This window comes from Silene latifolia, chromosome 1, assembly GCF_048544455.1.
Source record: "Silene latifolia isolate original U9 population chromosome 1, ASM4854445v1, whole genome shotgun sequence".
Lineage (NCBI taxonomy): Eukaryota > Viridiplantae > Streptophyta > Magnoliopsida > Caryophyllales > Caryophyllaceae > Silene > Silene latifolia.
Window position 1 is genome coordinate 6834675 of NC_133526.1, and position 288358 is coordinate 7123032.

At 36.4% G+C, this 288358-nt stretch overlaps 26 protein-coding genes, 1 long non-coding RNA gene, 2 other non-coding genes and 1 pseudogene across 41 annotated transcripts; 18 read left to right on the forward strand and 12 right to left on the reverse strand.

Moving 5' to 3' along the window:
• Positions 1 to 38016: 38016 nt before the first annotated feature.
• LOC141595491 (acetyl-coenzyme A carboxylase carboxyl transferase subunit alpha, chloroplastic) lies at positions 38017 to 45290 on the reverse strand. The gene is made up of 10 exons (XM_074415462.1): positions 44760 to 45290; positions 43002 to 43076; positions 41629 to 41736; positions 41361 to 41521; positions 40791 to 40905; positions 40497 to 40651; positions 40233 to 40284; positions 40084 to 40152; positions 39514 to 39591; positions 38017 to 39425 (listed from the first exon to the last, which is right to left on the reverse strand). The coding sequence occupies exons 1-10, from the start codon at positions 45096 to 45098 to the stop codon at positions 38298 to 38300; spliced, it is 2280 nt and encodes a 759-aa protein (XP_074271563.1). The 5' UTR covers positions 45099 to 45290; the 3' UTR covers positions 38017 to 38297.
• Positions 45291 to 49494: 4204 nt separating this feature from the next.
• Positions 49495 to 53868, forward strand: LOC141595499 (ataxin-3 homolog). Its single transcript, XM_074415468.1, has 2 exons — positions 49495 to 50002; positions 53009 to 53868. The coding sequence occupies exons 1-2, from the start codon at positions 49763 to 49765 to the stop codon at positions 53579 to 53581; spliced, it is 813 nt and encodes a 270-aa protein (XP_074271569.1). The 5' UTR covers positions 49495 to 49762; the 3' UTR covers positions 53582 to 53868.
• Positions 53869 to 54311: 443 nt separating this feature from the next.
• On the forward strand, positions 54312 to 58186 carry LOC141595470 (reticulon-like protein B12). 3 transcript variants are annotated; one of them, XM_074415439.1, is made up of 4 exons: positions 54312 to 54713; positions 55697 to 55877; positions 57035 to 57246; positions 57875 to 58186. In XM_074415439.1, exons 1-4 carry the CDS (start codon positions 54647 to 54649, stop codon positions 58033 to 58035), a joined length of 621 nt encoding a protein of 206 aa, XP_074271540.1. In that variant the 5' UTR covers positions 54312 to 54646; the 3' UTR covers positions 58036 to 58186. The 3 variants fall into 3 exon arrangements, with proteins under 3 accessions (XP_074271540.1, XP_074271549.1, XP_074271546.1); XM_074415448.1 differs by having other exon boundaries at positions 54333 to 54718; XM_074415445.1 differs by lacking the exon at positions 54312 to 54713 and adding an exon at positions 55319 to 55394.
• A 533-nt stretch (positions 58187 to 58719) lies between these two features.
• LOC141595462 (mitochondrial uncoupling protein 1) lies at positions 58720 to 64797 on the reverse strand. The gene is made up of 9 exons (XM_074415432.1): positions 64460 to 64797; positions 63186 to 63401; positions 63007 to 63085; positions 62768 to 62901; positions 62581 to 62679; positions 62390 to 62494; positions 60447 to 60521; positions 60146 to 60232; positions 58720 to 59049 (listed from the first exon to the last, which is right to left on the reverse strand). Exons 1-9 carry the CDS (start codon positions 64538 to 64540, stop codon positions 59014 to 59016), a joined length of 912 nt encoding a protein of 303 aa, XP_074271533.1. The 5' UTR covers positions 64541 to 64797; the 3' UTR covers positions 58720 to 59013.
• An 18761-nt stretch (positions 64798 to 83558) lies between these two features.
• LOC141595505 (uncharacterized) lies at positions 83559 to 89737 on the forward strand. The gene is made up of 7 exons (XM_074415472.1): positions 83559 to 83831; positions 84310 to 84507; positions 86069 to 86150; positions 87498 to 87829; positions 87931 to 88072; positions 88388 to 88513; positions 89160 to 89737. The coding sequence occupies exons 1-7, from the start codon at positions 83789 to 83791 to the stop codon at positions 89542 to 89544; spliced, it is 1308 nt and encodes a 435-aa protein (XP_074271573.1). The 5' UTR covers positions 83559 to 83788; the 3' UTR covers positions 89545 to 89737.
• Positions 89738 to 89843: 106 nt separating this feature from the next.
• Positions 89844 to 91020, reverse strand: LOC141595510 (protein MIZU-KUSSEI 1-like). Its single transcript, XM_074415478.1, has one exon. It carries the CDS (start codon positions 90923 to 90925, stop codon positions 90170 to 90172), a length of 756 nt encoding a protein of 251 aa, XP_074271579.1. The 5' UTR covers positions 90926 to 91020; the 3' UTR covers positions 89844 to 90169.
• Positions 91021 to 94807: 3787 nt separating this feature from the next.
• Positions 94808 to 101525, forward strand: LOC141595518 (O-fucosyltransferase 28-like). The gene is made up of 8 exons (XM_074415484.1): positions 94808 to 95815; positions 98525 to 98597; positions 98768 to 98838; positions 98944 to 99032; positions 99146 to 99278; positions 99534 to 99763; positions 99920 to 100396; positions 100899 to 101525. The coding sequence occupies exons 1-8, from the start codon at positions 95192 to 95194 to the stop codon at positions 101155 to 101157; spliced, it is 1956 nt and encodes a 651-aa protein (XP_074271585.1). The 5' UTR covers positions 94808 to 95191; the 3' UTR covers positions 101158 to 101525.
• Positions 101526 to 102252: 727 nt separating this feature from the next.
• On the reverse strand, positions 102253 to 103288 carry LOC141595485 (heme-binding-like protein At3g10130, chloroplastic). Its single transcript, XM_074415455.1, has one exon. It carries the CDS (start codon positions 103105 to 103107, stop codon positions 102496 to 102498), a length of 612 nt encoding a protein of 203 aa, XP_074271556.1. The 5' UTR covers positions 103108 to 103288; the 3' UTR covers positions 102253 to 102495.
• An 8260-nt stretch (positions 103289 to 111548) lies between these two features.
• LOC141647834 (uncharacterized) lies at positions 111549 to 112652 on the forward strand. Its single transcript, XM_074456215.1, has 2 exons — positions 111549 to 111942; positions 112030 to 112652. The coding sequence occupies exons 1-2, from the start codon at positions 111595 to 111597 to the stop codon at positions 112486 to 112488; spliced, it is 807 nt and encodes a 268-aa protein (XP_074312316.1). The 5' UTR covers positions 111549 to 111594; the 3' UTR covers positions 112489 to 112652.
• A 2355-nt stretch (positions 112653 to 115007) lies between these two features.
• Positions 115008 to 115100, forward strand: LOC141622737 (small nucleolar RNA snoR27). The gene has a single exon (XR_012533080.1). It is a non-coding gene; the product is annotated as a small nucleolar RNA snoR27 (small nucleolar RNA).
• Positions 115101 to 115191: 91 nt separating this feature from the next.
• Positions 115192 to 115285, forward strand: LOC141622729 (small nucleolar RNA snoR26). Its single transcript, XR_012533078.1, has one exon. It is a non-coding gene; the product is annotated as a small nucleolar RNA snoR26 (small nucleolar RNA).
• A 13527-nt stretch (positions 115286 to 128812) lies between these two features.
• LOC141595524 (uncharacterized) lies at positions 128813 to 130374 on the forward strand. Its single transcript, XM_074415490.1, has 3 exons — positions 128813 to 128982; positions 129486 to 129812; positions 130054 to 130374. Exons 1-3 carry the CDS (start codon positions 128916 to 128918, stop codon positions 130218 to 130220), a joined length of 561 nt encoding a protein of 186 aa, XP_074271591.1. The 5' UTR covers positions 128813 to 128915; the 3' UTR covers positions 130221 to 130374.
• A 669-nt stretch (positions 130375 to 131043) lies between these two features.
• LOC141595527 (putative auxin efflux carrier component 1c) lies at positions 131044 to 138932 on the reverse strand. The gene is made up of 6 exons (XM_074415493.1): positions 137327 to 138932; positions 136443 to 136710; positions 134772 to 134857; positions 132121 to 132278; positions 131441 to 131517; positions 131044 to 131340 (listed from the first exon to the last, which is right to left on the reverse strand). The coding sequence occupies exons 1-6, from the start codon at positions 138549 to 138551 to the stop codon at positions 131274 to 131276; spliced, it is 1881 nt and encodes a 626-aa protein (XP_074271594.1). The 5' UTR covers positions 138552 to 138932; the 3' UTR covers positions 131044 to 131273.
• Positions 138933 to 154158: 15226 nt separating this feature from the next.
• On the forward strand, positions 154159 to 166633 carry LOC141595533 (translocon at the outer membrane of chloroplasts 64). Of its 2 annotated transcripts, none has more exons than XM_074415499.1 (13): positions 154159 to 154535; positions 156995 to 157147; positions 157862 to 157986; positions 159132 to 159257; positions 160280 to 160462; positions 161448 to 161583; positions 162405 to 162561; positions 163113 to 163247; positions 163372 to 163572; positions 164135 to 164262; positions 164852 to 164903; positions 165755 to 165824; positions 166114 to 166633. In XM_074415499.1, exons 1-13 carry the CDS (start codon positions 154333 to 154335, stop codon positions 166194 to 166196), a joined length of 1752 nt encoding a protein of 583 aa, XP_074271600.1. In that variant the 5' UTR covers positions 154159 to 154332; the 3' UTR covers positions 166197 to 166633. The 2 variants fall into 2 exon arrangements, with proteins under 2 accessions (XP_074271600.1, XP_074271604.1); XM_074415503.1 differs by having other exon boundaries at positions 154198 to 154535; positions 163489 to 163572.
• Positions 166634 to 171079: 4446 nt separating this feature from the next.
• On the forward strand, positions 171080 to 175177 carry LOC141595548 (translocon at the outer membrane of chloroplasts 64-like). 2 transcript variants are annotated; one of them, XM_074415514.1, is made up of 7 exons: positions 171080 to 171265; positions 171610 to 171682; positions 172026 to 172109; positions 172672 to 172799; positions 173390 to 173441; positions 174294 to 174363; positions 174653 to 175177. In XM_074415514.1, the coding sequence occupies exons 2-7, from the start codon at positions 171614 to 171616 to the stop codon at positions 174733 to 174735; spliced, it is 486 nt and encodes a 161-aa protein (XP_074271615.1). In that variant the 5' UTR covers positions 171080 to 171265; positions 171610 to 171613; the 3' UTR covers positions 174736 to 175177. The 2 variants fall into 2 exon arrangements, with proteins under 2 accessions (XP_074271615.1, XP_074271620.1); XM_074415519.1 differs by having other exon boundaries at positions 171129 to 171265; positions 172032 to 172109.
• A 2081-nt stretch (positions 175178 to 177258) lies between these two features.
• LOC141595542 (translocon at the outer membrane of chloroplasts 64-like) lies at positions 177259 to 181387 on the forward strand. Of its 2 annotated transcripts, none has more exons than XM_074415509.1 (7): positions 177259 to 177499; positions 177825 to 177897; positions 178241 to 178324; positions 178895 to 179022; positions 179615 to 179666; positions 180519 to 180588; positions 180878 to 181387. In XM_074415509.1, exons 2-7 carry the CDS (start codon positions 177829 to 177831, stop codon positions 180958 to 180960), a joined length of 486 nt encoding a protein of 161 aa, XP_074271610.1. In that variant the 5' UTR covers positions 177259 to 177499; positions 177825 to 177828; the 3' UTR covers positions 180961 to 181387. The 2 variants fall into 2 exon arrangements, with proteins under 2 accessions (XP_074271610.1, XP_074271611.1); XM_074415510.1 differs by having other exon boundaries at positions 177299 to 177499; positions 178247 to 178324.
• A 1461-nt stretch (positions 181388 to 182848) lies between these two features.
• LOC141595556 (putative GPI-anchored protein At4g28100) lies at positions 182849 to 186031 on the forward strand. The gene is made up of 2 exons (XM_074415525.1): positions 182849 to 183695; positions 185307 to 186031. Exons 1-2 carry the CDS (start codon positions 182997 to 182999, stop codon positions 185640 to 185642), a joined length of 1035 nt encoding a protein of 344 aa, XP_074271626.1. The 5' UTR covers positions 182849 to 182996; the 3' UTR covers positions 185643 to 186031.
• A 2805-nt stretch (positions 186032 to 188836) lies between these two features.
• On the forward strand, positions 188837 to 190926 carry LOC141595560 (uncharacterized). The gene is made up of 2 exons (XM_074415527.1): positions 188837 to 189332; positions 190116 to 190926. The coding sequence occupies exons 1-2, from the start codon at positions 189171 to 189173 to the stop codon at positions 190638 to 190640; spliced, it is 687 nt and encodes a 228-aa protein (XP_074271628.1). The 5' UTR covers positions 188837 to 189170; the 3' UTR covers positions 190641 to 190926.
• A 3723-nt stretch (positions 190927 to 194649) lies between these two features.
• Positions 194650 to 195243, forward strand: LOC141595573 (uncharacterized). The gene has a single exon (XM_074415541.1). It carries the CDS (start codon positions 194677 to 194679, stop codon positions 195199 to 195201), a length of 525 nt encoding a protein of 174 aa, XP_074271642.1. The 5' UTR covers positions 194650 to 194676; the 3' UTR covers positions 195202 to 195243.
• A 40-nt stretch (positions 195244 to 195283) lies between these two features.
• LOC141595565 (protein DETOXIFICATION 16-like) lies at positions 195284 to 205107 on the reverse strand. Its single transcript, XM_074415536.1, has 8 exons — positions 204545 to 205107; positions 197335 to 197879; positions 197112 to 197198; positions 196527 to 196583; positions 196205 to 196443; positions 196016 to 196134; positions 195840 to 195926; positions 195284 to 195739 (listed from the first exon to the last, which is right to left on the reverse strand). The coding sequence occupies exons 1-8, from the start codon at positions 204809 to 204811 to the stop codon at positions 195680 to 195682; spliced, it is 1461 nt and encodes a 486-aa protein (XP_074271637.1). The 5' UTR covers positions 204812 to 205107; the 3' UTR covers positions 195284 to 195679.
• Positions 205108 to 205160: 53 nt separating this feature from the next.
• On the reverse strand, positions 205161 to 206055 carry LOC141631700 (uncharacterized). Its single transcript, XM_074444351.1, has 2 exons — positions 206039 to 206055; positions 205161 to 205968 (listed from the first exon to the last, which is right to left on the reverse strand). The coding sequence occupies exons 1-2, from the start codon at positions 206053 to 206055 to the stop codon at positions 205161 to 205163; spliced, it is 825 nt and encodes a 274-aa protein (XP_074300452.1).
• A 10361-nt stretch (positions 206056 to 216416) lies between these two features.
• LOC141595579 (uncharacterized) lies at positions 216417 to 225692 on the forward strand. 6 transcript variants are annotated; one of them, XR_012522278.1, is made up of 5 exons: positions 216417 to 216845; positions 219870 to 220771; positions 222039 to 222219; positions 224243 to 224778; positions 225167 to 225692. XR_012522278.1 is itself a non-coding variant. In XM_074415547.1 (3 exons), exons 1-3 carry the CDS (start codon positions 223310 to 223312, stop codon positions 225252 to 225254), a joined length of 801 nt encoding a protein of 266 aa, XP_074271648.1. In that variant the 5' UTR covers positions 223070 to 223309; the 3' UTR covers positions 225255 to 225692. The 6 variants fall into 6 exon arrangements, 1 of the variants encoding a protein (XP_074271648.1); XR_012522280.1 differs by having other exon boundaries at positions 222126 to 222219; XR_012522279.1 differs by having other exon boundaries at positions 219870 to 220742.
• Positions 225693 to 228652: 2960 nt separating this feature from the next.
• LOC141595588 (uncharacterized) lies at positions 228653 to 232368 on the forward strand. Its single transcript, XM_074415556.1, has 3 exons — positions 228653 to 229431; positions 229944 to 230392; positions 231481 to 232368. Exons 1-3 carry the CDS (start codon positions 228739 to 228741, stop codon positions 232247 to 232249), a joined length of 1911 nt encoding a protein of 636 aa, XP_074271657.1. The 5' UTR covers positions 228653 to 228738; the 3' UTR covers positions 232250 to 232368.
• An 8034-nt stretch (positions 232369 to 240402) lies between these two features.
• Positions 240403 to 241082, forward strand: LOC141595600 (non-specific lipid-transfer protein 2). Its single transcript, XM_074415565.1, has one exon. It carries the CDS (start codon positions 240487 to 240489, stop codon positions 240772 to 240774), a length of 288 nt encoding a protein of 95 aa, XP_074271666.1. The 5' UTR covers positions 240403 to 240486; the 3' UTR covers positions 240775 to 241082.
• Positions 241083 to 241221: 139 nt separating this feature from the next.
• LOC141595595 (kinesin-like protein NACK1) lies at positions 241222 to 247349 on the reverse strand. Its single transcript, XM_074415563.1, has 15 exons — positions 247175 to 247349; positions 245837 to 246138; positions 245594 to 245683; positions 245399 to 245499; positions 245139 to 245255; positions 244951 to 245032; positions 244789 to 244856; positions 244642 to 244701; positions 244397 to 244521; positions 244043 to 244244; positions 243850 to 243957; positions 243638 to 243724; positions 242596 to 243543; positions 242182 to 242504; positions 241222 to 241682 (listed from the first exon to the last, which is right to left on the reverse strand). The coding sequence occupies exons 2-15, from the start codon at positions 246105 to 246107 to the stop codon at positions 241355 to 241357; spliced, it is 2910 nt and encodes a 969-aa protein (XP_074271664.1). The 5' UTR covers positions 246108 to 246138; positions 247175 to 247349; the 3' UTR covers positions 241222 to 241354.
• A 3664-nt stretch (positions 247350 to 251013) lies between these two features.
• On the reverse strand, positions 251014 to 256830 carry LOC141595603 (uncharacterized). The gene is made up of 6 exons (XM_074415569.1): positions 256158 to 256830; positions 255594 to 255808; positions 252729 to 253005; positions 252549 to 252634; positions 252380 to 252471; positions 251014 to 251700 (listed from the first exon to the last, which is right to left on the reverse strand). The coding sequence occupies exons 1-6, from the start codon at positions 256446 to 256448 to the stop codon at positions 251453 to 251455; spliced, it is 1209 nt and encodes a 402-aa protein (XP_074271670.1). The 5' UTR covers positions 256449 to 256830; the 3' UTR covers positions 251014 to 251452.
• A 3238-nt stretch (positions 256831 to 260068) lies between these two features.
• On the reverse strand, positions 260069 to 265700 carry LOC141595610 (syntaxin-61). 2 transcript variants are annotated; one of them, XM_074415581.1, is made up of 7 exons: positions 265443 to 265700; positions 264290 to 264403; positions 263458 to 263575; positions 262309 to 262487; positions 260900 to 260990; positions 260437 to 260502; positions 260069 to 260343 (listed from the first exon to the last, which is right to left on the reverse strand). In XM_074415581.1, the coding sequence occupies exons 2-7, from the start codon at positions 264355 to 264357 to the stop codon at positions 260233 to 260235; spliced, it is 633 nt and encodes a 210-aa protein (XP_074271682.1). In that variant the 5' UTR covers positions 264358 to 264403; positions 265443 to 265700; the 3' UTR covers positions 260069 to 260232. The 2 variants fall into 2 exon arrangements, with proteins under 2 accessions (XP_074271682.1, XP_074271676.1); XM_074415575.1 differs by having other exon boundaries at positions 263458 to 263571; positions 265443 to 265655.
• A 2754-nt stretch (positions 265701 to 268454) lies between these two features.
• On the forward strand, positions 268455 to 272338 carry LOC141595626 (uncharacterized). Of its 2 annotated transcripts, none has more exons than XR_012522284.1 (5): positions 268455 to 269208; positions 269650 to 270356; positions 270581 to 270658; positions 271373 to 271815; positions 271938 to 272338. It is a non-coding gene; the product is annotated as an uncharacterized LOC141595626 (long non-coding RNA). The 2 variants fall into 2 exon arrangements; XR_012522285.1 differs by lacking the exon at positions 271938 to 272338 and having other exon boundaries at positions 269650 to 269785; positions 270299 to 270356; positions 271373 to 271791.
• Positions 272339 to 272766: 428 nt separating this feature from the next.
• Positions 272767 to 275207, reverse strand: LOC141631815 (LEAF RUST 10 DISEASE-RESISTANCE LOCUS RECEPTOR-LIKE PROTEIN KINASE-like 1.4). The gene is made up of 4 exons (XM_074444454.1): positions 275096 to 275207; positions 273776 to 273846; positions 273548 to 273638; positions 272767 to 273446 (listed from the first exon to the last, which is right to left on the reverse strand). Exons 1-4 carry the CDS (start codon positions 275205 to 275207, stop codon positions 272767 to 272769), a joined length of 954 nt encoding a protein of 317 aa, XP_074300555.1.
• Positions 275208 to 282253: 7046 nt separating this feature from the next.
• Positions 282254 to 287237, reverse strand: LOC141595619 (syntaxin-61-like; annotated as a pseudogene).
• Between the last annotated feature and the right edge of the window lie 1121 nt (positions 287238 to 288358).

Sequence of the window (288358 nt, forward strand, 5' to 3'; positions counted from 1 at the left end):
CTTGAGCTTATAATGATGGATGATCCTCCTAAGACTCCAAGTTTAGAAGCCACTCCAATAAATTGCACCCAAGATTAATCCCAAAATTCCTACTAATATTAACTAGATATGTAGTAGAAATATTACCTTAATAATACTAATATTCTTATATTACTACTTCTAGTAATAGATTTGGTATATTAGTATTTGTTGAGAGTTTGAATGAATTTTTGCATGTGAGGAATTTTAGAGAGAAACAACTTAAACTAGCAAAACAAGCAAGTGAAAAATAAGCAACCAAAAATGCCCATTCTTGGTGCAAAAAACCGGTGGCCTTTTTAAGCTACAAGGGAATCTTTTTCCCTTTGTTTTATTCACTTTGTTTTTGCTTTTGGTAGATTGTAGGATTTAGGTGTAAGATGTAGTATGCAATGCTAGTATGTAGTGTCTCTTTCACACATTAACTAACAACAACATAAGACAAAAGAGCATCTTTGCTCATCTCATATTTGGCCGAAATATTGGTCTTTTATGGACCACTTTTGCCTTTTGTCATTTGTCCCACAAATGCTTATAAGTCTTATGTTTAACAATCTTACATATTTAATTATTAATGTAATCATTTAACACTTAAATATTACAATTAATAATATAATATACACTCCACTTTTTGAGTAGTATACTACCATTATATCAACATATAATGGGTCCCTTTATTACTAGTTAGTTAGAATTACAACTTCTTGTAACTTTAATTAACTAATTACCTCTACCTCAAAACTTATATTAATACCTCAACTAATTTAGTAATATAACACTTAATTACCAAATTTAATCTTTATTTAATCACATTAAAATAAGACGCAAAATTGTACTCCCATAATTAAGGAATTAATTAATTCGTATCACATACAATTAATTAAATATCTATTTGGGCCTCATCCTATAGGTGTGACCTAAAGGGATCAACTGACCACCACCGTCGCACGACAGTAATGTCAAACTCTAGTTAGCCAATCATTACCGATTAATGACGGTCGATCATTTGTATAAAGAATCATCCCTCACGTATTCTTAATTTGAGATTTAATTATGATATTAAATCATGTGATCGCACTATTGTTGAGGACACATTTCCCAACAATCTCCCACTTGTCCTCGACAAGTGTGCGTCACCAATTCTCTTGTCCTATTACAATCTCCCACTCAATGCAAGGTGTCTTGCAGGTCGTACTTACATTTGATCATATCTTGAGTGGTTTTCTCGATCTGGAGATTAACTGTCTGACCGGAGTTATCTATCATAGATACCTTCCGAGCGTGGCCACGCATTTCCAGTTAACTACTCCTCGAGTGGCCTTGAGATTTCAAACAACCCTGACAAGGGGTGGACAATTCCTATCGCCCTATTCCCTTCGTTCAGCCACAGTCCATCATAACCCAAAATATACCCTGTTTGACCTCGTTTAAGAAATCGTAGAGTATAAATCAAAGCTAATCAGAAGTGGTGCCAACTTGGGCGAATAGTCTCTAGTCAAAAGAATTGACTCATAATAATACTATAGTAGCTCTTGCCACGACCAGGCTTTATGAATTACCAGAACTCTATAAGCGGTCACGCTTTGCCCAAGACAGTTGTCCCATACATTCTGTCTATGTGATCGACTAGTCATCCCATATGACTCTATGGCACTTGAACTTGCCATCAATCGCATCACACTCTAGTCACTTCGAGACGTCACCTCATATAAATAACTAGGGGCTAATACCATGTCAATCCAGTTCACTTTAATGGGGTTCAATTTGTCTCTACAACCCATTCGGATACGACAAGGTACCGGGTGAGTTTAATTAAAAACTCAAACGATAAATGTGATTATCACATATGAATAGTCAATATACTATTACTACTTCATATTCTATAATCTCTAGTGTTATAAAAACACTAGTTAAAATGCAATACAAGCTTGGCAAGTGGATATACCCGATATCCATATATTCCAATTTAATTAATTGCTATTTCCTTCCATTCAATGTCATCTCTTAATGACATGAATTTCTCCAAGTATATGTCTAGACTTCATACTAGACTTGGGCTTTTTAACTTGAAAGACGCTCCCACTGTTATCGCATAACTTGTGATAAAGTCACTTGTAGAGGGATTCACCCTTAATCCCTTCGATGACTATTTTATCACAATTTACTTAGATTCCTTTTGTAGAATTTGCAATGCGCAAAACTAAAACACATTTCTTAGTTTCTTACTCCTTTGTCAATAACATTTGCTTAGGATTTCATCAAATCCCTTTTAAGCTTGGAAACTAAAGTTGGTGCAACCCTTCAACACTTTAACTTAGTTTATGATCCAAACATGTGTACAAGTCATCAATTGTACTTTAAGGCTTTCACAAGCCCATCATATGAATTAACTTATTATTGACTTATCATGCACCTAGCATATGGTACATCACAGCACGTGCGTTTGTTGGCATAAATAATCGTTCTAATGGCGGAAACATTAGCAATCGATTTCATGTAATCAACAACTTAATGGGTTCAGTGAACGACTATGATTCCATCATAGTAATTCCACTTTCATCATCATGAATAAGCCATTCAACTTTGTTGATGTTAAACAGATACGAAAGAACTTATCTTCATAAGACTCTTAACTCTATGCCAATTTTCTCTCACATAGATTCAAAATGTAGAATACTTTGCATCCCTTTCCATGTCTCCCAATTACTCTTACCAGAAGAGATCATTGGTATATTATTCTCAATAAGTAATATGTTATCAACATATATGACATGGAGAAACAATTCTAGCTCCCACTTAACTTCATGTAGATCATGATTCTTCAATCATGTGAATGAAATAATTCACTATAATCATATGAACGAAAAGTATAATCCTTTAATGCTTGCTTAAGATCATTCTAATGATCATTGAAGAAAGCTACGCATAATATGTTAGGATTCTTAGATCTTCATCTAAGGTTTTGTGTTTTAAAACACTTCCTTCTCTAAATTCCCATTTTAGAAAAGCGAAATTTTATTTGCCATTCTTCATTTAATGAAATGTGGCAATCCCTAACACAATTTATCTTGATCAACATCTTTATGTAAATCTTATGCATTTGTGTACTCTAAAGCTCTATTTCCCTTTAAAGAGACCCTCACTTTAAAGTAAATCTACTCATGAGCAACAATTTTCGGATTGTAATGCTTCGGCTCAAATGTAACATGGTCATGTTCGGCTCAAATGTAACATGGTCATAATACTATCACTTTCACAAAGTAATATTTTTAAACAATAAGACATGTGCGATAGACTCCCACTGAACTATGCTCTCATTCTATCTTCATAGATAATAGTTCAATACCAACTCCCACTCTATAATTCAATTACTTTCACAAAGTAACATTTCAACTATAAGAGATGTTTGTGACGTATAATTCAATTACTTTCACAAAGTAACATTTCAACTATAAGAGATGTTTGTGACGATTCAATCTACTCCCACTCTATTTCTCAGAAATACACCTAATTTCTCGAGAGATAGCTTTGTGAGGCACAAACATATATATATATTTAACGGAGTATTGGGATTTATCCAAGATAATGTATTAGCCTTCAAAAGGCCATCCCAAACATGGTAGTTTGATTCATGTAATATGGTTTAATAGACTCTCTATTTTAGGTATCTCACGGTTGACCATCCAATTAGAATAATATGTCCATTTGGTATCGTGAATTCCCTACTTGATGAATTCAAAAACTCATTTCAACTTTAGAATTGATCTTATGTAAATAAATTGTTACCTTAAGTAACAAAGACATAAGGAGAATCAGATTCATAGCTTATGGACATATAATGATCCCATCATCATAATCGTCTACTTGATCAATTTGAGTTGTTTATCTAATGTTTCTCTACGCAAGTAATTAATGATGATGATGATTTTAGAACAAACAACATAATAAAACAAGTGATTTGGGTTGAAAACCAAATCACCAATATCCAAAATACAACCCGTGTTTAAAGGATACAAACACCATGCAAACAACTTTTATGACTACCAAGACCAAGATATATCTAATAATCGGATTAATTAATTGTATGCGATACAGATTTTTAATTAATATATCTAATAATCGGTTATTGTTTGTATCTATACCGGAATTAATTGGAAATGGATAGTGGTATAGATAATTAAACAAATAATTAACAAATAATTAACAAGTGGTATAGATACAAACATCATATTTAATTAATTGTATACGATACAGATTAATTAATTCCTTAATCATGGGAGTGCAAATTTTGCGTCTTATTTTAATGTGATTAAATAAGATTAAATTTAGTTATTAAGTGTTAATTTACTAAATTAGTTGAGGTATTAATATAAGTTTTGAGGTAGAGGTAATTAGTTATTTAAAGTTACAAGAAGTTGTAATTTTAACTAACTAGCAATTATGGGACCCATTATATGTTGATATAATGGTAGTATACTACTCAAAAAGTGGAGTGTATATTATATTATTAATTGTAATATTTAAGTGTTAAATGATTACATTAATAATTAAATATGTAAGATTGTTAAACATAAGTCTTATAAGCATTTGTGGGACAAATAACAAAAGGCAAAAATGGTCCATAAAAGGACCAATATTTCGGCCACTATAAGATGAGCAAAGATGCTCTTTTGTCTTATGTTGATGTTGTTTATTATGTGATTATGACATATCACACTAGGCTTTACATACTACATCTTACAAGCCTACATCCTACACTCTACCTATAACTAAACAATAGACTAAAAACAAAAGCACAAGATTCCCTACATGGGAAGAGGGCCACCGGTTTTGGCCTTAATAAGAGAGCATTTTTGCTCATTTTTCTTGTTGGTGCTTGTGTTGTTTTTCTCTCTAAGTTTTCCTCACATGCAATTGTACAAAACTCTCTATAAATACTAATACACTCATCATATATTACTAGAGGTAGTAATGCAAGAATATTAGTATTATTAAGGTATTATTTCTACTACATATCTAGTTAATATTAGTAGAGATTTTTGGGATTCATCTTGGGTGCAATTTATTGGAGTGGCTTCTATACTTGGAGTCTTAGGAGGATCATCCATCATTATAAGCTCAAGAACAAGTGAAGGAAAGTGACCTTACTTGTGCCCATATATTTCGAACCATATAACAATGTAAGGAACGTTGTTTTTCTTATAAATCTTTCATTTTGTTAGGCATGCACTAGATCTAAAGAACATATAATTAACAAGTTAATTAGTTCACTATTAGAAGAGTCACACCTAAAGGATGATGCCCTTATCTATAAAGTTAATTAATTGTATGTTGCTACAAGTTGATTAATTCCTTAAATATGAACAATTTATATTTATGAGAGGAAATATGTATCTTATTATAATGTGATTAAATAAGATCATATTTAGTGGATTAATATGTTAATTCACTAAATTATGTTGAGGTTTTATAAAGTTTCGAGGTAGAGGTAATTAGTTATTTACATTTACAAGAGGTTGTGAATTTAACTAACTAGCTATTATGGGACCCATTATATGTTGATATAATGATAAAATATTACTCAATAAGTTGAGTGAATATATGTTTATTAATTTGTGTCATAATTGTTGTATGATCAAATTAATATTTAATTATGTGAGATAATTAAACATAAGACTTATAAGCATTTGTGGGACAAATATTATAAGACAAATATGGACCATATTAAGAGCAAAAGGGCCGCACCATCAAGTGGGTAAGAGGAGCCTTTTGTTCTTTTATAATTCACTCCAACATGTGCATTGGGTAGTGAGTTTTTGAGAAGAGAAATTTGCTCTTTTGATGAGCATAGGGGAAGTAAGTTTTGAGAACATAAAAATGCTCTTATTAAGGCCTAGGGGCCGGCTCACTCACAAGAGTGAAGAGCTTTTGTTCTCTTTTCAACCTCTCTCACATTCTCCAAAAATACAACATGCAAAACCTCACACATGTTCATAGTTTTCTCTCTATCAAAATATGAGTTTTGATTCAATTTGTTCATAAAGATTACTAATATTATTAGTGTAATATATGAGTATTAGTAATCAATATTAAGGTAAACTACTAAACAAATATCTAGCACATATTATTTAGTAGAGATAAGGGATAATCTTGGGTGCAATCGAGAGGAGTGACTTCTATACTTGAGGTCTTTGGAGGATCGTCCTAATACTCATCATAGCTCAAGAACAAGTGAAGGTAGGAGACCTTACTTGTGCCCACTAAACCGAAATTTTCAATGTAAGGGACATTGTTTTCTTATAAATCATTCATTTTGTTATGCATGCACTAGATCTAAAGAACAAATAATTAACAAGTTAATTAGTTCACTATTAGAGGAGTCTAATAACTTGTTAGGTTCATATACCTATTACTAGACTCCTCTAATAGTGAACTAATTAACTTATTAATTATTTGTTCTTGAGATCTAGTGCATGCATAACAAAATGAAAGATTTATAAGAAAAACAATGTTCCTTACATTGTTAGTTGGTTCGAAAATTTGGGCACAAGTAAGGTCACCTTCCTTCACTTGTTCTTGAGCTTATAATGATGGATGATCCTCCTAAGACTCCAAGTTTAGAAGCCACTCCTCTTGATTGCACCCAAGATTATCCCTTATCCCCACTAAATAATATTTGCTAGATATTTGTTTAGTAGTTTACCTTAAAATTGATTACTAATACTCATATATTACACTAATAATATTAGTAATCTTTATGAACAAGATTGAATCAAAAACTAATGTTTTGATGAAGAGGAATATGAACATGTGAGAAGTTTGCATGTTGCATATTTTGAGAGTATGAGAGAAGGAAAAATTGAGAACAACAAAAGCTATTCACACTCTCATGTGAACCGGCCCTTTGCTCTTAAAAGAGCAAATTTTGTCTTCTCAAAAAACCTTTTGCAATAATCTATAATGTTTAGGTAGTAGTGTTTATGTATAAAGCATTGTCATAAGTTGTTGGAGTATCTTTCCAACAACAAAATGACAAAACCCATATGCTCATCCATCTCTCATTTGGACGGTATACATTTACTTATATGGGTCCATTTTTGTCTTATAATATTTGTACCACAAATGCTTATAAGTCTTTATGTTTAATTATCTCACATAATTAAATATTAATTTGATCATACAACAATTATGACACAAATTAATAAACATATATTCACTCAACTTATTGAGTAATATTTTATCATTATATCAACATATAATGGGTCCCATAATTACTAGTTGGTTAAAATTACAACTTCTTGTAACTTTAAATAACTAATTACCTCTACCTCAAAACTTATATTAATACCTCAACATAATTTAGTGAATTAACATATTAATCCACTAAATGTGATCTTATTTAATCACATTAACATAAGATACATATTTCCTCTTATTAAAAATAAATTGTTCATTTTTAAGGAATTAATCAACTTGTATCAACATACAATTAATTAACTTTATAGATAAGGGCATTATCCTTTAGGTGTGACCTTAAGGGATCAACTGACCACCACCGTCCCACGACAGTAACGTCAAACTCTAGCAAGCCAATCGTTACCGATTAATGACGGTCAGTCGACTGTATAAAGAATCATCCCTCACGTATTCTTAATTTGAGATTTAATTATGATATTTAAATCATGTGATCGCACTATTGTTGAGGACACATTTCCCAACAATCTCCCACTTGTCCTCGACAAGTGTGCGTCACCAATTCTCTTGTCCTATTACAATCTCCCACTCAATGTAAGGTGTCTTGCAGGTCGTATTTACATTTGATCATATCTTGAGTGGTTTTCTCGATCCGGAGATTAACGTCTGACCGAATTATCTATCATAGATGCTTTCCGAGCGTGGCCACGCATTTTCAGTTAACTACTCCTCGAGTGGCCTTGAGATTTCAAACAACCCTGACAAGGGGTGGACAATTCCTATCGCCCTATTCCCTTCGTTCAGCCACAGTCCATCATAACCCAAAATATACCCAGTTTGACCTCGTTTAAGAAATCGTAGAGTATAAATCAAAGCTAATCAGAACTTGTGCCAACTTGGGCGAATAGTCTCTAGTCAAAAGAATTGACTCATAAGAATACTATAGTAGCTCTTGCCACGACCAGGCTTTATGAATTACTAGAACTCTATAAGCGGTCATCGCCCGACGATTGTCCCATACAGTCTGCCTATGTGATCGACTAGTCATCCCATATGACTCTATGGCACTTGAACTTGCCATCAATCGCATCACACTCTAGTCACTTCGAGACGTCACCTCATATAAGTAACTAGGGGCGAATACCATGTCAATCCAGTTCACTTTAATGGGGTTCAATTTGTCTCTACAACCCATTCGGATACGACAAGTTACCGGGTGAGTTTAATTAAAAACTCAAACGATAAATGTGATTATCACATATGAATAGTCAATACACTATTACTACTTCATATTCTATAATCTCTAGTGTTATAATAACACTAGTTAAAATGCAATACAAGCTTGGCAAGTGGATATACCCGATATCCATATATTCCAACTTAATTAATTGCTATTTCCTTCCATTCAATGTCAAACTCTTAATGACATGAATTTCTCCAAGTATATGTCTAGACTTCATACTAGACTTCGGCTCTTTAACTTGAAAGACGCTCCCACTGTTATCGCATAACTTGTGATAAAGTCACTTGTAGAGGGATTCACCCTTAATCCCTACGTTGACTATTTTATCACAACTTGGATTCCCTTTGTAGATTTTTGCAATGCGCAAAACTAAAACACCTTTCTTAGTTTCTTACTCCTTTGTCAACAATTCATCCTAGGATTTCAACAAATCCCTTTTGGTTTGGAAACTAAAGTTTGTGCAACCCTTCAACACCTTAACTTAGTTTATCATCCAAACATGTGTACAAGTCATCAATTGTACTTTAAGGCTTTCACAAGCCCATCTTATGAATTAACTTATTATTGATTTATCATGCACCTAGCATATGGTACATCACAGCAGGTGCGTCTGTTGGCATAAATAATCGTTCTAATGGCGGAAACATTAGCAATCGATTTCATGTAATCAACAACTTAATGGGTTCAGTGAACGACTATGATTCCATCATAGTAATTCCACTTTCATCATCATGAATAAGCCATTCAACTTTGTTGTTGTACAACAGATGTGAAATATCTTATCCTCATAAGACTCTCAACTCTATGCCAATATTCTCTCACATAGATTCAAAATCTAGAATACTTTGCATCCCTTTCCATGTCTCCCAATTACTCTTACCAGAAGAGATCATTGGTATATTATTCTCAATAAGTAATATGTTATCAACATATATGACATGGAGAAACAATTCTAGCTCCCACTTAACTTCATGTAGATCATGATTCTTCAATCATGTGAATGAAACAATTCACTATAATCACATGAACGAAAAGTATAATCCTTTAATGCTTGCTTAAGATCATTCTAATGATCATTGAAGAAAGCTACGCATAATGTGTTAGGATTCTTAGATCTTCATCTAAGGTTTTGTGTTTTTAAATACTTCCTTCTCTAAATTCCCATTTTAGAAAAGCGAAATTTTATTTGCCATTCTTCATTTAATGAAATGTGGCAATCCCTAACACAATTTATCTTGATCAACATCTTTATGTAAATCTTATGCATTTATGTACTCTAAAGCTCTATTTCCCTTTAAAGAGACCCTCACTTTAAAGTAAATCTACTCATGAGCAACAATTTTCGGATTGTAATGCTTCGGCTCGTATGTAACAAGGTCATGATACTATCACTTTCACAAAGTAATATTTTTGAACAATAAGACATGTGCGATAAACTCCCACTGAACTATGCTCTCATACTATCTTCATAGATAATAGTTCAATACCAACTCCCACTCTATAATTCAATTACTTTCACAAAGTAACATTTCAACTATAAGAGATGTTTGTGACGATTCAATCTACTCCCACTCTATCTCTCAGAAATATATCAATATTCATGAGAGATAGCTTTGTGAGTCACAAACATATATATTTAACGGAGTATTAGGAGTTTATCTAGACTATGTATTAGCTTTCAATGGGCCATCCTAACATGGCAGCTAGATAATATACGAGTCTTATCCATGTCATCTGTTTAATAGACTCTCTATTCTATGTATCTCATGGTTGACCATCCAATTAGAATTACTTGTCCGTTTTGGATTGCAAATTCCCAAAATTGAGTTCATCAACTCAAACCGACTCATATTAGTTTGATCTTATGGGTAGTGACGCTAGGTCATAATCCATCTTTAATAAATCAAATTTATTACTTAGATCTTTGCCACTACGATTGGGTCGTAATGCTTAGAACTTTATTCAATTGGTTCTCTACGTCATTTTAGAAATTTCTCAAATCTCTCAAATGCTTCACCTTTTATTTGATCAAGTAAATATACCCTTATCTACTTGAATCATTGGTAAAAGTGACGAAGTAGTCATAAATTCCCCTTGCGGTGATGCTCATTAGAACACATACATCGGCATGTATTAGTCTCAAAAATCACTTGCTTGTGTCCCTTTACCACTAAAGGAAGTACAAATTATATTGCAAAGGAGACAAGATTCGCATATTCCATATGATTGAAAATCAAATGGTTCAATAATTCTAGTCGACACTAGCGTTTAATGCGTTTCTCATTTATGTAACCTAATTTGAAAAATCAAATGTACAAATCATTTGGATAACTTGTTATGAGTCCTTATGGTGCGTATTATGTAGATATCTTTACATGAGTTGGAACTGTCTAAAACTTGTGTTTTATAAAGATAAGTGACATGGCTCACATCCATGTCTATTTCAATAAAATACAACAATTGTCTTTGATGACAAAATATAGATCCTTTCATGTCTCACATAGAAATGGAAATAATGTTTTAGACTAAATGGATACATAATAACAATTATGTAAATTATAACTCAAAGCTATTAGCAAAAACAAGTACATAAATTTCTCTTGAAATGGCGGCTACCCGAGCTCCATTTTCTTGTCGGAGATTCATATTACTCTTGTTTAGCTTTTCCACATTTCCAAGTCCCACTTGGAGTAACAAGCCCAACTTTGATATCTTCCAAATACTTGGGGCAATTTCGCTTCCAATGGCCCATGACATTACAATAATGGCATTCCTCATAGGATTTGGCACCCTTCTTGGTCTTGGTCTTGGTAGTCCCACTATCCATTTCCAATTTATAATCAGGTTTGGGTTTCTATACATGTGAACCAATTAATCAATTAATTAATTATTTGTATCTATACCGGAATTAATTATTCAATTGGTTCACATGAGAGTGTAATTTTTAATTAATATATCTAATAATCGGATTAATTAATTCCTTAATATATCTCTGATACCACTTGTGAGGTACATATACCTATTATTAGACTCCTCTAATAGTGAACTAAATAACTTGTTAATTATTTGTTCTTTAGATCTAGTGCATGCATAACAAAATGAAAGATTTATGAGAAAAACAATGTTCCTTACATTGTTAGTTGGTTCGAAAATTTGGGCACAAGTAAGGTCACCTTCCTTCACTTGTTCTTGAGCTTATAATGATGGATGGACCAATATTTCGGCCAAAATGAGATGAGCAAAGATGCTCTTTTGTCTTATGTAGATGTTGGTTATTGTGTGAAAGAGACATTGCATACTAGCCTTTACATACTACATCTTACACCTAGGCTTCCTACACCCTACCTACACTAAACAAAGAGTAAAAAACAAAAGCACAAGATTCCCTACAAATGCATAAGGCCACCGGTTTTGGCCTTAAGAGAGAGGGCATTATTTTTGCTCATTTTTCTAGTATGTGTGCTTGTGTGTTTTTCTCTCTATTTTTCCTCATAAGCTATTGCAATAAACTCTCTTCTATACTAATACTCTCCAATCTATTACTAGAGGTAGTAATGCAAGAATATTAGTATTATTAAGGTAATATTTCTACTAAATATCTAGTTAATATTAGTAGAGATTTTTGGGATTAATCTTGGGTGCAATTTATTGGAGTGGCTTCTATACTTGGAGTCTTAGGAGGATCATCCATCATTATAAGCTCAAGAACAAGTGAAGGAAGGTGACCTTACTTGTGCCCAAATTTTCGAACCAACCAACAATGTAAGGAACATTGTTTTTCTTATAAATCTTTCATTTTGTTATGCATGCACTAGATCTAAAGAACAAATAATTAACAAGTTAATTAGTTCACTATTAGAGGAGTCTAATAATAGGTATATATGAACCTAACAAGTGGTATCAGAGCATAAGGATGTTGCATGCATAATCGGTTATTGTTTTTCCGAGTTAAAAGGTTAACATATAAAACTAAAAATTTGTGATTTATAAATATAAGCCACGAAATCACCATGCATGTTATATATTCTGGTCCTAAAATGTTTTTAGGTCATTTTTATGATTCATGGAAATTTATTGCTCATTTTAAGGATTTTTGGTCATTTTATTACATTTTTATGACTAAAATGGGAATTAAAATGCTAAAAATAGTTAAATTTCGTTTCTGACCTTGAAAAATTTATATGACCTCACATGCATATTTTACAAGTTGTGTGTAAAAGGACGAGTTAATTTGATTAATTTTGCATGATTTATGATTTTTATGAGATAAAAATGGATTAAAAGAGGTAAAATGGTTAAAATTAGTAAAATTTCGAATTAAGCCATGCTCTTTTAATATGATGTCACATGCAAGATTTACAGAGAGTATGTAAATTTATAGATTTAAATATCTTATTTAGCATGATTTATGGATTTTTGAGTAAAAATGGCATAAATAGTGACTATTTTAGCAAAAATTAGCTAAAACATATTGCATGGCTTGAGAAAATTATTTTAAGTTGCATTAATATCCCAATAATCATATCTAAAGTTTTAAAAATTATTGGAGTAATTTTCGGATACTTTATGCATTTTATGAGATAAAACCGATAAAATGCAACTATATTTTCTCAAAATTAATTCGAAAATTTTAACCATGATTTTTGACATTATGAGTGTCATGGATTTATTCCAGAATGTTCAAAAATTTAAAATTCAAATTTTGAAACTTTTATGATTTAATTTGGATTTATTTCATATAAATAATGATTTTAAGGTAAAAAATGAGCATAAAATTAAATCAAGTTGAATTATTGTCAAAAATTTAGTGATGACTGATTTTTGAGTCCTAAAATGTGTTAGGATAATTAACTTGAGCTTAGATGTGATTTAAGTGTTAATTAGTGATTTTAAAAGGTTATTATCACGCATTTCCATGAAACCGGGTTATATGTACGACGTAAGTTAAATAGGGCGATTTGGCACATCATTTGGCATGATAGATACATATTATAATGCTGCATATTTCAATTGTTGAATGTCTTTTATTTATATAATTTTGAATTATGTAATTTTATCTTAGTATGGCCTTAGTTTTTATCAATATTACCCGTAATGAAAGGGAATATTGATTCGGTTGTAATTTAATGTGATCTCGTATCACTTTTATTTTTATTTTTATTTCATTAGTTTTTCCATTTTACAAATGTATAATAGGAATAGCTTTGTATTTTTATTATTATTTGTAATTATGGAGCATCTTCAAAGACGGTGCCATTCGGAAGGGTGATCCGACAAAGACGGTGTCTTGGGAGGCGTGCCATTTGAAGAATCAAGGGACCAAAGGAGTTGGTTTCCGAATATGTAATAGATTATTTGATTTTCTATTTTTAGGAAGGCCATACTAGGAATTTTATTTATTGCTTTGCATTTCTTTTAATATGTTACATGCATTGCCAAATCGCCATAACAACACATGCATTTCATATCGAGTCATCGACCGTGTCAATTATAATTATCGTAGTTCACCGCTTTAGTTCACTTAAAACGTGATAGATAATAAATTGACAAGACCTCTCACATATTAAAAATTGAGAAAAAGCCTTACCAAATAGTAGAAACCCATGAAGTACCAATTTCACAAGGGAGTTAATCCGGCTTCACCGTAATACAAACCTTGTTACGTTGGCGAAGTGGGGTAGTAAAAAGTTATTACATCGAAATTTGGATTGAGCTCAACGGAAGTATTGTTGACCGTAGTCGCATGTGTTCCGGGCTTAAGATGAGAATTAGAGTAATTTTTATCGACCGAGAGTTCTAAAAGTAGAATCGATTAAAAGTTTAATCTACCGAGTTATATTAATAAGGGATGAATCGGCTCACCGTGCCCGAGTTGATATGAATTTGGATCTCGGAATCATTTATGTAGTTGGGTGGAGGTCACTATATAAATGCAATGCTTGTAGTTAAATTTACGAGTATTATTAAAACGATAGATGATAATTAATTCCTTCATTTTCCTTCATTTCCTATTTTGTAGTCAAATTTGTTTTATCAATTGCAATGACAACTCCAATATCATCTAATAATCATACACCGATCACCATTAATTCTTGGCTCCAATCATTCTATGAAAAATGCTTCTCGTATATCAACGACCCGATTAGAGTACTACGCTTTAGCATTGGTGAAGATGGGAATCTTTGTCTTTTTACTACTTCTACACCTCATACTCATGCCTACCTCTCAGGTAAGAGGTTCATATGAGGGGAATCTCATAGATTCCAAGATATCCTTGTTTGATGAAACAAGAAGTAATATCAAATTAAGTGGGAGTTCTAGCAAGAGTGTCCTTGCAAATGAAAGTAGTATTGGTGTTAGTAAAGGAAGAGCAAAGATATGTGAGAAACCCAAATCCGATTGTGAATTGGAAGTTGATAGTGAGACTACCACAAAACCAAGATGGGTATCCAATCCTACCATGAATATCATTATTTTAATGTCATGGGCCATTGGAGGCGAAATTGCCCCAAGTATTTGGAAGATATCAAGTTGGACTTATTACTCCAAGTGGGACTTGGAAATGAGGAAAAGCTAAACAAGAGTGATATGAATCTCCGACAATGAAATGGAGCTCGGGTAGCCGCCACTTCAAGAGAAATTTATATACTTGTTTTTGCTAATAGCTTTGAGTTATGATTTACATAATTGTTATTATGTTCCCACTTAGTCTAAAACATTATTTCCATGTGAGACATGAAATGATCTATATTTTGTCCTCAAAGACAATTATTGTATTTTATTGAAAATAGACGTGGATGTGAGCCATGTCACTTATCTTTATGATACACAAGTTTTAGACAGTTCCAACTCATGTAAAGATATCTACATAATGCGCACCAAAAGACTCATAACAAATAATCCAAATGATTTGTACATTTGATTTTTCAATTAGGTTACGTAAATGAGAAACGCATTAAAATGCTAGTGTCGACTAGAATTATTAGACCATTTGATTTTCAATCATATGGAATATGCGAATCTTGTCTCCTTTGCAATATAATTTGTACTTCCTTTAGTGGTAAAGGGACACAAGCAAGTGATTTGTTGAGACTAATACATGCCGATGTATGTGTTCAAATGAGCATCACCGCAAGGGGAATTTATGACTACTTCGTCACTTTTACCAATGATTCAAGTAGATAAGGGTATATTTACTTAATCTAATTAAAAGTGAAGCATTTGAGAGATTTGAGAAATTTCTAAAATGACGTAGAGAACCAATTGAATAAAGTTCTAAGCATTACGACCCAATCGTAGTGGCAAAGATCTAAGTAATAAATTTGATTTATTAAAGATGGATTATGACCTAGCGTCACTACCCATAAGATCAAACTAATATGAGTCGGTTTGAGTTGATGAACTCAATTTTGGGAATTTGCAATCCAAAATGGACAAGTAATTCTAATTGGATGGTCAACCATGAGATACCTAGAATAGAGAGTCTATCAAACAGATGACATGGATAAGACTCGTATATTATCAAGCTGCCATGTTAGGATGGCCTTTTGAAAGCTAATACATAGTCTAGGTAAACTCCCTATACTCCGTTAAATATATATGTTTGTGACTCACAAAGCTATCTCTCATGAATATTGATATATTTCTGAGAGATAGAGTGGGAGTAGATTGAATCGTCACAAACATCTCTTATAGTTGAAATGTTACTTTGTGAAAGTAATTGAATTATAGAGTGGGAGTTGGTATTGAACTATTATCTATGAAGATAGTATGAGAGCATAGTTCAGTGGGAGTTTATCGCACATGTCTTATTGTTCAAAAATATTACTTTGTGAAAGTGATAGTATCATGACCTTGTTACATACGAGCCGAAGCATTACAATCCGAAAATTGTTGCTCATGAGTAGATTTACTTTAAAGTGAGGGTCTCTTTAAAGGGAAATAGAGCTTTAGAGTACACAAATGCATAAGATTTACATAAAGATGTTGATCAAGACAAATTGTGTTAGGAATTGCCGCATTTCATTTTAATGAAGAATGGCAAATAAAAATTCGCTTTTCTAAAAAGGGAATTTAGAGAAGGAAGTGTTTCAAACACAAAACCTTAGATTAAGATCTAAGAATCCTAACATATTATGCGTAGCTATCTTAAGTGATCACAAGTTGGTTTTAAGCTAGCATTAAAGGATTATACTTTTCATTCATGTGATTATAGTGAATTATTTCATTCACATGATTGAAGAATCATGATATACATGAAGTTAAGTGGGAGCTAGAATTGTTTTTCCATGTCTTATATGTTGATGACATATTAATTATTGAGAATAATGTACCAATGTTCTCTTCTGGCAAGAGTGATTGGGAGACTAGGAAAGGGTGCAATATACGTTAGATTACCGAATCTATGTGAGAGTATATTGGCATAGAGTTGAGAGTCTTATGAGGATAAGATCTTTCGTATCTGTTGTAACATCAACAAGGTTGAATGGCTTATTCATGATGATGAAAGTGGAATTACTATGATGGAATCATAGTCGTTCACCGAACCCATTAAGTTGTTGATTACATGAAATCGATTGCTAATGTTTCCGCCATTAGAACGATTATGTATGCCAACAGACGCATGTCTTTGTGATGAAAAATATGCCTAGGGCATAATAAGTCAATAACAAGATAATTCCCATGATATGGTTTGTGAGAGCCTTATAGAACATCCTTGAGATTCTTGAGAAGAATTAGGGAAGGAGTCGTTCACATGTTTGGATGATAAACTAAGTTAGGTGTTGATGGGATACACAAACTTTAGTTTCCAAACCAAAACGGATTTGTTGAAATCCTAGGATGTCTTATTGACAAAGGAGAAAGAAACTAAGAAAGGTGTTTTAAATTTCGCGCATTGCAAATACTACAAAAGGAATCTAAGTAGATTGTGATAAAATGGTCAACATAGGGATTAAGGGTGAATCCCTCAACAAATGACTTTATCACAAGTTATGCGATAACAGTGGGAGCTTCTTTCAAGTTAAAGAGCTCAGGTCTAGTATGAAGTCTAGACATATACTTAGAGAAATTCATGTCATAAGAGATGACATTGAATGAAAGGAAATAGCAATTAATAAAGTTGGAATATATGGATATCGGGTATATCCACTTGCCAAGCTTGTATTGCATTTTAATTAGTGTTAATAATGCACTAAAGATTATAGAATATGAAGTAGTAATAGTGTATTGACTATTCATATGTGATAATCACATTTATCGTTTGAGTTTTATTAAAACTCACCTGCTACTTTGTCGTATCCGAATGGGTTGTAGAGACAAATTGAACCCCATTAAAGTGAACTGGATTGACATGGTATTCGCCCCTAGTTATTTATATGAGGTGACGTCTCGAAGTGACTAGAGTGTGATGCGATTGATGGCAAGTTCAAGTGCCATAGAGTCATATGGGATGACTAGCGATCACATAGACGAATGTATGGGACAATCGCCGGCGACCGCTTATAGAGTTCCGTAATTCATAAAGCCCGGTCGTGGCAAGAGCTACTATAGTATTCTTATGAGTCAATTCTTTTGACTAGAGACCTATTCGCCCAAGTTGGCACAATTTCTGATTGGCTTTGATTTATACTCTACGATTTCTTAAACGAAGTCAAACCGGTATATTTTGGGTTATGATGGAGTGTGGTGAACGAAGGGAATAGGGCGATAGGAATTGTCCACCCCTTGTCTGGGTTGTTTGAAATCTCAAGGCCACTCGAGGAGTAGTTAACTTGAAATGCGTGGCCACGCTCGGAAGGTATCTATGATAGATAATTCCCGGTCGACGCTTAATCTCCGGATCGAGAAAACCACTCAAGATATGATCAAATGTAAGTACGACCTGCAAAACACCTTGCATTGAGTGGGAGATTGTAATAGGACAAGAGAATTGGTGACACACACTTGTCGAGGACAAGTGGGAGATTGTTGGGAAATGTGTCCTCAACAATAGTGCGATCACATGATTTAATATCATAATTAAATCTCATACTAAGAATACGTGAGGGATGATTCTTTATATAGTCGACTGACCGTCATTAATCGGTAATGATTGGCTGACTACAGTTTGACATTACTGTCGTGTGACGGTGGTGGTCAGTTGATCCCTTTAGGTCACACCTATAGGATGAAGCCCAAATAGATATTAATTAATTGTATGCGATACAGATTAATTAATTCCTTAATTATGGGAGTGCAAATTTTGCGTCTTATTTTAATGTGATTAAATAAGATTAAATTTAGTTATTAAGTGTTAATTTACTAAATTAGTTGAGGTATTAATATAAGTTTTGAGATAGAGGTAATTAGTTATTTAAAGTTACAAGAAGTTGTAATTTTAACTAACTAGCAATTATGGGACTCATTATATGTTGATATAATGGTAGTATACTACTCAAAAAGTGGAGTATATATTATATTATTAATTGTAATATTTAAGTGTTAAATGATTACATTAATATTTAAATATGTAAGATTGTTAAACATAAGACTTATAAGCATTTGTGGGACAAATGACAAAAGGCAAAAATGGTCCATAAAAGGACCAATATTTCGGCCACTATAAGATGAGCAAAGATGCTCTTTTGTCTTATGTTGATGTTGTTTATTATGTGATTATGACATATCACACTAGGCTTTACATACTACATCTTACAAGCCTACATCCTACACTCTACCTATAACTAAACAATAGACTAAAAACAAAAGCACAAGATTCCCTACATGGGAAGAGGGCCACCGGTTTTGGCCTTAATAAGAGAGCATTTTTGCTCATTTTTCTTGTTGGTGCTTGTGTTGTTTTTCTCTCTAAGTTTTCCTCACATGCAATTGTACAAAACTCTCTATAAATACTAATACACTCATCATATATTACTAGAGGTAGTAATGCAAGAATATTAGTATTATTAAGGTATTATTTCTACTACATATCTAGTTAATATTAGTAGAGATTTTTGGGATTCATCTTGGGTGCAATTTATTGGAGTGGCTTCTATACTTGGAGTCTTAGGAGGATCATCCATCATTATAAGCTCAAGAACAAGTGAAGGAAGGTGACCTTACTTGTGCCCATATATTTCGAACCATATAACAATGTAAGGAACGTTGTTTTTCTTATAAATCTTTCATTTTGTTATGCATGCACTAGATCTAAAGAACATATAATTAACAAGTTAATTAGTTCACTATTAGAAGAGTCTAATAATAGGTATATGAACCTAACAAGAGACAAAGCAAATTAAAAAGCCAAGCTTCTATTGATCCATCACCATGGTCGGCTACTCTAGCTTCCCTCGTGATCCTCTAGACTTGCTTCTCCTTGCCTTTGTCCTTGCTAGGAGGGGGCCCTATTTACAATAAAAAGGGTAATCATCACAACTTGTATCACATACTAATTGAGATTGAAACATAAAAGATAGGGATAGTCATATATACCTACTGGAGTAACCTTTCCAGCTTTGATGTCGCCAAGATATTTGGAACAGTTTCTCTTCCAATGTCCAACTCCACAACAATAGTGGCACTTGTCCCCAGAGGGGGCACTGTACTTGGGCTTGGAGGTGCTTGCTTCATAAGTCTTAGCTGAGTTCCTGTTGGGAGATCGCTTCTTTCCCTTTTTCCCACTTTTCTTGAAGGTTCTTTTGCTCTTTTGATTAACATGGAGCACATCTTTGGTGGTGCTAACACTTAGCCCTATGTCCCTTTCGGCTTGCACAAGCATTTTGTGCAACTCATCAAGGGAAACCTTCTTATCTTGCATATTAAAATTCACCCGGAATTGAACATATGCTTTGATTTTGCTTAGGGAATGAAGAATTCGATCAATCACGAGTTCATCGGGAATTTTCACCTTATGCGCTTTCAAGGTCTCAACATGCTCCATCAACTTGAGCACATGTGGGCTCACCTTTTGGCCCTCTTTGATGTTAAGATCAAAGAATGCGGAAGCCGCCTCATATTGAATGACCCTAGGAGCTCGTGAAAACATGTTCACAAGCTTCATGTAGATCTCATGAGCGGTGCTAATCTTTATAGCACTTCGTTGGAGTTCGGCCTCCATAGCAAAGATCAATACATTTTTCATTGCGGCCGACTCCTTTTGGTAATCCTCATAGGATTGCCTAGCGGCGGACCTAGTATTAGGTGGTTCGGTGGGAGATGCCTCGGTAAGGTAACGAAGCTTGTCGTCACCTTGCGCGGCCAATTGAAGTTGTGCATCCCAATCGGCGAAATTGGACCCATTCTTTTCTAACTTACATCGATCCATGAAGGATCGGAGCCATGACACATTGGAAAGCGGGGTGGAACTAGTGGAAGCGGACGCGTTTGGAGTTGCCATTGCAGTCGATTAAAACAAATTTTGACTACAAAATAGGAAATGAAGGAATTTAATAATCATCTATCGTTTTAATAATACTCGTTAATTTAACTACAAGTATTGCATTTATATAGTGACCTCCACCCAACTACATAAATGATTCCGAGATCCAAATTCATATTAACTTGGGCACGGTGAGCCGATTCATCCCTCATTAATATAACTCGGTAGATTAACCTTTTAATCGATTCTACTTTTAGAACTCTCGGTCGATAAAAATTACTCTAATTCTCATCTTTAGCCCGGAACACATGCGACTACGGTCAACAATACTTCCGTTGAGCTCAATCCAAATTTCGATGTAATAACATTTTACTACCCCACTTCGCCAACGTAACAAGCTTTGTATTACGGTGAAGCCGGATTAACTCCCTTGCGAAATTGGTACTTCATGAGTTTCTACTATTTGGTAAGGTTTTATCTCAATTTTTGATATGTGAGAGGTCTTGTCAATTTATTATCTATCACGTTTTAAGTGAACTAAAGCGGTGAACTACGATAATTATAATTGACACGGTCGATAACTCGATATGATATGCATGTGTTGTTATGGCGATTTGGCTATGCATGCAACATATTAAAAGAAATGCAAAGCAATAAATAAAATTCCTAGTATGGCCTTCCTAAAAACAGAAAATCAAATAATCTATTACATATTCGAAAACCAACTCCTTTGGTCCCTTGATTCTTCAAATGGCACGCCTCCCAAGACACCGTCTTTGTCGGATCACCTTTCCGAATGGCACCGTCTTTGAAGATGCTCCATAATTACAAATAATAATAAAAATACAAAGCTATTCCTATTATACATTTGTAAAATGAAAAACTAATGAAAAAAAAAAAAAAGTGATACGAGATCACATTAAATTACAACCGAATCAATATACCCTTTCATTACGGGTAATATTAATTAAAACTAAGGCCATACTAAGATAAAATTACATAATTCAAAATTATATAAGTAAAAGACATTCAACAATTGAAATATGCAGCATTATAATATGTACCTATCATGCAAAATCATGTGCCAAATCGCCCTATTTAACTTATGTCGTACATTTAACCCGGTTTCATGGAAATGCGTGATAATAACCTTTTAAAATCACTAATTAACACTTAAATCACATCTAAGCTCAAGTTAATTATCCTAACACATTTTAGGACTCAAAAATCAGTCAACACTAAATTTTTGACAATAATTCAACTTGATTTAATTTTATGCTCATTTTTGACCTTAAAATCATAATTTATATGAAATAAATCCAAATTAAATCATAAAAGTTTCAAAATTTGAATTTTAAATTTTTGAACATTCTGGAAAAATTCCATGACCCTCATAATGTCAAAAAACATGGTTAAAATTTTCGAATTAATTTTGAGAAAATATAGTTGCATTTTTATCGTTTTTATCTCATAAAATGCATAAAGCATACGAAAATTAAACCAATAATTTTTACAACTTTAGATATGATTAGTGGGATATTAATGCAACTTAAAATAATTTTCTCAAGCCATGCAATACGTTTTAGCTAATTTTTGCTAAAATAGTCACTATTTATGCCATTTTTACTCAAAAATTCATAAATCATGCTAAAGAAGATATTTAAATCTAGAAATTTACATACTCTCTGTAAATCTTGCATGTAACATCATATTAAAAGATCATGGCTTAATTCGAAATTTTACTATTTTTAACCATTTTACCTCTTTTAATCCATTTTTATCTCATAAAAATCATAAATCATGCAAAATTAATCAAATTAACTCGTCCTTTTACACACAACTTGTAAAATATGCATGTGAGGTCATATAAATTTTTCAAGGTCAGAAACGAAATTTAACTATTTTTAGCATTTTAATTCCCATTTTAGTCATAAAAATGTAATAAAATGACCAAAAATCCTTAAAATGAGCAATAAATTTCCATGAATCATAAAAATGACCTAAAAACATTTTAGGACCAGAATATATAACATGCATGGTGATTTCGTGGCTTATACTAATAAATCACAAATTTTTAAGTTTTATATGTTAACCTTTTAACTCGGAAAAACAATAACCGATTATGCATGCAACATCCTTATGCTCTGATACCACTTGTTAGGTTCATATACCTATTATTAGACTCCTCTAATAGTGAACTAATTAACTTGTTAATTATTTGTTCTTTAGATCTAGTGCATGCATAACAAAATGAAAGATTTATAAGAAAAACAATGTTCCTTACATTGTTGTATGGTTCAAATTATGGGCACAAGTAAGGTCACCTTCCTTCACTTGTTCTTGAGCTTATAATGATGGATGATCCTCCTAAGACTCCAAGTTTAGAAGCCACTCCAATAAATTGCACCCAAGATTAATCCCAAAATTCCTACTAATATTAACTAGATATGTAGTAGAAATATTACCTTAATAATACTAATATTCTTATATTACTACTTCTAGTAATAGATTTGGTATATTAGTATTTGTTGAGAGTTTGAATGAATTTTTGCATGTGAGGAATTTTAGAGAGAAACAACTTAAACTAGCAAAACAAGCAAGTGAAAAATAAGCAACCAAAAATGCCCATTCTTGGTGCAAAAAACCGGTGGCCTTTTTAAGCTACAAGGGAATCTTTTTCCCTTTGTTTTATTCACTTTGTTTTTGCTTTTGGTAGATTGTAGGATTTAGGTGTAAGATGTAGTATGCAATGCTAGTATGTAGTGTCTCTTTCACACATTAACTAACAACAACATAAGACAAAAGAGCATCTTTGCTCATCTCATATTTGGCCGAAATATTGGTCTTTTATGGACCACTTTTGCCTTTTGTCATTTGTCCCACAAATGCTTATAAGTCTTATGTTTAACAATCTTACATATTTAATTATTAATGTAATCATTTAACACTTAAATATTACAATTAATAATATAATATACACTCCACTTTTTGAGTAGTATACTACCATTATATCAACATATAATGGGTCCCTTTATTACTAGTTAGTTAGAATTACAACTTCTTGTAACTTTAATTAACTAATTACCTCTACCTCAAAACTTATATTAATACCTCAACTAATTTAGTAATATAACACTTAATTACCAAATTTAATCTTTATTTAATCACATTAAAATAAGACGCAAAATTGTACTCCCATAATTAAGGAATTAATTAATTCGTATCACATACAATTAATTAAATATCTATTTGGGCCTCATCCTATAGGTGTGACCTAAAGGGATCAATCGACCACCACCGTCGCACGACAAAGAATGTCAAACTCTAGTTAGCCAATCATTACCGATTAATGACGGTCGATCATTGATCGTATAAAGAATCATCCCTCACGTATTCTTAATTTGAGATTTAATTATGATATTAAATCATGTGATCGCACTATTGTTGAGGACACATTTCTCAACACTACGGACCACCGAGAAAGAAGCAACGGGGTACACTCCCTTCCACTTAGTCTACGGATCCGAAGCAGTCCTACCAATTGAAGCGACGGTGCCAACATTCAGAACGGCTACCTTTAACCCTATTCGAAAATGAGGAAGGCCTTAAAACCTCCCGGATCTAGTCGAAGAAAGCCGAGATACAAAGACGCCTCAACTTGGCAAAGATACCAAAACCGGATGAGAAGAGCCTACAAATCAAGAGTCCACAAGAGGGACTTAAAAGTAGGAGATCTAGTCCTAAGAAAGTCGGCCGCCACCAACAAAGGAAATATTCATGGTAAACTAACGGCCAACTGGGAGGGTCCCTACAAGGTGGTTGAAGAAATGAGGCCGGGTACATACCGGCTGACAGACATGGAGGGTGTGCCTTTGATGAGCCATTGGAACACCGACAACTTAAGAAAATACTTTGTATAGCGGCGGAAGTGTCCAAACCCAATGTGGACACCCCAACGCGTGATCTTAAATGAAGAAACAACCAAGTTTTTCATCCAAGTGCTTGTCCCCTCCATAATTGCCACCCAAAGAGAAGAATTGCTATCGAGCCATAACCCCAGTTACCTCGGCAATTGGCCGAGAGCGACGGGGACACAATGACCGATACGCTAGAAGAATTGCTATCGAGCCATAACCCCGATTACCTCGGCAATTGGCCGAGAGCGACGGGGACACAATGACCGGGACGCTAGAAGAATTGCTATCGAGCCATAACCCCGATTACCTCGGCAATTGGCCGAGAGCGACGGGGACACAATGACCGTACGCTAGAAGAATTGCTATCGAGCCATAACCCCGCTACTACCTCGGCAATTGGCCGAGAGCGACGGGGACACAATGACCGGTACGCTAGAAGAATTGCTATCGAGCCATAACCCCAGTTACCTCGGCAATTGGCCGAGAGCGACGGGGACACAATGACCGGTACGCTAGAAGAATTGCTATCGAGCCATAACCCCAGTTACCTCGGCAATTGGCCGAGAGCGACGGGGACACAATGACCGGTACGCTAGAAGAATTGCTATCGAGCCATAACCCCAGTTACCTCGGCAATTGGCCGAGAGCGACGGGGACACAATGACCGGTACGCTAGAAGAATTGCTATCGAGCCATAACCCCGATTACCTCGGCAATTGGCCGAGAGCGACGGGGACACAATGACCGGTACGCTAGAAGAATTGCTATCGAGCCATAACCCCAGTTACCTCGGCGATTGGCCGAGAGCGACGGGGACACAATGACCGGTACGCTAGAAGAATCGCTGTCGAGCCATAACCCCAGTCACCTCGGCAATTGGCCAAGGGCGACGGGGACACAATGACCGGTACGCTAGAAGAATCGATGTCGAGTCATAACCCCAGTCACCTCGGCAATTGGCCAAGGGCGACGGGGACGCATCGGTCGACACGTCAAAGACGTTACAGTTAAAGACATGCATTCAAACTGCCTCGGCCATACCAAAGGTAAAAACGAAGGCACTCAATTAATAAAAAGACAAGACAAAGAATTGTGATCAAAACCTCGGCCAGGCCAAAGGCCAATAGGACAAACTTTGTTAAAAATGATCGAAAGAAGAATACAAACGACGGCCGTCCCCATAGGGGTAAGCCTAAACACAACCTACCAAGAGAGTTTTTACAGAAAGAAAAGAAAAGCAAAAGGTTACGAGCATATCAGTTGAAGCGCCAAAAGATGGCAGGGAGGAAAGGCTCAATAGTTGGCCCCCGAACAGCTAAAGCTATCCGAGATGCCGGGTGAGTCTGGTGACGACCGCCCGTCTCCCTATGCCTGTTGCTGCCCTCCATCGGAAGCAGCAGCATCATCTTTGGTGGCCGGCTTTGGAGAAGGCTCGTCATTCCCGGCCGCCTTTAGCCTCTCAGTCTCCTTTCCGGCCTCCTCTGCATCATAGGCCGCCTTGGCCAACGCTATCTGAGCCGCCTTCGCCGCCTCCGCCTTCTCAGCAGCCGCTGCTTCCGCAGCTTCAGCCATCTCATCCAGGAGCTGGTCATATTTATCCCACGGGAAAGTGCCGTCGGGGACGAGCTTTCTGATTGCCTCCTTGGCCGCCTCCTCGGCCTGGTCCCGGAATTGAACGCACATTTTAGGGAGGAGATCATCTTGAAGCATGTCAATATCCTTCTCCTTTTGAGCAAGGATAGCCTGTGCGTCCCTGAGCGCCTCCGCCTGCTTCTGGAACAGATCCTTCCACTCGTCCCTCTTGGCAACCACGGCGTCGTAGGCACCCTTATACCTCTCCAGCTCATCCATCATCTTGGCCGTGGCGCCATCAGCCTCCTCAACTTTGGCCCTCTCGGCCCCCAGCAGCTTCTCCGCTTCCTCCACACGCTTCTCGGCAGCAAGGAGATCCCGCTTAGCCTTCTCGGCTTCCCCCCTCGCAGCAGAGAGATCAAGTTTAAGTTTTGCGATCAATGGCCCAGATTGGGCCATGGTCCTTTCCTGCTCCGTGACGTGGGAGCCGGCTAGACGGATCCACTTCCCCAACTTCTTATATATTCTCTCACCCTCCGCCACGAGCTCGGTGGGAGAAATTTTTTGAGCTGAGGAGTCAACGGTGATATTCCTATCACCCGCCTTCTCAATAGCCCCCTCAGGCTGCTTCCCTGATTGCCGTTCAGTCAGAACGCCGGCTGCCGATGGTGGATCTACAAAAAATTTACACAGAGCGTCCATGTCACCATGCATTGACACATCAGAAAGTCTGTCATCAGGAATGCCCAACGAGCCGGCTAAATCCGAACCACAAGTTAGATCCGTACCAGTTTGGGCCCTCTTGGTTGGAGGGCTGGTGGAGGCAGGCTTCTCCCCGGCAACGGTGGAAGCAGACGGTGGGTCTTTCCTCTTCTTCGGAGAAGGGACCTTAGCAACGGTCACCTCCTCCTCAGTAATGTTGATCACCTCCACATGATCCTTTTGGGCCACCCGGGTCGAAGAGGGAGTTGGCATTGATACCGCCGCCGACTTGGACGCTACCTTCTTTGATCTCTTCGGCACGCCTCCGAGAACCCGTGCATGGGCCGTCTCCTGATCCAACCCCCTCGTCTGCTTTTCCATGATTTCGTTGGGGGCTAGCCTGCGATCACGCAACTCAGCCGTAGGACGCCGCTGGACAACCTTCCCGTCCTTATCAAGCCCTAGCCTCTTCAAGTCCTTCTCAGACAGATCCCGCCCAAACCGATCTGCAAGAAATCAAACAAGAGTTACATAAAGGAAGTAAAACAAGGCTCTGAAAAAGGAACCTAACAAGCAAAGGTGGGCCTCACACCGACCCCACTCACCCCAGTTGAGGGCCGGTATGAGGCCGACGCGGCATAGCAGCTCATCCTGGAGAATAATCTGAGTTGGGGGCAGCCATCCCTCCTCAGCATCAAACAGCCGCATTGCCCGCTTCTCATCCACAGTAAAGGGGACAAACGAAGCGTCCATCTTAACCTTGCTACCCCGGGAGATGTGTTTCTCATACTCTTCCCGGGTCTCACACCGTAAGTAAACGGGGCTCTGGAAAGACCGAGGCAATGGGTAGTCCTCCGGCACTTGGACGTACACCCATCGCCCTTGCCAGTCTTTGCAAGAAGTAAGTTTGTTCACGGAGACATAGCCTGGCTCCGTCTGTACGCTATACCACCCCACTTTGCCGGATTTTGACGGCCGAAGACTATGTAGGCGGCGGAATAAGTTAACCGTTGGGATCTCCCCCCTAAAGAGACAGATCCACACAAAGCTGACTATCGTCCTCAGGGCCAACGGATGCAGTTGGGCCACGGCAACGTTCATAGCTTTGACGATAGCCATGACGTGTTCATTCAAAGGAAACCGGAGCCCATACTCCAGGTGCCTGATATGCACGCCGATATGACCCGGAGGAGGGAAGCATACCGCCTGACCCTCCCCGGGGATAACAATTTTATACCCCTCACCGAGGGAGAAGTGGTCTCCGAAAAGAGTCTCTCCGGAGCTGCTTGCGAATTTATTTGTCCAGACACGGTCGAGGCCAGTCGTGCAGGCCTCACCATGATCCGGAATTATCATCCTCCCACCATCAACGGGAGCCCCCTCATCATCATCATCATCATCATCATCATCATCAACATCATCAGCATCATCCTCATCCTCCAACTCCTCCAGGAGGGGCAGAACAACTACGGGAGAAGGAGACCTAGGGCCCCCAAGCCTTAGCGGGATGGCTTCCAGTATCCCCTCCTCGTCAAGACGCGACGGGGAACCCCCCGGCGCAGAAGTACTAGTCCCGGCATCAACAGAAGACATGTTCACAACAAATTACTAGCAAGATAAAAAGAATTTATTTGTTTACCTCGAAGAAAAACGCTCGCCGGATCAAAAACTCTGAAGATTGGAAGAAAAGGAAGCCCTTGAAAGTTTAGAAAGATGAAGATTTTGAAGAAAATTTGAGAAAATAAATTTGGTGGCCAAAATCACGGAAGAACTGCCCTATTTATAGAGAAAAGCCCATGAAGAAGGACCAATCAGGGCACAGCCCATGAAGCGTCAACCAATCAACGAACAGACACGTGTCAGACATGCAACCACGGAATGTCAATCGTTGCAACAGTTGAATGTCAATCAATGCAATAGTGACCAAGCGTCTTCAACACGCCCATTCACATCTCTTCGCCTATTCACCTTCCTCTACAAATTCCTAGGTATCTGCTCTCCGCCGGCCACCTGATCAACCAAGCTAGGAAGCACCGGCCGGGGGCAATCAAAAACAACCGGCACTCTCAGCCCTGGTCTCGGCCAGCGTCACATTCTTTTCCACATCGGATGCCCTTTACGCATCCATGTGGAGGGGGGACATGGCACGGCCTAAAAAGAACCACGCCGATGCATCAGAAGGAGCCGATGCAGAAAAATTTTGCAAAAATACTTACGCAGAATATACGCTCAACATACATCGGAGCCCATACCACGGCATAGACTACGCAGGGGGCAAATTGATGGGGCATATTCTGCACCGCTGACCTAGTCAACATATTGAGCAAGGTCAAAGATATCCACAGCAAAGTCAACAACTTAGACAGTCTAGCCGATGCAATCCATCGGCCGGTCACCTGGGTCTCGGCCAGACAACTAGCCAGGACACGATTCGCGTACTCATATCCAAGACCCCTCGCCACCGCCATAGGTCCATCGGCCGAGGGTAGAACGGTCTTTCCACCTGCTAGCCACTTGGCCACTTGGCCACTACGTGACAAAAGGTAAAAGCCTATAAATACTCCTCAACCTTCATTGAGGAAAGGATCCACAAATTGACCTAATAACCACTATTCATCTGGTAATATCTTCCTTATCTCTCTACAATATACTCTTGGCCAAGTTACAACAACTTCTCTCTAAGTTTACTGACTTGAGCGTCGGAGTGAGTACGCTCGGCCAAAGCCGAGCCCTCAGTTTGTTCATCGTTTCAGGAGACCGCAAGGAGGATTCAAGCAAGGACATCATTCTGCGAGCCACGAGTGGTAACAAATATCTGCTCTGGAATTACACCCGGAACAGATTCTATAGGTATATCTTGAACTATAAATGGATATAATCTTTTAATTGGATATATTCATAAAATTGAAATCCTTAGAATCTGCACAAATTTGATATGCAAAAGATTTTCCTCCACAATTTTTATGATAAAAAATTCATTGATTTTTTATGAAATAAGGAATTGTGGATCAAAATCTCCTATATACTAAAAAATTAATAGATCTCGAAATCCTCATATTTAAATTTCCCGCCTACGTAATATCTTATCTTCATTAATACTAAAACATTTAAAGCCTCCTCCTTAACCCACGTCATCATTATTCATTAGCATAATTTCATTTTTTTGGCAAGTAGTGGTAGGGACCACTTGAAGAAAACAAATTAATTTTGTATGCATTACTTTGAACGCTTTGCATTGTTAGCTTTTATATACACTATATCAACAATATCCATTAAAAATATTTTGTTAAAATTCAGCAAATTTTTTGTCAACAACATCGAAGAAACTAAAAAAAAATGTTGATCATAAAAATGCTACTCCTTATTAAGTACGGACATTTTATTAACAATAAATAAATTTTGTACTTAACACTAAGCAAATACGGAGTAATATACTATTGATTATTATAGACAATTTGATTTATCGAAGATCAATTACCTAAAAAAGTTGTAGATTACTAATATCTGGTATAAAACTTATATACCAATAGCATAAATTAGTAGACTATACAACAAGTTGTATACATCTGGTTGTATAGATTTGGAGCTTTATAATAAAGAATTTGAGCTTCTATGTATATTTTACGAGCTTTATTGGAAATAATCTGAGCGCATTTATAAAAAATTTAAACTCAATATATTATAATGAAACTCAAAAATAATACATATAAGTTCAATTAGATTTTAATTTTGACCCCTAAAAAATTAAAATGTAACTCAAAAATTTTAAACAGCTCGAAAAGATTGCATATAAGCTCAATTAGATTTATATTGGATGTACCATGGTCATATACATGTGGATGTATATTCTTATTTGTGCAAAAATATTTGTACTAAAAAATATTTGTGAAATGAAATCAAAAATTATTATTATTGAACAAAAATTAACTTTTAACTCTTTGAGACATACCTACATAGTTACATAGATCTCTTTTTCTATATTAGATTGCTCAATTTCACCAACTAAAATAAAAATCATAATGGGGAAGATGGTTATGAATTTGAGTTTTGGTAAATCGGATTAGAAGGCGAGGTGAGTTGAGTTGGTTGATAAGCCTTAGGATTTTAGATTATGAATTTGTAGCTTTATGGAGATGAGCGAGGGAAAAAATGGATATGAAGAGGCGAGATAAAGGTGTGAGACTGTCAGAGGGATAGAAAATGAATGGGTTAAAGATGTAGTCATGCAGGCGAGAGAGATATAGGTTGAGTTGAGTGCAACAATAGTTGATTTATGATTCTCTATTTGTTTAATTATTGGGGGGGGGGGGGGGTGGGTGTTAATTTGAGTTAATTATAGTAGAATAGATTTCGTTATCTATAAAGAAATTATCTTTTATTCATTACTCCGTAGTAGTTTGTCATTTATACTAGAGTAGATTTGTTATAATTGTTATTACAAATAATTTGTCTATTATAAAAAATAAGTTAACGGTGACTCGGTGAGAAAATAGAACGTAAAGAATTGTTAAGCATATTTTCCAACCCGATTTGCTGAATGTATGCATGTAATAAGTCAACAAACTAACAAAATATTAAGTACAACAAGTTAATATATTAGCGTTATGGACATTTTTTTCCCATTTCTTCAACTTTATCCATGCCTTAAAAAGCCTCGCTTTGTCTCACATTTTTCTCTCTTTAAATAAAAGTACAATAAATTTAACAACTCAGTTCAACTCATTACAAAATCTATACAAATTTTAGCAACGGGTTCGGATTAGATTTTCGAGTTAGAGTTCCAATACGTAAACTTTTCACACCAAACAAAATCAACTAAACTTACCTCACAAGTTTTTTAGACAAAAGAAAAAGACATGGAAAAATCCAATTGATACAAATCAATGTAAAAATCTGAAAGAAGGAGTTATGTAGATGATCAAATTATCCTTTAAAAATCTTTCCGATATAAAAAGGTAAACAATTGGATGAGGCCCTATAAATAGAATAGGTAAACAAAGGATCGGGATGAAGAAGTAATAAATAAATATTTTGATGATAATAAATTGAAAAGGCAAACCCGTGCAAATTGCACGGGTTTAAACCTAGTTCTATTGATTTCCTAATTAATTATTGTTCACTATCAATATTTACTAAACAATATTTATCTCTTAATTTATTTTCATAACATTAATCATTTTTATCTTTTACATAAATAAGGCTAATAAAATATCGTCTTGGAATTACATATGCAAATTTTCTACCCTTTTCAAAATGGAGGTAAACTAAATTAGTTTAATTAATTGTCAAATTCTGTAATATCTGTATCTAAAATGTCGTGCATTTGCACGGGAGCTACACTAATTACCAACTCATCCGATGACTTATCGGTTCTAAATATCTTATTGGGTATCTTCGGTTTAATATGGACCGAAAATTTATTAGTAGCCAAAAATGCAAATATTAATCTATTCGGACCGCATCAATAGCTAAAAATGCCCGATTAATATTTGCATTAATATAATCTAATGAGTCTATTTTCGTCCTACACGCAGAATACTTTAATGGGCCGCGGCCCATAACTACTTTCTATAAATATACACACATTATTACCCTGTTTACACACTTCCTTCTCTTCTTCTTTCTTTTTTTTATCTCACTTCCTCTTCTTAACCATGACCCCTCCAAAAAAAATGAAATTAAACGTTCAAGATGTAAGATGTTGGTTATTGGGGCGGCGGCGGTGGTGGTCGAGGTAGAGGTAGACGTGACGCTCTTAGTGCTCCTGGGCGTGGTGGGGGTGGTAGTCTTGTTGGTCGGGGCGGGCGTGGTGGTCCCGGCGGACGTGGCGGTCAGGGCGGACGTGGCGGTCGTCATAGCGGCGTGGACGGCGAGGACGGCGAGGATGGCGTGCCCGACGTCCCCGGCGTGCCCGGTCAGGCCGGTGATTCCGGTGATTGCGGTGAGGCCGGTGGGGCTGCCGGTGCTGCCGGTGTGGCCGGTGCTGACGGTGCTGACGGTGTGGTCGACAGGCAGTACTAGGAGTGCTGACGGTAACTATTGTGATGTTGGCGGCAGAACATAACTATCTTAGGTTTTATTGTTCGTGTAGTAGAGTAATTGTTGGGATTCTGAAGTAATTGTTAATGTTGAGACGGAAATATTAAATAATTTGTTGCTATTTTAAGATCCATTTCAAATATTGAATACTCTAATTTGTTGCTAATTCTCTGCTTTGTCTTTCAGTTTAATTAAACTGAAAGACTATGTGATTATTTAAAGTAAAACTATATAGTATAATTAATTTGTATAAATTTCTTTAATTACATTGAAGTCCCTTGGTTTCTGGAATTAATATATAGTATTGATTGATTGATTGATTGATTTGCCATGGATTATTAATATTTTGCCGCGAATATTGTTACGTTTATTAATATTTTGTCACGATTATTGTTATTATTATTATTGTCTTCATTTTCTTATAGAAATTTTTATATTTTTATTTGTGAACAATAATTCAAAGTAGTCAACGATTAGCATTATTTTGAAAAATTATGGCGGAGATTATAATTTGTGTTTAATATTAGATATATTGACGTTAATTTAAAGTTTAATTTTTTGTTTAATTTTCTTAACAAATAAAAGACAAATATTAATATTTATTGTGTTTTAATTATTGTTTAATGTTACGGAAAATTCACGTGAAGCATTAACAAGGGCTAGGATGGTTTGGGTAAAATTGAAAGTTTTTTCCCTTTTTTTTTTCTCATGTAGCTCAGTGTCTGTGACTTAAATTCGATCTCAACTTCTTTAGAGACAATTTTTATTTTATGCAGGTTCCACATGTGTGCAAATTAATTGTTGGACCGCATTTATCTAGCGACAAAAGTAGAAAAGGTCAGCTTAGTCGTACTTCTCGTGGCATTTAATCGGACATTTGCTATTAGTGCCGCCTTCAGCATTTTTGGTCAATTCCGCGCACAATTCCTTTGGCGCTCATTTTTTATCATTTATTTTCATTTCAAATAACATTCACACTTTATGTTTAGGCCCTCCTAAAAAAAACCTAAAAACTACTTCATTTCCCCTTTTAAGCTTCAAAATCTAAAAATTACTTCATTTCCCCTTTTAAGCTTAAAAACCTAAAACCTAAAATAATGGTGTCAGCTAAGCCTAACTTCTTAACTATAGGTATGAATCTTGATCTTTAAGCCTACATTATCAATCATATCATTTAATAAATGTTCTAATATTTGTTTTTTGTGAGATTTAGGGATGTGTTTATGGCTGGCTGTGTACTATCACATTTGGATTTAACACGAGTTGAGGGCAGTATTCTCAGACCCCAAGCTGCTGTCAAATATTACAGTAGGGAGGTCAAAATGAGGATTTTCTCATGCTTGGACACTGATGTATCCAGGTGAGTGGATGTGTGGATTAAAGCTTTGAGATGTATGTAATATCTTTGTATCTCAATTTTTCTTTGTTGCTGAAATCTCGCCAATTTGGGGATAGCACTTTACTTTCTTCTCTAAATCCATTCACTATTTTGATTAACTTTGCTTTGAATTAAGAACTTTGCTTTGAATTTAGGAATTGTTGGGTGACCTAAAATGTGTAGATTGTATCCAGGTGTGAGGATGATTATTTTATTTTACACTATTTTGACTAACTTTGCTTTGAATTTAAGAATTGGGTCTGCGGGTATACCACGTCATTATACACCCTGTCCAATAAGAGTTTTAAAATTATCCACACTCTAAATAATAAAGCAAAATATAAGTGAAATATGAAAAAAGGTTTATCATTGGTTAGGGTTTACGATAATTTTGTACACCCGTTGTACCTTAGAATTTTTCGTTTGGCGGATCAGCAGCTAATTGGTGAATTTTTTCTTTTTTTTTAATCTAAAGGGATTATTATAATTTCGGTCAACTTTTTTAATTGCTAGTTTTACTTGAGAAAATTATGAAATGATATACTCCCTCCAAGTTTTTTTTATCTTCCCCTTTCTCTAAAATATGTGATGAGTATTTTATTGAAAGGGGGAAGATAAAAAAAAAAACTTGGATGGAGTATAAGTTTTGCTATGCTATCAGAATGAGTGGGATTTCCAATTTTTTGTCTTTCGCATTTAACAAAGATAAAGACGTCAAGGTCCCTTGTCCATGTACCAAATATTTGAATCGCTTTAACAAAAATAACAGAAGGAAGAGGGAAGAGTGGGCACGTAGAGTAGTAGAAGCAAACAAGTATATCAAACAATTGAGATCACTTTTCTTTTTTAGTCTTGAACTAGTTTTGGAGCCCGTGCAAATTACGGGATCGTTAATAATTGATTGTGTTTAAGTGTTTAATTTGTGAATAACTTATACGGAGTAGTCCCTCTCTCTAAATCATTTGTTTAATCTATAAAATATAATTAAAAGACTACCCTAAAATGACAAATAAACGCCACATAGACAAAGTCACGTAGGATCCAAAAAACCACCTAGATTAAAATTTAATGTGACGTGGCATATTTAAATTTGATGTTGCATATTTTTAATATGACATGCGAATTCATGTGACATGAATTATAATCAAAACAATACTATTATACTTCATACGAAATATTAGCCTTTCCTAATTCATGAGAAAATAAAATATAAACAAATCATTCAAAAAAAATTATTTATCCAGAAAATATCGCGAGTTAGAGAATAGTATATTTGATGGAAAACAAAAGAAATGATTTACAGGCCTGAAAGCATTGGAATTGGAACAATGAATTGGAGATTAAGAATCGGTTTCTAACTAATTACTAATTATGCATAACATTTATTATGCATATTATAACACTATGATAAGATCAAATTGACATATGTGCATCGTACTTTAACAGTTTGGCTAGCAGTTTGATTTGTAACCTGTTTGACAAAATAAAAATAGAACATAAGTGTTACAAAGGAGACTAAAGTGTAGGAAAGAGTGAAGAACAATAATATAACAACATGTCAACAACTTATTAAAGATTTTTGCTACCATTCGATATTTCAAATACACCATTATAGAAAAAAAGAAAAACCGACAAAAGTGAAAGTCATTGAAACAAAGTAAAAATCTATAAAGAAGATCCATAGCCATTATTTCCAATCTCGTGGATTGTTATTGATACGTGAGTATATCATCCTCCTATAATATTAATACAAACACACACAAAAAAAACTAACAAAATTCTAATTAATTCAAAATATAACAAAAATATAAAGTGAAAAAAAAATTTAGTTCTCTATGTATACTTTGCCTACCATACCAATTTTTTGAATAAAGTTGAAAATTCATTCTCCTGCAATATTAATATAAACACAAAAAATAACTAATAATATTCTTATTAATTTAAAATATAATTAAAACAAAAAGCGAAATAATTAATTTAGTTCTTTAGTTATACCTTATCTACCAATTTTTTGAATAAAGCCGGAAATTCATTCTCCTGCAATATTAATACAAACACCAAAAATAATAACAAATTAATACAATACATAAAAATAATAAAAACGAAACAATTAATTTACTTTTTTATGTATACTTTAGGTGCTATTTTTTTGAATAAAATTGAAAATAAAGGTGAATATAATAGTTATATATATGGAAAATTCTATTATTAATTCTCTCAAATTTTATGAATGAAAGGAAAATAAAAAATATGGTACATAACTACTGAGTATATATAGTAATGATGAAAGGAAAGTTAAAAGGTCATTTTATTAAATAAAGGAAATAATGGTTAAATAAATAAGGTAATAAATAACAAAATTTATGAGAGGAGATCAATAGTTTACAATATTTTTTTCTTTCTTTTTTGTGTTTAATTTATACCTTAATTTTGAATAAAGTTGGAAATTCATTCCCATGCAATATTAATACAAACACACAAAATAATAACAAATTAATACAAAACATAAGAACAATAAAAAACGAAACAATTAATTTACTTTTCTATGTTTACTTTAGGTGCTATTTTTTGATTTAAATTGAAAATTAGGATAAATATAATAGTTATATTTATATATGAAAAATTCTATTACTAATTCTCTCAAATTTTATGAATGAAAATAAAATAAAAAAATGGTAACTATTGAGTATATATAGTAATGATGAAAGGAAAGTTAAAAGGTCATTTCATTAAATAAAGGAAATAATGGTTAAATAAATAAAGTAAATAAATAACAAAAATTATGAGAGGAGATCAATAGTTTACCATATTTTTTTCTTTCTTTTTTGTGTTTATACCTTAATTTTTTTAACTTACATTTTTTAATTTTCTTAAATTGGTAATTGATGTCACTTTTTTTTGTCATGTCACATTAAAAGTTGCCAAATTACAATTAAACTTGCCATGTCACATTTTTCACAAATAACATTATACCTCAAGTGGTATAATAGCATCATACAACCAAGTTATATCTTATCGAGCTTATGTGTAATTTTTTTGAGCTTTCTTAAAGTTATTTTTTTTTTTATGTTTAAGTGAGTAGCTCAGAAATTTTAGGGTATAGCTCGAATTCTTTAAAACAAAACTCGAAAACTTTATTATATAGCTCGGGTTCTAGATCATACAACCGGGTACAACTGGTTGTAGGATCTATTAACTGCACATTTTTTAGATTAGTCTTTTAATAAGATTTTATAGATGACTAACGACATAGTGATACGTACATTACCATGACGCTTATTCTTAGAGGAAAACATAATTAGAAAGTACAATCACAAGTTATTACGCTGTTGACAATCAACTCCGTATAATCTACTCTTTGAACCGTCTTTCAACATACACGAGTACACGACTATAATCGAGCAATTACTGGACAAACCATACACTGCTTCTCAACCTGGTTTAATTGTTGATCACTTCTATATTACTAACAAGAATTACTCGTTGAAATGATATTACACTAAATTCTTGATGCAGTTACTTAAAATTATAATAACTCGTCTGTATAACTGTAGCCTGTAGGTGTTCCCCGAAACAAGGCACATATTGTATCTTTTAACACATACAAAACAATGCAATCTCTTATTTTCAGATACAAGGTGTAGCGTTCCCGATTGTGTCTCTATCGCATCCAAAAAAAAAAAAAAAAATTATACCTCTTTAACATATACCACAAGCTAAAGGCCCTAGACTCAAATAAAAGGCGTAACATTCTTGAATAGATCTTACAGTACAGTACAAAATAAATCTAAAACACAGGGATGAGGAGTGGCAGAGGGTGCAGAGCGATGAATAAAAAGAACAAATGGACAAGACGGAGAACAAAGGATCGAACTACACAGCTCCAACATTGATCTCTACTCTTGAATCATTTATATGAGGTCTATTGCCATTGGCTTCGATTACCTTTTCAATTTCGGCTTTCAGTTTCTCATGCTCCTCCACCAACTCAGACTTACTAAGAGACTCTGCAAGGCTCCCCTTTATTTCCTGTACCAATGCTTGGATTTTGTTTCGCAGTTCAACGTCAGTAGCATCAATCCCAGCCTTTTCTGCCTCTAACTTTAGCAAATTAATTTTATTCTTTAGATCTGTTGAGTTAACAACATCTTGAATTTTTTCCTGCAATTTTTCGTCGAATTCCCCTACTATCTCTTTCAAATTTGAGGGTAAACTCTCCCCACCATCAAGAGCTTTTGATTTTACGATTTTCAAGTCCAAATCCATGGACTTTACAACAGCTTCAAATTCTGATTGTACCTCTTTCTTTACCTCCGCAATCCTTGTTTTCAATTCCTTGTCCAAGTCATCTAGATTTGTGACTCCAGAATTCTTAATTTCAGACTTAATAATGTCAAGCTTCTCCTTCAAATCAGAGCGTTGATCAATCGCCTCTTTGAATTTCTTGTTTACCTCTTGCTTCAATAAGGTTGACTTGCTTTTCGTTTCTGCCATTTTCTTGGCTTTTGATAATTCTTTTAGCATATCAAGCTTGTTACTGAGGCTTGCATGATTAGGGGCGGATGTCAACTGTTGAGTGAACTCGTTCCTAAACCTCTCAACCTTATCCTGAAGTACAGGATGAAGGAGTTCATCTTGGGAATTCGTTGCTTTTGCAAGTTCTTCTCTCAGAAGGAGAAGCCTGTCCTTCAATCCTAAGGCTTCAGCAGCTATAGAGTACTCATGGTCAACTTCAGCCTTCAGCTTCGCTATCATCTCATTAAGACCCAAACGTGGAGTTTCTGCTGACAGATCCTTGGACTTGAGGATTTCCTCTTTCAGCTTTTCGACCTCAGTCGCCAGTTCCTGGGCTGATGTTGTCCCAACAAGGAGATCGTCTTTTAACTTCATCCTCCTTTTTCGACTCGGATCAATTGGAATTCCTTCTTGAAACCCACCAAGCTTACGGAATTTCTGGGTGCGATGATGTAGTAGTGTTTGGGTGTCCATTTTCACAAGCTCCTGCAAACAATAGATAGAAGCTTCTCAGCTCCTTGAGGAATAAAAAGGATTTGTGCCAACTACGGTTTGGTATCTGTCTAGAACTTACATCCATGTTCTCAATGATAGCCTTTCTGAGTTGCTGTGATGTCCATGATGGATCGGCATGTGCACCACCAAGTGGCTCCTGTAAAGAAGTGAATTTTATAGGAATAAAAAAAATGCCGGATATCTAATGAATTATTAAAGGGTGACAAGTCGTTCAGGCAGCGAATCAAGCATAGTAAACTGATATCATAGAAATAAGAAGTTAGGATACGAGAGCAATTCTTGACAGTTCATATTTCAGGGAAAAGAAGTTTTAAGTTGATGTGGTTTACTTTTGATGTATGCAATCACTTGCCTACTAATGATCTTTCTCTTTCCCCCTGCATTTCCCTGTTATGTCTATTGAAGAGACTTACTATCTTCTGTTGACCTAATATCTAAACAATGAGGAGCCTGTGGATGCGATAGAGAGGAGGATCCTGAAATCTCGTGTTGTTCTAGTTCTAGAAATGCTGATGAATGGCTAGCATAGAATCAAATTTTTCCATACAGCATTTGTATGACAAGGTTACTGCAATCATCAAACAAAAAGAAACATAAGGAGAAAGGGAGAAGTTGCGGGGGAAATTACAGGAATGATGCCATCTGCAATCTGCAGCTTGCACAATTCAGGTGCAGTTATCCTTAACTTCTCTGCTGCCTGCATGTACAACAGCAGAAGTCGTAAGTAATCAAGCAACTCCTATTCCATTCAAATGAACAAGAAGAAAATTTTCGGACCTTGGGAGCAGCTTTAGCAGTCTTCCATAAGATAGCTGCACAGGCCTCTGGGCTGAATTAGATTTAGAAAATACTTTAGTATACAGTTCAACACATAAGATGAGAAAATACAGCCAAACAACAAAGGCAAATAGCAAGTCTTGTGCAAGGACATATGACCCATTGCTAACGCACACGCCACATGCATATAAAAGTAAGATGAATGGTGGCGAGTGACGACTGAAGCATTAGTATAGTACCATGAACATAGCCCGTGAAACTAACCTGGCTACATAGAAGACAGCATTTTCAAGCATAAGCAACTTATTAGCACATCCAATGGCTAGAGCCCCACCAGAGCCACCTTCACCAATGACAATGGAGACAACTGGTACCTTCAACCCAAACATGGTTCTTAAATTGAAAGCAATGGCTTCTCCCTGAATTCAGTTACAGCAGACAAACAAGTCAAATAACAACAATGTCTTTTTTTAGATGCCAAAAAAAAAAAAAAAAAAAAAAAACAATGTCATCACAAAGGAAAGGGGTGAGGAATCTGCGGATAAATGTAATACATACTTGGCCTAGCTCCTCTGATTTCAAATCTGCATATGCACCTGGAGTATCAATAAAGGTCACAATGGGAAATCCATGATGATCTGCATAATACATCATGCGTAGCGCCTTCCGATATCTGTGACAACAAAAAAAGTGCTCATATTTGAACTTGACAATTTCTTGATGTTCAAGTTTAGGCCTTGTTCTCTTGGACATATCAGTTCAGCTCAGGTCCTCTTTGTTCCTGATTGTTCTTCAGTACAATTCAATTCAGTTTAGTCCATTTCAGTTCAGAAAATTTCAGTCCAAAAGAGCAAGGCCTTAGACAGGATAGTTGATCCTTTTGTCCAGTTATACAGTCCACTTCAATCAATGGAGACTCTGGCCCAGATTCAAAAGGTTGATTGACCATGTGATATTCATAGTTGTCAATTTTATTTTGGCCAAAACAATCATAATATCACGTTAATTCATTGATGTGGCTAAATGTCTATTAAATTAAGCAAGTCACAAGCTAAATATTGCTAGGCATCTTTCCCAGTCAGGTAATATTGATAACTCATTTGAATTTCAGCGTAGCAAAGTACGCACCCGTGAGGAGTAGGCATCCCAAAATTGCGTTCGATATTCTCCTTTGTGTTTCTTCCCTTTTGATGACCAATAAACATGTAGCTCCTACCTTCTATGGTCCCAAGGCCAGCAACTATAGCAGGATCGTCATAACCAGCTCGATCTCCATGCAATTCCACAAACTGAGATAGATGCAACATTGGATTCTCAGTATATCATCTACGTAACTCAAGTAGCTATACTATTATTGGAGATTAGCCAAACTAAATAGAAAAATTTATAGTCAAACCTTTTCAGTCATATTGAAGACATGGTCAAGAAAAGTCGGCCGATTGGGATGTCTTGCAATATTCACACGTTGTATAGGAGTTAGATGTAGGTACAGCTCCTTCAAAGCCTATACAAAAAAATATTATGCAATTAGTATGGAAACAATATAAAAGATTCTTCAAAGAACTCTAAACTGGACAAAAGATCAATCTATTACTCTATGTACCCAACTCAGTTATGTCCGGTTTAACAAATTCTATTAAGCTTCAAAGTCAACTTGTTAAGTACAGGAGCTAACAGGTTTTACATCAAACGCGCAGCAAAAGAAAAACGGGGATACGGAGGTATTTATAACACAAGTGAAAGGTTACAAGTAAAATGCTTCTTTACACGGTAGGTATTTCTGCTTTGTTCTACTCGCCATGGCTTTACCTTCTCCAGAAATGAAGTGTCAGGAGCAAGCTAACACCCATTTTGTTAGAACGATGATTGTTCATACAATATAGGCTATATTCCACCATTTAAGTTAAACACTGCAAATATTGGAAAAAATTTAAAAAGAGCGGGAGAGGAGGGAAAAAAGAAGGATGTAATTTCCCTTTGTTTAGATAGTAGGGATAGTAGGTTCCGTTAGAGGAAAAATGAAGGGATCCATTTTTCTTCCTATAAGCCGAGTTAAAAATCTTAAAATCATTCCGACATAGGAAAGATTTTTGAGAGACGATATTCCTCGCTTCTCCCTAGCTTAACCCTCCGTCCTCCTCAAATTGTACCCAAACAAAAGGTAGGTGGTTGTTCTTAGATAGCTTATAGCATTTCACATAGTTAGAACTAAACTGTTACGATTTGTAACTTTTTACAGGCTAAGATCAGCCTCAAGGAGAAAATTTGAGGATGACTAACATAGTCAATAATATACTCTAGGTCCTTTTCCCCCACTCTGGATCTTTATGAAAGATGAAGCTGGAAAGCAGCTAAGCCGAATTTCTACATTTCAGGAATAGAAGGAACGAGTACGATCTCTGCCACGTGCGAGCCCCTTCCCCCAAGAGGGCAGTAACCGACTGACCTCGAGTGTTTGAAACTCCCAAATAAATTTCTGACATTATTATATTCCCTTCTCCTGGATATCCAAATGTAAGACTTCTGTTTCTATTTGACAATGGCAGCATGATTAAGTTTCAGCAGGGCAGTATGATGTACTTACACTACGACTCTTACAACCGATACTACTACTGTTACTCCATTTCGGTTGGCATCAAAGCAAATATCGCAGGACCTTACCAAAGCTACTAATCCTTATTCACAGATCACACAAACTAACACATAAACTGAATTGCAATCAAATAAAAAGGGAAACGCCACAAAAAAAATCGCAAGAGACTAATTCACCTGGTGGTATTTACTCTCCAATGACCTAATTTGTTCGGTGAAGTCCAAACCGGTTTCGTTTGCCATTTTTCTTACCTACAAACAAAATAATTAATTACATCAACAATTAAACAAAAAAAATTACACATTAGCAAGTAATTTTCAAACACTACCAAATGTCCACCTTAACCGTGCAAAAGCAATGTTGGAATCAGAAATTGTAGTTAGGGAGCAAGAATTTTCAGAGTAGCAAATTATCAACTAAAATTCTAATTTTTGCATTGCTGTTGGGGCAATTGTCCCTTCTAACCCCTTGTTCTGCAACTGATGGAGCAAGGGGACTATCAGGGAAAGTCATCCCCTACACAATGAAAATCACAAACACCTAACTCAAAATTTTCAATATTTTTTCTCAGTCAAAAATATTACATTAAATCATCAAAATCCACTAAGGGTCCGTTTGGATTGAAGGAATTGGAGAGAAGGGGAGGGGAGGGAAAGGGAGGGATTTAATTTACTTTGTTTGGATAAAAAATATGGGAGAAAGGAAATGAAGGGGGAGAGAAATGAGAGGACTTATTTTCTCTCCTATAGAACAAACTATAATCTTTCCAATGGTGGCAAGATTTGGAAAGAAAACATTATTTGAACTCTAATTATATCACTAGCATCCTTCAATCCTCCATCCATTCTTCATCTCCCTCCTTCCTCCCCTTCCATTTCCCTTCATAATTTTTGTTATCCAAACATCCACATCCCATTTGCCCTCCCCTTCTCTCCCCTCCCTTCACCTCCCCTCACTCCCCCTCCCCTTCCCTTCCCTCCTAAAATTGTATCCAAACGGACCCTAAATGTCCACCTTAACCCTGCAAAAACAATGGTGGAACTACTTTTTATTTGGTGAGGGGACAAGAATTTTCAAGGGGGCAAACTGTCAATTTATTAAGTTAAACTTGAAGAGAAAAAACGGAAACTTTAACTAAAACTCTAATCTTTAAATTGCTCGAGAGGCACAACACTAGCCCCTAGTTCCGCCACTGATGGAACAAGGGGACTATCAGGGACCGTCACCCCTAAACAATGAAAATCACAAACATCTAATTCAACATTATCAATCTTTTTAGCTAGGAGGCAAGAATTTTTAATTTAAAAAACAAACGGAAATTTAACTAAAACTTAAATCTTTACATAGCTCAAGAGTCAACCGTCCCTACTCGGCTACTCGCCCCTAGTTCCGCCACTGATGAAGCAAGGGGACTATCATGACCCTGTCACCCTCTAATTTAAAATTGTCACTCTTTTTTCAATGTCACACTATCGCATTACTTTTACGTCCCCTTAAAATATTCAATCTACAATTGAAACCCTCTTAACATCAATAAGCAAATGTCTAATGCTAAAGACCTTCTATTTTCGATCTTCTGTTCAACCGTCTCCTCAAACACATACAAATAAAAACACCTTATATTTTACTTTAACAACAAATGCAAGTGCCTTGAATATACTCCCTCCGTCCCAATCATTTATTTACCTTCAATTAAAATACTCCTTCGAACCCCCAACTTCATGATTGGGGTAACAGAGCTCTTACCACTTGAGCTAACTCTTGTTCTCACCAATTTAAATAATGTTAAGAAGGAAAGGGGGTGTTGAGAAGTAACAAGCTTGTGACCGTCACAGGCAAGATTTGCTGATATATAAAAGGTAAACAAATGATTGAGACGGAAATAATATTAATTAATCAGTTTGTGAAAGGAGAAGATCGGTGAATAAACTCACATCAACAATCTTCATCTGAAGATCCATAAGAGGCTTCTCAAAGTCCAAAGTAACCGGTTTCGGCTTCTCCTTAAGCGGTTTAAAATGCGATAAATGCGACAAAATTCCTCCTTTGACATTCAAGTCTGGTTCCTCCGGCCATGGATACTCATGTTTCTTCACCTTCCTAAGTTTCGCCGTCACCACAGCATTTCCCCCCATACGACGTCGTACTGGGCGGAGTAATCGACGCCTTCCTAGCTCGATCAAGGGCATTCCTGTCATTTCACTCCTCCCCAGCTGATCTGATGCTAACGATTTCGGTTGCGATAACGCTAGCGATAGCGATATCGATGCCATTGTTGGTGAAATCTAATGTTTTTAGCAGTTTGAGGGTGGATTTGTAAGAAGAAAATGATTAATTGGTGGGATTTGTGAATTGTGAATTGTGAACTGTGGATTTGTGATTAATTGAGGGTGTTGATTTGGGGGGCGATAGTTCTTATGCGAGAGAAAGGGGTGAGGGAGTTATTTGGGCGTTAGAGTCGATGCGTTAATTGTAGAGCTGATCAAGTGCGGGCCGACCCGTTTGGCCCAGCCCGTTCGGCCCGCTAAAATAATGCGAGAACGAGAAAAAAATAAAAAATTAAACGAGACGACAAAAAAAAAATAGGCCCGCTAAAATAAATGACGAGGCTTGACTAAACAAAATTGTGCCGTGCGCCACAGCCTGCCCGCTTATTATTAGTGAATCTCATAAAAGTCCTTAAACCTCAATTCTCGACGTTCTCTCATTTCATTTCATTTGCAATTTTTACACTCTAAATCAATTAGGTAAATGCGCAAATGAATACTTCGCTTACGTATAAGTGGAAGATTGTCGGTATTTACACTTGTCATAAAAATTCTCCGAGATTGTACATGCTAACAGGTTGTCGTATAAAGATAGTACCTTTCAAGTACTTACACAGGAGTGTATGTAACCGCTAACGGTGCCGCGCAAATACCGAGGCAAAAATGAACTTTTGATGTTTGTAGTAGAACATTGTCAAACTTGTATTTTTTCCAAAATCTAGTAAACTTATCTTTTGAAAATGAGTATCCTTTTTTAAGAGTAAGCTTTTAAAGATAATTGTTAAGATTTAGGGGGATCTAGCAATAACAAACTCGTGTTTTAATAAAAACACTAATTTTTGTATTTTATTTTAGTCAGGCCCATGGGCCGGCCCGCTCTCTTGAAGTGGGCGGGTACGGACAGTGGAAAATGGCCCGCTTAGCGGGCTCGGGCTATAAAATACGGCCCGCCGGACACTTTTTTAGCAGCTAGGCTCGGCCCATGTCCGGCCCAAGCCCGCTTTTGATCAGCTCTAGTTAATTGTTACTCTATGCCGGTCATTTATTGTCCTATTTTACTTTTTGGCCTCGAGTTCATTGTTGTTCTTTCTATTTTAATAATCACAAATTCTTATTATAGACGGACACTATCCGTCTATAGCTATAGACGGATAGTGTCCCTCTCACAAATTAAAGTGGGTAGTGCAAGTGGGTGGAAAATGGATACCCCCACTTGCACTACCCACTTTAATTTGTGAGAGGGACACTATCCGTCTATAGCTATAGACGGATAATGTCCGTCTATAATAAGACGGACTGTTTAATAATGAACTTGATGAGTAATTTGATCATTTACACTCAATTTTCTTCATTTAATATTTAGTAATTAACCTCCTCTTTTCTTGGTATTTGTGCAAAAACCAAAGGATAATAACTGACTGGGACGGATGGAGTATAAAAATAAAGAGTAAATTATCAATAACTCCCCTTTTAAAATACACTTTTTAAAATTTACTTCCTTTTTTTAAAAAAAATTTAAAAATTACACCCAAAATCATGCAAAAATTTAAAAATTACAACCAAAACCCTATTTTTACATTTTTATGACAAAAATGCCCCTAAGTTTCTATTCTCATATAACAAATATGGTGGTGGTTTACCGTGGAGTCCTTGGGTGGTAAAAAGGTGGGTAGAGTTGTAATGGAGGTCGATAAACATATGAGAAATAAAAAAAATGAGGGGCATTTTTGTCATAAAAATGCAAAAATATAGGTTATGGAGCAACTTTTAAATTTTTGCAATATTTTGGGTGTAATTTTTAAACTTTTTTTTAAAATGGAGTAAATTTTAAAAAGTGTATTTTAAAAGGGAGTTTTTGATAATTTACTCAAAAATAAATGATGGTTTTATGATAAGTTGACGTGATCTACTATTTTTTAAAATCATACTCAATCCTATTCAGCCTATAATCCCCCTTTCTCTAATATATGTGAGGAGTATTATAATGAAAGGGGAAGTATAGGCCGAATAGGAGGGAGTACTAAATAACTTTATATGACAAAAAAAAAACATTATTTGTACATTGGGAAATATTGGTATTCCATCGGTATTTAATAATGTGACTGTTTCCTGCTAATTCGTTAACTTTGTCCGTTTAATTGTTGATGTGTGATGACGTGACATTGACATGTCTATGGCTTGGTTGTATCATGGGGTTTTTAAGGGAGGGGAGAGGTTTGGGGGTGGAGGAAGTTGTTAGGGTAGGAGTGGCAGTTTTGGTAGTTGTGACGGTTATTTTGAAAAAGGGGAGGGTTTGTTTGTCGAAGGTACAAGGTGGATTGGAGGGGGTCATCGGTATAAGGGTAGGATAATTAGGTGTTAGGCAGTTAGCTAGTGGTTGTGGACTCGTGGGAGGGGTTGGCAATGATTGTCTAATGGGTGGTGGCTGGTGAGCGATCGAAAGAGGCATGTCATTAACAATCAGCTTATTGGCAAATATGGATTTAAAGTAAATGTCACATAAGTATTTAGTTTAAAGGCTATCACATTTACCCGAGATTTATTGCGCACCAAAAATAACGAATGCAGCCTGCAGGTCATCTTATTTTTAAAAAATAGAAATATATTACTCCATATTTAAATAATACGGCAGAGGCGGAATTAGCCACTTTCTACTAGGGCTATAGCCCTAGATGAAATGATAAATAAAATTCAGTGCTCTTAAAATGCATAACTAAAACTGTAGTAGAGTTGGTCTTATTCCTAACTATCAAGCAAAGAGATCGGGGTTTGGCTTCCTCCTGATGCAAGTTTTGTTCCTTTTTTTAAACCTTCCCTAATTTTTAAAATTCATTGTCACAATAATACCAGCATTTAATCCTAGTTTTTAGAATTATTATTTGTCATATAGTACAAAATTTCAATTTTATGGAATAATTTCTTATGAATTAAATGTAACATATATTTAAATCTCGAGTGTGTTATATTGTTATCATTATAAAGTATTTGATTGATAAAAAAATTGTCTATAAATATAGCCCTAGATAGATTTCAATCCTGGTTCCGCCCCTGTAGTACGATTATTATTATTATTATTATTATTATTATTATTTTATAAAAACTGCAAACTTTTATTAATAATCAATCAAAAGTTTACAAGAAATTAGTGGGCAACCGAGATAGCCCCACTCCCTTAGTGTCACGGTCCGCTACTTTTGCCGGACCGTGGCGCGCACCTTTGCCCGTCTCAAGGCAAGATGCAAGCGACAAGGGTCTTCGTACTAGTGAGGGATCGCCCACTAGCACGGTACTCGGGTCTCGGGGTGTGAGTCGGGATCCTAGTGTCGATCCCACAAACACGACTTGTTAGTAAAGTGAAGGCTAAGAGTCGTTCACAACAAAGCAACAACAAGCAATACGAAGGCACAAGGTAGGAAGTAGATTTTCATTCACTAGTACTCCCTAAAGAGGGAAATTTGATATTTACATCCCTGGTAGCGAGAAACATTGATTTTACAAGTTTAGTTCAGAATAGCGATATACCTATTTATGGAAACCTATTCTAAAACTACTAAGAAAATACTTACTACAAATGTACAAGGGAAATGAAATTACATAAGCATAAAATAAATCTAAGGGTTCAAGTGTGCAGATCGTCACACTTAGCGATAACAAAGTTAAATCTAGTAAAAATGTAAGCGGCCACGCGAGCCCCTTTCCCTAGACTCGAGAAACAGAGAATTTCTGGATCCACTTAAATTAAATGAACTCTACTGAATTCCAACCCGACCACCTTTCCCTAAACCTACCTGTTACGTATTAAACACTAGGGGTGAGCAAAAATATACGATACGGTTTTATAATACGGATACGATACGGTATACGGTTTGAGTTATACGGAAATCCGTATATACGATACGGAAATCCGTATATACGATACGGTTTTATAAAAACCGTACCGTATCCGGGTCGGGCAAAAACGAAACCGTATATACGGTTTCTGACACGGTTTGAAGTTTTTGTATAAAAAAAGTTAAAAAAATGCAAAGTTCCTCTTTCAACTCCACTCTTTTAATGTTTTTTACGACTTTTTTTTACTAACTTATCTCAATAAACAAAAATCAGCCCTTTATAAAAGGTGGTCATGTTAGAGGTAATTATTAACTCTTGAATAATTACAATGTTTAATTGGGCATTTGTCACCAAACCGTATCCGTATATACGGATTCCGTATACACGGTTTTTCCGGGTACCCGAAAACCGTATATACGGTTAAACCGTATCGGATCCGTATAGTGATTTTTACGATTTTTAAAACCGTATACCCGATACGGTTTTCAAAACCGTATCGGGTACACGGTTTTGCTCACCCCTATTAAACACACAAGCGATCTTGACCTTTATTAAAGTTTCCTCTTTTTTTTTTTTTTTTTTTTTTCTTAATTATTATCTACGCCACTCTGTAAAACAAACATAGGAGTAACAGATTATTGAACAATCCCAATTCCCAATAAAACATACGTGGAGTATAAATAACCTCCTTCCCCAAATTACCAGAAAATCTAGGGTTTCATCCAATTCTTCTCAATCTCCGACAAAATCAATCGAACAAATCCCCAAATTCCACTTCAATTAACCTAGCTAATAATTCAATTCCCCCTTCTCACACTTCAATTTCGATCAATCAAACAATGGAGGGATCCAGCAATGGAGGAATGTTATACCACGAAGTACAAGAAGCAAAACTTTGCGCAGTACATTGTGTGAATACAGTATTACAAGGTCCTTTTTTCAGCGAATTTGATTTGGCCGCTCTCGCCGCTGATCTTGATCGCAAAGAAAGACAGATGATGACTCAAGGTACTACTGTTGGTGATTTTAATGCTGAGGTTTCTCATAATGTTTCGCTTGGCGGCGATTTTAGTATTCAGGTAGTTATACTCCCTCCGTCTCAACTGATTCTTTACGTTTTTTTGTTATTCATTTGTGACGGATATTTTGATCAAACGTATTTATTTGTTGTGTGAATTGTTGGCTTAGGATTGTTTGATTAGAATTGATTGATTATAATGCGAAAAGGTGATAACTTTGAAGCGTAGGCAATGTGAACTGATTACTGTGATTCTTTTTGTGAGACGTATTTTAATCAATACGTAAAGAATCAGTTGAGACGGAGGGAGTAGTGTGCATGAATTTGCGATTGATGGAATTTTTTGATACTCCCTCCGTCCCGGTCATTTGTTGTCCTTTGGTTTTGGCACAAAGACCAAGGAAAGAGATGGCCAATAGCTAAATGACAAGTGGAACAAATTGAGTGTGAATGATCAAATTACTCATCAAGTTCATTCTTAAAATAGAAAAGACAACAATTCATTGAGACACCCCAAAATGGAAAAGGACAACAAATGACCGGGACAGGGAGTATTTCATAGTTGTGTGCGAAGTGTTGATTTAGGATTAGGGAAGAATAATGGAAAAAGGTGATTACTTGAAGGGTAGGCACTGTCAACTGATAATTGTGCTTGTTTTTTTAGTTGATTTCGAGTGGGACTAGTTTTGATTCGTGTTACTTGATTTGTTACGTCATATTTGGTAATGTTTCGGGTGCAATTAAGGATTTCTTATGTGGAGCTTGTTGGATGTTAAATATTTTATGATATCTCGTGCTAGAGCCTAGATTTTCTGGGAGCTTTGTTAAGGTGGCAATAGAGCCTTGAGATCTTACGAACTATATCCAATAATTTTCATTAGCTATGGTGCATGCTTAGGATTAGCCAATTTGGTAAGTACTCGTATATATAATGCAAAAAGGCGAGAACTTTGAAGGGCAGGCAATGTGAATTGTGAACTAATAATTCTGCTTTTTTTTGGTAGTTTATTCCAGGTTGGATTAGTTTTGATTCTTGTTACTTGATTTGTTTATGTTAATGTTGTTGGAAGTTAATGAATTGAGGTGGCAATCGAGCCTTAAATCTTTCGTACTATATCTGATAAATAAACTTTCTAAGCTTTGATGTATGCTTAAGTGGCCATTCTTAGCTGAACTCTAAATTTCTACCTCGGGGTAATAGGTAGTTAGTACTTTTCACCATTACTAGCTTAGATGCAATAACATCATTACCACATTGCCTCAAAGGCTTGCTTATTGCAAGAATGACATATGTGTGCAACTTTATACTTGTGCTAGAAGATGGAGGCCGTTTGCAGATGTTCCATGATGAAACTGCATTCCGAAATATGGTTGTGACTCTTCTGACTCGTGAGACCTTCTAATTTAAGAAGCGCTGTATTTAGTGATCTTTAGAGCTTATACTAATCCGGTGGGAATTTTTATGAACTGCCCTAGCCTCTCAATATGTAGTTTACGATGTGGTGTATCTACTTGGCTGAAAATGTAGAGAAGTTGGGTTATGAATGAGTTAACGCTTTGCGGTAGATTGCGACTTAAGGAGTGATAATATTACTGGCGGTTTCGAGGGATAGATTCCTATGACTCTGTTTTCTCCTTTAGTGTAATGGTGAATTAAGTAGATATATCAGAGCCTTATAATTTGTATGGCTTATCAGAAAATGGGCATTACTCACTAGTGATACACCATTGACTGCACATGAAGACTTCATATTCCATTATTCCCACCATTATCATGTTCAGTTTAGTAAATTTATTAGCTTTTTTTATTTCTTTTACTTTTTTGGTGCTTTCCATACGAGGTTAGTAATAGGCATCAACTTTAAAGGTATTGTGGTAACGCTATTAATGGCAGTGTATTATAGTATTGTTTTTTACTTTTTCTACACTTTGCATTACGAAGTTGATTGTTAGATAACATTTAGGTGAATGATGTGTAAATGGAAGATTACAGAATGTTCGCTTATATTAACCTTGAAGAACATCAAATGATTTAATCTTAATACTTTGAAGGCAAGCAAAACTTAGCTTTATGACAATTGGAGTTTAGGCGTATTTGTCCTCTTCAATTGAATTTAAAAGGTCTAGGTTATTTTCTTTTTGTTCGTCTGTTTGATTGCCCTTTATCTACCCACCCCATCAAGCTGGGTAGATATGGTGCATCCTCTTTTCTTTTCTTTTTTGAGATACAAAATATCATCCTTGAGCTGGAGGCTGGAGCTGGCAATTGAAATAAGTTAGTGTTTCTGAAGTTGTATTAGAAGAAGTCGTGAACCCTTTATTCGGATACCAAAAGAGGAGGGAAGGGGAGGTGGATGGGGATAGAGTAAAGTGAAATTGAAGGGGAGCGGAGGGAGGAATGGAACAATGCCATGTTCCTCCTAAATATTTCTTATGTTTAATGGTTTATTTTTGAGTTGGCTGGTAGGACCTAGGAGCTCCTCAATTTCCCTCGAACTCTCAACTTTGCTAACCAAATAAATCAAATTGTTCCCTCCTTCTCCTTTTCATTTCCCTCCAAATCTCTTCCTCCAAACAAAGGGTAAAAATCAGATGTGATTGCATTCATGATTCATCTTTATTTTCTTTCTCTCTTATAGTTCCTTTTTGTGAATAGCACAACTATACAAATCTTTGGACTCCAGAATTAAAAGTCAAATGTTTCAACTTGTTGCTTTTGTGTTGCTCTTCTGACTTATCTCCATAGTTTCAGGGCATTCATTTCAAGGGCATTGCACTGTTAACCATGGTACAGACTTACAGTACTGCTTTTTTCTGTTCGACGTGATAACAATAATGATATGGTTTACTAAATACTAGTTGCTACCATATATATAGGCGCTATTATATACCCATTCCGGATAAACTTTTGCTGAGGAGGACTTATTAGCTATCTAGTTTTAAATGCGTACCCAATTGACGAGAAGTTATCTGTGCTCATGGTGCAGCCTCTGTATCGTAAGTAATTGGAGCAATTTTGAACTTCTCTTCCTTGATATTTGACGTACTTTTATATAAAACGATGCAGGTCCTCCAGAAGGCTTTGGAGGTTTGGGATCTTCAGGTGATCCCCTTGGACTCGCCAGTGGCTGAGCCAGCCCAAATCGATCCGGAGCTAGAAAATGGCTTTATTTGCCATCTACAGGATCACTGGTTTTGTATTAGAAAGGTAAATGGGGAATGGTATAATTTTGACAGTTTATATGCAGCTCCCGAGCATCTTTCCAAGTTCTACCTTTCCGCTTATCTGGACTCTCTAAAAGGCGCTGGCTGGAGTATCTTCCTTGTGAGAGGAAACTTTCCAAAGGAGTGTCCACTCTCTTCTTCAGAAGCTTCTAACGGATTTGGTCAATGGTTGACTCCTGAAGATTGTGTTAAAATTTTGAAAGCCTGCAATACGAAAGGTCAGTCATCACGTACCAATGATCGCCCTGCACGTCAGCCATCAGGTCAATTTAATTCACTTTCTGAGGCCGAGCTTCTTGCCATGGAGGATGAAGATTTAGAAGCCGCCATTGCTGCAAGCTTGATGGACTCAACTCCTCCCGTGATTGATTCCACTCCCAGCGAGCCTTCAGCAAAGAAGTCAGAGACCGACTGAGACGTAAGAGTTGCCAAATTTAAAAAGTTCTTTCCATTGGCCCTGGCCCTAGACGTTAAAGATTTCATGCGCTGCACATTTTCTTATAATGCGATATGATTGAGTTTTTCACCCCGTGTTTGCGCAATGTATCCATAATTGCGTTTTTTTTTTCCTTCTCAAATTTTGCATTGTACATTTGCTTTAGAATGATATTGTACCACTATCGAATAATGTCTAAACGTTCCAATATTTTCTTACGAGGAAGGAAAAAATTTCCTTGACCCTCCGTTTGCTTCTACCAGAAATGAGCGTTGTTCATGCCTTGTTCGTATTCATATACATATACGGAGTATATATAATATTACAGTTGACTGTTACATTGCGCTGCAGCATGGAACTTGACTGTTTTGGTATCCTCTGGTATCGGTATTGCATACTAGCATGCTTTGGTGTCTACAGATTGGGTTCGAGTTCATAGAATGCCAAGTTACGCTACGACAAAATTTCGTTGTTTGTCAAATTAAAAAATAAACACATTGTGGTGATAACACTTATTTTTGTATTAATTTAAAAGTGGAGTAATTGTTATTTAGTGACAAAATCAAAATTACGTATATGATACCATACAACGATCTTACACAAAACTGACGATAATAGCTCATGTTGAGCTTCAAAGTAAACATGTGGGGACAGTAAAGGCGCGGCATAGGACGATAATGCAAATACAGCTAATCCGTCAATAAAGTCCAACTTTGCCAATCAAAAGTGCCCCATTTGCTGAGGGCTACCAAACTATTCTTTCTCCCTCTTTTTCTTCCTAATTTTAATGATACCACATCAACTAAAACACTCCAAATCTGCCTATTTTTCACTAATTATAGATTAAGACGCAGTCTTACACCGTGAGACGGTCCATTTCAAACACCAGTAAAAACATTTCATTGATCAGTATTGCATACGTTTTTTTTTTCATGCAAAAACATAATTTTTTAACAACTTGAGGCCATCAAAACAACTACTTTGGAATTTGGATCAATACATAAACATTTTTTTTATATTTAATTGATTTTTGGTGTCATTAAAATGGGTTCATCAGATCGGTTGTTTAACAGGAAGAAAACTGTACATCAGATTCTTGGCGGTGGCTTTGGTATGGTAACCTCATTTTCATTGTCCTATAATTGTTTTTTCTTTCCTTGTTAGAAATAAATACAACAATTTTCATTTTGGGTCATTTGAAAACATTCTGTTTTATATATTCGAAATGTAAAATACTCATCATATGAGACGCTCTTATGATAAGATTATAACGAGACTAACTCATATTAGTGGCAATAGCGGAACCAAGATTTGACGTTAGATGGGTGGATATTTTGAGTGGGGGCGAAATACTAATGTAATAAAGTTAAGTAGAAAAAAGAGTGTAAATTTCAACAAAAAAAATCCAATAATTTCATTGTTCAGGGTGGCAGTGGCGGATTTAGGGGGGCTAGTAGGGGCGCTTGGCCCGCTTGCCAAGCTGGAAAATGAAAATCTCGCAAGTTTTAGTTAAAATTTTCGATTTTTTTCCCGAGTTTTTCTTATAATATTCTCGCAAGTTTTAGTTAAAATTTTCAATTTTTTCCTGAGTTTTTCTTATAGTATTACTTGTTCGCCCTCGCTGGAATTTTTCGTCCCCGCTAACCTCAAATCCTGGCTCCGCCACTGCAGGGTGGCGACCGACTTGAAGCCCTACCTGGCTCCGCCACTGATTCACAGATTATTGGTTTTATTCAGTGGCGGAACCAGGATTCCTGTTAGGGAGGCAAAAAATCCCAGCAGGGGCGAATTGGTAATGTCATAAACTAAACCTCAGAAAATATCAAAAAATTTAACTAAGAAATTCAAAATTTTCAATGTTTAGCAGGGGCGAGCACCTATGCTAGCCCTCCCTAAATCCACCACTGGTTTTATTTAGACGCGGATTTTAGTTTGAGTTGAGTTTTGTTATATATGTGGGGTAGAATTACATACATTACCCCTTTAACTTGTCATTGACAAGAGCCTTTTAAGGGACGGGCTATGTCATGGTGTTGTTATAGTTACATTGTTACGATTTTAATACTGGAATTGAATTGATGTGTGATGATGCAGTGGCTGATGTGGCGCTTTGGAGGCAAAGAAATATAAGCACAGGGATAATGATAATGGGAGTATCAGTATGGTTAGTGTTTGAGAGATCTGGATATACAATACTGTCATTGAGTTCTAGTGTTTTGCTACTCTTGATCACCATTCTTTTTGTCTGGTCCAAAGCCGCTTCCCTTCTTAACAGGTACTTCATTTTCGATTCACTCTTTTTTTCCCTACAATTCTTATTTAATACATTGTAAGCGTGAAGCAGATTTGAAACAACTCATATACTTGCCCTATTCTTTTCGGCTGAAACGAATTGAATTGAATTGAATGGAGATGAGTTGAATTGAACTAAACTGAATGGAGCTAGGTTAAGAGTTAATTTTGTAAAGAAATGAGCTGAAACTGAACCGAACTGAACTAAATAGTGCAGAGCTAAACTGAAATGACAGGCCAGTAGTGAGATTTAGTTAACCTAAAGATATGTTTTTGGATCTGTTTCACGCTTAAAATGGTCTTTAAGGGTGCTATGGAATATTTTTTTTCAAGTGTAGAAATAGTGTAACGCTATGTTGTTCCGTAATTTTTGAAATTCAAAGTTCGTTAAATTTAATTTCCGGCCTCACTGGCCAAAAGTTAGTCCTGCTGCACATGTTAAATGGCAAAGCGCCTTGCTTGTGACGGATAATCCGTCACAAGCTAAAGACGGATAGTGCCTCTCTCACAATAAGGCAAGTGGGAGGGCAAGTGAGGGAAAATGGAACACCCCATGGATAGTGCCACTAGCATATTGTGAGAGGGGCACTATCCGTCTTCAGCTTGTGACGAATAGTGCCCGTCTTTAATGAGAATTTGTGGTTAAATTGATGTGGACCCAAATTTTGCAAGTTTTGCAAGCTATAAGTTGTCATGTCCCAATTCAAGTAATCTCAAAAACGAGTTAACTTGCTGGTGAATGGCGCAACTGCAACAGAATTATCAGGGTAGAAAATAGATATAGGATGGCTATTGTAAGCGAAAAAAAAGAACAAAAGCAAATAGACTTGACTGCATTCAGGGAATCACGGCAAATGTAAGCAGTAAGCTGCCTATAGCAAAATTTATGTTAGCCGATCCCAAATCATTTTAGGATCAAGGATCTGTTTTTATTCTTACGAGGCTACACTTAGCAAAATGTTAAATCAAAAACTAGAGCACTTGAAATCCGAGTAAAGGCAAGTACATTGCCGTTCACATGATAACTGATGATCATAACATCTGCTTTTAGCCTTTTACATGTTATGGTGTTATGGTAAAAGTTAAAAGCGACTTGGAAATCAACAATGCTAATTGTATGTTTTAGTTAACATTCAACAGACCTGCACCACCTTTACCAGATTTATATCTGACAGAAGAAATGGTAGCTGAAGCCGGAGAGTTTGCTCGTACACAGCTTAACTCTCTAGTCTCAACCTGTCGAAATGTTGCTCTTGGAAAAGATTCAAGGCTATTTGTCAGAGTTGTTGCCTGCCTCTTACTCATTTTCGCAGTTGGAAGCTTGACTGATTTTGTCTCCCTATGCTATATTTGTAAGATTCCTGTTCAACATTTCATTTTTAGTTCGAGCTCTCTATCGGGTTGGTCGTCTGGACCGTCTGGACCGTCTGGTCAAGTTGGTTAATCAGTTTAGGTCATTGTGTGATCTGGTCAACTGTTTTGCTGGGTTGAGTCGTTTTAGGTTGAGGACATAAACTTGTTGGTTTATTTTTGGTGATTTTGTTAGCTCATTTCATATTTGGTTCCGCTGTCATTAGGTTGAATTAGCTTGAGTCGATCCCATTCAGGTCATTATTAAGTTAGATCATAGTCAGATACTCGGAGCATCAATTGAGCCAGGTCACCTCACCTTAAGTCGGAACTTATAGTATTAGGTTTCTCCATTTTCTTGTCAATGTCATGGATTTCAATTTGTTCGAATGTACTCCCTCCGTCCCGGTCAATTGTTGTCCTTTCGTTTTGGCACAATGACCAAGGAAATAGGAAAATGCCAATAACTAAATGACAAGTGGAACAAATTGAATGAGAATGATCAAATTACTCATTAAGTTCATTCCTAAAATAGAAAGGACAACAAATGACTGAGACACCCCAATATAGAAAAGGACAACAAATGACCGGGACAGAGGGAGTATCTAACAAGTTCATTTAAACGTGCAGGCCTGGTTCTACTACTCACAATTCCAGTACTCTATGAGAAGTATGAAGATCAGATCGATAAGAAAGCGATTTTTGTATACAGGACAGTGCAACAGATGTGCCTCAAAATAGAGGAATATATATCCATGTTGAGAAAGTTGGATCTTGAAAAGATACAATAAATGTATGCAACTTTTTGTGTTCTTGATTTTTTGTGTTCATGTGCTTTTATTCTCTATTCCTATATATTTGTATATAACATTTCTCCACTTTTTTTTTCCATTTTCTCATTGACTCTGTTTTTTGCAATTTTAATCCTCTCCATTTCTTTCTAATCGTTGCAAAACAATCAATGATATGAATCCTCTTCATTTCTTTCTAACCGTTACAAAGCAATCAATGATATGAGATGGAAATGAAATACGAATAGCGTGTTTTTTTTTTTTTTTTTTTTTTGACAATTGAATAGTGTGTTAAAAGGTATCTAATAGCGAAAACAGACCTTTTCATTTTTTTTTTAGGAAATGAAGAGGATGCGGACACAATCAGTTAGTTAAATACTTCAATCTGCCCCTTTCCTCAACGGGTTTACTCCGTGAAAACACCCGATCCCATTCCAACCTCGGTATTTCTGTGGAGCTGTGCACCTTCATTTCTTTGTTTCACAGGGGAATGGAGAATCAGTTAAACAGGGGAATGGAGAATTTCATAGTACATCTCTTGGCTTACTATCGACAAGTCACTATCGATAGTCATGTCAATTTCAAACTACGATATGTTAGACGTCATGCAACCCCATGAGATGCTACGATTTGTTCGTTTACTGCAAATTTTAACAAGGTGCTAATGCCACAGCACAATCAATAGGGATGGAAGATTCGAAAATGTAATTCAGCGTAAGTGCATAACTAAATATCTTTATCTTAACCACTTGGCTAAGATTTCATCGGATGTTTGTATTATTTTGTTGTTTTCGTCAATGAATTCACAATCATTGAATTCGATTTACTCGTTTGTAAGCGGATCAAAATACAATTTATCAATTTCAATGGTTGCAGAGTTTTCTTGGGTTTACTTTCACCTTCCACGGTACGACACTTGGATAAAAATTCAACTACTCATCAGTCATCATCATCCGAGTCTTCCTCCAAATCTTTGACTTAAGGTGACTCGATACTTTTCACGAACTTCTTTGCCTGTCAAAGGTAAAACAACATGGTATAATGAAATATATGCAAAAAAAATACAAGCCACACATGTCCCGAATCATTTTCTTTCACACATGTGCACAGACAAGCCCCAACCTCCTCCCCACCTCATATAACATGCCGGAACCATCTATCGAGACAAACAAAAGAGATAAAGTCTCCAGAACCTGTTTCTATTTCTTCAACAACACAAAACTTTCCCAATTGATAGTCACACGTAAATTTGAGAAGCAAAGAAACACCACTTCGTCTATAGATGATCATAGGTAATAAGGCTAATAGCCCACATGAGTACATGACATATGCAAAGACATTACGCTAGTCGTTAGCTACAAGTGTGTAACACGACACGGTGTGGAGTGTAGGGGTGTTCATTGGTCCGGGACCGGACCGGACCGGACCAAACTCTCTAGACCGAAGACCAAATAAGGGCTAAGAGGTGGACCAAGGACCGGACCATATTAATATTGGTCCGGTCCAGTCTGGACCATAAAAATGCTTGGACCGGACCGGACCGGACCAAATATTATTGTCATTGACATGTTTTAGCATATAAAACTAGAACTCGACAAGTTCGTAACGATCAAAACAAACAACATTATTTTATTATTAGATTTAACTACATAATTACACATCTTATAATACGTGTAAACAAAGTAAAATATAAAATCAATAATATTACAATTTAAACATTTCTTTTCTTACATAACTTCGGTCCACGGTCCGGTCCGTGGTCTATTCGGTTTGGTCCATGACCGGACCGAAGACCAAAGTAGAGTAAATAGGTGGACCGTGGACCGGACCAAACAAAATTCGGTCCGGTCTGGTCCGGACCAAATGGTCCGGTTCAGTCTGGTCTTTGGTCCGGACCACTGAGTGAACAACCCTAGTGGAGTGTCAGACAGCTATTTGGTGAAGTTTCATGTTTTCTTTGCTAAAATTAGGTGTTGGAAGTGTCGTGATGTGACCGACACGAGACAAACTGTCAGGGTGAAGAGTCGAAGTTAACATACTGGATTACTTACTAAAGCAAGTAGTACTAACGTCAAGAGAGAGGATGGAGGGAGGCTACTTAGGTTCATACCTGTTCTAAGGTTAAGAACATTATGACATTCCATGAGCCCAAGCGTCCAAAATTTGGAATGAAGCCCTTGTAAAATGCAAGAGGACCCTGCAAGAGATATAAAAAAATAACAATATATTACAATCACACAATGAAGGTAACCAAAAGTTGTCCACCATCTCCTTGGATTGGATGTAGCTGTTAGTAAGCAGGGTAACATCAATGTTAACCCTCTCATTACCAACTTTAAAGTCTAATACGATTTCCATTTCATTTAAATGGAAACAGTGGGGATTTGGTGACTGAGAGAGCGTAATCATACATCATTCTTCAAGGTCTTGACAAAACAATCTATTGTACTTGTGTATGTAGGATCTCCCATCATTCTGGATTTGACCTGCAATAACAATACCACATACGCATTAGGATCCAAAAGGCAGCAGCCAGCAACAGCATCCAAAACACTGACAAGAGAATGCAGTTTTCCATTTCTTCCATTGGATATTCCCAATTTTAAAAGGATGATGAGGATTAAATTGGTGTATAAACCAAGGAACACAAGAAATTGCATGAACCTCTGAAACGACCATTGTTATGGTTTTCAAAAGAAAAAAGACTAGTATAAGTTCATGTTCACGTCTAAATGATGCAATTATATCAGATGGAATGACAATCATACATTAAAAGTAAGAATATATTCTAAAAATAATTCAAGTGTTCAACTAACAGTTAGAGTCATTGATATAAGTATGGTCGAACTGAGAGGAAAGAAACAGAAACGCGGAAATAAATCATACAAGAGAGAACAGAAGAGCAATGGCTGGACAGAAGAGGATGGAAAATGAGGAGAGCTATAGATGCACGAATAAAAAAATTTCTGACTTTTTGACCAGAAAATACAGAATTTCTTTAACTCTCATATTCATTTTCTTTACCTAACTGATACTAGCTGTCCCTACTAAAAGATATAGCAAATTTCTGACTTTTTGACCAGAAAATACAGAATTTCTTTTAGGAAAGAACCAGGAGATGAGAAAGAAGAGGCAAATACATATAAAATATACTCCGTAGGTCTTAAAGATGTTTCTGAATTTTCAGCTCACTATTCAATAATCTCAACAAGTCCATATTTGTAAATGTTCCTCATTTAATTACTTTTAACCATCCCATCCTCACTGTTCAAAATTTCTCTTTGTCAGGGTTAATCCATTGTTAAGGCTAAGAACTCATTGCAGTCGGCGACGTATTTCACCCTTTAGCTCCCTCATACAGTCATACATGCAAGACTTCTGCTAGGAGTTAAGGTGACGGTGACACTTGACAATATTATGAGTTCCTTAATAAAACAATCATTCACAGTGCTGGCAATGCATCTATTTGCTTAGCAAAGACTTTCAACACACGATAAACCCAGCAGTTAGGCATGGATCGCTCTCAATATCCCCATTGACATAATATATTTCTCAATAAATGACCTCTTGAGTTAGATCTGTCCTTGGCCCATGAGATTGTTCTTTCCTCTCAATACCTTCTAAATGCATCAAATAAGAGTGGAATATGCCTCCCATCCCAAACCCCATAATGGCGGAGATTTAGTTTCTACAAAATACATCTAACCTTATTCCTTTAGTTTCTAATAAACGCATCAAATACATCTAAACTCCATTAACGGTGGAGATTTAGTTTCTAAATGCATCAAATACATCAAACTTTCTTATTCATGCCAAGCATTAGTATAATAACCAGTTTCTAGGCATGTATATAAACTTAGGAAATCCTTCCCTCACAGTCACACCAGATCAGTTAAATAAATGTACCAGGTCTGACGCAAAACTTAAATGTAAGCAGTTTCAATTTCCAAACTAATAGCCACAGACATTGTTAAAAGTAGAACACTCCTAAATCAGGGAACGACATTTATTTTTTAATAAGCTAACAACTAATACCAAGATAAATCATCAATGGCAAACAGCTAGTCATTAAACATGATAAATAAATACTCCCTCCGTCACGGTCAATTGTTGACCTTTGGTTTTGGCACAAAGACCAAGGAAAGAGGAAGGGACCTATTACTAAATGACAAGTGGAACAAATTGAGCATGAATGATCAAATTGCTCATCAAGTTTATTCTTAAAATAGAAATGACAACAATTGGCGGAGACACCCTAATATGGAAAAGGACAACAAATGACCGCGGGACGGAGGGAGTAAATAACTCTAAATAAATAAACCGAAGTCCTTGAAAGTTGTGATGGAATACTTACCACATCAATTGGCGAGCCAATGCAAACAGCAACAAATCCTGCTCCAAGACCCGAAAGCAGATGGGTGAGAACATTATCTGTGAATCCCGGTATCTTCAGAATTGTCTGCAGCAGAACAAAAGCATGAGATATTGAATGTGCTACTAATGAGGAAAATGAAAAATGATGGCTAATTGATAGTTATTTTTCACCTCCTTCACTTGATCGTAACTAGCCAGTTCAGCTGCATTTATAATAGCATTCCGTGCAACATTAGGTCCTAGACCAGTCCATAGAGCAGCAAGTCCTTCCTGAAAGTGCACAATGTTAGACACCTGCATAAACTATGACAATTGGACATTTGGAGATCGGGGTTTCATGCTCCAAAGACCGGGTCACCTGCTTGTAAATTGTGGTATATGCATTTAACGCTCCAGTATAACGTCTTGGCACACCAGGAGCCAACTTTCCCTCAGATTGAAGACGGACTTTCACAAGATCCGTAGGATTAGCAATCGCGATTCCGACAGCACCTAAGAAAAAAAAATGAACATATTAGCCAGCTATTTATCTGAAAAATACATATTATGGAGAATGATCTGTATGAGGCTATCATTCATAGTAGTTTAGTAGTTCACCAGTTGTAAGTCCAGCAAGTATCTTTTTGGTCAAAGGAACCTCGCCAACATGGTCTTTGCCCACATATAATGTCTTAACCTGTGTCAATGACATGATTACGTGAGTAATTCACTTTTTTACATAATACTCACAGTATACCTTATCTAGATCAACATGAAAAACGGAACTGGAAACTCACAGGGTCATACAATCCGATCCTCAGACCACCATACAAACATTGTCGATGCAAACCCGGCACGATTCCTTTCCAGAGAGATGCCAGCCCTTCTTCCCTGGCAATGGTGCCAACTGTACCTAACATGCCCCTATATTTCGGTAAAGCAGCCGCATCTCCAACAGATTTTTTCTGAAGCTGAAGCCTAACTTTCGCAGTGTCCAAAGGGATGGTGCACACCTGTATATAATCACCATAAGGTTAAACCCCAATCGAGAGCAACCCCAACATAATTATAATACTCCCTCGGACAGTTGGACTCTTTACTGTATTAACGTGTACTTATAATTATGAGGTCATTTAATCCATTACTGCAGCCCACCCTAAAACAACCAGAAATGAGTAAACGACAACAGAAATGTTAATGCCTTCCACTCTCCTTAAGTTCCTCAAACGTCAATACATCATTACTAACTACTCTTACATGGCACTTGCCATTTCAACAAACTCAGATGAGTCAATGTTAGGTAGTGTTTCATTATTGGAGTAAGGTCGTGTGGTCAACAACCAAATGTTTCACAAACACTCTCTTTCAAGCGAAAGCAAACAACAAGCTCCTTTATATCCCAAACTACTACAAACCCCGAAAGCAATTATGCCGATAATTGAGTTGGGAAAGTCAATCTCCCTAAAAGTGCATGCAAATTACGGCAGCAGCACACAAACTCGATTAAATTACTACTTCCACAAAACAATTTCGACAAATTATGACTAGTAGTGAAATCATAGGGTTCTACATTTTGTACCTTTTGCCCTAAACTCAAAAAATTGCATAAAGATGCAAATCAAACCAATTAAGTCATTTAGATCGATCAATCACTTCAAAATCAAATGAACCGCATCAAATTCCACCAATTCTCAACGCAATTAACATTCAAACATCTCAATTCAAATCAAACCAATTAAGTAATTTAGTTCGATCAATCACACATTAAACCTAAAATCTTAAGAAACACTTCAAATTCCACCAATACTCGGCGCAATTTTCACCACAAAACACCTCAATTCCAATCTCAATCACCGGATCACAAAAAGACAACGACAAAAAACAACAAACGGACAACAGAAAACGACGAAGCGAAAAGTAGAAAACGATATACTCCTTAAGTCACTCTCAATCGACAAATTCTTTATGTTTTTATTCTTTTCGAGGAATATTTTAATCAAACGTAAAGAATCTACTGAACGAGACGGAATTTCGAAAAAGGAATCGAATAGGAAACGAATATAAACCAAACCTCGGCGAAGCAAGCAGCAAAAGCGCTACTAGCCAAAATTCCGGGGAAGGAGATGTTAGAATCAGTTGCCGGCGGCGACATGGCGGCGGATACGGCGGATACGGCGGAGATCAGCGACGGATACGGCGGCGGTAGCGGTGGAGAGAGGGAAGAGAGAGAAAGCGAGGGTTTGGAAAATGGAGTGAAGTGGTGAAGGTATATGTAGTTGGGAGGAGGAGGTTGTTATAAGACGCCATTTTGCTGTACATGGAAAAAATGGGGAGAGACGTTCCGGGATTCGTGCAACACTGGATGTCCAGCTCACACCTTATGCGGCTCCTCGTCATCGTCTTTACCCCCTTTCGAAACAAATTTCGTTAAATATCGCTCGAGTTTTACTAATATCGAAAGTAATTAGTAATTACTTTTTTGTATTTTTTTCGGTTTTCTCATTTATATTTTATGTCAAAAATAATAATATTATCCCGAATTTTATTAATATTGTTTGAACTAATTATTTTTATTTTTATTGCTAAAATCCCTCTAATTATAGGATATAAACTTGTATTTATCGAAAATAATTTAGTAGGACTATTGTTTATGGTGGTCTTGAATTATCTTTTACTCCATATAATAATAATAATAATAATATATTGTCAAAAAAATTATTTTACTATCTTCTTTATTTCTGTTTTATTTTGTGAGTCAAAATTAGCAAAATTTAACCATATTTAAGATGAGGAAAAAATTGTTATTACATTATCCTTCAAATCCAAATACTTTGATCCCATCTTTTATGTGACAACAAATCTTTCATGTTAAACAAAAGTTTAATGCAATGTGAGAAAGGGATGTATAAATAAATAAACATACATGCATTTCAAAATCAATTAAATAATTACTACTCAAAAAATACTAAATAAATTAAACTATGCCATATCTCTAAATAAGATAATATGTACTTAAATAAATTATTTGATTTGATGGCGAAAGAAGACCAAACTTGATAATTTAAGCTAATATAATAGGTTTGTGTACTTAGAGGTATAGATTGATTGGAATAAAAAACTCCGTATAGGGTGACAAAGGCAAAATGTATAAGAAATAACAAACTCTAATTCTATCTACTTATATGAGATAATATTTGACCCGTTTTGTGCTCAAAAAGGAAAAAAAAAAGATTTAAGATATTTGTTGTATTCCCTAAACAGTAAAGATGGAGGTGTACACAATACAGGGTTGTTATGGCTGCTCCTCCATGACCGTATTATGTCTAATGCTAATCGAGCTCGGCGTGGTTTGACAGAGGATCCGTGTTGTGGCTTTTGCGGTGATTTAGAGGAAACTTCTTTACACCTTTTACGAGATTGCAGCGAGGCTCGTAAGGTATGGAGTTTATTTTCCGTTCCGAAATCACGACGTTTTTTTTTAGGGCTTCTCTGTGCGTGAGTGGGTTATTTACAATTTATCATGTGGTAAAACGGCTGAATTTGAATCGTGGCCTTCAATGTTTGCTGTGATTGTTTGGTGGATATGGAAATGGCGGAATTATCGGGTCTTTGGACGGTCTGATGAAATTGCTCAAAACATGTTTTCCTTTTTGATGCAAAGAGTATGGGAAATTTTTAATGCCAGGGAGAGTTTAGTTGCAGGGAAGGGGGGATGTTATGCGAAAGAAAGAGGTCTTCGTGAAATGGGTAGCTCCGCCGTCTAACTGATTGGCCCTTAATATTGATGGTGCCTCGAAAGGCAATCCGGGTCCGTCGGGAGCGGGGGGTATTATTCGAGATTCGGCGGGTAATATAGTAGAAGCTTTTGCGGAATGTTTAGGTGAAGCAACAGTTACGCGGGCAGGACTAATGGCTTTGAGACGAGGGCTTTTAATTGCAATGGAACGTAAAATCCCACATCTCCTCATTCAAACGGACTCAACAACTATCATGTCATTTTTGGAGTCCGAATTATCGGTACCGGTAGCCCATTCTCATATGACAAATATCTGTAAGTCGTTCATTATGGATTCATCTTGGCATGCCGAGATTTTCCATATTAATCGAGAGGCCAATGCTTGCGCGGATTGGTTAGCTAATGAAGGAGTGAAGCAAAGTCAGCAGCTGGTCCGCTATGACCTTTCTAATTTGCCGAGCCAACCGTAAAATTGATGCAAAGAAGATGTGGGAGGTGTTGTGTGGCCTCGCCTAGTCCCGTCTCATTTAGTTTAGTAGTTAGCTTTTGTTGTTTTTCTTTTCTTGCTGTTTAGTTTTTTCTTTTTGTTGGGCTGTTTTACCCGCTTCGTTTCACCAAAAAAAAAAAATACAGGGTTGTTGCGTTGACACGCTCCAGCATTACTCATGATTTATTTTGGCACGACAGAATTGACGCGACTCAGCATGTATGACACGTTATGGGTTACTTACCGTGCCAGGGCCAATGTTTCAACAAATAGTTCGTGCCTAGGCCCAGCTCGTCACGACCCACATGAGCCCCCACACAAGCCTAATGGACATGTAAAAAAGATATCAGTGTTTGCTTGGCGGGCTAGCACACCCTCGAGGGCTCGACCCACTAAACGTCGTGTGGTCGTGCCTTTCATTTTCTATATCTCCATACAGCTGCTCTCCGCTACAAACATCATGACATGTTGGGCTGACACGCCAAGTGGCCCAAGCACATCACGACATGGCCCAACGTCTCAATACTACGTTTTAGATTTCAACAACACAACACACGACATTCAATTAAACGCGCCTCTAGGTACTATTTACTTATTTAGAGGTTGTGACAAGAGGAACCGGCACGAGATACGACCCACTCCCAATCCTGGTAAAGAAGAACCAAACTTTGATAGTTTCTCCCTCTGTCCCGGTCAATTGTTGTCCTTTGGTTTTGGCACAAAGACTAAGGAAAGAGGAGGAAGCCAATTATTAGATGACAAGTTAATCAAATTAAGAGTGAATGATGAAATCGCTCATCAATGCATTCCTAAAATAGAAAGGACAATAATTAATTGAGATACCAAAAAATGAAAGCGAAACTCCAACCTTTCCCGCCTATAACATATTTCCTAAAATAATGTTTGGTATTTTTAGCATATACTATAGGTATGGACATTGATCCATCGACGACAATTATAAGTTCAGTGAGAATTTTTTCTCAATATACTTACATCATAGCCAATTATTTTTCTCTCTTAATTTTCAATAGTGTGAAAATTATCCTTTTACTGATGACATTGATCCATAGACGACAATTAATTTCAAATAAGCGCCAAAACGTTAAATAATTTGGCAAAAAAATCATGTATAATGTCTTGACCAAATTTGTCGAGTTGAGTCTAATTCATTAGACATCACTCTCATTTTTACGGATATCACTGATGAGGAATCTATAAAATACTATTAAAAGGCGTCCTAAAAAATGCCAACTAGACAAAGCCACATAGATATTCACATTGCCACCTTGGTTAAAATTGACACACGCCTACCCAACCATTCTCCGCGCAGACATTTATACTATATAGTTAAAATGCTACTTATACCATTTAATTTTATTCGACATGTCATTTTTAGATTAATTAATTTGATTAATGACAATTGACAACATAACATTAACTTATAAAATTAACATTTTAATTGAATGTTTTGTAATAAAACATGTTAATGAATTGATTAAAGTTTTTCATATGCTTTTTTTTAATTTATTTTCATATGTTGGAATATTGGTTGAAAATGTTGTAATTTTTTTTTTTTGGTAAAAAGTTAAACTTAACTTTCCTGAAATTATACCACTAAAAATTTACACCTACATCTATTTATTTAAGATCATTACACAAACTCTTTTAATTAAAACTAAAATAATTGTGAAGTTTAATAATATTCTTAAAAGTAAAGGTATGACATTTTATTTCAATCACTATTTAAGATCAATAATAATAATAGTAATTTTCATTAACATTTTTTCCTATTTGTTTTACCTCTTGAGCTTCTCACTAAAGAATTATCTTATTTAATAATACTCATAACTCAAAAATAAATGAAAAGGCAAATTAAAAGTTGGGAATCAATGTAATACTCCGTATTTATATGTCTTGGGGTACTCTATCGAGTAGCCCTTACTCTGTCGAGTAAGGGCAAGTTGCGAAATAAAATAGTTTCTGACCTGTTGGGTACTCGATCGAGTAGCTGGGGTACTCGATCGAGTAAGGGGGTACTCGATCGAGTAGCCTTGGGTACTCGATCGAGTGTCCGGTTTACGGGGTGTTTTTCGCGGGTTTTGTTAATTATGCGATTAAGGTATTTAAACATAATCGTCATTGTTTTAAAACACTTTTACCAAAACCTAAAACCTGTTTAAGAGAGAAAGCGATCGATCATCTTCCTAATCGCATCCTTAACAATTCCCGGAGTTCAGACGGTCGGTTCTTGCTGTTTTTCGTGTCGTTGGATTCCTTGCGTCGAGGGTAAGCTTTTAACATAGTTTTTATATTGTTTTGTTAAGTTTGGTGAAACCCTAATTTAGGAATTGGGGGTTTTGGTGTGTAGTTTGTGATGTGTAGTCTTTATGTGCTGTATGATAGGAGGAGAATTCGTAGAGGAGCCGTTTTTGATACAAAAATGTAGATACCGTCTGCGTGTTGTGCTTTCCGGTAGGATTTCCTACTCGATTAGTCCCATAATGAGATATTGGTGATGTCTGTAGTTAGTTGTTTGATATGATGATTGTGATTGTGATTGTGATTGTGATTGTGATTGTGATTGTGATTGTGATTGGTTTCTTTGGCTCTCGAGATGCGTTCTCGGAAAGTGGGGTCACTTGCGGGAGTGATCTCACGCCCTAGTTTCGCCCTTCGTGGAACCCGCCACGAAAGGGGATGTGCACATTAATGGGACGGGGTTATCGCTCGTATGATGAGCGGGGCTTAGGTGGGAACGGCTGCGGTCCCCCATCGGCGGGTGGTCCAGTGGACGATCGATGATTGAGACGGTTGGTTGGCTGTGTGTGTGTGTGTGTGTGTGTGTGTGACAGTTCAGCTGTCTGTTTATCTTATTATTGTTATCTGTATTGATTGTGTGATTAGTACTGACCCCGTTTAAATGTTTTAAAAACTGTGGTGATCCATTCGGGGGTGGTGAGCAGTTGCTTGGCAGGTATATCTTGGATACGCGTGGGATCTAGCTGGGGATGGAGTCATCACATATCAGAGTCTTTAGTCTTCCGCTGTGTTTATTGGAATAGTTTCTTTTAGTTGGTTTATAGTTTGAGAACAATTGTATTTTGCTTACAGTTGGTTTTGGTATGTAATCACTTAAACTTATTTAATAAAGTATGTTTCTTCATTGTCTTATGATTATCATGCCTCGGGTAACCGAGATGGTGGCATCCTTATACCTGGGTGGTCCTGGTAAGGCACTTGGAGTATGGGGGTGTTACAAATGGTATCAGAGCGACGATCCTGAAACCTGTAACCAATGAATCCAATGAATATAGGGAGTCAATTAAAATGAATCTGGGGTAAAGGTTGTAGGAGCTAATGCAAAGACTTGGGAGACGTCCTAAAGTCGCGAACTCGCCCTACAATTTTGAACCGGTCACCATGGGATATGAGTCGGGATCGCTATGTGTTTATCTTGTGAATTGTGTACCAATATGGTGATGTGTGGCATGAATAAGGGTGATTTTGTATGCTGTTGGTTGAAAGCATGTTAGATGATACTTGGTTTACCATGTTGATTGGAATAGTTGGAAAAGTATGTGAGAATGACGAATGATGTGGTGGAAAAAGGAAATGGTTTATATGTGATGAATAATGATGTGCACGATGAATGATTTATTGTGTACATACTAGTAACTTGTGGTTAGAGGATGTGACATGATTTTTTTTTGTTTTCATAATCCCGTTTGCGTAAAGTTAGATAATAAGTTCATATAATTGTCTACTGTGGTATCGTATGCACTTATAGATGAAGAATGTGGATGAAATAGATGAACTGATTGGAAAAGATGGGGTGTCAATTGCATGAGAATATGAATTTTATGATTTTGAATATGTTTAGGTGACGAAGTGGGTTTGTAATATTGTTGCATTAGTAACATGGAAATAGGATTTGTAAGGTATGAGTATGTTCTGTGTTACAAAAAGTTATAAAATTAAAACATGTGGGTAATATGTGATTGGCAAGTTATATAAATTATGTGCATGATGAATGTTGTTGTTTGGCTTTTGAAAATAGTAACATATGATTATGAATACTGGTTTTATGAGTTTAGACTGGTTTTGTTTGCTTGGTTGTTGTTTAAGCTGTTTGGAAGTAAAAATCAAATAGTTATGTCGTCTGATTACCGCAAAGTTGTCTTTAAACTGTTATAACTTGAGATGCATAAATGATTTTGATGTGATTCCAATTGGAGGTGATAGCTTGTCCTTTTACGATTCTAACGATAGGTCACACGCCCAAAACGACCAAGAAATGAGTGAGTTATGACTGTTTTACGAAAACTGGACAGTGCTGAGAATTGGGGTACTCGATCGAGTATCCTTGGTACTCGATCGAGTAAGGGGGCACTCGATCGAGTACGTTGGTTACTCGATCGAGTAGCCCTGGTGATTTGTTTTACGTGCTTCTGATACTTACTCGATCGAGTGGCCTGTACTCGATCTAGTAACCCTTATTTTGGGTCATATGCTTATCTTTTGACTTCGTTGCATATTATGTTTAATTCAAAGGCGTTATTTTGCTTCTTTATGCATTGTTTTACATGTATGTTGGTCTTGACGCGTAAGTTACCCAATTTTGTGGTGTAAAGAGTGGCACCTATGATGAGTATGAGTTCGGTGGGGAGGACATGATTTATATGTGTTGGGATTGGTAAGACTTAATTGAGGCATAGAGCATGTTGTGTGAGACGGGATGAGTGACATGATTTTATGTTGAGTAATGAAAAGGTAAGTGAATGTGGGCAAGGCATGATGTAAGTTTAAGGAACGTGAGAATGAAAAGATTGAAAGAAAGGATGTGGATAGTAGCAACCTGAGATGTATAATAAATTATGGAGGGAGATGGCTAGAAATAGTGTTGAGTAAGAACATATGTAATGAAAGGTCGTTTGGAAATAGTGGTATATAGCGAACTTAATGGGACATGTCGCGACGTGGATTTGCGATAGTGACTAGTTTGGAAATTTGTGTTATCGAGAGACGAAACTACTGTGTGATTTCCTTGGGTAATTAACGGTATTAAATGAATTCTGATTTCTAGAGATGCAAAAAGGGAGATGCAATTGTTTGAACATTAAACGTTGATTCTATGGATAGATTAGTGGCAAGTGTGAGTGATAACATAATAAGAGAAGATCCATGGTAAGAAAGAGTGAGATGATGTCGGTAGAAAATAATGGAATTTGAGTTTTGGAACAACGAAGGGGTAACTGGATTTCTAAAGAGTTAGCTAGAAGGAATAAGGAGTTGAACTATTAATTGGTATTATTGAGTGTAAAGAGAAAAGAAGGATAAAAGTAAGCTGAGGAAAATGTTCACCGGAGTTATGTGATATAAAGGTAAGGAATCATCGAAATGTGTGATAGTATCACGAGGATGTTAGCTGAAGATTATATAGGAGTTTCAGGACAACATGATTGATAATGAGTTTCGAGGAATTAAGGGAGTAAGAAGTTGGTGGAGTATTAGCACGATACGAGATATTTGGTGGAGAGTTGAATGACAATACAAGTAAGATAGTATTGGGAATAATGTTGAGGTAATTTTGTGGATGGGTTTGAGGTTCGTTATTTGGAATGTTAACCAAAAAAAAAAAAAAAAAAAAAAAAAAAAAAGGAGAAAAACCGTGTTATTTTGATATGAGTGTAAGAGGTTTGATATACGAGCAGTGGTGGTATTGTGGTGTTGTCACTAGTGGTTAAGGGTGATGGTATATTACAAAGGTAGCAATTCTAAAGAGGTTGATTTGGTAGGGACCTGATTGTTGTGTATGATTGTGAGAAGGTATAAGAAGTGGTTAGATGAGGCGGATGCTAATAGTTGAATAGTAAAGGTATGATTATATTTGGCAGGAAGTGATGGTTGTGCGAATGGGGGAATATGTTATGAGGGGCATATGAGTTAAACTCGGGCGACAGGTAACCTTTATCGAGTGGTAACTTACGTGGTCAGGATTGACTAGTTGGTTGTGATTACGGGTCTATGATATGTGTAAATGTTTGTGTGAGGTTCTGACCTCATAAGAAGTGGTATGGTGTGATAATTATAAAGTTGTTTTATGAATGTTCTGTAATATATATGTTGGACACGGTAATTTAATTGAATGATATCCAAAAAGGTAATAATTTGATTAATTTGACATAGCTAGTTATAATTTTATGTGTATTAATAACACATGTGTATTCCGTGAAATGGTAGAGATGATGTTCATGAGATGCTTATCTCTTTATCCAAATAATATGTTGCGTGGTGATTTAATAAAGTGGATTTGAGTAAGTTTTTCTTGTCTGAGAAGTTATGCTCAGTCAGTGTTTATGGGAATCGTATGCAGTTGTGATGTCTATCGGTGTGGTTGTGGTGCCTCGGGTGGTGATCCGGGCACGGTACATAGTGTTGTGATGCGGGTATTTTCGCACTACGGTGTGGCTGTTGGTGGCGGTGTTGTGATGCCGTCACCGGTTGTGGTGGAGTAGGCGGGATGATTATGATACGAGTTTTCGAAAGTGCATACCAGTTATACATAGATTGTTGTTTTGTTTGCTGTTGTTCTTTGTGAGTTTTGGTTGAACATGTAGACAGTTGTCTTGCTTATTGATGTTTTCTTTACCAAGTTAAGTTAAGAATGAGGTAGAGTATGATATGAAATATAGTTGAATATGTTTTCGTTGTTGTCATGGTATAGTGATGTTCTATTGATGGGACACGGTTGTGAGAGGTTGTTACAGTAATTTTGATCTTGTTCTAGATAAGGCTTTAGTAGACATGGTAATGGAAAATGATTCGTGGAACATGTGTTGTAATGATCTGAAAGCGGCGGGTAGTTCATAATCTTTTGTTGGGACAGTGAGTGTAGGGTGTTGGGGGAATTAGTGTCATATTAAGTTATGTATGAGTTTTGCGGTAATGAAGGAAAGAACTTGAGGATCTGGAATGAGTGCACGTAACAAGTGTGGATCGTGAGTTATGCTTTTGATGATGGGAGTTTCATATAGTTTATATAGAGCGGTATGTCATGTTGCGGTAATGTGGAAAAGTTGAAGTTTTGGGTTAAGATAAAGATTTTGAGGTATAGGTTAGGTGGTGTGACGAGTGAATTGAAGTATGGGAATTGTTTAAGTAAGAGAGCCTTGGATACATGCATGGCGAGTGTTTAGAGTATAGGTGGTTATCTATGACATGTGATGATGATGAGAATAATGAGAAGATATAACTAAGGATATAGTATTAGTAGGTTACGAGGACGTAACATTTATCTTAAGAGGAGTAGGATGCGATAAAAGATATTTTGATGGCTGTTCATATGGTAGTATATTTGGAAGTAGAGTGTTGGTGTAGCATAAGATATGGATTTGTATATGTTGTGGTTGATAGTGTTAAAAGGTCACGGACGTGCTTGTAGTAGTTTGATGTTAGGAATGCGAGAATACTTCGATAGTGTTGACAGTTGGATGATGAGATTATGAGTGTGAGTAAACTTCGAGGACGAAGTTCCTTTTTAGGGTGGTAGAATGTAACATTCCGTTTGATGTCTATGAGTGTCTTGATATGGGATTTGGTAGTGGATGATCTATTACGGAGCTAGCAGCGTTAGAGGATGGTAGTTGGTAGTATATGGAGTTAGTGTTGAGAGAGATATAATGGAGTTGATACGATATCGTGAGCCATGTTGTGGAGGTAGGAATAGTTAGTGGAGTTGGTGTTAGGGGTCCATGGTCGGTTGGAGTTTTGTTTTGAGTTCTCAGTTACGTTGTTGTGTCTTGATCGAGTTAGCATGTTTGTTTTTATGTATGGGTTGAACTTCGGGGACGAAGTTCCTTTTTAGGAGGGAAGACTGTAATACTCCGTATTTATATGTCTTGGGGTACTCTATCGAGTAGCCCTTACTCTGTCGAGTAAGGGCAAGTTGCGAAATAAAATAGTTTCGACTGTTGGGTACTCGATCGAGTAGTCGGGGTACTCGATCGAGTAAGGGGTACTCGATCGAGTAGCCTTGGGTACTCGATCGAGTGTCCCATTCTACGGGGTGTTTTTCGCGGGTTTTGTTAATTATGCGATTAAGGTATTTAAACATAATCGTCATTGTTTTAAAACACTTTTACCAAAACCTAAAACCTGTTTAAGAGAGAAAGCGATCAACTCATCATCTTCCTAATCGCATCCTTAACAATTCCCCGAGTTCGACGGTCGGTTCTTGCTGTTTTTCGTGTCGTTGGATTCCTTGCGTCGAGGGTAAGCTTTTAACATAGTTTTTATATTGTTTTGTTAAGTTTGGTGAAACCCTAATTTAGGAATTGGGGGTTTTGGTGTGTAGTTTGTGATGTGTAGTCTTTATGTGCTGTATGATAGGAGGAGAATTCGTAGAGGAGCCGTTTTGATACAAACGTAGATACCGTCTGCGTGTTGTGCTTTCCAGGGATTTCCTACTCAGTATTAGTCCCATAATGAGATATTGGTGATGTGCTGTAGTTAGTTGTTTGATATGATGATTGTGATTGTGATTGTGATTGTGATTGTGATTGTGATTGTGATTGTGATTGTGATTGGTTTCTTTGGCTCTCGAGATGCGTTCTCGGCTGAGTGGGGTCACTTGCGGGAGTGATCTCACGCCCTAGTTTCGCCCTTCGTGGAACCCGCCACGAAAGGGGATGTGCACATTAATGGACCGGGTTATCGCTCGTATGATGAGCGGGGCTTAGGTGGGAACGGCAGGCTGCGGTCCCCCATCGGGCGGTGGTCGGTCCAAAGGGACGATCATGATTGAGACGGTTGGTTGGCGTGTGTGTGTGTGTGTGTGTGTGTGTGTGATGTATTCACCGTGTCTGTTTATCTTATTATTGTTATCTCAGTATTGATTGTGTGATTAGTATTGACCCCGTTTAAATGTTTTAAAAACTGTGGTGATCCATTCGGGGTGGTGAGCGATTGCTTGGCGGTATATCTTGGATACGCGTGGGATCTAGTCAGGGATGGAGTCATCACATATCAGAGTCTTTAGTCTTCCGCTGTGTTTATTGGAATAGTTTCTTTTAGTTGGTTTATAGTTTGAGAACAATTGTATTTTGCTTACAGTTGGTTTTGGTATGTAATCACTTAAACTTATTTAATAAAGTATGTTTCTTCATTGTCTTATGATTATCATGCCTCGGGTAACCGAGATGGTGACATCCTTATACCTGGGTGGTCCTGGTAAGGCACTTGGAGTATGGGGGTGTTACAATCAATAGTTTATAATGGCTATTAAACCTACAATAGTTTTCATTCACTAATCCTCCATTTTATAACTATTGCTCATGAACTTCCAAATTACAAACTATATTTTATGGTTGAATTAAAAAATTCCAAAAAAAAAAAATATGTAACTTACCAAAGTTCACATCAAAATTTCTTAATTTACAATTAAAATTCCCATTTTACAATAAAAAGAAATGTTAGTGAATTAATTTAACATTTTTCATAGTAATATATAGCTCATAAAAGTTATACATTTATTTATTTATTTAAAATTACACAAACTTGAAAAGAAAAACAAATGAGCAGCTTAATAATATTCTTAAACGTAAAATTATGGCATTTTATATTCAACCATTATTTAAGTTCAACTCACGATAATTTTCACATAAGTCCAATGATTTTCTTAAAGACATCGTCGAATTTTCACACAAGTCATTTCTAATTTTCCTACCCTAGCCTAACCGTTACTCCATTTAACTCTCGTACTAATTTTGCAATAATTCATACCACCATCAAGTTTATATAAAGCAACCCATTATATACAACCCATTGAATGTTTTTGTATTTTCCCTAATTAATATTTATGTCATTTAAAGTTTGTGAACACTAATTTAGTGTACATTATTTAACTTCCAAATTAGCATTATTTAGCTTCTCCTATTTAAGAACGTCTCATTTATTTTCCTCCAAACCAATCATTTGTGGGTGGTAAAAATTTGCAGTATTTTCTTTAACTTGAATTTGGAATGACGAAATATTAATTTGTGTATTATTTTTAGTTGTACTTTTGTTTCGTAAGCGATACGAAAGGAAGACCTTGTGGTGAAATCGTATAGTTAGCGACTAACTCTTGATGGCATGCATACTGCACAGGTAACTTTACTTTTTATACAATTAACAATTTCAATATTTCAATTTGGTTTAAAAGTTTTCTAATTCGTACATAATCAAATACTAAATATTATGAATCTTTATTATGTGAATATCAAGCCATTACAAAAGTAATAAAAAATAATTTACGTAATTTTCCAAAAAATTAAACTAGTATATACTAAAAAAGGCATGACAAAACATCACAATCCCTTTGACAGAATTTTTGCAAAACACATCGTTATGCATTTATTTTATTTTATTTTAGCAAAAAACGAAAAATTGTTGTAAGAGTTTGTAGGATTAAACACATTCATTAAAATTGGCTTTTCATTTCAAAGTAAATTAAGCAATCGTTAAACATCAAAATAAATACTAAATAAATTTTGAAATTTTATTGTTAGAATAAATTTTACGGATAAAATAATCTTTATTCTTTCAACGTTTATAATCCGCACCATATTCTTTCAATACAATGTTGACCAATTAATCTACCTTGAATTAATACTCCCTCCTATTCACTATTTCCACATTGTTTTTTGAGTAGTTTTTAAGAGAATTGAGATTTGTGGTGGAAAATGGAGAAAATGGAAAGTAAGAGAGAAAATGTGAGGTCATAAGTTCTAAGCATCACAAATTATAGACTAATAAAGAAAATAGAATATCTTAGTAAATTGGTCGTTGTAGAAAATGTGGAAGATATTAGAGAATAAGAGGGAGTAGTTCGCAAATAAAAATATAAAAATTTCTATTTTGAAAAATTATTTTTGGTTGAATTAATTACGTAGCTCAACTGTTTTTAATGAAAGAACAATAAAATAAAACAAATGATTGGTATTGAGGGAGTTTAATAAAAAAAAAACTTCAAAAAAAAAATCAAAGACAACAACAACAATAATAACAATAATCGTGGCAAAACACTAATAAACTAGCAATATTAGTGGCATTATACAAATATACGTATTGATTAATAGAATTTTTTTCTTACAAGGCCTTTTTATCCTCAGTATTCGGTGCGATCACAAACATGGGCTTACATAACACATTAACAATCTAACGTCCCAACATAACTAGACCCGTGAATTTCACGGGTAATAAAACTATTTGCTAATTTAAAAACGATCATTTGTCATTTCAAACACATTTTTTTTTTAATTACAACTAAAATGACCACCTTAAAATTTCGACGTCCATAAGGCCTATAAACTACAAGTGCAATTCCTCAAACAAAATTTAAACATTTACCTACACTATAATACTAATCACTAGTCACTTGATTTTTCATTTTATGTTTGCAAATTCTTGTTTTAGATAGTCACTTTCTTAAGATGGCCATATGTGAATATTCTATGGTTAAATATAACTACAATGGTACAATCGGTGTTAGTGTGTTACAGCTTATACTAACTTGTTTCTCAATAGTGGTCATATTTAGCTGTAAAATAATTACAAAATCACGTCTTATTATTTCAGACTAAAACGGACCGTCTAAAGAGAGACCGACTGTTTTATATTTAAAGCAAGTGAAGATTTTTTGTCCCCTTTTTTTAATCTCTTTTAGCATTCAAGCCGGTAGGGACGCGCAAAACACACGCCATTATTTACTTGGGATCCGCAACAATTAGACTAGCAGTGAAAAGCAATAGTTACATGTATGCTAAAAATAAAGATGGGGATGAAGGTGGTTAAAGTCAAGGCATGGATGCAATTAACAAAACAATAAGGTCAAATTTGAGAAGTGGCGCATGGGTAGCTCAATAGACAACTAGAAATAAACGTGCGGCTTCTATTTCAACAACTCGTACTAAGGGTAAGATTATTGGCAGTCTTGAGACAAGATTTAAGTAAGTCTTGAAATAAGACCCACTCAAGAGTACCAATAATCCACCCTAATTTTTACCCAACTTAAGACTTGTGGTGAGTCTTGACCCAGCCAAATTGGAAAATAAAGTGGAAGGTTCTTGCCGGATTGGTAAAAAACTTTCACATTCGCAAAATTGGTAAAAAAAAGTGACATTTGCTACCAAATTGGTAAAAAAAAAGTTGGGACTTGTACCAAATTGGTAAAAAAATCCTTATGCGCCATATATGAATAAAAAGTTCGAGTAATCAACGTTCGGGCCTAAAATGAAAAAAAATATACAACTCTAATTTCTTAGAAGAAGTGATACCGTCTAAATTACCGAATTAACTAAAAATCAAGATTATGAAATATTCTCCCCCATCTCGCTCTTTTGTTTACCTTTTTTAATTCTTTGTAAGAGACATTTTAAACGAAGTTAAACAAAATCATTGTGACATAGCCACAAAGGAAGTAATATAAAATTTTTGCAAATAAAAATGCACAAAAAGTATACGCGACTCGTTTCCTAACCCCAACCCACGTATACCAATTAGAGGTGAGCTTAACAAAATCGAGTCGATAGTGTAATCTAAAACCGTATCAAAACCTTGTTTGAAAGCAGAAAAAATTAATTTTCTCTAAATCGGTTACTCAATTTATTATCTTTTTTTTAACAAAAAAAAAAAAAAAAACTTGTATCTAGTTCAAGAAAAAATTAAGGGGGTGTTTGGTTGGCTCTCTTGGAATGGATTTCAATGTTTGGTTGGAGTCTTTTGGAATGGAGTTAGATACCAATGGATTCTAACTCCATTTCATTCCCCTAGAATCTCATACCCAACTTCCACCCTTGGTATCAAACTCCATTCCACCCTTTTACAATTTTAAGATGAACCAAACAAGTTTATGAGGGAATGAATTTAGAACCCCATATACCATTATGGATTCATATTCTTATCCATTTCATTCCATGCTATTGAACCAAACGCCCCCTAAAAGTGTAACAAAATCGAGACGATAGGATGTCAAGTACGACATTAACTCGACTCAAATTAGTTCGTATTAAACCCGAAGAGAAAAACTCAAATAAATTAAAACCGTATTTTTATATTTACGTCTAAACATTGAGTACCATCACTTTTTTTACCCATTTGTCGCATAAGGTTTTTTTACCAATTTGGTAGCAAGTGTCAACTTTTTACCAATTTGGCGAATGTGAAAGTTTTTTACCAATCCGGCAAGAACCCTTCACTTTATTTACCAATTTGGCTATTTGGTAGGAAATTAACAATGAGTGAATCTCATGTGTCATTTTTTTTTGTGAAAAAAAAGGAGTAAAGTGGAAAAATAGAGTCTGAAATGAGTGTGACGGATAATGTATAAAGTCTGAGGTGAGTCTGATGTGGGTCTGAACAATAAAAAAATAGTAAAAGTTAGTGGAAAGCTGATGTGGCAGAGTCTTAAGACTTGATAGAGTCTTACTGATAATTTCACCATAAGGCTCTGTTTGATATAACTTTCACATTCGCCTAATTGGTAGCATTTGAGATTTCAGGTACCTGATCTTACTTTAAATTCTATTTTTACCCCTTTAATCTATTGTATTAAATAATTATCATATCCTTTTACGTCATTTTATCAAAATAAGCTGCCTTTTCTGTAATACTCCGTATTTTAGTGGGAGTACTCGGTCGAGTACTTGGTTGGTACTCGGCCGAGTGCACTTGACCGAGTAAACCGGTTCAGCGAGTTAGACGATTTAATTTATGTTTTGGCCAAGGTTTTTTTTATAACAGTTGAGTCATTTCTAATTTCATTTTAACATTTATAAAACAATTTTTAAACCTAGAAAGAGGGAGAGGAAGAAGAATTGTCGAGCCTTTCATTTGATTGAAGATTTCTCACCGATTTCAACCTAATTCGATTTCCCTGTTTGTAAGTCGATTTCATTCCATTGTTTATACTGTTTTAAAGTCTTTATCTTCGAAAAGTTTGAAAAGAGAGTCCTATTTATTTGATGTCTAGTTTATGCATATCAAATATCGTAGTCAAATTCTTTATGGTTTGTCATAGGTGATTTATTTATGAACATGTCGCTGAAAAGTCCGCGAATCTGATTTGGTTGTGGAAAATGATTTGAAACCCTAATTTATATGTCAACTCAGTTATGGGGCTTTTTCTTACATCATCTTTGTAGAGTCTAGATGACAATAGAATTTGGAATTACTGAAACATAATGTTTTAAACTCGTTTTATGAATCAATACTTTTTATGCGACGGTTTATGTCAGTTTTTGGAAAAAAGTCTGAAAACCCTTGATAAGTTTGGAATTTGAGAAAAATACGTTAGATATAATTTAGGGGGTGTTTGGTTGGACATATTGGAATGGAATGGAATGGATTTGATCCATTCCATTGTTTGGTTGGGGTGATTTGGAATGGAGTTAGATACCCAATGGATTCTAACTCCATCCCAACCCCTTGGAATCCCATACCCACCCTCCTCCCTTGGATTCAAACTCCATTCCCTTCTTCTATAATTTATGATGAACCAAACAAGATTAGACAAGTATGGATTTAGAACTCCATACCACCATACTATCAAACTCCATTCCATTCCATTCCGACTTATTGAACCAAACGACCCCTTATAGCTAAGACTCACGGGGTTCCAATTCAATTGGCCTTGCATCAATTCTATTTTTCTGGAATTAGTTATGCATTTTATACCGAGTTTGTCATGTGCTGGAAAATCAGGAAAAGTCGTGTTTATTCTTTAAGTTGATATTCCTATTAAGTTATGATGAGTCTAGGTTATGTGCATGATTAATTGATTGAGTAGGTGGTAATTATACATAATTATGTTATGTAGCTGATGGATATGTGAAGGATCATAATTGATTGCTTGTGTGTGCTTGGATTGCGAAAATGTAGGGTTTCTCCTACTCAGTACTGTTAATTGATTGAGATTGCATATGTTTTATAATTGTTGTTATCTGCTGATCATCGGAGGTTGGGTGTTGTGGTGATGGTATTGGTGTGGTTGTGCTGTGACGGTTGTGGTGTTGTGACAATTGTGATGCTGTGTGTATGATTGTGGTGGAGTCACTTGCGGGAGTGACTTCACACCCTAGTTCGCACTCCGTGGAACCCGTCACGGGAGGGGATGTGCACATTAAGGGACATGGATTGTTAGTCGCTCGTTAATGAGCCGGACTAGGTGGGGATGGGTTGCGGTCACCCACTGACGGCGAGAATTACCTGTTGCGATGGGTAATCTGGCAGGGCTACACACTTCGGTGTGTAGTCGGTTACTGTGTGAGATCGGGAGACCGGGGATGGAGGATGATCAACTGGTTGTATTGTTTGTTGTCTTATATTGATTGAACGGTACTGACCCCGTTGTTGTTGTTTTGTAAAACCTGCGGTGATCCATTCGGGGATGGTGAGCAGATTATGACAGGTAATGGAGATGTGTAGCTTTGGGACAATCATGGGGAGTCATCACTTCGAGTCTAGCTTCCGCTGTTACGAGTTTAGCTGTCTTTGATTTCAGTTGTATTGTGTTTCTTACACTTTTATTTTGAGTTGGGCTGAGATTATGTAATCGTTAAACTCTTCATACTTTAATAAAGTTGTTTGGATTGTTGCTTTTGATATACTAACCTCGGGCAACCGAGATGGTAACAACCTCTTATGTTAGGGTAGTCCTTGGTAAGGTACCTTGGTATGAGGGGGTGTTACATTTTCAATTAGTTTGCCAAACATAATTTTATATAATCGGTTACTTTATCAGATTCTTATTTTCAGTTACCTTATCAGCTACCTTTTCAGGTATCTTTTAAGATTTCAGCTAGTTTTACCTAACAAAGCATAAGAGTGTGCATTATAGCGGGCCAATTCGGCCCAGCCCGGTCATCACCTTAGGCCGAGCTAGTGTTCACATTTCACAGGCCTAGTCCAACAAAAAAAAAAAATACTCCAAGGGGGCCTAGTCCGGCCTGTTGTTAAGTGGGTTGGGCTCGGGGTTGACGAAACTGACCCAGCACTGGCCCGATCCAGCCTGGTCTCCCACTCATGTCGTGCCTCGACTGCTGACCCTCAGCCCTGCGTGCCTCCTGGCCGGTCCAGCGCACACCCCTAACTTGTACTACATGGTTTTAGTAGAAAGAAAAATTACTTAATTTAACTTATGTTATTGTCATTGGAGACATTTCAATTTACTTATTACTCTGCGAAAAGGTTTAATTTCACGATTAATTAAAATAAGGGGGATAATTTACCACTTTCGCGCTTTACTTTGTAATAGAGTGTGGATGAGCTCATCCTGTTTGAAAATTTGAAATTAGTTTCATGAAGGCTCGGACCACCCTCCGCCTATGTTCGAATTGATGGCTTAACCAAATGAATTGATTCCAAGTACTGGTTTGCCATTGTCTATAGTTATTATTATAATAAAATATAATGAGAGTTTATTTATAAGAATATATTCATCGAAAAGATAATAATTTAATAAAAAAAATTTATTTATTACCTTATTTAGTTAAATGCTTTTTGGAGGAAAAATTAAGAGAATTTTATTCTCTTAGGGCTTGCTTGGATTGAGGGTAATAGGAGGGGAATAAATAAGGGAGTAATATGTGAGGTGTATTTCCCATGTTTGGTATGTAGGTAATTATTCACCTCCTGGAATTATTACCCTTGTGAAGGGGTAATACATTACCCACCCTCCCCCCGGGTAATGATTAAGGGAGTAAAAGATCTACTTAGTAATCATTACTCTTATGCCAAACATATCATCAAGGAACTCATTACCCAACTAATTAATTTCTCCAGTAATGATCGCCCAATAAAACTTACCCCTTTAATAATTCCATGGATTTTAGGCAAGTCCTTAGTAGTAGGGAAATTTTTATTTCTCTAATCATATTAAATTGGGGAGAAATATACCCTTGATGTGTCATCTTCGATACGACCAACAAAGAGCGAGTTTCCACGAATTTGCCGTGTCTACCATAACTCCTGTCTTCCTTCGCTCTTATCACACCTTAATTCCTTGACGTAGCACTCCCATTTGGTGTTTTTCCTTACCTCCTAAGAAAAATTTCGCATAAAATCAAGGTTTCTCACCTACATATATACACTCCCACTTTCTCCAATTTCCCTCAAATCCATTTCCCAATTTTACCCAATTAATGGAGCATCATAACGAAACCATAGATCAACCTCTCCTTACAGGTTACTCCCCTTTTTTTTTTTTGTACGAGTATATATTTCATGATTTCTTAGGAATTATTTATAATTGTTATGATTATTTTCATTGGGTCGTAGACGGGTTTTGATCATCTGTCCCATTTTATGTCCGACACTCTATCTTATAACATGCCATCCACTTAGTAACGGGTTTTGTCCCATTTTTGTGTTCCATCTTGTTTCCCATTTTCCGAAGGAAGAGTAACAAGTCACAATTTTTATTTAAAATGGTTTTCACAACCGATTAAAATAGAGGTGGAAATGAAAAGAGGTTGTGTGAGACTGTCATAAGCATGACCAGCTTGTAAGTAATATGACTTGCTAAAGTTGCGCTTCTCTTTATTGTGAAGTAGTAGTCATACACTGCAATTCTGTGTGCAATTTGCAGAATTGCGGGTTTTGAGTAATAGGGTAATGATGTTGGTATTGTTGTTGGTTTAATTGGGGTGATTGTGTTTTTTAGAGAAGGATAGTGGAAGATGGAGCTCATATGAACAATTGGGTAGGACTAATTCAGTAATCCCAGCTACATCAGTACCTGGGGTTGATCTTAGTGTGGATGAAATTCGATCAGCCGCGTCTTATTCATCAGAGAATCCTTACCCACCTTCTCTTCATGCCCCTTTAATCTCTTCTCCTGAGCCTGATAATTATTCTGCTGGTATGTTCATGTCATTAACAACCCTGCATTTTGATTTACTTATTCTTTCTTTATTGCTTATGTGTATTGTACTACGGAATACTAGTTTAGAATCCTAGATTCGGGAAATTCTCTAGTTGACAACCTGATGGAATAAAACAAAATGACGGAAAGTAACTGCTCTTTTTTTCCCTTTTGTATTATTATGAAGTACTCCTAATACACACTGGGTGCAATCTTGAATGAAAATTTTATCATGGGTTATTTGGAAATAGTCTCCTAGCTTTGATTACCACTGGGGTAAGGGTGTGTACATCCGACCCCTTATACTCCTATTTGCAGAGGGCCTTGAGACATTAGATTCATGTTGTTGTAAGCCAAAGGGAAATATAATGTATTCGGTATGCTAAGCAACAGAAGAAATTTGAAGTTTTAAGTGACATATAAATATGAAATGGTGATAAAAAAAGTTAGTACCACCAAGTGATGCTATCTTACTTTTCTTACTGTTATTCGAGAAATCAATTTGAGATGTCAAGGATATTCAATGTGAATCGTGGTGATTTTCCTTAGAAAGATGTATGACTAGAACTTGTTTTCAGTAATCTGTTTTTGGTCAATTTTATGTTCAACTATCAAATTGTCTTAATGTTTTCGACTTTAGATGTAATGGAAATCTAATGTTGTGGATCAATTGTTTTTCTTGCCTTTAACTATACGCATGTTGTGTACTTTGCTAGTCGTTTGTCTATGCAAAATCAAAATAGCCTTTAACCCTAAGCATGTTGTGTACATTTGACTCACAATGTCAGTGTTAATAGGAATTTAGGTCTCCTTTGAAAAGAGGTATCTGGAGGGAAAGGTAGGAATATTATGACTGAATTGTTCATCCTCTTACCTTTTCCGATGGAGCCACTAGTTCACATACGCTCTTTTTCTGACGGAGCTTTTAACTTCATATCAAACTATTAACATTTTGCTTATAGTATCACAAATTTACATGTATTCATGGTAAAAAAGAAAAATGTCTCAGTTCATGAAGGCACTTGTCTTACCAGTTCCTATAGACATACTTGACTATCTAGAAATAACTTCGTGGGTCTTCTCTTGCATATGGAGGTTCTCTCGGGCAATTTACATGGCAACACGAGGGATATTTTAAGTGACTGGAAATTTCTCTTCAGTAATTCAGTTTTAGTCTTGGTTGTGCTTGTTCCTTCTCTTTGTTCCTTAACTTGATGATTGAAGAATGCTTTGAATGTTCTTGTTCACCTGTCCACTGTCGTGAGGCTTCATTTGTCTCGTACTTGACTTTGTAACTTGTGTGAAACCTATATTGCTCGAAAAGGTTATGTACAAGTCCAGCTTCTCCCAGCTAAAAGCTGTGGAATTACGTGCATGGGTTCAACTGTTTAGGTCTTACGACTTACTCTCTTCCAATTCTTCGAAAAGGCATTTATTTAATACATCTCTTTGTTCACGGGGTTCTTATATTTGGCATAATTTTTTGGGAGATGAGAGAAACTCCAATTGGATATCCAACGTCCTTGTCTTTAATTTTGATGAATGTAACAACTTCCAGGACAAGCGATTGTGTATCAGGGTGGATATGGTGCATATGGTGCAGGTGCAGATTTTGGTAGAGATCCGCATGGCTTCCAAAGGTATGTTTACAATTGGAGTGAAATGCTATATTTAGTTCTCAATGCCAATGTCTACAACTTGCGTCATTTATCTTCATCGTGCCTAATACGGAGTATTTCTTTTTTCTTTATGCCTTCCATTTGATTTTATTAGTTCAATTCTTGTGCTCTTCTTTTTGTTTTAACCAGTGACTCGTAAGAAATTTAATTATAACATATTCCATCGATTGCACTAAGTTATTTTGAAATTTGAACCCGGTCCCCCTTCATGTCATCTATGGCATAGACTTATGAGAGATGGAAGCCTGGCAACTCATTTTCTATACATGCCCCATCTATTTGCACATAATGTCTTTGGAGTACTCTAACTTAATAGAGATACAAGATCTGCAAGGAGGCGCTCTATGTAGTATTAGCCAGAGTGGGTAGAGAACTAAGAAGGCCTAGGCAGAAACAGTGGCGGACCCAGAAGTTTAAGGGTGGGAGTGCACAATTGAAAGAAAAAAAAATCGAACGATATTGCAAAATAATTAGAGATAAAATTTCATCATCGTCATTACATAATCAAATTTCACAACACAAAATCATAAATAGACGACAATAATCAAAACAAAAAGCAAAAAATAAAATGTCATAGAAAATTTTATCTAAGAGAACTGAAAATTAACATCTAAATCACAAAATTGGTGAAGGAGGAGTTTCAATACTACGGTTTTTTTTAGAAAAATATTAAGGTTTTAAGATTTGAACAACTTGCACAAAATGCAGTACAAGTCAAAGAGCCAAAAATAAAATAAAAGAGCGCTTCAGGGGGATCCAACCTGTGTGCTCTTCCTTAGAATTGGACGCTTTATCCACTAAGCCACTACTTGACTATTGTCTATGTTTACACGGAAAGCGTATACATTCGTGTTTTACGTTTCAGTTTAAAAAAAAAAATTCCGCCAACCAAGGGTGCGCACGGGGGTGCTGTGCGCACCCCTGAGTCCGCCACTAGGCAGAAAGCAGCCTTGTTGTATATTGGTGTCTTTGGCTAGGAAGGAATTCCTATATCAGTATATCTTTTACGGAACATCTTGTCTCTTGAATATCTTAAAGGTTGAGTAACGTACCTGTCTCACACCTCTATTTGTGCTAAGCATGCTTGGGGTTGTAAGGGACAAGTGGAATCCTATTACGATCCTTGCAGTTTTACTGCATTTCCGGGGTAATTTGTAATATCGTCTTGAACAGATTTATCCTTTCTTATCTTTTTTGATAATGTAGATGTATCTCTGTTTTAAAAAGAAAGGTGCATAAACATCTGGTAGCAGGTCCAGTCAAGGTCTTTTTATAGCCATAGATTCCTGATTTGAGTTTCCCACTCAGGCAAGCATTAGACGAAGCTGAGATAAGAGAGTTGCTCATTGACCATGTTGGTCATCACTGTTGCTGGGGAAGTCGTCCTGCTCGTACATGGAAGATACAGATGGTGGAGGATTGCAATGTTTATGTCGGGACGTTGGATACATTTATGGAGGAACGAGAAATCATTAGAGAAAAAGTGTCATATAATGGTGAAAAAATAGATGGCAAAGACGCTGGACTCGAACTTGGGGTCTGGGAATTGGATCTGAGGGCCCAGTTCCCTGTTTTATTCATACCTGAAAAGGAAACAAGAATGAAAGTTCCGCATTCTGAAGCCACTGAAAAATGCACAGGTATGTTATCTGTTGTGGTCTTAAGGGATGGCAATTTTTTTTTTAATAAATTTTGAACAGCAATGGGATTTTGTTTCACTCCAGCTTATGTGAATTCATAGGTTGTGAGGGTCGAGGAGATACAGTCTGTCCTACATGCAATGCAGATCAAGAACCTGGATTTTACAAAGAAAACCAGATGACTCCATGTCCATCCTGTTATGGAAGGGGTTTATGTGCACATAGGGATGGGTCTGACACGATGTAAGATTTTAAATTTTGCCTTCTATGATAACTATCCTCATTTTGTTTGGTTGGTTCCGTATTTGACTATTTTGATATTCATCTTCAACCAATTAGCTTTTTCCCATAATCCCATTTACCACTTTGCTAAGACATTATAGTCTTAACTTAATCTAACCTTTTTAATAAGTATGAAAGTCTAATAGAACTGTCATTTAAAGTACGAAGTAATTAAGATATTTTTGATTCTGCAATGATTTTTAGTTCTTAGAGGCTCCACACAGCTTGTTTGTAAATGTGCATCAGGCGTTATTTACTTTGGTTTCACTTATACAGTTGCGTGAAATGCAATGGAAAGGGAAAAATTCCATGTGCTACTTGCGGCTCCCGTGGATTGATAAAATGCAAGATATGTGAAGGGAGTGGCTTTCTTCTTGCTCGAAGTGTTGCTGTCATCAAATGGTGAGTATGGTGCTTACTATTTAGTTCCGTTACTGAGCAGTATGTTGTTACTTCTCTGAATGTTTGCGTGACCTGTTTGATAAGTTATTACATCATTATCTGCTTGGTGGTGCCCTCAAACTTTATCTGGCGCAATCCCGGCTCCGGAGTTGATCCATGCTGCCATTAGCCGAGAATTAGCTCTCATCCTAATATCCTATGGCTAGGGATCCAATTTTGAGAAAAAAATAGTCTTTAGCGCGTAGGGTATATTGTCAAACGGGAACCTGAGACGTATTGCTCAGAGAATGGTCTCGTTTGGATACAGTGACTGAAAGTCTCTGGAATTATTTGACTTTAATGCTTCCGAAATTTGTTCCACCAACTCTAAACTTAGTCAGATTAGTTAAATACTAAATGAATCAGCCTTCCACGAGACACCTATGAGGAAGTGATTGTAATACTCGCAGTTTTATTCCCTGGGATTTGAGCTGAATGCTGATAATGCTGAGAACTGTGTATTATAATGAATGAAAACATCTCCGCGTATTATAATGCTGAGAACTGTGTGGCACAAGGGGCAATCTCTTTTAAACTGTCTAGAAGGCTAATTTTTCATCACTTTTCATTCAACCATTACAAATATCTAAGAAAACTTTGCTTCCAGGAAAACGCTGTCAACACGGAAAGTAAGCGCGAGGAAAGGAGCAGCCTCAGTTCCGGATGACGTGTTCCATAGAGCTCAAGGAGTGCAATTGTGCAATGTACAGGCTTATCAGTGTACACCAGCCTTTTTTGCAGATTCCTATTTCTTGAACAAATTTTCTTCAGAAGTTATTGCAGATAGAGCTCCTGTTCCTCCGACTGCCAGGGTCATATGTGAACGCCATACTATCTCCGTTGTTCCAGTGACACGCATCACCATGGCTCGTGGTACTCAGGCTTTCACTTTCTATATTATCGGTTTCAGTCGAGAAGTATATTTGAAAGACAACTATCCTGGTCGGTTTTGCTGGGGAATTTGCCCTTGCTTCGAGTGGCTCAAACCATAGTTTCTTATGTTCGGCTAAAACCATATATTTCGGTATTCTTGGGTGTGGATTAATTTATATAGTCTACTGTCTGTAATAACATCATGCTATTTTACTGAACACTAGTATATTCCTATAGATTTTTTTGTAAATTTTTTTTTTTTTTTTTGGAGTTTTTTTTGTAAATTTTAAATAAACTGATGAAGGCATTTTGTATATCATCATCCAAAACGGCAAAACCATATACATCATCTCTCAGTGCCTCGCCCTCAAGCCATCCGAAAATTGCACAGCATTCAGGATTTCAGGAGCCGGATGAGTGAGTCGGATCTACAGAGTCGTATCCCTATATTTTTGACATCGAAAAAATAATCATACTAACATAATGTACAAAATTCTACCTATTTACATACACACATTACATTTTGATACAACTATGACTCCACCCATCCAACATTTTGCTCAATACAATTCTTGTTTCAGACGGTTGTAAGCATGAAACGGATTTAAATTCTTATTTCAGACGGCTGTAAGCGTAAAACGGATTTAAAGAAACCTATACAGGCTATACCCGGTTAGTAATGAACATTAATTACTACTGTAAGAGATATATGTTTGGATCCGTTTCATACCTAAGACGGTTTTCTCAAAGCCTCACAAAGAATATACTCAATTCAGGGCCATCAACATTAGCATTAGCATCAGGACTTAACATATACAATGTTTCAGAATCCTTAGATCCCACAACATGTTCAAAATGAGCTCTTATATAAGCAAGTTCACCATCACATCCTTCAATTTCCGATTTTCCGGGTAAAACTCCGGCACCCATAGAAACCGCCTTAAGAAGCTCCATAACATTCAAATCATCATCCATGGCTTCCCTTTTAACACCATAACCCATCTTCTTTCCATTACAATACATCGTCCAAATCGGTTCGTCTAAAAGCCGTATTTTATGAACTTTTTCTACATTTTTTTCGCATTCTAAGGCTATTCTTACCATACCTAAACTCATTTCCTTCTGCAACACGTTAGTCTGCATGGCAAGTTCAATAACTAACGTAGGAAGACATTTAGGGTTTTCTTGCATGGCGAGACTAACACGTCCTTTTCGATACCCGAATAACGTGCATGTTATCTTGCTCCCTACACGTCCTCCTTGAGCTATCTCAGGAAACTTGCATGAAGGAGAAATAATAGGAAATGATCGGAATATCGACCGTAAAACACGTAATGGTCTAGAACGGTAGTGGTGGTGTTTTTTCTTTTGTGAGGGTTGGATTAAGGAAACGTGAGGCTTAATTGTTGATTGTACCACATCGGACGTTTCGTCGTCCGATGTGGGTGTTGATGTATTTGTAATGGTGGTGTCTGTGTCTTGTTGTTGTTGTTCTCCCATTGACGGGTTTTTTTTATTATTAATGAACAACCAACAATGGGAGATTGTTGGTGAAAGGGGAAGGGGTAAAAAAAAAAAGTTACTGAAAAATGACAATAATCGATGGGGTGAAAAAAGAGGGGTGAAAATGAAGTTGGTATAATTGTGGTTTAACTTTTTTTACGGAGATCATTAACCCTTGATGTCAAGTAAATACACAGGGTTGTTTGGTTGCCATAAGGGAAGATAATTCACATCAACTTTAATATCATATGAAATAAAAATTCATGTGTATTGGGTAAAAGGTGTTTGGTTGGCATATGGACATTAAATTCATGTGGACTCCCTCCGTAATGGAGGAACTTAAATTCCATAGGAAGTCTCACTTTCATGATTTTGGCAACGAAACAAGTGCTAATATTGCAATTCATGGGATTTTGAAAATCCCATGAATTTAAAAGGATAACCAAACAACCCTGAGAAAGGTTATTTTTCATTTATTTTGATTGGGAATCAGGAATTCAACGTATCTAGGGTCAAATTGCTTATAAATGTACGATAATATTCGTGTAAATTACTTAACCTTGTATTAGCAGAGCTACAAATGAAATTTGAGGTAGCAAATTTTCTTCTTGTAGTTTAACATCTTTGTTAAGAGCTTATTTTCGAAAAAGTTTGGATCACAAAAAACGATCACAATAAGTCGATAATTATAGCTAATATTTTTGGGAAAGATATGAAGTTTTTTTTGGTGACCTCCATAACTTGTGTAATTGTGAAATTAACTGCCACATCTTTCAATTGGAGTAATTTGGCCCCGTAAGTTTCACATAAGGTGCAATCAAACCCAATATAAAATCTCACCAAAATATCATAATATACCAACACGTATATTATGATACTTTATGTGTAATTTTTTTTGAAATGTTGAAAAATAGAAAATTTTAAATATGTTTTTACCCTTTAATTATATTTTTTTATATGTTTTGTTATGAAAATCTTTTATTTCGACTTCTGATTTAAACACAACTACCTAACAAAGTATTTTTGTAATTGAATTTTTTTTACAAAAAATTGAAAAACCTGTACTTATATAAAAATAATAAATTATTCGACTTTTCGTAAAATATTTTTAATTTTATTTTATCTTATTTATGCAAAAAAAAATTGATTAATTTTGTAAAACTTTTATTTCATATTTTCATAAAAACATAACCATTTTTAGTTTTGTGATATGATAAATTGAAATTCTCGTGAGATTTTGATAAAGGGTTTAATTTCACTTATTAGGTAAGTTATGAGGCCTAAACACTCCAATTGAAAGTTGTGGGGGTTAATTTCACAATTGTACAAGGTTATGGGGGTAATAACCACTTTTCTGGGGGGGAAAAGAATAGAAAATTGGACCTCATATGTTAGGGTGCAAACCCATGTCCCACATCAATAGAATAAAGATGCAAGTGTCTACAAAATAAAATAGTACGAGGCCTTTTGGGAAGGAACTCAAGAGTAAATCCGTGAGGGTTTGGCCCAAAGCGGACAATATCGTACTATTATGGACATTGGACACCGGTGCAGCAAAGGCCCAACACGAGGTATTCACGCTTCCGCACAACAAGTGGTATCAGAGCCCAAGGTTCTACTTGGGCTAGACACAAAGATTCATCAGGCCAAGACTTTTGTTGCCTCCACTAAGCCTCAACCCACCTCGTCGGATTGCTGACGATCTTCTCTTGGACGGCCTGCCGTCTCAATGCCGTGAGACCAACTTCCGCACAACATCATAGAGTCATAGATGCATATCCTTGGCAATTGGGCTTAAGCCCACATAAACGTGGGCTGGATTTGCCTCTGATTTTGATCAGTGTGGCCAATTGGCCATGGTGTACGTGTATCGGTGTATACTAGTTGCATAAAGGGATCGAAAAAATGTTAAATTTGATTATTTTTTTCCGGTATGAAGAGCTGCAACTTGCAAGGATAATTTTAATGTCAACGAATTTGTATTTAAGATAAAAATTTCATGAATTATAAGATAACAAGTCCCGATCCCCGTCTTTTACTAATGTTATTGGGAGACCATTATGTTGATAGTGATTTAAAGTAACTCTATAATTTCATACTTATACCGTAATTAAAGTATCCATTTAATCTTTAACTCTAATTCATACCGGTTTACGGTAAATTATATCTGTTCCCCGAATATATAGTTTATATAATGTAGATTTTCCTCAAAGAGATATCATAGATGCTCTCACCTTCAATTCTGAGAAAAAAAAGTTTATGCATCTAATGTATTACATCAAACCCTTTTGGTAATCGAGCTTATAAGTATTTTTTCTGAGTTTTTATATTTTAATTTTTTGATGTCAAAACTTAAAACTAACTTAATTTATATGTATAGATTGAGCAATATTATATATTTTTTTAATTTAAGGTTTAAGCGAACGAGCTCAAAAAGTTATAGGCCCTGTTTGGTAAACAACGGATTAATATTAGCAGAAGCAGATTTAGAAAGCAGATTTAACTAGCATAATGATTTAGCAGATTTGACTAGCAGATTTATTTAGCAGAATTGTTTTAGAGGTGTTTGGTAATTGACAGTTTTAGATTAGCAGATTGTTTAGATTCTTTGTAAAATGACAAATAAGGATATGAATAAATTATTTATTAAATATATAAAAGGAAAGGTAATATTTTTTAAGGGGGTAAATATGACAATATTTTTTCATTCCAATCCGCTAACCTAATATGCTTTAGTAGGAGCAAAGATATTGCAAAATAAAGATATCGACCCCAATATGCTATTTCAATATGCCATTAACCAAACGCTCTAAATAGCATATTCGTAAGTCAAACATGCTAAACCTCTCCAATATGCTGAAATTTGGCCAATATGCCATTTACCAAACAGAGCCATAGTAAAACTTATAATCTTTAAAAAAAAACTCGAAAACTTTATATTCCCTCCAATTTCCTATTATCATCCCTATTTCCTTTTTCACACTAGTTTGATTATCTTTACCCTTTCCTTTTTTTGGTAAGTTTAATTCATTCTTTATTATTATTAAAAATCAACAACTTCCATTACCTTATTCATTATTCATTTTTTATTACTTTTTCTTTCCTATAAACTTTACAACTTATATTATTATATTAATTCTTTACATTTTTTCTTCCCCTTTCTTATTTTCGGTGCCCAAAAGAAAGGGGAAGATGATAGGAACTTGGAGGGAGTATTAAAATTCAGAAATTACACAACCAATTGTACACTTGTATTATATCAAAAATAGGATTATACATCCAGTTGTACCATAAGCATTGTAAAACCAATGAATAAGAATCCGAGCTTATATGTATTCTTTCTGAGCTAATTCAAAGTTCATGTTTTTAATGTATAAATGAATGAACTTAATACTTTCTAATAAAGCTCATATTCTTTATCATAAAGCTCGAGTATTTTATCACAAAGCTCAGATTTTATAACGTACAACATATACAACTAGTTGTATAGCCTATAAATTGGTATTATATTTGATGTATAACAGAAATTCGTAAGAGAGATGGTCTCTACATTTGATGTATAACACAAATTCCGAAGAGAGATGGTCACTTATTAATGTTAGTGATGAAAGACCTCTTTCATAAAAGATAATTATTATTTTATTCAATTTTTATCTTTTTTTTTAGTTTTTAATTTATTTATTAATTGTCTCTCATTAATATAGTGAGAGACGGTATCTCAAGAATATATAATCAACTACAATTTTGGTTGTATACCATAGTTCATGCCGACTTGTTGGAGGAAAAAGACCTTTTAACAAGTCAATTATTTTCCCAAAGTCAAATCCACAAGTTTAGCAAATTAAGCCACAAACACATAAACAACACAACATAATCATCATTATTCATTAATCAAATTCCCCACCTCTTTCCCTTCTTTCCCCTCCAGTTCTCCTTAACATCAAAAAAAAAAAAAAAAAAAAAAAAAAAAAAAAAAAAAATCATTAAGGAGAACAAAACACAAAAAAGGTAATTATTAATTAATAACAAAATACAATTAAAACACATTCCTATTTATCCCACAATTCTGCTTCTTTTCTATCTTTTCTTCATCCTAATCAAAGAAATATAATTACATCCTATTCCTATTATAATTCCTATATATCCCAACATAATATAAACTTGATTACCAACACAACCTTGTTTTTACAAATTTTTACGTGTATACGATAATTCTGCATCCTAAAACCAATTGGTGATTAGCATTCAGTGCACCCTGTATTGATGACAGGTGGTGGTGGTGGTAGCGGTGGAAGTCCCGGGTTATCAACCACCGCAAGGCGGCGAATTGGGGATGTTATATTAGATACTAATTGTGACATGTTGGATTTAAACGGTGAGGATGATCAGGTCATCGCTGCAGCATTCTGCAGCGATGGCCAAATTCAAAACAACAAACACAAACTACAAGGAATGTTAAAACAAGTACGACGTAGGATATTGTGTTTACCAGAGACATGGGTGTCTTATTTTGGTGTTGTAGTTTTACGTACGGCCGAGATTTTTCAACGGTTGCGATTGGGAAAAAATACGGGCCGTCGGATATTGACTTTATTTTTATTTTTTATAATTATGGCGGTTTTTGTTAAGGTGTCCTTGTTGGGTACTCATTTGATTGATATGCACCATAGGACACAAGAAAGTGTTAATGTCGTTAAAGTCGATAGTAATGTCGATGGAGACGGAAATAATAATGGTGGCGGCGGTGGTGGTGGCGGAGGCGATAATGGTGGGTTGATATTGCACGTAGGGGGTACGAATTTTGTTGAGAATGTTGTTTCTGAGTCTAGTGAAGATAAACGTGAGAATGTTGTTGGCACCAAGCACCTCCTTGACGATAAATTAATGGTACGTACTTTTTTGTTAAATTCTATTTATTTCTCGTCTATAATAAGTGGGTAGCATTATAATTCTGATTAAAATTATGACTTTTTTGGTTAAAGGTTCATAATGCTTCATGTTTTCATGAATTTATAATCCAAATAATTGAATGTTTCAAGTCGTTTGAGGATTTTTTTTCGGTTAGATAAGTATCGAGGAACTTTTCACGTAAAAAACAAAGTACGAACCGTAAAAACACAATAACAAAGTGCAAGTGGTTAGTTGGTCGAAAAATAAAGTTATAATATCGGAATGGCGTGTATATGTAAGGATTTTTTCGATGACTTATCTATTAAATCTTACTCCGTACTACGAGTATTTTTTTTTCAATTAACCCAACCGGGTACAAAAGTGCATGTTAAAATAATTTAATATTTAACCGCGTCATTTATGATCAAAGGTAATTTATGTGTCAAGGTTCGTTTTCTAAATTTTGATGATATAAATTAATCAATTATTTAAAATAGAACAAACGAAGAATAATTTTAATGATTGGCCATATAATTTCCGTCCAATAATATACCGATGGCGCGATAATTGGAGCGAGTATTAATAATTTGTTTGTGTGATTATTGTTTCAAGTACTGTATGAAATTAGTGACAAGTTGGACTATTTTTTTTTTTTTAAAACATACGTATGCAATTATGCATATAAGTTGAGAAGTTGTGGATATCCACGATGTATTTTAACTTAGAAGATTTAGTCATGGGACAATTAGGGGTTGAAATCGCGTTTTCAGCATCTTAATACGCTTATGCATTGACTGACTAGAGGATTAATTTAGTGAAATTGATACTTTACCGAACGCTTGTGTTACTATTGAGTAAAAAATGTTGGGATTAGTCAACTTTAGTATTAATCAAGACTTAATTCATCTTGACCTCGTGTAGCAAGTTATGATGACTTATGAGTTATGAATATGTGTGTTAGACTGTTAGTGTCATCTTGACCTCACTCGACTCGATATTAACCTATCACAACATTGATAATTAAAATTGGTATACGAATCTTTAAATACCCGTGTACAGTTGTACCTAAGCTGATATAGTAAAGATATAAAATAGTTTGGAGAATGTCGGAATGACAATAGTATGATCTAATATCACCGGTTTCCAGTGATACATGTGTTGGAGTATAAATCCACTTGTGAGTCCCATATCGGTGAAAAAGAGAAAGATTGTCTATCTTATAAGGCCTAGGGGTGTTTCTCCCATTGCCAATTGGTTTTGGGAGATAAGAGCATTCTTGGGCTTGTGAGTTAGACTTCTCTCCTCCACCGCGGGTAAGGTCAGACCCATCTCGTGTTTAACAACATGCGTCATTATACACGAAACTTTTTATTCTTCAATTCCTCAATTGGAGAAATTGCTTATATGGATGAAACTTGTTTTCTATTTTAAGAATTGTTTTTATATAAAGAATCTCCTTATATTGTTAATCAATAGCATAGATAAGGAGTTTATTATGGGTGTAACTTTTTATTTTTGCATCACTACTACTCCGTTTGACAGTATTTTGCCTATGTATAACCTATTAAGGTCTATATGTCGCAAATCCCAACCATATAGGAGTATAGGAGTATCGATTTCCAATAAGACTTATTAGGTTAACCCCGAGGGCGCACTATGTGTCTATGCCCAAGTACAACCCTTTCAGCTCAGATGAATTCTATTTTTAGTTAAAATTTTCATTTTTTTTTAGATTTTTTAATTATAGTACATAACTAATATGTTCTCCTACCAAAATTTTCAATCATATATTCAAGTCTTCCTAGTATTAAATTCATATTATTTGGAGGACATTCTTTCGTCTTTTTCCACCTTATTTCGCTTCATGACACGGTGTTAAGACATTAAGCAATAATAAGTGATTGGTTGCACGTTGCTATAAGTTTGAATGAAACATGTTAGACTTATAATTGATTTTGGATTCTTTGTACAACATTTATTGAAATACAAGGCAAAGAAAATGAACGTCACCGACTACATAATACACCTACAACGACATAACGTTACTTATTTTTGTACTTGTAATTGTTGATTATTTCTTAATTTAGAAAATAAATTAAAATGTATTGTTGACTCATTCTATTCTCCATTATTTTTGTCTTTTTTTCTAAAGATATGACTTTGTGAGCATAAAAGATAATAAGTATACCTGGCAAACGGGTTAATTATGTCGGGTTCAAATTGGATCGGTTTGGGACGGGTAAATTCAGATTCTAGTCATTTTCGGATGTGTTATTATCAAGTTATAGTGGGATGATGAATCGTGTGAAACAATAAATATTCGGGTCGGGTGATAAATGGTCGGGTCAATTTGGGTTATCGATCATTCTCAGTTTCTTAGTTCTGGTGTCGGATCAAATATAGGTCGAGCTATTCTTGTCAAGTCAGTTTTGCCAGGCCTGATGATAAAGACATGTAGGTGTGTGGATATCTCCAAAGTTCGATAGTGAGGTTTTCATATTTACCTCTTTGTCAAATCTAATTAAAACCGTGGAAATATGATTACTTGTGAATTTTGTAATAAAGAGCATGTTTTGAACAAAGCAATAATTTGAACTACAAAATTTATTTTTTTCCATTGTTCATAGAGATAATCTGTCATTACTAGCCCCTTCGTTTCACCACTGATTAAACTAATAATCTTGGTTTTTTTTAATGTTTGTGCAGAATCCAGAAATTTGGAAGAAACCAAATAGTGAAAACTTGTACAAATGTATCTCCAAAAGCAATTATCCGGACCGTAAGTGTTCTTTCAATTGACACCAAAACCAATAAACTCGTTATTTTACAGTTGAATTATAGAATAAGATCGTCTTAAGTAGGCATAGTATATAACGGTCTTACACATTACACAATAATTTCTGTTATTCATAACAAACTCTTTATCCCTTTAATTTGTACTAATTGCAGGTAGAGTAAGAGGGAGAAATGGTTACTTACAGGTCCATGCTAATGGTGGCTTGAATCAGATGCGTACAGGCGTAAGAAAAACATTAATCTTTATCCCATTTCAACCCAAAATCGAAAAAAAAAAACACCCCTAGCCCTGAATTTAACTAATTAACTCGAATAATTTGTAATTTCAGATATGTGACATGGTCGCGATAGCTCATATTATGAATGCAACCTTGGTTCTTCCTTCGTTGGATCATGAGTCGTTTTGGACTGACCGCAGGTAAGACATCGCTTGTTACACTCACGAGTACTGATGTTATTTTTATAGACTTCATATATCGCTATAAAATGGCAATATCCGTCTTAACATGTTAGCAATTTTGGTTTTTGCAGCGACTTCAAAGACATTTTTGATTGGAAACATTTCATTGACACATTGAAATATGATGTTGAGATAGTTGATTCCTTACCTCCTGAATATAAACGTGTGAAGCGAGACAAACTCGCTCCCATCTCCTGGTCACCGGTAATGTATACATTTGAATCAACTACCATACTGCAATCTTACTATCTTAGTACAGATGTATCTAAAAAAACAGGTCGTCTAGACGGGTCAAGTAATATCAAGTGGGTAGCTAAGACAAAAGCAGAATGCCTAGGGAATACCATTCTGCTTTTGTCTTATCCACCCACTTGGGTATTACTTGACCCGTCTTCAGCTTGTGACGGATATGCCCGTCTTCAATGAGAATTTGTGCTAAAATTAAACTCGACTTGGCAGGCATCGTACTACAGAAAGTTGATTACAAGATTAAGGCGCGTAAAAGTGATGTACTTCACTCACTCTGACTCTCGTCTTGCCAACAATGGCCTTGATATCAAACTACAAAAAATCCGTTGTCTTGCTAATTACGAGGCTCTCCGATACACTCCTGAGATTGAACGATTGGGTGCCACATTAGTCGATAGGCTAAAGGGTTACGCTGACCACTATATTGCCTTACATTTGAGGTAAAGTTCATTTACAGTCAGTAGTTTGCATTTGCTTAATTTCCCTGCATAAAATAAAGCAAACGTAAACTATTTACTGGATAGAGAGGGTATCTCGGATTTCTCATCTTATTTTGATAACTTTACATTGATCGATTATTACCTTGTGCGTTACAGATACGAGAAGGATATGTTGGCATTCACAGGCTGCAACCACAACTTGACGAAGGACGAGGCCGTTGAACTTCAAACAATGAGATATAACACACAACACTGGAAAGAAAAAGAGATCGATAGTAAAGAGCGAAGATTACAAGGCGGATGTCCTATGACTCCTAGGGAAGCGGCTTTGTTTCTTAAAGCCATGGACTACCCTTCCTCGACAACAATTTATATTGTCGCGGGAGAGAGCTATGGTAAAAACAGCATGGATGCCTTCCTTTCCGAGTACCCCAATGTTTATACTCACTCAACATTGGCTACTGATGAAGAGTTGGAGCCCTTTAAGAATTACTCCAACCGGCTTGCTGCATTGGATTATATCGTTGCTCTTCAAAGCGATGTTTTTGTTTACACTTATGATGGGAATATGGCTAAGGCCGTGCAGGGTCATCGACGTTTTGAGGGGTTTAGGAAGACTATCAACCCTGATAGGTTCGTTCTTCCTTCTTTCTCGTTTGAAATGACTTTTTTTTTTTTTTTTTTTTACAAGCAAGGGAAATGACTTCCTTTCAAACCTTATTGGATCCGCCTAGTCAGAACTATGACGAGTGTCATTACACCAGAGATCATAAGGAGAATCCGGCGAGCCCAAACCTCGGGAATACGCGACAGCACGGAAAGCCGGCACCCCGTTTAACAGATCCAAAGGGCCACCGTGCAATACCTCAGTGCTCCCGTCAAGGGCGTCGAACCCGGGACCTCAAGGATGAGGTGTTAGTACCTTACGGTACCCCCGGGACACCACTAGACCCAAGCCACTTCGGTATTGCCCGAGTACTTCTAATTTGCAGGCAAAATGAGACCACTAGACCCAAGCCACCCGGGACCTCAAGGATGACTTTTTATATATACCACCTGTCTGAAATGAGAATTTGCCCGAGTACTTCTAATTCACATGAACGCGATGCTAATTTGGTTCCTTGCGTAATTGCAGGCAAAATTTTGTTAGGCTTGTTGATGAGCTAGATGAAGGGATGATATCTTGGGAAGATTTCTCAACTGAAGTTAAAACTTTGCACACAAATCGTCTTGGAGCACCGTATGAAAGAGAACCAGGAGAGTCACCTAGAGTCGAGGAACATTTCTATGCAAACCCCTATCCTGACTGCGTCTGTCGTAAGCCTAACAACCAAGAGTTGGGACAAGAAATTGAGCAACAATCGGGTACCCAAGACTTAAGGCGATCCGGTTAAATGTTCATTTAAGAGGACAACTTTTGATTCTAAGGTGAAGTACCTGAGCGAGGGAGGCTAGTAAGGGTCGTGTGTGTAGTAAAGGCTTATCGGTCAAGTCTTGAGGCGGTCCGGTTAAGTGTCCATTTGAGGACACAACTTTTGGATTCTGAGGAGACTGAAAGAGTTGTTGTATAGGTTTTTACATACTCCATACTTGACTTGTGTTTAAGTTTTGTAACATATGATGGATTTAGGAAATTCAAGAGTAGAGTTGTTGTCATTAGTCAGTTTTGTTTGATACGGAGTACAATACAACCAACAAATACATATAAAATGTTCAGGATTTGATTGCCTCCATCAATTAATCGAAAGTTGTTCCCTTCAAAGAAGATTGATCTTTATTTATTGGAAAATGAAAGGGCGCCACCGGGTGACACCCAATTTGGGCGCCACCCTCTCACATGGGATGAGTGCGGGGCCCTTCAATAAAGAATGCTTGTGAGAGGGTGGCACCCAATTTGGGCGTCACCCGGTGGCGCCCTATCACTATCCTTATTTATTTTGGTACTCCCTTTGTTTTTTTTTTCGGTGTAAAGAAAGTCACAAGGGCGTTTTTAATGTTAAAGTCATTAGTACCATTTGTCATGACTTTAGCCACTAAGCTAGTTGACATCTGCTTTGTACTCTCGTTTTTAATATCTCAATTCCGTATGCATTCTTTCATATTTTATTTAGTTAAGCGCAATTTGACGCAAATAGTTCAAGTGAATGAAGCTAATTGAATAAAACGTCTATTTAACTGGCTTATCGTATCCGTCATATGATTAAATATGTTCCGCACTTTTGGTACGCACTGAATAAACCCTCGGGTGTACGTGATAGCCTGCAAACCATGTATACCAAGTCACCCAAGAGTGACAGACTCAAAATCTCTAGATTGCTCTTGGGTATGCTTGAAATGAGCTACCTTGAATTCAATTGTGATTATTATTAGCTCAGATTCCATGACCTAAGTTGAATTCAATTTAACCACTCATAACTTAGTATGTTTTTTTTTTGTGGAACTGGAGGTTGACGAGATTCGAACTCAGGTCATGTGTACGATCCACATGATTGTACCGGCTAAACTAGTTAATATTTTGGAACTAAGTTTGTAGGTAGAAATGAGAAAACAAGAGCTCCTTTATACAACATTGAACCCTTGAAGGCATAGAACTATATATACATTAACATCAATACAAATATAATCAATCACAAACACATTATTCTTACTTTACAAAACACGCGACACCAATACCAATACAAATAACAAAACGTAAACAAATAACCGAGACAGAAAGAGTAAAAAACTGGAAGTCATTCAAGAGGAATCATAACTTCATTAGTCTTAAACATAGGCAAAGTCCAAGGAGGATTAAACCTAGCCAACAAAAACTCACCAACAATCTTAAACCCATCATTCTCCAACACATTCTTAAGTTTCTCAACTTTCTCCTTAACAACACCATCACTCGCATTCCCACTAAACTTAACCACACCATACTTCATCTCCCCTTCTTCCTTAATCACCACCCTCTCATCCACCGGCTTCGGCGCCTCGTCCACACTCTTATATTTCGACGGCAATATAAACTGCATCGTCACCATCTCACCCTCTCCTTTAGTTACAACTGGGGCCGTCATTGCGATTGACTCAGAAGATGGGGTTTGGGTTTGGGTTTGTGTTATGACAGGGGCTGTCATTGCGATAGATTCCACTTTAGTGTTCTGAGGTTTACCGAATACACCAATGTATTGGGCTAAGATGAGGAATCCCCCGTCTTTGTCGTTTTTTTTCATTTCAGACGGGTGGTATTTTATTTCCGCGACTACTGAGGGCGGAAATTTGCGGATTTCGTAGTCGGGTGTTGATTTAAGGATTTCGTATTTTGGGGTTTCGACTGTGATTTTACCGAATACCATGCCCATTTTGTATGTGATTTGGGTTAGTTTGTGTGATTATTAAATTATATTTTGTAGGAGTGATTATGATTGAATTTATAAGGGAATTGGGAGTGTGTATTGCTTGGGAGAGGGGTAGGACGTTTGAATAGAAGACTAAAATGGTGTCTATATTCGTGGCTAGTAATTGGGTTGGATTCGTGGAGTTTGTTACTCCACGACTGTCTTTCTCTTTGACAACTTTCCTCCGAATGAAACAAGAAAATGGTTTCCAAAGGATTCGCTAGGAGTCTTGGAGAAAAAGGTAATGGTAGACTGGCTAACCATATGGGCCGGATCGGTCTATCTGGGCCAACAAGTGTTAGGCTCAAGCTTCAATGGTCCACCCAACCCGTAATCGACTAGCCTCGACTTTGTAGCTCTCTAGGCCGGTTTAGTGCCCTAGAAGCCTAGCTCGGTAATTAATTTGAGGCTAGCCGGTTACGGGTCAGGTTAGGACAAAGCTTGAGTCAGCCTAGTCTGTCCTTTGTAGCTTAACTCCTAAACGAAGAGGCTCAGCCGCTCAGGACTCGGCCAAAGAAGCCTAGCTCGGTAATTAATTTCTCCGTTACTCATAAGCAACTAAATGAATTCGTTTCCAAAATGGGCGATTTTCACTAATTATTTAACGAAATGGGTCGAGTGTCAAATTAATTATCGAAAATGTGTCCACGTAGGCTTGGTATTGACGAAGCTGAGGTGAGAGGTCAAGTCACCAGGGCGGTTGGCGACTTTGGTCGAAGGCATATTTGCGGATCCCCTCCCCTTCCCACAATATGATTCATCCCCCAAAAAAAAAAAAAAAAAAAAAAAAAAAAATCGCCTAACCCTAAGATTATAAACCCGATTTTTCCTCTAAAAACTACCCTAAATCTTTCAATTGAAACTATTAATTGTCAATTTATTAGTCTCTAAGCAATATCAAACAATCATTTGGATATTTCTTGGCCAATTTCAATACATATTGAAGGTATTAGCTATTACTTACTTTTTTAAATTAGCAATTGATTTGAGTAGCTAGTTAGTTTAGTTTATGATTATTACTCCATCTATTTGATAGTCTAGTTGAATTTAGGTGGTTGTTAGTGTTTTAGACTAATTTGTTTTGGTCATAATTATGGAGAGAAGTCATTTTCCCTTGTTGTGTTCTTGGAATGGTGAAGTAGTTGAAGGAGATGGGTGTGTAAGCTATGTTGGTGGGAATGAGTCTTTTTTTTTTTGTTAGTAGCAACATGAGCTACAATGATCTTGTTAAGAAGGTATACACAACTATTGGTGTTAATAGTAGTAAGTGTCAATTAGTGTTGAAGATGAAGTTTGCTAGTCTTGGATGTTTTAAGGTTGTTAGTCTTAATAATGATCGTTCTTTACAAACGATGTGGGCTAGTATACGTCATTCAAAGGCGGGTTCTATGGATATTTATGTTGAGTTAATACCATTTCAACAACCTCAAGTGAGTAATGTAAGTGTCGTACCAAATGTGTCATTTACTAGGATGTTAAACATAATGTTGGATAATGATGATTGTATGTGTCATTGTTGAGAAATAATATCGGAGTAGAGGTAGGTGACGGTAATATTGAAGGGGATGAAGTTGAGGTTGATCTTGATTTAGATTAGAGAATGCTAGTGATGCCGATGATGATGAGGACGATATTGATCTTGTGTCTCCGAGTGCCCAAAATCCGGGATTCACTAGTATTCCTAAATTTGATGCATTACATGGGAATAATTGGGTTAATTGGAAAAAGGTTGTCATCTATGATGGTGGGGGAAAGTTTTGTGTTGGTCAAACTTTTCCTAATATGAGATCTCTGACTAATGTAATTACGGAGTATAATTTGAGAGTAAATCAAAGTTTTAAAATTCATGAGTCAAAACCTCACATGGTGACATATAAATGTGGGAGAAAACCTATAGCATGTAAGTGGACCTTAAGAACCAACCAAAAAAGTGGGGGTTTCCGAAACATTTACTATTGTGAGATACAATGGTAGTCATGAGACATCATGTTTGGGAGACACCATGCCTATAGACCACCGAAATTTGCGAAGAACTTTCATTAGTAGTGTCATTAGAAATATTGTGGAGGCAGATTGAGGGTTGTCGGTAAATGTTATAAATGAAGTAATAATTGATAAATTTATCTACACGATCACTTATATGAAAGCATGGAAAGCTAAACAAAAAGCTCTTGCCGACATATTTGGTGATTGAGAGTTATCATACCAGTTGCTTCACCGATACTTTGAAGCTTTTAAAGAAGCTAATCCCGGTACTGTGGTTCAATTTGTAATCCAACAGATGATCCAAACGTTGTAATATTTAGTCGGGTATTTTGGGCTTTTGGAGCATCAATCAAGTATAAGGATCAGAGGATTGGCTTTGCCATATATAGTGATATATTTGATAAATTGACGGAGACACAATTCACTTGGCAACCTTACACACAAGATATCCTTTAACATCTTCGCGATATTTGCCATGAGGACGGGATTGAGTGGATTGTTGTAGCCCCTTTAATATGCTTTGAGATTATCGAGATGCATCTTCATAATAGGTGTGTTAGGCAATTTGGATGACATCAAACAATACCGCCTAATTGTGACACTTGTCGCTTACTTCATAAAACGGATAAACAGGAAAAGATAAGAGATTTTGCTTCCAAGTTTAGAAATTATGTGGAAGAGTGGAATAATAAGAAGGAAAATATGTTGGAAAGGGGAATTCCATATGGTGGTTTTATGTCACATCATGATCCATACATGGTATAGTATCGAGAGCATACTCGTCGGATTGTTAGTTATCACAATCGGATCTTATCCGACAAATACCACCATGAGCATCATTACAATCCTAGTGCATCAGACTTGGATACTCTTGTAAGCATTGTCCTTTTTTTATTCTTAACTAGTTTTATTACCCGTAAAATTCACGGGGCTATCTATGTTGTCACGGTGGTGGTGTTATACAAGACCGGATTTGCGATTACACTGGGACCTACGGACAAAAGGACTCGTAAGAAAAAAAATTATTAACCAATACGTATATTGTCATAGTATATCATCAAAATATATTTATTGTTATGCATATGGCACAAAATACTAAACTTTTGCCACAGTTTATTATTATTTTGTCACGAATATTGCTACGTTTGTTAGTGTTTTGCAGCGATGATTGTTATTATTATTTTCCTTTTTTTTCCTTGTTTTATTATTATGCTCCCTCTGTCTTGGTCACTTTTCTACCTTTTATTGTTATTTCATTAAAAACAATCGATCTATGTAATTAATTCAACCTAAAAAAATTCGAAATAGAAATTTCTATATTTTTGTTTGCGAACTATAATTCAAGTTAGATTGAATGGTTAACATTATTTAGAAAAAAATATCGTAAGAACTATAAACGTTGGAAAAATAAATGATTATTTTGTTCGTAAAATATATTATAACAAAAAAATCTCATAATTTAATTAGTATTCGTTTTGATGTTTAATGAATGTTAAATTTACTTTTAGAATGAAAAGTCGAATTTTGATGATTTTGTTTAATGCTACAAAATAGTTTAATATCCCGTGAAAATCACAAGAACCCTCTAACTCTTCACTAATAAATGTTTACTCACATAACTTTTTTTTCTATTTGTTTTTGTAATAAATTGAAATTCACATCGTTCTTTTTTTTTTTTTTTTGTTATTTTAACATGTTACTATATTATTCTGATTCTCATTTTAGTTTGTTGGCAAATAATATCATTTTTGCTCGACGTCAAAACGACATTTTTGTTAGTCTAACATTATTAAAATGATGATATTAATTATAAAAATAATAAGTTGTATTAACCATATATATATATATATATACTTGTATTTCTTTGTAGTTTGGAAATAATAGTGATATTCAAGACTTAAATTTTTTTTTCTCATTTTCTCTTAACTGTTGTAACGTTTAATCAAATGAAAACAAATTAAATTGTGTGGGTATATAATAGATAAAACAATAATCATTCTCACATTAGATATTGAAAGTTAAAAGATATGATGATCATTAGTAGATAGAGTGAAATGAAAATATAGATTTACCCTTTTAATTAACTTCACTAGTTTTTTTTTCCCGTGAAAATTACGGATGTGTTTGAGGTAAATTGTGTAAGCTAATACTTAGATTAAAATTATTTAATATGGTGAAAGATGTTGGCACATTACTTAACTGTAAAATTGGTGTATTTATAAAGTATAATAATCCATGTATATTGGTGAGAATCATCAAATATCTTCAATATATTATTTCAAATGAGCTACGTTGTTGTACATATATATTCCCTCCATCTCAGTCAATTGTTTATATTTGTTTTATATTTCCCCTCACAAAATAAAAAATTATTATACAAATTTAATATTGATGTATAAAGGTATCTTGGTGAGAATCATCAAATATCTTCAATTGTTTATAGGATTAATTAATAGGAATAATCCATACTATACGTGCCCTTCTTATATTACTCCATACTATGAATTAACTCTCTTTAATCCCGACTATTCTATATTCTTCCCGCATTGCACCTAATTGACCGGCTACCTCAAGAACCGGTAACCCATGTGTTAAATGAATTGAGTTGTCTTTTCTTCTACATCTACACACACCCCTTTGCTCCTTATACCCCTTTTCCTTCTTCACCAATAATTTTCGCCATTTTCTTCTTCTTTTTCCCCTCATAAATTGATTTGTCCATTTCTTTCTTACCCTAAACATTCAATATATATTCATCCATTAGCATCAAAATTCAATCCTCATCATAAACATTCAATTTTTATTCTTCCATTAGCACCAAAATTCAATTTTGTACAATTATTAGCATCAAAATTAATGAACGGTATAAGCTAATATCGAGATCGAGTTTCGGGTTCGGAAGAGAAGATGAAGACGTCAGAGATATTGAATGGTTAAGAGTTGTATATTATTCTACTACCAAATCCTTAAATTTATACAAGCTATTGCCTAATCTAATGCTAAGTAAATATGGACAATTTTACACAATCAAGGAATTGCTAAAGATACAATACATGGACATAAACTTCTTGTTGTTAGAATATTATGTCCAATGGCTAAGTGCAACAACTAGTTTATTTGCTTTGAAGATTGTCTGACAAAAATTCGATTTTGTTGGTTCTCTTGTCTTTACTGTGTAATCTGATTTTGAAATCAAAATAGTTGATGATTATAATATAATCTTTGCTGTGTAATGTGTTTTTGTGGATTTTTATTAATTGTGGGTATTTGATTTGCCGTTTCGATGACGGCATTTGGGTATTTGCATCCATGGAATCGACTTCGTCTTCTGAGATAAACCAGTTGGGGTAGAACTGGTAATGAGATGAAGATGATTATGTGGAAGAAAAAAATAATTAAGAAGGGGAAGAACCAGTAATGGAGAAAGAACAAGGAACAGGAAGAAAAAGAAGAAAGAAGATTGTTACAAAGAAGAGTGACTCTTTAAATTAAATATAAAAAAAACATTACCGACACTGTCAGGTAAAAAATTAGACAAGTGCAATCAGGGAAGGATGTTAGATAGTTAGGATTAAAGTGGGTTAATGAATAGTTTGGATTAATATAAGAATAACACCTATAGTACGGATTATTCTCATTAATTAATCCTTGTTTATATTTGCTTTATAGTTTATACGTTGTTGTACATATATTTTCCCTCACAAATATTGATGTATAAAGGTAAATTGCACTATTTAATTATACATTATGAATTATGATACAAATTTAATTGTGTCAATTGTAAAATCAAAAACTCTATACCTCTTTTTTATCATTGTCGGTTAGTAGTGAGATGTAGGGATATTGACATTTGGCAAATTATTGTTTGGCTAAAAATGGGTGGCGGGGTTGGTGGTAGAGATGTGAGGAGATGATAGTGTTACGTTGTTATTCTTTTTATTTTTTTGTACGTTATTTGTTTTTTCTTTAATTTTTTTAAATTTTACATTGTTTTCCTATTTTTGTTTTTATAGGTCACATGATGTGTTTGATCTTTTATTTTCTTTGCTTATTATTTTTTCTTCTTGCGCTATAATGCATTTTTTTGGTTTGATATTTGTTTCAGTTATTTTTCTCTCTTCACTTTTATTTGTTTTTATCTTATTTCAACAATAAACGTGGAACAATAAAATTTAGTATGTATTTTTATTTTTGATTATTTTTTAATTTATTTTAAAATTAAATAGGCTAAAGCTTAATGTTTATTATTTGCATTTAATGTTCACAAATTCAACTTTGTTTTCTTTTTTCTTTTCAAAATAAGCAATGATGATATGGCGAGTCCGTTTTTGAAATAATGCTCAAAAATAAAAAAATTGTCGTTTTGGGTCGGTTTTGAAAACATTTATCGAAATGGTGTCCACGTAGGCTCGGTTTTGACGAGCTCAGATGAGAGGCTTAAACACGCCATACGTATTGGCGTGTTTACTTGAATGAACACGCCATTACATATGGCGTGTTTAGGCGATCAAAATTCCAACCCAAAGTCGATGAGTGAACAACATAAGCAAGGAAACACGCCATACATAATGGCGTGTCTTAAGACAAAACACGCCATTACGTATGGCGGGTTTCAGCACTTTATTTTCTAGCCCAAGTCCGGTGGTCGGGTTTTGGAAAGAAAGAGAACCCGCCATTACGTATGGCGTGTCTTCTCAAAGAAACCCGCCAATACGTATGGCGTGTTTAAAGAGAATCTTTTTTTTTTTTAACAACTTTGTTTTTCCCGTCACTTTCTACCACAAAACACATACCATTCACCATCTCCGCTACTCAAACTCCCCAAACGCGATACAAAAAACCTCACTCCCCTTCTTATTTCTTCACCTCACACTCATCTCCTCGGCGAATCTCCGGCGTATCTCCCGACATTATATTGGGTTTTTGCTATTCAAATTATACATTCTACTTAATTAGCAAGGTAATTTAATTCTTTTAACTTATTTAATTTCATCTTTTGAATGTAGATTTTGCTTATTTTGTCTTCATTGTTAGTAATTATGTTGTTTTGTACCTATATCTACAACTTATATGTGTTAATTTAAGGTAGTTTAAAAAAAGCCCCAAAATTTCGAAACCCTAATTAAATTAGGTAGGATGAACGATTTCTGATTTTTAATTGTTGTTTAGGTATGTATTTTAGGAAAATTATGTTATTGGTAGTTGATTTATACTAAATTTGTTCAAATTTTTTTTATAGAATGGAAATTTGTGATTTTCCTCTTATTTGTTATTGGGATGGAGAAGTGTTGGAGCAAAATGGATGTGTAACCTATAGAGGAGGGAATCAATGTTTTATTCTAGCTAGTACAAAGATGACATATCTTGAATTAGTTGAAGAGATTTATAAGGGAATCGGTGTTCAAAGTTTGGGTACTCAATTGAAGGTAATGATGAAATTTCCGAGTGCTTAGGGTGTTTCAAAATTGTTCCTCTTAATAATGAGGGAGCCTTTAAAGCGTTATGGGCAAGTATTCGTCATTCACATGCTCCTTCAATGGACATATTTGTAGAAGTTTCTACTAGTCAAATTGTCATTCCTACACCAAGTATTAGGCTAGATGATGTTGCTCAATTTGTTTCACTTGAAACTAATTACGTAAATGAAGGGGAATTTTATGGTAACTTACAAGGTGATGAGATTGATGAGGAATTGGCAATACTTGATGAGAATTTGTTGGCAAATGAAGAAGATGGTGATGATGATCTTGTCTTTGCTAGTGCTCCCATCGTTGAGTTTAATAAGATTGATCAATTAGATGAGGATGAATTGAATAGCTGGAAAACTTGGGAAAATATGGTAAGATATGAACATGGGAAAGAGTTTGCGGTTGGACAAGTGTTCCCAAACAAAGCTTCACTTAGCGATGAGGTGACATCATATTGTGTTAAAGCAAATCAATTTTTCAAAGTTGTCGAATCAAAGCCTAATACTATTACCTTCAAATGTGGCCGGATTCCTACACCATGTAATTGGCGGTTAAGGGCTACACAAAAAGACTTTCATTCTGAAGTTTTTACCATTGTGACATACAAAGGTCCTCATGATGAGTCTTGTGTTTGTGACATGGTACCTCAAGACCACATGAATTTGAAACGAGCATTCATAAGTCATGAGATTCGTAACCTTGTTGAGGGAGATTGGGGATATAAAGTAAACTCTGTTGTTACTTATATTTTAGATAAGTATGATTACACAATTTCATACACCAAAGCTTGGAATGCAAAACAAAGAGCAATTGAGGAAATATTTGGAGATTGGGATAAATCATATGAGTTGCTACCTCGTTTCATGCAAGGCTTAAAAGAATCTAATCCTGGCACTATTGTTCAATTTTATACAACACCAACAACTAACCCAAATGTGCCCCCGTTTTGTCTTTTTTGCCCCCGTTTTGTTATGATGACTCCGACGATTGGACAGTGATGGCCCCTATGATTTGTTTCGACATTGTTGAGTGGCATTTTCCAAATAGGGTAGCTCGTCAATTTGGGTGGAAACAAATTATCCCGTTAAACTCTGATACCGAACCAAAATTGCACAAAGTAGACAAAAGGGGTGCCTCTTCACGGAATTGGATTGAAAAACATCAACCCTACATAGCAAATTGGGTTAGGAGGGGTGATTTTCGGTTTCGTGGTGAAGAGGATGATATTGAAATGAACTACTTCGACCCCTACATGGTTTGGTACCGGGATCGCACTATTGTTCGCTTGAACCCTTTTCCCCCACAAGCTACTTATCAAGCACCCTTTGGAGCCACAGAATATCTTGTAAGTACACTTTAATATACTTGTCTTAAAATTCTTAACCAATATATCATAAAATGTGATTAGCTTATACTACTTATTTTGTTTTAGGCGCAAGGTTTCGTCAATGTCCATAATACATGTGATACGGAGCTTCGACAAATGCCTCTTGAGGTGCCTCCACATTTCCGGACAATGGTTTCACACCTACGGGACTACTCCTCTCAATCGCTTGAACATGTAGGCTATTCCCATCTCCTTCAACCAACCGTAGAACCAAGGCAAGAAAGTTCACCAATGGTTCAAGAGTCCCTACACTCAATGAATGTGGATGACGATACACCATTGGTTCAATACACAAGGAGGGGTAGACGCTCTAAGTCATCCATGCCGGCTAGACACTCTATGTCTTCCATGCCTTCCATGTCTTCAATGCCGGCCATGTCTTCAATGCCTTCCATGTCTTCAATGTCACCCGTCAATGAAGAAGCCGTCAATGAAGAAGGTACCCCGGCGCCTAAGAAAGGGTTTTGGAATCGGCTTCGAGGAAAAAGCAAGAAGAAGACTTGAGGACTTGATGTAATAGTTAGAAGATTAATGGTTTGTTTGACATTTTAGATGGTTAATTTCTTTGACATTTTAGTTGTAAAACTTAGATTTTAATCCCCTTGTGCGAAACATATGTGTTGTGTAAACTCGGTTTTTATTTATAATAGGCAATGGTTTGTGTTGTCCTTTGCATTCTTGAGCATTGTTGAGCATTGTTGAGTTTGGTTTTCTGTTTTGGCAAAGGAAAGATACGGAACGAAGGGAATTTGTGCGAATGAAAAAAAAAAATACAATCACTAAACACGCCATAGCGTATGGCGTGTTTCAAGAGGAAGACACGCCATTACGTATGGCGTGTTTAGTTTTTGGCAATTTGATCGATCACTTGGAAAGGGGTTGGAAAATTGGGCTCATAAAAACACGCCATATGTAATGGCGTGTTTACCTCTCAAGACACGCCATACGTAATGGCGTGTTACGTGTCTTTCCTTATGTTGCTACCGACTTTGGGTTAGAATTGATCGCCTAAACACGCCATTACGTATGGCGTGTTCATTCAAGTAAACACGCCAATACGTATGGCGTGTTTAAGCCTCATCTGAGCTCGTCAAAAACGAGCCTACGTGGACACCATTTCGATAATTGTTTTCAAAACCGACCCAAAACGACAATTCTTTTATTTTTGAGCATTATTTCAAAAACGGACTCTGATATGGCTTGATAAATTGTTCTTAAATAGTTGAATGGTGAAATGTAATGTTTTTGATTGTTTTTTTATTATATGTATAGATAGATTTTTATTATGTTTCTATTTCATTTTCATTCAATAATACATACCACTTATTTTCTCAATAGGCGGGTGGTCATTCTTACATCTACCATAAAGTGAACGAGTACATGACAACTATGCCACCTACAATAGATCCTAACTATATAAATTTGCTATATGAGATGCAAAATAACTCCCTTACTTGTTTGGAAAGTGCTAGCTATGGACATCTCTATGAACCACCAAACATTCCTCACCCAAGTCCAACCCATGCTAACACACAAGTGGAACGCTTCACTCAACTCACACCCGTACAAGAAGTGGAAGATAAGGTCGAATCATCGTCTTAACCAAGGAGATCAAAGAGAAGCCATCAAATTAGAAGAAAGTAGTGTAGTATTATGTTACTAGTCAAGTCAAATAATATGATAAATTGTATGATGTTTAAGCTACTTTGGTTTGTATGATATTTTAAGCTATTTTGGTTTATGTAAAATGTTTCATATATTTGGGTTATGTAATATATAAGCTACTTTGGTTTTCAACGTCTCGTTTGGATCGGATTTGAGCATTGTTGTTGTACATGATGATGGTTTTTCATGGCAAATAGAAAGATGCAAGAAGGATATGGAAAACAATTTCGGGTAAAATGAATTTATGTTGTTTCTGAAGGTTACAAATAAGGCAGTCGCCAAGGGAGACCAAAACGCCAGGTCGGCTGCCCCTCCCCCCCGGGCGATTTGTTTCTGAGAGACATTCAAAATTTTGTCAAAAAAAGGCTCAAACACTAGACTTTTCTAGTCGCCATGGTGCTTGGTGAGGTCGCTAGCCGAGATGGTGATTTATCCATGAATGATATTAACAACAAAATCCAGGTTTGGTTACACTTTGGGCATGGTCGCTGACCGAGATGACGACTTTTATACAAACCTAACTTCGGGTATGACGTGGACCCATTTTGGGTAATTAATTTCAAACTCGACCAATCTAGTTAAATAATTAGTGAAAATCGCCTATTTTGGCAAAAGATTCCAACGAAATAGTGAAATAAGGAAGGCATTTCATATACGAGAAAAGTACTCGTAATTACAATTATACTTGAATAAAAGGTAATAAAAATATATTTGAAACTGACTCGAATTCAAAATGACCTAGTTCCACCCGATCCAACTCGAATGCTTGCAAAAGTGATTAAGCAGAACTCGCACTTACCCGAGCTATACTAGACTTGACATTGTAATCAATTTACACAATTAACATAAACTTATCTTTGACTCACATAGTCAAACTTACAATTTATAAGTCATAAGTGTCATAACCAAAAAAATAACACTTTAGAATCAACTTTATCAGGTCTAAGCTCACTCTTTTTTAACTAATTTTACCATGATGCTCTATGCCTCTATTTAACAATACAATTCTTATATAAAACCGCTTTTAAAGCTTGTTCCGGTGTTCCGGGTTATTGGGCCTTACTCTAAAACAAGAGCAAAAACATGGACCAAAAGAAAGTTCAGATCGGGATATAAACCGACATACACCAATCAACCCTAATTAAGCCCAACTTCTTCGCCATTATATAAACAGATGAAATAACCCAGCTCTTCAAATCAGCCGAAGTTCTTCAATCATCTTCATCTCAATCTCAAAAAATAGAGTTTCCGTTTTCCCCATTCTTCTAATTTCTCAAATCTTTTTTCATCCTCTTTTAATTTTATCAAAACATAATTTAGTCTTGTAATTTTTTTTAATAAATCTTATTTGTTAGGTGTTTGGATAAATGATGTAATATAAACTGCGTTATCTTTCTGAATTTACCTCTTCAGAGGATTCGAAGAAAACTTACATTACGCTGATATCCATTTTTTAATTTTCCGTGTTCCGATTCATTTGGTTCTTTACGTTTTTATTCTTTTATGCGGATTATATTAGTAAAATCTGAATTGTTAGAAAAAAGGGAATCAATGATGAATATCACCAAATTGTTATCCTTGCACTTCGACTTTTGAATGAAGATAACTATGGGGAATTTATATTTCTGAGATTCTTTAAAACAGATGCGTGTATTTGTTTATTCTTTCATTTTAAAGTTTTATTTGTTAATTATTTTGGTTTTTTAAGGGTTAATGTCTTTGGGTCGATGATGTTCTAGTACTGAAAATCCAGAATGCTTTAATGTCGATAACATTATATTCGCTGAGACCCTTTTTTTTTATCGTTTTAATCTTCGCTTGTTAAAATACTGGATCGCAGATATAGCTCGGAGATGATCATCAATTAACAAGTAGTTGTATCTTCGGATAATTAACGTGGTATTCTTGAAGTTGGCCACTTTGGATAATATACCCAAATTTTTTATCCGAGAAACTTTTAACGCTTCTTTATTAACTCAGAAAGTGGAGCTTTTTTTAAAAACTCGATTGTCTTTCTGATTACTACGATTTGATAAAAAATTTGACGAATTTGGGACTCCTGGCTAGGAATCCAAATTCGATAATATTTTTTTTCAAATTGTCTTTCTCAGAAAGAATGATTTGGAAAAAAAAAATCAGTCACTTTTGGAACTCGTAAATACGAGTTATGACCTATTTAAAGTTTTCGGATCAAAAATTTGGTTATTTTGTGCAAATTGGGAAACCTTTACCATAGTGAATTATCTGTTGTATTGGATCTTTTAACGCTTTCTATACTCGTTAACAATCAAACGCTTTGATATCTTTTCCGTGACAATCTTTTAGTTTCCAAACATTTTTGAAAGATCTATTACGGAATAAATCAATTGATTATTAGGCTTTTTTTCACCCCAATTACTAATCGTAACCATAATTATAGGAATACAACAATGTAACACTAACTATGGTAAATAGTTACTCCCATTAAAAATTTTCACTCGAGAACACCGAATTATAAGACACATCTCATATAAAACGTTAAGAAAATTTCATTATACAACTCAAAATGAATCTATAGTACCCTTCAATACCGGAGACATCAACCACTCGACCGACCCACCAACCATCATTTACTGTTTGTGAATGACGGTTGGTGGGTCGGTCGAGTGGTTGATGCCTCCGGTATTTAAGGGTATTATGAGATTCATTTTGAGTTGTTTAATGTAGTTTTATTCAACGTTTTATATGAGATGCGTCCTCATCTTGTTTGAGAGGATAATAAGTGGGTCGATGTTCTCGAGTGAACTTTTTAATGGGTGTAACTGTTTCCCATAGTTATAGGTGTTACATTGTTGTATTCCTATAATTATGGCCTCATCTTGTTTGAGAGGATAATAAGTGGGTCGATGTTCTCGAGTGAACTTTTTAATGGGTGTAACTGTTTCCCATAGTTATAGGTGTTACATTGTTGTATTCCTATAATTATGGTTTTATTGTTTAGAATTGTGTTTGTTTATATGGAGACAAATTAATAAAGTGAAACATAGGGGAATTCGTTAGTTGCATTGTACGGGTAGTTCATCTTCTGCTATATATATATATAAAATTCGCCAAGAATAGTATATATTCCGAATAAGAACGAAAATTAAGGAATATAGTTAAAATAATAAAAATTATTGTATAGGGGTAAGAATATATGAGTTAAATAATGAAAAGTATTGAATATAAAGGGTTATGGGTGGTTGGGGTGGTAAATAAATAAAAGAGCTAAGGGTAGGAAAGTAAAAAACCATGTCCAAATATGGCAAATGGGACAGTTATTTGAATAGACGGAAATGATAAATGAGACAGTTATTTAGAATAGGGGGGAGTATAATTTCCCGAGAAATATGACCATTTTGTATTATAAACTATTTTGTTAATGATTGAAGGTTGTTTTTTGGGTAACGTCTTACCGTCAGAAATAGTCACGCTTGCTTATTTATTTGGTCGCCTTTCTGTTAAATGATTGTCTTTCTATTGCAGTTATGTTTTGTTTGGTCTTTGGTGTTTTGGTTTTCTTTTACTCAACGGTCATTTTGACACAATTAAATTTAATTTATAATTGTTGTTCCTCAATAAATTATACTTCTTATATTTATTCAGCCCAAATTCTTGTTTGTGACGGCACATATCCGTCACTCTTGAGTAGGGATGGCAATGGGTGGGATATGGATGGGGTGGAGCCATATCCATACCCATATCCATTTAATTTATGGTCATCCATATCCCACCCTCATCCATTTAATATTTTTTCATCCATCCATATCCATATCCACCGGGTGAAGCGGGTAGAGCGGGTACCCGTTGGATATTTTCACAGCTTATAAAATTTAAAGATAATATATCGTAAAAAAATTGTGGCGATAAAATTAAAAGGCATACATAAATCAAGTAACAATATGTCTTAGCAAATAGCAACCCAGTATATATCCAACAACAAAGTATCTTTGCAAAGCAAGTGACCATACAAATACGCCACGCTAACTACAAAGAAACCACCAACGCATTATATTATTGATTAAACTAACAAAAGTAAGTTACTTTAATTATTGAAAATAACAATATCCACATAAACACAAGTTTTACTTTTCCTAAATAACAGTATGATATTAAAATTAAGTAAAATTTCTGATAAAAAAAAATATACTTTTGAAGGGAAATTATTAATGACCTAAATAATTATTAACTTAATAAAAAATTAATTATAAATATTAATTTCGGATATCCACAAGGTGATTAAGCGGGTGAGAGATGATAATCCATATCCCACCCTAAATTCACCCATATCCATATCCTACCCTAAATTCGAAAAAAATTCGTCATCCATATCCCACCCATTTAATTTCGGGTGGATGGATATCCACAGGGTAAGGGTGGGACTGCCATCCCTACTCTTGAGTGACGGATACCATTTTACCTCACAAAGTACCCACTTTTTCTCTCTCTGCAACACTATTTATGTGGTCTCCTTTCTCCACTAACCCATTTTCTTACCATTTTAACTCACAAAATATCCGCCACAAATGGTAACCCGTCACAAGGGAGACCAATTGTTTATTCAGTTTAGATGTCTATATTTGCAGCCTAACTGAGATAGACTAAATTAAACACAGGAAGGCAGAGTACTAACCCGCGTAAAACTCGGTAGACGATTCCGCTTGAATTGTCCGATTAACAATGACGTAGTAGATATAATAGAGATGTAAAAATGGGGAATAATGGTGCAATTAATTGGCATAGTATGATGGTGAATAATGGGGGTTTTTGGTTTCGGACGGAGGTATACGAATAGAGTGAAGATGAAGGGTTTTTTTTTGCTATTACTTTAATTGACATAGTATGATGGTGAATAATGGGGCAATTAATCAATTTGAGTTATTACGGTTTGGAAAAGAGGTATGCAAAGATGAAGATAAAGGGCCGCACTTTTTTTAATTTTTTCTTTTTTTATTGCATAGGAAAGGTTGTGTATGCGTAGGATGATAGGGCATGTGGCTTTTATAAACTAGGTGACTTTTTGAATCCTACGAAGTTTGTCTAGGTGATATTTATTAGTCATTTTAGGGTAATCTTTTAATTATATTTTATAGATAGATTCTACGACAAAAACCATGCCAAACCCATTTAGTAGAGATATAGTTCAATGAGCTAGTAATTTGAACAAAACACCCATTTTCATAAATTATCGTATTTGTTAAATCCCACACCAAGTTTTGCTAAATCCCGCATAATTTACCGCACAAATTAAAAAAAAATCGCTCCCTTCTCTCTCCCAAAACCTAACCAATTAGACAATTATGGATCTTAATTTGGACAAATCACAAATAATTTGACTGTTTTATCAACAATTCTATTAACCACATTGTTTAATCGGTTGAATTGGCTAGTTTTTTCTTAAAAGATGGAATTTTACAATTAGGATTTGGATTTTGGGTTGTTGAACGAGTGGTTGCGATGTGTGAATACAAGTTTGGCTGTTGTAGGTGGTGGTCGGCGCTAAGGGGGGATTGGGATGCCGTGAGGGGCGGGGGAGGGTGGTAGTGGTGGGGCGGCTGGTGGACAGTAGGTCTAAGTTGGAACTAGATATAAAAATGTGTTGAATTAAGTAAAATTGTTACGGGATTTAGCATATTCCATCGTATTTGCTAAATCCCGCACGTAGTTTTGCTATATCCCTAAACTATAACATCACTATAAAGTGAGATTTGTGTTCACAAATACTTGCAATTTATGTCAAATTTATTGAATCTAAAAAATAATAAAAAAAAATTATCGTTTTGAATCGGATTTTAAACCTACTTGTTAAATTGGTGTCCACGTAGGACCAGAAAATTCTAAACATGGACGCGATTGAGATAATAAATCATACTCCCTCCAATCCGCTATTTTCTTTCCTCTGTGATGTGGGCACAAGAATTAAGGGTAGAGTATTATATTGATTTTAGGGAATCAATATATATAACTAAAGGAGACTTTTTTTCCTAATTATACTATTAACATTAGAATTAGGATATAATTAATTATTTACAATTTTTCTATTATAATTAGGAATATAATTTTCCTATTAGAAATGAGAATTAATTAATTATTTTACCATTTTCCTATTAGAAATAGGAAATAAATTAAAAAATTATTAAGGCTTTTTTTTCCTAATTATGCTATTAGAATTAGGAGATAATAATTATTTAAAATTTTTCTATTATAATTAGGAATATGATTTTCCTATTAGAAATGAGAATTAATTAATTATTTTACAATTTTGTTATTAGAAACAGAAAATAAATTAATTATCTATAATTTATTAATATTAAAAAATTATTCATTAGTATTTGTTCACTTTTTATTAAATTAGAAGGAAAAAAAACCTTTGATATATTTATAATATCCATTTTTATAACAACTTCCGATTAAAAAAAAAATGTGGTATTATGAGGCTAAAAGACCCTAGACCGAACTGGGTTGTGACAAATGTGCATACATAATACGTACTGCATGAAATTTACTCATGTAAAGAGTAAAATGAACGATGAAATATGCCCCTACGTCTTTTGTTATTGCTAATGTCATATTTAATTATACATAATACGAAGTTTATTTTTCAAATGTCATATGTATTTCTCCTACTAATTTTAAAGTTATTTCCCTCACAATACATTTCAACTTCTATTGATAATTTATTATTATATTATTTAAATTCATTTGTCATCATTATATAAAAGTATATTAATCAAAATGTAAATAAGATATTCACAAATTATTGATAAGTACAAAGTTTGATATCTATTTTTCAAGGAGTGTTAAACGATAAAGAAAGTTGCTGCTAATTTGCGAATCAAAATATCATATTATGACAAATGAGTAAATGTTTTGAAAAACTTTATTGTGTGATTGTTTCACAATTTAAAGTAAAAATGGTACTACGAGTAATAAAATAGATTTGAATGAGGCTTGAAGGTAAATTAGATTCACTTATTATAGAAATATGTATAAGATTAAGATTCAATTCAAGCAACGATCAACATTAAAAAAACGTCATGAAAAACACATAAAAGGGTAAGAGTAGCATTTCCCTAACATAGTGAAGACCGTCTCTCTCAAACTTTTCTTCTGACAACTTTACATGCATAAAAAACGGTATTATTCAATTATATGGAGCAAACTAATTATTGTTGATCCTATATATTTTTTTTGGTGTAAATTGAGCACATCATCATTATAATTTAGGGAGAGATACGAATTGGGGAAGGGTGAGACATATTCGTCATGCATAATACGATCCTTTAACCACCTTTAGGCAAAAATATAAAAATAAATAAAAAAATTTAAACCTAAAAGGGGGTCACGTACTTGTCAACTCTTCTATAGTTCTCTACCGCATTAATATTCTCATGAAGTTTATGACATTTATTTTATATTAATAAAAAAAATGATTATACTGATTCGTACAATTTGTGATTTATAACTTTTAGCTAACTTAATTAAACTTGCTTAAATTTATACTCCCTACCAGTCACTATAATGTTCCCTCTTTCCCAAAACGGATTATTCAAGTAATGTTCCCCTTTCTATTTTTAGAAATTTTTACTCTTATTTTATTCATTCCTCTCTCCTATCACCAAACCCCACACAACTCTTTTACTCATATTTTATTACTTTCCTTTATGTTTTGGCCCCACAATTCTTTATTTAACTACTAATAATTCATCCCTCTCTCCTATCACCAACCCCACACAACTCTTTTACTCCTATTTTAATACTTTTCCTTAAGTATCGTGCCATTATCAAAGGGGAACATTATAACGACTGGGAGGGAGTATATTTTAAGTGAAGAATATTAATTATAAATATGATAAAGATAAAGTTTGATCTTTAATTTTCTCAGAGATAAAAAAAACTCAATTTTTATTTTCTTATAATATGCTAATTAAAGGTTATAATGTAAAACAGGAAATTACACCACAATCCTATTTCAATATGTCGATGATCAACACTCAAAATAGCACATTTGTTATTTAAATAGTGTAAAAACTCTCAAAATGCTAAAAAAATGTTCAATCTGTCGTTATCAAACAAAACCTAAGTTTCTGCATTTTTTTTTGTGATGTTACGGGATGTAAAAATGATGAAGTTTAGAAAGTAGCGGTTAGTTTTCTGTTAGTTAGATGAACTTTTCAATAGAGAGATGAAAGTTTTGCATTTTAAACCGTTTTATGTGTGAACCGAAGGGATTAAGTAGTGGGCTAAAGGTTGTTTTGAGTGGGAATGCGGTTGATTGCGATGAGTTGGTTGACTAATGTTTTTCCTTACTAGATCTAGAAAGGAGATAATAATTATGAGATAATAAAATTTGAAGAAAAAAGGACAATAAAAATGAGATGGAGGTAATAAGATTTATTTATGCAAAATGAAATAAATAGAAAAGTTCGTGTATATATATAATATTCAAACTTATTCAGTTTACAAACATAGTACCCAAACACTTTGTTTGAGTATCTGGAATGGAGGTAGGGGAGGAGACGAGAAAAAGACTAGGAAGGGAATGGCCGGGGGAGAGATAAGAGGGAAGATTACTTCTTAAACTTTTATTTGTTGAAGGAGAAATAAATTGTCTTCGATAAGGGAGACGAGGATCCATATCATCTGGAGTAAAGATTAGTGTTTCATGGAGGTGAATGTGATTTATGACTTCTTAGATGTAAAACGTGGAAGAAAGGTAGTGATAGTGGTAGTGGATTGAAGGTTGTTTCAAGTAGTAAGAACTAATCACAGTGGCTGATGTTTTATTTTGCGGGTAAATTAGTGGGGTGGAGGGAGGGTGCATTTGTGCAGGGTGATGAGTTTAACGAGGATAGCGATAATAAATAAGGTTATTTATCAGCAAAATATCGCTTGCACTAACATATAGGTAACATGAATAATAACAAGAAACCTCAAAAGATCATATTATAAACTTAATCTTGACCCCATCAATCCAAATTAAAGTAAAATCTTAATTCTAACAACAATGTCGAGAGCAAGGGTTAATTTCCATTGACTTGTGGATTTTTCTAGAAGTAGGGGTTTACTTTTTCACTTGGTTGGATTAATTTGAGAGAAGTTTCGAAGACAAGGATCGATCTTTCAAGGGATGAGATTGTTTTAGATCATGTCTGAATAGGGAAGAAAAATAAGGGTCTGCGTGAAGGATTTTGTTTCAAATGAGAAGATGGGGGCCAAGACTATTGTTATAGGGGTGGTCATAAGCAGCCTCAGCCATGTAGTATTGCGTTGGAATTTGGTTCACATTCAAAGGTACGTCTATAGTTTGACCGGGCGATATAACATTTAACTACCTGTAAATATTTTTACGTAACTACCATTTGACCCAACAATGATTAAATTATGGTTGTTATTCTAAAGAAGGAGATTTGTTGCATCATTGAGTTGATTATGCAAAGTAGATATTATTGTTTTCCTTGACCAATTGAAAAACAAAATTAATGAACAAAATCTAAAAACTCTCAGTCCCAAGTATCATATATATAAACTTCATATTGGTTTTATTTTCCTAAAAAAACAACATTGTCGAGAGCAAGGGTTAGTTCTCATTGGATGATGATTTTTTCTAGAAGTAGGGGTTCGGTTTTTCACTTTGTTGGATAAATTTGAGAAAAGTTTCGGAGATAAGGATCCATCTTTCAAGAGATGAGAGTGCTTTAGATCATGTTTGTGAATAGGGAAGAAAAATAGGGGTCTGCGTGAAAGATTTTATTTCAAATGAGAAGATGGGGGCCAAGACTATTGCATTGGGGGGGGGGGGGGGGGGGGTTTCATAAGCAGTCCTAGCCATGTAGTATTGCGTCGGAATTTGGTTCATATTCAAACGTACTTCTATTGTTTGTTTTTACATAATTACAATTTATTCCGACAATGATTAAATTATGGTTGTTAATCGAAAGAAGGAGATTTGTTTCATCATTGAGTTGATTATGCAGAGTAGATATTATTGTTTTTCTTGTCCAATTGAAAAACAAACAGGTATTAATGAACAAATTCTAAAAACTATCAGTCCAAGTATCATATATATAATCTTCATATTGGTTCTATTTTCCTAAAAAAAGTATTTTATTAATCAAACACTCTTTTATTCTTATGTCAATATTATGTTAACAGGAATTATTTGTTGGTTATGCGGCATACATAAAATCTTAGATATGAATGATGTACTATATGTCTATATTCTATTTTATTGTGAAATTTATCACACATTATTTTAATAACCGTGCAATGCACGGGCAAGAAAACTAGTAGGGAAGAATACCGGGAATTGAATGGAGTAATATTTACCTTGTAATCACAATGAATGCATTTGTAGTTCTCAAATGAGACTCCTTAATCAAAAGAATCTCTCACAGAATCATCATAATGCACTCAATCTCATACACAAATTTCATGTAATCTTTCCAATTATGATGAACATCTTGGCGAATTAATAACCCAATTAGTAAAGAATATTTACCGTGTGATCACAATAAATAAAAATAAAAGTTAAATAAATAACCGAGAGGGACGTAGTATATAAGCTCTTGTATATCATTGTTCATAATCAATATAAACAAAACATTTGTTTAGACTCTTAGCACACGTACGAGTATTTAATCGTTGGTCCGATCTAAAATCCCAATTTCCGCTTGCAATTCCTGAGCTCAAGTAAAATTTTCCGCCTCTCTGATGTCACTAATTCAGTTACAATATGTTTATTCTTTAGTTTAGAATTGATCTCGACTTAGTTCACGTTAGTTGTTTTGTTATCGTAAATTCCATAGTTAAACGTTGTTTCTGGTGCAGTGACAAAACTGACAATACTAGTATACATCCGGGCACACCAGACCGATGATGGAAAGATGGTGACTACAATTCAGGGCTTGAAAAATGAGAGAGACAAAAAAATTATTGACGATCTCAACAAACAATTCAGCTGTACTGTAGTTCAAGATCCAAAACTCGGTCAGGTTCTCCAGCTGAACGGTGATCAGCGCAAGAATGTTGCTGCCTTCCTGGTTGAGGCAAATATCATCTCTGATACTATTTTATTTTCTCAATCCTTTAATTATGTACGATTATCCTGCCCCTAAGGGTGGAGTCTAGAGGCAGCAAATAATGACACGACACGAAAACACGACACGAACCCGACACGAAGTTAATGGGTTTGGGTTAAGCCTTAATGACCCATTTATGTAAGTGGGTCGACACGAACACGACACGAGATTTAATTGGGTCGGGTTTGGGTTGAGCTCTCTAAACACGAACGCGACACAAATGACTTATTTACTAAATTAATCCTAATTTTTCTTGATTTTCCATTGCATAAATATACTTACACTTTTCAAATATAGACAAAACACAAAAACACGACACGAACCCGACACGAAATTAACGGGTTAGCGTTGAGGCTTGATGACCCATTTATGTAAGTGGGTTGACACGAACACGACACAAAATTTAATTGGGTCGGGTTTGGGTTGAAGGGTTCGTGACCCGTTTACATGTGACACGAACACGAACTCGACACGACCCGATCTATTTGCCAGGTCTAGTGGAGTCTAGTGGTTAAAACTTGGGTGAAATTTTCAGGCCCAGGTTCAAGCCTCCCCACCGATACACACTACAGGAAACTGGTCTTATACCGAATGGTAAAAGTAGAGCTGGCAAGTCTGACCCGATTAATTTGATTACCCGACAAACCGAATGATAAAAGTAGAGCTGGCAAGTTTGACCCGACCCGATGCTGACCCGATTAATTTGATGAGCCGTCAATTATTAAGATTAATTTTGATCAAAATGAAAGTGATTTCGTGTTTAGATTGATATGTTTGACATAGTAATGAACTAATTAAACCAAATAGTAGGTTAAAAACTAAATTTAATGGTAAAAAGTTGTAGTAATGCGATTAAGTTACCGGACCAATAATGACCCGACCCAATACATCATTTGACCCCCGAAATGACCCAATCTGATAACGACCCGACCCGACCCGAAAGGCTATACTGACCCGATATAACCCGAACCCAACATGACCCGACCCGATCCAAACCCAACCCGACTGACCCGATTGTCACCTCTAGATAAAAGTGGCCTCTAGAGTCTAGACTGTAACATATAAAATTGGCCGGTCAATGACATTACCGACTGATTTTTAAAACTTTCCAACTAAAGGAAACCAGGGGTAATAATCGTCGGTAAAATAAGTTACCGACCGGTTGTATTGGTCGATAAATTACCGACCGATGCCCACGGTCGGTAACATGTAATATCGGTTGGTACGCAAAAATGATGACTTGTTAACCTGTGGTCGTGGTCGATCTGTATTTTCACAGACCGATTTAAGTTGCAGTCTATATTTATATCGGTCAGTATTAAACCTGTTTTAGGTGATATGGCTGATTGGAATAAAGACCTACGACATGGAAATATCCGAACTAATATGTTAATTGCGCACCCAAAATAATCCGAACCATACGTCCATACCCGAACCCTGCGTAGTGACCTGTTAGTCACGTCGCTAAATGAACGATACGAGTTGAAAATACAAATTAATCTAATTTGGGCTGTTTGGCTGGCTCCATAAACAGGTTGGCATCTTGGCCAAGACGCCCATCAAGATTACCGGTTCGAGTAGCCAGTCGAAGCTTTGGTTCTTTGAGTGCATGTTTCGGTGTGGACCGCCCCGCTAATAGCCTACTTGTTGGTGTCTTAGATTATTGGAGTATGTACTAGCTAGTATTCATGCAAATTTTAATTACCATTTAGCATAATATGTAGACATTAGTAAATGATTTTACCTAGTGGTAAAGGTTGTATATATATATTTCTATGCATGAAGTCTTGGGTTCGATTTTCAAAAAATCAAACCTAATACGCTTAACCATATACTGTAAGTACCGTCATTGAATATGATTAAATATTATTTCAACAAAATTTGTCTTTTTCTTTCTCCGGCCTCCATGTCTTTTCGATTGGAAAACATTATGATGGGGCATATTCTGCACCGCTGACCAAGTCAACACACTGAGCAAGGTCAAAGATATCCACAGCAAGTCAACGACTTAGATAGCCTAGCCGATGCATCCCATCGGCCGCCACTGGTCTCGGCGTGACAACCCGCCAAATGGGACACACATCCGCGTACTCATATCCAAGACCCCTCGGCGGCGAGTCAACATTGTCCGCCGGCCTGCCATAGGTCCCTCGGCCGAGGGGTAGATCAGTCTTTCCACCTGCTAGCCACTTGGCCACTACGTGACAAAAGGTGAAAGTCTATAAATACTCCTCAACCTTCATTGAGGAAAGGATCTCACAATTATAACATAAATACACTATTCATCCTCCAGAATATCTCCTTATCTCTCTACAATACGCATCTAGCCAAGTAACACGCCTTAATCCTTTAAGTTTATCGACTTGAGCGTCGGAGTGAGTACGCTTGGCACACACGCCCAAGCCCTCGCCTGTTCATTGTTGCAGGAGAGGCCGGGTGGGACGATAGGAGCAAGAAGGATTCAGCTCAAGACATTATTCTACAAGCCACGGGTGGTAACTAATCACTGCTCTGGAATTACACCCGGAACACATTATTTACCGTAAATGACATTGTCTTATGAGGATCGTGAACAATGGTGGAGGGATCGGGGATAGTAGGGGATTAGGGGCACTCGCCGCCGCTGACATTTGAAAATTTCTAAATTTTTAGTTATAATTTTGTTTTGAATTATTTTCGAGGTTTACATATACATAATACAATTACTCTTTTATCCACGCTGACTTCAAATCCGGACTCCACCGTTGATCATATGATGATTGCACATTCGACGAAATGACCATGTATGAAAGTGAAGGGGTCTTAAACGTTAAGTAAGCAGTCCATGCATGGTAATATACTATATTACCAACTATACCTTTCAAGTTGCCAAATGTCATATAAGTACGACATACTTAACATCAATGGACTCCGTCAAAACGGTTAGAAGGAGTAGAAGAAGGTTCTTTAACATTGTGGACTTGTAAGCTTAACGTAGACTTAGGTAACACGTTTAATTGTCAAGTTCTGTACGCTTAATACAAACTTCATATTCACTTAATATCTTCGTGTTTGAACGTGTACGTTTAACTCGTTTTTACTTCTCTAGTTGTTATAACAGAAGCGATAAAGATAAACAAAAACAATAAAGAAAGCAATACTTAGATATACACAATTAATAGATCATACAACCAGTTGTATACTCTAGAACCCGAGCTATATAATAAAGCAGATTAATATTAGAGCAGATTATAAATGACAGATTGGATTAACAGGTTTGACTAGTATATTTCAATTAGAAGATTTAGTATAAGTGTTTGGTAATTAGCAGATTTTGGTTAATAGATTGTTGTATCTATGTGTAAATTGTCGACGAATTCATATTTCACAATCTACTAATGTGAATATGCTGGGTGGAGCAGTATATTGAAAAACAGTAGATTGAATTCCAATATACTCTTTCAATATGTCATTTACCAAACACTCAAAATAATAGATTTTTGAGTCAAACATGATAAAAACCTTGAATATGCTAAAAAATTCTCAATTTGCCGTTTACCAAACACCCCCATGATTTACCAACGGTTTTAGCTATGTGTCTATGTCCAAAGGGTAGTAGTGAGGAGAGTTTTAATAATATTGATGAGTTTATAGATTTCACTTATTCGGAGTCCGAAAGTTGTGAAATGTATAACTGATCTCTCAATAACTTATTAAAAGACGGTTTCCTCAAAATTTTAGTGAACTCAAAAAAGATTTATAAATTTTAACTACAATTTTTCAAATTTTCATATTTGAGGAGAAATGAACCCAACTACTGGTCTTCCACTAATTACGCAAGTGATTATTAGTGCATAATAAACCGCCAAAGGTGCCTAAATTGATCATATTTTTCCAACCTAGTTAACAAGTTTGACGAGAAATTAATTTCACACATGAGATCATAAGTCTCTCCAAACAATTCTGTAGCTAACAAACGCGTTACGAAAAGCACTAGGCAACTCATGACATAAACTCTTGACCAAACCATTTTTTAAGTCTTCAACTACAAGCCTATAAATCTCCATAATTCTTGCTATTTTATTGCACACAAATCACAACTAATTCTCTATATTCACTCCCTTTCACATAATTGCACCAAAATTATATTCATCATTCAAGCATTTTAGCATCATAGACTATAATATCATGGCATTTTCTACTAATTTGTGCTCATTTTTTGTCCTTGTTTCCATCTTCATCCAAGGATCTCTAGGTATTTTCATCAAACATTTCATAAGTAAAATTCGATTTTTAGCTTAAGTTTTTATAGTTATGTATTCATCACTTTGCCTCATCTGGTTCTTTACGTTTTATTTCATTTGTGATGAGTATTTTAATCAAATGTAAAGAATCACTGGTGAGACATGGGTTGGTATAGGGGTTGGACTCGTTCTAGGAAATGATAAAATGTGGATTTTTTATGTTCAAAAATTCGAATGTTTATAAGTTACCATTTAAAATTGTTAATCTATGTTTTAACCCTCTTATTTTACTTCATCTAGTAAATGGTTAGTAGGGACGGTCGTTCTCCAAGGAACAGAGAACATATATTTATAACTTCAAATCCTGACTCCGACAATAGCAAAACCCTAAATTCAAATTTACATTTTTATAGTAGTTAAATATGTAGCACAGAATTAACTATTAAGAATATTATTTTAACAAAACATTATTGGATTATTCATTAATTCAATGTGGTTTAATTAATTTATGTAGGCGAGCTGGTTTGTGAGAAATTGCCAACAGACATATGTGTACTGGCAATATCATCAGCAGGGAAGAGGTGTGTATTAGAGAAGTACAAGAACGAAAACGGGGCAACCGAATACCAATGCAGTACGTCGGAGGTGGTCGTTGGAAGCATGTCGGAATACTTGGAGACCGACGAATGTGTCAAGGCTTGTGGGGTTGACAGAAACATGGTCGGTATTTCGTCCGATAATTTGATGGAGCCCCGGTTCACTTCCAAGCTTTGCTCCCCTGCTTGTTACAACTATTGCCCTAATGTTATTGATCTTTACTCCAAGTTGGCTCAAGGAGAAGGTATATTATTCTTTTTCTCTCTTTTATTCTTCCCGTCTGAAATGGAACAGACAAAATGTGACAATTTTACAATAAAATGTAAATTTTTCCTGATAAAATGTTCCTATCGGTTCATTTTTAAAAATTGACAAATTTAGTTATAACATTTTAAATGACTATATTAAATTTTACATGGTATCAGAGTTCAGAACTGTTACATTGAAATTAGAATTAACAGTATATTAATTGAATGGCATTGCAGGAGTGTATCTACCAGCATTGTGCAAGAAACAACAACGTAACCCACGTCGTGCCATGGTTGAGCTCATGAGCTCTGGTGCTGCACCCGGTCCTGTTTCGTCCAATGATGTTTCTTCATCTCTTGTTGCGGATTCTCCTGCACCTTCCCCTGCTTCAAGTTTCATCTAAATTTTGCGGATTTTCCTTAGTTTTTGTCTATTGATCGCCTGATCGGCACGAGGGAGTATAATTTTATTATTTCTGCATTTCAGTTTACTTAATGTAAATTCATCAATACGAGATAATAATAAAGATTTACCGAGATGAGGTTTATTACCCTAAATAACATCGAAACATTTGAACTTTACCTTGTTTCATTAGTCGTTCCCTAATAACTACACCACCGCGATATTATCATTGAATTTGTGTTATTGTTTAGGTCGTGTTTTCTACGACTAAACTTGTTTAAACTTAATTTATTAGTTATCGAACATATTTCAAGTCAGAATATTTTTGTATAATTACATATGTTGCTTAGCCCCTCGATTCTAGGATAGTCAATTATTATGACCGCGACAAATATCACTCGTAAACATCGTTAATCCGAGTATCATAAATCGTCCGTGTTTTACTAATATCGCCTACGCTTAGAAAATTTTAGCTAATAAAAATAGAAGTCGTAGACTCTACAAGTTTATTAGATTTTGACAAAAAATAAATGGGCCCACTGAAATTTAGTCTTCGTCAAACCCACTATTTTTCCAAGAATTTGGGTTGGCGGCCCAACATTTCAAGACATGTTCTGCGTCTTTGAAGATCTCATTTAAACCAAAGTTTTTCAGCTTTTATAGAACCGTCCTATAGCCTGACATTCAATTTATCAATTAGGGATCTGTTTTACAAAATTCTTGTGTAATGCGCCTAAAACAAGAATATGAGTATTTGAAAAAAAACCATGGACTACAAAGGCGCAATGCTTGGATTGATCATCTATATCGACAATCATGTATTATGAAGATAAAAGATATAAACTGAACTTATCGTCACACACTTCTATTAATAAATTGGCTACAAACATCATTTTACAAATTCTTTTCTAAGAAAACAAATTCCGAGATCCATAACACTTTCCTTTTTTTTTCCGTCTTACCACTGGCCCTATTCATGTATCTGCTTCATTCTCACGACAACTTTACTTCAATGCCATAAATTATCGGCATTATTTCTTCAAGAAAAAACAGCTTACAGTCCAAGTAAAATGTAGTAGACAAGTGTTATCGGTAGCGCAATTAGCATCCCAAAAATCACCCTGCATAAATTCGTGAAAATATTAAGCAATGATTAACATCAAAGATAGACAAATAATTGAGACGTAATGAGTAACGTAATTATATGATATAAATGCTTACCCTGTGCTGAGAATGTCAGGGTGCACATTATATTCCTTGGAAAATACAAATGGGACAATTCCTTGTGGTAATGCAGCCTGTTTCAATATATTAAGCAAGAATAAAAATAACATTAATGTTTGAGACGACATAAATATGAAATCACATTCTTAACGTAATAACCACTCTTTACTAGTTAAGGTTGTTTGATGCCTTATATTAGGTCCGTTTTTTCCTGTCGTAAAGCAACAGCTGGTCCGATAAAGAGACGGCCATATATTAGACAGCCTTGAGTAGATACTATTCAACCAGATTCGGTTTATATTTAGATTTATGTTATTTAAAGGCGAGATAAGATAAAATTATAAGGGGTTTGATTTATACTAAAAATAAGAAAGCTGCAAATTTTCCGGCCTAACAACAATAGCTAGTCTTGTTATAGACGGATATATCCGTCTATAGCTAAAGACGGGTCAAATAGCTTGAAAGTGGTGACATTTTTTGCCCCCACCACCCCACTTGTTGTTTGTCCTATTAGAAATGTGGTATTGTATTTGGCCCGTCTTTGATTATAGACGGATATGTGCCGTCTATAATGAGATTTTGTGTAACAACAATAATATGGATTGAAGCTCTCTTAATACAATAATAATAATATGGGTGTACGAAAAGTAATTAAAAGTGAAGTTGAAAAAAGGGACCTGGACAATAGCAACATGCAAAAGAGGACCGCGAAGGCCAACAACAATAGAAGCAGCAGCCATAACAGCTGGTCCTGTTACAAATCTCACTGCCATTGAAAATGCTGCTACCGAATTCCCACATGCTATTATCCTTGGTTGTAATGCCATAAATAACCCTGTTTGTTTATCATCATTTGTATTCAGGACTATTATCATAATTATCACATATATAATCATCTAACTCCGTCATAAAATGTACATATATGACTTTTAGCCTCTGTTTTATGCACCTCATTTAATGATAATATAACAGTCGATAAAAGACTAATGATTCCGGAACGAAACGAGAACATAGTACTCTAACCTAGGCAATTAAAGTTGAGTTGGGATTATCTTCATTTCTTAAAAGCAATGGAGAGTCTATCTTCTCGCAATACAATTTTATATTATTTTTCTCATTTCACTTTATTTTCCCTATCATTTTCCTTGATAAAACCTAAATTGTTGGATCACTATGAAATGAAATCTATACCGTTGATAGAAAATATCTCTCTATTTCTTTTAGGAAATGAAAAGGATCGTAATTGGTTAAGATTTATACAAATTGATAAGTGTATTTTAAGATCTGAAATACAATAGAAGACTCATCATCGATCACAACGACAAATCCTTTGTCCTAACAACATTTTTCAATGACTCTTATATATTGGAGTCACTAGTCAGGTCGTCTTAACTTAATAAAACACTTTATACGAAATGACGTTTCAAAGAACAACATGCATCGATTCTGTGTTAAAATAGAATTAATACTGAATTAATTGACAAATTAAAGAATTTTTTTTAAAGTAGTAGTGTAGAATTTTTAAGGAATAGGAGTATACTCCCTCCATTCAACTCCACATGGCCCTTTTCTATTTTACGCACTATTCACAAGTGAGCGTTCACTATTAATTTTCTCTCAATACGTAAGTGAAAATATATTCGTGTGAGATCTTATTTGATTCATCTTTACGAGTACATTAAAAATATCTAATTTTTATAATTTTTGCAAATACGTAGCTAACGATATTTACCGCGTAAAACACGCGTTGGCAAACGTGATAAAAGAAAAGAGCCTTGTGGAGTTGAATGGAGGGAGTATTTAATTTGGTGATGAAGGAGTGGAAAATGACTTGAGGATTATACTTTTGAACTTTAATGCAGGGTATACTACTTTAAATCAGAAAATGTAAGTATAAAAATAAAAATATACTCCCTCCTATTCTACATAACCGTCCCATTGTGAAAATGGCACAAGAATTAAGAAAGTGAGTTTAGACCACACAAAACAGACAATGGGACAGTTATGTGAATAGACGGAAATGGAATTGAATTTGGACCACACAACACTTACCAAAAATAGACAATGAGACAGTTACCCGACTAGACGGAAATGAATAATGGGACGATTATCTGGAATAGGAGGGAGTAGAAAAAATGATAAAAATAGAATAAAAGAAGCATGCCCACATAAAAATTGGGTAATGAATAACATTCCTTTATGTCAGAAAGGCAGACATGTTTCTCTGATCTTTCATCATCACCACCACTATTAGTCCCCCGACATCATTGCTCAACTTGTCATCATTTTCCTATTTTCTTATAAAAAATACACCAAGATATTTTCACTACTATTGCACCATGACCATTATTTTGCATTTAGCATCATACTCATCTAACTTTCTTAATCTCTTTTTTATGTTTCGATTATTTTGAATAACGAGAGAATCTGCAATTGCTAAGATGTGTACTACGTAAATTTTCAAGTATATATAAACGTGATAACCTACAAAGTACAAACTATGTACACTAGGTAAACCGCTCTATTTACCAGGATAATTGGTTGAGTACTTGAGTCTAGCTCGTACCTTATACTCCTAACACTTTTGTATAGTTTTATCACTAATTTTTTCTAGTTTAAAACATTTTTATTAAAAAAGTCAGAATTATGTACAATTAACCCGTCACCTTGTCTAATTACATATCACAAATTCAAGATAACTAACAGTCTAGATTATATTGAATGTCAGGTTATGATTACATTTAAACTATAAAAAAAATGGAGTAGTGAGTGCTATAAAATATTAAAATTATCTAGATTATAATCTAAATATTAAATATTTAGATTTTGATTTATAGGGTATGAACCCATTAGCCTAAATGACCCTTTCAAGTTATGAAATACTTATATTTGAAAGATATAAAGTACTAGTTTCTTGACATGAATAAAGCACATGAAATATAATGACAAGCACTATATAGCACTTGCTTGACAAATTGTCATTAGATGACATATTAACACTAATGCTTAATCACTTGTCTAATGCTTGCTACTCAACACCTTTTTGTAAACAATTTTAGTAAAAAAGTAAGAGAGATGCATGTGCTCACAAAAGTGCTCAATAAAGTAGCATGAAAATAAAAAAATAAAAAAATAAATAAATAAATAAATTATGAAATAAAACGGTCTCACACCTTAATAGAGTCCCATTTTTATTTAAAAATAATCCATTTAGTGTTAATATATAAGTTGTTTTTTACATAACAGAAACATTTCAGTTCTCACGATATAAAACCGTCTCATGCAATAGTTACCGATAAAAAATGGAGAGATTGAGAAAGATACTGACCAAGACTGAACATGGCCATGCCAAGACCTGCGTCCGACAGAATTGAGATGGACTTTGCGATAATGGCCGGCATCTCTAAATGCCACCTAAAAGACACAAAGATACAAGTATTTCAGCTAAAAAACAAAACCCATTTTGTAATTTACTTTATACATTTATCTAAATAAATATGGTATAGCACGAAATAAAGTTGAGCTAGTCACATTACCACAATTGTTATTTTATTATTGGATCTAACTTAGATTGAATATCATAAGTTTGCACTAAAGGCTATACGTAGTGTTGAGTTAGTCTTATTCATGATGATTATTAGTTTCGAGTAGGGGTGAAAACGAACCGAGTCGGATATTAGTTTGGTCGGACTCAGTTTGTGCTCATGAAAGAAAATTAGTTATTTTTTATTTTTTCTTATAGATAAATAACATACATGAAGAAAATCGTAAAGGGAAGAAACTATAAGTGAAGTACGAAAACAAATTTGCAAGTAAATCAAGTAAAGAATGACATAGGGAGCACAACTGTGTACTTGTGTAGTTAATTACGTAGTTTTGTACTTTAAAGATGATAACGAGGACACAACTGTTGATTTTTTTAAAATCAATCAATTGCCTTTTGTGATTAAAATTATAAAACCTTAAGTTTAAATATATTGAAAAATTTGTTCTCCATACATAATACTCTACAAAACAAATTTTCAGAAAATTATATTTTCAACAAATAAAAACGCAAAAAATGGAGTCAAATTGTTATCTCAAAAAACGTAAAAATCAACTAGTAATATTGGAGCAAAAAAAGAGTTTTAAAAATTAGAATAAAAAGTGATAAAATATTAAGTTAAAAACAATAACTTTAGGACGAAGAAAGAATCTTTTAAGACAGAGAATATCATGCAAAGTACTACGATTACTTTGATCAGTTGATGTAGACATCTATGTTAATAATCTTTTGTTGACACATCTACATTCTTCAACAGAAATTAAGTAAAATCCAATCAAATTGTGAGCTACATATGTAAAAGTGTCAATTTTAAACTAAGATCGTCTACGTTCAAAATGACTCACACTCAATTAAAATAAATGTGAAACTAAAAAAAGGTTGGCACTCTGTGAAATGTCTTAAAATTAAGACGGTTATAAACAATACAAAGAGATTTAATAGGAATAATTATATTAGTTGGGCCTCAACCATCATAATTATTCCAATTAAGATTAATAATAGCTCTTAGATAGAGTAATAAATACTCGTATGTAACTAATCGGTGTTTCAGATTGACTTTTTTCTACAATTTGTAAAACTCTTGGTGGTACTATTTAAGTAACATTCGTTTGTCTGAAATTAACGAATAGAAATAATGACTTAATGAACCAAGCAAAATTAAGTGACAACCATAGAATCTCACTTAAGACCGTTATGTTTTGCATAGAGATTTTTTAATAGTTTATACAACTTATTTATTGGTGTTATCATTACACTCCGATATACACTTTGTATAAACTATTACAAAAGACCGATATAAGACAGTACACTATATTGAACAAAAAATTTCCAACACGTTATCTATTATCACGATAGCTTCATCTTAACTATTAGGTTAAGACCTCATCAGTAGACTGATATAGTGATAGTTTTGTAAGATATAAAATCGTTTTACATAAGAAAACGAGAGTGTACCTGAAAGAGACCAAAGACCAAATGAGACCAATCAAGCTAGAATAAGTATTTGGATTTCTGATAAGTTTCCTCCAAACCATGATGAGTATAAGTCTTGTCATGACACTAGCAGGAGGCAATGCTTTAGGTCTTCCATCATCAGCTTTATCACCACCACCGTTACCATGATTATGATGATGTTCTTTCATTTCTCCATCTATTCCTCTATTTCCAAAGCTAAATTCATCTCTTTCCAAATACTCTTCTTGCATATCTCTTCCACCTTCCACTACATTCATCAACATGAAATCATTATCATTCTCCACGCTTACTATTATTTTAATATTATATTCTCATTATGAAAAAACGACAATCATAGCCGATTAAAATAAGGTAAATGTAAAAAGAAGGTTGTAAGAGATCTTAACTTAAAAACGGATTGTCTTAAACTAGAACTATTCATTTTTTAAAAAAAAGGAAGTAAATTTGATTTTTGAAAACCCTATTGCACAAGCTAGGATGGTATCGGCCTATCGGGTGATATTCAACATCATTTATACGTGTTTTATGTGAAAGCGTGATACCAAAACTCACTAATAGTACTTACAAATGAATAGCGATTTCTTTACGTTTAATTAAAGTATTTCTCGTAAATTAAATGAATAAAAACGTAAAAAAATCAATTGAGACAAAGAGATTATAAGTTTGAATTTATCAAACATAATTTAAAAATTAATTATTTAATTCATGTTTTATGGAAGGATATTATTGATGATACAATACATTAAAACATCAAACTTTTCAGCAATCACAATATATAGTCCAGGTATTTAAAATTTTAATCAATGGTAAATAAATGATTGAGACGGAGAAAGCAGTGACATATGAACAAATAAAAATCATACCTTTACCAGGAGAAACATTCATACGAACTTCCTTAATAGCTTGATCAGAAACACCATAATCATGTCCACCAAACACATCAGAAACAGGGGAATTACTTGAACTCCAAACAAACATATGAACATCTTTACCTACTTCTTCTCCTCCCTTTTGCAAATTCGATCCGCCTTTTTTCGCGTTATTACTATTACTATTACTAATACCTCCGTCTTTTTTACTAGGCGAAAACATTCCAGGGTTCGGGGTTGGATAAGCCGCAGGATACTTAGTCGTTGTCCTGACCACATTATTACTATTATTATTACTATTACTGTTCCCACCTGTGATATCCTCCTCGAAATTAGAGGGTCGGGGAGTTGGGCCTCGTGATTTAGTGAGGCCCAACTCGTACACATCCCCGGCCCCGAAATTAGAGTTCCTTCCACCACCACCACCAACCATTGAATAAAAGTCAGTGTGATTGAAACTCGACCCACGAGGGGTCGGGTTTCGTGACGACTGCAGAGAATAAATCTCTGCATTCGTCAAATTAGACGGACGGGGTGTATTGGACGAAAATCCATGAGAACGCCTCGAGAAAATATCTGATCTCGAGGCGTTCGACCTACGTACGGTCACATGTAATTTCCCGTCTTCTTTGATTTCCGCTTCGGTCTCTAACGGCATCCGACCGTCTAACGAGACAACGTCCGAGTCCACGTGGATAGACACGATGGACCCCGCCGTTCCAGGAAATTGTTCAGAGATGAGAGTCCTTGCCGCTCGATACTCAAACATAAATAACATAAGAGTATACCAAATAATACATTGTAATACAACAATTTGCACCATTAAACTCCCGGAAAAATCCCCATACATTCCTTTCAACAAAGGAATACCCATAACTAGCGTATTCGGTAAAGTCGATAACGAAAACAACGTTATCGTCCACTCAAGCGAGCCGCGTTTACTAACGCGGCTCCAAATAGCTAACACGACCAACACAATCACTTTCTGAAGCGTATCCGCTAAAATAAACTTAAGGTTCATCTTATACGGATTATTTGAAGATATAAAATGAAACGAAAGAAGCGGAACCGCGAAAAGCGCGACGAACCGGTTAATCCCGGAACATTGGTCCGGACTAAAGATTTTCCACCATTTGACCGAACCGTACGCTAGGATCATGGCTACGTAAAGCGGCACCATGGCCGTCATTACATGGTAAAAATCTAATATTGTGATCATTTTTGTGTAATAATAGTTGAAAGTTGTAACGGTCGAGTATTAAGAAAGGTATGTCCTTATTTTCCTACAGCGGCGTATAAGAAAGGTATAGGAAAGGAATGAAGAAGAAGAAGGTGGAGATGATGATTAAGGTAAGAGTGTTAAAGGGTTTGGGAAATGGAGAAAAAAGAGTGCATGTGCGTGGGGAGTGTTGGGGTTTGGGAATGTGGGATATCATGCATATGGGTTTAAGCGTGGTTGAACTATCTTTTGAAAGAATACAATTGTTTTAGTAGTTTAATTAGTGTTGTACTAATATTACACGAATGAATTTGATGGCTTTGGGAGTAGTGAGATTGTTTTAAACTTTGTAGTTGTGGTCTACTATGTGTAAAGGAGTATGGGTCTTCGAGGGGGAGGAGCTTATTTATGGGAGGAGAGATTTTCTTCCGATGGTATTTAGTTTCGGTATCACCTTTTTAAATGATAGAGTATAAGTAAAGGAGCGGAGTCGATGCTTGTAATTCTCAGCAGTGCCACCATCTCATTTTCCTTCATGCAAAATCAGATAGCTCGTGTTGATTATCAATGTCATCGTCTCACATGTATGTATACGGTGGTGCTACGAAGTTTTTTCTTTATAATTTAGGGTTTACGGAGTACCTTATATATGTGGGAGACTGATACTGATATATTGGAGAAATAATATTATAGGAAAAGAGTTTGTAAGTATATTAAGAGAATATTGTTTTGATCATAAAGTTTCTCATAGGAATATTCTGGACCTAGGGTTTTCTATTATATAATGTGTTATTCTGTATAAATATCTCTTTTTTATATTAATAATATAAACTGATTATTTCAATTATCTTACAAATTCCTATAATTATAATTTACGGAGTATTACATATTCATTTCAATTCGAAAATACTCGTGTTACAGAAAATATTCGAGTTTAGTGATCGAGATTACTCAATAAGTCAGGATTTGAATTATCACCTATCGATAAATTTAATTATAATATATAAAAAATTAGGGTGTCGGAGTTAAATGTTTGGTGACAAATTAGGGGGACCAACATCGATTCAACCCTTCTAAGATCCTACACTGATTACGACTCCGATAACAAATTAGTTTAATAATAGTGATAAATAGAAAGGAGTAAAATTATGTATCTAAATAATTAGTGGGAAGAAGTGATAACTTTTGTAAGCTAGTGTATTGTTTTGAGCAAAGGTTATAGAAATAGTAAAGGATGGGTAAAATAAAAAAAGGGCACAATATTCAATGAAAAAGGATTAATTAGTAAAAGAATATTGGTTGGAATTGGTGTATTGTGTTTGGGAGTAGTTGTTTGGAGAAGTTAGCTTTTTTTTAATTTGATGTATAAAATGTCTGCAACTATGAAGACACTGTTCTTGGTTTTGTATACTTTTTTACACACTCTTTCTTCTTGGATTCGATGTTTCAACTCATGCTCTTCATTCCATGCCCTATCTATCTTCGCGTGTGTTCCCTCTTTCTTTTCACTTGTGCTTAATTCTATGTATCTACCTTCACAAATCATATTATAGAATAAGGGCTTCTGTTGGACACTTATGTCTAATTTTTTTGAGGTGATTTGAAAGTAGATTGGTAAAAAAGTGACTTGATTCGAATAACCCGACCCGACATCCGGACTTAAGGCCCGAACTTGACCCGCTCCCGAATAACCCCATCTGAATGTTAACCGATTAATATCTACAAATAACTTGATAATAAATGACCCGAAAACGAACCGAACCCGAATTAACCCGACCCGACCCGACCCAACTCGAAATCTACAGACCTGAAATGACTCGGTTCGAAGTTGACTTGACCCGAACCTGACCCGATTAACCCGTTTGTCAGGTCTAATGGTTCAACCATTTAAAAAGTGATCACTTTACAATAATCATTTTATGTTAAAAAGTGATCATTTTACATTCTAATATAAAATGATCACAGTTTATTATAAAGTGATTACTTTTTATTCGTCGCATCATAAAACGATCACATACAATTATTTTTGTGAAGTTTACCTCAATCTTTGGAGCATGTAGGATGGTTCAAAGTGCTTTGTAAGTAGTCGAATTGTTTCGAGATTCTTTTCATTTTCTTGTTTGTTCATTACTTATTCATTTACTATTGATAGTCTTAACATTTTATATTTGGAAAAATCACGGAACTTGGATTCGTTTAAGATAATTCAATTTAACTTTAGATTTGACATAACGTTGTCAATTTTTTTTTTTTTTTTTTTTTTTTTTTTTTTTTGACAGTAAGAGAAGAAGCAATTACATAATGTTAGAGCATACTAAGCTCTTAATACATTCGTAATTTAACTTCACAACGGATCTAACAACTAACACTAAAGAAAGATAATGTCGGATAGAAAAAGCAGGTTGGTGGAGTACGAAATAGAAGTTGCAGTCATCGTTGTCAACATCTTGCACACAGCTAGCATCTTCGGAATGCCATCGACACATGTGAGTTGAGGAGAGGCAAGGACTAGGTGTACTTACGCCACAAGAGCGTAGAAAGGAAAGGTGGATTATAGACCATTATTGCAACGGCCTACATCCGATGGAGAATGAACTCCTACACCTTGGTGATGGAACTCTACAGTCACACACCCGGCGATGAACCAAAACATACAGAGTGTACAAAGACCATATCAAAAGACGCCCGACAACCAATCTTCTGTCCATAATTGCTACAAAGCATAGTCTTGTGACGAATCCAACCCATACAAGACATAAATCTTCCACTAGAGTCTCATAAATGAGACTTATTATGACCAAAAGTAAATTAATCGGAATGACACCCCATGGATAAGAGGACAGGACACCCCGAAAATCCATAAAGGAACTAGTAAGATAAACCTATAGGAGGTTATTATTTGAAAAATTAAAAAGCAAACGAAACCAAGAGCAAACATTAGACGGAGGTGAAGACCACCGCGTCCAGGCCAACCAACAACATTGCCAAACCTCGACTTCACCCTACCCCGCACATCTCAAACAAAGAAATTCACATCAATCATGAAGACACACCAACCTGATCCGACAACCACCAAGAAGACCAGAAAAGGACCCAACACCATAAGCATCCACACGAACCAAAACAGGATCTCCCACAGCTTAAGTTCCAAAGACACAAACCTCAACTGACTTACACCAAGGAGTCAAGGACACGCATGCATGCAAACCCGATTCACCAACGACACCTCCCCGGACCACCGCCCAACATGCAAACAAAGCAAACAACCGGAACGACACTGACAGAAACAAAAGAAAAGGAAATGGGACGATAGGTGGGGGGAATGGGGGGATCACCATATCAAACCCAAATCGACAACGACAAACAGCGACGCACCCGGACAAGGACCAAAACACACAAACAAAACAAGACCAAAACCAAACCAAGGGTGGGGTGTAACACCCCCATACTCCAAGTGCCTTACCAGGACCACTCAGGTATAAGGATACTACCATCTCGGTTGCCCGAGGTACTGAATATCATAAGACAATAAAGAAACGTGCTTTTAAAGTAATTATAGATTAAGTGATTACATGTTCAAACCAAAACTAATAAAAGGAATTACAAGGTTCTCATACGGTCTACAGCTAAAACTATCAAAGCTACTAGACTTCGTCTAACACAAATGGAAGACTTCTAACCGCCACGTGATGACTCATCCTCCACTATCCCATACGCGTCATATCACACTCCGCTCAATAATCGCTCACCACCCCGAATGGATCACCAGTTTTTAAAACATTTAAACGGGTCGATTAATCACACAATTCAATACATATATCAACAATAAGATAAACAGACAATGAACTGTCATCACACACACACACACACCACCAACTCCCATCGTCTCAATACGACCGTCCACTGGACCCACCACATCGATGGGGACCGCAGCGTTCCCACCTAAGCCCCGCTCATCGTACGAGCGATAACCCCGTCCCATTAATGTGCACATCCCCTTTCGTGGCGGGTTCCACGAAGGGCGAAACTAGGGCGTGATATCACTCCCGCAAGTGACCCCACTCAGCCGAGAACGCATCTCGAGAACCATCACAAACACAACCACAATCACAATCACAATTACAATTACAATCATCATATCAATCAACTAACTACAAAGACATCACCAATATCCCATTATGGGACTAATACTTTGAGTAGAAATCCTACCGGATAGCACAACACGCAGACGGTATCTCAAACTGTCTCAAAACGCCTCTTCTATGAACTCTCCTCCTACCATACAACACATAGATACTACTATTCAATTACTATTCATAAAAACCCCCAATTCCTAAATTAGGGTTTCACTAATCTTAACAAAACATTATATAAATTACATTAAAAGCTTACCCTCGACGCAAGGAATCCAACGACACAAACTACGATGCAAACCGACCGTCCAACTCCGGAATTGTCAAGAACGCGATTAGGAAGAAGAACTAGTTGCTTTCTCTCTTAAACAGGTTTTAGGTTTTGTAAAAAGTGATTTAGAACAAAGACGAATTGGTTTAAATACCTTAATCGCGTAATTAACAAAACCCGAGAAAACTCCCCCGTAAAACCGGACACTCGATCGAGTACCCAAGGTACTCGATCGAGTACCCCCCTACTCGATCGAGTACCCCACTACTCGATCGAGTACCCAACAGTCGAAACTATTTTATTTCGCAACTTGCCCTTACTCGACAGAGTAAGGGCTACTCGATAGAGTACCCCAAGACTTATAAATACGAGTATTACAGTCTTCCCTCCTTAAAACGAACTTCGTCCCCTAAGTTCAACCCATACATAAAAACAACCATACTGACTCGACCAAGACACAACAACTTAGCTAAGGACTCGAGAACTCGACCGAACATAGAACATGAACTCTTAACCCCCATTCTACCAACTATGTTTACTTCCACAACATGACTCACTATATCGTATCTTCCACATATATATCTCTCACGACACCAACTCCACACATAATCAACTACCATCCTCTAATGTTGCTAGCTCCATAATATCATCAACTATCAACATCAACTATCAAACCCAATTCCAAGACACTCATAGACCTCAAACGGAATGTTACATTCCACCACCCTTAAAAGGAACTTCGTCCTCGAAGTTTACTCACATTCATAACATCATCCTCCAACTCACAACATTATATAAAATATTCCCACACTCTGAAGCATCACACTACTACGAGCACGGCCATGGCCTTTTATAAGTATTGTCCACAAAACAAATCCCTCCTTTACGCTACGCTAACACTCTACTTCCAATTATATTACCGCATGCACCACCATGAGACTCTCTTTTATTGCATCCTACTCCTCTTAAGACAAATGTTACGTCCTCGTAACTCGCTAATACTAAACCCTTAGCTATATTATCTCATTATCCTCATCACCACATGTCAAAGATAATCGCCTATAACCTCATTTCCATAACCACTCCTATTTCTCAAGGCTCTCTTACTTCAACAGTTCTCATACTTCAAATCAATCCGCACACCCCTAACCTATACCATAAGGCTCGTAGCAAAATCACCATACTAACTCTCCATTATCACTGCAAACCAAAGATACCTCGCTATGTAAAGCACTTATCTTCCGTAAGCATAACTCACGATCCGCACTCGTTACGTACACGCACACTAGATCCTCAAGTTCTTTCTTTCATTACCGCAAAATTCATACACAACTTAACATGACACTAATTTCCCCAACACCCCACACTCACTGTCTCAACAAAAGATTATGAACTACCTGCCGCTTTCAGCTCATTACAACACATGATCCACGAATCATTTCCCATTACCATGTCTACCGATGTCTCATCTGAAAACAAGATCAACATTACCGTAACAACCTCTCACAACCGCGTCCCATCAATGTTATCACTATCCCATGACAACAACGAAACATATACAACTCTATTTCACATCATACTCTACCTCATTCCCAACTTAACCTAGTAACGAAAACATAAATAAGCAAGACAACTGTCTATCAGCACAAACTGAAACTCGTAGAGAGCAACATCAAACAAAACAACAATCCATGTATAACTGGTATGTACTTTCGAAAACTCGTATCATAAACATCCCGCCTACTCCACCACAACCGGTGACGGCATCACAACACCGCCACCAACAGCCACACCGTAGTGCGAAAATACCCGCATCACAACACTAAATATCGAGCCCGGATCACCACCCGAGGCACCACAACCACATCGATAGACATCACAACTACATACGATTCCATAAATACTGCCTCGGAAATAACCTTTCGGACAAGGAAACTTACTCCAATCCACTTTACTCTATCACAACGCAACATATTATATGAAATAACAGATAAGCATCTCATGAACATCATCTCTACCATTTCACGGAATACACGTGTGTTATTAATACACATAAAATTATAACTAGCCATGTCAAATTAATCAAATTATTACCTTTTTGGATATCATTCAATTAAACTACCGTGTCCAACATATATATATTACAGAACATTCATAAAATAGCTTTATAATTATCACACCGTACCACTTCTTGTGAGGTCAGAACCTCACACAAACATTTACACATATCATAGACCCGTAATCACAACCAACTAGTCAATCCTGACCACGTAAGTTACCACTCAACAAAGGTTACCTGCTGTCCGAGCTTAACTCGCATGCCCCTCATCACATTCTTCCATTCGCATCACCAAGACCTTCGCGCCATACATAACCATACACAAATAACACTCATTATGAGAAACCACCTCCTAAGACTATGTCTTATACTTCCTGACAACCATACTTTTATCAATTCAGTCTTTACAAAATCAGCCTCTTTAGAATTGCCACTTTTCTAATATACACTTTTCCTTAACCACTAGTCAAAGACCATAACACTACCACTTTGTCCAGGACATCAAATCTCTTCACTCATCTCTAAATATCATGATTTCTTTTCTATCTTTGGTTAACATCCCAAACAACGAACATCGAATCCATGAACAAAATTATCTCAACATTCTTCCCAATATTTTCCTTAATTGAATCATCATCCATTTCTCCACCAAAATCTCATATCATGCAGATATTCTTCTAACTTCTTACTTTCCTTAATTCCTCGAAACTCATTATCAATCATGTTGTCCTGAAACTCCTATATAACCTTCAGCTAACATCTTCGTGATACTATCACACATTTCGATGATTCCTTACCTTTACATCACATAACTCCGGTGAACATTTTCCTCAGCTTACTTTTATCCTTCTTTTCTCTTTACACTCAATAATACCAATTTAATAGCTCAACTCCTTATTACTTCTATCTAACCCTTTTGTGCACCAATTACCTTCTCATCGCTCCAAAACTCAAATCCCATTATTTTATATCGATATCATCTCCCTCTTTCTTACCACAAATATTCTCTTATTATGTCATCAATCACCCTTGCCACTAATACATCCATAGAATCAACGTTCTTGTTCAACAATTGCATCTCCTTCTTACATCTCTAGAAATCAAAATTCCTTTCATACCGCCAATTACCCAAGGAACTCACACAGTAGTTTCATCTTTTAATAAACCTCCCAAACTCACTCACTGTCTATAAATACACCTCGCGACATGTCTCCACAAAGTTCACTATATATTACTCTTCTCAACCCCTTTAAACGAACTTTCACTACATAAATCCATAACCCACACGACTCCTAACCATTTCCCTCCTTAACTCTTTACACATCTCAAGCTGCCACTTTCTACATTCTTACCTTCAATCTTTTCATTCTCACGTTCATTATACTCACATCATCCCTTGTCTATATTCACTTATTTTTACATTACTCAACACACAATCATATCACTCATCCCGTCTCGCAAAACGTGCGCCATGCCTCAATAAACTATACCAATCTTCCTTTTCTTTTTCCACCATCTATCATAATCACATATAACTCATGTCCTCCCCACCGAACTCATACTCATCATAGTGCCACTCTTTACATCATAAGATTGGGTAACTTACGCTTCAGGACCAACACATACGTAAAACAGTGCATAAAGAAGTAATACAACACCTTTGAATTAAACGTAATATGCAACGAATGTCAAAAGACAAACATATGACCCGAAATACGCATATGACCTGCACAGACCCCACTCGATCGAGTACCAGAACCTACTCGATCGAGTTGATGCTACTCGATCGAGTGCCCAACATGCTCGATCGAGTGCCCCGACTCCAGAACCCAAATAGACCTTCTGATCTCTGACTTACTTGACCGAGTAGCCCGGCTACTCGATCGAGTGACCCCATACTCGATCGAGTGCCCGAGGCACTCGATCGAGTGCCCAGAAACACGATTCTGGTCAAAATAACGACAAGTACCCACTCGATCGAATCAAACCCACTCGATCGAGTCATGGACTTTCGTGAATACTACCCGCATGTTATCTCACATACCCTAACGTACTATGCATTCATTATTATTTCAACATTATGATTACAACTACGCATTCAAATCTGCGCGACTCCTCATACAATCAACAAAATAATCTACTTCGTGTTATTAAGTGCCACGTTATAAACAACCATCATGCTTTTCATCCAATTCGTTATACAAAACACATATCATTGAACCTCTATTCTTCATGTTACTACTTACCAAAAGTCAAACATTACCACCTATCATGCTCATATAACATTCAACTTTCAATCATGTATTACTCGCATGTTTTAAATTTTCATAACTTTTCATAACACAAACCACACCCATACACTACAAATCCTATTTCCATGTTGCTAATACAACAACATTACAAATCCACTTCATCACACATCATCATATACGAACTACATTCTTTTTCTACCATATCATTCATCATTCTCATATACTTTTTCAACGATTCCAACCAACATGTCAACCAACTATCATGCAACATACTTTCAACAAACCATATACAACACAATTAACATACACGTCACACATATACCCACGGACTCCACGTTCCCATACCATGTGACTGGCTTAAGTATCATGGGGCCAAGATTTTGAAGTGAGGGCGCCTACTCACCCAAAACCTAGCATCAGCCGGGGCTCCCATTACACATACACCAGGTTCATTTTATTAGACTCCCTATGTTCATTATGTTCATTTGTTACAGTTCCAAGATCGTCGCTCGATACCATTTGTAACACCCCCATACTCCAAGTGCCTTACCAGGACCACTCGGTATAAGGATACTACCATCTCGGTTGCCGAGGTAATGCGAATATCATAAGACAATAAAGAAACGTGCTTTTAAAGTAATTATAGATTAAGTGATTACATGTTCAAACCAAAACTAATAAAAGGAATTACAAGGTTCTCATACGGTCTACAGACTAAAACTATCAAAGCTACTAGACTTCGTCTAACACAATGAAGACTTCTAACTGCCACGTGATGACTCATCCCGGCTATCCCATACGCGTCATATCACACTTTGCTCAATAATCGCTCACCACCCCGAATGGATCACCACAGTTTTTAAAACATTTAAACGGGGTCAATACTAATCACACAATTCAATACATATATCAACAATAAGATAAACAGACAATGAACCGTCACACACACACACACACCCACCAACTCCCCATCGTCTCAATACCGACCGTCCACCGGGACCGACCGCGCCAGTGGGGGACCGCAGCCGTTCCCACCTAAGCCCCGCTCATCGTACGAGCGATAACCCCGTCCCATTAATGTGCACATCCCCTTTCGTGGCGGGTTCCACGAAGGGCGAAACTAGGCGTGAGATCACTCCCGCAAGTGACCCCACTCGATCGAGAACGCATCTCGAGAACCATCACAAACACAACCACAATCACAATCACAATTACAATTACAATCATCATATCAATCAACTAACTACAAAGACATCACCAATATCCCATTATGGGACTAATACTCGAGTAGGAAATCCTACCCGGATAGCACAACACGCGACGGTATCTACAAATTGTCTCAAAACGCCTCTTCTATGAACTCTCCTCCTACCATACAACACATAGATACTACTATTCAATTACTATTCATAAAAACCCCCAATTCCTAAATTAAGGTTTCACTAATCTTAACAAAACATTATATAAATTACATTAAAAGCTTACCCTCGACGCAAGGAATCCAACGACACAAACTACGATGCAAACCGACCGTCTGAACTCCGGGAATTGTCAAGAACGCGATTAGGAAGAAGAACTAGTTGCTTTCTCTCTTAAACAGGTTTTAGGTTTTGTAAAAAGTGATTTAGAACAAAGACGAATTGGTTTAAATACCTTAATCGCGTAATTAACAAAACCCGAGAAAACTCCCCGTAAAAACCGGACACTCGATCGAGTACCCAAGGTACTCGATCGAGTACCCCCTACTCGATCGAGTACCCCGGCTACTCGATCGAGTACCCAACAATCGTCGACTATTTTATTTCGCAACTTGCCCTTACTCGACAGAGTAAGGGCTACTCGATAGAGTACCCCAAGACTTATAAATACGGAGTATTACATGGGGGGAATGGGGGGATCACCCCTGAGTTGGAATCAAAAGAGACGGTGACAGGAAAAGGTAACGGAGGGACGGGGACGACAAGAGGGGAAACACCCTGAAACATGCAAGGACACCAACAACAAGACAGACGGAGTGAAATGAAACAAAGAAGATCCTTTAACAAATCGAGCGACGGCAGCCCCACATCCGGCAAGAAAACCGGATAAAAGATGCTTAATCGTGGTCCTGGACAGCCGACAACCCCACCTCCGACGACGATGAAGGCAGAGTTGGAACTGTGGTGGAAGTGACAGGTGGAAGAAAACGATGCTTAATGGGAAATTCAAGGGACGAGATGTGATTTATCGCCGGAGATAGGTTTTGGGAAGAACCCATCTCCGGCGATAGGGTAAGGGAAGAAGAAGGGGACAATGTGTGAAGGGTGGAGGCGGCGGAACAAGGAAGGCTGGGTTAGGGGTTTTTTATTTGTTTTAAGAGAGATGGAAGAGGAAAGTTAGAGAGAGAGATATTCGTCCAAAATTAATTTACGCTTAACACCAACAAAGTTAACCTCATGTGTGACTGTAGAGTTCCATCACCAAGGTGTAGGAGTTCATTCTCCATCGGATGTAGGCCGTTGCAATGGTCTATAATCCACCTTTCCTTTCTACGCTCTTGTGGCGTAAGTACACCTAGTCCTTGCCTCTCCTCAACTCACATGTGTCGATGGCATTCCGAAGATGCTAGCTGTGTGCAAGATGTTGACAACGATGACTGCAACTTCTATTTCGTACTCCACCAACCTGCTTTTTCTATCCGACATTATCTTGGGAGGACGAAAATGCGTTATTTTTTCTAAAATTTACGGTAAAAACAACTATATTTATAAGACTGTTGTATTTGTATATAATAATTGCGAAAGCATTGTAACTTAGGCTCTATTCTTTTCGGCTTAATTTCAGCTGACTTTAGCCCACTTTAGTTCAATTCTGTTCAATTCAGCACACTTAAGTCTAACTCAACTTATTTCAGCTATATTTATCTGAGCAAATTTCGATTCAGCTAAGCTTCATCCAGCTCATTTCAACTCAGTTTTCAGTTTAGAATCTTCAGATTAACTTCATTAAACCTCAAAAGAATAAGGCTGAATCAACATTGCTAAATTAATAAGGCTTATAAGACGGACTAGGCTTATATGACTTAACTTATGAGCTACTGAGTATTTATTTTATGTATCTCTTACTCCCTCTATACCAGATCAATGGTAACACTTACCTAATACGATCATACCACACCAATGGTAACATACCTTATTTGGCCCACATTATTACCAAATTATCCTTATACCCATTTGATATTTACACAAAATATCATTACATACCCCACCTGTCAACCCACAATTACCTACCCCATCTATTTTTTCCCTCTTTACCCTTGCTTTTACCCTTTTTTCTTAAAAATTTCATTTTTTACCATGTTACCATTCGTATGGTATGGAGGGAGACATTACATAAAAACTCGGGAGAAACGGTTTCTCAATAGCGTTATTGAGAGACCTCTTATATAATGGCGTGATCGACCCATTGAATTTTTATTTTTTCCATATTATATCTCCCACTAAATTAGTGAGAAATAGTATATCATGAGATCTACTATTAACATTATTAAACGTTCGCAAATAAACAAACTTTATGATAATACGAGCTTATAGGACCATATTTTGAATGGTTTACTAAGAGTACAATGTTTGGAAAACCTAGTGTAAAATTAGCAAATCATGGTGGAGTTTCACGTGCCTCCCCACCTTGTTATAAGTTTATAACTAGACATAGTGGATGGCACTTGATGCTTTGTTGTGTTATACTTTCTACATTACTTATATTAACTGAAATTGGTACTCCATGATGAACCTAAGGCCTTGCACCAAAACTGACACGGATACGACATAGACATGTGACACGATATTCTGTAAAATTAAGGACACGAGACACGTTATTTAAATTTAATAAAATATACTCCCTTCGTTCCGGTCATTTGTTGTCATTTGGTTTTGGCATAAAGACCAAGAAAAGAAGAGAGAGTCAATTACTATATGACATGTGGACTAAATTGAGTGTGAATGACCAAATTGTTCATCAAATGCATTCCTAATATAGAAAGGACAACAAATGACTGAGACACCAAAAAATGGAAAATGATAACAAATGACCGGGACGAAGGGAGTATATTTTATAATTATAAACGTTCGATTTTATTTTTATAAAAGTATTTGATATTAAATTTAAATAAGTGAAAGTAAAACTTGCCCTTGATTATAACTCATTTTCATTTATCAACCAAACGCATCTTCTAATAATCCACATCTCATTTCTCGTTTAAAGAACATTATTCACCCCAAATGATGTTCAAATGTCATGGACACGCGTCGGACACGGTCTAAATACCATGGACACGCGTCGGGCACGTTCCCGAATAAATGTAGAAAGTAAGACACGGCTTTATAGATGTCCGACATGTTTGGATGTGTGTCCGAGGAGTGTCGGTGTCTAACACGGTGTCAATTACGAGACGACTGATTATGAGAAGTGTATGTGCTACCTAGCGTAAGGCTCGTCAGCTCTTATTAATACGTGTATAATTTACCTATATTATAATCATTTCAAATAATTTTCTCTCTATTTTAGTGTGTGTTTGACCTAGTTTGTAAAAGTGTTTTTGGACTCAAAAACACTTTTTGGCCAAACACATAGATTTGTAAAAGTTAAACAAAATTTCTCAAAAGCTAAAAATCTATATTTTTGCACATAGAAATAGAAGCAACTATTTGTTGTTTCTGCTTTTGAAAAACACTTTTGAAAAATTAAACTTGAAAAACAAAAACTCATTTTTGAGAATCGAGGCCAAACATGCTCTTAATATTTTAAGAGCTAAAATTTGCCGGAGTCCACGAGTCAAAAAAAATATGCCCGATCGCGGCGGCTAACCCGTTGGGCCTAGAAGACGGACTCCGAAAAAGCCGAATATGGAGGCTAATATAAAGTAAAGGATAAGGCAACTGTTCGATGGGCCACTTGGTTGTTGCACTGGTTATCGTATGACTACAGCCCACTAATTTAATTGGTGTATGAGATAAGACACATGGGCTGACATTAAAATTGGGCGGATAGTGATGATTTACAGTCTGGTGGGCTTAGTGTCGTAAACTTAAGAAGAAAGTCTCGGGTCAGACTCGGCCCAGTCGGCCAACCCAATTCTCTCTGTTAGTATGGCAGATTAGTTGGACAGTTGGTCTCTCAAATGGGTCGTTTGGTTAAAAATATCGGAATGGATTGAAATAGATTGTTATACTATTGAGGTATGAAATTAAGCTCTCTTAGGTAAAACGAATTGAAAATGTAGCTGAAATCTGAAAATGTATCTGGAAACTGAAAAGCTACCCGAAACCTGAAAAAGTAGCTGATAAGGTAACTGGAAATTAGGACCCTGATAAAATGATTGATTATATAAAAAAATGTTTGGCAAATCAACTGAAAAAGTAGCTTATTTTGGTAAAATAACGTAAAAGGATATAATAATTATTTAATATATTAAATTAAAAGGGTAAAAAGATAATATTATCAAGAATCAGGTACCTGAAATGTGAAATGCTATTATAGGTAACATTTCATTTCAAGAAAAATAAGCTACCTAAATTTTTTCTCAAAAAACTATTTCAGTCAAACCAGGTACCCGAAATGTCTTGTCAAACGGAGCCTTAAAACCTCATACTTACTTACAGTGTTTGTTCGGTTTTGGAATGGATTGAGTAATATGGTGGAATGATTTAGAAATTTGAGTGTATACATGGGTATGAGATATCAAGGGGTTGAAATTGAATTAGAATTCATGGATATTTAACTTCATTCCAAATCCTTCCAACCAAACACTAGACTGGATTAACTCTATCTCAATTCATTCCAAAAGGTCCAATTAAACACCTCCTAAAAAGGTCGTTCCGTTTTATAGGTAAAATAAAATATACTCCCTCGTTAACCATAAATACACATTAATTTAATATTAAGTAGCCTCAACATAGTTCATTTACTGTTGCTCAACTTCTCCCAACCGTGACTTCCACACACCACCACCGCTAGACTTCCCTCACCTATTGACCCCACCGCGGCCTTGACTCATCCCAAACCCTGATTCGCGCGACTTAGACCTCTTACCCACCGTGACCTCATCCCCTGCCTCAGTCTCCCACCACTAGCGTTCCTCTTTCACTCGCGCCAATTGCCGCTGCCGTCTGCCAACCACTACTACCAAACCCTAAATTGAAAACCCAAAAACTGACTATAAAACAAAAAATTATTGAAATTATTAAAATAAAACCATCAATTTATTCTCTAGTTTAATTTGCATTGACAAATTAAACACTTTTTTACATTCAAATCTTCATCTAATTGATTGAATGGATAGAAATTGAAAAGGAGAGGTTCAGTGTTGTTTTTTTGGTAGAAGGATTAAGGGGTATGAATTGGAAATTTCGATTTAAAATGTACACAAATGAGTAAAGGGGCGTTTGGTTCAATAGTATGAAATAGAATGGATTGGAATATGAATTCATAATGGTATGGAGTTCTAAATCCATTCCCTCAAAAACTTGTTTGGTTCATCCTAAAATTGTAGATTAGAGGATTGGAGTTTGATACCAAGGGAGAAAGTTGGGTATGACATTCCAGGGGATTGGAATTGAGTTAGATACCATTCTAACTCCATTCCAAAAGACTCCAACCAAACATTGGAATAGAGCAAATCCATTACAATCCATTCCAAGAGAGCCAACCAAACACCCCCTAAAATTTGTACGGTAAAAATAGACTCGTAAAACTATATTATTCGTTATAAATAATAATACAAATTAGAAATATATATTATTTCAATTTTTATGGTAATCATCCCATAGAAATATATAGATTATATATATGCAATTCATTATTTAGATAATTTTTATGTTTTAATATTGACGAAATTTAAACCGAGAACCAGACCAATAACCACCAAATTGATACCAATGATAGAAATGATAGTATTGCAATTTGCAACAATTTAGCTTAGGTGTGATATTGGCGTGGAGTTGATAAGGACTCTTCCTTTTCCTCAAACCCCCAGAAAACCCTTGTTGCTAAGAAATTCTGCACAAAAACTCTATCCATCCATCCATCCATGGCGTCCTCATCTGCTAACCTATGGGTGATGCTAGGGTTAGGGTTAGCAGGTATTTTAATTATGACTAGAAAGCTTAAGAAAATCATTAAACCTGATTTCGGAGCTTTTATTCAAAAGCTTCAACTTCTTCCTCCTCCTCAACCTGCTCCTCCTAAAGCTCCTAATCCGCTTACCTCTCTCACTTTCGCTGTTTCTGATTTGTAAGTGCTTTGTATTGCTTATTGTTTGTTTGTTTGCGGTTTTTTGATTTTGATGCTTAGGGCTGCTTTGTTTGGTTTTGTTTAGTTTAATTTGGTTGAATTTTTCTGTTAATTGAAGCTTAATGAATGCTAATTACGCTTCTTTCATATGGAATAGAGGCGAAAACTCGATATTCTTTGCATAAGTGTGGTATTGGAGTGGCTTTTTGTTTATTTCTTACTTGAAGCTGAATGAATGCTAAGAGCATCTCCAATGGAGAGCTACAACGTAGTGTAGCTTGATTTGGCACATCGACTTTTTAAGCTACATCGCTCTTCAGCTACGTATCCGTTCAATGATAAACTACAACACTTTGTAGCTTACACGGACCCACAATATTGCTTTTAACCAATGAATAAAAATTATTTTTATTTTTAAAATATCAAGCTACATGACTTGGTTGTAGCTTGGTAGAGCTACATGGCTTGAAAGCTACATCAATTTTTTCAATCTCCAATGGTAAACTACAAGCTTTTTTTTTCAAATATTGCAAGCATGTCCTTTAGATGAACCATTGGAGATGCTCTAATTACGTTTATTTGCCGAAAATTTCGTTAGTCTTTGGTGCTGACTGACCAAGTTTTTATATTGGGTCATCTAGAAAGAGCCTTTTTAGGTAGTTTTGTTGATGTAAGGATGCTATTTACTTGGGAAAAAATGTTCAGTGTAATGAATTTGCTAGTAGCAGTCATTCGATGCAATACTCGACCAAGATTTCATATTGGGTCATCTAGAAAGAGCCTCTTTGTAGTAGTTTTGTTGTTGCAAGGATGCTATTTATCAACTAGCTAGTAGCAGTCATTTAATGCAATACTCGACCAAGTTTTCATAGTGGGTCATCGAGAAAGAGTTTCTTAGGGGTAGTTTTGTTGTTGTAAGCATGCCATCTACCTGGGAGAAAAATGTTTAAATTTTGCAATGGTTTAGCTAGTTGCTGACTATGGTGGCAGCATTGGTAGAGCCGGGATATGGAGTTAGGGGACTAAAACATGGCTTGGAAGTTTATGGGCGTGAATTAGTAATGCCATATGGTTTAACTTTGATATTTTTTTTTAAAATTTTAATTAAATAGTTCATATTTTCATTGTTTAGGGATGGCAACTGAGCGTTACTAGCCCCTTTAGCTCCGGCATTGGGTGATACTGATATTGAATGTTATTTACGACTTCATTTGCCAGAATGAGACTATGTTTAAGTGTATCAATTTATAGTGATCCTTATACAGTTATACGACTTGTTAGTTCAGTAGGGCTCAAAATGTAAAAGAGCAAATTTGTTAGGCAAGTACAATCAAAGATATCATTGTTGATGAAACAATTGCGTAACAAATTTTTATGCCCTAGAGGAGTACTTGATCAATCTGTTTGTAAAGCTAGGCACGCGATGTCAATGTTAATTACTCGGGGACAAAGATGCCACTGTGTTAGGGTAAATGCTATGTAGGGAGGATCTCGAATTTCGATCATGTTAGCTATCAATGTCTGTTTTACATTTCATTGCCTAACAATTTACATGTCCTTTTGATTTGCTGATTTGTGCTTCGAATACTCGAAATTTCTGCCAAAAATTGACAAAGCATCTTCTCATGCATGTTCGTGTGTATTATCTTACATTGCAATGCAAATATTCATGTTCATTTGTATTTGCTGATCTATTGGATTTAAGGAAATCCATTAACCTTTTCAATGTGAAAGAGGAACATGCGCATCAGGGTTTAAGCTAGTAACATTGTATTTGACAACAGTCTGTTGCATAAGAAGCGTGGAAGATTGGGTTTGGGACCTTGCAATTCTGAATGTAAATATGCGACCTTTCCAACTCAATTTTTTCTTCTCAAAATATACAAAAACAAGCTTAATAGTCAAAAGGAAACACGGAGCTCTCATTTTGCTTATTGTCACTCAAGCTTCGGGGATTTTATTTGGAATTTTCATTGTTGCATTACTTGGCAGTGGGAGTCTAGGTCTAATATAAACGCCTTTTTGATATAAAACACAATTGCTTTGAGGACCAGGGCTTCCTTGACAGGTCCATTGGATCAATGTTATATTTCCTGTACACGGTCAATCCTTGCAATTTGTTCCTGCATCAGCTGTTCCTTGATGGCTGTCTTTTTAATACCTGTTTCTAGTGTTATTATTGTTGTAAATTTCTCCGTGTTAGGTAATTCCCAAAGGGCCGGCCTTTAGAGGGCGCTTTTCGTCTCTTGATGTACAAAATGTTATTTCTTCTTTCTGCATGGGAAATTTTCTTATATAGTTGTTGTTTTAAATTGTCGTAGTGGCCTACCCTGCTTTACATATTGTAAATATGTTCTATTTCCGCTTCATCAAGTATTTATTGTTATCTTTGGATGAGCACTTTGGATATATATCTTGCACTGTTCTCCTTCCCCTCTCATTCTATTTGCGTTTATCAGATTTGACATTGAAGGATTTGTGACTGGGTTTGGCAATCCAGACTGGGTGCGGACTCATGACAGTGCTCCTAAGACTGCTTCCGTGGTGTCAACACTTGTTGAAGGCGGTGCTACATGTGTTGGGAAAACAATTATTGACGAGATGGCATACAGGTGTGTTCCACATTACTAGCATTTATGGCATACCTTATTCCCAAAATGATTGGGATTGGCTAACATAAATTGTCGTTTGAAATCGACAGCAGGTGTCATAACTCATAACAAGGAAAATGAAAAAAAAGGAATACAAGAAAAAACATTTAAATAAGAGTCAAAACAGGCACATAAACCAAAAAATAAAGTGTCACCACAAGAAAATAAGATTAAAATGAAATGAAGGTCATAGAAATGTGGAGAAACCCTTTTTAGTGAGGAGAAAATGAGAAAAATAAGTAAAGAGAAGGCTCGAGAAAAAGTAATGCTTTTAACATTGGGAAAGACACCTTAATATGTTCGGTCGTCTAGAAATCTAAATGTGACAAAATGTAGTTCATATTTGTCGTGGATTTTAAAACTATTGGCTATTAGTTTAGTGATTCAGCATTGATAGTTAGAGAACAATCCCAAGACAATAAAATGTGTGCTTTTTATTGATTACTTTTTGGATTTTTAAAAACATAAGGTTAACAGCATGTTGTTAGTCATGGTTCATGCGACCTAGTACTTGTCAAACTTAATCACTATTTGCTGTTACTCTGGAGTCCATTTTATTGTGTTCAATTTTTGGTATTTTTGTATTTGCAACCACATGTGCTATCCTATGGGTTAATTTCCATCACCAATTGGCATTGTTTTACTATATTCACATTTGAGACTTCTAATTCACAGTGTAAGTGGAGAAAATAAACACTATGACACACCGACGAATCCTGGAGCCCCTGATAGAGTCCCTGGTGGATCCTGTAGTGGCGCTGCTGTTTCAGTTGCTGCTAATCTTGTTGATTTCTCCATTGGTGAGTTGCATGAGACTTTTTTTTTTCCAAGCCAGAATTGTTTCATCATTGCAACAAAGAAGGCTTTGAGCATATTTAAATTTTGTTAATATCATTTTCTTTCACCTCAATTTTCTGGTTAAAAATTAGCTATGCACCGTAATGGTCTCAGCACCAGTTATGTTTATCTCTTTTCTTTCACCCCTTCTTTTCAATATTTATGAGCTTAAGAGAAGTTCCCCTGTTATAAATGTTCTTACTTCCTAGAGATGTTATTTTCTTACCACTTGTGCTTGCACTACGAAGACTGTAGGTACATTTATGAAATACATTTTTGCCACTCTACTATTTTGATATGGGGACTTTAAGAGGTTCTCAATTCCTGCATTTTCGGGGTCAGGCTTGAGTTTGGATGTTCGATCTCTCATCGGATTCCACTACGTTACTAGAACCTCTTGCGATTCGGGTTGGGTGTCCTTTAATTCCATCGTGGATGAAGAAACTAATCTTCTACTTATAGAAAATATCGTCTTCTGTTAGGTTCTTGGGACTGCAGATTATTCTTGTTCTTTTTTCTACATTAGACACGTGTAGGAGAGATTATCCTTCAGGATAACCGATAACCTGTGGTTGGTAACTTCTCCTAAACAGAGAACTTTGGGAACATTATTCATTTGAAGTCTCAGAGCGGGTAATCACGCTTGTTGCGAAATGGGTTTTCTGAATTCCCAAACAGAGTTTTTTTTTGGCGGTTGTCTTGTTACTTTTTCCCAATGGAGCCAAAGACTTATTACTCTTTGGTTATGGATTATAATGGAATAAATCAAAATGGCTCACTAAAGTGGCCGCGCTTCTTTCTTTTGTGAAGTAGCGGTCCTTCGGCAGTTCTTGACGCAATTTTCAACTTGGGTCATTCGGAAACAACCTCTTTGTGTTGCTAACGCAAGGGTAAGGCTGCGTACATCCGACCCCCTCTTAACCCGCAATTTGCGGGAGCCATTGAGGCACTGGGGTAATGTTGTTGTTGTTGTCTTGTTACTTTTTTACGTGTTATTCTATTTTTTCAATTTTTTTTTTATTTTTTTTTTATTTTTTTATTTTTTTTTAAAACCTAGATGCTTACTAATACATTGCACAGCTGTTGATGATCGTTTTGTCATTGGCAGGTGTTGATACTATTGGTGGTGTACGGTTGCCGGCTGGTTTCTGTGGCGTTATAGGATTTAAGTCATCACATGGGGCTATTTCACATTCAGGGGCTGTTCCTTTATCAACAAGTCTTGATTCTATTGGTATGTTACTCTAGGCGGTCTTCCACTTGCATTTGATTGTTAAAATTATACTTATTGGTATATGCTGCTATTGGTAAGGTTGATAAAATGTCAGAAATCCTAAATATTTAGTTGTTGTATAGAGTGGTTCCTAGACTTGTTAGTTGTTATTGGTGAGGGTTATCAGGATGCTAAAGTTTTTTACAGCTTCGCACTAGTTAAAGACTCAACTAGCAGTAGTTGTTGAATGGAAACACTATTAACTCTTTGTCCTGTAACCCCTAAAGGTTTTTACTTTTTTATTTTTATTTTTTTTGTTTTAATACATTACGTGCTCGAAGATCAGTTAGCCTGAAGACTGAAACCTTTTTCATAAGCCTGATGGCTCTCTCTCAAATTCTCAGCTGAGCAGAGTGTTGATTGAGGGAAAACCTTTGCCCCCTTCACTCAAGTTGCTTCACTCTGTGATGCCACAATGACCTGTAAACATGCCTTATTTTCAATTGGTCATAGAAACTTTACTGCCATTAACTTCATTAAGAGCACCTCCGCAGTTCTCAAGTGCAACCTATTTCACGACGTGCTTAAGAAATGCTTAGTGTTTAGAATTGGACGTTTTCTTCATTTTACCTTCTCTTATTCTTGGATTTACGCTTTATCAATGCAGCGTAATTGCTCATTGTCCGTTTTAGATGATGAATCATATATAGTCAAATGATTTCATTTCTTGGTCTTAGACCTTCATTAGGTTTCTTAGATAGATTTCTAGTGACTATTGTCTTATTTTGGATCTGTTGGTGATAGCGTATTGTCCTTTAGCCGAGCTGTCATGTAAGCCAGTTGGGGAGCTTGTGCCATGGGAGATGTATATTTCCCACAACAATTTATGGTTTATTGACGAGTACTGTTTATGTTATGTAGTTGTTGACAGTGACTCACTTCTTAAATACCCTGCTAGTTCATTGCGACATGACCATCTGTGTTTAAAGAAAAAATGATGATTCAGTTTGATGATAGCTTGCATAGCACTTCTGTTTTTACAGGTTGCTTCGCAAAGGATCCTAATGTCTTGAGACGGGCTATGCATATTATGATGCAACTTCCATTTTCAACTCAACGTAACCCTAGGAATATTATTATTGCTGATGATTGCTTTGAGCTGGTTAAGTATCCTGTTCACCGTCTCACTCAGCCTGTCATTAGATCAACGGAGAAGCTTTATGGAAGTATGTTCTTCAGGTCTTTCTAGAGCTATGACTGTCGTTTTCAGTGACATTCGATTCTTTATTTTTGTTGCGCACATATATTTGGATCATTATTAGTAGAAAAAAACAATCAGGTGTGATCTATTTTCTAAGCAAGAATCAAACAACAATAACAAAGTCGGACGCACAAATGATTTTGGGTTGGTCTAACATGAAATGTTGTATGGAACTGTCACTGTGAGTTGTTTTACAAAGACATCAGGAAAAATGGAATTTAGTAGAGGCGAAGGAGGAAATGTATTTTCCTTGTGGGGGGGAGAGGGGGAAGGGTTCCTTGGTATTTTTCTTTCAGTTCTTTCATATTTTTGGTCCCTCCATTTCCCGCAAACTCAAATGCCAACCACACAAAGAAAATTGTTCCCTTTCCTTTTCCTCCATCCAATCAATGGGTAACCAAAAGTTTGGCCTACATTGACCCACAATTTATATTTCTATAATCCCAATGATTACGGGTGTGAACAATGTTTTCCCTTCAAACCACCTTTTCTTGCAATGCTAGTGAGCTATATCTCACCGCAGCTTGTTATTTTGGTTGTTGGGGAGAGCTGGAATTATATCATAAGAACCGGGTCTGCCACAAAGATAGCTCTTCAGCAAACTTTCTGTTATGTCACTTGTGTGATTCGTATTTTGTTGGATGCTAGAACTAGATATTTTTGAACGGGACTTTGTATTGTGAATTTATGTGTGTTCTCATCTTTGAGTTGCCAGGCTAGGACTTTTTGGGCTTTCTTCAGATGTTCTAACATGACTGACACACCTAATCCGTACTAGAGTTTGAGGCTTGTTGCCCTTTATATACTTGGACCTTCTTTCTAGTGCATTTAAAAGCTGAAATTCTGTTTATCTTGATCTAATGATGACATTTTTGCTTGTGGTTGTTCCTTGTATTCCCGTAATCATGTTTTCTTTATGAGTTCCAATGGATGAGTTTAATTTGCTCTAGGGCAAGCTTTGAGGCATGAAAACCTTGGCGCATATCTCCTTGCTAAAGTCCCAAGTTTGTCGAATCAGAAAATGAATGGTGAAATGAACACTTCTACGTTAAGTCAGCTTGGACAAGCGATGCAACTCATCTTCAGGTATATGTTTGTTCTGACATTTTATGCAGCTCTTTTGAAAGAAAGTATTAACTGAGAAAAAGCTTAATGTTCTCTTTCATGACCCACATATTTACAAAAGTGCAAGGTGTTTCTTATCTTATAGCGTAAAATATCACATTTTTTATCTTTCAGTTATCTGTCTTGAGGTGCTATGTTTAATAGAGAATCAACCTTTGAAACTCTACCTGCATCAATGTCAAAATTCTTTATGACAAGTAAAAATGGGACTATTTTCCACTGTTGGTTAGGAGACCTGAACCACATTGATTTTGGTCTTGCTTTCCTACATTCTGAATCAAAATACATGCATGCCATGTCATCATGCTATTTATGAAAATGATTTTTGGATTGCTACTCGCTTCTTATGGATTGATCATGATGAGAACTGATGGTTTTTTTAAGTCTTGGTTGGTTTCATGAATCATGATTCATCGTTATCTTTGTTAGCAGATGTCTGTGTTGCATCCCACTACCTATGCTTTTTAGTAGTTTGTATATGTTATGCTTACAAGCTTAAGCTCCCTCGTGTCTTTTCTGACCCCAACGAATATAGCTTATTCTTCAAGAACATACGTATTTTGTAATCAGGACATACTAGATCTGCTGTACTCTTAAATTTAATAAAAGTTTGTGGTTTCTGTATTTGATGCATTTAATAAAGTTTGTAGTTTGACTATTTACCATGTTTTCCTTTTTTTTCTGTCTTTTTCTTTTTTTTATTACATTATCTGTCATTGACGGATGGTACCAAGTGATGATCCAAATCATTAAGGTTAATGTGAATTATTTTGTTTTCATAGGCATGAATTTAAGGAAAATCATGACGAATGGATGAAATCAGTGAAACCTGATTTGGGATTCAGAGCAGGGTTGCAAGACGGCCATGGGGACGGAGACATTCAGAAACTATATAATATTAAAAATGAAATGCGGATCGCACTCAACACACTTTTGAAGGTATATATAAATATCTGTTCGACCTCCGTCTCAAAGTAATTCTCTTGTTTGAGTTCAGTCCCGAATCAGCTAAAGATGTAGTGGATTCATCACTTACATAGTTACATGTCTTTTGAAATTATTTTTAAATCTAGTGTGACATGCTAGGAATTTCATTTTGTGTGTGCATTTTGAAGAACATGATGTTACAACTTACAGAACTAATAGTAAAGTAACGAATTGTGCTTGTTTTTAAGAACAAGATGTAGTGAACTAATACTAATAGTACAGAACTTACAGAACTAGTTTTGGCGTGTGCATTTTGAAGGACAAGATGTAAATGAATTGTGCTTGTTTTGTTAAATTTGAATAAAACCAATTTAGCCTATTAAATTGATGCAAGACTAATAGTGCAGTTCTGTTGAGTCAGTATAGCGGGCAAATATCTCAGAATTTCCTGCGAGTTTTAAAGTCAATTGACTATGAAATTTATGATGGTGGCTGGGAATTATCGTACTCTATTTTGTTAATGGCTGGTGATTTGTGCATTATTAAAAGAATATTCTGAACAGGATGATGGAATTCTTGTAATCCCTACATTTGCTGATCCTCCTCCAAAAATTGGTGGAAAAGAGCTGGCTTCAGAGAGTTATCTTAGCCGTTTGTTTAGTCTTCAATCTATCGCCAGCTTATCAGGATGTTGTCAGGTGAACTTTTGTCTTTCATATATGTCTATTTTCTGGTATTGGTATTATGCCAGCTCCCAGTTCTCTCTATAATTCCGTGTTGTATAGTCATTGTTCCTTTGTTTTGATTGATTATATGATACAGGTTGCAGTACCACTTGGAAATCATAAAAATCTCCCCGTATCAGTATCACTTATAGCAGGACCCGGTTGTGATCGGTTTTTGCTGGACACTTTGAAAAATATGTATTCATCTCTCCAGGAGCAGGGAGATGTTGTTTCGGTGTCAAACTCTACATCTAATGTGATCAGTAAGGAAACTTCTGCCGACATTGCTAAAGAAAAGGTCAATCACTTGTCTATTAACTTATCTCGAGGTTTATGTTTTGACTCAAACAAAAATTATGTTAGTTTCAAATTTCAATAGAAATAGGTGGAGAGATTGGATGGAGTACAGTCGGTGCACCTATTACATTATTAGGTCAGTTGAATGTTCATACCACTGTTGTGCATTTGGTTGGGGGAGGAGGTTGGAGTTCGTAGAATACTACCTAACGAGTTCGAATATAAAGAACTCGGGTAACTAGTTTGTAAACAATCTCCATTCCTATACGGGTGATCCGTTTTGAGGTTCAGCTGACTGGATCCCGAACCATGCAATCATGCTTCGTAGTACATTGTCTACTAGTGCTATCATGAGGTACCCAGTTTCTGAAATCTATAACCAAACAATCTCTTGTTGCAAGTTAAAGTGAATACCTATAGCAGTAAACACTTGGCTATGTACATGGATTATTTCAGACTCACAGTAAGAAAGGATGTTGTCGGGGAGTGGATGTAGCTTGCGGGAGAAGCACTATAGGATCTTTTCGTACTTTAATCTCACCTCTTTTTGACTGGTTCTACAGGGCAATCAAGCATTTAAAGAGAAGCAATGGCCAAAAGCTATAAGTTTTTACACTGAAGCTATCAAGCTTAATGGAAATAATGCAACCTACTATAGCAATAGGGCAGCCGTATATCTGGAACTTAACAGGTACTATTTTTTATTGGGTGCCTGCTAGTATGGATATTGTATTATGTCTTCTAAGGTACTGAAAATAGAGTTCTAAATGTCACCACAAGATAAAGAGGTAAACTATTATAGTTTTTTTCTGAAAATTCATGCGGTGCCCACAAGGTTGTGTGAATTCCAACATATGTCAGTGGCCCAATTATACAATTTCTAGGTTTGCAAGTACTACTTGGTATTTCAAACTATGATTCACCCATACAATTTGCAGTCATGAAATTCTACCACAAGAATTAAGGAGGAACAAAAAGATGTGCGGGATAATAAAAGTGGGATAAGATGTGAGCTTAAATCACACTAGCTAAAAATAGTTAACAAAAAGAGAGAGATTGAAAGTAGGAAGTTTAAAGATAGTCAACTTAAAACGGAAGCAAGAAATCTAAAATTATTTATGAAATGTAATGATTTTTACTTGAATACTACGAACCAGTTGGTTGTGAGATGTAATACCATACTGGTAAATAAAACCATCTCGTATTTATATTGTTTTTTTTAAAGAAATATTCATATTGATTTTGCTAAGCTGTCTGCTAAATGTGTGCTCTATTGCCAGCTTTGTCCAAGCTGAGGATGATTGCACCAAGGCCATAAACCTTGATAAGAAGGTATGCCAAATGCCATTCTCTTACTTATGCGACTGATTACTTCACTTAAAATATGATGCATAATCATTTATGTTAATGGTCGAGGGCAATCATATTTTTGAATCATGTATGTTACTATCTGTTACTCACGGCTCTGGATATTTGGCTTGTAAGTACCGGGAAACAAGAGGTGAATTGTGTTTGATTTCCATTGATAACATGCTCGTTTAAACAATATCAGAGCTATAAAACAATGAATCCATTAATACATATCACACATCACCGTTTGAAAGCTGTAAGCCTGTAACCTAGAATAAACTAGAAGAGATGCGGAAAGAGGATTATTTTGTCTATTATATTTGTTAGGGAAACATTTATGGACTACCTATATCGTTTTTTATATTCTCAGTTCTCAAACTACATGGCTGAAGAAAAAACATTTTTTTCTGAAGTAGGTCGATATTTATGAATCTTTGCGGGTTAGGATTTATTGGGATAAACGTAGAATGTCATCTGGCTTGTGAAATTAGCGTGGCTAATGACTTTAGGGTTATAAACGTCTCATAGATGAAAGAACTCAAAAGTTGGAACTTTTTGAACTCCACTTCTTTCTTGTTGCAAAGGATCTATCATAACTTTGGGCTAAACTATCTTTGGATTTTCATATGAAAACTATTGTCTACAAAATTGCAGATGCTTCTTTGTCTGAACGATGGAGAGTTTTACCGTTTCTTTCCTGTTCATAAAGCTAATTGTGAAATTATGATTCCTGGTCACAAAAGTCAGCATTGCTTTAAGCACAAGTTAATTTCTAGCACAGCATACTAAAGAGGTGTTGCACTCTTATGCTCATTATTTTTGGATTTGTACAGAATGTGAAAGCATATTTACGTAGAGGAACAGCTAGAGAGATGCTTGGTTACTACAAAGAGGCCATTGAAGGTTTGTCACTCTGCTTTCCCCTACACTCCACACCTTTTTTATACTATCTACTTACAACCCTTCGTTTGTGTGATCGCCTTAAGTAAATTTTATACATAAATTTGGTAAGATGTGTATGATAAAATGAAATGTTGAACACAGTAACACAACAGTACTTGAATTAGATGGGATGAGTATGTTACGATCTTGAAAATCCACAATGTGTATGACAGAGAGGTTTATCATGCTCGGTATTGTAAAATCTGATTCAAGTGACATGGCTAATTAACGATAATGTTGTATATTGCAGATTTCAGATATGCACTTGTGCTTGAACCAACAAATAAAAGAGCCGCCGTTACAGTAGAGAGGCTGAAGAATTTGTTCCAGTAGCTCCTCTGCACGGCTGCGAATAATATTAATGATGCCTCGACGATCTTAAAGCATCTGAAATCAGTCTTTTCGGGAGCCTCTCATTCGGATGTGGACTCCTCTTTTGACCCAGGTACACATGGACAGTATTCAAGCCTGCAACCTACGATTTTGAGTAGCAGTTCTGTTTTAGTTGATTATATTGAGCTTCTCTCTACCTATATACAATAGCTAGGTAGCATTTCAATTTAAAAGTATCATCGAACATTTAGCCCATCTCTCCAGGATATATTTGTAAAATAATAATTTCCGTGAATTGATCGATCATAGTTCATTCTCCCACCTCTTAGGGTAGTTTTATGTCTCAAGTTTTCCCACAACCATGCATATTATTTTTTTCCCTGTTATATGGGAATAATAATATAGTCATAATTCAGCTCCCATTTATGTTATTATTGCTTCACACTTCTGTTTTCAATTGTCAATGTTGTGAAGTCTTCAATTCTTTGGTATTATCAACTGATGTGCCATTCCATTCAGGCCCCTTTCCACTCGCTATCGACTTTATGAGGGTTAGGTTGATCCTAATGAGTGGTGACGGGTGACTATAGCAATATAATGTTGTGGTGACTGAAATTTTTTGTTTTGCGGTTTTCCTGTTATTCTCTTATGAGATGGCAATTTTGAGTGTCGGGTCGGCCTTTTCGAATGGTTATTTGGACCAAGTCAGTTTTGTCTTGTCTACACTCGGACAACTTATGTACTCAATATTATCATCATGTGTAAACAAACATGTGTAAATTGTCATCATAATTGTTTGATGTAATAGGAGTACTAAATACCCACTTTTATAATTGTGGGTTAAGTTTTATATAAATGCTTAAAAAGATTGATGGTAACTCTCTAAGACCCTAAAAGTGTATATTATACTGTAATTACTTTAAGTTTTACTGTCGTAAAAACTAACACGATAGTCTGTACAAAAATCATACAATTGACAATTCGACATGAATTATGTGAACTAACTCTTAGCCCTATACCAGAGGAACGACCCGATGGAGTAGTGAGCTGGTCTATGTTGCTGCCACTTTCCCAACCTAACACAACACAACGACCTTTCTATCCAACCTAAACCAAACCATTCTATAAGGTTCCGGCTTCACGTACAACATTCACTTCGACCTAACCCAACATGACTCAATCCACCTTAAACATAACTTACTCAAGGGAGCTTTTTGTAACGACCATTATATCTAGAACGGGCAAAAGCTCATCCGGCTTGAACCCAACCTAATAAAACCCAAAAATTGGGTGAACCGAAATTGATCCGAGTATCTGACCTAAGGTAAACTGATAATGCTAGAAGCTTTATTTGTTCCAACTCGAACATAACCAACCTGACTCGATCCAATAACTCAACCCGATGACTCGATAACAAGTTAGCTTAACAATAATGCAAATAAGACCATATTAATATTTCTATCTCAAATGTTTTCACTTAAATACTCCCTCTCCTATTCACTCATTTCTTCCCTTCCATTTTGCACAAGAAATAAAAAAATGATTGTAGACCACACAAAACACTCTACCTCACATACAATTGATTCCACACAAAACCTTCCAGAAAAGGAAAGAGGGAAGAAAATCCGACTATCATGGAAACGAAAAGAGGAGGAAATGAGTGAATAGGAGGAAGTATAAAACTAACACACACATACTGTTTTAACATGAAATCACCCATCTAATTAATTACATAAGATATAACTTGAGAGTTGTTCATGGGTCGTTCCGTCTATTGAATCTGGCCCACCCCACACGCAAAATAAGCAGGTACTTACAAGGCGTTATAAGATGCAAAGGCTCAGCCCACTAACCCGCTTGTCCGTGGGACAAAAAATTAACGTGAGTCCGACCAGAGCCTAGATTTGATCACCTCTAAACAAGACCCGATACTGACCCAAGCCAAATTCAACTCGACTTGTCACCGATGATAACCCTACATGAATCAACCAACCCAAACTTATCGGTGACCAGACTCAATATAACCCGTTTCAATAACCAACCAGAGTAACCCGATTCCCATCTTTCCTTTATAACCTATCTACATAGCCAACTAGTCACCTAACCAAGCCAAATTCAGATATTTACCCTCCAACCCCTCCCAATTGTTTCAAGTAGAGCTGATCATTTCCGGGCCAACCCGTCCAGCCCGACCCGTCCAGTCCGCTATTGAAGCGGGCTTGGACTCGTAAAATATTTTAAAAAATGGTTAACGGACAAGTTCAAGTTGACCCGCTATTTTAACGGACAGGTACGGACTAAATAAATTTGTCCATGGACAGCCCGTCAAGCCCGTTTATACACTACATCAATATAATATACGTATTAATAACACTAAAAAAAAGTCAAAACCCTTCAAGTATCTTTCATTCTTCATAGTTCATACGACTCAACTGCCCAACACCTTCATTTTCTCATAAGCTTTTTCTTTAAGCTTATTTTCACCATTCGATTTGACTCAAATTTCTATTGATTCGATTGGCTTCGATTCGATTGATTCACTCCATTAAGTTCGATTCGATTCGATTCATTTATTCGATTCGATTCGGCTTTCAACTCAACTCTATTCATTGATTCACTCATTAAGTTCACTCATTTCAAACTTTTAACCGATAGAATATTAGTATATAATGTGGTTTCTTGGGCCTCCAAACGGCAACCCACGTTGTCTAAGTCTAGTGCCGAAGCTGAATATCGGGGGGTTGCTAATGTGGTTTCGGAATCATGCTGGTTGAGGAATTTGTTAGCCGAGCTACATGTTCCTATGCACAAAGCCACGCTTGTCTATTGTGATAATGTATCCGCCATTTACTTATCCGGTAATCCCGTCTAACATCAACGCACTAAACATATCGAAATGGACATCCATTTTGTGCGAGAAAAGGTAGAACGAGGTGAAGTTCGTGTAAGACACATCCCTTCTTGCTATCAAATAGCGGATATTTTCACTAAAGGCCTACCGTTGATTCTCTTTGACGATTTTCGTGACAGTCTCAACGTTCGATTGCCTCCCGTTTCGACTGCGGGGGTATGATAGAATATTAGTATATAATGTAATTATTTACTTAATATTAGTTGCCTTATTATTTAGCAATTAGTTTGTAATTAGTGGTATTGCCTAGTTTATAGTATTCAGTTACCTTATTTGTAGGCTAACCTAATTGTATTTAACTGACAAGATTCATTGAATACAATTCACCGATTAATCTCTTTCATTTACTCATCTTAAATTTAATAATTATTATTAATTTTTTTATCAATAATACTATTTTTTTAATATTATTATTCTTTATTCTTTATTCTTTATTCTTTATTCTTTATTTTTTATTCTTTATTATTATTATTATTATTATTATTATTAATGTTAATAATAATTTATTTATTATTATGAATATTATTATTAAAATGAATAATAATGTTATTAATGTTAATTTTATTGTTGTTGTTGTTATTATTATTATTATTGGTATTATTATTATTGTTGTTGTTAAAATGAATAATAATGTTGTTAATGTTAATAGAATTATTGTTGTTGTTGTTGTTGTTGTTGTTGTTGTTGTTGTTGTTGTTGTTGTTGTTGTTGCTGCTGCTGCTGCTGCTACTGCTGCTGTTGTTGTTGTTGTTGTTGTTGCTGTTGTTGTTGTTGTTGGTATTATTATTGAAATTAATAACATTTTTTATAAATATTATTGATGGGGCACGCTCGATCGACTTGACTCACTAGCCAATACGGGGTCATACAAGTCAACATATTTGCCACATGGTTACGGATTCGCTTGAATTGGTACCCTACGAGTCACAAATCGTTAAAAGCGATTTCTATCAAGTTGATTACTGAAAATACATATCACATTTTCTATTCGCGAATCACGAATCGGTAAGGCGTATTCATAACGAATCTGGTAACCATGCTTGCCAAGCCATCATTTGAGGCACACATAGAAACCTATAAATACCTCATTATTCACCAATCAATGGTAAAATACTTCTCACCAACAACTTCCTCTCTCTAGAAGTAAGACTGCTCGAGCTACTATGAGAAGGCATGAAGACCTTAGCTTCAAGCAAGGTCCCGACTATCCACAGTACCGTAAGGCATTAGAGAAGGACCTCGTGCGAACTCTCCGAGGCCCTGTTTGTTACGCGTGCAAGATCCATCCAAGAGAGCAAGCATAGGCTGGGGGTGGCATTTGAGAGGAGCGCGTTGACCCGACCCGAATTCGAACAACGCTTACTTGAGTGTTTTTAGTCGAAACAATTTTTTTTTTTTTTTTTTTTTTTTTTTTTTGACGAGGAGGTTGGATCCTCCCGGATCAGGACCCACCCCTGCTTTGGCGCCCGTCTGTGTGAGTTCTTTCCCATGCGGGGATTATTCCCTCTCCGGGCGTCAGGTCCCCAAGAAAGTGTTCATCTAGGGAATCGAACCCAGGACCTCGCAATTCCTCCTTAGAAGGCTTTGAGGTTACCCTGGAATTCCACTAGACTCACACATCTTGGGTTCGAAACAATTATTTTTACTACTATCATTATTAATATTGACATTAGTTTTTGTTATTGTTATTAAGAATATTATTAGTAAAAAAATTACTATTTTTTCATTATTATAATTTACGATTATTCATATATAATATTATAATTTTTTTTCCTATAAATATTAATATTATTATTATGATTAAATCGATTCGATTAATTTCAATTCATTTTTATTGATTGATTCGGCTGTTTCAAATCTATTGATTCGATTCAACTCAGCTCCATTCGATTCGATTCATTTCGATTCTATTCGATTCGATTCATTCGATTCGATTCGAATTCGATTCAATTCGATTCGATTCGATTCAATTTCTAAAAAGCAGAAAGAACAGGGTCTTAATCCCTAATTCCTTATTTCCTAAATTGTCAAACCCTTCCTTTTTCAACTTTTGGTTCATAAATTCAATTCCTAATCTATCTTTCAATTAATTATCCCAATCTTTCTTTAGATATAGTATTGCATCTTGTCAAACTACATAGTTCGTCAGATCTATCAGGTATGTATTCTAATTTCTATGCATCAAATTAATTTTTATTTTTAGTTTTGTGATTCGATTTTACTGTGTGTTGTCTTAAATTCAATCAAAATTTGGAAATCAGATATAATTGTTGTCAAATACATGCGATGTGTATGGAATTTCTACTATTATATATAGAGTCATAATAATTAATAACAAAGGTAATAATTTGGGGGTTAACAATCTTAACATCGCTACTGCAAATGTTTACAGTGTTGTACTGTGTATATTTGTTTAGTTTTTGAAATATTGTTTTGTATTATACTATTATAATGTAATTCAATGTTGTTTATGTTTTTTTTATCCGTTGTCTCTGTTTGTAGTATAATGGCGCCAGGGAACGGGAAATCACCAATAGTAGTGGTGGATGAGGAAGAAGAACTTCCTGATAAATCGGTAAAAGCCACTTGCTATTATTGTTCTACAGTTTTAACCACTAATAAAAACAGTTAGGAACTATTGCTTAGCTGGTACTGAAACTGGTAGTGGCACATTGTTGTCTATGAAAAATCCGTCTGTTAATTTAGAAGAGCTATATGCATATATGTTGTAGCTGGTGCGCATCCTTTTACTACTTGTGAGGAACCCGGGTTCAAATACATGATTAGGACAATGTGTCCTCAGTTTAATATAATTGGCGGAACTATATACTACTCCCATCACTTACATTGTCACATGCTTTGTTCTACATTTACTTTACTGGACACTCACTTTGAAAAATATGTATTCATCTCTCCAGGAGCAGGGAGATGTTGTTTCGGTGTCAAACTCTACATCTAATGTGATCAGTAAAGAAACTTCTGCCGACATTGCTAAAGAAAAGGTCAATCACTTGTCTATTAACTTATCTCGAGGTTTATGTTTTGACTCAAACATAAATTATGTTAGTTTCAAATTTCAATATAAATAGGTGGAGAGATTGGATGGAGTACAGTCGGTGCACCTATTACATTATTTGGTCAGTTGAATATTCATACCACTGTTGTGCGTTTGGTTGGGGGAAGAGGTTGGAGTTCGTAGAATACTACCTAACGAGTTCGAATATAAAGAACTCGGGTAACTAGTTTGTAAACAATCTCCATCCCTATACGGGTGATCCGTTTTGAGGATCAGCTGACTGGATCCCGAACCACGCAATCGTGCTTCGTAGTACATTGTCTACTTGTGCTATCATGAGGTACCCAGTTTCTGAACTCTATAACCAAACAATATCTTGTTGCAAGTTAAAGTGAATACCTATAGCAGTAAACACTTGGATATGTACATGGGTTATTTCAAATTCACAGTCAGAAAGGATGTTGTCGGGCAGTGGATGTAGCTTGCGGGAGAAGCACTATAGGATCTTTTCGTACTTTAATCTCACCTCTTTTTGACTGGTTCTACAGGGCAATCAAGCATTTGAAGATAAGCAATGGCCGAAAGCAATAAGTTTTTACACTGAAGCTATCAAGCTTAATGGAAATAATGCGACCTACTATAGCAATAGGGCAGCCGCATATCTGGAACTTGGCAGGTACTATTTTTTATTGGGTGCCTGCTAGTATGGATATTGTATTATGTCTTCTAAGGTACTGAAAATAGAGTTCTAAATGTCACCACAAGATAAAGAGGTAAACTATTATAGTTTTTTTTCTGAAAATTCATGCGGTGCCCACAAGGTTGTGTGAATTCCAACATATGTCAGTGGCCCAATTATACAATTTCTAGGTTTGCAAGTACTACTTGGTATTTCAAACTATGATTCACCCATACAATTTGCAGTCATGAAATTCTACCACAAGAATTAAGGAGGAACAAAAAGATGTGCGGGATAATAAAAGTGGGATAAGATGTGAGCTTAAATCACACTAGCTAAAAATAGTTAACAAAAAGAGAGAGATTGAAAGTAGGAAGTTTAAAGATAGTAAACTTAAAACGGAAGCAAGAAATCTAAAATTATTTATGAAATGTAATGATTTTTACTTGAATACTACGAACCAGTTGGTTGTGAGATGTAATACCATACTGGTAAATAAGACCATCTCGTATTTATATTGTTTTTTTTAAAGAAATATTCATATTGATTTTGCTAAGCTGTCTGCTAAATGTGTGCTCTATTGCCAGCTTTGTCCAAGCTGAGGATGATTGCACCAAGGCCATAAACCTTGATAAGAAGGTATGCCAAATGCCATTCTCTTACTTATGCGACTGATTACTTCACTTAAAATATGATGCATAATGATTTATGTTAATGGTCGAGGGCAATCATATTTTTGAATCATGTATGTTACTATCTGTTACTCACGGTTCTGGATATTTGGCTTGTAAGTACCGGGAAACAAGAGGTGAATTGTGTTTGATTTCCATTGATAACATGCTCGTTTAAACAATATCAGAGCTATAAAACAATGAATCCATTAATACTTATCACACATCACCGTTTGAAAGCTGTAAGCCTGTAACCTAGAATAAACTAGAAGAGATGCGGAAAGAGGATTATTTTGTCTATTATATTTGTTAGGGAAACATTTATGGACTACCTATATCGTTTTTTATCTTCTCAGTTCTCAAACTACATGGCTGAAGAAAAAACATTTTTTTCTGAAGTAGGTCGATATTTATGAATCTTTGCGGGTTAGGATTTATTGGGATAAACGTAGAATGTCATCTGGCTTGTGAAATTAGCGTGGCTAATGACTTTAGGGTTATAAACGTCTCATAGATGAAAGAACTCAAAAAGTTGGAACTTTTTGAACTCCACTTCTTTCTTGTTGCAAAGGATCTATCATAACTTTGGGCTAAACTATCTTTGGATTTTCATATGAAAACTATTGTCTACAAAATTGCAGATGCTTCTTTGTCTGAACGATGGAGAATTTCACCGTTTCTTTCCTGTTCATAAAGCTAATTGTGAAATTATGATTCCTGGTCACAAAAGTCAGCATTGCTTTAAGCACAAGTTAATTTCTAGCACAGCATACTAAAGAGGTGTTGCACTCTTATGCTCATTATTTTTGGATTTGTACAGAATGTGAAAGCATATTTACGTAGAGGAACAGCTAGAGAGATGCTTGGTTACTACAAAGAGGCCATTGAAGGTTTGTCACTCTGCTTTCCCCTACACTCCACACCTTTTTTATACTATCTACTTGCAACCCTTCGTTTGTGTGATCGCCTTAAGTAAATTTTATACATAAATTTGGTAAGATGTGTATAATAAAATGAAATGTTGAACACAGTAACACAACAGTACTTGAATTAGATGGGATGAGTATGTTACGATCTAGAAAATCCACAATGTGTATGACAGAGAGGTTTATCATGCTCGGTATTGTAAAATCTAATTCAAGTGACATGGCTAATTAACGATAATGTTGTATATTGCAGATTTCAGATATGCACTTGTGCTTGAACCAACAAATAAAAGAGCCGCCGTTACAGTAGAGAGGCTGAAGAATTTGTTCCAGTAGCTCCTCTGCACGGCTGCGAATAATATTAATGATGCCTCGACGATCTTAAAGCATCTGAAATCAGTCTTTTCGGGAGCCTCTCATTCGGATGTGGACTCCTCTTTTGACCCAGGTACACACATGGACAGTATTGAAGCCTGCAATCTACGATTTTGAGTAGCAGTTCTGTTTTAGTTGATTACATTGAGCTTCTCTCTACGACTCTACCTATATACAATAGCTAGGTAGCATTTCAATTTAAAAGATCATCGAACATTAGCCCATCTCTCGAGGATATATTTGTAAAATAATAATTTCCGTGAATTGATCGATCATAGTTCATTCTCCCATCTCTTAGGGTAGTTTTATATCTCAAGTTTTCCCACAACCATGCATATTATTTTTTTCCCTGTTATATGAGAATAATAATATAGTCATAATTCAGCTCCCATTTATGATGTTATTATTGCTTCACACGTCTGTTTTCAATTGTCAATGTTGTGAAGTCTTCAATTCTTTGGTATTATCAACTGATGTGCCATTCCATTCAGGCCCCTTTCCACTCGCTATCGACTTTATGAGGGTTAGGTTGATCCCAATGAGTGGTGACGGGTGACTATAGCAATATAATGTTGTGGTGACTGAATTTTTTTTGTTTTGCGGTTTTCCTGTTATTCTCTTATGAGATGGCAATTTTGAGTGTCGGGTCAGCCTTTTTGAATGGTTATTTGGACCAAGTCAGTTTTGTCTTGTCTACACCCGGACAACTATGTACTCTATTATCATCATGTGTAAACAAACGTGTAAATTGTCATAATTTTTTTATTTATTTTTTTGATTAGGTAAGAAAACTAGGTTGATCCTCTAGGGTAGGACCAACTTATCTCATCCTTTCGAATGAGGGAGGTAAGTTGAAGCCACCGGCTATCAAACCACCTCGAAAGAGTTGGACATGAATGTCCAACAGAAGCCATGAAGTCAACAACCTTGTTGGCTTCACGAAAGCAATGTTTAATTATCATTTCATCGGAAAAAAATGAAGGTTTAATTTCACATCCTTGTCATAATAATTGATGTAATAGGAGTACTAAATACCCACACTTATAGTTGTGGGTTAAGTTTTATATAAATGCTTAAAAAGATTGATGGTAACTCTCGAAGACCCTAAAGTGTGTATTGTACTGTAATTACTGAAGTTTTGCTGTCTTAAAAACTAACACATAGTCTGTACAAAAATCATACAATTGACAATTCGACATGAATTATGTGAACTAACTCTTAGCCCTATACCAGAGGAACGACCCGATGGAGTAGTGAGCTGGTCTACGTTGCTGCCACTTTCCCAACCTAACACAACACAACGACCTTTCTATCCAACCTAAACCAAACCATTCTATAAGGTTCTGGCTTTACGTACAACATTCATTTCGACCTAGCCCAACATGACCACTCAATCCACCTTAAACATAACTTACTCAAGGGAGCTTTTTGTAACGACCATTATATCTAGAACGGGCAAAAGTTCATCCGTCTTGAACCCAACCTAGTAAAACCCAAAAATTGGGTGAACCGAAATTGATCCGAGTATCTGACCTAAGGTAAACTGATAATGCTAGAAGCTTTATTTGTTCCAACTCGAACATAACCAACCCGACTCGATCCAATATTAACTCAACCCGATGACTCGATAACAAGTTAGCTTAACAATAATGCAAATAAGCCCATATTAATATTTCTATCTCAAATGTTTTCACTTAAATACTCCCCCTCCTATTCACTCATTTCTTCCCTTCCATTTTGCACAAGAAATAAAAAAATGATTGTGGACCACACAAAACACTCTACCTCACATACAATTGATTCCACACAAAACCTTCCAGAAAAGGAAAGAGAGAAGAAAATCCGACTATCATGGAAACGAAAAGAGGAGGAAATGAGTGAATAGAAGGAAGTATAAAACTAACACACACATACTGTTTTAACATGAAATCACCCATCTAATTAATTACATAAGATATAACTTGAGAGTTGTTCATGGGTCGTTCCGTCTATTGAATCTGGCCCACCCCACACGCAAAATAAGCAGGTACTTACAAGGCGTTATAAGATGCAAAGGCTCAGCCCACTAACCCGCTTGTCCGTGGGACAAAAAATTAACGCGAGTCCGACCAGAGCCTAGATTTGATCACCTCTAAACAAGACCCGATACTGACCCAAGCCAAATTCAACTCGACTTGTCACCGATGATAACCCTATATGAATCAACCAAGCCAAACTTGTCGGTGACCAGACTCAATATAACCCGTTTCAATAACCAACCAGAGTAACCCGATTCCCATCTTTCCTTTATAACCTATCTACATAGCCAACTAGTCACCTAACCAAGCCAAATTCAGATATTTACCCTTCAACCCCTCCCAATTGTTTCAAGTAGAGCTGATCATCTCCGGGCCAACCCGTCCAGCCCGGCCCGTCCAGCCTGCTATTGAAGCGGGCTTGGACTCGTAAAATATTTTAAAAAATGGTTAACAGACAAGTTCAAGTTGACCTGCTATTTTACCCTTCAAGTATCCTTCATTCTTCATAGTTCATACGACTCAACTGCCCAACACCTTCATTTTCTCTTAATCCCTAATTCCTTATTTCCTAAATTGTCAAACCCTTTCTTTTCCAACTTTTGGTTCATAAATTCAATTCCTAATCTATCTTTCAATTAATTATCCCAATCTTTCTTTAGATATAGTATTGCATCTTGTCAAACTACATAGTTCGTCAGATCTATCAGGTATGTATTCTAATTTCTATGCATCAAATTAATTTTTATTTTTAGTTTTGTGATTCGATTTTACTGTGTGTTGTCTTAAATTCAATCAAAATTTGGAAATCAGATATAATTGTTGTCAAATACATGCGACGTGTATGGAATTTCTACTATTATATATACAAAGGTAATAATTTGGGGGTTAACAATCTTAACATCGCTACTGCAAATGTTTACAGTGTTGTACTGTGTATATTTGTTTAGTTTTTGAAATATTGTTTTGTATTATACTATTATAATGTAATTCAATGTTGTTTATGTTTTTTTTATCCGTTGTCTCTGTTTGTAGTATAATGGCGCCAGGGAACGGGAAATCACCAATAGTAGTGGTGGATGAGGAAGAAGAACTTCCTGATAAATCGGTAAAAGCCACTTGCTATTATTGTTCTACAGTTTTAACCACTAATAAAAACAGTTAGGAACTATTGCTTAGCTGGTACTGAAACTGGTAGTGGCACATTGTTGTCTATGAAAAATCCGTCTGTTAATTTAGAAGAGCTATATGCATATATGTTGTAGCTGGTGCGCATCCTTTTACTACTTGTGAGGAACCCGGGTTCAAATACATGATTAGGACAATGTGTCCTCAGTTTAATATAATTGGCGGAACTATATACTACTCCCATCACTTACATTGTCACATGCTTTGTTCTACATTTACTTTACTGGACACTCACTTTGAAAAATATGTATTCATCTCTCCAGGAGCAGGGAGATGTTGTTTCGGTGTCAAACTCTACATCTAATGTGATCAGTAAAGAAACTTCTGCCGACATTGCTAAAGAAAAGGTCAATCACTTGTCTATTAACTTATCTCGAGGTTTATGTTTTGACTCAAACATAAATTATGTTAGTTTCAAATTTCAATATAAATAGGTGGAGAGATTGGATGGAGTACAGTCGGTGCACCTATTACATTATTTGGTCAGTTGAATATTCATACCACTGTTGTGCGTTTGGTTGGGGGAGGAGGTTGGAGTTCGTAGAATACTACCTAACGAGTTCGAATATAAAGAACTCGGGTAACTAGTTTGTAAACAATCTCCATTCCTATACGGGTGATCCGTTTTGAGGATCAGCTGACTGGATCCCGAACCATGCAATCGTGCTTCGTAGTACATTGTCTACTTGTGCTATCATGAGGTACCCAGTTTCTGAACTCTGTAACCAATCTCTCTCTTGTTGCAAGTTAAAGTGAATACCTATAGCAGTAAACACTTGGCTATGTACATGGGTTATTTCAATATTTCAGATTCACAGTAAGAAAGGATGTTGTCGGGGAGTGGATGTAGCTTGCGGGAGAAGCACTATAGGATCTTTTCGTTCTTTAATCTTACCTCTTTTTGACTGGTTCTACAGGGCAATGATGCATTTAAAGAGAAGCAATGGTCGAAAGCTATAAGTTTTTACACTGAAGCTATCAAGCTTAATGGAAATAATGCGACCTACTATAGCAATAGGGCAGCCGCATATCTGGAACTTGGCAGGTACTATTTTTTATTGGGTGCCTGCTAGTATGGATATATTGTATTATGTCTTCTAAGGTACTGAAAATAGAGTTCTAAATGTCACCACAAGATAAAGAGGTAAACTATTATAGTTTTTTTTCTGAAAATTCATGCGGTGCCCACAAGGTTGTGTGAATTCCAACATATGTCAGTGGCCCAATTATACAATTTCTAGGTTTGCAAGTACTACTTGGTATTTCAAACTATGATTCACCCATACAATTTGCAGTCATGAAATTCTACCACAAGAATTAAGGAGGAACAAAAAGATGTGCGGGATAATAAAAGTGGGATAAGATGTGAGCTTAAATCACACTAGCTAAAAATAGTTAACAAAAAGAGAGAGATTGAAAGTAGGAAGTTTAAAGATAGTAAACTTAAAACGGAAGCAAGAAATCTAAAATTATTTATGAAATGTAATGATTTTTACTTGAATACTACGAACCAGTTGGTTGTGAGATGTAATACCATACTGGTAAATAAGACCATCTCGTATTTATATTGTTTTTTTTAAAGAAATATTCATATTGATTTTGCTAAGCTGTCTGCTAAATGTGTGCTCTATTGCCAGCTTTGTCCAAGCTGAGGATGATTGCACCAAGGCCATAAACCTTGATAAGAAGGTATGCCAAATGCCATTCTCTTACTTATGCGACTGATTACTTCACTTAAAATATGATGCATAATGATTTATGTTAATGGTCGAGGGCAATCATATTTTTGAATCATGTATGTTACTATCTGTTACTCACGGTTCTGGATATTTGGCTTGTAAGTACCGGGAAACAAGAGGTGAATTGTGTTTGATTTCCATTGATAACATGCTCGTTTAAACAATATCAGAGCTATAAAACAATGAATCCATTAATACTTATCACACATCACCGTTTGAAAGCTGTAAGCCTGTAACCTAGAATAAACTAGAAGAGATGCGGAAAGAGGATTATTTTGTCTATTATATTTGTTAGGGAAACATTTATGGACTACCTATATCGTTTTTTATCTTCTCAGTTCTCAAACTACATGGCTGAAGAAAAAACATTTTTTTCTGAAGTAGGTCGATATTTATGAATCTTTGCGGGTTAGGATTTATTGGGATAAACGTAGAATGTCATCTGGCTTGTGAAATTAGCGTGGCTAATGACTTTAGGGTTATAAACGTCTCATAGATGAAAGAACTCAAAAAGTTGGAACTTTTTGAACTCCACTTCTTTCTTGTTGCAAAGGATCTATCATAACTTTGGGCTAAACTATCTTTGGATTTTCATATGAAAACTATTGTCTACAAAATTGCAGATGCTTCTTTGTCTGAACGATGGAGAATTTTACCGTTTCTTTCCTGTTCATAAAGCTAATTGTGAAATTATGATTCCTGGTCACAAAAGTCAGCATTGCTTTAAGCACAAGTTAATTTCTAGCACAGCATACTAAAGAGGTGTTGCACTCTTATGCTCATTATTTTTGGATTTGTACAGAATGTGAAAGCATATTTACGTAGAGGAACAGCTAGAGAGATGCTTGGTTACTACAAAGAGGCCATTGAAGGTTTGTCACTCTGCTTTCTCCTACACTCCACACCTTTTTTATACTATCTACTTACAACCCTTCGTTTGTGTGATCGCCTTAAGTAAATTTTATACATAAATTTGGTAAGATGTGTATGATAAAATGAAATGTTGAACACAGTAACACAACAGTACTTGAATTAGATGGGATGAGTATGTTACGATCTAGAAAATCCACAATGTGTATGGCAGAGAGGTTTATCATGCTCGGTATTGTAAAATCTGATTCAAGTGACATGGCTAATTAACGATAATGTTGTATATTGCAGATTTCAGATATGCACTTGTGCTTGAACCAACAAATAAAAGAGCCGCCGTTACAGTAGAGAGGCTGAAGAATTTGTTCCAGTAGCTCCTCTGCACGGCTGCGAATAATATTAATGATGCCTCGACGATCTTAAAGCATCTGAAATCAGTCTTTTCGGGAGCCTCTCATTCGGATGTGAACTCCTCTTTTGACCCAGGTACACGTGGACAGTATTCAAGCCTGCAACCTACGATTTTGAGTAGCAGTTCTGTTTTAGTTGATTATATTGAGCTTCTCTCTACCTATATACAATAGCTAGGCAGCATTTCAATTTAAAAGTATCATCGAACATTTAGCCCATCTCTCGAGGATATATTTGTAAAATAATAATTTCCGTGAATTGATCGATTATAGTTCATTCTCCCACCTCTTAGGTAGTTTTATATCTCAAGTTTTCCCACAACCATGCATATTATTTTTTTCCCTGTTATATGGGAATAATAATATAGTCATAATTCAGCTCCCATTTATGTTATTATTGCTTCACACTTCTGTTTTCAATTGTCAATGTTGTGAAGTCTTCAATTCTTTGGTATTATCAACTGATGTGCCATTCCATTCAGGCCCCTTTCCACTCGCTATCGACTTTATGAAGGTTAGGTTGATCCTAATGAGTGGTGACTGGTGACTATAGCAATATAATGTTGTGGTGACTGAAATTTTTTGTTTTGCGGTTTTCCTGTTGCTCTTATGAGATGGCAATTTTGGGTGTCGGGTCAGCCTTTTCGAATGGTTATTTGGACCAAGTCAGTTTTGTCTTGTCTACACCCGGACAACTATTTACTCAATATTATCATGTGTAAACGTGTAAATTGTCATCATAATTGATGTTTGATGTAAAAAATAGGAGTACTAAATACCCACACTTGTAGTTGTGGGTTAAGTTTTATATAAATGCTTAAAAAGATTGATGGTAACTCTCTAAGACCCTAAAGTGTGTATTGTACTGTAATTACTGAAGTTTTACTGTCGTAAAAACTAACACGATAGTCTTACAAAAATCATACAAATGACAATTCGACATGAATTATGTGTACCAACTCAGTAACTCCAACTCCTACATTTGGGGGTGACTATTTCCCGTGTAATAGCTAATTAGATTTTATTATGTTGTTTCGGGATTTCCCCTCTTAAACACCAAAAAAAAAATAAAAAAAACTCTTAGCCCTACGAGAGGAACGACCTGATGGAGTAGTGAGCTGGTCTACATTGCGGCCACTTTCCCAACCTAACACAACGCAATGACCTTTCTATCCAACCTAACCAAACCATTCTAAAAATTTCTAGCTTCAAGTTTAACATTCAATTCGACCTAACCCAACATGACTCAATCCACCTTAAATGTAAGTTACTTAAGGGAGATCTTTGAAACGACCTGCATAGGAACCCGAACTGGCAAAAGTTGATCTGACCTCAGAACTTAAAAATTGGATGAACCAAAACTGACTCGACTCAAGGCTAAACTGATAACAAATAGGGGCCTTATATGTTCCTACTCAAACTTAGCCAACCCGACTTGACCCGTGACCCAATATTAACTCAACCCGATGACCAAATAACCTATTAACTTAATAATGGTGAAATAAGACCAAATTAACATTTATCTAAAAAATAAAACTAATACAAGATATAAGCATGAAATCACCCATCTAATTTTAAATACATAATATAAAATATATGGTGATAACATAACCAGATAGTCAGATACTGACCCGAATCAAACTCAACCCAACTTAATCACCCGATGATGACTCTGCATGAACTATAACCGACCCAACCCCGTCATTAACCCTATAGTCCTACACAAACGAACTCAATAAACCGATCCGCTTTAACTCATCCCATAATCAACCTGAGTAACCCGATTTCCACCTCTCCATATACCCTATCTACATGGCCAACTAGTCACCTAACCAAGCCAAATTCAGATATTTACCCTCCAACCCCTCTCAATTGTTTCAAGATACTACTCATCACATCACACACTTTTTATTACACCCTTTATTCCTCCTTCACTCCACCTCCTCACTTCCTCACTCACTCAACCAAACACAAAACCTAACACCCAAAAAGATAAAGAAATGTCCCACCACTCTCCTCCACTACTACTCCTACACATTATCCTCCTCCTCTTCTCTCTCCTGCCCGCCTTCCTCTCCCTGCCCGTCCTCCCCAACCCAAACCCGAACCCGAACTCACTTCAATCCTTCCACCCAAACCCAAACCCATCCCAACCAATCACCATCCCTTCCTTCCCTGAACAATCCGCTCTCTCCGGCTGCCCGCTCCACCTACCCGACCCGCTTTTCCCAGCTGTCAAATCATCCTGCACCGGTCAACACCCCGGTCAGCTCCCTAACCATGCACAATGCTGCCCGGTTCTCGCTTCCTGGCTCTACTCCGCTTACTCCACCACCGCCCTCCGCACCAACTCCAACCCCAACACCAATGACAGCGACAACGAGGTGAGGAAAACGACGTCGTTGGAAATGCCGGATTTGCCGGATGATTCGGAGACTTGTGTTGACGCTTTGGAGAATGTGATGAGGGATAAAGGATTGAATTTAGTTAAACCGAATGAAACTTGTGATGTTGTTTATTGTTATTGTGGGATTCGACTTCATCCTCTTACTTGTTCCTCTGCGTTTCGGGTTGATGATAAAGGGGAGATTGTTGGAGATTCTCGTGTCGATTCGCTTGAGCGACATTGTTTGAGTAGTGGTACTGGGACCAAGAATCGACTTGCTCGTTGTTCTAAATGCTTGCATTCTCTCTACTCGGTAATGCTACTTTTCTGGTCCTATGTCGTTTTGATTCGTTTATTTCTCGGTTCTTCACTCAGTTTTTTGGGCTGATTTAGCTTCGTGTGACGAAGTTTGAGTTAATTTTTACGAGTTTTGATTATTTTTGAGTTTAGATATGGTGAATTTGCACATAATTTTTGGAAAATTAATTCACTATGTTATTCGGATAAATTTTCACTAAAATTGTTGTTTTAGGTCACCAAAGTGGGAAATAACTCGAATTTCAGGCCAAATATGTGAAATTATCCAACAACATAGGCCTTGTTCTTTATAAATTCCAGTTTAGTTTAATTTAATTCAGGTCTATTCGATTTAGCTTACTTAATATTTGCCTAGTACTCATAATTAAGTTTGTTTTAGGTTAGGTTAGGTCTTTTTAGTTAAATACTCCCTTCTATTCTAAGAAATGCTCCATATTCTGTTCTTGGGCTTATTCACTATAATTGTCCCATTTTCATTTTAAGTATGTTTATGTTACTAAACATCTTACTTTATTAATGATATATATCCGCCACTACACTCACAACCTTCATCTTTGTGCAAAAAAGCAAACGGAGCGTTCCAAAGAATCTAAGGTAGTACTCCCCGTCCTTGTCATTTGTTTGCCTTTGGTTTTGACACAGAGTCCAAGGAAAGAAGAGTGGGTCAATTATTAGATGCCAAATGGAGCAAATTGAGTATGGAGGATTCAACTACCCATCAAAGGCATTCCTAAACTAGAAAGGCAAACAAATGACTAAAACACCTCAAAATAAAATAGGTAAACAAATAACGGGACGGAGGAAGTAACATAAAGTCTTGATTTGGACCCTGCTCTCACATCATGCACCCCAAATGAAGATAGATTAGTCCAAGATTCCCAAACATTTAGTATGTGACTAAATGCTAATCATTATTACTTTAAACCAAGTATTATTAAAATTCCTTAATCATTCCTTCCTTCAATTCAATTATTGGCAAATTATTAGGAGGAAGAGGAATGTATACTACTCCCATCACTTACATTGTCACATGCTTTGTTCTACATTTAACAATTATTGTCCAGATAAATCTGGAAATTAGATCATTGTGTCATGAATCTGTTTGGCTGCTTGGCCAAGAATCAGTTATATGTGACCCTTTCAAGACGAATCTGGATCATCTGTCCCATTTCCGTGTCTCATCTTATGTCCCACTACCTTATCTTCTGATAAATAAATCTTCTTATTATATTTACACAATTACTTATAATGGTTAGTGATCATGTGTCATGTGTGTAAAATGGAGAACTAGTGCGAGACAAGACGAGACACGGAAATGGGACAGAGAGTACAGACTCTTTCGACACCTTTCACACCCATGGTATTAAATGTCAATATGAGACTTGATCTCGGAATTGAGTTGTCTTGGTTGATCTCAGACGATTCATTTAAATGGTGCGGATATTCACAATAGTAATCAAAACCTTGGTAACTCTTGCAATTCAGTATTGCAGCAGAGTGACAGAGTCCAAGTGGAAGTGGAAATGCGACATATTTTGCGGTAGTAACTATATATAATGCAGGAAATAAGTTACTTATTATTGTAGCATTAAACCTTGTGATACAGCTTAAGAAGAGTCCAAGTGGAAGTGGAAATGCGACAAGATCAGAAGGCAGGACGGAGAAAATGCGTGGAAGAGACTGCGAACTGATGGGTTTAACATGGCTTCTCAATAAAGATAGAGACGCATATATGTCGACTGTAACTTCAGTAATGAGAGTCCTAATGCTGAATCCAGACAGCCCAGATCCGCTCTCTTGCAGCCTGAGCAGTGACGGTTTGCCCCTCGCTGTCGACTCTGTTGAAATCGATGGTCAGTCCTCATCAGTCGCTCTTCACTTCTCCCTCTACCTGTATATCTGTTTATTTGTCCCACTGATCATGTACTTATCCTCTTTTTAGTAAACTTGATCTGTTTCGAGTTTGGTGTAATGATCTGTAAGTTTTGTGTAGTTAATTAAGTTTGGTTATGGTCCTTATGGACTTGTAGTTTGTTGTTCAACAACTATCCTATAGACCTTTAGTTAGTATAGGATCCTCTATGGTAAAACTGATCTGACATTCAGACATGAGGTTGCCCCTAACTAGATCCGGCAAATGAGTCGGTTGGACCAGGTTTGAGTTGGGTCAGTTTTGGATCGAGTCAGGTTATTCTGGATTATGAGTATGTAGTTTTGAATCGTTTCGGGTCACTCGGGTTGCCTAATAGAGGTTTTATTGGTTAAGGTAGCCAAGAAATGTGTTTTTTAGAGAATTACCTATTTATAAATTTAAATTCGATAATTTATTGTTATTTTAACTTAGATAATACCAAGTGTGAATGCAAATTGTCATTTAATGTCATTTCGTGTCAATTCGAGTTATGTATGATTGGTTCATTTTCGAGTGGAGTGGCATTAGATGAGGCCAAGTTTAATTCGGGTCACATCAGATCGGATATTAGGGCAAATTTGAGTTCTACAATCGCGTCAATCATCGGTCTTGAGACAGGTCGGCTTATTATTATTGAGCTACTGTTACTCGTAAAACCGTCCTATATTAAGTATTGTAACAATTTGTGATATTCATTTGTTGACATTTAGTAGGAGACATGGGGCAGCAGTAACATGGTGTTGGGACCTGCAACAGTGACCAACACTCGTGATTTTCATTTGGCAATGAGAATTGAAAGGGTAGTAGTCAGTTATAATATCCTCCGTATATTGCCACGGGCATTAAACACTCTGCCACGAATTTCGTGAAAATTTGGATGAGTTCAAAGTTCAAAGTTCAAACTGTGTGTTGTGTTTAATGACAAACTTGACAGCTCTCAATTGACTCTACATTGTAGCTCCTGTTGTGTAGCACCAATGCTTGTGACTTGTGAGATTATTAATGGCAAATTGGGTAAAAACATGAATACGGAGCCGAGTTGAGAAAAGGAAAAATCTTAGAACGATAGCATTCGTCTTGAGATAAATCTTTTGTTAGACCCTAGACCTCCTCCTTTCATATGTCATACAGACTTAACCTGTTTTAAGTTTGAGACGTATATTGCCGTCTTAAACAAGAATTTGTTGATTCAAAGAGTAATCGAAAACAATTCTGTTCTGATTTGAGTCTAATTGGTTAAAGGTAAATCAGTTCGGACTTTAGATTTATGTATGTCAAACTCGATTCAAATTTAGTCGGATTAAACTTGGTTATTATGTGTGATTTTAGATGTAAAATTCAGATATTTCAAATCGATTTTTGTTTTAAGATTTATATTATTAGATCTAGGTTATCATATGGTATTGACCATCTCCTCATTCTTCTGATGCATGCATCATGCATTCTTAAAGATGCTTCTTTCAAGCATGACTAAGGCCCTGTTCTTTTCGGTTCACTTCAGTTCTCATTCAACTTCAGCTTAGCTTATTTCAGCTCTATTTATCTCAGCAAATTTTAATTCATTTGGTTTCATTCAGCTCACTTTAGTCTAAAAAGCATTATAATATACAAGTACATTTGCATCATGTTTAGCTTGACTTTTTTTTTTTTTTTTTTTTTTTTTTTTTTTTGTCGAAATGAAAAGATTTTCCTTAGCTATAGACATAAACATGGTATAAGATAAAATCCTAATAAAATTACATTGAACAGTGCCTAAGAGAAAAGCAAACCATAAATATAATAAAACTAAAACCGTCTCATGACGACTAGTGACAAGACGACTAGTGACAAGCTGGTAAGATGAGGTAGAAAGGCCATGAGCCGCTTCGTCCAAAACATCAGCAATACTAACACCTTCCATAAGCCAACGAGACGAGCCAGGTGTACTTACGCCATAAGAGCGTAGAAAGAAAGGAGGAAGAACGAGCTGAACAAGCTTGTCTTCAGTGGAGAAGAATCCCCTACACCGTGGTGATCGGTCCCAACAGTCCAAAGACCAACGACTCAAGCAAGGAAGTAAGGTGACGAGAAAGGCAAGAACGTTCCCCCTGACCAACCGTCCATCAATTACTACCAACGACGCCTTTGAAAGACCATTATTCAAAACAACAGAACGACTAATCCTAGTAGAGAGTCTCCCATAAAGGGAGGTTATTTGTAAAACCATGACGAAAAGAAAGCAAAACGACAGCATTCGAGTTGTTAAAAAAACCACCCCAGCCAATCCACCCAACACCAAAGACCAACCCTTACCCACACAATCCAACCGACACAACCACACAAATAAACACACTTCAACCAACAAGTGTCCAAGACAACCGGGATCACCCAGAAACAAAAGACAAAAGCAAACCTATAAACCTCCCATTCTACCCACAACAAAGAAGACGGACCCAACAAGACGAAACCCGGACAGACCGACGGTGGCAGAAGGTGCCCAACAAGACAGACCCAACAACACAGGACCAACAAACACCAAAAAGATCAACAAAGGACACCCAATTGACCAATCGAAAACTCCCAGGACCACCGCCTTGCATGCAAAAGCCAACCTACACTAACACAAGAGACACACAGGACAAAGGACCGAAAGATGGGGGAAATGGGGGGATCACCAATCGGTCCCAAACTGACCCGAAGAGCAAAGCTCAAAGACACAAACAAGGACTAAAGACCGATAGATGGGGGAAATGGGGGGATCACCTATCGGTCCCTAACCGACCCGATGAGCAATCACAAAAGCTCAAAAAGAAAACACGACTTCAACATTTAAAAAAGCTCCTGGGTTACATGCAGAGGTTGAAGGACACCACCAACTGAAACAAAGTCGGAAACTGACGCCATGGCTGCATGCAAGGTCAAAAGTGACAGGACGAGAAATCGTAGGGACAGGGACCCAAGGTTGCAGCGACAACCACCAAACAAACCAACATACAGAAGGATCCGACCAGAAAGAACACCTCCAAAGAGAGAACACCGACGGTGACAACTCAGGGACCGAAGAAGACAAGGACCGAAGCAACGATCACACAAAACGCAGGAAGAAGGGAGGCCGGAAAGCTCACCGATCGAAGCAAACGGACCGGAAACAGCCAGATCCCGGGAAAAGTGAACATAAATTGGTTAGAAGGTGTGTTAATCTATAAGGAAGCGAGGGTTCACCGGAGATGGGCTAAAAAAGCCACATCTCCGGCGAAAGGATTGAAGGAGAGGGAGAGAAAATGGGTGGGTGGCGGCAGAAGTGGAGCAAAGGTAGGTTTCTTTTTTTTGGGATTTTTTGGGGAGAAAAGCTAGAGAGAGGATTAATACATATTTTATAAAACTTACATTTTCACCAATTTATCATCAAGACTCGTTCATATTGTGTCAATTCCATAATTTGGCCGTCCAAAGTCTAATTTTTTTAATCTTCCAGCTAAACAATGGAAACAGCTACTTGTTAGAATCATTCATAAAATTTAAAAAAAATTGAATAAAAAACATATAGACTTGAAAGTCCGACACCAGAGCAAAACATCAATGGAGGTTGAGCAATTAGACGCGGTGCTCGTGCCTCTAGGACTATTAGTGTTAGCAGTGTACCATATTTGGCTTGTCATCACCATCAAACGCAACCCCAGACATACTGTCATCGGCCTAAACGCCGAGACCCACCATCAATGGGTCTTCTCACTTATGACAGTACGTTCCCTTTCTCTTCTTTTCCGCTATCTGGAAAAATTGTTTGAAATTATGTTGTTTTCCTGTCTGTCTTTAGTCATTTGTTTACTTTTCATGCCTAAATTCCTGGGCTGGTTTACTGTTGTTTCGTCTTTGGTAAAAATCGATTTCATGAGATTTTGTGTTGTTACTGCTCTCGGTAAATGATGTGCAAAATATAATGAACCGTAAGCAATGCATCAGAATATCAGATGCTGATTGTCAAAAAAAAAAAAAAAAAAAAAAGGTTCAGATGCCAACTGCACAGGTGATGTGCCTTATTTCAGCATACCTACCAAAACTTTAAGGTGATGGTTGAAGCCCAACTATTATGTTTATTCATATTACGCCTCCTCACTCGAGTGCCCATTGGGCTCGAAGAGTGGTTAGTGCATAGGCCCCCTCATACCATACCATGTGCTGAATTTCCACTTCGTGAGTTATTGGAGGCTGTCAGGATTTGAATCGGTCACACCGGCTCTGCCGCTCTGATACCATGATAAATGAACCATCTCAACCAAACCATGTGCCACTTATAGGAATAAATATAATAGTTGTGCCAACTATTACATTTATTCCTATTAGATACATGCCTATATAGTCAAACAATAAGTTTTGCTTACAACCCGTGTAAGTTATAACGAAAGGGTGGTACACACCATCATCCTCGAAAAAAATGTTGGTTTGGATGGTTTTACAGTCCCGTTGTAAATTATTCTTGTTTGTAATAAATCTCTAGGAATCGACTCTGTTAATTGCTTTCAGGATCCTTTGAAAAACGGAACCTTGGCAGTCCAAACACTTCTGAACAACATGATGGCATCAACTCTATTAGCAACGACATCGATTACTCTGAGTTCAATCATCGGTGTTTTTGTGAGCAAAACATCATCTGTCGTCCACACATCATCCATACTTGTTTACGGTAACACAAGTCCGTTAGTATCATCAGTAAAGTATTTCACGCTCATTCTCTGCTTCCTCGTAGCATTTCTGTGTAATGTACAATCTCTCCGATACTATACACACGTCAACTTCATGGTTACCTTGCCTACATCACAGGGTAAGGTACAAGCCATGGAATACGCTGTAGGATCCCTGAACAAAGCAAGTTTGTTCTGGTCTATTGGTTTGCGAGCGTTCTATGTGTCTTTCGTTCTCTTCCTTTGGGTATTTGGGCCGATCCCTATGTTCGTTTGCTCTTGCATAATGTGCATTGTTCTTTATTTTCTGGATACTACTGACAGTTTAACGCGAAAACTTCATCACAAGTCCTTGAAAATGAGATAGCAACAGATCGGCGTCCCCCTCTGCCCGTCTAAATGATGATTTTTGATCAGTCGTCGGACCTCACTTCTGTGTCTACTATCTGTTATTTTGATTTGCTTGCTTGTACATTATTTGAGGTATTTTTGTTGTAATTTACAGCAGATAATCTTTTCTAGTAGACTAGTCCAAATGCTTACTATACAAATGAGATGTATATTTTAATGTTTCATAAACATTTTTGTGTTAAATGAGGCGTAAAGCTAAGGGCCTAAGGCCAGTACAATATAGAGGGGGAGGGGATTGGAACCCGTGACAATCCATGATACCCGAGTCTTAAATATTAAGCTACGACCTCTCGATTGCTGCTTCATAAACATCCCCTATTTCCTAAATGAATAGGCGAAACTCTGGTCCTGTTTGGTTAACAGCGAATTGATATTAGCAGAAGCAGATTTAGAAAGCAGGTTTGAGTAGCATAATGATTTAGCGGGTTTGACAAGCAGATTTATTTAGCAGAATTGTTTTAGAGTGTTTGGTAATTGACAGTTTTAGATTAGCAGATTGTTTAGATTCTTTGTAAAATGACAAATAAGTATATGAATAAATTATTTATTAAATATATAAAAGAAAGGTTAATATTTTTTAAGGGGGTAAATAAGACAAAAAAATTTCTTTCTAATCCGCTAACCTAATATGTTAGTAGGAGCAGCATATGAGCATATTGCAAAATAGCATATTGGACCCCAATATGCCATTAACCAAACGCTCTAAATAACATATTCGCAAGTCAAACATGCTAAACATCTCCAATATGCTGAAATTTGGCCAATATGTCATTTACCAAATAGAGCCCTAACTTTTTCCCACCTAAAACATATTTCCTATAATAGTTCTTGGTATTTTTAGCATATACTATAGGTATGAACATATTAATAGATTATAAATGGACATAATCTTTTAGCCTAAAACATATTTCCTATAATAGTGCTTATTTATAACATTCAATATTTCACATTCTGCACAAATTTATCTCTGATCTTTTTATGATAAAGAAATTCTTTTTTTATAAAGAACTTTATGATAAAAATTAATTGATTTTTATGATAAAAAGTTGTGGCGAAAAAATACTCCCTCATATTCATTTTAACTCTCCCTCTTTCCTTTTTCATCTATTCATATAACTCTCCCTCTTTCCTTATTTAGTAAAGTTTTATACTTATTTTAATCACCTTACCCCACAACAATACCCCACAATACTAATAATTTATCTTATTTTAATCACCTTACACCACAACAATACTTATTTTAATCATCTTACCCCACAATAATATCTTCACTCTCTCCAATTACCTTACACCACCACAATACTTTACAATAAAATAATCCTCCCCTTAATTTGTGTGCCCTTTTGAAAGGGGAGAGTTAAAATGAATAGGAGGGAGTATGTTATTAGTAAATATATTTGTTAAAAATTCATTGAGTTTTTATGATAAAAAGTTGCGGCTAAAAAATACTCCGTATGTTATTAGTAAATATTCGTATATTAAGATCATTAATTTCTCGGTAAAAAAACAAAAAAAAAGCTTTTAAAAAAAATACTCATTTCATTACTTCTTACAATTTAATTTTTTATTTCTCTAATCAAAATACAATGAGGAGAAACATGAAAAATAAATGAATTGTCAATTTAAATTCCATAAATTATACACTGAAAAGTAAAACTCTATAAATACGTGCATACATTGCACGGGGTATATACTAATAGAACATCAAATGGGTTGGAAAAACTTTGGTTGGGGACTTGGGGGCTATGCACAGAATGCTGTAGGCAATGATATGCGGATAAAAACTGGATCGCGTGAAAATGCGCTTATCTTTATGCGGAAATGGATCATCTTCATTTTCTTTCTCTCCATTTCCTCTCACAATCTCCTTAAATAATAATTTCCTCTTTTACCCTCATTTTCCTTTATTTTTACGCGTAAATTTAGAACCGTTAGATGTTGTCAATATGCGATCCGGACCATTAATAAGTACTTGCCTCCCCATTTCTTTTGAGGAAATGGAGAGAAAATGGGCTCCCTTTAATCGTATTATGTCCCTTATATTTGCCTCGAGTTTCAAGAAATATCTTGTAGGATAAGACTAACACAATAAGGCGATTTCTTTTCGTTTTAGGCAAACTGAATCGAGAGAATACAAATGGAATTACTACAAGTAAATAGAATAAGGCGTACGTGATGTTTTTGCGAAAACTGAAAAAATGACCTAAACTACGTACATCGGGTTCAGTTTGTCTTTGAGTCGATAGAACTACTACAAGTCCAAGAACTATAATGGCTCAATTTCTATTTCTATGATTTATAAATTTATTCCCTTTACTTTTGACATAAAATATATGAATGGTCAAATAACCCAATAAAGACACTCAACTAGCCGATATGCCATCTCATTTTTCCTCTCTGAAACCCGAGCCTCCACCAATCACATTTGGGGCTACAATCGCAATTAATCAAATGCCAAAAATTGTTTCATTTTTGAATTTGAATTTTCATTTTGGCGAGATTTGTCTTTCAATCCTTTCTTTTGTGTTATTTTTAGTCCTTATGTGTCATTTGAGGGTTTAGTTTCGTTAGTGACATAAACAAGAGCAGTTCATTTCATCACGCGTCTCTTCAAATGATGCAAGTTATTAGTCAAAAATCTTTTGAACAAACAAAAGGTAATTTTCTCTTACAAATGTATCCAATGAAGGATCCTTCACAAGATGCATAAAGATAACAAATTACCTATGAGCGGACGTGGTGGATCTTCATCAGAATTTTGAGATTTGTTTTCGATTATACATTTCCGTTTTCTTCATAAGAATCGCATGCTATTTTATTGACAAATTGTCCCTCGATCTCTTTAAAAAATAGAAGGGTAAAGAAATGAGTTAAATTATTCTAACGTTCTAAAACAAAATAAGCAAACAAATGACCAATGAAAAATATTTGGCCTAACCAATTCATCATTGTTCATACATTGCCATTTTTAATTGAGACTCATTCATATTTGGTCAACTCCATAGTATATATTATAGTAATGGCCGTCCAAACTCCAAATTTTATAATATTCCATCTGAAGAATTGGAAGCAAGTACCTAGTAACTTCATTCATACAATCATATACACGAAACACAAAAAAAAGAGTTGACGGTCCACATCTAGAGGAAAACAACGATGAAGGTGGAGCAATTAGACGCGGTGCTAGTTCCTTTCGGAGTAGTTATCTTGGGTGCGTACCATGTTTGGCTTGTCTACACCATCAAACACAACCCCAAACATACCGTCATCGGCCTCAACGTCGAGACCCACCACCAATGGATCCTCTCCCTTATGGCTGTATGTTCCCTTTCTCTCGTTCTTACTGCTTACTATTTATGTAATTATGTCATTGTTATTTGTTTACCTTTACTTTTCATAAGTCTCGGTTTACTTTGTTGTGCATCATGGCATTATGCCATTTAACCCGAATTGAAAGTCAACGCATTCCAGTCACGTTTTATTGTGGAGTACATAGCAAATAATGCGGAGTTGGTCATGTTATGGTATATGTAATACTCTGTATTATTATTATTATTATTATTATTGTTGCAGTCGATAACTGTTCTGGATATCATGTCGATTGGTCTTAAATGAGAATTGGTGAATAAATTGAGGAACACCAACTTTTTAGGAATTTGATATCCTTCGGCCTAGAGCTGACCCGGCCTGCCAAGGCCCGCTATTTCATATAACTTGGCCCGACCCAGCCTAGACCCGGCCTTGGCCCAAGCCCGGCTTGCCATTTTAGCAAATAAATTGGTAAGGTCCGCCTCAGGCCCTGACCCGTGTCCAGCATATCCCAGCCCGGCCCGGCCCAGCCCGCCCTGCCCTGACCAGGCCCGGGTATGACCAGGAGAGCCCGGCCCGAGTACATGTCTACTTCTGCCTGATATAGAGTCAAATGTACTGTTAATTGCATTCAGGATCCCCTGAAAAACGGCGTCTTGGCAGTACAAACGCTGCGCAACGGTATGATGGCATCGACTCTATTAGCAACAACAGCGATCACATTAAGCTCAATCATCGGTATTTTTGTGAGCAATACATCAGATATCACCAGCAAACCGTCCATGCTTATCTACGGCAACAAAACTCCGCTAGTAGCATCAGTAAAGTATTTCACGCTCATTTTCTGCTTCCTTGTCGCGTTTCTCTGCAATGTGGAGTCTCTCCGGTACTATGGGCACGTGAGTTTTTTAGCTACCTTGGCTACATCACAAGGTAATACAGAAGCCATGGAATACGCTGCACGATCCCTGAACAAAGCTAGCATGTTCTGGTCCTTTGGGTTACGAGCCTTTTACCTGTCGTTTGTTCTCTTCCTTTGGGTGTTTGGGCCGATCCCAATGCTCGTTAGCTCTTGTGTAATGTCTATTGTTCTTTATTTCTTGGACACCACAACTAGTTTCACGCGAGAGCTTCACTGCGAATCCTTAAAAGAGAATGATACCAACAGATTGGAGTTGTGCTCTACCCATCTAGGTGACGATTTTTGATCAGTTGTCGCCTGTCGGACATCACTTCCGCGTCTTCTATCCGTTATTTTTGATTCGCTTGCTTGTACATTATTTGAGGTAATTTTTAAGTGTTTTTCACCAGATGATTCCTACTACTGAAAAAAGTATATCAAATGTTTACACAAGTAACCTAGTCCAGTCCAAAAAATGCTTAGTTACCAAGTGAGATGCATCTTTTGTAACTATTGTAAGGCTAAGCAAGTTTAGGTTTGGGCCGGAAAAATGGATCAGACTAGACCATTTGGTCTGGACCGAACCCGGACTTGATTTTAGGTCCGGTCCTCGGTTCACACTTTTGTAAGTTTTGGTTTCGGAGGTGCAACCAAAGACCACACCAGGTCTTCGGTCCACCTAAATATTTTTTCGGTCTTCGATCTGGTCCGGTTCAGTCCGGTCCAGTTTTGGACTGATGCTCACCCCTAAGTTATTCTTTTGCTGCTTCAAAAACATCATAACTTTAACTGACCCAATCTCTAGGAACCGAGGCTTCAAACACTCTCTCCATGGCATTTTCGGCCTAGCAAACCGTCAGAAACAAGATAGAATGATTCTTATAGGGGCCAAAAGTATAAAAAAAAAAGGCGGTAATGAGAGAATTGACAAAGTGCTTTATTTACCTCTCGTTCCCAATTGGTTTTAACTACAATGCATATGAAAGAGAGAACTTGAATGATGAGTGAACATATCACTCCTAACCAGAGACCCTGCAACAGAGACGAATGTTTAAATATCTAACTTTCGGAAAAACAATTGGCAAATGTGTCGAAAAAGATCTCAGGGAGTGAATGCTTACTTTGCCTCCAATCTGCAAGACAAATGCTAATACAATTGCGACCGGAAGACCCATTAGATAGAATGAGGCTAAATTGATATATGCACCCATCTTTTGCCAACCACATCCTCTCGCAGTTCCTGAATAACCATATATAAGACGCCTAATTCCGGTTAACATTAGCAAATGCAATTAGAGAATATATATCACCTGAGAGGACGCAGGTTAGTCCGTCAAGAAAGTTGGTTAATGCCAATAAGGGCATTATATCAGCCAAGTATGTGATCACTTCGGTGTCGCTACTGTATGCATAACCCCAAATGTTTCTGATCAATAACAGGATTAAGCTAACCAGCATACTCTCTGAGAGAGTCATGCATAACACAACCCATACTGCTAATCGCGCAATTTGTGGATTCCCTGCTCCTAATTCGTTTGAGATCCGAGTGCTGTAACATATATTCCGTCTCTTTTAGATGACATTTTCAGAACTTGGTAAGATAATTGTTATGTGTTGGTAAAGATAACTGACCTCACTGCCGCGCTGAAACCTTCCGGAATAACCCATACAAAAGAGGTTGTGTTTAGGCTGCAGAGGTTCATTGAAATGATGATCATGCACACTCAAACATTATACAGGTAAATGTATATTTACAACTATATTCCCGTGTAATCTCAATGGCTCTGAGTCAAGTGTACGCAGTTTTACCCCTTCTGCTATAAACACGGGGAGGATAAGTCCAAATGACTAGTAATGATAATTGTCTGGACTAACTGCTAGTTCACATTATTAGAGGGTAAACAGTTTTACGTGATAGATTTATGAGAAAATGTTTGAATTGTATTAGAATTGCATGAATAAACGAAGGTACAAGGGATGACTTATATACAAGTCATGGCAAAGCTAAACCCTAGAATTACAAGTAGCCGTATGATACATGATTAGAGTACAAGAATAAAGATCAACCAAGAAGAATATCTATATGATAATATAAGATAATTTTGACCTACAGAACCTTAACAAATATGGTTAGAAATATTTACGACGATATTATTCTCAATATTACGAACCTATGTACTTATAGCAGAATAAAGAGGAGACGGATGGAGAACTAACCTTATAGAAAGTACTGATGTTTCTAATGTTGAGTTCGGTAAAAGACCGGATAAAAGAACAATCATCTCAAAAGACCACATGTCCAAGCTGTTCAAGACATGGAAACAAGTCAATTAACGGAGTAGTTTTTCGTATTAACTGAAACTTGAAAGTGTATCGAGTACAGAAGAGACGCCAAGGTGAAATGTCGAAGTAATGTAGAACAGTAAATCAAGAACTTTACCAGACCATGAGAGCTGAAGGTACAGCAAGCCTCAAGAAACCCGGGAAACCTTGAAAAGACGCCTTTGAGAAGCCAGTCCAAGTACTCGAACACAAGGAAGAATATCTCACAAAGATCACTAGCAAAAGCGCATTAACCCAATACGACACAGTATTCGCAAGAGCAGCTCCTCTGCTTCCAAGCCCAAATTCAAACACAAATGTCCAACACATTACTACATGCAGTAAAGTTGTAACTCCAGAAGTGACCACCATTGGGTATATTATGTTTTGGGTTTGAAAGAATCTGATGAAGCATTGAATAACACCGTAAGGAACAAGGCTCGGAATCATGAACTGTGCATAGGATCCGGCTTCTTCTGCTATCCTAGGGTCTTGTCCGAGAGCTGCGAGGATTTGTTCCGTGTAAAACCATATGATGGCAATTGGAATGCTTATCAGTGTGAGCACAAGTATTGCTCTATGTGTGTGTATGCCAACCATATGATATTGCTTTGCTCCGAATGACTGGCCGCATAGTGTTTCTAATGTACTTGCCATGCCTAACTGTTTAAATTAGACAGAAGAACATTATTTTACATGGATTTAAAGTTAAAGCACATTGCATTTTGACCTTAACTCATAGTCATATTAACCAATCAACCTATATTCTTATATTCATACACAACCCGTTTAACAGGTCTACCTCAAACTCGACATGGTTTACTCAATCATGAGTCCATGGTCCATTAAAGAAACTATTGCGTTGTTTGGTCGTAAATGACATACATATTGTGAAATTTTCAGCATATCCAAGGCTTTGAACATGCTTGACTCACCAATTTACTAATTTAAGGCCCCGTTTAGTAAACATCATTGTAAATTTTCAGCATATTTAAGATTTTTAACATGTTTGACTTACCAATCTACTGTAGTAATTGAAATGTTTGATAAATGCATATTGAAACAATCTCCAATCTACTACTCCCTCCGTCCCGGTCAATTGCTGTCCTTTGTTTTTTTAAAGGAAGAGAATGCTTAAACTAATTTCCAATGCGTAACACAAAATATAGTCTAATGGATCTTGTTTGATTCATCATAATGAGTACTTTAAGATTATCAAAATTTTATAATTTTCACACTTAAGTAAGTAAAAATATTTACAAAATGAAATGTGAATTGGCAAATATTATAAATGTAAGACTTATGCAATGTATGTTATTGATTCTCTGGTTATAATTACAAAGCTATCCTATTTATATGATTATTAGGATAGTATATACATGGAAAGAATATGTGAAGATATTTACACTATAACAAATATAAGGCAAAGAATATAATTGCCTTTAGGAAATTGTGGAGTGCCGTTGGGAGCAAAGTGTCCGTTGGAGATGATGGGCTGGGCTCTGTGTTGGGCTGCATAATACCCCCCCTCAAGCTGGTGCGTGTAGGGACGAAACGCCCAGTTTGGAGAGTAAGTCATCGAAGGGAATCCGACCAAGTGCCTTGGTAAAGATGTCAGCTAGTTGAAGCTTAGTGTGAACATAGCTTGGTCGAATGGTCCCATTTGTGATTTCGTCGCGGATAAAATGACAGTCAACCTCAATATGTTTGGTCCGTTCATGAAAGACCGGGTTGCGGGCAATGTGGAGAGCGGATTGACTATCGCATGAGAGCTCGATCGGTTTATCGTGTCGAATCCCGAGAAAGGTAAGTAGGCCTTTGAGCCATTTTAATTCACAGACCGTGTATGCAATAGCTCGATATTCCGATTCGGCGGATGATTTAGAAACCGTGCTTTGTTTCTTGGTTTTCCACGAAATAGGGGAACCACCAAGGAAGACGATGTAAGCGGAGAGAGAGCGGCGTGTTGTCGGGCAGCTCGCGTAATCTGCGTCACAGTATGCATGTAAACTCAAAGCGTCCGTTGGCTGAAAGAGTAGTCCTTGACCTGGGCTAGTTTTAAGATATCGAACAACTTGTAACGCGGCTTGCCAATGGTCAAGCCGGGGAGCATTCATAAATTGTGCAAGCGTGTGAACGGAGTAAGTAAGTTCAGGTCGGGTAATTGTAAGGTACACTAGGCGACCGACGAGGCGCCGGTATGGCTGTGGGTCCGTGAGGACAGCCGAGGTGGATACTCCCAATCGGTGATTGGGTTCCATGGGGACGGCGGCGGGCTTGGAGCCTAGAAGCCCGGTTTCGGTCAATATGTCAAGTGTGTATTTTCGTTGTGAGATAAAAAGGCCTTTGGTACTTCGGGCTATTTCGAGGCCCAGAAAGTATTTGAGTGGGCCGAGGTCTTTCATGTGAAAGCAAGTACTTAAATACGTTTTAAAGTGGTCGATAGTAGATGTGGTGTTACCACAAATAACGAGGTCGTCGACATAGACTAAGACGTGAATCTCAACCATGTCTTTAGTAAAAGAGAAAAGAGAGTGATCGTAAGGGCATTGTTGGAAACCATATGATTTGAGAGCGGAAGCAAGTTTAGCATACCAACATCGCGGGGCCTGACGAAGACCGTAGAGAGATTTTCGTAACCTGCAAACCTTACCATTGGCCGTGGAGGAGAATCCTGGTGGCGGTTTCATGTAGACTTCTTCATGAAGGTCGCCATGGAGAAAGGCGTTGTGGACATCCATTTGATGGATATCCCAACGTTTAGCTGCAGCTATGGCAAGGAGGGTGCGAACTGTCACCATTTTAATAGTAGGGGCGAATGTCTCGTTATAATCGACTCCTTCAATTTGTCGATTTCCCATGACCACAAGTCGAGCCTTGTAGCGTTCAATAGTACCATCGGCGTTGTATTTAATTTTATAGACCCATTTGGAGCCGATAGCCTTCTTGTTAGGTGGAAGGTCTTCAAGGGTCCAAGTGTTATTTCTTTCGAGTGCATCGATCTCGCTCTTCATAGCATCCTGCCATTGTGGGACCTGCATTGCCTCATTAAAAGTACTGGGCTCGTGGTTCTTAGTCACGGCCGACAAAAAACACTTATAGTTAGAAGAAAACTTGTCGTAAGCAATAAAATGTGAAATTGGGTATGGTGTACCTGTAGATGATGTCGAGGTGGTGAGAACTTGTGTCGAGGGGCGTTTCGAGGTTTTCACAAAATCTTTGTGACGGGAATTCGGAATTTTGATACGTTGACCTTTGCCCATGGGTGGTGGCTGAGTTGGTTCCGTGGGTTCGGTGGATGTCGTGGGGTCACCTGGGGTGCTGTCGGGGCTGGCAGGTGAGGTGGATGATGGTGAAGCCTCGGTGCAGGGGCTGGTGTTCGGGATGGTGGCCGTGGGGGTCTCGGTGACGGGAGGGTCGTGAGGGAGAGAGATGGGAATGAGTGGGCTGACCTCATCGCCGTGGGGTGAGGTCGTGTGTGTTATGGCAGTGTTGGGTTGTGATTGATACGGAAAATTATGTTCGATAAATTTGACATCTCGGGAGGAGAAACGGTTGCCGGTGTCAAGGTCGAAAACTCGCCACCCCTTCTTCCCAAGAGGATAGCCAATAAAGATGCACTTACGGCTTCGTGAAGCAAATTTGTCGCGGGATCGGTTAACTTGTTTCGCGTAGCATAGACAACCAAAAGTGCGAATGTGACCCATGGGAGGAGGTTTGTTAAAAAGGACTTCATATGGTGTTTTCCCGTGATGAATAGTACTGGGGGTGCGATTAATTAGATAAACCGCGGTAAGAATGCTTTCCCCCCAAAAGGTAATCGGTAAATTAGCTTGAAATAAGAGAGCGCGAGCGACATTTAAAATGTGGCGATGTTTTCTTTCCACCCGGGCATTTTGTTGCGGTGTATCAACATTTGAGAGTTGAAAAAGGATCCCATTTTCGAAAAAGAAATTGTGAAAGCTTGTAAATTCGTTCCCGTTGTCGCTTCGTAAAGTTTTGATTTTCTTATTAAATTGTCGCTCGACATAAGTCAAAAAATTTAATAAAGTTTGTTTTGTGTCACTCTTTCGACGAAGTAAATAGACCCATGTGGAACGAGAAAAATCGTCGACTATAGTTAAAAAATATTGTGACCCACATGATGCTTGTTCGGAGTACGGACCCCACAAATCGACATGAATTAAATCAAAAATAGTGTCCGCATTATTCAAACTTAAAGAAAAAGGTTCCCGAGTTTGCTTAGCTCGGAAGCAAATATCACAGTTTTTGCTATGAAAAGACGATTTAATGTTTTTGCAAAAAGGTAAAAAATGAGAAATAGTGGAGGATGGATGGCCCAACCTCCAATGCCAAAGTTCATTTGTGTCAGGGACAACAACATTGAGGACGTGGGCTTTTGAGTCTCGAATTTCCGTCAAATAGTATAGCCCCTCGACTTGTTCACCCGCACCAATCATCATCTTCGAAGAACGGTCCTGAATAAAACATAAAAGATGAGAAAATTGGATGATTAAGGACGAGTCAAGTAAAAGGGCAGACACGGAAATTAGATTGCAATTTAATTTGTCCGAGTATAAAACATTGCGTAAAATTAATTGAGCTGATAAGTGTATATCACCACATTGTGTGGCCTGTGTTATGTCACCATTCGGAAGTCCAACTGAGACGGGACTTATGGGTCGAATATTTTTAAAATGAGAGAGGCACCCCGACATGTGACGGGATGCTCCCGTGTCAATAATCCAAAAGAAAGATAAGGGTTTACCGCTTAGACGAGCTGTAGAAGATGGACCGGGCTGACGAGCTTGCCATATTTTATGGACTTCGTCTAATTGGGCTGGAGTAAGTGCATTAAAGTCAATTTGATCCACTTGAGAGGATTTACCAATGACAGGAACAGAAGGGGTTTGAGCAGCCAAGAAATTTGCCTGAGCCGTGTTCCCACTACCAGCAGCTCCATGAGACGGGACCTGTTGTGTCGTAACAAGATGGGCACGAGGGACAGCGTTCTGACCCTTTTTCTTACGGTCATAGTTGGCTCGTCCTTGAATATCAGGGACTACGGTGCGGCGCATGTCAGTTTCATTAATATAGATACGGTCTCTAGGACGGTCTCCCCACCACTCGGGAAACTCGCCCGTAACTCGGTAACAAACAGGGTATAAATGGCCTGACCGCCTACAAGCAATGCAGTACGGCCTGGTGGGGTCAGTTGTGCGAGAAGAATCCCCTCCCCCTCCGGCAGTTCGAGTGTTAGTCGTGGTTCGGGTAGCGAAAGCCATTGTATCGGGTTTTTGATCGATCTTATGGGCAGAGTAGTTACGCATTCCTTCCTCTTGGAGGAGTCTATTATAGACAAAATCGAGAGTAGGGGAAGGAGAAATACCGAGTAATTGAGAACGGATATTGTCATAACGCTCATCCAAACCCATAAGAAAATCCCGAACGCGCTTTTTATCACGTCGAGTGTCTAGGATACTTACCAGAGAGCAAGTGCACGGGTTACAGGTACACGATGGAATCGGGTCGGCTTCTTGAATATCATCCCATAGCTTTGTGAGACGACCATAGTAAGTGATAAGAGATTCTGTCGGGCCTTGGGTACATGCGACTAATTCCGCCTGTAACCGAAAAATGCGTGCATCGTTGTTTTGGCAGAAACGGTTTCGGATATCGACCCACATCTGCTTTGCTTCGGGTCGATAGGAAATGGTTCGACGAATGGGTATTTCGAGGGAATTGTAGAGCCAAGCAGTGACGAGAGCGTTTTGAGATCGCCATGACTCAAAATCAGCAGCCGTAGTGGCGGGTTTCGGAATGGTACCGTCGACGTACCCAAGTTTGCCTTTAGCGAGAAGAGCAAGGGTAAGTCCACGAGACCATTCATCGAAATTGGTTCCATTGAAGAGAATTTGAGTGATGTTGGTATTCGGATTTTCGACAGTGACATAGGTGTAGGATGATGATTTCGGGGTAGTGTCAATGACCTGATTGGTTTCGGGATTCGTCATGAAAAAATTTCGAGTTCGAGATCGGAAAAAAAACGAAGAATATAGGGTTTATGAAGAATCGAAACCGGCTGATACCATAATATGGTATCAGAGCCTCTCGGTTCTTGAGGCTAAAATAATTTCCGCTAACCTGCCGGTGGACGCTAAATCTATATGTCCACCGGCGGGATTCCATTATCGATTATACGATTTTCTTTAGCCGGAAAAAAAAAAAAAAAAAAAAAAAAAAATTCGAAACTTTCTGATGGTCGATGTTTGAGCAGCTTTCATGGTACTTAATTTGGTGCCGTTTCAACGTTGCTCATCCATTAGTATCAAGACCTTAATTACGTGTGTCTTGTATACTTCTCTTTCTTTTTTCTCGAAGGCAGTACATGATATTTTCATGTTCCACTGTTTTATTGGAGATTCTCCAAATGCGTTCTCCACCGATTGATATTTTGACCGATGTTTTGTCAAGTTCGAAAAAATACGACGTTCTTGACATCGAAATTTTAACGAGTTCGAAAAACTCGACGTTCTCGTTTCGTTTGAATTTTGACGGGTCCGAAAAGCTACGACGTTCCCGTTCGACGATTTACAGGTTCGAAAAGATTGACGTTCCTGTAGAAGATTTGAAGATCGAAAATTGAAGATCATCGGATTTTTCTCCTTTCCAAATCTGGCAAACCCATGGAAATTTGACAAATTACCATGGGTTTGAGGGGGGATGTTACGAGATATCGGTATATGTCGAGATATCGACATATTCATATTTAGGAAATACGGTATCGTGATATATCGTAGAGAATAATATTGATATTATATTTTATAGCGTTTCCGTTAATAGGAGATCCTAAGTCTACTATATATACGACATCTTATTGTATTGGTAGAACGACGAACGATTATCAATAATACTACAATTTCCTCTATGCTCTCCCCTCTCTCAATTTATAATAGCAAACGTAAAAGGCAAATGACAACCATTGACCGGCACATATGGAGTATTTTACAATATGATGCTCCCAAAGCATATGTACAACAATCTTTTAATCATTTTACCAAACAATTTTTAACCCAAACCCGTTGATTACCAAACACTTATACTAAATCCGCTAATTGAAATATGACAATCAAACCTGACCATCAAATATGTCATTTATAATCAACTTGATCAATCATTCAATCTACTTCTTCTAATAATAATCTACTGATCACCAACAAGAGTGAATCAATTAGACAAAAAGTCAAACTATGAACAAATGATCATCTTAAACTAAAGATTGTTACTAACAAAGTTGGACAATACGTACAATTCGAAAGCTAACTCACCAGAAAACTGAACCCGGAGACGTAAGCGAAAGAGGTGGCCAAGGAAGCAGCAGAAAGAGGTAATTCACCAAGATGACCAACAAACATTAGAGAAATTATATGCAATGAAAATGTAAGGAAGCCAACCATTATAAGAGGAGCTGCTAAACATGCTTGTTTCTTCATTTCTTCAACAAAATAATGCTCACCATTTGTTACATGCATGTTACTAGGGTTTTGTTCTTGTATTAGTGACATTGTTAGATTAAGGTTTTCATGTTTGTCCATTTCTGGGTTTTAGGAGGTGTGTGTTGGTGTAACTGTATGTGTATAATGTTGATTGCAGTCTGCAGACAATTAATGAGGTGATTATATTTATAACTCTGATTTTTAATTATAAGATAAAACAATAGTTATTGTGTGGGACAAACAAAAGATTATCACATTATGAGAAACATGTGATCTAATTATATTAAGTCTGGAACTCTGGAAGACTGAAACATGTGATTTTGAGAATTTACAAAAGTGTCGAGTCATGCGTTGCAGAGGGATTGTTTTTAAATTTATTGTTGGTGTTGGAGTTTGGGTCAATTAATTTTTTTTTTTTTTTTTTTGAAACCCAGCCAGGGTAAATTCATTACTTCGAAACAAGCAAAGTTTCAGCTACCGGCGGTAACTGATCAATCCACACAGTTTTACCAACTACACCCCGTGACACATGCGCGAGAGCATGAGCGACCTCATTGTTAATCCTACTAGTATGCGACCAAACTACATCAACAAACGAAGAACAAATACGAAAGATATCGTCTATAACTAAAAAGAAACTACTTCGACCCGTTTTCCTTGTCTTGAGAGCATCAACCACGCGCGAACAATCACTTTCCACGATGATCAATTCATGGCCCGCCCGCACAGCTTCCACTAGCCCTTCTAGCACCGCAACCGCCTCCGCCACATGTGGTTCCCATATTTCCTTTCTATTAAGCGAAAGACCCCATAAAACCTTACCCTGAGCATTGCGACAAACAACCCCGACTCCAACACCAAGCCCCTCCTTAACACCCGCGTCGACATTGATTTTCACCCAACCATTCTCCGGTGCCCTCCACTCCGTGCTAATCTCCCCCTTTCTGCCCCCACCCACACTTTTACGGCCCCTGCACCCCTCACCGTTCCCCGCAATTTCTGCCATAACATCATCCACCCTCCGCACAATTTGCTCCACCCGAACTCGCACACCCTCAAAGACCGTCTTGTTTCTCGCCTCCCAAATTGCCCAACAAGCCACCATCATCTTTTCACGTTCCAAGCTCATCGCATGTCCCTCCACTATCCCTCCACCCAGTCCCGCACCTCGATCCCGTCCTGCTCTTCCCTCCCCGTCATTTGTAGCTCCTCCCACACCCCTTGCGCAATGAAGCAGTCTCGAAATAGATGGGTACCTGTCTCAAAAGAAGCAAAACACATTGGGCACATAATGTTATCACATTCGACTCGTTTAGCTAAATTTACCTTCGTTGCAATCGCATCGTGACAAAGTTGCCAGAAAAATAGTTTGATCCGAGGCCATACTTGTAATACTACGGTTTTCTATGTCTATGGGTACTCTATCGAGTGAGGCTTACTCTGTCGAGTAAGTAGTTTTTGACGCAAAACACTAGTCTGCCTGTAGGGTACTCGATCGAGTAAGTTGGGTACTCGATCGAGTAAGGGGCACTCGATCGAGTAAGTGTGTTTTACGGGGTTGTTTTGACGGGTTTTGCTAATAACGCGAGTTTAATATAAAAGGTTTCCGTCAGTTTATTCCATCACTTTTTAACCTTTCTAAACCTTTCAAAAGAAAAAGGAGTTACGTAGTTCTCTCTCGTCGCGTTGTTGGCAAATCCCCAAGGCTAGGAGTGTCGGATCATCTTGTTCTTTGCATCATAGTGTTCCTTGCGTCAAGGGTAAGATCGACATACCAATTTTATAGTATTTAGTTGACTTTGTTTAAACCCTAATTTTGGGGAATTGGGGGTTTTTATGATTTGTTGATGTTAGATTGTGATTATGTGATAGGAGGAGGATTCGTAGAGGAGATGTTTTGAGACAGCTGTTAAGATCGTCTGCTTGTGTTTGCATTCCAGGTAGGGAAATAATGTGTTGATTGTTGATGGTGATTGTTGTAAAGTATCATACTCGTATTGTGACGGTTGTTAGATTTGGTTGATGTTGATTGTTGTGATTGATTGTATATGTCTGTGTTCTTCGGGGTGCGTCCCTGGCTGAGTGGAGTCACTTGCGGGAGTGGCTTCACGCCCATGATTCGCCTTTTGTGGAACCCGCCACAGAAGGGATGTGCACATTAATGGATTTGGGTTTATCGCTCGATGGAGATGAGCGGGGCTTAGGTGGGAACGGTTGCGGTCCCCCACTGGCGGCGAGGAGTATCCTGTTGCGATGGGTACTCTGGCAGGGCTACACACTTTAGTGTGTAGTCAGTATTGAGGAGTTGGTGATGGAGTTCGGGTTGATGTGACGATTGAGCTGTTTTGATTCTTGTCTTATTGTGATTGTATTGTGTGATTAGTACTGACCCCGTTTAAATGTTTTAAAAACTGTGGTGATCCATTCGGGGGTGGTGAGCAGTTATTGAGCAGCTATGGTTGATGCGTATGGGATAGCTGGGATGAGTCATCACGTTGCAGTTAGAGGTCTTCCGCTATGTCAGACGATGTTTGTAGCTTTGATAGTTTTATCAGTAGACCGTTTGAGTACTTTGTATTTCATTTAATAGTTTTGTTTGAGACATGTAATCACTTAAATTATAGTTACTGTTAAAGTACGTTTCTTTATTGTCTTATGATTATCATTGCCCGTGGACGGCGGGGGCCCACGGGGGCGCTTGGGAGGAAAGAGAAACAAGCGTTTGCATTTTTGTTGGAGTCGCCACCAATTTTTATGGGAAATTGGAACCGTTCGAATAACTCATGTCATGTCAAGACATAAAGTAGTGACATGAACACTAAGCAATCGTTACCCTTAACATTATATGTCTAGAATGACTCTCGTGGATGCCAATGAACACGGGTGCTCACGGAGATCTGGAGTAAGGGGTGAGGGTACGTATTAGGAAGCTCTTTTGATCGAACACCTAATCCCGCCCGCCTCGATAGCGGCCTCTACTAATGATTAGGGAAGTTATCTATACTTGATATATCGTCGATTATATGCATGCAATGCAACATCCATAGAATTAATCCTAACATGTGAAAATTTAACTAAGTCGGTGAACAATTAGTTTAACATGCAATTATTGTCGAAGTCGGGATTTAATGCTCATTTACATGTGAAAACATACAAGCAATACAAGAAATACAATAATTATAAATTACAATAATGAAAATTACAATAATTACAAAGGATTTGGCGATTTATGTCGAAAATACCTTTAAAACGGATAATTTGAAAAAGAGAATAAAAGAATAAAAAGAATAAAAAGAATAAATTAACGAACCAGGAATTAGGCGATAATACGATTAATAATTAATTATACGTAAGCTAATTAAACTAGGTCAAGGCAGAAACGGAGGTCGAGATTTAACTCGGCCAGAACAGTAGCAGCGAGAGCAGCGTCCTTTGAATAAGCGCAGAGACAGACGCGTCTGCTTCGCTCTTCGGCTTCCGTGAAGCCGTAATTGCAAGTCGTTAATGTTAATTGGTAATTTTAGGGATTGATTATGATAATTGACTCGGATGGAAGTGATTAACATGTTATTTACATATGAATGAGTCATAAAAACGATAAAACATGGATGAGACGGATTTTTTAAACGAATTAATTACATGACTGAATGATCAATTAGTGAATTAAGCAAACAAATTAAGTAAAATATGATGGATTAACAACGAATATGACAATAAACAGATGGGAATATATCAAAGGATGAATTCCAGAAACCCGATATGAACAAATCGAATTCCTAAAACCCGAATTGAATTTAATGACGAAAACCCGCAAATATGAGATTATAAGGGATTTAAGTCGGATTTATGATGAATTAAACATGTTAATGAATGATAAATAATAATATACATGTGAATTATTAATATGCTATGATGTCAAGGAATTAACAAACGAATGAAACAAAACAAAAAGTTGACGAATTAACAGAGGACGAGGAAGAAGAAAGGAAGCGAGAATCTGGCGGCCTCACGAAGAGGCGCGGCGAGAATCTGGCGGCCCTCACGAAGAGGCGCAGCAGGAACTGCGCTCCTTCGAAGAGGCGCAGCAGTTGCTGCGTCCTTTCTCGACGGTCATCTACTGGAAATCCGTAAAAGAGGTTTTAAAGCATGGGTTTAGAAATCGGTTTTAATTGGTGTTTTCGACATAAACCTTACATTTGATGATGATACAATAATTAAAATACAATAATAAAGAGAGATTATACACCCTCAGACTTACATGTTTGACGAAACGAGAAGGATTAAGATATCGATTAGTGATGCTCGACGCGAATGTAAAGAAAGTGCCCTCGTAAGAGGAAAACGATTAATTAATTAAGTTGATTGATGTGTAGTTGGTCAAATTGGTCGGTCATGCAAACGAGGCTGGTACTCAGAAGGATCCGAGCTTACGTGGTTGAATGTTCAAGCACGTAGGCGCCAAAAAGTAAGAACAAATGTCTAGAATGCAAAGGGAGAAGAGAAGGGCGGACACTCGCGTGAGAAATATGAGGAACGAAGGCTCCTATTTATACTAATCACGTGAATGAATAGGGTTTTCGGAGACTCTTTGGAAGTGAATCTCGGAAAGATATAAAAAAGATACGAAAATACGCAGAAAAGGACCTGGGAAGAGACGCAGCAGCCACTGCGTCTCTTGGAAGAGGCGCAGCACCTACTGCGTCTGTTCCCAAGTGGTTTCCTCCTGCGAAAGAAAGATTTCCGCGTTTAAGTTATGGTATAACGGAATAATTTGGTTTTCCTTAATATATTATGTGAATATTACGGGAAATTATTTACCAAAGGATAAAAAATTATGAAATATGGAATAGAAATATCCGGAACATTCCAGAACATTCTGACTCGGGATTTAACGGTTATCAGAAAATGAAGACGGTTTTAGGCCCGGACTCCAAATGTACTCTAATTACTGTCAAAACGACCGTATCGACACGTAGATGACAACTAAGAGGTAGACATTAATATTTGAGCAATCACTTGACGATAATCTTACGAACTGTCACAAATCGTTCCGCGTAGCAAACATGCGGCCCAATCATCACCGGGTGGTTTGCGGGAGGTGCAGAAATGAGGTATCTACATTGCCTCGGGTAACCGAGATGGTGACGTTCCTATACCTGAGTGGTCTTGGTAAGGCACTTGGAGTATGGGGGTGTCACAATACTTGAGACTTCCAGAGACGGCTCCATATCCACTTATCCTTCTCCCACGAGGACGGTTCAGCCACGGTTGGATTGTCACCCTCAAGCAACCTATATGCCGACTTCATCGTATACATACCGTCCCGCTTAACACACCAAAACCACGAGTCTCTCACCTGCCCCGTACTCAACCTAATGTTCCGCACTCGCTCTTGCTCAAATGGCAGCAAGTATATGGCGAGCTTCTACTCATCCCATTCACATCCATTCTCCAGCATCAAATCCGCAACCTTCAAGACATTTGGGTCACCAAAGCATGGTGATAGGACCCGGCCTGTTTGTGTCCCAACTATCCACGCATCCTTCCAAATATAAGTGTCCACGCCATCCCCAATTCTCCTCCGCAAGCCCAACTCCACGACCTTTCGGGCCCCCAAAATTCCCCGCCAAGTATAGCTCGGATTGTGCCCGAACCTAGCTTCAAGAAACGAATCATTTGCATAGTATTTACTTCTCATAAGTCTAGCCCATAAACAGTCCGGAGATGTAAGCAACCTCCATGCTTGCTTTCCCAACAAAGCTTGGTTCGTTTTCAGGAAATCCCGAAACCCCATGCCCCCCAAATCCTTCGGTTTATACAGCCTTTTCCACGCCACCCATGAAATCTTACGCCTGCCATCTTCACTACCCCACCAGAATCTCGACACCAAGGCTCTCAACTCGTCACAAAAGGAAGCAGGTAATTGGAAAATACTCATAACATAAGTAGGGATAGAATTGGCCACAACCTTTATCAAGATCTCCCTACCAGCTCTCGACAATATCTTACCACGCCACCCTTGAAGACATTTGTTAAGTTTATTCCTAATAATGTCTAACACCGATTTTTTGACTTACCAATGACAGTGGGAAGCCCTAAGTAGCGGTCATGTTCCTCGACCATACGCACTCCAAGCCTCTCGGTAATGTCCAGCCTCCGTTCCTCCGATACTCCTTTACTATAGGAAACCGTCGTTTTATCTAAGTTAACAAGTTGTCCCGACGCTTGCTCATATTTCCTTAGGATGGCACTCAGCTGTTCAGCCTCCGTCACACCAGCTCGATGGAAAAATATACTGTCATCGGCAAAGAAAAGATGGGTAATTAAAAGCGCATTTGTAGCAATTCGAAAACCCCTTAGCGCATTATTTTCTACAGCTCGTCGAACTAGGCTTGATAATACCTCCGCACAAAGGATAAAGAGATACGGAGATAAAGGGTCACCTTTTCGAAGACCCCTCTCCGGTTGGAACACTTCCTTTGCCGTCCCATTTATAAGCACAGCTGACGAGTGTAGACACCTCGTTTCTGCACCTCCCGCAAACCACCCGGTGATGATTGGGCCGCATGTTTGGTACGCGGAACGATTTGTGACAGTTCGTAAGTTTATCGTCAAGTGATTGCTCAAACATTAATTTCTACCTCTTAGTTGTCATCTACGCGCCGATACGGCCGTTTTGACAGTAATTAGAGTACATTTGGAGTCCGGGCCTAAAACCGTCTTCATTTCCTATAACCGTCAAAACCCGAGTCAAAGAAATGTGTTTGTCTACCTAAGGTTAGGATGTCATATAATGTTGAGATTATGTCTCATTTTGAGTCACATGTAACTTCTTTGGTCTAAACTAAAAGTTTACATTACAAAATGTGCATTTCATTTAGTTAAAATGACAACCCGACCTTTAGGCCCATTTTACGAGGTGAGAACGACTTTTTTGGGTCAGGCCTATTTCCCAGAAAGTTCTAGATCTCTTTCTTAGCTTTCCAACGCCACCGAAATCACCTTATTCCGAGTCTTGTAGAGAAAGTTCTGCCTAAAATACGACAGGCTGTCAAACGCGCTTTCTTGCGCAGGAGGAACCCGCTGAGGAAAGGACGCAGGAAGTGCTGCGCCTCTTCCAAGGGACGCAGCACCTGCTGCGCCTCTTCCTCAAGGCTTTCTTTTTGTCCAAGTTTCCGTGTTTAACCTAAGTCGGTTATTTCCGGATATTTCTCTCCATTCCATATTTCCGTCGTGTGATTAGTATAAATAGGAGCCTTCGCTCCTCATATTTTTCACGCGAGTGTCCGCTCTTCTCTTCTCCCTTTGCATTCTAGACCTTCGTTCTTAATTTTTAGCGTCTACGTGCTTGAACATTCGACCACGTAAGCTCGGATCCTTCTGAGTACCAGCCTCGTTTGCATGACCGACCAATTTGACCAACTACACAATCAATCAACTTAATTAATCTATTCGTTTTCCTCTTACGAGGGCACTTTCATTACATTCGCGTCGAGCATCACTAATCGTAAACTTAGTTCATCTCGTTTCGTCAAACATGTAAGTCTGAGGGTGTATATTCTCTCTTTTATTATTGTATTTTACTTTTTGTATCATTAATGTAAGATTTATGTCGAAAATACCCATTAAAACCGATTTCTAAAACCTCTATTAAAACCCTTTTTACAGTTAACAGAAGGTGACCGTCGAGAAAGGACGCAGCAACTGCTGCGCCTCTTCGAAAGAGCGCAGTACCTGCTGCGCCTCTTCGTGAGGCTGCCGCAGTTCCTGCTTCCTTTCTTCTTCCTTCGTCCTCTGTAATTCGTCAAAGTTTTATTTGTTTTCGTTTGTTTTGTTAATTCTTTGACGTAATCGCATATTAATTCACATGTATATTATTTATTCATCATTAACATGTTTAATTCATCATTAATCCGACTTAAATCCCAAGTAATTCATATTTGCGGGTTTTCGTCATTAAACTCAATCCGGGTTGTAGAAATTCAATTTGTTCATATTGAGTTTCTGGAATTCGATCTTTGATATACTTTTCATCTGTCTTTTGTCACATCCATCATATGTTCGTCATTAATTCGTTATATTTAACCTATTTTGTTCACCCATGTTATTAATCGATCCATTCGTTTATGTAAATAATTCGTTTAATTCCGTCTCATCCATGTTTTATTGCTTTTATGTCCATCGTTCACATGTAAATAACCTATTAATCACTTCCATCCGAGTAAATATATTAATCAATCCCTAAATCACCAATTAATATTAACGATTTGCAGTTCCGGCTTCACAGCCAGAACTCACCCTTAGAACAGACGCAACAACTGCTGCGCCTCTTCCAAAGGGCGCAGTCCTGCTGCGCCTGTTCCAGGTTGATTTCTGTCTCTGAACTCCCGTTGTTGCTTGACCTAGTTTAATTAGCTTACGTATAATTAACTATTTATCGTATTATCGCCTACTGATTTGTTCGTTTATTTATTCTTTTAATTCTTTTATTTCTTTTTTCTTAAATTATCCGTTTTAAAGGTATTTTCGACATAAATTGCCAAATCCATTGTAATTATTGTAATTTTCATTATTGTAATTTTCCTTTATTGTATTATCGTTGTATTTTGTATCCTTTGTATGTTTTCACATATAATTGAGCATTAAATCCTACTTCGACCCAATTGTATGATAAACTAATTGTCTCACCGACTTAGCCTAATTCTCACATGTTAGGATTTAAACTTGGATGTTGCATTGCATGCATATAACCGACGATATATCGAGTACGAATAACTTCCCTAATCATTAGTAGAGGCCGCTATCGAGGCGGGCGGGATTAGGTGTTCGATCAAAAGAGCTTCCTAATACGTACCCTCACCCCTTATTCCAGATCTCTGTGAACACCCGTGTTCATTGGCATCCACGAAAGTCATTCTAGACATAGAATGCTAAGGGTAACGATTGCTTAGTGTTCATGTCTCCACTTTATGTCTTGACATGACATGAGGTATTCGAACGGTTCCAATTTCCCATAAAAATTGGTGACGACTCCAACACAAAATGCAAACGCTTGTTCTCTTTCTCCCAAGCGCCTCCGTGGGCCCCCGCGTCCACAACGAGACCGTCGAAACACATTCCATAACATGCCCCACCCAATGCCTATCAAAGTCCATCGCCCTAAGAACGCCCTCCAGGAAATCCCATTTCACTCGGTCATAGGCTTTAGCCATATCCAGCTTGACAGCCATAGCCCCAGTCGAACTCTTCGAAAGCTTCATGTGATGAAACAGCTCAAACGCTATTAAAACATTATCCGATATAAGGCGCCCGGGGGTAAAAGCGCTTTGATTTTTCGAGACAATATCACCAAGGAAGATTTTCAACCGATTAGCTAATACTTTGGAAATTAATTTATATATGACATTGCATAAGCTAATTGGTCGAAAATCTTGAATTTTATCCGGCGCTTTTTTCTTTGGGGTTAAAACAATATGGGTATGGTTCAATTCATCCCACATGGGATCCCCTTTTAGAAAACCGATCATAGAACTTGTAACCAACGGTTTCACAATATGCCAATATGTTTGATAAAACAACCCATTCATACCATCCGGTCCCGGAGCTTTGAGCGGATGCATTTGATTTAAAGCTTCGAGAACTTCATCCTCCTGGAAATCCCGCTACAAAATGGCATTCATGTCCTCCGTCACAAGCCCCTCCACCCCACTGAATATATCACCAAATTCCCGCTGCCCAGCTGCCTTGAACAGCCCTTCGAAATAGCTAGTCGCCACCCTTGAGACCGCATCTTCACCAACACGCACTACCCCCCCCCCCCATCATCCACGAGTTTCCTAATATGATTTTTTGTTCTTCGCTGCCCGGCTTGCCTATGGAAGTACCCCGTGTTTCGATCCCAATCCTTAAGCCAAAGAGCTCTCGACCTTTGTGTGGACGCGGGCCCACGGGGGCGCTTGGGAGAACAAGCGTTTGCATTTGTGGAGTCGCCACCAATTTTCATAATCTAAATTTTTGCCATGTGGCATTGTCTACGTGGCTTTAATTGGTCATTTTAGGGTAGCCTTTTAATAATATTTATTAGATTCGTAAGATTTGGATCGGCTAATTATGAGTCGGATGGTTTTGGGCTAACTGGGGTCGACTTAACATTGGGTCAATTCTGGTTCGAGTTAGGTCTTGGTCAATCGAGTCAGATCAACCTGCGTTATAGGTCATACACCGGTAGAGTATTACGGGAAACTTTCGAATTTTGGTCAACCTTATTAGGCTAGATTAATTATGGAAGTGAGCACGCTGGGCGTTGCACTCCCTGGTACGACCCATGACCCATTTTAACACGACACAGTATTGACACGTCCCAACACGGTATGTCACGTCGTGGGCCGTGATCGGGTTGAAAATTGAGAAAAAAAGACCTTGCCTAGCCCAGGCACGGCACGAGCCATTTGGACCCGACACGTTTTGGCACCCTCAAAATACGAAGAAATAAGGCTAAAGCCCTGTTTGGTAAACAACATATTAGGCGAAATTAGTAGATTTCGACTTAAATAGTAGTTTGACCAATCAATCTACTAATTTCATGTATTTGGTTAATGACATATTCAGATAGCATATTGACCGGAATTTACTGATTTTGAATATGCTGCTATTAGCAGCATATTGTAATAGCATTGAGTTTATACATGAAAATAGTAGATTTGTCATACAATTTGCTAGTTACCAAACATGTTTTCTTAATGCTACTAATTTAATACGATGGTCAAACCTGCTACAAAAATTTGCCAACCGTAACGCTATCTGCTATCATAAATGTGCTTTTGCCGTTTGCCAAACAGGGCCTAAATTGGTGGATTAGCATGGGTATCCCCAAGCGCAGTACGACACGCTATGTGCCGTGCCTGGACCGCCATTTCCATATCACCGGCACGACATGCTACGAAGCCCACCTCCCCGTGTCTGGGCCATGCCATTTTCTTCTCCTAGCAGGCAGAAGAAACGGTCCAACACAACCCACTTCTATCTCTAGGCTAGATTTACTTTGCCAGGTCTAAATCAAACCACTTATCTTGATAAGCTATTCGCTCCGTTCAATATTAAAGATATCACAAAATCTCATTGAAGACGGCGATATCCGTCACAAGTTTGTGACGGATACCATTTTCTCTCACAAAATATCCATGAGAGGTGAGTGGGGAGCACATGGGGGGTGCCCCACCTTGTCCCCTCTCCCTTTTTGTGAGAGGTCTTCAGCTTGTGACGGGATTAGCCCGTCACAAGCAAGACGCTTTGGAAAGATATTAAGGTCGCGATTAATAATTGTCTATTTCTTTGAATAGAAATACCCAAAAAAAATAATTTGTTAACCTTTCGTCATCTCTTAGAAAGAACATTTAGGTATCAATAAACGTCTAAAATCCCTTAAACTACTCCAGTACTCCTACATTGCGATACAACACAAATTCTCATTGAAGACATGACATATCCGTCACAAGCTGAAGACGGATACCATTTTACCTCACAATGTAACCACTTTTTCTCTCTCTGCAACACTATTCATGTGGTCCCCTTTCTCCACTAACCCATTTTGTTACCATTTTATCTCACAAAATATCCGTCACAAATGATAACCCGTCACAAGGGAGACCAATTGGCGATACAATTCACATTCCACGTTGCTCACATATAAACACGTCGGTCCAAAACCCCTAATTTAATATTACTCCATCCAACTAATAAAGAATGCAAAAAAGCAACAACTACCTCGTCCCTTCATTCACATAAACACACCAAAAATACGCATCAAAACCTTATATTATACGAGTCCTATATATACACACAATTACACATTTACGACCCTTCTCAACTCAATGGTTCACACTTAAGAGAGCCAAACAAGAATTTTATTTGTGGGCGTAAACGTCTGTCTACCGTCAATAACAGTGAGTAATTCCGAGATAAACAGCTATACATGGAGGTAGAGCAATTAGACGCGGTATTAGTCCCGTTAGGACTACTAGTGTTTATAATTTACCATTGTTGGCTTGTCATCGCGGTCAAGCGAAATCCTAGACATACCGTCATCGGAATCAATGCCGAATCTCGTCATCAATGGGTCTTCTCTCTTATGGCCGTACGTCTTTCTCCCCTTTCTCTTTTCTCATTTTCCGTGTTTCCGAATTTATTAGTTAGTCTTGTATAAGACGGTTTTACAATTAGGAAGTCAGGCATTGCATTTTATTTTGTTGTTAATTACTCCGTTCCTCCGTTCCAATCACTTTGTTACTTCTCACTCAAGAATATAAATTGTAAATAAATGATTGTGACTGAGCGAATATGTACTTTTGATGATTGTGAAGTGAGAATTGTGCGGAATTATGGTATTATTCTGGTGTAAATTACTCCTTCCGTCCCAATCACTTTGTTAGTTCTCACAAGAGACTATAAACAGTAAATAAATGATTGAGACGGAACGAATATGTAATTCTGATGATTGTGAAGTGAGAATTGTGTGAGATTGTGATATTATAATATCGAGTTTGTTAGGTTTTGTCAAAGGTTAGGGATAAAGACAGCGTTGTCTAACATGTGGCTGGAGTTGATTCTTTTCGTACGCAATTGATGTTTTGACTTTTGACTTGACTAATTTACTCCACAAATTCTTGTTTAAGACCGTCTTAAGTTAAGATGACATTCACAAATGGTCTAAATAATGTTAAATTGAAAAAGGGAGTTGTGAGAAGTCTTAATTTAAGACCGTCCTAAGCAAGACCTACTGAATTTATTTGTTCTACGGAATTGCTAAATTTCGCAAAATATGTGAGGTGAATTTTGAAAAAAATGAGGTAGTTGATGCTCTATCTCTCAATTTATTACTGATAATAATAATAATCCCGTAGTCTATGCTCTCGGCATTTCGGGTTAGAGCGATGATGAAGATGTCGATAATATAGAAAACTAAATGTAGTGATTATTTCTGCTTTATCAGTTAGTGTTTTTTAGTTGTTTTTAATATCAATGCAATGGTGTATACTTTTTGGAAGCCAATTTTCAATAGTATTTTTATCCTCCTTTTATTCGTCTCATTTGGCGTCTAGCGTCAAATGTGTCTAATAATCCCAGCATGTTCATATTATAATCTAAATATATGTTGTAGGCATTATATATTTATATATTATGAATATAAACGATGTTAGAGTTACTAATTTTAGGCGGTAAAACAAGTTGCCTCGATATAAATCATAAATGAGAAGTCGTGGTATAATTTATGTATTACTCGTATATTTTATCACATTTTTAATTGGAACGTCAAGCGGGTGGAAGATTAGTATTTGTAACTTTGTTAATCATCTTTACATGTTTAATATAAAGGGAGCATTAAAGGAGGATTATGTGTGACACTTGGCTATGATTAATGGATTACTAGTCATGTTTTCACTATTTGGCGTGATGAAAAGCTTCGGAATCTTGATTAATAAATTCAACATACTTTGAGCTAGATACATTTCGGAGTTAAATATTCTTTGCTGAGATGTTTTTGGTGGAATCTTAATTTACATTATAATTTAGGGATGTATACGTCTGCTTTGCTCTTTGCTGAGATGTTTTTGGTGGAATGTTTAATTTACATTATAATTTAGGGATGTATACGTCTGCTTTGCCAGCTTTAATCTTTGCTATAAATTATTTCGTAAATTAATGTAGCTAAGAGAAGAGGATGTTGGTTGAAGTTCACATGATATAGCTCCTATACCATCTTCTAAGTTTAGGCGTTCCGTGATTGATTTCATAAAGCTTATTAGAGAACACCATGATGTTGCATACATATTCGGTTCTTGCCTTCTCCTTCTTGGTTACCATCAAAAGTGCTGAAAGAAAGAATACATACTTTTAAGGATTCCTGATTACGACAGTGTGCTTATCTGAAAAATACCGAGAAATTGATAGACAAAAGACAGAGGAAATACCGAATAATGCTGGGAAAGAGGGAGGAGAGGTAAAGAGGGAGGTTAATAGGCTGTCTTAGAAAGGTATTAAAGTCATAAAGTCATTTAACTGTATCTGTATTTGTTAAATTTCATCTTTTATCCAACTGATTGGAATCATACTTTGACGGAAAAGTATGGTCTGTAATCGAAAGAAATCGTATTGTGGAACATTCAAGCACAAATGCTAGGGATAGTGATCAGTAAAATTCAGAACATGATGCTATTGATCTTGATTTTCGACATACAACATACTTTGAGTTAGAAACCTTCAGAGAGATATTTCTCGAGCATGAAAAATGTACTGTTTCCTCTGGATCATTGGTAATGTACAGTGGCTTCATTGGCATTTACTTTTGTGTTTCGGTGTTGGTACTTTATCCTTCTATAGGAACTAGTGATAGAAGCACCTAGCAAGGTGCTTATATATTCCTTGTTTAGTGATGGATAAATTTGACCTTTGATTGAAATAGATTGGAATAATTTATCTTCTGTTCTTTTACTCTTTCAAATCTTAGTCATCTATTTTTTCTAGAAAACTTGTCATAAAAGCACTCAAAGCTAATTAGCTAAGTATTCACCTTTTTTTGGTAGATGATGGAGATAACTAGATAAGGGTGACAATCAAAAATTGCTGCCAAGGACTTAAATTCCGTAAGGGTTTCTAATCACTAGTTCATAATTGGTAAAACCAAATCCAATAATCTGTTACTCTGTTTGAAATACAAGTAGGAAGGCCAGAAGTATCATTATAATGCGTACTCAGTGCCTCTTTTACAATGTTATAGCACATACAAATTAACGTTTAGTAACTTTCTTGGTTCACTTGGAAAATAGTCGGAGGCTTGAATTGGAGGCCTTGTGCAATCTTGTCAAATGTGTATGTGCGTGGAGAAGTAGCCTTTTGATTTTGCAGCATAAGGGGTTCATTCTATCTTAAAAAAGAGAGCTTGGCTTAGTGGTGATAAACTGCAGCTAGCAGAGATTTTTATTTGTTATGTATGCTAAAAATCTGCAATGAAACTATTTGTAAAAAATAGCTGGTACTGCAAATTGAGAATGTGTGCTTTGTTGTATACAGTCGTTTCTAGTTTCTACCATGGCATAAAGCACATATATTTCGTGATATAGTTGCAAATCTAACCTCAGAAATTGTCTAATGATTTTTCCAGGATCCCCTTAAAAATGGAGTATTGGCAGTTCAAACGCTTCGCAATAACATGATGGCATCCACTCTTTTAGCAACGACAGCGATTACATTAAGCTCTCTAATAGGTGTTTTTGTGAGCAATACATCAAATGTTGACAATACATCGTCAAGGCTTGTCTACGGCAACAAAAGTCCGCTTATTGCATCAGTAAAGTATTTCACGCTCATCATCTGCTTCCTTATAGCCTTTCTCTGCAATGTACAATCTATTAGATACTATGCGCATGCAAGCTTCTTGCTTACCGTGCCTACATCACAATGTAATCGAGAAGCCATGGAGTATGCTGCTCGATGCTTGAACAGGGGAAGCTTGTTCTGGTCCTTTGGCTTGCGTGCCTTCTACTTATCTTTCCCTCTCTTTCTCTGGATCTTTGGGCCCATCCCCATGCTTGTTTGCTCCTGCGTATTGTCTGTTGTTTTTTATTTCTTGGATACCACAACCAGTTTTACGCGGCAACTTCATTCAGAGTCTTTAAAGGAGATCCCCAGCAATGGGCTTGAGTCCCCTCTGTCCGTCTGAATGACAATTTCTGATAAGTAGTTCGACCTCACTTGTATGATTGTATCTTCTATCTGTTACGTCTGTTTGCTTCATTATTTACTCGTAAATTATAGGTTATTTATTAAGTAAGGGCATCAACAATAGAGGTTTGCCAACAAAGGTTTGTGTACTTTTTAGAGGTTTGTTGACAAACCTCTCTATTGTTGGGAATGGGGTTTGAGGTTCATAGATGAGAATGGTTACATATTTGTATACAGGTTTGTGGGATGACATGGCAAGTGGTGGTCCCTAAAATGTACCCAACATATGAGAGAAAAAAAATGGATAATTGAAGTGAGTCCTATAACATGAACCTTGAAAAGGTTTGTCTATTGTTATGTATAGGTTTGTTATTGGAGATGTTTGTTAATTTTGTGGTGTGTTAAGTGACAAACCTCTTTAGAGGTTCATCTATTGTGGATGCCCTAAAAATTTCTTGCGTGTTAGGGAAATGTTTATGAAAAAGTTTAAAACAAACCTAAAATGACAATATCATTCATTCTCGACCGCATATTTGGCAATCACTTGTTTTTTTGTATATGGTTGGTTATCACCCCATTGTCTTTGTGTAGAAGGGAGCCATCTCTATGATTTTTTTTGTACTTGTTACCCCTTTGTGTCCCTTACTTGATATATACGGAGTATCCTACTTATAGAAAAAACAAGATTTAGACGTGACCACCGGTTAGTGGATCAAGACAGACTGATTAGAACCCATTATTTCTACTCTCTCCATCTAAAAAAAATAAAAATATGTGTGTAATATTTCCCTTGGAACTAAGCCTTTGACTTTATATTTTAAAAAAAAAAAATTACAACTCTGTATAAGATATGGAGTAAAGTAATTTATAGAGCTTATATCTTTAGAGTTGTGATGAAACATGCTCTCAGTTTCTATGGAGTATTTATTTTACCATATTCGTATATATTTTGAGAGATATCGAAGAGTAAAAGCATGTGTCTCAAACTGTGAGAATAACTTATATTTTAAATTGGAGGGCGTACAATAAAACAAGAATATAAGCCTCGTGGGAAATAATTTGATATCTTTTAAAATGACTTGAAGTGAAGAATATATAATTAAGTGGCATAGAATCTGCAGGAAATGAGTTCACGGGAGTATATGGTCCAGGATAGAGTATCAGACAAGCTTTGCTGATCTGTAGATATTTTACTCCCAAAGAAGTAGAGCAACTGGAATCTCTGGTGGATGCCTGCTTGAGTGCTCGTGTTCATAGATTAGAGCAAAGAATAAAATGCACTGTTTACAAAAATCTTGTTAAATTCTTGAGCTAGTATGAATTTTGAGAAATTTATACCGAGTTTTTGAGCTCCGAGACAGTTTTGAGCCTCTTTAAATTGTTTATGAACTCGTTTAGATTTTGTTTTAAGATGAAGTAGTTATTGAGTCTGGACCGGTTGTGTAATAATTTTCGCCGAGTATTTTCCCCCCTCGCCAAAAACAGTGAGTTTCTGCAATACGTGATATTATGGTATTCAGTATTGACCAATGCCAGGCCTGCTGGCCTTGCCTTCGTGATTCGGCATCAGGTCCTCATATTTCAATAATCTCTTCAACTGGTATAACAGTATCTTCAGGACCGAGGCTGTATTTACAGTTTTAGAACTATTAAATGAGTTAGTATCTTGAGCATGACGAGCTGGGATGCGAAGCAGGTACATGTAGATATCAGGTTGGGATCGATCAAGCGAGCTGCACTTACCATTTCCTGATTGATGCAATGATAGGTGCCCTCTACCATATTTGACGGTATACTCCCTGTTCCTGTTATATTTTTGGTGCATACTTTCGTCTTCCTGGTTTAGTTACGTTTTTCCTGCTTTTTTGCTAGTATCAATTATGTCTTAATGTGGTCATTTTGAATGCGCACTTACTTCTGATACAATCTTCTGATTCAATAGCGACTTTGCTAATTCAGAGTATAATTATGAAACCTAAATTTTCTGATACATGCTATTCTGTCTAACCGTTAATTCAAACTTGTAATTAGTAATTTGATTAGAAAATAGATGTGAATCTGACTTTTATTGTTATTATATGAATTATGATAGTTACTTGTATAGCATCTTTGCTGCTAATGAGCCTTCTTATTCACTGATAAATGTTGAATTTTTCAGCAGTCAGCCCATAAATAATTTTGTATTTTCTTGTAGCTTTTGTTTCTATATTATTATTTTTGGCTAGTTTTAACTTGTTTTAGCATTTAGTAGAGATATTTTATACAACCTTCTCACATCAGACAAAACAAAAGTGGAAAGGCATAAACTTTCAGCTTCAGGTTCACAGATGTGCTGCAGACAAAAATACAAAGAATCAAACTTAAGGAATGCAATAAACTAGTGGTTGAGAGTCTAGATCCTCTGTTCCATTTCCGTGCCACATCTTGTGTCCTACTACGTCATTTGATATATAAGCATTATTCATAAAAAAATATGTGTGAATCTCATAAGAGGATGATGTGTTAGAAGATAAAGGTGGTGAAACACAAGACAGGACATGAAAATGAGACAGAGAATCCGCTCGAAGTGGTTGAACGTATCACAAGGTGACACATAGTCTTATAAAAAAAGAACTAAAAAGCATGATAAAAAGTCCATGAATATTCTACTCTACCACACTTGTTATTTGTATTTCATTCTTGTCCATTATGATTGTAAAGAGCCAATCGCACACTATGTCCAAGTCCCAGAATATGTGGTCGAATCTGGCATATAAGCATGGCCATATTCATGCAACTGCACCATTTATTTATAAACTATGAACACCCAAAAGGGAGAAACAAAGAGGAAATCATTGATCTGTAGGGTTGGTTTTTGGGAACACAAATTTGGAGTTAAAAATGACATTTGAGGTCTTCAATCAGGAGTATTCGGACTACTTATTAGTTCCTTCAGGGTTGTTAGTGTTGGTAATGTACCATGTCTGGCTTCTGTGGACCATCATTCGGCATCCTACACGTACTGTTATTGGCCTTAACACTATGTGCAGGCGTCGATGGGTTTACCATATTATGAATGTTAGTCCATTCTTCTCCTCTTTTACTTGTTGTTTTTGGGTTTTTAGTAGCATCATAATGTCAATATTGATGGAGACGTGTTTTGAACCTTGTTCTTAAGTAGTAAGTACTACTCAAAAGAGAATTAGCTCCTCACTTCAATGTCGATATTTGAATATACTATCATAAATCTTTTCTGTCATCTTAACTTTAGAAAAGGATGGAATATAACATTTTATACGCATCTGTTCTGTCAATTTTTTTGTTCTGCTGCTGCTAGAATGCATACAGAATGATTGATGTTCAATTATGATTGATATCTTCATCGTTTTACTTTTAAGATTACCAGAACCCTTAACTCTTTGTAATCTGTTTGGCAGCCTTGATAATTCTCCTCCTGTTAATCTATGATGTATGCTGTCCACTACATTAACATAGACTGAAAGTTAAGGTCTCTGATATTGGATTCTCCTGCTTTCTTCTATTTTGGTTGTTGCTGGTTTACTGCCGTTGTCGTTCTGTTATGCTTTTTAATTGACCTGAAAAGGTTAATCATCCATGTTGATTTCTGCTTGACATGTTTGTTCTGTGATTATGCACAATCTTGCATGTTTTTCTAATATGAAGTGCAGTCTAAGATAGAATTTCTGATTCTTGCGTCCGAGTAAGACTGAGATGTTGAGAACTCTGTTCAATTTACGTGTCTAAAGGAGGTTTTTGCTTTGATCAACTGATTTCAATTAGAATCAAACTCTTAATTTGAGATCAATTTTGCAGGACCAACCAACTAACGGAATTCTGGGAGTTCAAACATTACGGAACAACTTAATGGCATCAACACTTTTGGCAACCATATCCATCACACTGAGTTCTCTAATTAGTGCAGTTATCAGCACTTTGAATAAACCTACTAATGTGTCAATTACAATTGATCATGTCAAGTACTTTTCAGTTTTGATATGCTTTCTTTCCGCATTTTTCTGCAATATGCAATGCGTCAGATACTTTGCCCACTCCAGTTTCTTACTCAATGTCCCAGCACCAGAGCAGCGGGACGAATTCATTGAATATGTTTCCCAAACTTTAAACCGGGGATGCCTTTTCTGGTCCCTTGGACTGAGAGCATTTTATTTCTCTTTCCCTCTCCTGCTTTGGATATTCGGCCCTCTTCCAATGTTTGCGTGTAGCTGCTTGATATCACTTTCGCTATATTCCTTGGATTCTGCGTGCTCGACGTCCTGGCATCTTCCCAATGGTCACAGGGATTGCAAGGAAACACACACTCATGATTACGGACTAAAAGCTGACTCAATGTAAGTACTATTAACCATCATACTCTTAAAATCCTTGTAACCAGTGTTACACTGTATATATGATCAATGTTTTTGCTGCAATAATTTTCTTCAGTTGGTCTTGCTTGTGACGGGAACTATCCGTCACAAGCTGAACACGGATAGTGCCCCCTCACAATAAGGCAAGTGGGAGGGCAAGTGAGGGGGAAATGGAGCACCCCATGGATAGTGTCACTTGCATATTGTGAGAGGGGCAGTATCCGTCTTCAGCTTGTGACGGATAGTGCCCGTCTTCAATGAGATTTTGTGAATTTTCTTTGGATTATACTCCGTAAGAGTTATTGTCTTAATTTGATGAGGTAGTATCTTTGTGTCGTCGTTTAGATGATGTAATTATCCATTTCTTCAGGGAAACAGCACCATCAGAGGATGACAACCTTTACTGCTCCCTCCTGAGAATCACCAAGCTGGGCTCTATAACTGATACTTCATGTTAACCAGGAAAGTAACAGTTTTTGATTGTAAAACTGTAGAAACCAGCTCTTTCAACATAACTTAAAAAGGCACTCTCAAGTGTCAACGACAATCAAGCGAAGATGATGATGTATTCGTCCCTCTTGTCTCTTTAGCCTTTGGGTAATTAGATGTATCTTTATGTATAAGCTCGATATTCTTGGCTAGCTCCTACATGTTACAAGGTAAATTCTCGGAGTACACGGTAATTTCTCTTTTACTGCTGTAATTTCGGTTGTTTTCTCTTCTTCACTGCGGCCCAGTGAAATAGGTTTATCAGGGGTATGTTTTTCGTCTATTTTGGCTCAAGAGCAGAGCAGTATACATTTGGGTTAGAATTAGACATCATATAGATATTACTATCAATTATCAATGTGCATTATGAATGAATAATCAATATTTTCAAAGTTGTTTTAGATGAAGATCTTTTGCATTAAAATGTTGCATATTTATACATGATAGGCTGCAAATCATGCATGCTTGATAATCTTGGCAAACGGGTTAACTGAGTCAGATTAAATCGGGTTTTCAAAGCTTCGGGTCATGTCTGGTCATTTGAAGGTTGGATCAGTTTTGGATGGGTTGTAATCAAGTTATGTGGGGTTAACGTTAGTATATAGGGTGGGTTGTTATCAAGTTATATGGGATTAACGTTTAGTATGCAATAGTAAAAGTTCGTGCTGGTTATCTGGGTCGTGTTAGTTTTACCAAGTATAACAAGTCACACACCTTTGTTTTAAGGGTTGACATGCTCGAAGTTTAAAAGGCATAAACTTAGGCCATTAAAAACCAATCCAGATCCTTTGTCCCATTATTGTGTCACATCTTGTGTCACATTGCCTTAATATGTTGACACCTCATCCTTAAATAATATCTACATATTTATTTTTAATATTTATTGCTGAGATAGGGGATCCGGACCAATTAAAAACCCTCTCATGAGATTATTATAAATCAATCAATTAATTAATACTATATATTAATTCCAGAAACCAAGGGATTTCAATGTAATTAAATAAATTTATGCAAATTAATTATACTATATAGTTTTAATCAATAGTACTGTACGATGGACCTGAACAAGGGATTTCAATGTAAATATTATATAATTTTGGTTGAAGTATAAGTTTAGAGAACACGAATATGGTAATTTTCCTTAAAATAAATATGCTCCACTTATGGTATTAATTAGTATAAAGATGTTGATTATTTTAGCATAAACAAATATAATATAAGTATATTATATTTTGGAAACTATTAAAAAGTAAATAAATCAAGCTAGATTTCCAAAAAATATAATATTTCATAATTATTTCAACTTAATTAATTTAATGCATATATGTAATATATTTATTTCGAGTAGTGAGAGTAATAAAAGTAACCTTAATTGGATAGAGTAATCACTCATTCGATACTTAAGAGTAAAAGTAATTCTGTTAGTAGTGAAAAAAATTGTAGTAATATTGGATATAGTAATATGATAGTAATCACTCATTTGAATAGTCAAAGTAACAATATTAGTAGCGAGCGGGAGTAGTGAAAATAACAGAAGTAACAACGGGAGTAGTGAAATTATCAATATTAATGTACAAGTAGTGAAAGTAACAATAATTAGGTAACAATAATTACGACGGGAGTAGTGAAAGTAAAAGTAATAATAACGAATGTAATAAAAGTAACAATTCTAAGAACAAAATGGAGTATATATGAAAAATTAGCTAAGCAATCGATTTAAGTAAAATATTAATAGCGGGAGTAGTGAATTTGTCTCATAATTTATTTCACTGTAATTTTAAGATATACTTTGCATCATAAAAAAATATATTAATGATATTTATGAGTTATGCAACTTTAAAATACTTTTAGTTAATTAAAAATATATTTTAATGCTAAATGCCGGTAATCCTGAAACCCATAGATATTTCACGCAAGTTTTGATCATTCGAGTATTGGCCATGTAGTCTTATGACTTTTGTTCGCTGACCAAGCGCCTTCTACAATCTACATTATGAACATTGGTGCATATGGCATACCTAGCAAAGGGAATGAGACTTGCTTTGATTATTCAAAATAAAAATACGGAATAATATTTTTTTTAATATGTGCCCTAAAAAATATTAAAAAGCACTTTAATAAAAGGATAATGCCGACTCTTGGAATAATCATTTTAATGGACCTTATATATTAGAGTATACGTAAAAGGGTAATATCGAGACTCTGTATCTAACCCGGTGGTGTGGTAGTAATCGAAAGTTAAACAGTGAACAGGTGTGGATGGGCTCACGTGGGCAAGTAGGGAAGCAAGTTAAAGTTGCTAATAATATAGACACATGAAAATCTACAAAGTCCCATAAGAACAGTTGTAAGATTAAATACATTCTGCCAATCATAATACAGCTAGCTACAAATCTTATTAATATTACAAAATACAAATACAAGTACTTGGCTTTAGATCTGGCATTGATTAGTGCGCTTTATGAGTAAGCCACCTGACCTTCCAAATCTAACATTCATTGGATTGCACTCAATTCATGCATTTCTTTAATCTTTTTTTTTTTTATTTTGCATTCTATGTACTACTATAACAAATCTCCATATCACGCTTCCCCTTGCTTTTCATCATATCATATATTTCTTGAAAACTATAATGTGGACATATATGTTTCGATAAACAGACCGTCTTACTTGTAACTGTCACAAGCTTATAACTTCTCACCGACGCCATAACTCCCCTCCCATTTACTCCTTGTGAGAGATCACGAGCTTATGACTGAATAATATCGCCACAAATGAGAATATGTGTTCGATAAATTAGTCACCACAAATTTTACAATCTGAGTGTACGTACTGTATATTTAGAGAAAACGATTATTAAAGTTGAATATCAATGGAATGAATAGTGCCTGCACGATTGCGTTATTTTGTTAAATTAATAACTAGAACATGTTATCAAAAATTGAAAATTTTAATTTCACACGATTATATTCTAGAAAGATTTACAATAAATTTGAGATTGATTGAAGATAATCAATAATGTATATGTTTGATGTTATTTAGAAAACAATTAAAGGAATTTAATACGGAGTACTATAATCAGTCTGGAGGAGTTGTTAGTTAAAACTTTTGAAAAAATTTCGAGTTTTTTATAATATCATTATCTTTCGTTCTTGATTTGTTCAAATCTTAACTCCGTCACTGAATATAATTTTCCGCACTAGATAAAGTTTTATCTTTCAATATCTCCAAACAACACTTTACACCATTAGTACTCCTCAAATACATAAAATCATATTTAAATACGTTTCTTCTTGATAATCAAATTATATAATCTTCAACTTGGAGCAAATATTATTCTCAAAGATAATATCATATATATCTCGATTTACATAGTACCACCTCAATAGATATTCTTGTAACTAATGTACATAAAAATTTAAATTTCATTAATCAAAACATTCAATTCAAAAAATGGACCTTCAGCCACCCCAATCGGCATCAGTAGTACAACCCGGATCAACCGACTCGTCCCCAAAATCAACGCACCACGGGGAATGGGACGAGCCACTCGCCCCACTCCCAGGTGCTAAACTGCGCCTAATGTGCAGTTACGGGGGACACATTATCCCCCGTCCACACGACAAAAGTCTATGCTACGTAGGCGGGGAAACCCGCATGGTAGTAGTAGAACGATCCTCATGTCTACAAGACCTTATTTCTCGTCTTTCGAAAACATTACTAGACGGAAGACAGTTCACCCTGAAATACCAACTCCCGAACGAGGAGTTGGACTCGCTAATATCAGTCGCGACAGATGAAGACCTTGAGAATATGGTTGAGGAACATGATCGCATCATGGCAATCGCTTCCTCGTTGAAACCGTCTTCAGGGAGACTAAGGCTGTTTCTGTTTTTTATTAAGCCTGAGACTTCTGTGACTATGGGAGCGTTGTTGGATGATGCTAAGTCCGAGACGTGGTTCGTGGATGCTTTAAATGGAGCGAATATGTTGCCTAGAGGTTTTTCTGATTCGGCCGCAATGGATGATTTGCTTAGCCTTGGTAGTGGTGTTACTGATTCGGGTTTGGGTTCGGGTCTGACTGCACAGGTTGCTGGTGCAGGCTCTGATGTTTCTGCTCAAACTGTTAAGATTAGCTCACCACAGGTAAATGGATGTTTACTGTTTTACTTTGTAAAACCGTTTTACAACGACTTTCTAATTGCTGAATTTCACAAATTCTCATTGAAGACGGACATATCGTTATAAGCTGAAGATGGGGTCAAGTAATACCCAAGTGGTTAGACATAACCACTTGGGTATTACTTGACCCGTCTTCAGCTTGTGACGGATATGCCCGTCTTCGATGAGACTTGCTGAATTTTTGAAAAAAACTGAAAAAGTCAAACTTTTGATCATAAAAAAAAAGTTGAAAATCAATTTAGGATAAAATAGGTGTTTTTTTTTTTTATTTTTTTTTTATTACCTTGAAAATAGGATACAAATGTCTTGGACTGGTTATTAGGTCGGTTACTTTATTGGTCTCACGAAAGCGGTGAGTTATGAGTATACTCAAATTAATTTAGAGCCGAAAAACCGGAAAAATTATCTTTCTTAGAAATGTTGAAAATTATGCAGATGTCAACCGTTGTTAACTTTGACCATTATTTTGTCGACAGGATATACATTTAATACAATCGATGATGCCAGACTCTCCAATGATCGAAACCAACACATCATCCTTCGACTCATCGACATCGTCCCCATCAATGGCACACCTTGCACCAATCCGGGTGCGAGCAGACGAACCCAGTGGCCTACCATTAGAAGACCAATTGTCAACTCAAATGAGACTAACTCCTCCACTTCCAACAACTATTTTAACACAAAATGCTGTTCCTGCTACACATTATGCTGTTGGAGGTGGTACCGAGATTAACTTCCAATCTCGTGTTGTATCGGATGAAGAGAAGTCTGACCATGGGGTCCATGCTGCTTCTAGAAAGCCGCCATTGCCGTTGTCTTTACAGCATGGACACCAGAGATTTGGTGCAGGTTTCAACTTGCCATCCCCTGATTCTAAGCATGCTGCTGGTTTTAGCCTGCCTTCCCCTGATTCTGTTAAAAGGTTCCGTCTTTCTTTCTTTTTTCTGCGTTTCGATGACTCAGTAAACTGACTACGCTTCCAGTAACATGACACTTTGTATTCCGCCATCTAATCCTTGATAACACTGACAGATAACATCTAAACGTCTCATAACGAAAATTGCATCAGAAACCACTATAGATGACTATTTACTACTTACTAGCAGCTTTTCAGCCGATTTTTCTGAAATTTCCCATTGTCCGGAATCAAGAATCAAACAGTATTGAGTCTTTAACTCCGTTGGTACAAGTAGAGCTGACCAACCGCATGGGCCAGCCCGATCATCCCACACGGCCCACCCGACCAGCCCGGCCCACTCCTTTACAAACGCCTGGCCCGGGTTCCATTTTCCCAACCCAGCCTGCTCTGACCCGTCTATTTTATGAAAAATAAAAAAAATTATGTTAGACCCACCTCTAGCCTGCCTCAGGCCCAGGCCCGGGTCAAGCATATCCCAGCCCGCCCCACTGGCATGGCCCGGGTCTGACCAGAAGAGCCCAACCTGGCCCGCTCTGGCCCGTCTAGTTTATGAAAAATAAAAAAAAAATTATGTTTGGCCTGCCTCTAGCCTGCCTCAGGCCCAGGCCCGGGTCAAGCATATCCCGGCCTGCCCCCACTGGCATGGCCCGGGTCTGACCAGAAGAGCCCAACCCGGCCCGCTCTGGCCCGTCTATTTTATGAAAAATAAAAAAAATTATGTTAGGCCGGCCTCTAGCCTGCCTCAGGCCCAGGCCCGGGTCAAGCATATCCCGGCCTGCCCCCACTGGCATGGCCCGGGTCTGACCAGAAGAGCCCAACCCGCTCCCTGGCCAGCCCGACCCGCCACTAGCCCGGCCCGCTCTGGCCCGTCTATTTTATGAAAAATAAAAAAATTTATGTTAGGCCTGCCTCAGGCCCAGGCCCGGGTCAAGCATATCCCGGCCTGCCCCCACTGGCATGGCCCGGGTCTGACCAGAAGAGCCCAACCCGCTCCCTGGCCAGCCCGACCCGCCACTAGCCCGGCCCAAGTACAGGTCTAGGTACAAGAAACTCGATTTATTTTTGTTAACATTCTAAATAATTGTTTGCAGTGATAGCAGTATAGCATCAGGAACCTCTTTCACAAAAGTACCGAACCAGCAAGAAGCGGATCAAGTAAACTTCGTCGAGAACCACCCACCAACCGCGACCACCCCCGACCAAAATCTTCTAGACGGTCATACTTACACACCTCCAAACCAAAACCAACTACAACCAATACAAGACGCGACCGCCTACATATATCCTCCTCCTGCACAACACCAGGACCAACCTCATCACCAACACCCGCACCAGCACCAGTACATTCAACCAAACATGCAGTATATACCGGCACACGTGCCACTACAATCATACTACCCTGCCTATCCGACCCCACAACAGTCACTGCCACCTCACCAAATTGATCAACATTCACAGTACCCACTATACATACTCCAAACACAGCCTTCTTATAACAATATTTCAGTCCCACCAGCTGAATCCACTGTGACTTCATCTGCTGCACAATCTCATCAGCCAGTGTACCAAACACGACCCGGGATGGCCCAACTTCCAACTAATTCAGCCCAGTATCATCAATATCTTGGGCCTTATAACCCGACTCCTGGTAGGCCTACTATGACAGGAAATCCTGTCCCTTACGGAAACTATGATTACAGTCACCAGCAACAATTGCAGCATCAAGTGTATTATACTGGTCAAGTTCCGGCTGGATCTCAGTACCAAAGTATAACTCCTGCTCAAGCTGCTATGATCGCTGAGGCGTCTATGCAGTCGCCTACTGCTGATAGCAGTAAGCAACCTCCAAGAACCTCATAACTACTACATATCACTATATTTTCATTTCTACTACTCGTATCTTAATTACATTTATCTGTTTAAATTTTCTATCTGATTGTAAAAGTATCGAAAATCCAAAAGAAGTCCTTTTATGTTTAGTACTCGTATTTGTTACGCAAACTTCCATTTTAATACAGTGGTCCACTTTATATTCGTACTTGCCAAACCCCATACAGAAAACTAAACTAAAGCAGCTTTAAAAAAGTGCAGGTAACATCTTCAACAACACTACACCGAAAGCTCCCTTATTTACAGATTACGAAACAACACAAGTATTTTAAGTTTAACCACTTTATTTTCCTAAGCGATTCACAAAACTTGATGAAACGAAAAGGGAGCGTAGACGTCTCCTCATCGTCTTATGATAAGGAGACGCGAAAGTGTGAGGAAACGGCGTTAGAATGTGGAATTAGTGCTTGCATTTTATGTATATCATGTCCACTATCAATTGCTTGGTGTTTTATTAGTTTGCCATGGAAACTTGGTCGTAAGTTGGGGAAACAAGCTTGTTGTTGCTGTATTAAAGGTCATCATCAGACAACTTTGCCTGATTATTCGTCTTTTTCGGATTTTGATTCGGAGAATGGAAGCCATAGATTAAGGTTTTCAAGCTCAAGGGACAACTATTCTGTGATTAGGAGGAGGTGACCCTAATCTTTTCTTTCTTGTATGTAACTATAGCAAATTAGCATAGATTATTTAGGGGTCGTTTGATTGCTCCGTAGAAAAGAAGAATCTTAGTTTAGGTGGCATGTTAGCTTACCTGTTTCTGTACGGTATCTTAGTCATTTATTTATCTTTTCGTTATAAAGTTACTTTTAATAATTAAGTTGATCGTTTACTGATATTGAAAACCACTTGTCATTCAATAAACGATATACTATTAATTATCTCCTCCCTTTTTTTGTTTTTGTATCAAACACAAAATAAATGAATCGCGGAGACAAACAAACTACTAGTAATACGTCTATTCATCATTTTATATTCACATTTTACATTAAAATACTTTTCACACTGAACAAATGTATGAAATGAGGTGCATCGAAATTATGATTCGCCCCATACGAACCGGGCCACCTTTGTCATCCGACCATATAGGGTGAACGGTGCAACTCTTGTTTGTGAGTGTAGACGTGTAGTATGATAGGCGAGTTGTTGAAGAGCGGATTGGGCTGGGCTTCTCTTGCGGCCCATGATGTACATACATACTTGAGTTATTTAATTATGTTATGTTTTAAATAATAATCGTTTATGGCATGGGTTTGAGTTTGGGGTTTAGGGTTTGGGGTTAGGGTTTAGGGTTTGGGTTTGGGGTTTGGGGTTTAGGGTTTGGGGTTTGGGGTTTGGGGTTTAGGGTTTGGGGTTTAGGGTTTAGGGTTTGGGGTTTGGGGTTTAGGGTTTAGGGTTTGGGGTTTGGGGTTTTATCTTATTAAGTGTTGTGTCTGTATCATGTCTGTTAAATTGTATCGTGTTTTAATTAAGTGTTGGATTGCGTTTTAATTAAAGTTGTATTTTAATTAAGTTTTAAGTACTTTCGTTCATTTCAATGCATAACATTAAAAACACTAAAAATGTTCACACAATGAAAATATTCATACATAACGAAAGAGAATAAAAATATCCATACGCAACACAAATAAAAATATCCGTACATAAAAATAAAAATCTACACTACGGGTAAGCTCAACATCATCATCGATCCCCAAAGATCATCCTCGGCATGGTCCTCGGCTCTGAAGAACGGCTCCATCTCATCCACCAATCTCCGCGCATATTGCCACTTCCTCTCCTTGGTAGGCTGTCTATAAATCTGTGAGAAATGACGACTAAGAGCTCGGGATACCTCAGGCTCCTCGCTCATAGGAAGAGAGCGAAACTGAGTACGGCGTGCAAGGGGGTAGAAGTGTGGGTGAGAAATCTTCCTATACCAAGACATGTATCGCGTATCACACTGAAAAGGCATCAATCCCCGGTCAAACCGCTCTCTCAAAACTATCTCGACATCACTCAAACCCCACTCCAAATCGGAGAATCACCATAAGACAACCAATAGCCCAAGGCGGCTTTAGCGGGCGATAGTCAACGATCGGGAACCGCATAGAGTTCGGGATAACTCAACATACCCGTCTTGACGAGACACCTATCAGGTGGTGCCGGTACGACTCTACTATATCCAAAAACCTAATCAACCCCGAGTAGAGAGAAATACTGCAAGTCCTGTGAGGACTAACACCATAAGGGAGCCACGCCACGTGCTCCGCCCTAAGCCCGTCCAACCTCTCGCTGTCTTTGCTCTAACAACCGAACATCTCCCCTAAACCTAGGAAGCCGTGACCAAGCCTCGACAAGTGGTCTCCCCTCGATATAATATCCGGAGTGTGGTCGGAACATGGGAAAGTACTCATATATCCAAGCCTGAAGTAACGGTAGACAACCGCTAACACCCTGACCCTCCCTACGCGAAGCCATCCCCAACTGTCGATACAAGTAGGCCAATGTCGCGGCCCCCCAAGCATACGTGCCGATATCACTCAACTGATCAAACAACGGCAACTTACGGGCAATAACCCTATCACTAGACTTGTCCGTAAACAAAGTCTGTCCCTACCAATACCATCATGTAAGCCCTCGGCGAGTCATGTCAAGTTACCCGTCTCCGCAAGCTCTATCAACTTCTTAACCGTCGGTCCACCACCACTTGTACAACGGTGGTTTCACCTCTTTCAGAGGCAATCCAAATAAAGTGGCCACCTTCCCCTTCATACCGATCTCCTCCCTCGTAGGACCGTCCTCCATAACCCTCATGCCATCCACCCGTATCCCAAGGATCTTCTCAACATCATGCAACAAGATAGTAATCTCACCAAACGGCATATGAAAAGTGTTGGTGTCGGGCTGCCACCTCTCTACAAAAGCACTAATGAGGTTCTCGTCCAAACCGGTCATCAAAGACTGCCTCAAATGACCAAGGCCACTCCTACTAACTCTCTCCATAACACCGTCACGGACCTTTATCTTACTTATCTTCTCTAAAGCACCCGGTCTCTCGTAACACGTGATCCACGATCTCATTCCCTGACCGGTCCAACTACCATAAGCTACGTGGTCACCAAAGCTACGTAGGACGCTAAGGACACTCGGACCACCCTCAACCGGACCCGTAAGACGCCAAGAATTATCCTGAGTCTTTGTCTTCTTCCTCCCCGTGCTACTAGATGAACCGTCACCAAGCGGCACATATCGACCTCTACCATCCCGTACCACCTTCTTGGGTGGTAGTCCGGCGGCCTCCTCGTCAAGAAAACGAGAGTCATCGTCCTCCTCTTCCTCCTCTTCCTCCTTCTCATCATCATCATCTTGCTCAACCACATGGTCAAAATGCTCTTCCTCCTCAACATCAGAATCGCCTAATGGCTGCCTAAAAAACGCACTCGGAAAATCCATCTCGGTCATAACGGGCTCGGGAGTAGCGTCGGGAGTAGGGTCAACAGAAGGGCGTATTTCGATGACCTTACCCCTACCCCTACCCCGACCACGACGAGGAGCTAACGGTAAAGGGATACGCCGCTTAGAGCTCGTTACTCTTCGATCTTTCGTACGACCTAGTGAAGTCATAATGTAATCTTCGTTGTTCGACATCTGCATTTACGAGATTAAAAAGTTAGTTAATTAAAATAAAAACAAGTTTTCATAAAAAAATAACATAAAATTAACAACTTCTAATAAAAAATAAATATAAATTTATAAGTAAAATACACAACTTCTAAAACAAGAAAAATAAAAATTGCACATTAAAATATAAACTTAACAACTTTTAATACAAAATAAATACAAAATAAATACAAATTAAATACAAATTACACATTTAAATACAAAATTAACAACTTTTAATTTTAAAAAATAAAAATTACACATTAAAATATAAAATTAACAACTTTTAATACAAAATAAATACAAATTAAATACAAATTACACATTTAAATACAAAATTAACAACTTTTAATTTTAAAAAATATAAATTACACATTAAAATATAAAATTAACAACTTTTAATACAAAAAAATTACAAATTAAATACAAAATAAATACAAATTACACATTTAAATACAAAATTAACAACTTTTAATTTAAAAAAAATATAAATTACACATTAAAATATAAAATTAACAACTTTTAATACAAAAAAAATACAAATTAAATACAAATTACACATTTAAATACAAAATTAACAACTTTTAATTTTAAAAAATATAAATTACACATTAAAATATAAAATTAACAACTTTTAATACAAAAAAATTACAAATTAAATACAAATTACACATTTAAATACAAAATTAACAACTTTTAATTTAAAAAAATATAAATTACACATTAAAATAAAAAATTAACAACTTTTAATACAAAAAAAAATACAAAAAAAATACAAATTACACATTTAAATACAAAATTAACAACTTTTAATTTAAAAAAAAATATAAATTACACATTAAAATATAAAATTAAAAACTTTTAATACAAAAAAAATACAAATTTAACCATTACAAATCAAAATAAACAACTACTAAAACAAAAAAATATAAATTACAAATTAAAATTAAAGATATACGGTTTTTTTTTAAAAAAAAAGGTCCACACCAAAGACGGACTTTGAATATCAACGTCCTACCATGGATCAGACGTTGATATTCAAAGTCCATCACCACGACAGACGTTGAATAGCAACGTCCCTGCCCACGACAGACATGGACATTCAACGTCCATCCATGGACGACGTTCACATTCAACGTCCCTCGTCCTTTCCAACGTTGAACTTCATCGTCTATACCCCTTTCAGACGTTGATATTCAACGTCCATCCCCAACATAGACGTTGAATTTCAACGTCCTTTTCCCTCCCAGACGTGATGTTTGAACGTCCATCACCCCATCATCGACAACAACAACAAATCGACACAACAACAACAACAACAAATCGAAACAACAACAACAAACAACAACAACAAACAGCAACAACAAACAACAAACAGCAACAACAAACAACAAAACACAAACAACAAACAACAACTACATCGACAACAACAACAAATCAATCAATCGAAAAGAACAAAACAACAATAACAAAATTGAAAACGAGAAATTTAAACAAAGACAAACAAAGACAAACATTACTAGCTTATATGTCGTGGGGGAGTTGAAACAAGGATGAATTTAATCAAATTAAACAACTAAAACTAAACTAATTGAAAAAAAAAAAACGACTTACTTGATTCAAACAAGGAGGTGTTGCCGTGGGGGAGTTGTTCGCGCGGAGGTCGTGGGTGTGGTGGTGGTGTGGTGGGCGGGAGGAGTGAATGTGAGAGAGTGAAAGAGAGAAAAGGGAGGAGTGAATGTGAGAGAATAAGGGTAGGAGCGTCTTTTTTATGAAATGCGTCGACGATTCGTTATAAAACGTCGGCGACGTTTTGCAACCGGGTTGTTATTCTCCCTTAGAGAGAGAATTTTAGGTTTGGCAAGACTTTAGTAACTTTTAAGACAAGACTCACTCAAAACTACCAATAATCTGATATAGTCTTGATAAAGTCTTGACAAAGTCTTAAGTTGAGTCTTGGAAATTCAAAACTCAAGACTCTACATGAGTCTTGACCCCACTATCAAAAGAAGCATCCAATGAAAGAAAGTCATGTGTTATATTATTTTTGTTCTTTTTTTTCTTAAACCCCACATTTTCTTAAGTAAGGTGAAAAAGTAGAGTTTGAGGTGGGCCTGACTAATAATGTATAAAGTCTGAGGTAAGTATAAGGTGAGTCTGAACAATAAATAAATCACAAATTCTCATTTGTGACCACACATATCCGTCACTCTTAAGTGACGGATACCATTTTACCTCACAAAGTACCCACTTTTTCTCTCTCTGCAACACTATTCATGTGGTCCCCTTTTTCCACTAACCCATTTTGTTACCATTTTAACTCACAAAATATCCGCCACAAATGGTAACCCGTCACAAGGGAGACCAATTGTAAATAAATAATACAAATTATTGGAAAACTGATGTGACATAGTCTTAAGACTTTAAAGAGTCTTACCAATAAGCATACATTTATGTCTTGTCCTCCTTACACCTAAAAGAGGATGACCAAAAGTCCAAAATGGAAATTAAATATTGTAAAATTCTCTTTTAGGTCTAAGGAGGACGCAAGTATTTCTCGAACCGTTTTGACAGAGTCAGGTATGTTGAATCATGATGTTCTTGTCGATTCGGCTAGCTAAACTGTTTTACATAGTCGGGTTTGTTAAACCATGTTGTTTGGCAAGAAATTGCATTTTATTCTTTTTACTCTACTATCATCATTTTTTTCTTATTTTCTTTGATTTCCTACATTCATTTTCCTTTTCCGAAAACTGTTATCGAGAAAACACTTAAATAACAGACCTATAATTTATCTTTTTTCACTAGTCAAGACGTTTTAACTAAAACTTTTAAATTTTTCAATTCCTAGAGCCAATAGTCCAACTAGTGCCCCAATTTCGCCAAACATAAACTGTTTTCTACTTTAATCTATACTAAGATTTAGATTTTAGATACCGATCTACTCCTTTCACTATCCACAACGCTTTATTCTGTTTCCTTTAATTTAATTTTAATCCAATTACCTTAACAAAGAATTACCACAAATGACAAATCATCACTACAAGAGTGGCCAGGACCTACAAGAAGCATGCGCCTATCGAAAGGCAACTCATAATTAACCTCAGAAAAAAAGTAATTTGCTTTCCAGCCATGGAACTATCATACTCGAGGCGTGCATGCTTCATATTATTAGTATACAAATTCTCGGACGGATATATCTGTCGCAAGCTTGTGACGGCTCAAGTACTACCTATGTGGATAGATAAGACAAAACAGATTATTACTCCCTAGACACTCGGCTTTTACTTATCTATCCATATGGGTAATACTTAACCCGTCACAAACTTGTGACGAATATACCCGTCATAAGGGAGACTTGGTGTTATTAGTACTTCAAGTAAAAGAAATGCGGAAAGGTGACACCCACATCAACATCAACCAATCTTGAGAATCTCTTTGCACCGAATTAATTATTATTTCACTCGACTTAAACAGTTACTCCAATCATAATCATAATCATATATTGAAAAATACCAATTTACCATGTAGTAATGGTCATAAGTCATATATCTATACAAGTGACTATTTAACGTAAATATTTGGGTTTTTTGTCAAAAACTACCTTATATTTAGGGGTATTTGTAAAAAAACTACCTTATATTAATTTTTTTGTTTTCAACTACCTTTATTTTCTTTATTTTTGGTCAATAACTACCTATGCTAAGAGTATAGACAAATTTGGTTAGTTTTTCGGCTTTAAACTATCTCATACGACTCTTTAATGTGTAAATCATGCCTAGACCAGATTTTAGAAAGTCATGATGTATTTACGCTTAATTTTAGTGGATGCTCATAGTTATTATTGAAATGTGAAAAACATAAATCTTGGTTAGATGAAGTTAAATTAAGGTTTTTATGCGGTTGATCATTGTTGTTTGATGTTAACAAAGTCATGTGAGATAGGTTTATGTCGCTAAATCGATCAAATCTCGCCATATCGTGAGCTTAGGTAGTTTTTGACCAAGAAAAGAGAAAACAAAGGTAGTTTAAAACAAGAAAAATAATATAAGGTAGTTTTTTTACAAATACCCCTAAATATAAGGTAGTTTTTGACAAAAAACCCTAAATATTTGTATAAATATACCGTGTTTTAACTTTTAACTATTTCAATGGTGAAAACACTTTAACTAACACAGTAATACGACTAACAAGGAGTATGAGAGTATCATATGAAATTACTTATTTATTTCAGGTCATATGATTTTGAGTCGGGTCAACATTGGGTCATCAAAGTTCAGATCAGGTTTGGGCCAAGTCGGGTGAATTCGGATTTTGGGTCATGCAATTTTGGATTACTTTTAAATTTTGGCTCATCCTTATCGAATAGGGTCAGCTTTGTCAGGTCTACTAAAAATAGCTGAAATCCAATCTATAATATTTTGTACCTATGATCCACTTTTTTCACCTATAAATAGAGGACAAAATCCAACATCCCCTACTCAAAAACAAACTCAACTCAACACTTGTGCAACTTCAATCTTCATTCCTCCACTTAATTGAGTTTTTTTTTTCTTTAGACAAAAATGAAGTTTAATATCAACATTGTACTTTATGCAATGGTGGTGGTGTTGCTTTGGGCCGAAGCAACCCGGTTTGCAAATGCAGTAACTTGCAGCCCAGTTCAACTAAGCCCATGTGCAAATGCAATCACTTCTTCAAGCCCACCAACAGCTCTTTGCTGCACCAGAATCAAGCAGCAGAAACCTTGTCTTTGCCAGTACATGAAGAATCCTACTCTTAGGAGGTTTATTAATACCCCTAACGCCCGTAAAGTCGCTAATTCCTGTGGAACTCCTTTCCCCAAGTGCTAAACTTCTGGTTTTTCAAAGTTTAGTTACAGTAAAACGTGGTAAGATTTCAATGGATCTTACCACGTGTTACTGTAACTTACCTTAAGACGGACTTACCTTAAAAGTCGTTTCTACTAGGTAACGAGATGCATGCTCTATATATATATTTTCATGTCGTGTGTTTGTAATTTATGTATTGTGGGAAAAAAGGATCTAGAGGCTTATGATGCATTATAGATTATATAGTACTATATGTCTGTATTGCTTTTCTCTTATGTTGTATTTGATCAGCCGTCTCTTACTAAATATCGGTAAAACCGACATTGTGACTCCTCCTGCCAAAACATGTGTGCAAAAATGTACAACATTGACGCGTATGTCACCATCACCGGAAAAAGAATGGGAAACCGGCTAAATTTTTATAAATGAGAAACATGTGAATGAAAAAAACGTAATGTAGCGCTAAAGTTGTCGCAATCAATCACGAAGAAATGAAAGAATTGAATGTGAAACTATGGAGAAGAACTCCAAAGCTTTTTTGTACATGTTCATGATGCAATTTCGACATTACTTACAAATCGGAAAGTAGTTCATGAGTTCATCACAAGAGAAGAAGGTTTGAGATTTGGTTCCAGCCTGCTGTCCAAGGCCTTTTATCATTTGGAAGTGCGAAGTTTAGCTCAAACATCTCTCTCGAGGCCTTGCCACCTTCACAGAACCCTACTAGCTTGGCTACTATTTCCGCACTTTCATCAATGTGCAGAGGATCATGGGGGTCTGTCCACAGTTTACTCACGAAGTGCAACCTCCTGTGTTTTCCTTCAAGAGGAATCCCCCATTTCATGTACAATGATTCCCTCTCATCGGCACTTAAACGCGTACTCACCCTTTTCGCTAGGAACTCCCTCTCGCGTCTTAGAGCTCTGATACTACAATTAGTGAAAAGGCCGAAAAAAGTGTCATTGGTATACTTCAGCTGATATAATATCATGTACATATAGGAAAGAAAAAACGGAGGGTCTGATGTAAGCAGCATTAGTCCTGGTAACACAAAGAGGTTGTTTCTGAATGCTATAGGATTACACTTAAAAAATCTTAACGTGAGCCCCGGAATAAAAAAAAGAGGTTTTTTTTTTTTTTTTTTTTTTTTTGGTGTTGACCAGGAGTATCCCCTACTGACAGCTCGGGTAATCTCCTTCGGGGTACTGAATCGGACCCCTCCCAAGTTAAACTTCTATGTGATTATAGTTGAAGTGCACCTCCAAGTTAAACTTTTTCATTCGCAAAAGTCAGGAATCGAACCCCTGACCACGAGTTTTATGTGATTATAGTTGAAGTGCACCTCCAAGTTGAATGATTATGGATATTTTTCCAGCTAGAATTACACATAAGACATAACATTGAATGAGATATAAAAAGAAAGAGAACCTGGAAGAAACAGATATAGTTGGTTCATCTCCACCAGGAGCAGGGCTAGCATCATTTCCTGTTTCAGCCAGGTGCTGTTGCAGCCAAGTCAAACGCCGAAGCTCAACTTCAAAATAGATCTGGTCAGCTGGATCGCCTTTAAAGAGAAGATAGAACTGAGTTCTGTGAATGATGGAAACATAACAAACATCCCATAATTCAATTATTTGTTGCCTTTGTTCCTTGAATGCTATGTTCCACGAAACCTCAGGTTCATTTGCCTCACAATCTTCCTCGTCCTCAATATTGTAACCAGCAGCTTCATTTGCTTCTAATTCGAGCACCTATACCACCAAGGAAAACCCAAGAAATATTTAACAAAACATAGCTTCATGCAACATGTATCGGTCAATGTGGCACAAAATTCAATATTACCTGGCAAACAAGCAACTGCTTCTGATACTGTAATTTCGCCACACGCTCTTTCAGTTCTGTAACATATGCTCTTATGCTTCTCACATTTTCTTCAGCTGCATTCTGAAACATCTGCTTCATTTTCTTCATGTTAACTGAACTTGATCTTCTGTATCCGGATCCTTCTTTTGCTCCAACATCAAATCCAACTCCTTCAGTCTTTGTTGGAATTCCTTTATCAGTCACTTGCGGAGACTGAGTAAGCACAATATTGTCATTAGTCGGAGCTCTATTCTCAATTTCGGTCTCCACAACTTGGTCAGCTGCAGACAAAGGGGAGCATGGGGACCTTAAAAGAGGCTGCTTGTTGGCACCGTTGCTTGAACATAAAGGAAGCAACTTTTTCTTCTTTGATTGGGATTTTGTTGGAGTCACTTCACCTTTAGCTTGTTCATTATCATTATTTGGAAGACACATCACCAGCTTATCGATGGACCGTTGGACATTTTCAAGTTGCTCTTCAAGATCAGCAATAGTACTTCCTTGGGTGTGAAGTCTTGTTATCTCTTCCTTGAGATTCGCGCTAACACTTTTGTTCGTGGCAATCACTTCCCCAACTTCATTGCCAGTGAGTTCAGGTTTTACCAAACGCATTTCTCGTATCTCATCTTGAAGCTTAGCTATTGTCTCGGCCGCATCTTGATTGCCTAGTCTATGGCAAGCCACCTCTTTTTGTAGCACTTCAAGAGCTCGGTTAGCTTCTTCACCAAGCTGTTCTTGTAGATGCTCAAGTTTCCGAATTTCATGCATGAGTGTGAAAGGAGCTGTAGACGACTTCCGCATAGACTGCCTTAGAACTCTATTCCTAGCCTGTCCTGCTTGTTCCTTTCTAGGTAGGTTTGCTGACAAAGGGCCGGTGAAGGACAGACATTTTACTACTGGTCTAGGAGATTCAACGGCATTTACAACCTGAAATCAGCATCAAATGTTAATACATTAGCGATAAACAAGATCGAGTAGTCATATGAATGAAAGAAAAGAAATAAAACAAAATGAAAGCCACCTTGCCCTCCAACTTCTGTCGTAACTCGTCCACTTGAGATAAGGCAAGATCTCTTTGACGTCTTAACTCTTCGATCTCCCTTTCCATCTGAAACAATTTCAGTAAAGCCATTTATTAGTTCTACAGGGTTTTCCCTGGTTGATCTTTTTGTTCCTTTCTGGTAAAACAGTTCAATATTTGGAAAATCCTAATCATGGTTGTAGCGGGCTCACCTGCTGAATTTTGTAGTCCTTATCTGAATCATCAGGAGTGCGCAAGACCGCTTCAAGTCTAGCGACTTCCTTTTGCAAGTGCTTAACTAACTGTTTGTCAGACACGACCTGGAAACGAGTAAAGCAGATGTCAGCATTGGGCTAAATGAGGGATTTTACAATCTCTTTGTATGTTTTGCAACTCAAAAATTACCATGTTCACTTGAGCGTTGTTAGTAACTTCTTTAGCACGAGTGGCAAAAAAGAGGGTGTTTCTTGTTTGCTCAACATGACTCGTTGCTGGACTCAATGTGCATATAATAGCAGTACGAGCATTGCCGCCAAGAGAGTGCTGCAAGATTCGTGTAAGTTTTGAGTCTCTGTAAGGGATATGGCCACTTCGTTTTCCACCGACACTGCCAACAAGAGAGTGACATATATTAGTAGTGCTTAAACAAGGTTGAAACATAATGTCCCTCCATTCGACTCTCATCATAGGTAAAAAAATATACTGTCAAAATTACTGTACGGTAAATGTCAAGCAGCATACAACTAAAACCGTCTTTACCTGAGCTTCCTGATAACAGTAGTCAGAGTCATCAGACTTAAGTTTATATGACAACCCTCCCGGAGTCTAGCCCCATCAGCATGTGTCTGTGATGCTCTCTCACTTCCAGCAAGGTCGACAAAATTCTGCAACAGCACATAATGAATGACATGTTTATGCTGAAACTATTATTGCAAATTTGCAATATCATAATTTGATGGGGAAAGGGAAAGGTAATTATATTTATTTATCGATTGAGTAGCTACCAGGCTTGCAACATAGGACCGGATGCATCCTGAATTCTCACGAAGTGTACTTTGTATTGTCTGCAACATAAACGATAAAATCAGCGTGAAATATTGAAAACAAAATGACTTCAAAAAGATTCAATGAAGGATTCACAAAATCATTACCAGTCTAATGATTTGGTGAGACCTTGAACTATTATCATTTAGAGCAGTTTCGCCCACTTGTCGTTGAGCTGAAGAGTAGACAGAATATAAGAGAAATAAGTAAACGCATAAAAAGATAACTTGATTTTAATCTGTAATTAAATCGAATTAACATGTTCTTACTCTCACAAATGTTGATCAAGTGTCTAAGATGTTTGTCATCAGCAGCTGTTTCCTCCACCAGCTTCTCAACAACAGTACCTTTCTGCACACGCCCGGAAATAGGAAAATTAGTATACTACAGACATCAACATGCACATAATCTGTGCTCAACAAACCGAGTAGTTGAACAAGTGCTGTTAAGGGCATACTTCTGGATCATCCAATAGCTTGAGATTACGGCCAGATTCGGAATTCAGAAGGTCTCTGACATTCTCATTGTAGATTTCTAATCCTGATATTCTTATTGTGAAATCTCTTTCTGGTGTCTGTAATCAAGCCGAGCAGTAAGAGTTAGTTTGACTGTCACTAACCGTTAACATCAACTAACTATGTTTAAACTGTAAGTACAAAAAAGTTGATTTTTCGTTAATAAGGAGTAACTGAATTGACGTCTGAATCTAAATCTTACATTCATTATGTGGTTATAAATATCTGCAACAGCCTTTTCTGTAATTCCTCGCATTGTATAAGTCTTTCCACTGCTCGTCTGTCCATATGCAAATATAGTTGCTGCAAAAACACGAACAGTTCAAACAATGATTCAAGCACATACTAGAAGGTATGAATACATGTTGTCTCACAAAAAAAGATGTAGCTACAATACCATTAATACCCATCAGAGCAGACAGCGCAACAGTTTTCACTCCGTCCTCATAAACCATCTCAGTCACGGAATCAGGGCCAAATACCTTGTCTGAAACCAGAAAAAAAGAGAAATATGCATGGAATCATCAGCATGTCTGTTCAAATGAAAATGAAATGACATAGGCAAATATAAAGGCCATGAGAAAATACAGACTTTCAGCATTCAAAGTCAATATTAAAGAGAGTTAATCAAAGTCAATACCGAATGTGAATGAAGATTGCAGAGTTGAGCGATCATTAGTTGGAGGCTTATAAACGATAGTATGATCATCAATGCAATCCCATGCTACTTGGTCCTTAGCTGCCTGTTCGCGGTTGCTCAAAGGCCTTAGCCTTACTGTCACAACAATTTTATCTTCCTTTTGTCTGGGCCCTCCTGGGGTTGATGCTGGTGTACCAACTCTTGATGCCGGGGTTGACACAGGTGTTTTCTCAATCTTTGAAACTGGAGTACTCGGAGCTTTCACAGTCATCCTCACACTGGCTTTGTGCTCACTCCGGTTTCTAAAAACAAGTCAAATGCAGGATTCAAGAATACATCAAAACCAATGTGAAAAGCACAGAATAATTTCCCTTAACACCAACACATCAAGCTGTGAAATCAGTATAAATCAGAAATGTATTCTAAAACTACTTTCATAGGGATTCAACCAAAGACCGCGAATTTTCATCTTTTATTTTAACCAACTGTGTCAACTCATTCGGACAATGGGTCGGAAGGGTTGATTAATTAACAACAATTATTCATTTTCTAGGTTAAAGAATTATATCACATAACAAATCCAAATTCAAAGTCATAATCAATACAAAACCCCACAAATTCCAAGCTAAATTCATTTAAACCTGAAAATACCAAACCAATTCTATCCACAATCCATTCATCCAAGATCCAACAATACCTAAATGATCCTTGAGCTAATTGTTAAATCTTATAATCAACTAGCTTGGTAACGTCAAGGGGTGATACTCATGACCTGAGTTCGAATCTCATTAGCAACATAATTTACCCTGGTGGCTCCCTTTACAAAAAAAAAAGCATGAACAATTAGCTCCCCAATCCATGAACAACAATTGTGGCCCCGATTCTGGATCATTTTTTTCCGGTTCAAAATAAGCCACAAGGTCAGTACAATTTCCTCAACGTGCATAATAACTCTACTATCCCAATTCAAACCCAAAACAATTCAAAACCCTAATCGTATAATTCATGGGTTCTTAGCTAGCAAAACCTACCAATCTATCAAATTATTTAAAAAAATTATAAATTCCTGATATTTTTCTCTACATTTCTATCAAATTACACATGGATTCAACTTCTAGCTGAAAAGCGACTAGCAGATTTTCATTTTCATTTTATCTAATACAGTAATTTTCTAACAAATCAGTAATTTACGATATTATTATTATTCATATTAGTAACCAGTAGCGGAACCAGAAGTTTCTAATTTAGACCGCCCTGCTAGCCCCCTTAGTTCCACCATTATATGTAACACGTTAGAAAAACCGAAAATATACATAATAGGAAAGAAAGAGGACTTACAAGTTACCAAATTGCCGAATATAATCCCACGAAAAAAAAAATGAAAATTAAATTGGGGAAACTAAAAATCTCTAAATTTGAAAGGAGTTAGAGAGAGAGAAAGAGGGTGTGTAAAGGAGCGTGAGAAGACTGAGAAAGATAGGTGGAATTTTTGAAAGTGAATGTTTCCGTTTTTGTTTGTTTGTAATTAAGATACGTTTGTGTTTCTCATGACCAACGGCTAGTTTTCTCAATTGTTGATCTCTACGGTTTTTTTAAACCAACAAAATAAAATGAAATTGCCGTGGAAGAACGGGAATATAGATTAGTGGACGGATGGTTGGATGACAACTTTTACGTTTAATATGGATAAATATTCATTTTAAACTTACCCAGATGAAATAGTATAAAGAAAACAAAAGTATTATACCTAGAGATTAGCAAAAGACTTATCATATCTATGTAAGTAGGATGATAATGCTATTTGGCTCATTTTAATCTTAGGATATGTCTGTCTTAGAAAGTGATAGGATATACGATCTACTCCCTCCATTCAACTCCACGTTACGGGTCGAGTTTCGACCCGCTATTTACGGGTCAAAACGGGTTTGGGTTGAAAAAACCAGGTTATTTACGGTCGGTTTTCGGATCGGGTCAGGTTTTAACAGGTCGAATGTCAATCAAAGTACACTTGAAAACATTAACTTATCAAAATAATGCTCTCACATATTAAGTAAAGGGAGTAACATGATATTGAGGCCTTGAGGGACAACAATTCATTTTTAAGCACATAAACTTCTTCTGAAGCACACAAATTCCACAATGATAAACCCTTGTTTATGCTATACATTTGATTTATAATACTTCATAAGAATATACTTCGTATGATACTTGTATTTTAAATCTTCTACGAAATACTTATTCAAGCTGACTACCATAATTGAATAATTACCTTGTAAATGAGAGCTTCATGCATGTCACGGTTATTAGAGGCTAGCACGTTAGCCTACAATCCCACATTCCCACATACACTGAAATTTCCAAGTGGTAAATAAATAAGTATTGTTTAAGATGGAAATTATCCGTTGACGGGTCAATTATTACTACATGATGGTAATAAAATTAAAACTTTTGATATTTTTTAGACAATTTGTTATGTGATTTGGACTTTGGAGTATTTACTCGTTTAAAGTCTAAGATGAATAGTGCCCGTCTTGAATGAGAATTTGTGATAATGTAAAGCATGTTTTTAAGCATTGACGACGTTGGTCGTGTAATATTTTATTTTCTGTTAAAAGTCAACGATGTATGATTGATCTGTTTAAATAGCTAAACGCTTGTATAAATAAAGACAATAAAACTGCAAGATTATCCAAATCCTACAACTTCAGGTACGTGATTTGCTAATCTTGCTAATTCAATTTAATTTGTTGATTCATTAATCTTGCTAATTTAACTTGTTTTTTTGTCTTTGGTAGAAGTTGTCACCATATTTACGTTCTTTTTTGGTGGCAATATCTAACGTGTGCCTTTAGGGCACACATTAAGAGGCTAAATATAGAAAGAATCAAAGGAATATATCATGAGAAATGTAAGAATCAACTCATTTATTCCATATTTAGTGAAATATTCCTTTAATTCTTTCTATATTTAGCCTCTTAATGTGTGCCCTAAGGACACACGTTAGAAAAACCCTTTGTATAACGAGACTCATGTTAAATTCTTAAATCACATGGTAAAATTAATATTGACTGGTTAGTGGATACTGGACACTTGAGTTAATGTTCTCCATCCTCTATAATAATGTTGAACATAAATCGAATTCAAATTAACAAATACTCCGTAGTTGATATTTTTTTTCTTTTTCCTCTCAAAATTTGCTTTTTGATTTAAATTGTAAGTTCTAATTACAAATTTACAATCTTTATCGAATGCAAGTATATGAATATTTTTGACATTTTACAACGATTTTATAGTGAAATAATGGAAGCTCATAATTTGGATGGCGAAATTTCGCCCGCTGTTGATGTTACGATACAGGAGTCAACGAGCTCTTCAAGTTCAGGTAAGAAACTTGCATCAAGTTTAATTCTAATTACAAGTTATGGAATGTGTCTTACACCGTTAAGAAATTTAGCTAGTCTTGCTTGTGACGGGCTAACATTTCCATTATGGATCATAAATTTCATGGTTTGTGGCTCTCTTGATGATTTTATGCTCAAAACATCTCCCATTTGAACGCATAGGAGTTGTGCATCTATTATGAAGAACCCATATATTACCTAGACGTTTTTTCTCTTGGACCACCAATGATAGATCATTCTCGGAGTGAAATCACTCTTTAATTGATGTGTTGCTATATAAAAAACATAATTTTCTTTCTTTGATTTAGGACATACTAACTTTCAAAAACCCCATTCACCATAGTTACGGCAATAATCACTAGAATGAAAGACCTACTAATTACAGATTACTCTATTAGGTTTAGAAGATAGGACAATTATAAACCTTATACAACTTCTTAAACAAAGTTTTCCGTAAAACAAAACAAACCTCCGTGAAGAGTTAGGAACGATAAACACCTAAGAGGAGGAGGCCGAGGGTGAATTAGGTGTACCTTTTTAAAATTTGTTCTTAACTTAGTTAATTAATAACTTAAGTGAAGAATCTTGAAGTACAAAACTTGAGAAACTTAATAGAATGTAAGTTCACAAGAAAGTACAACAGTTCTATGTCACAGTATTGATGACTGTGACTCAGAACGGGCAACAAGTATAAACGAGAAGGAGCAAAGTATGAGAATGTAAAAGTAAATGAACAACAAATGATGTTTTAAAAATTGGTTCGGCCTCTACTCCGAGGCCTACGTCCAACCGTTATTTTATTGCTTGTTTAGAAATTACTCAAACGACTAAACCCTTACAATGAAAATAACTCACCAATCTACCCCGAGGTTTACAGTTTTTGAAAACAAATTCATTGTAAGACGTCACAGTGCAGCGAACTGATACTTCGAGGTTTACAGTTTTTGAAAACAAACGAATACTTTAAATTAGAAAAAACGTTTTGCAAATGCTTAAAGAACAAAGCTCTAAATGCACAAATGAGCCAACGGGATGTTATTGTGTCTGTGAAAAAAGACTTCCCGTGTCTCTGTGATATGAAAACACATGATGCTCGGGTTCCAACTGCAACTAAGCTCGCTGAAGCAGGTGTCGTGTTTAGAGCAACGGATAGCAGTCGTTGTAGTAAGCCACTCTTGGACATAGGCATTGATGAGGATAACCATGTGTTAATAATTCCGGAGTTGATCATGTGGCATCATACAGAAACATTTTTCAGGAATGCTATGGCATATGAGCTATACAATCATACAGCTAATGGAGACGACGATAAATCTATCAGCGATTACTTGTGCTTCATGGATGACTTGATCAATACTAAAGAAGATGTCGCATTGCTCGTGGAGAATGGTATAATTCAGAATTGGCTCGAGTCTGATGAAGTCGTGTCAAATCTGTTTAATTCTATCACAAAGAACATACTGGCAGACTATGCATCCTACTCAAAAATATGTGAAGGCTTAAACAGATTCCGTCCTAATATGCGATGGTTAAAAGGAGTTCTTAGGCGAGAGTTTTTCAATGAGCCGAAAGCAATTATGTACTTCGTCACTGGAGTACTTATACAAACGGTTGCCTCCATTGCACAGACAGTTGTTACTTTTCGGTCCTCTAAGTGACTTGTACTTTTCGCCTTCCTAGGGCTGTAAACGACTTGAGCCGGCTTATGTTATGAACTCCATATGTATCAATATCGTCTACTTTTATATCAAGCAACCCGAATAGCTTTGTAAATTGTAACAAACAAAACACAAAAACTAAAAATCTATAAAACAAAATTTGAATGAGGTATATTATACTCAATCAGCTGCTAGCACTTTACATTTGCATCTGCAGCTCACAGTAACAACCTTTCTGAATGTTTTTAGTCCTTAAACTGACTGCTACATAGGACTTCTATCAATTTTCACTATCATCAACCTTACTATAACCTCGGTAAGGTGCAGTAGATTCCGAGTGCACCTCTCGAGAAACCAATCTCGGGTTCACCGGGATAACAATATCCAGGCATAGTATCAATATTTCTCCTTCATTTTTTTCTTTTTTCTCACTTTCTCTTCAACTCTCGGTTTTCTCCCATTTGCCTTCATTTTCTACCAAAACGCGCATTTTCTTAAAAATATAAATTCCTTCATCTGTGTGGCATCAGCCCAATTGTGACGTAGCAAATAGCAAGTCACCTCTGATATAAGGATCGTGAAAGGAAGAACTCGAAGTCTGGATGATTGACCTGAAGCTGCTTTAGCCAACGATCTGCAGACTCGGTGAGAGAATTTACAAGAGGGCATTCTGACTCCCTCTTTCCAGTCCATATCACGCCCTTGAATTTATAGGAACCCAAACCAAATGCTGGTAATGAGAACCTCAGAGTTCCATCAGTTTCCAATGAGTCGATCAACTTGGGAGAATGCATGCTCCCTTCACCTGAGGAAACAAATTTGTGAGCATACTCCTAAGTTGTTAAAAGCCAAAAATTTCTTATTTTTTGCTTCTGGATTATGGTGGAACAAAGTAAAAATTCCGTGTAAATCCAACACCCGTACATCATCAGCTTAGACGGAGCCTAACTACCTAACACCTATTGCACTAGCGCCACTAGGTGGTGCGGGTCATCATCAATACTAATACAGATGCGATTTGCGATTTGTGTTTTGCAAAGAGCCTCCACATTGAAGATAAGGCTTGCCAAACAGTTGCTAGGGTGATATTTTCAACCCATCTACTTTTGAATCATACAGCAGTAACTTTTGAAAGAATTGGTTAAATACAGTGGAGTTAACAGAAGGGCTGTTGGGTATGGCAGGAAGGCGTGGCCGCTGCTTGAAGAGAAAGGCGGGCGGCAGCTGGGTAGAGGAGCGGAGTAAGGAGGGTGGATGGGTAGGCAAGTATGTAAGTGGTAGTATGTACGTAATTATACAATGAGGAAGGCTATACAAATGAATATCAATATTTTATCCCAAAACCTATAGTGACCTAAGCAACATAGTTTTAGTTTTTTGGTGCAAGGGGAGCCACAAGGTTTTAATGCTGACTGGATACGAACCCAAGTCATGAGACATCTGCTACCTAAGCAACAGGTTCCGAACGTCAAGAAGAGGGTTACCTTCCAAAGGTGTAGAAAGACAATGATATGTCAGAAAACAAGCATCCAAGTCCTTCAGTGTCGATGCAGAGGGTATTCTGTAAATAGGATACCTGCATATGTCATGAGTGTATGACTAAAATTGGATCACAAAATGCAAAAGAAAATATAAATTAGACATTCAACTGACCATGCCACCGACATCCAACTACTAGGATGCAAATCACAGCTTCTCAATGTTTTGAGCTGTGGATACACGCTTGCTAGTTCTCCCGCCTGTAACAACAACAAAAAAAACATCATTTAATTTGACTAAGCTGGTGCTAGTAATGTCATTAAGAAAATACATTATAGGTTTGAGTATACTGACCTTACTAGCCAGCGGCTCACGACAATAAGGACTTTCTTTCTCGAAAAACTGAAAAAGCATTTCACCCCGAGAACTCCCGCCATCACTTTCATCACTGCAAAACCCTTCTAGGGATTGTTGCTGCATGCCTAGAGAAGGAAGTGTATTAGAAGCGACCTCTTCTTCCTTTTTTTGAAAATTTTCTGATACTGTGCTGTAGTTGACGTCTTCTTCAACTTCATAGTCGCTACTGTCATCAGAACTTGAGAGCTTGCAATCATCATCACTCTGCCGACCACTGTTACCAGCATGTCGATCAGTACTATATGTTGAGTGTCATTTAAACAAACAAAATGAAGCACGGATATTTACTTCATAAGATTAATTTCAAAAGGGGGCAACGAATTAACTATGATGCTTTGACTCTTCACTTTTAGGGCTAAACACGTCTCCGATACGACACTCAAGAATAGAGGTATGGAACCCACACCCGGCCATCAATTTAACACTGACACTTCTCCTAGCAGAGACAGAAAGGGAGAAGAAGGAGAGGAAGAGAGATTCTATCAACCATATTTTAGGTATTATGTCCCAAAGATCTCTAAAATGCATTCTAAGAAAACACTGAATAGTTCAAACTTATAATTAAGTTTCTGCTTTAAAGACATGTCCACATATTTGAATCCTAATTTATAACAGTGTCGTGCCTCAAACTTTGAGTCATAGTCAATCCGACAATTGGGAATATACTCCTATCTCTCAGACTCCCATCATACCCGAGTCTGACTAGTAGAGCGGCAGAAACAAGTTGGTCTACCTAAGTTGATCAACTTCTCACAATGAAAGTGGATAAGCTATATACACTAACCTGAAGCTAGAAGGTGATTCGAGTTCAGACAACATTGAGTAGGTAAAGGAAACCCTTTCTATCACAAACCCCAAAATCATAAGGGCCAATGTGTCATAAAAGGAGACAAATTAATATGCAGTCCCTAACAGAAGTCTTCCCAGACCAAAACCAATTAAATTATGGATTACATTCAATATCTGAGGTACTATTCCGGTACGGGTAACTGTTGTGTGATATAATGGCAGCATTTAGTACCAACTACTATGCATCTTACCAATGTTATTAAATTTTATTTCCAACTGGATGTTTACGCATATGGTAGATTAAAGATCTGTCGTGGAAAACACAGACGGCCATTAAAATAGGAAGCTAAATATCTACGTAACTCGTAATTCCATAATGACATTCACTGGTGAGTAGGTGAAACAAAATCAAACACACTCCGAATGATCCCAAAATACCTTGCAGGTGTTGTTACCCATAAAACTTGCTATTGACCTAGCTAGGGAGTCCTAAAATGGTAGCTAGACAAAAATTCATTGTGGTTTGGATATTTTCTCTAAAATTAAGTCCTAGAACCCGCGTGATCTTCAGAGGAATTAATAACTTCCTGCGACTAAGTACATCGACTTTCAAAAGAAAAGAAGCTGCCAACAACATTAGCCCTAAGTGAGGATACGCACTGACCACACACCAATTACGAGTTACTACCTCAAAAGTCTTCTTCTACACACCCTGATTTAATAATCTGCCTATTTTAATCAATAAGCCCAATTTGTCTTCTGTTTTGTGAGTAGATTTTTAGAAATGTGGCTTATAACTGAAATGCAGTATCCGAGACTGCTTCATTAGCTATCTCGACTGTGGGTGGTTTTTCTAATGCACTATAGCTTACTGAAAAAAAAAACACCAACCTACAAAACAAATTAACAACCCATCTTAAGACTCTTAACATATCTCTCTATCTAGCGGTTTGAAAGCATTATACACGAAAACGCAACAATAGATGATCAAGAGATGCTATGACAACCACAAGATACACACAAACTAACAGATACCATCTCCGTATTACTAAAAAAGCAACTAATTGACTACCATAGAGAGAAACACGAAGTCAACACATCTAGTTAAATAAACACCAATGTGGGAACAAAAATCAGTGAACAATATTTCGTGATTACGGAATCAAACTATTAAGAAGGTCAAGTGATTCAGAGAGTTGTTTGCCCCGAATAAGGATAGTAGTATATATAATGTACGTTCCAATGGTTTTAAGTGTGTTTAGGGATCCTTCCTATGTGATGTCCACAAGAACAGATCTAAAATTTGTTCAAGCGCAATTTTTTTTTGTTTACTATATAGTCGAGAAGGTAATCATGCTTGCATTACCACCACCACACCACACCACCACCACAATAACAACGACACCACCAGCAACAACAATTTGAGGTTGTCTTACATGATCCAAACCATTAAAGAGAAATGGTTAAAAGACAAAACAAACTTCTTAACCCGAGAATTGTGAACCACGCTACATTTCCTCCCTAGATAGAGCAATAGACGGAAAGTCAAGGGGGGAGTAAAGCACAAAACAAGAGTTAGTTTAGTTGTGACTTGGATAGCAGCGTATCACAAACCCGCAGCTCCTTAGACTACCCTAGAAAGCATGGTCATTGCTAAAAAAACTAAGCCTTTGCTTCTTTGACTAAATAAACTGTCAGCATATCCATTCCACATCAGTTTGCTGGCATTGACATTAAATTAGCTTAACAGATAAAATTTCATCGCCTAACTCGGTCCCAAACATATTCTTTAATGTGACAGCACTAATATAAAAATGCAACTAAAGATGATTTATGATATAAATTGACAACCACAACAATAGCAAGAATAAAAAAAAATACTATTTAAATGAATCAACACGTTTCTAAGGCCTAAAACATACACATCAATGATTGGTAAGCATTCAATTATTCCAAATCGAATTAAAAAGCGAAATAATTAGTGTGTAAAGGATAAAAGCAAAAGTAGAGGACCTTGATTTGCCATCAAATTTCGAAGATTGACCAAATAATTGAATAGCAGATAGATATGGAACATAATATTGGACAATCCCGTCGTCAATGCCATTGAGAACCAAAGGAACACCAGCACCATATGCACTGCATTCCCTGAATGAATCCCACAAATCGCCTAGTGTAAAATAATGTTGATATTCTACATCACATGTTCTCCATCCCTTCATTGTTGTCTGCCCACCAACCAAACAAACAGACAAAACTTAGCAACTTAATCAAAAATACAACCACAACATTTACCCAATGGCTCCCATAAATTGCGAGGTAAGGAGGGGTCGGATGTACACGGCCTTACCCTTTTGCTAGGGAAACAAAGATAGCACAAAGAGGCCGTTTTCGGATGACCCAAGATGAAAATTAGTAAATTAATCAAAAATACAGCATTACCCCACTTAGAGGGGACAAAGATAACACAAACAAACTGTTTTGGAATGACTCCGGGATAAAAATTGCGTCCCATTGAATGACTAAATTAAAAAATTTGAAAAATAAACCTAAAGAATTAAAATGAAAAGTTCAAACCTTGGAGAAATACTGGGCAGCAACAGAAGGAATTGTTGATTCCAAAAACCTAGAAAGATTATTTTGAACAATACCCAATTTCAATTTCTCATCTTTAGGACTACCCACATTTCCATTAACCAAAACCTCAACTTTTTCATCAATTGATGCAACAAAGTTCAACTCTTTTTGCACTTTTTGCTCTTGTTTCTTCTTCAAATTCTTATTTTTTCTAGATTTTACAGGAATATACAAGTCATCTTCATCACAAATAGTATTACCATTCCCAAAATTCATGTTTGAACCTACCATTTTTTTCACTGAAAATTGCTTAAAAAAATTAAAAATTCAATCTTTTGGTGAATTAAAAAATGGTATAAAAAACCCAAAAGATTGAGTCTTGTTTGGTTTTTATAGTACCCAATGAAGTAAAATGAAAAGGGTATCTTTTATTTTCTTAAAAAAATAAAGTTTTAAGTAACTAAATCATATAGGATCTTCTTCTTCTTCAACAACAATAATGCAAAAATGTTTGTTTTTTTGTTTTGTTTTTGTTTTGAGTGTTTTTGTGTTGTGTGTTGGGTGTGTGTTGTTTGCGGCGTTGAAGTGTTGTAATTTTGAGAGAAGTTGACTGTTTAAGGGGGAGTTTAGAGAGTAGGGACAATTGGACAAAAGGGGATGAAGAAAGGAATACAAGGTTTACAAATGAGAGAAGTTTGTGTTTTAAGAGAGAAGAAAAAAGAGAATATCCCTAGATTAAGGGTTAAGTGTGGATTTCTTCATTTTGTTTGAGGGAATAATGTGGTTTCAATAGGGTTTTTGAAACTTGATGCTTATGTTAGGCAAATAATTTGGTGGACTTGAATTTGATTTTATATGTTTAGATTGTGGATTGGTATGTGTTTCATTAGAGATCTTTGTTTAGGACACGAGTATTCATTTTAAAGTTAAAACGGGTTAAATAATATGAATATAACAAAAGCATGATGCATGATATTAGCAAAAACTTTTCATATCTATGCAAATGGTATGTTACTATGTTATAGTGTATTTCATACGGGATAATATTTTAGTTTTTTTGGTAGTTTATGGTCATGACTCATGAGGAATGAACGTCGTCTTTTTTATATAGAGTATGAGATAATAGATCAGTTAGAAGTTTTGAAAATAATGATTTTATCTCTCACATGTAACATCTTAGTTTTCCTAAATAGTTTTGACTCTTGATTGTACGGAACTATGGAAGGAAAAGGTAACAACTTCGTGAGTTAAAGATGAAGAATGAATTGCCGTGTAGTTTGATCTTGCAAGGAAATATCGTATGTCAAAAAGTGGGATGTGATTGTACGTTTATAATACTAATCACGTAGAAAAGGTGATTAACGTTGAATCTACCCAAAAATTTATTACATGTTTTGTTAAAAAAAATGTCTTTATAAAGTGGTTGTAATAAATCACCATACTTTTAATCTAACCATGGTTGAAACTATTTTCAAAAAACTACGTTCAAACATGTTTTAACATGTTATGCGCATTTTAAACAACACAAATTTTATTTTTATGAAAAATTATACCTTTTGAAACATAATATGTCATTTCTTTTGCACTACTATGTTTAGGTTCCATTTATCGTATGCAACATATTTAAGAATTTGTACGGATATGTTATTTATTGGCTAATTCCTTAATCAAGGTTTATTAATTCTACAATTAGCAATTAATTAACCAATATGCAACATAAACCTTCATTTTACAGCCAATAAATAACATTTCTTCAGGAGGATTAAAGAATTAAAAAACTTTCATTAAAAGAGAAACTTTGATTAATTAACGTAATTTATTTTCGCAGTACGTATTTTACTCATTACAGTACTTTTTACACACTATTTTCCATTTACATACCCTTATTGACTATTGTACATCCAAAAGAGAAAAAAAAAAACATGGAGTACTCCGACTACCATGTTGAACCACCACCATAGACCTCACCCCTGGCCCCACCGTCGGATCCTCGATGTCCGTTCGGCCACACGTCACCATTCCCCTCGTCCTGTTGTACCAACAAACCCACCCTCCTCCGACGGCCATTCTCACCCTCCGTAATTCGAAAAACCCAGATGTACACCTATAAGTCTATAACCCAGATATACTACCAACTTCATATGTCAACTTAAACAAATGTCTTGCCTAATTGACAATTTATGTCGTTAATGTTTGGTCCACTAATAATGGCATACAATGATACAAGGGTTCTCCTGGTAATCATGGTTATCCCCAATTCCCCATCACTCTAATTATGTATCAAGATATCAAATTGTCCGCCTCCGTTTCCTATGCGACTATGCAAAATCAGTCGTTTCTGACGGTGGTGGTGTATGGTGGTTTACGGCGATGACATAGGGCGGTGATTGACGGTGATGAATGATTGCAGTGATGGGTAGAAGTCTAGAAAAGGAGATGAGAATTGAAAGAATAACAAATTAGAGAGAAAGAAGATGAGGGGAATGAGAGGGGTAAAAGAGTCAATAGTGTACTGCAAAGAGTAAAATGCGTACTGCGAAAATCAACACCCCCGGTTGGATCGGGGGCAAACGCCTACGAAAAGATCGCTTAGATTTAATAAAGGGTCGCTTGGATTTATCCATAGTTTGTTTAATTTCTGCCTTATACCAAAATTCCTACTTCGTATTAAAAATTTTTTAGGTCCAGCCAAAATAGGATTAGGTTTGTTTATTTATCTTTATATTTATTTTTTTAATAGGGTAATGCTAAATACAACCCACTGGGTTGTATTTAAGTACAACCCACTGGGTTGTATTTAAGCATTAAATACCTTCTAATTTGGGTATTAATTTAGGATTTTTTTTTTTTTGGTGAGAAGAAGCGGAATACATCCAAGAAAATAAAGCTAAAATAAAACACAAAGCAAAAAGAAAACTAAAACCGCAAAGCTACTAAGCCGAATAAAAGGGAACCCTCCGAGGCCACCAGACTCCTCCGATATCTTGCTCCATTAGACGGAAGAGTTGGTCTGGCATATTAGAGAAGTCATAGTTAATCAATTTTTGTCCCTGCACAACTCCTCTATTAGCCAGCCAATCCGCACAAGAGTTTGCTTCCCGGTATTAATTTAGGAATTGAGAACTAAATTACACATTAACCAATACAATTAATGCAAATATTAAGAATTTATTTCCTCTTTTGGTTTCTTAAATACAACCCACTGGGTTGTATTTATCATTACCCTTAATTAAATTACAAATTAAATCGATTTGTCCACTATCAGTCCAATTTGTCTATTTTCTCAAAAGAAGAACTCCATTAATTAATACTCTTGAAATTAATGATCATATCATCCATTTATGATTTAACACTTTAATTCAGTCTTCAATTAACAAGAGAGGAAATATAAGACGTGAATTAATTTTCACAAATTCTCATTGAAGACATGACATATCCGTCACAAGTTGAAGACGGATATCATTTTACCTCACAATGTACCCACTTTTTCTCTCTCTGCAACACTATTCATGTGATCCCCTTTCTCCACTAACCCATTTTGTTACCATTTTATCTCACAAAATATCCGTCACAAATGGTAACCCGTCACAAGGGAGACCAATTGATTAATTTTACCGTTGAAAAAGAATCTATGAGCAGACTCAACCTATCCTTTTATTTCATTTAGTATATCGAGGTCCATGCCCAGAAAAAACGAACTGGTGGAAAGATCATGAAACTAATTACGTTAATAAACCGATACAAAGCACAACCTCGGCCCAAGTTACACTATAGTCACATTTAAGACGATAACAAATTAAAATGTACTGCGTAGGTGTAGTGGAAGTAGGAAACTCTCCAACAAAAAACATCCTCATACATAAAAACATGATGCACAAATTCAACTCCGGCAGTATAGCCAACACCGAATATTTGGAAAGAACGGAAAAGATGCTTCCTTGCTCTCATAAGCCATAACAGAGGACAATTGCATTCGCAGAAACTATGATACATGCATTGCTAATGAACTAGAAACATTTTTCAGTCTTTAAACTAGATAAAATCCCTTTCAAATACCAGGATCTTAAATTCTACCTCACACGACAAAGACGAGGACAAAGAGTATTACAAAAAGCACCACCAAAAATAGTATCATCATAATTTGGCCCTTCGCCCCTGCCTTTTTCATTACGATTTCGACCTTTTTCTGCAGAAGGGTAAATAAAGGCATCACAACGGTAATTTATTTATTACATTCTTGACAAAAAGTACTTCGTATGTGAATATTGCCCTGTAATACCTGAAGAAAGTCAAGCCGATTTGAGGTGCTGTCCATTTCAGTACCCAGGTCGTCAATGATTTTCTCCTGCAGTAGACCATAGGGCAAAAACATGAGTCGATAATCAATCTCAAAGCACAAAGTTCAAAGGTAAGATGCGCAAGCATGGATCACAGTAGTAAATCTCGACTTGTAACTTGATCCTAAAATCGGTAATCAAGGTTAATCTCGGCAGATAATGTGGCAGCAGTAACCTTCAAAACCTTCATACCTTCTCGCGGCAGAGATTTAGTACCAGGGCATGGTTTACTACGTACAGAACTAACAGAAGAAATCGCCCATAAACTATAGTTTTGTAAAAGTAAAAGTCCAAACAGAACGGTATCAGACTATCAACATGGTACCATGGCAGGATTTAATGATTTATTATCAAGATAGTACTGAGATTTAATAGTTTAAGTTTCCACACTAAGGTTGCACTAACCTGAGCAAGCAGTTCTTCATGAATATTAAGCCCAATGTGTCCAATTCTCTGGACGCTGTCACTGAGTAAGTCAAGGTCTTCATCCTGTTGCCTGCATATATTCAGAGGTTAGGTGGTTTGAATTTCGAAATCAACTTATCATCTCACTCAACAAAAGGTGAACAAGTAAAACTGTTTGTACTGTATCGCATAGTGTACAATTTTAGGAACACAAACTGCATGGAGTTTGTTCCCGGGTTCTTGATATTGAACCCAGTAGACTTCTGCAAACCAGTTCCCCTAACCAAAGGGAACACCGAACCATGCAACAATGGTTCTTCCAGCAAAAAATTTCAGAATAATCATCAGCACAGCAACAGGTAGTAAAAATAGAGCTGACTGTTTTCAAATACTGACTAGCAGATCTAGTGTTACTGTTTCAAGCTGGATATGGAGGCTGCACTCCCAATTCCACAATAGACTGAACAGTATCTTCTCATTGTTAATTAGTCGCCAACAATTCTTTCATCCACACCGGCAACACTAACATCTCCTCTCTTTTTTTATATCAAATTCTTATAAGACTCCACAAAGCAAATACAATTAACACAGGTCTTTATTTTTATTTTCACATATTTATTATATTATCCATGGGAATATCACTGTGATATCATGTGTATCGGTAATTGCAATGAGGTACCATGAAGTTTTGACAATCATAATAATCTTCAAAGTCTAGAAATTGAGTGAAACTATGATTTCCAGTTGATGGAATTGTCGTGCCATTGAGTTTTCTAGATAAACGAATTAATTTTAATGTATATGAAAAGGGTAAGATGGTAGGTATAGTGAATAATCTTCCATTATCATAGACTCATAAGAACTGTAAACTAAAGTAAAATACTGCCCATACCCTAAAAAGGCACAGTGGATTAACTAATGCGGCAATGCAGACTGGTACTACCAGACGGCAATACTAGCTGAGCTATCTAACAACCACACTGAAACCTCGATTATTGGTTACACACTGAACAAAAATACCACTAACAGGGGAAACCAAATGGCACTTGAACATCAACCAATACTTAAAAGAGGATCAGTGACCAAAATCAACAGGAACACTGCCATTTTTAGATCAGGACTCAGTAATGCAGAACTTCTAATGCTCAGTTGCAAAGTGTCTAAACAAAACACATACAAGGAACGCCGTCACTGATATTGATACGAAAGTATGAGACTAACTTTCATAGCTCTACACTATGAATCAAGCTCTACACTGTGAATCTAAGCAATTGATTGTTATTGTGGGTGACAGATTTACCATTGAACGTGAATAGACAGGAAGGGAGCAATACGCAAACACATATACCAACACACACATGAAAAACTAGTATAAGGAAGGCATATAAGAAAGGGAATTATGACATTACTTTATCAGAAGCAATTGTCTATCAGATTCAGATGATATTAAATCATCGTTGTGTTGCCCATATTGATTGGATGTTTCTGTTGGATTTGACTGATCCATAGGAAGCCTCATCAGCTCCCGGTGTGAATCATGATAGCTGAGACCCTTGCCGGCAGATACTTTTTTCTTCACAGTGCCCACCTAATAAACATTCACATGACATGGATACACAAACAACGCATCAATAATATCCTCCCAAATGTCCCTGGGCACAATATCTATACCTCAAAAGATCATTGTCTTTGTTCATAAAGAGGTTTCATAAGTTACACTCCCAGCCTTGAGACAATAATGAGAAGAAACGAGACATCAGTTCCCTTTTATTATTTTGCTTCCCTTATCTTCATCGATCATATGATCTATTTATTTTGTCAACTTGCATCTAGCAGGATACTGACTAACCAAAGTAAACAAACGTATGAACTCCAAAACTTAAACTGAAGGGTCTTATTTACACCAAAGGGCTTCAAAAGCCACCAAATAAATAACATCTATATGAACCGAGGTTTTAAAGAACTTGAAACTCACTGTTAGACACAAAATTTAGAAACAAAAATCTAGAGGTTTTGAGAAATAACCAAACAAACATACAAATCATATAATAAGACATAAAATCAAGCCAAACTCGTGTATCCACGTGGATACTTTGCCTGTATTCAACCCTTTACAATATCAGGTATCATTCCATCCAAACTCCCAAGTATATCCATGTTACTTCTAGTCACTTTTAATTATATATTCTTGAGTCTTACCTACATTCCACTATCTTACAAGATTATCATGCTTCAAGCCTCCAAACACTACTTCCACTTAGTCTCTCAGAGTCTGACCTCTATATTCATGTTGGGTTAGCATGGAAAAAAGGAATTAGGAGGTGGCAGTAGACAGGAATTCTGTATCTAAGCAGAGACTAGTTAGCTTTCCTTACCAAATTCCCTCTATTTCTCGAAAAATTCCATTTTAAAATCAACACCAAATAATGAACTTATGAAGACTCTTATAAGAAGATGCTTTTTCTAAAATTCCTTTTTAAAAAAATACCCACAACATGCATCACCACTTTGCTAAATTAGTAATTGTTTTTTCACACTTGAAGCAGCAATAGTAGTACCTGATCACGTGCAGTTCTAGTCCATTTTCGTCGTTTCTCCAGCTCTGCGATATCAATGCCAAAGTAAGCAGGGTCCCTGGAAGCGACAGAAATCGCCTTGTCCAACTCATCAACCTTCCTATCAAAAGAACAGGTTTTAGTGCTGTTTAGAAGACTAGGAAAGTGGTTAAAATGGGGTTTATAAAACGTTTATCCGGACAAGACAATAGGCAAAGTATAGGGATAGAGTTATACAATCCTCTGGATACTAGGTTATTGAAGCAATAAAAAAGGTATAGATTCAGTGGATCTTACAGACACACTAAGTTGCTGCTTTCTTAATGAATTGACAAAACATAGTTTATATACAGAGGATTTGGAAATTTATAATAAAGCTAATAACCAAAAAGTTAGAATTCTATTCTACCAAAGGTTCCTTTGACATTTTATTTTAATTTAGGGAAATGTTTACTTAATGGTTCCTTGATATACTCGACAACCAAAAAATCAAGCTAAACATGATCTGATTAGCTTCAATTTGACTATTCAGTTCTCGTATTTTGACTTTGGTTTGAAGAAACAAAAAAGCAAGTTTGATATGATCTACAACTCTACAAGTCGTCGCAAAAGTTTTTTACAGGCACCAACGTAGCAAGCACTCTCAGTAATAAAGAAAATAAAACTAGTCTCGCATTATTGTGCAAAAAGAACATCTATTGTCCTTAAGATAACACCTCATAAAAGTAACTCTCAAAAACCAAAGCAGCATGTATCACATCTATGATTCTATGTAGAAGAAAAGATGCAAATAAGATCAACTACATCACAACGCAGGAATATTTACGATATATACCTGCTCTTGAATGCTCTCACAGCCAGCGATGACCACTGTCGTAAGTCGCGCTTGCTCCCCAGTACCATAAGCTGCAGATTCCCATTGATGGAAACTAGATAGTAGCTTATCAATCTGAAAAAAGAGAAACTGACTCAAAAAAAACATGGCAGAATACATCACAGATCCCCAACATTCACATTCTAACATAGATCAAAAGCTGTCACAATCCCTCCAACTACAGGAGACTACAAGTATAAATGAAATCCGACACAATTACACAAAGTTACTAGCGAGAAATTACCTAACCATATAATTAAATATCGGGTTCAGTCACAGTATCAACTGTCAAGGCCTAATCTTTATATTCAACAAATATCGCCTCAAAATACAGCAAACATACTAACAGGAAGTCACCTAATAGTCCTAATTACAGACTTCAATATCGGGTTCAGTCGCAATATCAATTGTGGTAACCCAATTTTGATATACAATAAATATCGCCTCAAAATACAGCAAAGTTACTGGCAGGAATCGCCTAACTACAGACTTCAATATCGGGTTCAATCGCAGTGTCAACTGTGGTAACCCAATTTTGATATACAATAAACATCGCCTCAAAATACAGCAAAGTTACTGACAGGAAACACCCAACTACAGACTTCAGTATCGGGTTCAGTCGCAGTGTCAACTGTGGTAACCCAATTTTTGCATAAGATAAATATCGCCTCAAAATACAGCAAAATTACTAACAGGAAATCAGGAAGCCACCTAATTACAGACTTCAATATCGGGTGCAGTCGCAGTATCAACTGTGGTAACCCAATTTTGATATACGATAAATATCGCCTCAAAATACAACAAAGTTACTAACAGGATATCAACAAGTGACACAATTATCTATTGGTCCAGTCGCGGTATCAACTGTCACGACCTAATCTTAATATACGATACATATCGCCTCAAAATACAGCATAATGCACCCAAATCTCAATCGAACTAAACCCTAATTCTTATTTAAAACGATCGTACGACGTCGTAATTAGGAAACAGACCTAAATCATATAGAATTACGCCATGAACTCAATTACTAACTAGCAAAATAATTGATCACTTTGTAGGGCAGCTAATTAAAAGAATATGAAGAATAATTAGGGATGAAAAGGAAACTAACAGAATCTTGGATCTCTTCCTTGACGATGTAAAAAGGATCTTGAGCAGACGACATCTTTAAGATCGAAATCGCGAAAGAATTGATGATTTGTTGACGCGATTTACGATGTGTTGGTTGTTGTTGATGTTGGATTTACAGATGCTCTCTTCACTTGTTGGTTGTAATTTGTAAATCCAAAACTTCTGACTTGTGGAAAATTGAAGATGGGTCGTGTACTCGTGTTGGACCTTCTGGTATGTGGCCAACAACAATGAAGTGGTTTCGGGTCGGGTAATTACTATACGTATTTACGTTTATTTTACGATTATTTTATTTCACAAATATTGGTGATGTATTGGGTTTTGATGGGTCTTTTGCCAAAATAACTGTTTGTTTAAAATTATTCGCCAAAATAACCATTACATCAAACTATTGTCCAAACTAACCATATATAGGTTAAAAAAAAATGTTTAGCTTAATTAAACCACCTTAACTAATGAACAAGAGAACTAAATAAAGAAGATAGTAAAATTTAGTAAAAATAGAATTATACTCCATCCTATTCATTTTTTAAAATTATGGAATAATGATTATATTCACCACTAAAAAAAGTACACAATTATTAACACATACAAAATAAAATATACTTAGATTTACTGTTTTCGTTTCAATATCAAGATCAGTAAAATCATCGGTTGTTCTAATAGAAATTAAATTAAAATTCACCAGAAAATTAGTAAATTAAATTCAAATTATATGATCTACTCAAGCCTAAGTCCTCAACGATCGTGTACTTCGTATTTGTAAAATTTGGATTAATAGCTTTGTTATCATGCTATATTTTGTATGAAGTGCTGGGTTAGAAAATTTTGAGATACAAGAATTTCCTACGAGTCTGTTACTACTATACTATTAGTCCTCCTTTAATGGTAAAATCAATCTTGCAATTTAATGTGTAATTTATCAAATGAGTGAGATTCATTAAAAAAAAAATTTAACAATTATTTTTAATGAAAACAATGTGAATAGGCTAACAATATTTGTGGGTTAATTAAGGTAAAAACTCTTTTAGCTAAGATATTGCTAGTTTGGCAAATACTTTGATGAAATGGTTATTTTGGCGAATAGTTTGAAGCATATGGTTATTTTGGCAAAAGACCCGGTTTTGATTGCCTAACTCTACATCAATTGTTCGTCCATTTTAGATTTTCGGTCACCATTTCTGTGGTGGAGCAAAAAAAATTTCCTATTGGGATTTTGACTTAATAATTTTTTCTTTTTGATTAACGGAAGAAATAAAATCTCATAGACCTATAGAGAGTAGAGTCCCAGAAAATTCATAAGAAGCAGGGATATAACAAAACGAGTACAAAACAAACAATTCATCATTTTCAACACGAAAAACTTGCGTACTAGTATCACGCACCAAGCCTCCTTTGCATAGTCCTTTTCTCCTTCCATGATCTTAATGTTGTCCAATTGTTTAACCATTCCTCCAAAGTGTAGGATAAAAGTGTCATCCATGATGTGCACCCCATCCAAAACTCAAGAACATTTTGACTTAATAATTAAACTTATTTTTCTTTTTGGGGTTTTGACTAAATAATCACACTTTTTCTTCGCAATAAAAAAAGTATAAATTTTCACCTTAAAAATTAGTCACACTAAAAAATGTAAGTTTTGACTTGTGTTAGGACCTCGAAACCTTATGCATGGATGCCCATGTGACGACCTTTTTTCATCAATTTATTTTCGGTTCTAATTTGTTGATTTTAATGGGGAGATATAGATAATAAATAGTCATACCTACGGTTAAAAAGTCCTCTGTGTTATGTTGCGTAGTGTCAAATTATAGATATGTCTAATCTAGTCTTAAACCACTACATTTTTAAAATCACGCAAATTTAACAATAAAAGATGAGTTATCAAAACGTTGTGGAGTAAAGACTTCACCAGCTACTATAAAAAATGTGATGCGAACGGCAAACCATGTATCGCGACTAGGTGGACCACCTTACTTGAGTCATATTGTCGAGACAACTAAGTTTTGAAGGGGGATAATTGACACTTTTTTCTTGGTTTATGTCAGTTTCTCTATTATTGAGCTTAAATGCGAAGCTGAGGATCCCTATATTTTGATAAATTTCTCGTCTCACTTATTCTAAAATTACTACATTTGCTCTAATTAGTCTCTTACGAGCAATTTTATACTAAATTTTGTAAATCCGAGTCATTTATAAAAGAATCATCGCCAATAAAATCAAAAAAACATTTGTTAGAAGAGTCTGTTGCACAAGATCATTAGTAAATTCGGTAAACAAATTAGTTCATGTCGAATTTGTGTCATACATCAAAATTTTCGTCAACAAAATTTAAGAAGCTACCTCCAACTTATTAAAACCAAGGGAAAATTAAAACCAAACAACTCACACAAATAAATGAGGAGCATTGATAACAAAACTAAATATCCCCCGACTCCTTTTCCCAGCAGAAAGACTTGCATAAAATCTTCCATATTCTCCTTTAATACAGTGTTCTGTAAAACAACTTTTTTAATATGGTAAAATTATTTTTTTGGTCCATGCTCTATACCACAGTAGCACAGCCACCACAAAAAATTGAAACCAACATGACAAAAAAAAGTAAAACAGTAGTCCTTATTAGATAACTCAATCTAGGCTAAGTCGCCACCTCTAAAACATATTATCGGTCTTTTCACTAGATTTTCGAACATTATTGTTCTCAACGATTAAACTGACTTTTCAATTTTGAAGATTTAAAATTCATCAGATTTCAAAAAGTAAAATTCTCCAAGTTTATACCAAATTCACATTGTACTCAATTAAGCTGCAAGTGTTCTTTCACTCGAACATTATTGTTCTTTTAAGTCGAGACGCAACAGTAACATTGGTTCATATTATAATCAGTCGTAAACTCGTAATATACTTGGATTACTATGTGTTGCATGCCTTGTATGATTTTGGTCATGACTTATGTATACAACTCTTCAGTCTTCATCACTTGCAATAAAAATAAACACAAGAGACAAAGTCCGCGACAACAATAAGACATAGTGAGGAAACTGTCACAGGAGATAAAACTTATGCCACAAGATCATCAAAAGTTGGAAACAGAAATGGACTGACAACTGCATCAATTTCATTCAGCGACGAGCAAATTATCCGAAATTCAACATTAATCACCATTGCCATTTCTAAGACCCTTCTAAATGTCCAAACTTTGGAAATTCTCTCTATGAGGAACAGTAGAGCAGTAACCTCCGTGCTCCACATGTGATACACAGTATTTCTACAGTACTCTTCTCCATCTTCTACTGTTGTTGCTGCTGCTTTCTTCATTTCTTCATCACTCTGATGCTCCTCCTTCTCTCTTCGTTTCTTCATCGCTAATTTCTTATACTTATCTCATCCTAATTCTCTAAATTGCTTGATATCGATTAGATATTCAATCTCAATTATTATAACCCTTTTCCCTCATCAAACAACAAAACCCCATTTACCAACACCAATAACCATATCTTTGAGACAGCAAAATGGGGAAGATGGTCCTATTGTTGGGTGATGAAGATGGTCATATATATTCTCAACTCATCGATTCTCTAAACTGCTCGATGTCGATTAGTTCAATCTGATCGATGGTCCTATTTTCGATGATGAAGATTGCTCGCATTTGTTACGATTAGGGCTACAACTATTGATGATTCCCCATAGAAGGCTGTGGATCTGGAATTTTTTCGTGCATCTGGTTATAACTCGCTCAAGCCCAGGTATTGATTTCATTTGCTGATTTTCTCCTTTTTAATTTACTAATTTTTTGTGTTTTGATTTCCGTCTTTACCCATTAATAAAACCTTAAGAAACTTGCTTGTGAAATCATATGCTTTCCAATTCCGAGATTTGGAAAGTACTGTATTAATAGGTTTGATCTTGGCTGTAAGCTCAAACAATGTTTTGATGCCATCTGTTTCAAATCACCGACTTGGCTTTTCATTCTGAATTTTTGCAGCAAGTAATAATTGTAATTTCTGATTTGGATAATTTCTTACTCGAGTTTTGGTGATTCTGGAATTACTTTTCGTGATTAACTTCATCTTTTGAGATTTAGGGTTTTAATTTCTTCTTCTCAACTTAGATCTTCTAAAATCTGCGTTGTATAGTGAACTTAACAATTTATAATTTCTGATGATGATGCTCTCCCTTGCTAGCAGATAGACTTAACATTAGTTAGTCTATTCCTGGCCTCGCCCCTGATGATGCTCTCCCTTGCTAGCAGATAATATGTACGAAGTATGTGCTTTCATCATATGAGCATGTAGTTCTGACTGTGGTCCTCTACTCATGAAGGTATGATCCAGAGTTTGTATTTCTGCTACCATCACATTCGTGGAGAGAGGCAATGAGGTTTAAGGCTAACTTCTAGGGAATCTCTCTCTGGTTTAATTATTGGATGTTAGATCGATTTCTCGATATACGAAATATCTCGAGGGTAGTTATTAATATTTTTAACAAAATTCACTTGCCTATTCGTTCGTAAAGTGGTGAACGCTTGAGCTCCCCAGCTGATTTTATTTTGTTCGCAACGTGGTCGGCGCTAGAGCTCCCATATTGAATTTATAAGACAAACTCGGTTTCTTAATATTATACGTATTCTAGCGACTGCTCTTCAGTACCTTGCGATCGGGCCGAGGTTTAACCAAATCTGGGGTTCCTTGCTGTAGTTAGGCAAACAGCAGGGAAACAACCAATGTTTATTGTCGTATTCACGGCCATATGTTCTGTGCCTGGTTTCCAACCCTGCTAACAAATCCAAACATTAAGAAACCGAGTATGTCTTCTATGTGGTCTTTTTTAATGCAGCTGCAGTTGTTGGGGACGAAGAATTTCATAAACAAATTCGGCCTCCAGTGTCGGTTAGGTATTCATCTATTTCGTTTTCTTATGTGTGTCCTCTTAGTTTATTAGTTTGATTATCTTGTACATCACATTATGGTATTAGTTTGTTACTGTATTTACCGTGGTGAATGATTGTGTAAAAGGGTGAACAGCTTAGTTGGTGTACAACTTTTACAAAGAATTGTAAGCCACTTTTGTTTTAGGCCAACGCTGATCATCCGACAAATCATGATCCCTTCATTTCAGGGGATTTCAAGTGATGTTTAAGGAAGATCCGCATGTTACAAACAAGAATAAAGTGGTGGTTGATCCTGCGGAATCGGGGTAATTTCTAAATTTTACACTTTATTTTATTTGATGGTCACTTATAGGTGTTATTCTTCCTCTCCATTTAAGAACATGTTGAGCTCTGAGTTCAAAATATGTGGGCTGTGAGCAGTCCTTAAAGCTATATTTCAAAAGCTTTATGAACCACTTTACATTCTGAATTTTTGAAGGAGGTGGGAGAGATGGAGAAAGAGAGATAGGGGAATGGATGTAGGGGAGGAAGGGAGGTGTAGAGAGTTTCTGTTTGGTTTTAGTCATATTAAGATTGAGAGATGGAGAGGGAGTAGGAGAGGCAGGATGGATGGGAAGGAGGAGGTACATAGAGTTTGTGCTTGGTCATGTTCAGATTGAGAGGGGGAGGTTTGGAGAGGGAAAGGGAGAGAAAGCGCCTGTGTTTGGCTTTGTTTAGGTTACCATCTTATTTAGTTTTGAAAGTTAATATTTATTTATGTAATTAATTTATTTATGTGTTGCAATATTATTTCCTGACAGTTCTACATAAATAAATTAATTTTTAATGTGTCTCGATATGGATTCTCGCATTAATCTATAGTAGTACTTATTATAGCATTTCAGTTACTCTCGTATGAGACTCAGTCTAATGCTAATATCGACCGAGAGACATACCCCATTGATATCGTCACTTATGTTATGTCCTGCCGATGTTATTTACTATACTAATTTGACATAGTAGAACTCACTTTTCCACAGGTGCGTGTTGCTGCCAAAGTCAATGCAGTTATGATCGCTGTGTTCACATCGTTGGGAGCAGCAGCAAGAAATTTGATTATGGTGGTATTATTACCCATTCAGCTTGAACAAAGATCCCACCCTGAGTGTTACCCACATGCCTTTCTCAACATTGAGCTTGCGAAATTTAACCAAATCATTATTGCCTATGAAATTGAACTGCATATACAGCAGGAAATTTCTTCCATTAGCTTCAGTTTTATAAAATGAACGCCATTAGATTTACACCAATTCATGTATGAGACTATCTTACAACACGCTTCTTGTGAGACCTTTCATATAAAAGGAATACGTTATAGGTCCGAGAACCAAATTAGTAGGTGTTCTTATCTTGCCTTTAACAGGTTCATGGACATTTCGAAAGGATTAAGTTTGGATCACATTCAGCCCTCCCTATTTGCATAGTATGTCTCCCCACTTCCATATTTTAAAAATCTCAACAATAGCCATTCTATTAGTCTCCTGTACATTTTAATGCATCTGAATAATTTTATTGCATCTGAATCTATTCTTTTTTATTGCAAAGGAAAATGAATTGGGTGCAAAATCGATTCTCTCCAAGCTTCGTTTAGTAAAAGAGACGGTTTCTTCAATCCAATCTAAGGTTAGAAATTAGAGAAAACTAGCCTGGCATTAAAAAGTAGCCTTGATCTTGGAAGGTGGAATGAGAATTCAGGGAAGTCGAGATGAGTGTGGGAGCACAAAAGACTGGAAAGGTGAAAATGTATGGGTCACCGGCTCACAGCCAATAAGTGGTCTATATCCGTCAATGCACATCTCACCGTAGAGTCATCTTAAATGGCTTAATTATCTTTCCGATTATCCGCAAGCTTGATAGTTTGAAACGAGACGGAGATGGGCCTTGTGACTCCGAGTTATCAATTTTTACCTTAGAGTTTGTACCTAAGCAATTGTTACCTAAACAAATATTATAAAAAAAACTTTTGATATGCAAGCTTAATATTTTCAAGATAGACGGAGATTGTCATTGGAACTCCGCGCGCAACGCGCGCGGAGGAACAACTAGTTTCATAAAAACCTACGAACAGAAAGATAGCAATGTAACACATGAATGACTAATTTTTACCACCAGTAATAACTAAGTTAACACTGCAAGTCTCAATCTAACTACTTCAGAGTCTAAGATGACCATCACTAATCACTAATACACTTTAGAAGGCATTCTCTTTTCTCAGGCTTGCGGTTTATGACAGCAAGTCAACATTGCAACACTATGGAATCAACTATTTCTAACCGTCTCGTGGCGTCATTTTTATCCCGAATACTTCGTAGTCGTTTCTAGTACTTACTCCATAGAAGGTCGCACGCTCGCGTACTCTCCAAACACCGAGCAATTACCTCGCCATCGCCATGACCTCTTCCTTAACGTCCTCATTTTCAAACCCGAGTAATGGGTCGACAAATTCATCCATGGCAGAGTTTAGGTATCTGTTTTTGAACATATTGGCCAGGTTTATGTCGTCCCTTTGTCTGGCACTATCCATAACTTTTTTGGAGGATAGGAGCTCAGCCAAAACGACTCCAAAGCTATAGGCGTCGCTTTTTGCCGCCGCCTGAAAATATCGATAGTATTCGGGATCTACATATCCCGGAGTCCCTTGTGGAGTAGTTGAAACATGGCTGAGATCAACCGGAAATAATCTGGATATTCCAAAATCCCCAACTTTGACTGATAAATCCTTATCCAGAAGGATGTTTTGGGTCTTGACATCACGGTGAATGACGTCTAAAGCACTAGCGGTTTCTATGGCAATGTTAAGTCTTACGGGCCATGTAAGTAGCCCGAGGTTGGCTTTACTACCACGGAGATGGTCCGTACAAGTTCCGTTTGAAATAAATTCGTATACAAGAAGAAGCTCGCTACCTTGTTGGGATCTACAGCCATAGAGAGTCACCAAATGCTTGTGTCGAAGTTTGGCCAGGATATCGACCTCATTCAGGGATTGCTCGACCTTTTGGTTGCTCCTATCGTACATTCTTTTAATGGCTACTTCACGGCCATCAGTCAAGGTGCCTAATTAACACAAATTCACGCATTAACATACATACTACTGTATGATAGATACGAGTAATTAACAAAGTTTCATTAAGGTCTAAAAGGGCACCGATTTATACCATGATAAACATTGCCGAAACCTCCTTTTCCAATTTGTTTTTCAGGACTGAAATGATTAGTTGCTTCTTCAAGCTCAGAGAAACTAAGACCCTGACTCCAAGATAGGTGCCTTCATTTGGTCCTATTGTAGTTGATAGTGTGTTTGGAGGTTCCTTTTTGGAATCAAGTCGTTTAGTTATTTGGTTCTTCCTATAGCGATGTCGAAGAAAGAAGGACATAAAGCATACTAGAATCACACCTCCAGTTGCTGCTCCAACTCCTAGCCATATGACAGTGCTCCTTTTCAAGCCTTTGTGACCTGTTTAAAAAAAAAAATGATTTCAGTTAGCATAAACAGACTTGAAAATGGCATTAACACAGTTTAGTATCTGTGCAAAACTCATTGAAGATGAGAAATGTTATATATGTTAACGATTTTTGACAATGTGCGGTACAGGACTCGCTTACCCGAAAAATAAAAGGAGTCGGAAAAGCGCACAAAACTGTCTAGGTGCTACTTGTTTGTTCAAGTATTGGGGATTAGATCAGACTATTGCTTTAAAATCTAAAAACCAAGCGGCTTTGTCTATTGCAGACAACCCGGTCTATCGCAAGAGAACCAAAGACTCATGAGCAGGTCAAGGCTGTTTTCACCAAGTCTCTGCCTATTAAACAACGCCACGAACTCTTTTGCCAAAATGCAGGTCACAAAAGGTCTACCCTCGTATTTTGAGGGCGAGTGTAACGGAGACAAGTCAGGGTTATCAAGTGACATGAAACATTAGAGTAATAGAATAAATAATAGCCGCAAGCATAACTTAAAAGCACGAAACAATGGAAACGAAACAAGACCTTGCAAAGCAGCTGGTAATTGACATTCTTCGCGGTAAACTGAATCTTTACAGAAGCAAACGAACGTCTGATTATACCCACATCTCCCTCCCGATTGCAAACAAACATCGCACTGCCTTTGATCCTCCTTCCAACTGAGTTCAAAGCCTCTACTTGCTTAGCGGTCACAAACTATGGATAAGGCCTGTCGGACAAGTTTTAGGCGGTTGGGCCTTGTCCGTGTCCGGTCCAAGCCTGCTTTTGATCAACTCGACCCACCACCTTTGAACCCCGGAAACAAATGGTTGCGTAAGAAAAAAAAAATATTATCTATATGTATACTGAATTACCACAATATATATTGTAATATTGACACAGTATATATACAATATATATACATTATATATTGTCACAAGTTATTAGATATTTGCCATGGCTATTAGTAATTGGTTATGATCGTGGGCAAGGACAAGCCTCTAGGATAACTAAAATCAAAGTAGGTGGTGTTTGAAACAATCTCGGCGATACAATTGTAAAAAACGGTAACATTTTTCGATTTTGATGTAAAATCAAAGAGGGAGAAATCCATGGAGGAATTGGACAGTTTGATTTTGGCTGCAGGACAGAGACCTGTGACAATTTTTGTTTTGTTACAGTGACAACACTTGAGTTGTAGTTTATACTTAGCACATTGTAGGTTTGATTGTTGATGTCCAAAGTGAATGAATTCGACTCACATTCTAGCTTGAACGCCGGATGTCCGCAATAGCTCGGACGGGACGAAACCCAAAACGGGTACGTAATCCTCAGTGATGAGCCACATGTGGAGTTTAGAGGAGCAGTTGGCATAGTGTTCCTCTAGTGTAGCAGAGAAAGAAGTAGAGACAAGAATGACTGTTAAGAGAGTAATTTTGACAAAACAACTTGGAAATTTTGACAATGTACATATTTGTGGACGCATTTTGTTAGATTTGATAATTTTGTTCCTTTTGTATTGTTTTTGAAGGGAGGAGAAGACCTGAAGAAAACCAGAAAGAAATGGAGGAAGAAGGAAGTGATGTTTATTAAAGACGTCATTGTCATGTATTATTATGGTTTAAGAATGCAATAAGTACTCTAATAAGTAAATTGGCATTTAATTATTCAATAATATGGAAAACACAAATCTATACAATATTATTAAAAGGTTAACTTAAAATGCCACGTATGCAATGCCACCTAGCATTAACAAAAAGTCACGTCACTTACTACACATGACATGGCAAATTTTAATGTGACATATGGCGAATAAATATGACATGAATATCAACTTTTTATTATATGACATTAATTTAAATATATTGTTTTCCAAAATTTATGTAACCCTTACAAATTTACATCAAAATTTCATAATTTATAATTAAAATTGACATTTTAATTGAAATTATTGTAATAAAACATGTTAATAGATTAATTAAACTTTTCATATTATTTAACACCCATCATTTTTATTAAGTGTTTTTTTCCTATTTAATTCATTTTTAATAAAACATGTTAAAAAATTGATTAAAACTCTTCATAATACTTAACACTCACCAAATTAATTAATACTTTTTCCTATTTAATTATTTTTTATAATAAAATATGTTAATAAATTGATTAAATAAAACTCTTCACATTTCTTAACCCTCACCATTTTCATTAACAGTTTTTTCTTATTTAATTCACCTCTTGAATTTCTCGGCATTCAATTATCTTATTCAACAATAACACAAAATAAATTAAAAATAAAATTTAAATATTGGAATCTATATTTGTGTAATGGCTATAAAAGCTATAATGATACCTATGATAGTTTATATTCACTTCATTTATTTATTTAATACCTATTTTCCATTTACCCATCAGTTTCTAAGTTATGGGCTATATATTTTATGGTTTAATTTATTTATTTGATTGTGATGAGAACATATATTTGTATGTTGTTGTTGTTGTTGTTGTTGTTGTTGTTGTTGTTGTTGTTGTTGTTGTTGTTGTTGTTGTGGTGTAGTCCTACAAAATATATTTAATTTTTATATGTTTGGTTTTTATGAATTGTTTGTTTTATATCTGAATTCATGTTTTCCATTTGGTTTTTAAATGATTTACATGTGACAATATTATTATTCGTTTGTCAAGTTGTTGTCATGGTAATGTTTTACCCTTTGATCAATGTCATTTACTTTTATTATATAAATTTTAAAGTATTATGAAATGTATGTGACTTCAGATAACCAAAACATCATGTGGGTAATTTGAAGAGGGAAAAAATACAAAAGGCACAAAAATAAGGTAAAATCAAAGGCAAAGAAAATGTAACGTATAAACTCATAAGTTATGAATGTATTGTTTATTAGTAGATAATCTCAAAATAAAGAGCACATATTTTGTGTCAAATGTTAATGGGTTGGAAAGTTTCTGGAACAGATTTTGGATATCAATTTTGTTCAAATAACGATAATTTATTTCATAGTCTCATATTTGTTTTCGCAATTGACATAAAAAATTAAAACTTGTATCTTCGTAATACAAACTATTTATATTTTTTTTAAAAAAGACGTAATTGTTTTGTACTATATATTATAATTTATGCAAGAATTTGTTACACATTTATATTCAAAGTTAAACATTGTTGTTCAATTTTACGTTTAAAAATAAACGTCAAAATTCTAATAAAACATATTATTTTGTTGGTTAATTCGTATTAATTACTGAGTTATTTTTTTCATAGGGACGATTCATTGGAGAACAAAGACGATATGTAGAACTGAAGTAATAGGATTGATTAAACAAATATATATTGGAGACTAACTACAAGATTGACGACATCAACGTGAATGATTAATAATTTTTTTTTTTTCAAATGTATAATTTATTTTGGTATTTGTTGGGTTTTTTTCATCATTTTACCTTTGAAAAAATAACACTCTTCACCTACTTGACTTATTTTATTTATCGATTTTGATTTTTACGTTAACATGTCAATGCACGTTATTTTAAGTACACGATCTATCATCAATTATTCATGAGGCGATTGATATTTTACAAAGTTACAATTTCTAGAAACACTAAAAACATCACACTAAAACAAAATATCCCGTAAATTTCACGGGTCACAAAACTAGTTCTATTTTAAGACACAGACAGTTGTATCATGTATGTGCCACGAGATAAAAAACAAAATGATCACTCGGTCTGTGCAACGAGTAAAAAAAATGACAACTTTGATAAATATTGAGCAATATTAGGTAAATAGTGACTACTTTTTATGAAGGTAAATTTTCAAAGGTCACTATTTACCAAAAGTGGTCATTTTTTTACAAATAAATGAATGAGTCCAAATGTCCTGGGTAGCAAAGCTTTTTTTTTTTTTTTTTTTTTTTTTTTTTTTTTTTTCTTTTTTTTTACATTGGCGTCAGCATCTCGGTCTCAAGACGATTAAAATGAGGATTTGTACTTTTTGTGCAAATTGGTATTGGTATAACATAAAATGGGTGAATTACTTGATTAATTGGCGTATTTATGATTCATTTTTTTTTTTTTTTTTTGCAATTCTTTAGATCAATTGGATTGGATTTAGGAAAAAAGTTGATAGAAGAGTTATTTGATTAAGGTTAAATTAAAAGGAAAAAAGTTTATTATTATTATTATTATTATTATTATTATTTTATTACTATTATTATTATTAATAATAATAATATTAATAACTATATTAATAATAATAAAAATAATAATAATTATTGTTATTATTATTATTGTTGTTGTTGTTATTATTATTATTATTATTATTATTATTATTATTATTAATAATATTATTTCAGTTCAATTACGCTCCAATCAAATTAGTTCGATTCGGTAAATTGTTTAGTTCGATTCATTTCATTCCATTCGATTCATTAATTTCGATTCGATTAAATCGATTCGGTCAAACTCACTCCATTCATTTCATTTTTCAATTCCATTTAGTTGATTCACTAAAAAGCGGAAAAAAACATGACGTTAGTGTCTTTTTAAGCCTTCCTGTATCTACTTCCATTTTTTTCAAACTTTAATATATTTAACACTTGCTCATATTTTATGAGGATCATCTTAAAAAATTCGTTTATCAAACTTGTATATTTCCAACCTATACTTTCGGTCAAAGTTTTCTTAGTTTCGCCCAAAAAGAGAGCTATTCCACTTACAAAAATACATAGTAAAAATTATTGCTTGGCCATTTATCGCTATTTCACCGGTGTCCACGCGTATAACATGACCATACGATTCCAAATTTCCAACACAGCTAACCACCACCGAATTTGTTAATTTAGCCCGAGATATTTTTGAATTTTGGTTCCGCCCTTGGGTAAAACACAGGTAAAAGTTATTATATAGAAAAATAAAAAATATGGATATCGAAGCCAGTTCCACCGATCGTACTTATTTTTCGGTGCTCTCATTATTTACCGCTCTTATGAATGTCAATATTAGTCTTTTTTATGGAAAAAAAAACTGAGAAATAAGATGGTCTTTTGACCAAAGCATGTCCCAATAGTGATTGTGACTAGACCTGGTAAACAGATCGGGTCGTGTCGGGTTCGTGCCCGTGTCACATGTAAACGGGTCACAAACCCTCCAACCCAAACCCGACCCAATTAAATATCGTGTCGCGTTCGTGTCGACCTACTTAGATAAATCGGTCATCAAGCCTCGACCCTAACCCGTTAATTCCATGTCGGGTCCGTGTCGTGTTTTCGTGTCATGTACATATTTGGAAAGTTTAAGTATATTTATGTGATGGAGGATCAAGAAAAATTAGGATTAATTTAGTAAACAGGTCATTCGTATCGGATTCGTGTTTAGAGAGCTCAACCCAAACCCGATCCAATTAAATATCGTGTCGTGTTCGTGTCGACCCACTTACATAAATGGGTCATTAAGCCTCAACCCAAACCCATTAAATTCGTATCGGGTTCATGTTGTGTTTTCGTGTCGTGTCATTATTTGTCGGCTCTAATTGTGACTCACAAGAATTTGAACATTTTTGCTATTTATGAATAACGCGTATGATTGATGAGCTTCGACACAAATAGGTGTACAAGAATTTTTTGCCACTCCCGGATTATTCGTTCTCATTGCTCCTTTTACGTCCCAAGGAATCTGTCCAACCCCAATTACCTCATTGACTCATCGAGGGTTTCATTAACCATTGTTGCTCCATTATTATACAATTATAGACTCGGTTTAATAATGCACGATATATAAAATTTGATATTCTACTTTATTACAATTTTTATTTTGGTTAATAGTTATCTATTTTTCTTTTTGGTGTATCAGAAAATAATTATCTATTTTTATTTTTGCCATATCTTTGTGGATTTCTCATGTGTAAGTGAGAGATAGTTGATTTGTGTGGTCCAAAAGCACTCCCACGTATTTTCTTAATCTTTGTGTCAAAAACAATAGATAATTACTAGTTTTAAACCCGTGCAAAATTGCACGGGTATGTATTTGGGCCAGTATTAATGTTTTTGGATGTATATTTGTTTTTGCATTTCTATTGTACTTATCTAGTTGGTCTAAATCTACGATCTACATAATTTATATTTAAATTTGTTACAAACACGTGTTCACATACACTGGTTTATAAGGAAATAACGCGACCTACTCTTGTAAATAAAAATTGCATACATAAAAAACTTTACATCCGGATAAAAGAAATATAATCTAATATAATCAACTTTAACATATGTATGTAATTCATTTGCGTTTTATGTTCGATCCCGTATATAAATGTTATTCCTTCTTGAAATTATGTATTTTTATTATTATGTAATTTTATTTTGTTTTAAAAATTATGTAATTCAATTTCATTTACTCGCATTTGTAATTCATTATGCGTATATGTTATTAATTTTATTTACACGGAATGTATAAAATTATTTCATAATATTAATTCATAGAATTTTTTCATAATATTATTTCATAGAATTTGTTGTAAGACGGAATTTATCGCATGTTTGAAAAGACGAAAATCTGAAGAAATAAATACATTGCACACTCACGGGTCCCACCATAACATGAATTTCCAAAAAAAAAAACTTGCATTAATGACGCTGAGGATTGAGTATTGTCTTTTGTATTAATATAGATAAGATTGATCGAGATAGAAGGAGTATCTAATAAATGTAAATCGGCAAGTAGTTTACTAACCCGGCCGGCTCAGGGTCGAATTTGGCGAACCCGCCCTCCCCGATTTGGCCTGACCTAACCCAAACCCGACCCATGGTCACCTGAAACCAATATAAGCCACTTTTTTATTTGTAGTATAGGATTTCAGAGCGGACAAAGCCCAATCTATACCGCTTGATGCAGAAAAGTTGCCAATTGGGCTAGAAGGGAACATCTAGGCTAAAAAACGAACAAACCATCAATCAAAATTTGGGCTAGAAGGGAACATCTAGGCAAAAAATGTTGTAGACAAATTATTGTTAGGAAGGACGATTTTATCGTATAAGACAAGTCCAATAGAATAAAAGCCCATTTTAAAACATTTTTCCTACTGATATTATGCATAAAACGGTCTTATAGTCTTATGTAATAATTTGTGGATTTTGTAAACTTATCAAGGTTTGGCCTATTAGCCTATTCCAATCTTGTTTATCTAGGGGAAATTTCATTCAAGTCCAGATCACATCAGCTCTAACTTGTATTTGTTAACCTAGACTTATGTGTCCGCCGCCTTTCAATGGTGAATGGTGCAAACGATGAACGGAAGTTTTGTAACATACAAATTTAAATAATTAAAATACAAGTTGATCTAGTGTTACTGGGTCAAGCTTGATTTGAAGACTGAGCTCCCAATTCCATACTAGACTGAATAGTATCGCCTCATTGTCAATTCTTAAAAGGCTCCACAAAGCAAATACAGTTAACACAGGTCTTTTTATTTTCACATATTTATCAAATTATCACTGTGATATCATGTGTATGGACAATAAGGTATCATGAAGTTTTGTCAATCATAATAATCTTCACAGAGGTTAGAAATTGAGTGAAGCATTGATTTCCAATTGATGGAATTATCGTGCATTGATTTCTAGAAAAGGCTAAGCTGGTATACAGTGAATAATCTTCCATTAGCCAAATACTCGTGCCCTAAAAAGCCATAGTGGATTAATTGAAGGGCAGCGATGCAGGCTGGTACTACCAAACGTCTATACAAAGAACGCCGAAACCTCTACACATACAAAGAACGTCGTCACTGATATTGATACAGAAGTAATGAGACTAACTTTCAAAGCTCTACACTATGAATCAAGCTTTACACAATGAATCTAAGCAGTTGATATTATTGTTGTTATGGATGACAGATTTACCATTGCGCGTGGATAGGGGACCAATATGCAAACACATATACCAAGACACACATGAAGAAGGAGAAGGAGAAGTTGGAGTACTAGTATATTACCTCTGGAGCATGTATGATTGCAATTTGCAACATATAACAAACAATAAGCACTAACATACTAGCCTATGAAATTGTCATTGTGCTCAAATACAGGAATCGAGGCAAAGATGGTCATGGGGTATGTGGAGTCCGACTTACATGAAAATAACAACAAATTCGTTAGCCTTTCAAATCAATCTTTTGATAATTTTCGTTAGTCCGACTTACATGAAAGATGGTCATGGGAAATTGAGGGTTAGGTTAGAATTGTGGATCCATTTTCCCAGCACTGAAGGTAAGTTATGACTAGGAGATACACAGCGACAGTACAAAGGTTTGCTTTCATGACCAATCTGATAATTATTCAAAATGCAAAGTAGCCGTTTCACATAAACCTAACCCAAATTATGTACTTCAGCAGGTTGGGAACCAGATAACATTATTGGGGTGACATTTAAACTAATAGCGAAGTTTCAAAAATCTATTGCGGAGACCTGTGTTTTTGGCGAACCACTACAAGTAAATAAAAACCCAGAGGTTTACAACGTACAGAACTAACAGAAGAAAGTAGCCATAAACTATAGCTTTGTAGCAGTAAAAGTCCAAACAGAATGGTATCGGACTATCAACATAGTTGATAAGGTTAATAACTACTATCAACATAGTACCATGGCAGAATTTGCTATCAACATAGTACTGAAATTTAATAGTTTAAACTTCCACACTAAGGTTGCACTAACCTGAGCAAGCAGTTCTTTATGAATATTAAGTCCAATGTGTCCAATTCTCTGGACACTGTCACTGAGTAAGTCAAGGTCTTCATCTTGTTGCCTGTATATATTCAGAGGTTAGGTGGTTTGAAATCAACTTATCATCTCACTCGACAAAAGGTGAACAAGTAAAACTGTATATACTGTGCCCCATAGTGTTCAATTTTGGGAAAACAAACTGAATGGAGTTTGTTCCCGGATTCCTGATATTGAACCCAGTAGCTTTCTGCAAACCAGTTTCCCTAACCAAAAGGAACACCGAACCATGCAACAATGGTTCTTCCAGCAAAAAAAGTTGCAGAATAATCATCAGCACAACAGGCAGTAAAAATAGAGCTCACTGTTTTCAAATACTGACTAGCAGATCTAGTGATACTGTTTCAAACTTCATTTGGAAGCTGAACTCCCAAATCCATAATACACTGAACAGTATTTTCACATTGTTAATTTGTCGACAGCTATTCTTTCAAGTTTTGACAATTATAATAATCTTCAGAGGTTAGAAATTGAGTGAAACTTTGATTTCCAGTTGATGGAATTGTCGTGCCAATGATTTTTCTAGATGTTCAAATTCCGATTCATGTCCATAAAATGTGACTAAGTTTTTATGTTGGCTGCCACAGACCTACCGCAACCCTCCTCCTTTATCCGGGCTTGGGACCGGCAGTGAATGCCCGAAAACACTCACAGGCGGAGTTAATGATTTTTCTAGATAAACGAATTAATTTTAATGTATATGAAAGGCTAAGATGGTATCGTGAATAATCTTCCATTAGTCATATGCTCATATGAACTGTAAACTAAAGTACAATACTGCCCATGCCCTAAAAAGGCATAGCAGATTAACTAATGGGCGGCAATGCAGACTGGTACTGCCAGACGGCAATACTAGCTGAGTTATCTAACAACCACACTGAAACCTCGAATATTGGTTACATAATTAACCCAAATACCACTAACAGGGGAACCCAAATGGCACTTGAACATCAACCAATACTTAAAATAGGATCATTGACACTCATTTATTCACCACAACCAACAGGAACACTGCCATTCCAAGTTCAGGACTCAGTAATGCAGAACCTCTAATGCTCAGTTTCAAAGTGTATAAACAAAACACATACAAGGAACGCCGTCGCTGATATTCATACGAAAGTAATGAGACTATCTTTCATAGCTCTACACTATGAATAAAGCTCTACACTGAATCTAAGCAATTGATTGTTATTGTGGGTGACAGATTTACCATTGAACGTGAATAGACAGGAAGGGACCAATGCGCAAACACATATACCAACACACACATGGAGAACTAGTATAAGGAAGATATATAAGAAAGGGAATTAAGACATTACTTTATCAGAAGCAATTGTCTATCGGATTCAGATGACATTAAATCATCGTTGTGTTGCCCATATTGATTGGATGTTTCTGTCGGATGTGACTGATCCATAGGAAGCCTCATCAGGTCCCGGTGTGAATCATGATAGCTGAGTCCCTTGCCGGCAGATACTTTTTTCTTCACAGTGCACACCTAATAAAAATTCACATGACATGGATACACAAACAACGCATCAATAATATCCTCCCAAATGTCCCTGGGCACAATATCTATACCTCAAAAGATCATTGTCTTTGTTCATAAAGAGGTTTCATAAGTTACACTCCCAGCCTTGAGACAAACATGAGAAGAAACGAGACTTCACTATCCTTTTATTATTTTGCTTCCCTTATCTTCATCGATCATATGATCTATTTATTTTGTCAACTTGCAACTCGCAGGATACTGACTAACCAAAGTAAACAAAGGTACGAACTCCAAAACTTAAACTGAAGGGTCTTATTTACACCAAAGGGCTTCAAAAACCACCAAATAAATAACATCTATATGAGCCGAGGTTTTAAAGAACTTGAAACTCACTGTTAGACACAAAATTTAGAAACAAAAATCTAGAGATTTTGAGAAATAACCAAACAAACATACAAATCATATAATAAGACATAAAATCAAGCCAAACTCGTGTATCCACGTGGATACTTTGCCTCTATTCAACCCTTTACAATACCAGGTACCATTCCATCCAAACTCCCAAGTATATCCATATTACTTATGGTCACTTTTAATTATATATTCTTGAGCCTTACCTACCACTCGAAATCTTACAAGATTCTCATTCTTCAAGCCTCCAAACACTACTTCCACTTAGTCTCTCAGAGTCTGACCTCTATATTCATGTTGGGTTAGCATGGAAAAAAGAAATTATGAGATGGCAGTAGACAGGAATTCTGTATCTAAGCAGAGACTAGTTAGCTTTCCTTACCAAATTCCCTCTATTTCTCGAAAAATTCCATTATAAAATCAAATCCAAATAATGACCTTATGAAGACTCTTATAAGAAGATGCTTTTTCTAAAATTCCTTTTTAAAAAAAATACCCACAACATGCATCACCACTTAGCTAAATTAGTAATTGTTTTTTCACACTTGAAGCAGCAATAGTAGTACCTGATCACGTGCAGTTCTGGTCCATTTTCGTCGTTTCACCAGCTCAGCGACATCAATGCCAAAGTAAGCAGGGTCCCTGGAAGCGACAGAAATCGCCTTGTCCAACTCATCAACCTTCCTATCAAAAGAACAGGTTTTAGTGCTGTTTAGAAGACTAAGAAAGTGATTATAAAATGGGGTTTATAAATCGTTTGTCTGGACAAGACAGTAGGCAAAATATTGGGATAGAGTTATACAATGCTCCAAACACTAGGTTATCTGAAGCAAAAAAAAAAAAAAAAGATATGGATACCGTGGATCTTACAAATACACTAAGTTGCTGCTTTCTTAATAAATTGACAAAACAAAATTTATATAAACAAGGTTTGGTCATTTGGAAATCTTTAATGAAGCTAATAACCAAAAAGTTAGAATTCTATTTTACCAAAGGTTCCTTTGACATTTTATTTTAATTTGGGGAATGTTTACTTAAGGGTTCCTTTGATATTCTCGACAACCAAAAAAGCAAGTTAAACATGATCTGATTAGCTTCAATTTGACTATTCAGTTCTCGTATTTTGACTTTGGTTTGAAATAAAAAGGCAAGTTAAATATGATCTACAAGTCGTCGCAGAAGTTTTTACAGGGAGCAACGTAGCAAGCACTCTCAGTAATAAAGAAAACGAAACTAGTCTCGCATTCTTATTTAAAAAGAACATCTATTGTCCATAAGATAACATCTCATAAAGTACGTAACTCGCAATAACCAAAGCAGCATGTATCACATCTATGATTCTAGGTAAGAGAAAAGATAAGATCAACTACATCACAAAGCATGAAAAGCTATGAAATATACCTGCTCTTGAATGCTATCACAGCCAGCGAGGACCACTGTTGTAACTCGCGCTTGCTCCCCAGTACCATAAGCAGCCGCTTCCCATTGATGGAAACTAGATAGTAGCTTATCAATCTGAAAAAGAGCGACTCACTCATAAAAAATAGCAGAACCGCAGAATACAAGGGTACATCATACATTCCCTACATTCATATTTAAACAAAGATCAAGAGCTACAGCAATCCCTAAAATTGCAGGAGACTGATCTAAATCCGACACAAAGTTACTCACAGGAAATCATCATCAAATTTCTGATACCATCGCAGTATCAGCTGTAATGGCCTAATCTTAATATACGACAAATGTCACCTCAAAACACAGTAAACCAGCAAAACTACTAACAGGAAATCACTTAACTATGGAATTATTGGGTTCAGTCGCGGTATCAACTGTTAGGACCTAATCTTAATATACGACAAATATCACCTCAAAACACAGTAAACCAGCAAAACTACTAACAGGAAATCACTTAACTATAGATTGGGTTCAGTCGCGGTATCAACTGTCAGGACCTAATCTTAATATACGACTATCGCCTGAGAACACAGCAAAGTTAGTAACAGGAAATCACAAACCATATAACTAAATCCAGCTAGTCTTGCTTGTGACGGGCTAATCCCGTCACAAGCTTGTGACCTCTCACAAAAAGGGAGAGGGGACAAGGTAAGGCACCCCCATGTGCTTCCCACTCACCTCTTAATGGGTATTTTGTGTATTTTGTGAGAGGAAACGGTACCCGTCACTAACTTGTAATGGATAGTGTCCGTTACAAGTGAGAATTTGTGAACTAAATATCGGGTTCCGTCACGGTATCAACTGTCAGGACCCTAATCTTAACATAGTTACATACGACACATATCGCCTCAAAATAGAGCATAATGCACCCAAATCACAATCGAACTAAACCCTAATTCTTATTTAAAACGATCGTACGACGTCGTAATTAGGAAACAGACCTAAATCATATAGAATTACGCCATGAACTCAATTACTAACTAGCAAAATAATTGATCACTTTGTAGGGCAGCTAATTAAAAGATTATGAAGAATAATAATTAGGGATGAAAAGGAAACTAACAGAATCTTGGATCTCTTCCTTGACGATGTAAAAAAGGATCTTGAGCAGACGACATCTTTAAGATCGAAATCGCGAAAGAATTGATGATTTGTTGACGCGATTTACGATGTGTTGGTTGTTGTTGATGTTGAATTCAAGTATGAAAAATGGGTCGTGTAACGTGTTGGACCTTTTGGTATGTGGCCAACGAGGCAACGATAGTCAATCGGTAATGAATCGGGTTGAGTCGGGTAAATTATTATCTCTATGCTTACTGTGTTTACTGTTTTATCTATTTTAGTTGTATTGATGATGTATCGGGTTTGGGTTGGTGATATATTTAACGGAGCTTCACCTAACTATGCATTAATTGTTCATCATTCTAGATTTTCCGCCACTATCCCAGTGATGGAGTCAAAAACTTTTATTTTGTGGGGTTCTATTTAAAATATTCGTATTAAACGTTTTTTTACACAAGAAGTATATTTAATATTTTTACATTAAAATAGACAAAATACACACAGAAAAAAGAGCGGTGATTGTTAGAAATGTGCCCCAGAGCAATCTTCAGTGTTAATACGATGATAAGTCAAAATCCCAATTTAATTTCTTTATCTGCACTTTGAGCGGGTTCGATATCATCCAAAATAAACATATTCACAGGCCGGAAAATTGATAGCTCTTATACCAATTGATGCGATCCCAGCTAACTAATGGTTTGCAAAAACGAATTTGTACAGAATAACAATTAAAATTGAGCTATTCAATTATGGGAATTGACAGGCTGCCAGATTACTAGAATTGCAGTAAATCACCCATATTTTATAGACCAAATGAGATAAATCTCATTAATAGTTGTCAATAAGCAAAAGTTGGGTTTCTGAATCAACGGAAAATTAACTGAAAATATAAAATTAGTAAAATGTAGCACAAATCATGAACAAGTTGAGCCCATAGATTGAAACAGAAATTTAGTTGTCCAAATGGTTAAAACAGGTCGGGCAGGGCTGCAACAACCGAGCCTAGGCCACGACAACCGTTAACAAAAGGAAGTAGCATTGAAAGTAGCCCTATTTCAGTTTTGAACTCTTGAAAGCCTTGTCCAAACAAGGAGTTTCCTCGCTTGATAACGACTTTCATGCTTCCACCATGAATTTCACCCATATATACTTTACCAAACCCTCCAACCTCAATTACTAGGGACTCGACGAAGTCTCTGGTAGCAGTTTTAATTTACGCCGACATTGGATGGAAAAGCATGGCTTGTGGTAGCATCAGTTGCATTCAAGGATGTCGGTAGGTGGCCATTGTTTCGTAGAAGGAAGAAGCAGAGAATGCATATCACAG

Coding starts and splice junctions, on each gene's coding strand:
- LOC141595548 (XM_074415514.1), top strand. CDS start 171,614: ATGGCGCCAGGGAACGGGAAATCACCAATAGTAGTGGTGGATGAGGAA. Junction 173,442..174,293: donor CCATAAACCTTGATAAGAAG/GTATGCCAAATG, acceptor GGATTTGTACAG/AATGTGAAAGCATATTTACG. Junction 174,364..174,652: donor CTACAAAGAGGCCATTGAAG/GTTTGTCACTCT, acceptor TGTATATTGCAG/ATTTCAGATATGCACTTGTG.
- LOC141595533 (XM_074415499.1), top strand. CDS start 154,333: ATGGCGTCCTCATCTGCTAACCTATGGGTGATGCTAGGGTTAGGGTTA. Junction 164,263..164,851: donor GTATATCTGGAACTTAACAG/GTACTATTTTTT, acceptor CTCTATTGCCAG/CTTTGTCCAAGCTGAGGATG. Junction 165,825..166,113: donor CTACAAAGAGGCCATTGAAG/GTTTGTCACTCT, acceptor TGTATATTGCAG/ATTTCAGATATGCACTTGTG.
- LOC141595610 (XM_074415575.1), bottom strand. CDS start 265,496: ATGTCGTCTGCTCAAGATCCTTTTTACATCGTCAAGGAAGAGATCCAA. Junction 262,488..263,457: donor CTAGAACTGCACGTGATCAG/GTACTACTATTG, acceptor AATGTTTATTAG/GTGGGCACTGTGAAGAAAAA. Junction 260,991..262,308: donor AGACAATTGCTTCTGATAAA/GTAATGTCATAA, acceptor GAATATATGCAG/GCAACAGGATGAAGACCTTG.
- LOC141595579 (XM_074415547.1), top strand. CDS start 223,310: ATGACATTTGAGGTCTTCAATCAGGAGTATTCGGACTACTTATTAGTT. Junction 223,487..224,242: donor GGGTTTACCATATTATGAAT/GTTAGTCCATTC, acceptor TCAATTTTGCAG/GACCAACCAACTAACGGAAT. Junction 224,779..225,166: donor GGACTAAAAGCTGACTCAAT/GTAAGTACTATT, acceptor CCATTTCTTCAG/GGAAACAGCACCATCAGAGG.
- LOC141595600 (XM_074415565.1), top strand. CDS start 240,487: ATGAAGTTTAATATCAACATTGTACTTTATGCAATGGTGGTGGTGTTG.
- LOC141595510 (XM_074415478.1), bottom strand. CDS start 90,925: ATGGGAGAACAACAACAACAAGACACAGACACCACCATTACAAATACA.
- LOC141595505 (XM_074415472.1), top strand. CDS start 83,789: ATGGAGCATCATAACGAAACCATAGATCAACCTCTCCTTACAG. Junction 88,073..88,387: donor AGGGATGGGTCTGACACGAT/GTAAGATTTTAA, acceptor TCACTTATACAG/TTGCGTGAAATGCAATGGAA. Junction 88,514..89,159: donor AGTGTTGCTGTCATCAAATG/GTGAGTATGGTG, acceptor CTTTGCTTCCAG/GAAAACGCTGTCAACACGGA.
- LOC141595499 (XM_074415468.1), top strand. CDS start 49,763: ATGGAGGGATCCAGCAATGGAGGAATGTTATACCACGAAGTACAAGAA. Junction 50,003..53,008: donor GCGGCGATTTTAGTATTCAG/GTAGTTATACTC, acceptor AAAACGATGCAG/GTCCTCCAGAAGGCTTTGGA.
- LOC141595573 (XM_074415541.1), top strand. CDS start 194,677: ATGATGGCATCGACTCTATTAGCAACAACAGCGATCACATTAAGCTCA.
- LOC141595527 (XM_074415493.1), bottom strand. CDS start 138,551: ATGATCACAATATTAGATTTTTACCATGTAATGACGGCCATGGTGCCG. Junction 136,711..137,326: donor GAATGTTTCTCCTGGTAAAG/GTATGATTTTTA, acceptor TGATGAATGTAG/TGGAAGGTGGAAGAGATATG. Junction 131,518..132,120: donor TGCATGTTGCTATTGTCCAG/GTCCCTTTTTTC, acceptor ATATTGAAACAG/GCTGCATTACCACAAGGAAT.
- LOC141595518 (XM_074415484.1), top strand. CDS start 95,192: ATGACAGGTGGTGGTGGTGGTAGCGGTGGAAGTCCCGGGTTATCAACC. Junction 99,033..99,145: donor TCGTTTTGGACTGACCGCAG/GTAAGACATCGC, acceptor TGGTTTTTGCAG/CGACTTCAAAGACATTTTTG. Junction 100,397..100,898: donor AAGACTATCAACCCTGATAG/GTTCGTTCTTCC, acceptor GCGTAATTGCAG/GCAAAATTTTGTTAGGCTTG.
- LOC141595470 (XM_074415439.1), top strand. CDS start 54,647: ATGGGTTCATCAGATCGGTTGTTTAACAGGAAGAAAACTGTACATCAG. Junction 55,878..57,034: donor GCCGCTTCCCTTCTTAACAG/GTACTTCATTTT, acceptor AACATTCAACAG/ACCTGCACCACCTTTACCAG. Junction 57,247..57,874: donor TGTCTCCCTATGCTATATTT/GTAAGATTCCTG, acceptor TTAAACGTGCAG/GCCTGGTTCTACTACTCACA.
- LOC141647834 (XM_074456215.1), top strand. CDS start 111,595: ATGGCCCCTATGATTTGTTTCGACATTGTTGAGTGGCATTTTCCAAAT. Junction 111,943..112,029: donor TTGGAGCCACAGAATATCTT/GTAAGTACACTT, acceptor ATTTTGTTTTAG/GCGCAAGGTTTCGTCAATGT.
- LOC141595462 (XM_074415432.1), bottom strand. CDS start 64,540: ATGTCGCCGCCGGCAACTGATTCTAACATCTCCTTCCCCGGAATTTTG. Junction 62,902..63,006: donor ACTTGCTGGACTTACAACTG/GTGAACTACTAA, acceptor TTTTTTTCTTAG/GTGCTGTCGGAATCGCGATT. Junction 59,050..60,145: donor TGTTCTTAACCTTAGAACAG/GTATGAACCTAA, acceptor TACCTTTGACAG/GCAAAGAAGTTCGTGAAAAG.
- LOC141595556 (XM_074415525.1), top strand. CDS start 182,997: ATGTCCCACCACTCTCCTCCACTACTACTCCTACACATTATCCTCCTC. Junction 183,696..185,306: donor GCTTGCATTCTCTCTACTCG/GTAATGCTACTT, acceptor CTTGTGATACAG/CTTAAGAAGAGTCCAAGTGG.
- LOC141595542 (XM_074415509.1), top strand. CDS start 177,829: ATGGCGCCAGGGAACGGGAAATCACCAATAGTAGTGGTGGATGAGGAA. Junction 178,325..178,894: donor CCGACATTGCTAAAGAAAAG/GTCAATCACTTG, acceptor CTGGTTCTACAG/GGCAATGATGCATTTAAAGA. Junction 179,667..180,518: donor CCATAAACCTTGATAAGAAG/GTATGCCAAATG, acceptor GGATTTGTACAG/AATGTGAAAGCATATTTACG.
- LOC141595565 (XM_074415536.1), bottom strand. CDS start 204,811: ATGGACAAACATGAAAACCTTAATCTAACAATGTCACTAATACAAGAA. Junction 197,880..204,544: donor TCTCCGGGTTCAGTTTTCTG/GTGAGTTAGCTT, acceptor TAATTTAAACAG/TTAGGCATGGCAAGTACATT. Junction 197,199..197,334: donor CCTTCAGCTCTCATGGTCTG/GTAAAGTTCTTG, acceptor TGTCTTGAACAG/CTTGGACATGTGGTCTTTTG.
- LOC141595485 (XM_074415455.1), bottom strand. CDS start 103,107: ATGGGCATGGTATTCGGTAAAATCACAGTCGAAACCCCAAAATACGAA.
- LOC141595524 (XM_074415490.1), top strand. CDS start 128,916: ATGGCATTTTCTACTAATTTGTGCTCATTTTTTGTCCTTGTTTCCATC. Junction 128,983..129,485: donor CTTCATCCAAGGATCTCTAG/GTATTTTCATCA, acceptor TAATTTATGTAG/GCGAGCTGGTTTGTGAGAAA. Junction 129,813..130,053: donor CAAGTTGGCTCAAGGAGAAG/GTATATTATTCT, acceptor ATGGCATTGCAG/GAGTGTATCTACCAGCATTG.
- LOC141595560 (XM_074415527.1), top strand. CDS start 189,171: ATGGAGGTTGAGCAATTAGACGCGGTGCTCGTGCCTCTAGGACTATTA. Junction 189,333..190,115: donor GGGTCTTCTCACTTATGACA/GTACGTTCCCTT, acceptor AATTGCTTTCAG/GATCCTTTGAAAAACGGAAC.
- LOC141595603 (XM_074415569.1), bottom strand. CDS start 256,448: ATGGTAGGTTCAAACATGAATTTTGGGAATGGTAATACTATTTGTGAT. Junction 255,809..256,157: donor CTGCCCAGTATTTCTCCAAG/GTTTGAACTTTT, acceptor GTTGGTGGGCAG/ACAACAATGAAGGGATGGAG. Junction 251,701..252,379: donor TCTTTCTACACCTTTGGAAG/GTAACCCTCTTC, acceptor TTGTTTCCTCAG/GTGAAGGGAGCATGCATTCT.
- LOC141595588 (XM_074415556.1), top strand. CDS start 228,739: ATGGACCTTCAGCCACCCCAATCGGCATCAGTAGTACAACCCGGATCA. Junction 229,432..229,943: donor TTAAGATTAGCTCACCACAG/GTAAATGGATGT, acceptor TTTTGTCGACAG/GATATACATTTAATACAATC. Junction 230,393..231,480: donor TCCCCTGATTCTGTTAAAAG/GTTCCGTCTTTC, acceptor AATTGTTTGCAG/TGATAGCAGTATAGCATCAG.
- LOC141631815 (XM_074444454.1), bottom strand. CDS start 275,207: ATGCCAACTGCTCCTCTAAACTCCACATGTGGCTCATCACTGAGGATT. Junction 273,847..275,095: donor TCCGGCGTTCAAGCTAGAAT/GTGAGTCGAATT, acceptor TTTTTTAAACAG/GTCACAAAGGCTTGAAAAGG. Junction 273,639..273,775: donor CAACTGGAGGTGTGATTCTA/GTATGCTTTATG, acceptor TCTTGGAGTCAG/GGTCTTAGTTTCTCTGAGCT.
- LOC141595491 (XM_074415462.1), bottom strand. CDS start 45,098: ATGGCATCGATATCGCTATCGCTAGCGTTATCGCAACCGAAATCGTTA. Junction 40,652..40,790: donor AATCAGAGGAGCTAGGCCAA/GTATGTATTACA, acceptor AACTGAATTCAG/GGAGAAGCCATTGCTTTCAA. Junction 40,285..40,496: donor GCTGTCTTCTATGTAGCCAG/GTTAGTTTCACG, acceptor AATCTAATTCAG/CCCAGAGGCCTGTGCAGCTA.
- LOC141595595 (XM_074415563.1), bottom strand. CDS start 246,107: ATGACTGTGAAAGCTCCGAGTACTCCAGTTTCAAAGATTGAGAAAACA. Junction 244,702..244,788: donor CTCACCAAATCATTAGACTG/GTAATGATTTTG, acceptor TTTATGTTGCAG/ACAATACAAAGTACACTTCG. Junction 243,958..244,042: donor ACAACGCTCAAGTGAACATG/GTAATTTTTGAG, acceptor ACTCGTTTCCAG/GTCGTGTCTGACAAACAGTT.